This window comes from Pseudopipra pipra, chromosome 4, assembly GCF_036250125.1.
Source record: "Pseudopipra pipra isolate bDixPip1 chromosome 4, bDixPip1.hap1, whole genome shotgun sequence".
NCBI classification, from domain to species: domain Eukaryota; kingdom Metazoa; phylum Chordata; class Aves; order Passeriformes; family Pipridae; genus Pseudopipra; species Pseudopipra pipra.
Genome location: NC_087552.1, coordinates 26,283,344 through 26,527,136, shown reverse-complemented (window position 1 = coordinate 26,527,136; position 243,793 = coordinate 26,283,344). Strand labels below are relative to the sequence as shown.

At 42.0% G+C, this 243,793-nt stretch overlaps 2 protein-coding genes and 1 long non-coding RNA gene across 8 annotated transcripts; 2 read left to right on the top strand and 1 right to left on the bottom strand.

Annotated features, from left to right (window-relative positions):
* The first annotated feature begins 2,650 nt into the window (after nt 1-2,650).
* Nucleotides 2,651-37,717, top strand: PPA2 (inorganic pyrophosphatase 2). 5 transcript variants are annotated; one of them, XR_010430061.1, is made up of 13 exons: nt 2,651-2,819; nt 4,567-4,631; nt 6,288-6,332; nt 14,838-14,891; nt 17,335-17,454; nt 19,187-19,273; nt 20,583-20,709; nt 28,284-28,411; nt 30,201-30,286; nt 31,817-31,886; nt 33,300-33,338; nt 36,454-36,493; nt 37,535-37,717. XR_010430061.1 is itself a non-coding variant. In XM_064652034.1 (12 exons), the coding sequence occupies exons 1-12, from the start codon at nt 2,690-2,692 to the stop codon at nt 37,599-37,601; spliced, it is 993 nt and encodes a 330-aa protein (XP_064508104.1). In that variant the 5' UTR covers nt 2,651-2,689; the 3' UTR covers nt 37,602-37,717. The 5 variants fall into 5 exon arrangements, 4 of the variants coding, with proteins under 4 accessions (XP_064508104.1, XP_064508105.1, XP_064508108.1 ...); XM_064652034.1 differs by lacking the exon at nt 33,300-33,338 and having other exon boundaries at nt 37,561-37,717; XM_064652035.1 differs by lacking the exon at nt 33,300-33,338.
* Nucleotides 37,718-43,267: 5,550 nt separating this feature from the next.
* LOC135412993 (uncharacterized) lies at nt 43,268-109,798 on the top strand. The gene is made up of 4 exons (XR_010430062.1): nt 43,268-51,181; nt 78,406-78,498; nt 80,084-80,152; nt 80,647-109,798. It is a non-coding gene; the product is annotated as an uncharacterized LOC135412993 (long non-coding RNA).
* TET2 (tet methylcytosine dioxygenase 2) lies at nt 68,930-140,546 on the bottom strand. Of its 2 annotated transcripts, none has more exons than XM_064652032.1 (10): nt 140,430-140,546; nt 89,256-92,640; nt 87,111-87,201; nt 83,513-83,606; nt 82,223-82,431; nt 81,286-81,436; nt 79,489-79,578; nt 76,781-76,918; nt 75,000-75,360; nt 68,930-73,682 (listed from the first exon to the last, which is right to left on the bottom strand). In XM_064652032.1, the coding sequence occupies exons 1-10, from the start codon at nt 140,457-140,459 to the stop codon at nt 72,265-72,267; spliced, it is 5,967 nt and encodes a 1,988-aa protein (XP_064508102.1). In that variant the 5' UTR covers nt 140,460-140,546; the 3' UTR covers nt 68,930-72,264. The 2 variants fall into 2 exon arrangements, with proteins under 2 accessions (XP_064508102.1, XP_064508103.1); XM_064652033.1 differs by having other exon boundaries at nt 68,930-73,664.
* Between the last annotated feature and the right edge of the window lie 103,247 nt (nt 140,547-243,793).

The following is a 243,793-nucleotide window of genomic DNA, read 5'->3' as shown; positions in this document are numbered from 1 at the left end:
ACATGATGGCATCAATCTATGCATCTAAACAGTACCTGCACAGAAACTTGTTTATACTTTATAAATTAAAAATGAAGTGCTTCACAGTCCATTTCCTATTACAGATGAGAGAGCTTTAGGTAAGACCATGTTCACAACACAAAGCAATGGAGAACTCTGTGCTCAGACTTTGTGCATCTTGCAGGGACTCCTGGCCACTGCAACGTATTTCACTTTCAAGCTTGTATAGGGAAATAAATATATATTGGACTCCTACTACAATAACCTTGCACCCAACTGCTAGCTTTGCAAGTGTAAAAGTACTGTGTGCGTGCTCAGTAAGTGATTTTCAAAGGTTCTGACGTTCCATAAATGAAATCCAGATTCCTCTGAACTAAGCAGAGGCGGAAGGCTAGGCCTGTGGCATGTTTCCTTTTAACCTTGCCCATTTCAGCAGCAGGCCAGCTCAAAGAAAGCATGTAATAATAGATTTTATTATAATAGAAAAAAACCCTAGGTTTTCCCTTTTTTAACTATTCCATATGAAAAGCAGATTATTTGCCCTCTTGATAAACTTAAAATATCAGTAACTTCAGAGACCTTCTATTACCTGAAAGGAGCCTACAAGAAAAATGGAAAGGGACTTTTTATAAGCCCATGTAGTGACAGGACAAGGGGGAAGGGGGAATGGCTTCAAACTGAAAGAGAGAAGGTTTAGATTAGGAAGATGTTAGGAAGATATTAGGAAGATATTAGGAAGAAATTCTTTACTGTGGGGGTGATGAGGCACTGGAATTGAGAAGCTGTGGATGCTCCATCCCTGGAAGTGTTCAAGGCCAGGTTGGACGGAGCTCTAAGCAACCTGGTCTGGTGAAAGATGCCCCTGTCCATGACGGGGGGGTGGAACTAGATGGTCTTTAAGGTCCCTTTCACCCAGGCCATTCTATGATTCTATGAAAAATTTCATCCCTACATGTCAAATGGAGAGGATTAGCCCAATAACCTTGCATTTGATGAACTCAGTGAAGAAAGATGCCAACTCCTCTAGTGGAACATGAACTACTATTTTGCAGCTTCTGCAGAAGTGGGCAATGGGCCTGCAAAATAGCATGGAGATAAATCTATTGTCATAAATACAGCAAGCAGTGGCACAAATCAGAGAAGACCACAGCTTTTTTTTTTCCCCAGAGCCTTCTTGTAATGGAAAATCTACATACTAGAATGCAGATTCCTTAAAGATCCAGAACAGCAACTAACATATTTCAATGTAGTACATGGGGGAACAGTGACTGAGGCCATCATGAAAATCTCCTGCTCCAGTGTAAAATAATTCTTTGTCCTTTCTGCACATGCTGAATATACAATCCTGACTCTTTCCTGATCTACCAAAGTAGTAGAGGAAAGAAATAATGGGAAGAAGTAGTTATATGCTGTTTAAATCTGATTGAAGAGACTAAGCCTTTCTGCTGCAAATTAATAATTCCCAGTAACATTTAAAATACTGTATAAAATAATGAGGGTAACATGGAGTTACCCTGCAGAAATCTTTCAAGATAATTCAAATTGAAACAGCTAAAATTCAAAGCTAATATTGACCACCTTTAACGGTGAATACACAAGATAATTGGCTTCAGATTTAAGTGATGATACAACAAAAGTTGTTGTCTCATTTTCTCTGTCGATGAAATGCAAATAGTGGTATCTGCCCCTTTTCAGGAATTTTTGAAAGATCCACAAATAAGGAGCACTACTCCAAGAACTATCACCCTTATCGACAGAGGAAATTAATTCGAAATTACCCTCAAGGATCAATGAAAAGGGAATTCAAAGGAATCAGATCATATGTAGAGGTATTAAGCTCTAAAACCAGCACAACATGAATACAGATGAGAATCTAATTTAAGTATCAGCAGCATTCAATATAAGAATTCACCTGCCATTGGCAACCCATGCAAATAGCCCGGCCATAAGCAGTGCAGACACAAACTGGCTTGGGTGACATAAAACCATGTGCCAAGAAGAAACAAACAAACTAGGGAGCAGCATGGTAGGGTCCTCACACTGCCGTGGGTCTCAGGTAGGGATAGCAACCCTACTACCATCACCATTTTGCATCCACGCTTTACACAGAATCACAGAATCGGTGTTTGGAAGTGGGTCATCTGCTCCAACCTCCCTGCACATTGCACAGAATTACATCCAGATAGTTCTTGAATATCTTCAGTGAGAAAGACTCCACAACCTCTCTGGGCAGCCTGTTCCAGTGCTCGGTCACCCAAACAGTAAAGTTCTTCCCCATATTCAGGTAGAACTTCCTGTGAAACAGTTTCTGCCCGTTGCCTCATGTCCTATTGCTTGGCACCACGGAGAAGAGCCTGGCTCCATCTTCTTGGCAACCCCTTCCATGTGGCAGTGCTGGTGCCTGAGAACACCTCATCCTGGGCACAGCTGGGGTACGACCCTGCCCAGGCTTTCCTGGCTCCCGCTGGGGGTCACCTGCAACCTCAAGTAGGGGTTGGGGTTTTTTTATTATTATTTTCAACTCGATGGAGCTCTCCGTTGAGGCCGGGCACCCCACAACCTCCCTCTCCGCCTGAGGTGCTCCCCCTGTCCCCGGCGGCCCCGCGGCCTCCGTGCCGGCGGGGGCAGGCGGGGCAGGGGCCGGCGCAGCGACGGCGGCCGCAGGAAGGGGAGGGCGGCCGCCGCCATCATGCGGGCGCCGCGGGGGCTGTCGCGGCTGCTGCTGGCGGCGCGGGGGTGGGGGCGCCTGGGCGCCATGGCCCGCTACAGCACGGAGCAGCGAGGCCGGCCCAACTCGCCCGATTACCGCCTCTACTTTAGTAAGTAGCAGCCCCTGGGCTCTGTAAACCCCTTCCTTCCCCGTCCCGCGGGGCGCACGGAGGGAGAGAGACGGCGGCGGGTCCCCGCTCCCGCGGAGGCTCATCGGGCTCGGTGAGCCTCCCCCCTTGCTGCAGGGAGGGAGCAGTGTTTTCTAGAGTGTGGGGGCGGATCCTGTGGAGATCCCGGCTTTTGGAGGGGATGCTGGGCCTGCTCAGCCCCGGCTCTGCCGTGCCCTTCCCCAGCCCCGGAGGACGAAGGGCGCCGGGGGTGAAGCGCCGCCGTGTTGTGGGAGCCTGGGCGCGGGGGGCTGTGGTACCCCGGGGACAGCCACGGGAGCCTCTGCGGTGTGACAGCCTAGCCTGTCCCTTGTGACCAGGGCACCCCCCCCCCCTCCATACACGTCACTGAGATGGGAGGCTGGCATCCAAAACGTGGGGCTCCGGCCTCGAGGGGGGGCCAGCCAGGGGCACGGCGAAGACACGGGCAGTGCTCCAGGAGGCTTCTCAAGGCCCGCTGAGAGCTGAGGGTGTGCCGTGTTCAGTATTACCCATTTTCGTAACAATGTTGTCTGCTTGTGTGCCAGTTCTCTGGCAGTGGTTTTTGAAACAGTGTTGTCTATCTGGGTGCCAAATCTCTAGCGGTGGTTTTGTACGTTTTTGGTCCATTGACCTATAAGCAGTCAATTCTGACGTCCGCTGGTGTGGGAGAAGCGGAGGCGTCGCGTACCCGGTTGGCAGCGTCCTGCCAGAGCTGCCTCGTGCTCGGTCCCTGGGGCTGCCAGCGCACGAGCTCATCTAGGAAAGTCATTTTCTTTCATGGGAATTAACAGCCTAGCACTAAACTTTGTTTTGTTTGGGGGAAGCATCTGGGAGGCTTCCCGGAGTTGCAGATCAACTCCATTCACTTCTCTTTGCTGAAGTGGTCAAAGTTAAGTCCAAAGCTAAGTGACGTTACTTTTCTACTTTTTCCTTTACTGTGAATAGAGGTGCTAGCAGAGGAGAAATTCCTTGAGGTTTGGGTTAGTGTTTGCACTGTTTTGACGTGGTACTTGGGCTTTTAGTATGTCGAAAAAAATTCAGTGAAGTAGTTTGAAAAACTTAAGCATCCTCTCCAATGAATTTTGTTTCTTTCTCGAGTGGGAGCAAGGCTGAAGTGCGGATTGGGCCCCCTTTAAGTTAATGTCAATTTCTGTGGTATTTCATATCTAGGGCCTAAGCAATTGTCCTGTCCCTCACTCTTTTGATCAAACTTTGGCCTGCTGTGTTGGAGGATTTTCTCTTTGTGGTCCTGAAACCCAGTTTATTAGAAATACAGTGAAATCACACTGTTCTAGAGACATTGCTAGAAACCCAGATTAATTCATTTATTGCTGATGGACATGAAGTTCCTTTGTTTGTTTGTTTTTTTTTTCTCTGTTAATGGTTGTGTATGGCCAGTGAGAAGAAAAGAGAATGAAAGGATCTTTTTATCTTTACATAGCTTGTGTTGCCAGGTAGTCAGAAGAGGAGCATAGTGTTGAATACTAAAGCGATAAAATTGATTCTAATGAATCTTTATGAAAACAATCGAATTCCTTGTCCTACATGTAGGTTAATTTTTAGTACTTGAAATTAAACTTCGGAAAAAGTTTAACTGATGCATAATCGTAGAATATATACATTTCTGTACTGCATGATGTTTAGCAACACCAACATTGTATGGCACATCTTTAGGTTTGTGATGCTGCTTCTTTGTTCTGTCTTTCAGAGAATGCAGATGGTAAATATATTTCCCCATTTCATGACATTCCACTGTTGGCTGCATCTAAAGAGGTATGTATTTATGCCTTGAAACACAATTAATTTGAAAAGCAAAGATTTTTGGATAATCAGTGGAGAGATGTATTGTGCCAGAAAGGACCAGTCTAACTCAGGCTGATTCCTTATGTAATAAAGGCGCAATAACTCCACCAAATTTTCTCTGGTGAGTTCAGTAACTTACAATGAAACATAATGACTGCTGTGTAGGCAAGCCTAGGTGTCTCTCTAACTCCTCAAGTGATTGAGGGCAGGAGGAACCCTCACTGTACCTTGTGTTTATTCTCTGTGTTTAGGTCTGTGTTTATGTGTGCTTGAATTAATTTTCTGTTGCTACTCTTTTTAAATTGGTGGTTTCCTACATCTACAATTAAAAGTGTACATTTCTTTGTAGTATATGTACGGCACGTGCTTGCGCAACTTACGGCGTACGTCTTTAATTCCCAGAAGGAGCATTATAATTGTAAGGCAACACTAATGCCCAAGAGAGAAGTGGTAATCACACCTTTGGAGAATGGCAGTGTGTGAGGTGCAGCTGAGCACTTTCACGTCTTGTTAGCCACCCTCCCTGGGGCTTCGTTATAGCAATAATGAAACGCCTGTTTTGTCTGTCACTGGTGGGAGAACTGCCAGTCTTCAGTTTAGGTTTAAGTTTGCTTATCGTGGTGTGCTTGTTACACAAACAGGTTGGGAGGGTTTTAGCTGTTTTCTTGATCTGTTGCCGAGTCTCTATGGATGATATGAATGGTGTGAAAGGTCAGTAGTTTTAAGGTGTTCAGATGGAGACTTCTGAACTGATGAGCCAATCTTGTGAATTATTAAAATCGAGAGATTTAAAATATGAATGAAACCTTTTTTGATCAGGAGACCTGAGTGCTAGTCAATGGAAGAGATAAGTCATTCAGAGTGTCATTATAAGATGCCCTGTTCAGTGGGTGTTAGTGCTGGAAAATCAATGGGCATTTCCATCACACATTCTCTGTTGACCTTGCTGTTCGTGTATGTAGAGTTTAGAGTTTGTAGGAGTGGGCTATAGTCTGTAATTTTTCAGTAGATTAAATTAGAGTACAGCAGTGTCTGATCAATGTGGAGAGACTTTCATTTTGGTATGTGAGCAGGAAAATAGCATTTCATGTCACAGAGAGCCTGGGCAGGGCAGGGTGGGGGGTGGCAAGAAGGGGAGTCATTGTGAAGGTCTCCCTTAATTTTGCCTTCTTTGTCAGAGGAGGACTTAAAGAGTTGTATGTTACAGGCTTTCCACCCCATGGTCTAAGCTTTGTGGACTTTATGATGGATAACTCCAGCCTTATTTTCCATACTTGTTTTGTTTATTTGAGATTTTTTTTTTCTTCTTTGACTGTACAAAAGGATGACTGTGTTTTTAATCAGTTGAGGACAGGCCTAAATTGCTGCTTAAATTCCTTAGTAGTTGGGAGATGGTGGATGTATCCACGTACATTTTTTTATCTTCTTCTGTTAACATCTTGAAGGTTAAAATGTCACAATGAAACAGAACTGAGTACTTACTTTTAAAAGTTATAGTTTAGGCCTTTATGCTCAAAAAGGAGTGTTTCAATTGCATTGCAAACTACTGTTGTCTATAGTTATGTGAATACGGTATTCCTCTCTGATGTTCTTGATACACTTTTTTACTTCACTCTTTCCCTATAGGATAAAGAAATTCCTGCAAAGAGGGCAAAGACTACTGGATCTGAGGTACTGCTAAGTTTTGGTTTGGGTTTTTTTTTAACTATGTCATCTATTTCCTTTCTAACATCAATTCACTATTCTGCAAAGTGAACTTGCTCTCAGTGAATAAAGTTGACATGTCTTCAAATGCAAGTCTTTTAGGAGGAAAAGGCTTAAAGGGATTTAATATTCTCCTCTTTGAATGGACCGGAAACGTCAGAATTCTTTTATTCATCAAGATGTTCTCAAAGGCAAACACTTATACCACTCTTTCAAAGGTTTGTTGTGACTAGTACAGTGTAGATGTGTAGATCTTTTTTACTATTGCATTCAGAAACATTTGCGGTTAAACCTCCATTAATGAAATATTCATTATGCTCTGTGGATAATCTTTGTTATATATACAGAACTTCAGAAGTCCTAAGTATGTTAGGACAGAAATTATACTAAGTATCTGCCTCTCAAAACTGAGGATATGTTGTTTTCTATACTCATCTGGGAAGCCCAAAGGGAGAAAAATCACATCTGCTAATAGTTCAGCATTATCCAGCACTGAATTTAAGCCTAACAGAAGCCCAAAAAACATGGAAGATCTGCTCAAGCTTTTTCTGTGAAACAAAATTTGTTTATGCAAGTGTCTTTTCCAAAATGTAACACTTTTTGCTCTGCTTTGGCTGGCACAGGCTCATCTAAAAGTTAGTAGAAGAATGTGAAAGAAAAAAAAATGAACCAAACTATGTTTTAAGGCCATGATGTATGTATGTGTGTGGGTAGGTGTGTGTCCCAAGCTTTATCTCCTCACATCTGTTCGGCCAGTCATATTGCAAAACTGTAACTACCCATGCGATGTGAAAGAACTGCTCTAACTGTCTGGGTTCTCATAGTTTTGCAACTAGTGTGTGGTACACTAGTGGTTCTTCTGCTGTGCAACAGTCCCCACACAGTCCTGCCCTGTGTATTTCCTCTCCCTTTGCTCTGTGATTCATTCAAGCTACAATACCTAAGTAATGCGTTTTAGATTTCCTGTAGCTTGATGCCCGCTTAAGTACAGTCTAGTAGGTGTAGAATCATGTCTGAAAGAGGAATTATTCAGGACAAAGAGTATGTGCCAGTTGACTTTTTTGAAAAATCATTGTCTTGCAACATCAGTTGTTATTTACCGCTCTTGCTGCAAGTCAAGTATTCTGTTTCTTACCTGCTTATAAATACTGTGACAATACCTGCCAGGTGCAAATATGTTTTATGCAGCATCTAAAAATGTTCAAAACTGCATTTGTCTGTGCAGTGAGAAGCATGTTAGCTTGTTGAAAACCATGTTTCTTGTAGTCTGGGGAGAGGTGGCTGGAAAATGCCAGTGAGAATGAGCAGCTCTTGCTTTCTGGGACAGTGTAGCATCCAGAGCTGCTTCACATAATTCTTCCCATTAGAGAGCTCTGGACTGTGATTTAATAGAGCTACAGAAAATGAGCAAAGGCAAATGTACATTTCAATCTTAGTGGGTTTCTGATGCAAGTAAGCAAATGCACAGACTACAGGCTTCCCAAACGTTCTTGGTCTTTACTTAGATGGTGAGATGCAAGAGAACAAATTGTTTAGAAAACCCTTTTTCACCATTATCTTTGGGAGTTGGGGAGGAGAGAGAAAACAGAGAAATCTTTGTGTTCAGGAAAGCAGTTTCTTCTACACTGGGCTCTTCAGCAGCTCTCTTTGCCTTGGCCTGGTGAGAAATGCATCCTTGTGTGTGTGTATGCAGGGAAAGCATAGCTTAATCAGAGTATAACAGGAAAATCAGGAATTGATTGTCATGTACTGATTTCAGAAGATCTTTGAAGCACTGTACTCCTTCCTCTTGTCTAGGGATGCAAAGGTTGCTATTGATACCTGATGTTCAGTTGATCCTTGCACTGAATTTGACCAGAATTCAAAGGTGATACTTGTTCTTAACCTGGAAACACACTGACATATTTAAAACTTGTGCTTTTAGGGTGACAGTTATTTGTTACTCTGGACAAGGGCAAACCCTCTTAAGAGTGTGTGTTAAATTACACTGAGCTGCTGTTCATCAGATGGCAGTCTAGCTGTGGAAACTGAAGATAATTCTGCAAGAGTCTCTTCAGTCTGTCTAATCTACTTTAAATTGACCTAGGTGTTCCTGATGCCAGAAAAGAAAGTCTCAAAATAGAGGAGTTTCAGCTTTCAGCAGTCATGGGGTAGGGGAATGCACATCATACAACTCGCTGTTTTGCAGTCTGTTTGTAGTTCTAAGGGAAACGTGCTGTTTCTGTAGGAACTGTTTTCAATAATGCAACCATTTCACATAACATTTTAGATCTTCCCAAATCTCAGTTAAATTTAGCTTTGCAGACACTGCTGACAACTGACTTTTTGCTTTCACAGATGATTTTTGACCATTTGAAGACTAGAGAGAAGTTACTTTGAGGGAGAAACTATGCTGAAAGAAATCATATTCAGCTCCAGTATCAAAATTATTAGCAGTTTGCAGTCTGAACTCCTGCATTGCCTTAAGCATTGCAAGCACTTGGAATCCGTTCCTGCCCAAGTAAATCTCTGTGAAAGGTTTCAAAAGTTTCACATCTCTGTCTGGAAGAGCGGATGTTTCCACTGTGCTTACAGTCAAAACTGTCAGAGCCTGATTGTTGAATATGGTCTTCCATGTCTGGCAGGAAGAAGGTTTGAAGAGGTCATCGTTTTCTTTTCAAGACTAATGTGACATGTTGCTTTCCTGCTGTAGTGAAAGCGTTTCTAATCTGCTTGTCATTGTATATCTTTGGTAAAGTATTCACGTGCCACATCATTCAGAGGACCCAGGTGTTCTTGAATAGAAAGTTTTATTTCAGGTGTATGTCCTGGTAAGGAATCTGTCCAAGCACGTAGAGATTATAGTTCTCTAACTTGCAGACACTCACAAGAGCATCTGAAAAAAGGTAGAAAGAAAGAAACAAGACAGCTTTTGTTTTGTTGCATCCTGTGGGTTGCACAGTGCTGGAATGCCCTTGTGAACTTCAGCTGAGTTGCTTCTGTGAGGCAGAAATTTTGTCATAAATTACCTAGTCAGGTGAGATATAAAGGGTTATCAGAGTGGTCATGCTGTCTGAATAGGTGATCTGATAGAGACTTTATACTTCAAACAGTGTTCAAAACTGATGTCAGAGTTGTCTTATGATAAAGTCAGTATGTTTCTTAAGAAAGGAAAAGCTGTTATCATTTTCTGTGCAGAACAGGTGCACACTTTGTACTGACTTTGTATTCTGCCTTAACTACAGCCTCTGTTACAGTTCTTGCTGATGTTAGACCTTTTTTTAATATATGTAACTTGGGCTATAATGCATCCATAATGGTCAGAGATTTGTATTCCGAATTTTAGATTATCAGTGAATCTTTCACCCTGATGCTTGAACGTGCCCAGCTCTTTTCTGAGGATGTGTCCATTAGCTGCAGCCTTGCTTTGTGTTCTTGTAGAGGGACAAATACTGAGAGTAGAAGTAGTCTTCACTCAGCAGTCCAACTGAAATCTACCCAGAGTAGAGTTGGTTTACTGAGAAAGTTGCATCAGTGATTTGATCAAACTTAACTTCAAGTAAATGGTTCCTTAAACTTGAGAAAGCCAGTGTTTCATTTTTATTCATGTCATGGTTGTACACTGTAGTTCTGCAGATGAATATGTCCCATAACTGGGTGATCAGAGAATATGCCTGACACCAGTGAGATACCTGTGTGTAAAAACCAGTGTAGTGTTTGTGATTCCCTTTTCAGTATAACATGAGAGAAGTACACTATGAAGAGGCTGCAGGCACTTTGCATTTGTGCTGGGCACTGCATTCCTTTTTTTGCTCTGTGGCATGTTAATTTATGTTGGAAAAGTTCCACTGCCTTCTCATTTAGATACAGTCTATTTGGTGTCCAGATGTTGCTGGCATCTGGTTTGTTGTTTTCATTGGCAAATACCTTACAGGAAGTGTTACACTGGGAATGCTTATAACATGGGTACTCATTTTATAAAGAAACCCCACTCCATTTATTTCTGGGTATATTTAATGACAGTCCATATTTGCCTTCTTGTTTTCCTTTTTTTTTCCTTTCTTTCAAACATCATCCTTTGTTCACACTGCTGCTGGACTGCAGCTTATCACTCTCATTCTCGTTAGTCCTCAGGTGGATGCTGCCATGTTCAGTTGATGGTTGATGAGAATCCCTGCAAGATTGCAAATTAGCAGACAGAAAATAAAAGGAAATGATAGCTGCTTTTTCTTCTCTCTTTCTTCTGAGCTCAGAACTTCACTGTGATGAAGAGTGACCAGCTGCCTCTAGTGCTTTCAGATTTTTTTAAGTACTTTTCTATAAAAACTACTAAAATAATTGTCAGCTTTAGCATATCTTTTCTTCTTGTCATGCAAGGTGATGGTGAATCACAATCAGGCCTTAAAAAGTGGTGATGTTTGTCATTTTATGAAATTGTACTGAGTTTCTGTTCGTCTCTTTCCCTCATCACTTTCCTCACTCTACAGAGGTTGCTCCACTTCTGCTTCAAATTAGCTGAACCTTCAAAGTTCAGCATTAAGGGTTGCAACCCTCGAGCAAAATCATGCTTATTCAAAACCCTTTCCTCAAGTGCACAAGCTAAGGAACTTGGAATGACTGGGAAAGGAAATAGTTGAACAACAAAGGGAAAGTTAGGTAAGGAAGAATTGTTTCTGAGACGGGTATAGGGCATTCCAGAAAGGCAGATTGTAAAAATAGTGTCAGAAAGGTCTTTTTATTTTTTTTTCTCTTCTGATATTCAGAGTTCTAATGACAAACTCTGATCAAAATGAACTATCTTCTGTAAGAATCTGTACAGCCAGAACTAGCAGTTATTTTTGGCCATCAGTCTTGGAGTAGAGAATGATGACTAATAGTTTACCTGCGTACAGCAGTCTGTATTTTGCTTGTTTTTCTTGATACTTGCTGTACAAATGTGCCAAAGTAGTTTTGTGTATCTTTTTTATCTTTCTCTGGTTTTCCTATTTCAAAAAATAAAACCCATTTCTGTTGTCTATGTGAGAGAGAGACATTTTTGCTTGTCTCAGCAAAAACTATATCATGATACATTAAAAATGATGTTCAGCTGAAATGGAATGCAGTAAGTTGCCAAGCAGTGTTAAAGACAACACCCTGATAAAGCAAACAGTTACAACCTGTGTGAGTTCCCATGTAATGTTCTTAGTGTGTAGTTCTTAGGAAATAAAGGGTATCATTTAGACATACTGGTTGTTCCTACTGTGTCATTTTCTGCTGATTTGCTTATTCAGTTTTAGGAATTAGGAAATGCACTTTTGACTTCTCTGTGTTGAGCAAATAGATTCCACACCCCCCTGGCCCCCATCACCTCTTCAAGGTATAATAGAACATAAGTACAAATGTCTGTCTCGTGTTCATATTGACTCAAAGTCAAAAAAGCTACGTAATACCCCGGGTTGAAAGTCCCTCTGGGCTCTGTCAGTGCTCTTTCCCTAGCAGATGAGTTCTGGCCCTTTCTCTGAATCTAGGAAACTGTTTCCTCCTATTTTCTTGCATGCTCCAGGAATACTGTCCTGAGGAGAGTGTCAGCCAGCAGAGTTGGCATGAGGCTGCTCCATCTGACCTGTTGTACAGTTGGCTCTCCTGAACTGGAGTCCCTTCTACATCAGGCGCTTGCAGTGGGATTAAATCTGGTCTGCAGCTAGCAATGATCTCAGGCAGGCCAGGTGACTGCTATTGTACTGAGGCAGTTAAATGGTAAACTTTGCAAGCAATAGTTTTTGTTTGATGAGAGATCTTTTTTCTGTCATTTGAAGGTGTGTCAAATGGGCTATTGAAGCAGTCTCACCATTGCTTGAGGGGGTAGAAGTGCTTACTTGGGGGTTTTGTGAGGTGGAATTTTTTGTTTTACTGATTTAAAATAAAGATAAAAATATCAGTTACCAGATGCATTCCCCAGCCAAAACTAACCACTGAATGACATATGCAGATGGTAATCTGTGAAGACAAGTGGTGTCTGACACTTGCATTTCTGTTTTCAGTTGAGGTGGGAACAGTTTTCAGCAAGGGATGGGAGACAGCATTCAAGTGGTTAGAAGGAATAGGTGCTTGATCTGGGAAAATAAGAGCGATGGAAATATTCCTGGGTGATACTTAGGCAAGGAGGGAAACAAGATAGGAAGAGGAGGAAAAAAAACCCTAAAAACCAGAGGAGTCTACTTCTCTCTATCTGTCAAAATATATGTTCTTCTTTCCACACCAGTGGATCTAGTCTCACCACTGTGAAAATTTGATTGCCCTATAAATAAAACTTTTTATTTTTAAATGTAAACACTGTATGAAGTCATTAATCTCTTGTAAATGCTTGTGGCAGCTTAGAATTAGAGAGAGTATTTCAGGGATTTTTTTTGCATACAAATGAATCTGTCAGGCTGTCACATTTAAGACTCTTGACAACTCACATTTGACTGATACCACAAATTATGAGGGCCTGGTCTTTGAGCTGAGTTAAATCCAAGTGGGTTTTTTTTGTTTGTTTGTGAGAGCAACATTGTGTTTATTTCAGTCCAGTTGTTGTCCAGCCCTGAGGGTTGATTTGCTGAAGACCTGGACTAACTGTTGACTAATTAAAGCTCAACACCAAGTTTAGAGGTTGCTGAAGCCGTTGTATTTGACATGGTCAGAAAAGTGTATAGCAGCATATAAAGAAAAATACAGGATTGTGGTAGAGGAGAAGACATCATGTATAATTCCAGGAGTAGTTTGTAAGTTTTCTACCTGTAGCTACCAGTCAGAACAGTTCTTCGACCTGCTTGGCAGTTCCGTAAGAGTTTCTTGTCAGCACTGGCTTTCATGCTGAGCATTTCTGTTTGCCACATGTTTCCCAGATGGATGTGCAGACATTATTGGGCACTCTTCCAACCCTTCTCTTACCTGCTGGTGCATGTATGTTGCTTTGTTCTGTCTCCTTCCTCAGTGTTGACATTTTTGAGCCCTTGTTCTGATTACTTTTGTTTCAACTATTCTTATATACATAAGGTGTACTTTATGTAACTGAAACTTATCTGAAGCACCTTTCTTCTTTGTTTTTTTTTTTAAATCTTTTTTTATTTGGTCATGACCTGCTTGGGAAAAGTGATTCCATCTGATGTGCCACGGATTGCAGTATGGGCACAGTACTTATGGATGGCAAATATAATTTAAATTTGTTGGGAATCTGCTGTTAGGATTGTGCATAGCTTGTGATCTCATGATAGAAATGCTGAGTGACAGTTGGGATTTTCCTTTGCTTTCTTGCTTTCCACATTCCAGATTTGTTTGGGAGGACATGATCATATAACCATTGGAATTACTTTAATCAGACTGTGACATTGACCCTGGTAATGGTATTTGTTTGTTGCAGCTGCAAGATGCAAGGAGCAAAAATACAAATATTTAAGGGTCCACTGGAACCTTAATTGCAATGTTGTTAAAGAGTGAGTGCAAGTCTTCAGTTGGTGTAACTTTATATTTTTTTCCTACAAATTTCTGCAAAAACATACTTTGCCTTTCCTGAACTGTTGCGATTGTTAATACCAATGTAAGTTTTCTTTGGCTATGAAGAGATGTTCCAGGCAATGTGATATTTTTGGGGTTATCTTAGTAATCTAAAATAGGTTGTAGACATTGCTTGATGGTTTAGTCTAGTTACCCAATTCAATTAATACTCCACTCCTTGGTAGTGCTTACCTCTGACAGCTTCAGAAAAAGAAATCTTACGGCGGTTACAGAGAGTTTTTCTCTTTGGAAAATACTGCTTTAACTTCCTCAGTAAGAAAGGTGTAGGCTACTTTTTTTTCTTCTAAAAGCATGCAAGTTTTGGGTTTATTCCTCCCACACCCCCTTCTCAAAACAGCTTTCACTTAGGAAGAAGCCTCACACAAATGTGAGGTATCTGTGTCCGTATCTTTCCTCAGCCATCGCTTTTGGATTAGTATCACCTAGCTTCAACTAGATTTGACTGAGAATCAGAAATGTCAGTGGTTGTTGCATTTGCATGGGTTTTTTAAAAAAATTAATGAATCAAAAGAGGAGGACCTTAAAGAAATAAATCCTTAGGGGGAAAAAACCAGAAGCATTGTCCTTTCCACTGCTTAAGGGAAGCTAACTCTTTTCTATAGAAACATCCAATCTTCTTTGACTAGTAGGCTGAACCACTGCCATGTAGTAAACCATTCCATGGAAATTCTGAACATTTTGTGAAGAGTAATATCGATATGGGTGTAAAAACCATCATATATATTTCCATTACTTTTTGTTGTTTGTATTCTCAAAGGAGTGGGGTGGGGAAGGGATGAACCAAGGAGGTTGAATATCATTGTGCGGAACTAAATGAATTGTACAAGTAAAAGCAGCTGGAACAGAGAAATGTGATGTGTGTTGCTGCTGAATGCAGAGGAGAGAATTTGTGTTACTGTAAAATACTAATTGCCGAGAGGAATTTATTTTCAGTTCTGACACTGTTTTTTGTTTTAGGTCCTATATAATATGATTGTAGAAGTGCCTCGTTGGACTAATGCAAAAATGGAGGTAATTAAGAAAAATACCTTGATTATATAGGTATTTATGGAAGTTATGACAACGAAGTGGCTTTCAATAGTCAGAGTTTAATCACAGTGTGGATTACTCTTTACGCATAAAATCTCTGTTAAAAAATTGATTTGAAGTGGTGCATACAGACACTTTCCTTGCAATTATAAAAAGTGTCTTCTTTTCAACCATCTGACTGGAGAGTGCAGCATACCTGCAGCAGAGTTCGGAAGTACTGATATTCAGGATGTTGTCCAGCATTTTAGTCTTATTTTTTCTTGCTTGTGGAGCATTCCACTCAGAGAATTTAATTAATCATTTCCACTCTATAGGGTGCTAGGCCAAATCCTGACAAATGGAGTTGCAAATAAAAAAGCATTTCCTTGTGACAAAAAAAAAATTACTTGGGGACCTCACTGATTGAAAGTATCTCCTGCAGGGAGATATTTTACAAATAGCTCTTCATCTGTAGTGTTTGTGAAACAGCACATCTCACCAGGATATGTCCTATCTTTCTGAACACTTGTATTAATCTTAGGGATGTTTTCCAGCTGCTTTAAAAGAAGCTTGTGGTTGAGCTGTTAACTATTTTAATTATTGAAAATAATACCAAAGAACCTACCCAGCCTGTTATTTCAGAATTTTGTTTTCTCCTTTCCCTGATTATAGAAAATTATTTGAACTGTGTTTACCTTCACAGTTGTTATTCTGCAACCAGGGTTACCTTAGATATTTACCTTGTATTTTAAACTGATGATTTATTGTGGAAGCTGAGTTTTCTTTCTTAGAATTTTCCTTTGACAATTCTACTTGAACTCTTTGCCTAAAGCTCAGGTTACTCTCCCTCCTCTTCTCTTGGCACATTATGTCAGGGGTAGAAAAGTTTACTGTCCTGGTAGGTTCAGAAATCTGTAGTGTGTAGACTCTTCTGGCTTGATAGAGGAGACTAGATGTAGTTCTCTAACATTTAACTTCTAATATAGCTGAAATTTCCTGCATCAGTCGTTAAGGCAGTTGTCTTGCCATGCCATTGTGTCCTGGCACTCCTTCAGTCCAGACCGTGGTAAGCTGCTTAATACCTGCTAATACTTTGTCTGCATCTCTGCGCTGAGATTCCCTCTCGTGGAATGGAGATTGTAGGAAATTAAATCTTGCCTTAGAGTGAATGTTACCTGCTGTTACATCCCCAGTGACAGATCTTCTGCTCATCACCTTGTTGTGTTTCTGTTGTTCTTCCCTTGATTTTACTGAAGGGGCTTTTCATGAAACTTTTGTCTGCTGCTGGCAGTCACTCTTCTTTGTCCCAGTTTCCATTGCTGAGCTCCACTTCTGTCAGTGTCCCAGGTGGCACATTTAAGGTCTTCAGTGTTAAGTTGTGACCAGAAGCAAGTAGAATCCAGTGTGAAACCAGAAATGTGTGAACCATCATCTCAGCTGTTGGGGAGGGTTTACTTGCAGAATAAGTAAGTGCTATTTATTGACAGGTTGCTGTTGTTCAGAAAGGAGGAATTCCTTGGGGATGGATTTGTAACCAGAGTGAGAGAGGTGATTTAGGTAAATGACGGGGATGTAGAATGAATATGGACTAAGGGCTGTGTGCTTATGCATGGAAGCTGTGCACCGCCTGAGCCAGTGTAACCACTTCAGCTGGTAACCAATGTTTTGCCATTCAGATGAGTGTTCATAAGCAAGAGCCAAGCTAACATGGATTGGATTGTGGTATGTAGTGTCAAAAGGGTGGTTACAGTGAATTAGCTGTGGTAGGTAATTCATATGGCAGTGGGTTTGTAGTTGAGGTTTTGGGGAGGATGATACTGTTCAGCTTCTGTCCTTCTGAGAGTGCTTCTTTGGGATTAAGAATGCCCTCTTCTAATGCCAGCTTAATTTATTCCAAATCTGTGTTAAATTGGCATTTGGTGACTATAGAGAATTCGTGCTTGCTAAAAAGCATTTGTATGCTGAAAGGTGTTGGAAGTAAGGGATGTGTGCAATAGGAGAGCAAGGAACAGAGGGCAAGAAGAACATGAAACATTTCCTCTGTGAGTGTCAAAGTCCCTGTTGTCAGAAGAACTTGTGCCACCATTTGCATGTCTGTTGAACTTGTACTATAAAGTGCAAGAGCTTCTGACTTAAGTTCCTTTCAGTATTTATGTTTGACCATGACAGTTTCCTTATAAATTTATTACTTTCTCTTCTAGATTTCATTTTTTTCTTGCACACTTTACAGCATTATTTAAAACCTTAATAAGCTGCTTTTTGAATATGACCCTTGAGATTCAGACTGAGGCTATTGTACTTTTAATAATTCTCAAACCACAAGCATGTGCCTGCCAGATGAATTTTTCTAACTGGTTCGATATGGAATGAATTGCTTTCCATTTTATCATTCTTCTTCTCTCTCTCTCCCCCTTTCCACCCCCACCCTTTTTCACGATCTGCTTAGATTGCCACTGAGGAGCCGTTGAATCCCATTAAACAAGATATAAAGAAAGGGAAGCTTCGATATGTGGCAAATATCTTTCCTCACAAGGGTTATATATGGAATTATGGTGCCCTCCCACAGGTAACATTTTTGGTATAATGGTGAAAGTTTTCTGTCTTCTGTGTAAATTGCCTTGTAAATCTTGGATACTGCCTGAATGCAAATCAGCTGCAAGAGGGATGCTTCTCTTGGATACATTTGTAAATTAGGATTTTTTTTATGTTGAACTTTATTGTGTCCATAAATTTTGATCAGAATTTGGGTGTGAAAGTAAATCTGAGCTATGTTTTAGGAAGGAGTTAAATGGTCAAGAAATCTCAAATCTTTAGTCTGTCTCTGTGCTGTAGTGACAGACTTAAACTGTCATGGTCTGCCATTCAAGAATACTTTGTCAAGTAGCTCTTTCCTGCTTAAACAAGGCATTTTTTAAAAAACTCATTTAGGATTTTCATGTGCTGCAGCATAAATTTTAATTGGGATTTCTTAATATCTTTAACTAAGAAGAACACAAGGGCTGTTCTTTTTTAGATTAAACCTCAACTGCCTTTCTTAACTTTTCTCTGAACTGTGAGACTTTACTGATCAGGAGGCATTCAAAGCTTCAAGCCTTGAAAAGCCCAACTAATGCATGAAATTTTGAGCATAATGAAATGTTTTAAACTTTTTTCATTTCTATGAATAACCCATTGGACTTAAATTAGTACTGAAGAACATGATGGAGCTTGAAAAGGGTAGATTTTTTTCTTTACATTTAACTGTATAAGCACTGAACGTTGAGCCCTGAAATCGGAGAGGGCTGGAAATAATTGTAATTTTTATTTTTTAATATATTAGAATAGTTGCTATCATAGCAGAAGCTGCTCTACTGTCCAGAGAACAGCTAGTGAGCTTTCCTTTTAACCTAGATGTGAAGAGATGAAATTGGGCAGAAAAGTAACACTGATATAATGTAGTCTTAAATAAAAAGCCCTTTGGAAGAGTTTTGGAAAAATAAACAATTTTGGGGTGGAGTTATGATCATGGACAGCAGGAGCTAACAGCATAGCTCCTTAAAAAAAAAAAGCTTTCTAAAATCTTTTCAGTGAAACTTCATTGGACTTAAAATTGTTAACAGAAAAACTTCTCAACTGTAGAATGAGTTACTTGCCAGTAAGAGTAAGAGCAAGTACTGGTCTAGTAATTAAATTAGTATAACTTGGTTAGGACTCCTTGCTTGTACAGTGCTCAGAGCAGGGGTTTAAACTTACCCTTGGAGAAGCTTCTTTGGTCTTAAGCAGGGAAGGTACACATCTCAAAATATTAAGAAATACTTCATACCCAAATCTGAAAACTTTAAAAAGCTTATTGGATTCTGACAAATCCATGCCTAGGAGGATAGTTAGCTCAAAGCCTCCATATTTTTGAAAGCAATAAGTGTTAGTGTCATGGTATTTGAAGAGTATAATGAAAACGTAATTGTAAGATATCCTAGCTTGATCCCATAACCATTAGTAACTACAAAAATCCGTATTCAGCATCCTCTGATGCCTTAATCACTGCAATTGGGTAAAGTGTATCTGCTGAGTCATGGATGCAGTTAATATTTTTGTTTCTGTGTCCTCAGTAATCCTCATGTTACTTGTCCTGAGTGTAAGTTACTCAAGGTCAGTCCATTGGCTGTTTGTTTGTTTGTTTTTTCTTCTCCCATTGAGCAAGCCTGTTCTCAGAAAGCTGATGTTTTTATTGGTGTTTTTATTAATCTTAGTAATTTAGTGGTAAGACAAGTTATGATTGCAGTTTAGTTGATAACTGATAGTTCTCTTTCCTTTGGCAGACCTGGGAAGATCCAAACCATACAGATACCATTACAGGATGTTGTGGGGATAATGATCCTATTGATGTTTGTGAAATAGGTTCAAAGGTTTGTCTTTATTGAGATTAATTTAATTTATCAAGGTTAACTTAATAATTTGGTAACAACTTGTGGAAGAGAAGGTCAGATGGAAAACAAAAAAATGGTAATAGTATTACGGGTTGATGAAAGTATAAACAGAGGATCTAAGGAGAGAGTAGGTAAGGAAATTGTGGATTTTTAAAAAGAAGGAAAAAAAGAAGGATTTGGTAAAGTGTTTGTAGTTGATAAAAGGGAAAATAAAAAAACACCATCCTGAAGTTCTGTGGCTGGACATTGAGTTTTGTGTGAGGTAGGAGGGAGTTAAGATTTTTGGAGAAGGAAAAGATTTATTTCTTTTCCTCCTATTAGCAGTATTGTAGCTGTGAACAGGTTGTTGAAAGATGAGGAAGTATGACAGCCTTAGCACATTAAAATTACAAGGTCAGACCCACAAAGGAGGTAAGTTTGAGTTTACTCATGGGTGCAAACAGAAGTAGATCCTCTTCTAGAGAAGACAGGAAGCTGTTGCCATGTTGCAGATTTATGAGTCACAAAGTGAATGGATGAAAAAGAGGTGCAGAAAACATCATTAGTAGGTATAAAGAAAAGGTTTAGCTCACTGAAAGAAAAATGTACATATCTAGAGGCAGTGAAGAATGGAGCAATGTTCTGTGGTATCAAAAATGAGGTTATGAAATTAGTGAGTTCGGAAGAGAGATATCTTGGGATATTTTAGGTAAGGGGAAATTTAATTGGTGACCTCAGTGAAGGTGGTAACTGACTATTTGAGGTGAGGAGCCTAAAGATGAATTTCAAGGGATCCAGAAGGAGTTACAAAGAGAGTATCTTCTGGTAGGGAGAAGATTCCTAAGATAAAGGAAAAATAGTTGTGCTGTTATTTCTGGGGAAGGGCTGTGTGTTTATGTGTGTATATTGGAGTCTAGAGGAAGGAATAACAAGAGAGAAATTACGACCATGAGTTGAGGAAAGTAGAGAGTCAAGAGACAGGAATAAGTTAAAAAATGAGTATGAGCTACTTTTGACTTGCAGTTTGGAGTGACGATCAAGAAAGTGTAGAGGAACTAGGGTAAAAAGGAAGGAAATATTTTCTAGCTTCTTGTGTACTTAAATGCTGACTAGAGGATTGAGGGTTGACAAATAGTAATAGTAGGAGAAAGGCTAGAAATGTTAAATACATGTGTGCTCGGTTTGCAGATCTATCTTGCAATAGTGCTATAGCTGCTAGTCAAAAACGTAATAAAACTATTTTTTTTGTAAGGTAAAGGAGAAATTCTTTGTGGTGTTTTCCAAATCTTTGTGATGTGTTCTGTTTCAGGTTCGTTCTTCTGGTGAGATTGTTCAAGTGAAGGTTTTGGGTGTTTTAGCTCTTGTTGATGAAGGAGAGACAGATTGGAAGATAATTGCTATCAGTGTGGATGACCCAGAAGCTCATAAAATCCATGGCAAGTATTTTTGTCTTTCTTAATGCCAGTTAGCTCCACAACTTGCATAGTAGAATGGTACCTGAGTTTTGGCCACCCAGGACAAGAAGAGGCACACAGTGGAAAGGCAAGACTTTTCTTTTATTGTTCTGTGTAAGTCAGGTGCTTCCTTCATGGAGGGTATATGTGCTTTTACAGTAAACTTTTTTGAAATGGTTTACTTGGATTTTCAAGTGGACCTGTCATACAGAAAGTCTTTTGACTTCTGAAACACAACTGCCTTAGAAAGTGACCTCCTAAAATTACAGGCTTATCTCCTGTGTAATAGTGAATATTTACCCACTTGTGTTATACAGCACACTGCTATTTTCCTTGTTGAAAGTGTTTGTGCCTGTTATATTTGGAGGCATTGTGTTGCATTCTGAAAAGGCTGTATATTTCCAGTACTTTGTCACTTGTGTGTTACTTCCAGGATTTGTTGTTTAGTGTGTTTCCCCTTTTAGCATGAAAATTTGCAAAGTAAACTGCTAGTGCAGCTCACCCTAGTATCACCCTAATATCCCCCTAGCTGTGCAGGGGGAAATATCCTGTTCAGACTTATATTCCCTGTTACCATTCTTCTGGTATGCAAATGAAATTCAAATACTGAAATGTGTCTATGTGAATAGCAGATGAGATCTAATTTTGCTTGAAGATGTGTTAAAGCTGCAGGGAAGTAGGTTTTTACAGCACAGGTAAAGCACAGCTTTTCTCTGGATAAATGGAGGTTCTCTTCCTCAAATGCAGTGTTTGGGAATCATGAGAATTAAGTGAGGAGGTTTGTCTAAAAGGGCTTGTTATGAGATCAAACCCCATGTGTATATACATACATATATATATACACACGCAATCAATACCCATCAGGTATGTACAATCAAGCTCTTTGTTGGTTGGGAGCACCAAGGCACAGAGTGGCCTTTCTGTAGGAGTAGGGCTATCCAGTAGTTTTTTAAGCAATTGTGTTCCTCAGCCATTGAGGCTTTATCCTGGTTTCTGAACATAAAGTATGTCACTGGACTGGCCCTTCATTCTCAGTTTTCTTGCAGGTTGCTTTCGCATGGAGAATACTTGACTTTTGGGGAAAGAAGGGGAGAAGAGGAGATGAGGAAAAGGAAACTCTTGGGTTGATGCTGATTTAAATCATTGGGCAGATGAATTACTACATAGTGTTTATGACTCTTTAACTACTTTGATAGAGATTAAGAAGTTCAGCTTAAGGAAATAGTAAGTAATAGTTTGCTGTTAATGTTAGTATCAATTTAAACCACTCTGTGATGTGCAGCAAAATGCATAAGTGTCAGTAGTTAAAACACAAGTAATTGGCCCTTCATTTCTAGACTCTGTTCTGTTTAAAGTCTTACATTTTTTGCTTAACAGTTTCTGAGAGAATGTAGTCAGAAAAATGGATGAAAGAATTTAAAAGGAGTCTACTAAGTCGGGGCAAAACTGTGGCAGTTTATTCCAGTATTGTTTATTGATCTGGATTAACTATCTCTATTTGAAAGTCCTCTGCTGGTTTGTTGGTTGGTTGGTTGGTTTTTGTTTCGTACCAACCCCCTCCCCCCCCGCAGGTAATGATTTACTTCAGTTCTGTTACAGCTTTAGTTTGGGAGTGGGGGAGTGGGAGCTTTAATCTTATTTAAAAGAAAAAAAAGGGAGGAGTATGGGCAAACCATTGCCTTTAGTTGGTTCCTGAGTGCCTACTTTCTTATCAGAGAATATGTGCAAAACTTCGAGAACTGCCCTGAGATACAGAGAAGTGCAGAAATATTTATCCAATTTAATATGATTTCCCTTTGGGATTGGAGTTGCAGCCTAGGATTCACAAAAGAAAGAAAAGGGGGGAAAAAGCCCCCATCTGCTTTCACAAAACACGACTGGCTTGCAGTGTTTAACAGCAATCATTCTCCTGTCTGAAAACAAACAAATCTGTTGGAGCCAGCAGTACAATATGTCCTTTTATACTTGTTTTTCCCCCTTTCCAAAGTTGTTAATTATTTCAGCGTAAAGGGACGGCAGCTACAGATATAACTGGTCTCTCCTCAGTAGTTCACGTGCTGCTGTTACGGAGGTGGCCTCCTGGGGAAGATGAGGCTAAGTGTTGCCTTCTAGTCCTGTCCGGTCACTTTTGTATAGTTTGTTAAGCATTTCCAGTTGGACTGAGAATCATCACATTTGCTTTCAGCTCAGTATGTGCACAGCCCCCAGTGAACATTTGGAAAAGATAATTCCGAGACACCAGAGTGGTGATTACTCGCAAGCCCCATCCTGAGCCCGCGCAGTGTGTTAACTCCTCTTGCCGCTTTAAGCACACCCCAGGTACTCTGTATATTCTCCTTCTGGGATCGTGAATGTTCTCCTAAGTGCCATTGATTTTTCTGAGACTTCACAGAACTTAGAACTGAGCAGTCCCAACTTCTGAATGGTTCTCATTGTTCATTCATAGCACTCCGCTGTACTGTGTCCTGCAGGCATTTATTGATAAATACTGGTTTAAATTGAAGACCCTGCCTAGAACTCTCTCTTTCACACAGAGCAATGAGAAACTCTAATTTACAGTGACAATACCCAGGAATGATTAGCAATGCTTAGCACCTATTCAGGTGGGAACTGTGTCATCAGTGGGAATAATAAGGGCTTAGTGTCCTTTTGGACTGACTTTGGAAGGCAATCTTTTTGAAATAATAGCACTTAATTCTGGTGGAAGTGGGGACAATCTCACACCAAATATAAGCTGTATGTCAGATGCAGGTAATTGTGTGTGAAAGTTTCTTTTAGACTAAAACTAGACATCTTCAGATTTATTTATTGGCTGTTGTCTTTGTGCTCAGGCAGTTGCTAGGCAGATGGCCATTAGTGGACCAGCAAAGTAACTTTAGACCAAGCAACTCTGAGAAAGGACCTAAAGCTCATTGCAGACTGAAACACTAAATCTTTTTGATATAATAGGCCTGGTTGATTTTTTTATTATTATTTTTGTTGTTGTTGCATTTTGGTTGGTTTTTTGTGGGGTTTTTTTGCAGTGAAATAGTAGCCAGGAGTAGAAAGGCTGCTTGTCTGCTTACCTCGTAATTTGGATTGAACTTAATATATTGGAGTTTACATGCATATCTGATGTGCTTTACTAAGTTGAGGCCATAAAGGAGGAGTGATATTTTCGTACTGTGATTTGGTCTAAATGTATGTGCCTCTTCATGTTGGCCAAGAGGTTTTAAAAGTCACTGGCAACTGAAGCAGGAATTGTGTTTGAAGCAGCTTATGAGGAGTCTGACTCTCAAAAGGTCAGCTCTCCTTCCTTCAGCAAATTGGACTAGTCATGTATGCTGGGTGGCATTTGGGAGGTGTTTTACCCGCCTGGAATCTTAGCAGCCATTTTTTGCTATTGCTCACTGGAAAGGTGCCTGGATGTATTCAGCAGCAGTTGCTGATGTCTGCTGACTTTGTTGCTCTGCCTTTTGCTGGCACTGGTGTAGTTAACTGTGCTGTGGCGAAGCCTAGCCATGATGTTGCCATGCTGCTTTTATAAAGTGCATCTCAAGATAGGGTTAAGCGATCAAACCCTAAATGGCAAAACCAAAGTATATTGTATATATTGTTACACACTCTTCCTTGCATATGAGTGTATTTATATGCAGAGAAGCAGCAGAGGCCCATAAAACCTTTGTTGTGGATTTGTGTAAGCACTCAGTATAAAGAAATTAATTATATGTACCAAGGCTCCCCTCCTACCCCCTGCTCAAAATACACCAAATGCCTTTATATGGAATGTAGCTGCTGCTTCCTGTAAATGTTTATAAGATGTTATTAAAAACATATGTCCTCTCTTCCCACAGACCTTGTTTAGAAAGCTTGCTGCAAGCATGTTGTTTTAGCTTTGCTTGCAAGAAGCAGCATCTGTTGTACTAAAAATGGTAGTTTTGTACAAATGCTTTTGTTGCTCTCTTTTGTAAAGCCATATAGAAGTGGGATCTGTGTTCACATTGGCTCAGTCCCTTGACAGAGAGCTAGCAGCAGTTCTTTGTGCCAGTCTCTAGAGGTTTTCCTTATTGAGACTAAACTGCAACCCTTAATGTGATTAGCTATCTCTTTTTAACCCTTGGTGCTTAACTTTGGTGCCCAGAAAAATGAGACCTGTGGTTTTATGTAGGCAGTATAAAGAAATAACCACCCAGAGCCCAGTGGGTACCTGCTGGCTGGTACCTGCGGCAACCTGGCCTTTCTACTCTGTTATTTTGAGCAGGGCTTGCTTGCAGAGATGAACTGCCATAGTTTCACAGGCCATGTACATGCTTGCTACTCCCAAACCTGCCTAGCCCATTTTGACATCAGTGTAAGTATATCGTTCTGAGGGAAGGTAAGGGTCAGAAAAAAGTGTCTTAACAGTGTTTGCTGTAGAAACGACATCTAAGTTGTTTTTGTTTTTTTTTTTTTAATTAAAATAATTTGCAGCTATCTTCTATAGATATTAGTGTGGTAAATCATGGTACTGCTTATTGTGATCTTTTATTTCACCTTTCTTTGCTTGCTGTTCTGTTTTCTGAGTATGTTTTTCTCCTTTTCCCCCTGATCTCCCAAAAAGGCTGTTTGGATTTCAGAGTGGAAGATGAGATGTCTTTAAAGTTTTTCTGTGGTGACTTTTAATGAACTGATCAGGTGGCTGTTGAGTGATGCAAGAGCTGCTGTTTTCCTTATATTTTGTACTATGTGCTGACTCCACAGCAACAGAATCAATTTTTTTGTTTGTTTGTTCTATTGCATTGTTGCACTTTATTCTGTTTCTTGCCATCAACTCCCACTAAAATACAGATGTTTTGGGTCTTTTTTTTTTCCTCAAGCATTTAATCTTCATTTGATGCTCAGTAGCTGTCCTTTCTAGTATAGAGTAGTGAAGTGAAGCACAGGGATGAAGGAGAATAACTTGCCAGGAATCAAGGAAATAAAAGCAGCCAATGCCTGTCTTCTTAAGTCCTCAAAGACAGTATTCAGCAGCCATATAATGCTGTAGCCTGATTCTGTTTAGTCATTTTACCTAGGCAAGGTATTTTCTGGTAAGAGAGAGCGTGAAATTCAGGGAGATAATTCTATCCATGAAGATGGTCATCCCTCTCATAAGGAAGTAAAGTCTGTCCCAAAGCCTATCCTAATCTTTAAGTCCTTTAAAGAAATTTAAATAAAACTTATAAATAAGGGACAACACTTGAGAAGGACCAAGTGTCAGTTAGGAGACAGTAAAGCATTTTTGATGAACAGTTTTTATGGGAATGGGAAGCAAATAACCAAGTAGGGGGAATGGAGAAGCAGAGTTAGGAGAGAGATTTGCTGGAACAGGAACCAGAAAAAAGGAGCAGCAGTGTGAGAAAGCATGCTCAAATTTAAGTAGTGTCTGGAGACAGAGATCTGGAGTTTGTCCACTGCTGGGAGCCAAGGACATTGCTGCAGCAGCCTGGTTTGCTTTACAGACTTGAGGAGATACTGTCTCTTCAACAAATGCTATAAATTGTGAATTCAGGCCTCAAAAGAGGAGGAGATGACAAGGATTCAAGTTGAAGGAGGGATATTCTTTTGCTTGGTGAGAACAGGAAGATACACTGGAGCCCTGAAACCGATTTGAAGCTGCAGTTTTTTTAGTGCCCAGATGAAGCATTCTGGCTCCAGCTAAGATCCTGCCCTTTTCTAAATCATTCCTTCTGGTTGGTCTTGCCCACCCATCCTAGTGAAATGCCTCTTGTGCTCTTAAACACGTATTCCAGCTAGAAGACCTGCCTCTAGCACAGCCTTACGTGCCCTTGCTTTTTTCTGGGATTCTGCCAGTGCAGCTCCCTAATCTCCTATAGACAGATGGCGAGCAGCCAAGTTCAAAATGTGTTTTACTCTAAGTCCGTAAACACGTAGCCCTGTTAAGTGTGTGCAAAAGCAAAAATTTACATGGGGTTCTTCAAGGTTTTATGCTTTATTCTCTGGGTAGTGTGTAATGCAGCGGAATTTGGGAGTGGCATCTATCAGATGCTCATGAATACTCAGCATATCTTCACACAGAGGTTTGGCCTGGCTGTTCAGTCCACATGTCATCTCTTATGGTGGTTTACTGAGAACTGAATGGTCTGTAGCACAAGACCTTTCCTCGTCTCTTACTACTCTCTTTGGAAATACTTTAATGTTTTTGTTCAGGTTCAGGATGAAATTTTGAAAAGACATTTAGGCACTTCAAGATGGAAAGCACATGAGTAGGTGTCAATTCCATGGACTAAACAACTCTGAAAATCTGTTTTTTAGGACTGGGTAGACAGAAGAGTATCTTATCAGGAATCACTGCTAATCAGCAGATGTCATTAAATGAGGCATATCTATGGGAGAAGAGAATGAAGTAGCCAAGCAGTATTGAGAGAGAGCAAGAGGGAATAAGGAAGGGAGACATGAGTGAGTGACTTGCAAAACGGTAGAGAAGGAGAGTAACACTATGGAAGGTGGCCTGAGCAGAGTGAAGTTATGAAATAACTGGAAGACTACAGCAATAAAAAGTCAGCTCCCATTTCCCTCAGAAGTGACTGTAAAAGGGAAATAGAAAGATTACACCAGATACAAAGTACTTGGTTTCTGGAAAGGACAAAATCCTTTATTGTATAAAAATCAATTAGAAAAGTATTGAAGGCTTTACCATGTAAACATATTGACAGAGAATTAATTTGCCCGTGGGTTAATAGGACCACCCCACTGCAAGTAAGCATTTAAGATCACGAGCTGCATCTTTGATACAGCAGTGTAGTCTTCAAGCAGAATTACTATGTGAGTGTTTAATCTCTGTGTACACACTGTGGCAGTGTTCATCTCTGCCTCACAAGGGTGTCCCACAAGTGGCATACGTTCCCCTTTGTGTCCTGTTTGCACATTGGGATTATAGAGGTAGAGGTAGACTTGCTTATCATTGTGATGTGCTTATCATATGGAGATACCAAGGCGTTATCAGTAAAGTTAGTGTTTGGTGCTCCTGGCACATATCTATCTTTTATTGAAGGGGCTGAATTTGGAAGTCATAAATTCAGAAGAGCAAAGGGATGCCTTTAATACAACTTTGAGAAGTCATGCCTGTATTTTGTTTTGAGGTGCTAGTTTAAAAATCCATGTGTTGAAATTGTTTTTACTAGCTATTCTTTCATTACCAAAAAATGCTTGTAACCCTTGCAGTTGCTGGGGAAAAAAATTACCTCAGTGAATAATCTAAGTATTGCAAGAGATACCTACTAAGATGAAAGTCTATAAATATGGAATTTTCTTCTTCTCCTGTCACAGATATGGTCTTTTTATTCATTGTCCCTTTGGGTCTTAATTAACGAATGTCAGGAGGCAACTGGTTTACCTGCTTAGTGTGGTTGTGAAATCGTAAGATATTCAACTCTGGGCAGCAAATGTAATAAAGTGAAGTTCCCCAATGACTTTGAAAGTGCTCAGTGCAATCAAATTGCTTGCAGATCCTCTAGGAAATTTTAAAAAATGAATGTTACAAAACCAATGATTAAAAATGATCCAGTCTTTTTTTTTTTTTTCTTTTTAACCTACAGATATTGATGATGTCAAGAAGCACAAACCGGGTTACCTTGAGGCTACAGTTGACTGGTTCCGATTATATAAAGTCCCTGATGATAAACCAGAAAATCATTTTGCTTTTAATGGAGAATTTAAAGACAAGGTAAAGATAATGCAAAATCAAAGATGCATCATTCTGTCATGTGACCTCTATAATACCTCCTAGAATTTTTGGAATTGTGAAGGAAGAGGTTTAATGAAAAGAATTTTGATATGAGGGACTTCTGAATACAATTTATTAGGCTACGATTAAATAATATTTGCTGTTGTCCATTTTATTCAGGGAAAATGCATAGGTCATTAAAGGAAGTCTGCAAAAAATATTCAGTCCTAATGCTGACGAGACTTACACACATATCTGTGTTGTTTGTAGGTGTTTTTTAAGGCATTTTTCATTCTGTCAGAGTAATGAACTGATTGTCTTTTCAGGTGTTTTTTCAGTCCTGTTTGATAATATTTCTGACTTTTATTAAGGCTATGCAGACAATGGGTTGCAGATTTTTTCATATTAGGTATTTTCTCAAGATATACTTTTTCCTGGTAATTCTGTGTAAAAACATTTGAACTGTTTGGCTTGAAGGCTGAAAAAATATTTCCCCCTTTTTTTTTTTTTTTTTTTTTAGAAAATATGAATGGCTTTTTAAACTACCTACAGTTAAAATGGCTGGTGTTTGAAAGGGGAATGGACCCAGGAGTAGACCTTGTTGGAGAAAATACCTGGATTTTTCCAGAGGAAATTGGATGTGATTTCAGTAAAATTGCTTTGCAACTTGTATATTGCACACTCTGTAGATTATTCTTGGCAAAGAATCACAGGTTTCTAATGAATGATGTCCATGTGTCAGCTAGTTCACCTTGCAGGATGCTATCTAAGTTATATAATGTCTTCTAACTAGCACAGGCAACTTTACATGTTTTGGCTGGTTAAAGAGATGCCCTGACTCCCTTTTGCACTAAAACTGTCTTCAAAATCAATCAAGTGTGGAGTTGTAAGGTTTGATAACCTGACCTCTCCTCTGTTCTCCCAGAACAGGTCTTAGAGATTTTCTGCGTTGTAAAGCAGAGTGTGGTGGCTCTGTAGCCACAGTTGAACGGCATATCCCCTGTCAGGCCATTGGAGTTCAGCCTGGAGGCACTAAATGCCCTGAGATAGCTGGTTTGGAGCACTTGAATAATTCTCAAGCATTTCTAGAGACCCAGGATGTGGCCAGGCGGCTGTGGCTGTGCTCCAGCAGCTCTGGTGAAGTTCACAATGTTCCAGTGGCACTTTTCCAAATCACTCCTTGTTAGGAAATGTGAATGTTCTGTTGGCAGCTTTTTTTGCAAGCCAGTCTAGCTATCATCATCTGCATACTGAGGGCTTATTTTACTTTATTTTTTTTTTAAGCTTAGTCTCGTTTCAAACAAACAGAAACTGTTAAGCAGCTGACATGTTACGTTCTTGCAAATGCTTAAGTATATGATTGGGCAATTAATGAAGTAAATGCAAATTTTGTTACTGGAGGGGAAACCCTAATTCTGACCCTGACACTCACATGTAGCAGCAGAGTCATAGCTCACACACTTTGTCCCATTTAGGACCTGGTACAGCTCTCTGCAGCAGTAGGGGTCTGCTTAGCATCTAGTGCTGATTTAATTTCTTTCATGCACCATTCATATTTTCTGGCTGAGGACTGAGGAAACTTCTGAATATGTAGCCAGTATATTTGAAAGACAGTGAAGTTTGTTTCTTTTCATAAAAAGGATGTTATATTCTCCAGAAATTTAATGAGGCCTCAAAGGACGCCCCTTATAATACCACATGAAATAGTATGTTTTAATAAACTAGTTCTGTGGCTTTTTTTCTGTTAACTAACAGTTTAATTCATAAAACTTTCCTTCATGTAAACTAGGATTTTGCTGCTGAAATTATTAAATCCACCCATGAACACTGGAAAGCTTTGCTTCATAAAAAAGCTGATGGAGGTACTATTAATTGGTAAGTATCCAGTCGTGTCTCTTGCTCTTTGTGTTGTGCTGGTACTGGTGCTATTCAACATCTTGCAGCTGTCCATGAACTGCTTAATTTTTTTTTTTGTTTGAGATAACAGGAATACTCATGGGTTTGATTGATAATTAATTGATAATAGAACATGACTGATTAATTGCACCTTGTATGATGATGATTTACTGGTAAGTGGCATTACATAAAAGTGGCATAGATTACTTTGGCTTTTGAGGAATGGCCCCAGAGTGTTTGTTCGGGATCATATGGGGGGAATCTTGGTGTCCTATACCAGTCCTCTTGTCACTGCTTATTCTATCCTTCACTGCTGCACTACTCTGTTGCAAAATTCTTTGGCAGCTTAGCATTCCATATTTTTTAGTTGCTCTCTGGAGTGAGAGAACCAAACTATTGTTCTTTACTAGTCTTTGGCCTGGTCTGAATTAAAATGGACTTTATTAAACTCTCTGGACTGGTTTGCATTGGCAGTTCTGGCACTAGAGGCCCTGAATAGTAGGGCTGGTGCTTTCCAAGCACTGTAGATTGTCATTGGCTAAACCAGAGGGCAAAGGCTGTGGGAAAAGCTGTTCTCAGGTAGTTATTGTTGTCTTCTGCTTTGGGGAAATGTGACTTTCTCTCTCTTTCTTGGAGCTGATTGTCCAGCAATTGCCCAACACCTTAGCAGTTGGACAGGTTGTTAATTTTACTTTTGCATGGCAAGAATACTGTAGGATAATATTCAAATTTTGGTCTTTATCATTTAAGAGGCACTTTGAGCTTCATGTTGATAAAATTAAAAGAAAAAAATTAAAATTGCAGTCTTACTTCGAGTAATTGAAGTTCTTGCAGTTTACTCTGTAGGACATTAAAAACTCATGACCAAACTCACTTTCTGTGTGAAAGGATACAGATTCATAGGGAAACATTTCTTCAAGGGATTTGGCCCCAGAGTTTGTCTGCTGTCTGGAAGTACTACAGGTATCTCCTGTTTTATGTAGGAGTAGAATTTTGGCCTGCTCTTCCTTCCTGTTAGATACTGCAGATAGGTTACTGAAGTAACCTGCTGTTACTTCTGTGACCTGCCACAGAATCTGTCCATCCTTCAAGGCATAAGAGATGGGGGATATTCACATCATCTGTGCTGGCCATCTAGGTGTTCTTCAACTGCCTCAGGAAGTGCCAGCTTCTCTCTGCTGACTTTTTGGGGGGATTTGGTTTCTTCACTGTGGTCCTCTGAACTGTACCCAAGTTAGCAGCCAGAAGCACTGAGTGTGAGTACTGCTTGCACTAATGTAGAACATAGAGCCTAAAACCCCCCTCAAACCCAAAGGAACAACGAATCCTTCCACAAGCCTGTTCCTTTGAGCATTACTTGTTACTTTGTGTTTTTGACTTCCTCATTTCTTGCAGATACACAGTTCTGAGCTCTCTATGCGAAGATGTTTTTTTTTCCATAGGTACTTAAATTGTGTGTGGCTTTTTTTCCACTGATTGATAAAGCGTGTTTTTAATTTAATTTTTCAGCACAAATGTTCTGGTGAGTGGCAGCCCATTTTGTTGCAGTGAGGAGGATGCCCGGTCAATTGTTCAGTCGGTAAGGGTATTTACTCCCCTCCACCCTCCCCTTTTTTTTTTTAATGATTAATAGGAAAAGAAGATTCAGAGCTCCAAAACTGAAATAAAGTAGCTAAACTGAAATGGTCCTTAAGCAAAAATTTAAGGCACAAAGTAAAAGCAGGAGCACAAAGGCTGTGGGGGAAGAGTAAGCTTTGTGATATAAAACTATCATTGCAGTGATCCAATTGTGCTTTCTGACAGGTTCATTACTGTTCTGGTGGGGTTTTTTTGGTTTTGTTTTTTTATTTTTTTTCATCCCTCTGCAGTTCTGTTTCTTCTGATCCTGAATAGCAAGATGGACTGCTATTTGTGTCTAGTCTGCTGTCTTCTCTGTCTCCCTGTTGCCATGAGTTACAACTCAGTGTTAGAAGTCATTGACTAGCTGACTATAGTCCCTAATCACTAAACAGACCCTTTGTTTGTCTACTGGTATAATTAAATGCAATGCTGTAAGAGAGTGGAATGCTTTTTTGAATGTTTCTTAAAGATTGCCTGTCATATTCTGAAAATTAACATAAAATTAAAACATGCAGGTTTCTTGTTCAGGCAAGAAATTGTCCTGCAGGTCTGATGCTTTCATGTGCAAATGTTAGTGGAGGAGAATTTTTTCCATTTCAAAATATGCTAGTTTGGATGGCAGAAATTAAGCAAAGTTACCAGAAATTACATGGAGAAAAGTGCCCCCAAGTATTACTTTTTCTTTTTTAACATGTGCTGTGACTGAGCCTGTGCTCATGACCACATGAGTGCAGCAGGTATTTTGCACATGTGCAAGGCTGCCAGGGCACCCAGTGTTTTGCCTCAATAGTCACAGTAATTATGCAAGTTCAGGTGTCAAAGGACATGCCATCCACTGTCTGTGCAGTTAACATTCCAACAGCATTTCTAGGAAGAATGTGTTGTGCTGGGTGCTGTTTTGTGTCCAGCAAATAAGACTGTCAGTTGTAAAGAAAAGTTGGTTTAAGTCATAAAGTAACAAACCAAACTTTTTCTTATAGAGGTCTCTTGCTTTCAGCATTTCTTTAGAAGTACCTTTATCATTGCATTTGTGAATGCTGATTAATGGGACCGTAAGTTTTAAATGAAAGAAAAACACATTTTGGAATTCAGGTATGTTTTTAGACATGTCAGTCACAGCTGTAAGCAAATATTTACCTCCTCTGTACTTTCAAATTTGCAATCAAATTTGCAATAACTTTTAGTGAGTCTTCAAATGCAACCAAAACTTCAAGTCCTGACATATTTGAATGGTGACACACCTGCAAAGGAATATTTCCTTTTGCATTCTGTGCTCTTTGTATTTTGAAGCACATAGGGTAAATAATTATTAAATCATCAGTATGTCTTACTTGGTCTCTAAATAACAAATCAAATTTTTTCTTGTTTTGAGGGGAGGGGAGGACGTTAATAAAACCAGTTCATAAAACAGGTACCTTGTATCAAACTTTAATGCTTTTTTTATTATGAAAGCTTGCCTTCTTATCAAATAGTATCATTTCCTGGCTTTTTTGTGCCTCACATTTTTTTCTTTAAGTGATAATGGTTTTGTGAAGTTGTCTCCACATACTTCATTGCATGATTCTGTTTCAGTTCAGTCTAAGTCTTTAATTATGTCTTTGATGGGTGCTGTCTCTTGGTACTTTCCAGACTGGGAAAATATGCAATACTCTGTTAAATACTGTTCATGCTGCATGCAATTGCCAATCTACGATAACTAAAAATAACACTAACTAAAAAAATTTAAATGACCTTGAAATAGGAATAGTGAACAGTTGAACTCTAAATATAAGCTGGGAGGTTGACTTGCACATTTTAAGCAGGTATCTTTTTGTCTAGTACACTATACTGCATGCTTTGGTTGTCAGACATTCATTTCTTTCACACTGAAGTGAAAGTACGTGAGTGTTGGCTGCAGAATTTTAATGGCTGTGGTGATTTTTAAATGAAAGCTGCCTGTGTCTGTCTGCAGGGGTGTTTGTGTTTTTTGTTGAGTTTTTTATATAAACTAAAAGCAGATACATTTCCTTCTAATTTATATTCGTCTATTAACTCCTGGATAAAAACAAAATATGAAAGCTGAGGAAGAGATTTTGTATGCAAGTACAGTAAGAAACATATTTTAGCTACTGCAAAACTTCTGAGCTATTTGTTCAGTGAGAGCTGGTTCCCTATAATTCTGTTTCCAGGGTCAGACTCCAATTGTGGCATTTTTAGTGGGTGATAATTGCCTTAAATCAGATATATGTTCTCAAAAAAACCCCCAAACAAACAAAACCTGAAAGAAGACACCAAAACCCAAAAGGCAACACTCAGTATTGTTATGGAACTGTTTTCATGGCAAGCAGGAGAACTGTAACTAAAAACCAAATGGAAAACATTCAGATCCTTATCAAATGTTTACCAAATTGTGCACTAATCAGAATTTCATATAGATTTTGATTGGGTAATTCCCAAGTTAATACAGTTGATTTCAGAATTGTTTGACCTTTCAGTATTTTACTGATGGGGTTAAAATGGCTTGTCTGCATTGGAGAATTTCCACTCCATTGAGTTAGTTCCCAGTATGTGTACTGTCATCTGTATTGGTGGCCAACCAGGAATGATTCCACAGCAGGTGAAGTTGCCACGTTCAGTCAATTCCAAAGAGATGGAAGATAATCTGTGCGTATAAGCACGTTTACTGTTCACTTGAACCAGCCAAAAATGCACCAGACCCAAGCAACAACAAACCTAGTTGAATTTTAACACTACATGGTGAAAATTTCTAGTGTTCTCTAGCCTCTGAAAGTTGTTTCATCTCCTTCTCAGCTTCACTGTCAGTATATGTTGAAAACTAAACTCAGGGAATAGAGCTTTGTAGATGAACCTGTTAGTGCTAAGATATACTGTTTATTTGAGGCTTTTAAGTGTTGCCATCTGTAAAACTGACCAGGACCGCCAAACCTTTGTTTAACATTAATCCTAAGAACTGCTTGCTCTCTGAAGAAGCTGCTGAGGACTTTGCAAGTTGGAAAATCTCCAAGACAATCTATATATAGTTAGTAGAGCAGTGTTTCTCAGACATATCACATAATTCTTCCCTTATAATATTGGAAAGTGAGCTAGGAAAGCTTTGCTAGATGATGTCTCTTTTGATAAAATGCAGAACAGTGTTTTACAGGGGAAAATATTTGACTTTTCCTGATAATTTAAAAAAATCTCCAAACAAATTTGAATCTGTATGTTTACTAGTGTGTTTTGAATAATTCAGATCTAAGCAGGAAAGTCTTTCAATTGCCTTTCTCCCTACATGCTTTCTGTGAGGACATTTCCATTTGGGACTTACTAGAGGCAGAATTTTCTGTACATTTTTCAGTTGTGAAACAAAAGATTGGTGGGTTTTTTACTCTGGAGTTTGTTTTTTATTAGTTTATTTGGTTTTTAAATGGTGTTCCAGTTGAAAGTGTTGTGTAGTGAAGAGAATCCTGGTTCAGTGGGATGAGGTTTTGATCTGATCCTGGGGGAAAGATGCAGAGTCCTTATCTCAAACCTTTTGAGCAATTAGAGCAATTGAGCACTTTTGAGAAGTGGCAGGCATCTGCTTATACATGGTGACCACTGGTTCTCCCTGCCTTATGAGGTAAAGCTTGGGTTTTACTGGAAAGAGAGGCAATAGTCTGGTGGTATGACCTGGAAGACCTGGGTTACGTTTGTCTTACTGGTACATCCTTTCAGACCAGTCACATAATCCACCTGTGCAGGTGAAGTGACTTCCTGCCTGAAGTGGGAAGAAGAATCCTTCTTCTCCCTTCCCTCCTCATAGGCTTCAATACACTCCTCAGTGTGTAGAGCCTTGTGCCTGCTCAGGGAATGTTACATCAGTGCAGCTCAGTCCAAGTGCTGCGCTGTCCTAAGGAAGGGCAGTGGAGGGTGGCTGAATCCTCATCACAAGGCAGGTTGCTTCCAGACAGTGTTAAAACTGGCTTTAATTTTGTCCTTTACGTTACAGGACAAGACATGCTGTGTAACACTGCAATTGAATAATGGCATATCCAGCTTTGAAATGTCAGACCTAAATTTTAAAAGAAATTGTCACTTTTCCGCAGAACTGAATCCTGCTCTTGCAAAGTGTGATTGTAAAAGAGTATCATCACATAAATTGTTTTCATATATGTAATGCAAATTGTGTGTGTGTGTGGATATTCACATGCATATCTTACAGTGGAATATAATAAATGGAAAGGCATTTTTACCCTTTTGTATGTAAAAAACAAATCCTATTATCCTCAAAGATGATAGAGTAGGAAAATCCCCTTTACATTAGGTAAGGCGTTAATCTATCACTAATTATTTGTGTGCTTGTTTTGTCATTTATGAGCAACAAAGAAATTTGTAGAGTGGGGGTGAGAAATCTGTAAGGTGGAATATGTCCTGCAGGAGCAAGAGAAAGTTCTGTTTTTGTTAATACCTCTTGCCTTGAGGAGTAAAATAACTTGGAGTTTGGGTGCTACCTGTAAAACCTTAACTAAATACTGATACCTTGGTTTGGTTTGTTTTATTTTTAGGCACCAGTGCATGTGAATGGAGATTCTGTTTCCCCAGAAGGTACCTTTTTTCCCAGATGCCATACTATTTCTCTAACTGCTTGCTTTAAAAATTGACATAACTGTTTTGCTGAAAAAAGGTGGTTTTGTGTATATGAAAATAATAATAGTATATCCTGTCATATCATATCGCCTGTCCCCTGTTAAATAGAACATAACAGAAATTCATGGATGGTTTGCGGGAGATTCCTTTTGAGTGAAAGTGTAGTCCACATAAAAAGATGAGAAGACAAAATTTTTCTGTCATTGATTATGCTAGGCAAATGCATGACATTTATCCTTTTTAAAGCAGAGGAGGTAGGTTGCTTTGCCTTAGTTTTTGTCATACCTCACAGTAGCTAACTAATCAAATGAACAGCTCCTTTTCCCAAAATTTGCATAACCATACCTACTTTACAAGTGTAAGTTCTAAAGACAAAACTTTATCTTTTCACTGTTATGACTTTTTTTCTTGTTAACAGAACATGTGTTTCTCTTTAGGAAATAAGAATGCATCCTACACTTTCATTTTTAACTACTTTAAAAAAAATTTTTCTACTGGCAGGAACTATAGAGAAGGCATACATTCTTTTTGAGATGGAGGGAATTATGAAAACAGTAACTCAAACTTAGTCATGAGCCGAGTTCCAGATTGTGTACAAAGTAACATCTGTGTAGTCCATGTCATGGAAAACAAGTTGCATTCCATTTGCTTTTATATGGCATGCCAATAAATAGCATTTATTTACCAAAGTATTACATCTCAGACCTCTGACAGACAACTGAACACAATCTGCCTGGTCTTTGATGTTTTCCAGAGATGGTCACAACAGTGTTGTAACTTGTTGCAGGATTGTTTCAGCAAAACTAATTGTTAGAGTGAACAGATATTATTTTGGGGCCCTGCTTTGCACAGGCTGGGGATAGAGCTCACCCAGAGGGATTGTTATGGGAGAGGAGGTAGCTGAAAGTGGAGAATATTGCTTTTTCAAGTGTTTGTGTCCGGCTGGTTGTATAGAACTCATGTCACTCTTGATGTACTTCTTTTTTTTTGTTGTTTTAGTTGATTTCTGGTACTTTTGTCCCAAGTGATCATCAAAGTCTTCTGGAGGTGCATCATCAAATCTTAAAGTCGTCCCTTTTTTTGAAGATGGGAAAGAGCACTAATTGTTGGATTCCTGTTGAAACAACTTTTCAACTTGTGTAAACCTTCTCTCTTGTAAATAAACACTGCCATTATAATAAATGTTTCCTTTCCATGTCTATCTTTGTGTAGGGTGGAACAGAGGAGGGCTTGCTTGTTTGTTTATTTCTGCATCTCAGAACTCCAGAATTGCTTGTATCCACTCATGAAGTGTAGTATTGAATGAGATGGGAGATAAGTTGTCTTCAACCTTGTTCTCCAGATTTTGGAATAATCCAGCCATCGAGTGCATAGAAGACTGTTAATTTATATCTTAGGACTTTTCTGGCCACCCTGACTTTAATCTGTTTCAAGGAGACAGTAATCTTTATGTAATAGGCTTAGGAGTTTACCATGTTCTTTGATAGGTGACTATTTCCTGAGTTGTATTTACTTTTGTGCCCAGTTGTCTCTGCACGCTTCGTAGAGTTATGAGCAGAGCATACTTGCTTTAAAAAAAACAAACACAACATCATTCCAAAGATTAATTCAACTAGGAAGGGCTAATGCCATAACAATTGAAGTAAGGATGCACATGTGCTCTCTGTTCTGCATCCTGTTTTGATAAGTTGTGTGTTTCATCATACAGGAAGGATTTTCCTTATGGAAGGCTTCCATTTTTAGAACTGTGTATGCTTTTGACAGTTAGTTATTCATTCAATGAGACAAGCTTAATAAAATGTACAGAACTAAGTTTTGTACTTTCATGGTAAAAATATCTGCCATTTTTTCCTACTGCAGGATTATATCTGGCTTGTCTGTACGACAGTGTTCATTAAAGACAAAAAAAGCCAGCTGTTAAGTAGAAAGAGAGGAAATGATAATATAGACAGACAACTTCATCCAGCTTGTTACTGAGACCAAAGGTGAGCATTGTCTGCTTTGTACAGTGTCGGAAACAAAAGGTTAATACTGCTGACATAGGAGGGAAGTGGAAGATAAAGAACTGAAAGAGTTATGCTGTGGCTTGCCATGGAGGACTAACTTTTCCTATACAAAGAATAAGTTTTTAGTAAGAAAGTTTTCACCTTTGGAAATGTTTCTTTGATTTTAGGATACGATATCCCTGGTTTAGAGACTCTTCCAGTATACTATCTAGTGTATAAGCACCAGTCACTTCAGAGTTCTCAGTTTGGGCCACAGCACTTAGGAGCAGATGAAGTTCTCCCATCTGCATAGAGCTCTCCATTGTTTTATACACAAGAGTTCAGGTGTGGTATGAAAAATGCAACATAAATCTCAGATATTAAGGACTACTTTGATTTTTTGTAGTCAAGGGATATGTTGCATCCAACGTACCTTTACTGTACTGATTTTCTGTGTTTATTTTATAGTTTAGAATTCTATGTGCATGCAGCATTATAGGTACAGTCTTTCTTAAATAGGGTAAATGTTTCTTGAGTGCCTTTTGTTCACATGGAGCCTCTCAGGATGAGTTTCCTCTTGTTAGAGGTGAGCTCTTGTAGCTTGCACAACAGCTGCTGCATTTGCCTTTATGGCACTACACCTTCGAGGCATACTGTGTTATAAAGTACCTAAGGACAGCTGGACAATAAAGGGCACTGTGTAAAATCACATTATCTTCCCTATACAGTGGTCACTGCTGTCCTTTTTTTCCTTTTTTTCTTTTTTTTTTTTTTTGAAGTTACTTCATTTTTACTTCAAATAATTTTAGTAATGGTTTTTAATTTCTAAGTGTGTTGCTGGAATGTGGTTATGAATTCATAAGGAAAAATAGATTTCTATATCAGGCTTTGTGCAAGAAAATGACAAGGAGTACTTGGGAAAGCTGAAAATTGAAGTGATTGGAAATGCCTAATACTACCATAAATTTGAAAATGTTAAAATATTTCTTACATGTAGAGTATGTAAACAGATGACTGTCATGCTGAAAGTAGTCTGAAGACAAGTGTTTGTGTACATTTTCTGAAGATTTTTCCCAAGTGGGATATGAAGATGTGCTGTTACACATAGCCTTGCTGCTAGAATGTACTGGATGCTACTAATGTGGATCTCAGAAATTCAGCATAATTAAATAGCTGTTGAGAGAATGTCTGCTTATAAGAGGATTAGAGGAATGGGACAGAGAAATTAGAATATTATTTTTCAGATCTCCTCAGGAAAAAGAAGTCTGTGCAATAAACACATTATTTTATTTTGGCTGTTTTGTATTTGTGTGTTTGTATTTATATGCCTATATTGTTGTATTTAAGATTAGTTTCACTGTAGCAGGAAGCTAAGTGTAGCAATAGTTTCATGAAAAGAACTTTTTCATATCTGATACTAATATCTTCTGTAAATAAGAGCATGGAGAGAAACATTTTTTTTTTCCTCCAGGAAATAAATCCATCTTAACTGTATTTTTTTCTGTGTTGAACATATAATACACGTACGTACTTATTTCTTTAAAGGATAATTTTTCATCTTGCTTTCCTCTTTTTGTGTGTTTTGGAGAGAAAGGAGAGGTTACCTTTTTTCCTCCTCACTATTGTGACAGTGAAGATTCTTTTTACTTATATAATTAGCTGCTGCTCAAAGTATTACCTTTTACTGGCATGGAGTCCACACATCAATCCTCCCAGTGGAAAGTGGGGTTTGAATTTTACTTATGTGGAAATAATGTTCATTATTCTTTATAAAGTGTGAAAATAAAAGGACTGTGAAAATAGCGTGATATTGTCCTTGTTAGGATGTTATTTTCATGCTGTTAGTAACAATGGACATCCTCTGAAACCCCCCAAAAGAATAGGAAGTAATTCTGAAATATGTTTGGGATAACTGTTCATAGATGTTATGTAAGGAGATGTTATGCCTTACCATAACTTGTCCGTGGTTACCATTTGTGTTAACGCTTGAGAACCACAGCAGAAAGCAGTCTTAAGCTGGCCAAAGTATTATTTCATGCTTCTCTTTGCTTTTACTGGGATTGAATCTTTTTAATGGCTTGTAGTTCAGTTTTAGTCCAGTGAGAATTCAACCCCAATATTAAGTCAGTAGGGTGTAAAGGTTGTTTTTCTGCCCTTGCTATGAAGTGTAAGATGATTTCCTGCCAGGTTTGACAACCTGGGTTCCGCTCTCTGTGGACAGGAGTTCTGGGACTTAGACAATGAATAGGAAAAAAGTTGGCTCGAAGAGGACAGAAAGAATATAAGGCAGATCTAGGAGGGTCAGGTGAATAAAAGTAATGAATAGAAACCTAAAGAGGAGTGACTGAAATGCTTTAAAACAGTTATGCCTAAATGTTAGAGCAACATGTAATAATGCTGATTACATGTGACTGGAGAGGTCAATAGGATGCATTTGCCAAAGAAGAACACTTACCTACCATACAAAAGTTGAAATTGCATCCCATAAGTGCTCAGAAATAGTACTTTAATCTTTGGTCTTTTGAGTGAGGGAAAATAATGGAAAGCAGCAATTGCATTTATTGTTAAGTTGACTTTCTGAGAGTCTCTTGGGTTATGCAGAGATGACGTGGGTGCTCAGCAGTGCTGACGACTGATCCACACACAGCTGATGATTTCTCACAGCTTACTGTTACTGTTCTGTGCAGCAAGTACTCTCTTCCTGAAACTACAGATGGGGGCTAGATGGTAGACTGAAAAAAGCCAAGCTCACTGCAGTAGATTGTCGCTTTGTGATTGTTTGTCACCTTTGGCTAATTAACTCTTTGCTAATTCTTGTGGCAGAAGTTTTTAAGTGTTCTGCTGCTATAGGCAGAATTCAGGTAGTGCTGCATGGTTTTCTTTTTATTTTCATTCTCGATCTGCTAAGTTAAAAATGATTCAGTCTTGTCAGTGATTCAGTATGCTGAGTCAAAAGAAAGATTTTTGTTGATGATTTGGTCTACTTGCAAGGATCAAAAAAGGGTTTCGTTTTGTAAGGGAAAATGCAGAAGCCAAAAATAATTTCATGAAGAATATGTCTTATGTGCCAGAACACTGCTGCCCATCAGCTTTTTCCCATAAAGTTTGTAGATTCTTCACAGATGTCACCAAATTTAATTCTAACTTTTTTGTTCATTACCTTTGGAAGAATAATACTTGCATTACCCAAGTGTTACCACACATGTGCAAATTTATGTGTTCAGTTGCACGCCTTGTGGTTTGCTTCTGTGTATGTATTAATACTTGCCTGGAAATTAGGGGTTTTTTTCCGACCTGAAGATCTGGTTTTGTGTGCAGTGTTCAGTTCTAATAGATCAGTGTATGGTCCTATAAGCTTCTCTTTTGGGATGAAGAGAGTAAGTGTAGTTACTGAAATGGTTGCACTTCGTAGCTGTTATTGGCTTTATGCTCATTTATTGATGTGTATATCAGGATAGGGATATCAGAATGTTAGGAAACTGATTTGTCTGTGACTGACTGCTGCCTGCTGCTATTATACCAACTACAGGTTTGGGGATTTTCTTAAGCATTTTGTATTTCACATTTTAAGTATGCTAAAGAGTAAACATCCATCTGGTGTCAAAAGCCTTGGGTTGGAATACAAAGAATTAACTTTAAATTCTGCTTCTCCTTAGGGTATCTTGTGGCCTTGGGCAGGAGTAGAAAAGTTTCTTTTATCAGTGGTCTGATTTCTAACAAAGACTTGTCCCAGCACTGAAGAGGGGAGAAAAACATAGGATACATCCAGCTTTGTTTACAATGAGGTTAGCTATACTAACAGGCTTTCTGAAGGATTGACTGAAGACTCAGGCTTTTCTAGTCAGACTGATCTGCCAAGGTTGTTTGATGGGGTAATTATCTTAGGAGTGAAAAGAGCATCAGTGGTGGTAAAAGTTCAAGGTGTAAATTGGCATCTTTGTCCTTGTGAGTTCTTTGGGAGACTAGACTCAATTCTTAAGCAGGCCTTAAAGTCCCCTAATGGACCTATTCATGGTGGTTTTGGAGTGCAGAAAAGCCAGTTTCAAAGTGTAACTCGTGACCACCTGGGAGTTCTGAACATTTTAACTGTAAATCATAGGAGGCCTGGGAACAAAGCTGGTTTAAGAGTCAAAGTGAAAATATCCTGCTATTCAGAAACCTACTATGTAGTAAAAAGATCACGTCTAGCTGAGTGGCATTTGGCAGCCTGCTCTCCATGGAGAGCTGAGAGGGAAGGCACAGTCAGGTGAGGACAAAATTCCCCTGACAGCTGTTCACTGAAATTTACTTCTTGTCTCATTATTGCCTTGATTTAACTAGATTATTTATTCCTTGCCTGTGACAATTTGGGAACAGAGAGTTTAGGAATTCCTAGCTCTTTACTTGGGCAGTTTTCTGACTGACAAACCAGACTAACCTCTCTCCCTTTTTGTGTCTATAAGTAGGGATAGTATCTGTTCATGTTACAGTAATGTCGTGGGCATTAGTGGCTTAAAAACTTTAAAGGTCAAGGAAGTCTTATTACTGACAGATGTCTCTCTGACCCTGTAGGTTGGCAGCACAAAGCCTCTAAGTGTTCAGACAAGAGGAGTTTTGGAATTCTGTCAAAAAACGTTTCTATAGCTCTATGTATGTGGAAGGGAAATCCTGGAAGAGAAAAGAGTCAGGGTAAGAGCTGTTGTGAAGTGCATATGAAGACAGTTGTAGCTAGTCATGCAACTGGGAGAGCAGTTTTCTTTCCCACAAATGTGGGAAAGAAAAGGGCATCTCCTGTCCTAATTCAAAAAGAAATTTGAGATTTGTGTTTCTGTGGACCTAAGTGTTATTGGAACATCTTTGTCTGTTATCTACAAAGCCTGTAAAGGTGTTCCTCCCCGATTTTGATAATCTGCTTTGTAAATGTGATACACTTAGCACTCTATCTTGAGCTGGAATGGTTGGAGAGAGCTTCAACTGAAATGCAAATTAGCATTAGATGTCTCTTTTCAATTCATACTTCTTGGAAGAAGTGACACAATTCTTGAAAATATCATAATGATGTTTCTGTGACATACAAGCTCTTTGTTATATATATAGTATAGCTACTCTGAATCATACCAATGTGCTTATGGTCTGCCTGAAAGTATAATGTATGCAAGTTGCACAGCATGTGATATTTTTCACTGAACATGTGATCTAGTGATCTCATGTAAAAGAAATTTTTTCAGAGAAGGGAGAGAAATAGATATGGGGAGATATGCCCTTTACCAAGAAGGGACCAAGCAAACTGTAGCAGTTAGTGAACATATGCACACCAGCTCCTAAAAACTTCAGGTTTTTTTTCATTTTAACTTAAAAGCCTAATCCCTTTCTAAATATAAGCTTATTAAAATAAGCGTAGCAAAAATGGTTTCTTTATGATGATTAGTTGTATAGTGAATAGATGTAGCTGACTCATTCCCAGTTCTCTTCTGTAATAATTGGGGTTTGCTTTCTGAATTTTTAAATTATAAATTTTCCTATTTAAAAATTTCTATTTTTAAATTATTCATTTCAAAACCATGTTGCACTGAAGTCTTCTGACCCATCAGATGACACAGAGTATACATAAAAATTAAATGCCTATTCTGTATAACAAAACTAGGAAGCTATTTTTTCTGATTTTAAAGATGCTATTTTCTAGAATATGAATAACGAAAAAACCTAATTTTGTAGCCATAACCATTTTCTGCATCTATGAGAACTTATAATCATGATCAGAGGGCATTGTAGTAGGTACATCAAAATATATATAGCACCTCAAAGAGCTAACATTCTAAGTATTAAAAAAAGATCAGATATGGGAGAAAAATTAAATGCTATTCCTGTTCTGCCATTGAGAGAACTTGAGGAGCAGTGAACATTAGTGGGTTACTGAGGGGCAGTGGCTGGTATGTGAAGGAGGAGAACTCCAGAGACTTACCTTACCCATCAACTTCTGTGCTACTGTGTCATGGTGCTATTGTTTTAAAAGTTATGTATTGTGTGGAGGAGAGTGGCTGCTTGTAACACAGTCATGTAAGCAGGACTCAAGTTTAAGTGTTAAATTAGCATGCCCTAAATAGTAAAAATGTAGGATATTGGGACCTTAAATCCATGCTGTTGTATCTTCAAGTCTTGCTCATCTACATACCACATGTTGCTGAGGTGCAGAAAAACAAGCCTTGTGTTTCCAAAGGACATAAAAGTGCAACTCACCTTGAGGAAGTACTTTTCCCTGGAACTAAACCCTCTTGTGTCCTTTTGTCAGCTGAATCCTAGAGCATTCATGAACGACACCAACCAACATGTAGTTCTCTGACATGGAACCAAACTGTGAAGAGCTACTGCCTTCCAGGAGTTAAGTAGCACCACTGGAATTGCTTCTGCAAACCCTTTGAACTGGTGTTTGGAGATTGCTGACCTACCCTGTGTTACTGTAAAACACTCCTACATCACTGACACAGAACTCTCACCTCGCACCTGGAGACAGGTGGTTAAAATCTTTTATTACATGAAGAAACTTCTGCACATAACACAGACCTACTGTGGTCCTGTCTTTCTTCTTACTTTCAATCTTGCATGTTGATGAAAGTATAAACTAGAGGCAATTCCTTTGGCAGGGTGACTGAAAATAATTTGGATGATGGGGCTGTAGCCATCTAAGTTGAACTATTCATACAGTCCAAATAATTAACTATATTTTTTAGCAGTTTTCCATTAATAAGAAATTCTGTTGTAGGAGTCTGTGTATTTAGGTTTTTATTCAAGCTGATGATGTTTGCTTCAGTAAAAGTGTGGTGTTTGGACCATATGCTCAAATGTTAACATGTTTAATGCCAGCAGCAGAATATTTACATTAAAGGACATGGAGCCAAGTTAAACTCAATTGCAACTTTATTCACTGGATTACGGTGTTACCAGCAAAAAATAGCTGTGATATCTTGCTTTTTTTCCTCTTTCATTTTTCAAACAGGCTGAGGCAGATCTGCCCTTTTTGGAAGTTGTGCTCTAATTACTATTTTAAGCCCTAGTGCAGCAGGGTAGAGAGGGAATGCCAAGAGGTATTCTGCTTGAACCTGAAGCTCTTGAGAAGGAGGGATAGGAAGGTAAGTATATGCAGAATTTTATTCCAACCTCCCTCTTGTCAGGGGATTAGAAAATGTTGCATGTCTTTCTTTTGACCATGCACAATTTAGCTATGTTAAATTAAGCAGTAGTTCCTGAAGAGAGATTTTATGGGTAAGATTGAGGCAGTTGAGTAGACTGTCCCCAAAAGGCTGTGGATGCACAATATCTAACTGTAGCAAATGTCTCATGAGCTTTCCACCTCTCAGATCAGGCTTTCAGAGATTTACAGTTTTTGGATTGTATAACTGAAGCAAGGACATTTTGATAGAAACGGCCAACAGAGGGATAACTAGACTAAACAGATCAGCAGATTTGAGGAAGTGGTAACTCTGAGCAAGGCATGGTGTGAACAGTTAGTGATGGACATCTCTTCTGCTCTGTTGCAGCAGGGGGAAATGGTCTGTTCATAGATCCTGTCAGAACTGGGACTGCAATGCAGGAGTAAAAGCTCTGTACATTGTTTTAAACATTAAGGAACAGGGTGTTACCCAGTGGAGTCACTGCTAATGGTAGGATGATGTGACCATGAAATGCAGAATTTGAATAAGCACTCAGCCTTCAAAAAAACACCAAAAACCAACCCACTAACAACAACCTCAAACCCTGGATGACCAAAATGCCAGTTTGGAAAGAGGATCAGAAAAGTCTTTCTTTTTACAGTTCCCCTTTCCATCTGAAAAAGAGAACTATCTGAGAAGCACAGAAAGGAGAAGTTCAACGGAACTTTTATGGTTGGTTTATTGGCAAACACTTGGTCATTTTTTTTCCTTCTTCCCCCCCTCCACCCCCTTTCTTTTCCCATTCTGAAGTTGTTAATTCTAGTTAGGCCCATTTCAGATGTTCTGGGAGAGGGCTGACAGGAACTTAACATCATAGTATGATCCAGCCACAAGTGATTCCAGCAGAAGATGGACCTTTGGCATCCCATGTGTATCTTGTGTGAAATATGTCTGCTTTTAGAGGCATTTTGACTTTTTTTGTTGAGATAAGAAAGGCAGCAGAAGGGATGCACAGTGGAGAATGAAAAGCTGTGGAACTTGCACAAAGGAAAATTTGATCTGCCATGTGGATTAGACAGCAATAGAGCTCTAGACTGTTTTCTCCTTGCTGAGCTTATGTTTCTGGGGCCAGGGACAGTGAGTGTTCAGGCAGGGTGAGGGCTTGTGCATTCATTTTTGTAGAGCACAGATTTGTAGGAAGAGTGTTGGAACTGGAGTTATCTGGGTGTTCCATGTGAGAGGAGTTGATATGCACTATGGAGGTGATACTGATGAAAACGTGAGAGAGATCAGGGTTCTAAGACAACTGTGGAGTTGAAGGAAACAAGTAGATTGTGAGGGATATTTTTTCCCACCTTGTGTGTTACTGCTCTGATTTTATATTTGTGAGCATGAATGAATGAACCAGGTCTCCCTTTCCCTGGTTTGTTTCTCAGAACCTATCAGTTTTTCTGTATTATTTGCAAAACCCTGTGACACACACTGACCACAGCAGCTTGTTTCTCATTCTGAGAACATGAGGAGACTGTGGTGAGGGGTTAGGGAGGTGGTATCCTCAACCTCCCCAGTTACTTTAGGTCCCAACCACTTCTGAAAGGAGGATATTCTTAGGGGGAACAGTTGATTAATTCACTGCTTAAAACCATCCAGCTCTCAAGCAATCTTGTGTTACTTTCCTAGTTATGGTGTCTTCTCAAGAAAAGATCCTGTATGATGCAAGCACTGACCCAAGAGGAAAAACAGTAGTTGGAAATGTTGGGAGAAACAGAAGAAGTACTTCCATGTTTGCAGAAACTTTTGGTCATGCATTTACCATGGTTTTCCAATTTTTTTAGATGTTTATTTCCCCCTGTATTCAGTGAGTTTTCCCAATTCCTTGTATTGAGAAAATGCTTTATTTCCTTAAAGTAGTGACATGTGGAAATTGGTTGAAGAGCACAGTTCAGTGGTGCAGGCAAATGAAAAGAAGCTCAGGCCTTAAGGAAATATGTTGGGGGGAGGGAGCTGCGGAAAGATTAAGTTAAAATGAAAACATTATCCAAAACAAACAGTGAGCTTCAGCCTGAGTTAATTTTCCCTCTTGAAGTAGGTGTGAAATTGTCTCTTGCATTCCAGGTCCCAAATTTAAAATGTGGTCATGCTTTGTGAAACTGAAGACGCGTTACAGATGTTGATTTCTATACGTGATTTAGTGGTTACAGCAAGTGGCAGATTTACAGCATCACGACTTTCAAGTTTTATTGCAGACTGAATCATTTAGTGACCTTTGGGTGACTCTTGGTAAACACCTACAAGCTTGGTCTTGAGCAGTGAGGAATGGCAGCCGCTTCCCTGGGCTCGCCCTGAGCTTGGCCAAGACCCGAGCAGAGGGCAGAGCTGGCGCCCCGCACTTCTGCCTGCCATCAGCAGGGGTAGCTAAGCCGCTGCTGCCCGGGCAGTCCTCTTCCCTACTTTCCTCGCTCTTGCTTGCCTGGCAGAAGGGGCCAAGGCAGTAACCACAGAGGTTCTCCCCCTCGCTGCCTACACGGGGATCAGGACAGGAAAGGGGAAGTGGTGTAGTGTGTCAACTCAGAGGACTGCTTTCCTGGAAGCATGCTGCTTCCTATGGAAGTGTGCATGGAGATGGGAGTTACTGTCTTTGCTTTTTCTTCCCCCCCCCCCCCCCCCCGCCCATGCAAAACTTGGTTGAATGTCCTGAAGTTTGCTTTCTTGATGTTGGAATGAGATTGTGGCAAATGCTGCAATACTCTGAATGGAAAAATGCCATTTGAATCTCTATGAGACTTCCATGAGAAATGGAAAGAAGGAAGGTAAGATGAGGGAAATGACAGCTTCATCCAGATTAGCTTCCAAATTAGTGCCACATGGCAGTCAGATGACTCCGCACAGCTGCATGGCTGCACAGTCACATTATCCACATCCTCACTAAATAGTTGTTGGTTACTTCAGGACAAGTCAGGGAAAGGGAAGACAGAGAGACTGCTGGGACCCACTGTCATGTGGCACAGGAGAGTCTCTGGTGCTGTACTTCATGCTGGGAAGTGAAATTAGTGAATGGTGAAACAGATACCTTTGTGCACAGAACCTGATTCTGTGAAAACCCAGGCTGAGAGGGCAAAGCAGCAAAAGAATTCTTGTGCAGATGAGTAAGTGCTCAAAGATTGCTAATTTCCACCTTCTGCACTGACTTTTATCACACAAAGAGATGTGGTGGCAGGCCTGGGGCTGTTGGCAGGCACAGGAGGAAGCATTCAGCTGCATGGGCAGTGTTTACCGTCCCCATTTCCTCCAGAGAAACAACTGTGGGCGGGTCTGGTTTTAGGACATATCCCTTCAAACTGGCTTTGCACATCGTGCATGGTGTGGAAACCACGGCTTGGGAAGTCCTGACCTAGATGAAGGAAAGCCAGTGAAATTAACCTGTTTGAAACTACAGTGCCACAAGTGCTGAACTCTAAAAGGAGTTGTTATCAGTAAGGTGCAGGAAGTCTGTAGTGGTATTCCTTGTCTGATTATTTGAGAACTGCTGAATTGGACATGCTGTTTGCATTCTCTAAACTCAGTCCAACACTAAATGCAGAATGCAGGTAGAGGAGGGAAAAGCAGACATTGTTGCTGTAATCCTTTTGCCTCATGGGATGCATCAGAAAAGGATGGAAGAGGCGTGTATGGCTGGATGTCGTGATGGAGCAACTCTTGGAGAAAGTGTGTGAATCTGAAAGTCACGGAATAGTTGAGACATCACTTCCGGTAGTTACAAGGAGAGAGGAAACTGGAAGAAGGGGTCAGACCCTGGCTAAAGGCAAGTCCTGTGAGGCAAAGGATATCCTCAAGGGATGCTGCCCTACCAGCAGCCATGGCCACTTCTATGGAAGGGCAGGAGTGAGAGGCTGCATAATATTTCTCTGCCATTCTGGAAATGCTCCAAGACTTCATGACCTTATGTTGAATGTGTTTAAAACAGCGCTGGTTCTTTCATGAGGCTGTTATGGTATGCCTACCCTGCTAGTTTTCATGAAAGGCTGTTACGCTTTTGTAAAAGAGGAGGGGGATTCTATGAAATTGAAAGATCTCAAACAAGTTGATTGTGAGCTCTGCAGTTTTTTTTCTTCTTTCTTGAAAGAACCACACCAAACAAACCTCCCCAAAACACAAGAAAACCCCCTAAAAACAAAAACCCTGAAAACATTGAAGAATTTTGAAATGTTCAAACCAAGCAGCTGTTTTTTCAGCTGTTACAGGTATTAAACAACAGCAAGAAAATCCTCTGCTATGACCTGTCATTGGAAATAATCCTTTCTTGATCATGCTGAACAGCTGGGTTCATTGCTTCTCCTGCAACTGTAATCTTCAACTTCTCGACTTGTTACCTGCACAATGATTCGTCAAAATGTTAAGCTAATGGTATGAAATGCAAAATAATGAAATTGCAGATGTTTAAGTGCATCCTTGGGATTCATAAATTATGGGAGCTACAGTGAATTGTTAGGAATGAATTAGGTGTTTGGAAGTGACCTACTTTGAAGATACTTTTCCTTTTTTCAAAATGCTAAATGCTTTTGACCTTTCTCGCTGTTGCAATGCAAGTGACCACCTAATAACACCACTTCAACATTGTTCCTTTTTTTCTGATAATAAATAACATTTACTTTCAACTGTGATACTTTAATTATGCAAATCAAATTCTCACTAATGGCTTTTTTCAGACCCCATAAATCTGCAGTGTAATTTTTTCCTTAGTAAATAGGTCAGGGGAAATGCAGCACTGACAAAAGTGTGGGCAGATGCATTTTGGATTTGGTTTAACTACATCTGTGCTGTGTAATCACTTAAAAAAAAAAAAGGCGAAAAAGCAAAAAAACCTGGTAGCCTGTATAAATGTTAAGAAATGGAAATCAAGATTGGAATTACTGTGCTTTCTATTGTTAGTGTCAATAAAAGCACTGTTTAATTCACTTTAGAAATATCAGTGGAACCAATCCTGAAAAATCTTGCTCTGAGAACATCCTGTGGGCTTCCTTTATTTGGACACCAACATGTTTATTTCTGGCTTGAATCTGCTTATTGTTTAGATTAAAATCTGCTTTGCATGGTCAACACAGTTAAAAGCAAGTAGATTGCCTTATGACTCCTACAATATCAACATAAGAATAATTGCAATCACAAATAAAAGGGCAGGAAATAACATGCATTACTTGAAAAAGAACACATAGCCTTCATGTTCACAGATTTTTAAGATTAACAGTTACTTTCCCTTCTTTTCTCCCGTTTTCAAATCAAAACAGAATCCTATCCCTGAAAAGCACCAAAACATCAGGAACAAGCAAACCACTCCAGAAGCTGAGAAGCAGGCAGCTGTGATTTGTAATTGCTGGGACAAATAAAAATGGACTTTTGTTATGTCAGATTTCTAGAATCATATTTGAGAATTGTACAGTGATTGAATTGTTGCTGTGTTGCAGAAATAAAAGCACAGGGACATACTGAGGCAGAGTTGCCAGAGCCAGACAGACCAGAAACCCAGTGCACTGCAGGTAGGTTTAAATTCAGTATGCAGCAATACAAAGCAATTTCTGGATGATGTTTATACATGTACATCAGCCAAGGCCACTCCAGCTGGGTGGGAGTCTAGAAGATAATATGAGAAGTGCAGGGTCATGTAATGGGGACTTGGAAGGAGCATAGTGCTTAGCACCATCCTGTATGTTGAGGGTTGTGTGATAGCCATAGCCAAAAAAGGTGCATTTGAACAGAGAAGATTAGATATTCTCCGTAGTATGCTTATACTTTACCATCTTTCTGGCATTCTAAGTTTTTATAAAGAAAAATGGAGTGTAAGAGCATGAACCACCTTAAAGAATCAGTAGGTGAATACCAGTTCTTTGAAGATAAGCACAGTCTGTCTCAGAGGACTTGTTGATTATCCAACAGCAACTTGATCTCGTGGTCTGTTGGTTCAGTGATTTGACACACTGTGTTGGCATTGTTATTTAGGGTGTTTTATGTAAACCAGTATGAGCTGGTTTATCCTGTTTAGAGTGTAAGCTAGTTCTCCCATTCCTGCAACTGAACCTAACAATTCCGCTAAGGTGACTGCTTTCCTTATTTGTCTCTGAACTCTTAACTGTGATCACAAACAAAACAGCTGTGACCTCTGTCTTTGACATGAGGTTGTCAGACTTTTCTTAATACAAGACAAGGAGTACTGCCTTGCCTGGCTTTGGATAGCTGTTCCCCATTACCTTCAGAAATGAAATCATCTTTTTAGAAAAGTATGGTAGTATCTGAAGAACCATCAGTGTTTCTGAGGTTGCAATCCTGGATTGCTGGTCAGCCATAAAACATAGGGCATTATCCCAGGAAGGATAGAAAGCAAAACACTAAAATTGTACCATGTGTGTGCTCTCACGTTTCAGCAAGTCAACGAAGTGGGAGAAAATGGGCAAATCAAAATAGCAGATGTACAGAGTTTTAGCTTCGTTTTTTGTTGGGAGATTTTAGTAAGTAACAGGGAAGCAAGCATGGTCTTGGATATTGTTTGTTTAATTTTCTGATAGGGCAGATAGTCCTAGGATTTATTTATTTCTCAATTGTTGGGAAGCACTGTGCTTGGACTCTTCTGGTGGGTCTGATTATCATAGACAAGAGATGCCGTCTCTCCTGCCTCTGATCTGGAGGTTGCAGGCACTGGTCTGAAGGAGGAACTAGTACAGCTCCTGTTGCAGCCAGCTGTGATCATCTAAACTTGGAAACTATACGATCCTAAGTTTTTGTACATAAATCCTTGGACTTGGACAATCCTGCTATTGCCATTCTCAGAAACACCTTTGTTTTCTTTGGGGCTAAGTGGCATGGCACATCTGTCTCACCTGAGCCATAGACAGGCTGCTCTCCCTGCAGTGCTCGATCCAAGCAGCTTCCAGAGTGGTCTTTTTACACAATAGCTCATGGTGTTCAGTTCCCCAATTTCTGAGGAAATTCAGCCCTTGCGAAACTGAACAGATGGATCTGAGTTCCAGCAAGTAGACGCGGAACTGTGTTTTATTCCCACATCCTGAGCGAGTGCTCTAACCGCTAAGGAAGGGCAAGGAAACTGCTGCTTCCTCTGGTCACACCGTGTGTTAAGGATGTTGCCCTTCCTCATGAGAGCAAAGAGGTAGGCAGGGCAGAGCAAAATGTGCTGAACTGCAGATGAAAAGAAGGGCCTCCTCTTGCCCTGCATGAAGAGCCTGAGCCCTCTGAAGAGGTGAGTTTAAGGAGCTCCTTCCTCTCCGGTGCTCCCTGGTGCTGGTTGAACCAGCTTATGGTGCAGTGAGCAGTTTGCATGGATTGTGCTCTGGAGCATCAAGCCCTTTCCTGCGCGTTGCACGGGGAACCTACTTGCTGAAAGCACAACTGTTGCTTTTGCTGCAAAATCTAGAGACTACAGTAGTTCATGTCCTTTTGTGTAGCCCTGCTGTGCCAAAAACCTAGGTCCACAAATAGATTAATAGCTTGTTCCTTAGGGGACATTAACACCACAATACCCTGAACGTATGTGCTTGTACAGAGGAAAAGTAGCATTTGGCACTGCTTTCTTCCCAAATCCTCCTCCCAGCAGGCTCTATATTAAATATACATTAACCCCCCCAATAACTACACAATTATGACAGTTGAAACAGAATTAGAGGAGCTAACATAAAACCAGACTCTGTGTCCCACCTGCACCACAGGCTGCTGGCAGAGCACCTGTCCGTCGTGATTTGCATCTGTGCAATGGTTTCTTTCCTGGAAGTAAAAAACAAAAAGCAGCCTTACTTCCAGCCTGCTACCCTGAAAAGCTTATCAGTCACAGCGACAGCAGAGGCATAGCAAAGAGTGCTTCTAATGTGTGCATTGCTTTGCTCTCAGAAGCATCGATGACAGTGCTGACAGTCAGCTCCCTGCATCTTGTTGCACTTCTGCTGCTCATGGGATGTCTACCAGCTGTTACTAAAAAAAAATAGTTGTACAAGAAAAAAAAAGGTCCAAGCTCTCTGGGATGGTCTAACACCCTGAGTCCTGGTGATCTGTGCATTAGCATCATTCAGGAATGGATGGCATCTTTCTCTTGAATAAGCAGCATGCGTAGCAGTAGAAATAAGAAAAAAGTACCTTTCCAAATGCCTTGTATAATGCATTGGTGGATCTGGACTTTCAGCATTTACTCTGGTAGCCTTAACTCTGAAATTTCAGTGTGTTGCATTCCTTGCTTTGGATGGGTGCCTTCTCTCTTTCTAAGCTAAGACCAAGCACTGAGGCAGTTATAGTTTAAAGATAATAATGTCTTTAGTTAAATAAACCTAAGACTGCCATTGTTTTTAAATGTAGCTCCAACCCATTTGTTGCAAATTATGACTTTCTCTGTTTGCACTGCTGTGACTATGCTGGTTCCTGATGTGGGCTCATTAATAGATTATTTCGTTGTTAGCTGTAGGTAAAGCTTTGACCTAGAGCTGATTAGGGAAAAGAACTTCTGTATCTATTATCTTTTCTCTTTCGTAATTATTATAATTATGCTTCTGTGCCCCAGACAGCAGTCTCAGACAGACTGCTGTGGAGCCACAGAAACCGTCTGGACTCCCTGAATGGGAGTTTGCTGTTAAGCAAGAGATGGCTGGGTTCTGTAGTGTCAGGGAAAAGCTGAATTACAGCATTACACAGAAAGTAACCAAACCAGTGGAGAGAGATTTCCCTTCCTCCCCACCCAGTTAAATTCAATTAACTGGTAGGAATGCAAAAAGCAGGTTCTGTCATTTCCACTTTTTTAAAGATAAATTGGCACACCTATGAGACAGAATCAGTCAAGGGCACAGTTTATAGGCATTTCAGTTTATAGGTGAAAATGACAGTCAGTGTTGCAGAGGAAAGCATCCAGCTGAAACTGCTCTGGTTTCGACACAATAATATAGCTATTTAGTAACGTGTTCACCTGCTCTCTGTTGGCTTCGGCTGGTTGAGAGTCTTTGCAGCTGGGCAGAGTGGGTGTGACTGGGGCTAGTCCAGCACTGGGGTGGGGGCTGCTTTCCAGGAGTGAGGAGATGGTTTTGCCTTCCCAGGGTTCACTGGCTGCCTCTGAAGTGAGGTTACAAAACAAAAGCAAAGGAAGGGAGGACTCTTTTCAAGGTAGATCATAGCAGCCTTTAGGGGAAAACAAGGTAAGGAGGTGAGTTTGGTTTAGTACCTACTACTAGAAAGTCTGGAAAGCACTGGGCAGTGTAACTGGCAAGAAATTCTGAAGCTTAAACTTTGAAGGAGTTCAAGTGTGTGTTGGAGACCACTAAGAACTGTCCTTTTTATTGCCTCTCGGCCCTCCCACCATGTTTTCACCTTAGAGTACGTTATTTTTCTTTGTAGTGCAACTGGACCAACAAGATTTAGCAGAACTGTTGTTCTTTACAGTCATCTTGGGTATCATTGCTCTGGTACAGTGGAAGAATAATTCCCTTCATGAAAGGGCAGCTGTGGCTGAAATGCAAAGCTTAACAGAAGGAGAAAGCAGATTGTGATTATGTGAGGCAGTAAGTGCAACTCCTTCCATGGGCTCAGGGCTTGGAGTCCTCACCTAGTGCATCGCAGTGGAGTTCTCCAGGGAGGTGCAAATGGGTGGTTGTTCAGTGGGAGCAGCCTTCATACAACCTTTTGAATTAATCTTGCAACCTCAGAGACTTACAGTCTGAGTGCCTGTATCTCAAGTGGAGAGGGAGGCTCTAGTGTTTCATGCTCTTCTCCATATAATGATAAATGCATGAGCAGCTGCTGGGAGAGAGAAGAAAGCTCAGGCTCTGGGATACTGTTGGCTTAAGTGTTAAGATGCTTTCTTGGGAACTAAGAATTATAAATTTGAATCCCTTCCAGAACAGAGGGGGTTTAAGGCATAATCTACTACATCTCAGCTAAATGCCAAGCTAGTTGTGGTCTGAAGGCAATGACTCCTCCTCTTAAAGTAGGACTAGAGGCGTTTTCTTTTAAGCAGAGGATGTGCATTGTGGACCAATGATGCTGCTTCTTAGTAAATGCCTGAAGGTCCCAGGGAGGCTGTAGAAGCTTCTGCCAGGAATCCTGGGCTGTGCCACTTGTATGCCCCTGCATCTCCTTCTGAGGAACCTGATTGTCTTTGGACTTTGCGTAAGCTCAGTGATTCTGTTAACACAATCCCAAGCTCCACTCAAGGAGTGCTGCCTGTGGAGCTGCTTGAGTCCCTCTGTGGGCTGAATTCCTTGCTGTTAGCCCTCAGCACTGTCAGGAAAGAAAACATTGAAACATATGAAAGTACTTTGACATAAAGTACCTGGCAACTGACGGGGTGTTTGATTCCCCCCCCCCCTTGTTTTTAATGTATAACTTCTAAAAAAGTAAATTAAAAAAATTATTAAGTAAAAACATAACCCAGTTGGGAAATTATAAAACCACTCTGGGTTATGCTGCTGTGTTGTGCTGTGGTGTAACTGTCCACATTTTTTCTGTGTTCCACATGTGATAAAATGACCCTGGGGGAGGACAAGGTGTCTGTAATACCGTCCCGGCCTTCTTGCCTGGAGGTGTTCCATAAGCAAACCCAGAGATGAGCCGTGATGTGAGGTTTGTCATCTGTTACGTTGGTGAAGCAAGGGAGGGTGTGTGAGGCTCTGATTAAAGTTATTGTGAAGCACTGTGAGACAGTAAAAGGTGTGTGAACCTTGTTGGGTTTTCAGTGGAAAAAGAAAAGTTTCGTGACGTTTGGACAAGTCTGCTCCTTCACTGAACCATTTTCAGGCTGTGATTAAATGCTCTTACAGCTAACGATTGTCTGATTTTTTTAATAAAGCATTGGTAAGACTTTTGTTAGTGTAATAAGTAACACATTTTGGAAGTAAATATGTGATTGAGCACAAGAGCTTGTATGTCCAAGTTAAGTCAGTGTCTTGGAGCCCAAGAAAACAGGTAAAACCAGCTGTCAAGAGGAATGATACTGTTTAATCCTGGGTTAGCAAACAGAAATTTGAGATAGTAAGCAAACAGCACTGCCTGCATCTGTAAAAGTTTCAGGCTTCAGCTAGATTTTTACTAACTTTAAGAGACCGCGTTCCCACTAAGAAGCAGGAATCGGCTTATTAATTGGCTGTTACTGGCCTTTCTCTCTGTTTACTCATCTTGCTAATGCTTTCTGTGCATTACAGAAGAAATCACAGCTTACACTCTCTTCCTGTGGAGCTGGCAAGCATTTACTTAGCAGCGTGAAACCCCTCCCTCCAGCTGATAAGGAGCAAAACTGTGTTAGGAGTGCAACTATTCAAACTGAGACACAGCTCCCGGTTGTGCAGGGTGGAGGCTTTGGAGTGCTCATTAGCAATGGTATGTCCCCGATCCGATGGGGACAAGCCCAGCAGGAGTAAGGCTGGCACAGAGCAGGTGAAGGAACAAGATGATCTTAACCTGTTTACACAACTTACTGACAGTTTACCAACCAAATAAATAAGCTTGTATGCTGCCTGTATCCAGAATGAGTCAGACCATTTTACAAGATGTCTGTTTTGGCTACAGAAATGCAGGTGTTCTCTTCTTGTGAAAGACTTCAAAAAAGAGTGAGACTGACTTGCTTCTAATGTGTGTGGAAGTTCTGGCATTCACTCCTGGGGTTTCCTTACCTCTTGTTTGCTTGTTACCTTACAGTGTATTACTTTTCCCCCCAGATTTTCTGCATAAAATTTATTTTTATTAGCTATGCAGTCATCATGCCATCTTCCAGCCTAAGGGAATTAGTCATCCCCAGCTCCATTTTTCCTTTCTTATTTTCAAGGTGCCTTAATAAAAAATGACCCCCTGCTTTGGGTGTGGCTCCCATGTGAGAGCACTTGAAGAGATTGTTGTTCACTGAGTTCCCTTTCAAAGTATCCAAAGTGAGGGGCTTTAATTCATATATTTTGCTTCTCTTAAAATGAAAGACATGAAAGAGTCACAATGCATATCAGTGAATTTTGAGTCTTATATAGCATCTTGATTTACATCCTGTTCCTTGCCACTTTGTGAGAAAAGCTTTTCTATTAATATTCTTACGGGTTACAACTATTTTTTTATAATACTGGTTTCTGTAGGCATGGTAGACAGGTTGAGTTGCTATGAACGGAGGTAGAGAGGATTGAAAAAAAAAAAAAGAGGACGGGAATAAAGAATGCCTGTAGGTATAATTTCTGATCTTTTGGAAACACTTTGAGCTACAAGCACCAAGAGATTGGCATTTCAGTGGCTGCAGAACGTGGTATGATGTTCCCTTCCAGGATCCTGTGTGAGCTCCTGTTGAAGTTTTTTGTTAATTTTTTGGAATTAATGTGGATGGTCATAGTAATAAACAGGAAAGTATCATGAAGGCATAAGCAGGTTTTTTTTGGTTTTGTTTGGTTTTTGACTGACAGAGGGCAGTGCACAAGCATACAGTTTATTAAAATAACCCTCTATGAACAGAAAGAACATAAAGACAAGTAGAAATCACCTAATAATTCTCAGAATGGCTTTTTGTATTTCCTCTTAAAGTTTCTTTGCCAGCTGATGTGTTGAGTCTGGATGGTGAACCTGACAGAAGAGGGGAGAGCTCTGAAAGGGTGCTATAGCTCCTGTGAAGTTCCAATCAGCATACACTGAGGTTTGAAGGTCTGATACTACTGAGGGATGAGGAAAGCATGATTTCTTAGTAGATAGAAGAGGTCTTGTAACTGATGCATTAAAGTCTGAGTAATGGTGCTGACTAAAGACCCTGGTTATCTTCTCTATTAGAAGAAATCTGTTTCTAACATGTTGGGCAGATAGATCTCTTCAGCACCTGAAGATGGATGCAGAGAAGCAAATCTTCAAATCCCTAGGGGAAGTTGGAAGCTGCACAAACTCATGGGACCCTGAAGAAAACTGAGACTTTTTGCAGTCATTGTTGATGTCTTGGTACTCCCATGCTGCATGCAGTGCCAGCTCTGAAAACTGTGTTCTGGTTGCCTGAATCAATTTCTGTGCCATTCCTGTGGATTCACTTTCCACCCAACCTCCTCCTGCTCGGTTCCCAGGGGCATACTCTGGAGGTAGCACTGTCTGGTCACAACTTGTGTTCAGGTCCCTGCTCATGGAGTCCCATGGTATGAAGGAGAAACTGATACTCAGTAGATTACCTTTGCATAAATGATCCTCTTTGTCTTGGCCTGACTCCTGCATTGCAACAGGCAACTGTAAAATGGCATCCACAGCAAAAACCAGTTACAATTTCTCTGCCTGTCCTTCCACTCCTTCCTTTTCTGTATTATGGCAGGATTATGCTGATTTTCACTTTTTCTGTTGTGTTTTTTTTTCTTTTTCTATACGGGGAAAGTTGAGATGGAACATTTTCCTTTTTTTTTTCTCTCTCAAGCCAATCTTTCCTCTGTCACATATGATCCATTCAGAAATCCCCAGTCCATATCCTGTTTTTTTTGGTAGCAGTTACCAGATGGTGCTTCTAGTTCAGTACAGCTTGTGTGCATCTTGGAGTAAAAACTGTGGTGAACCTGGCTGGAGTTCTGCAAAGTTTGCCTGGTTGTTGTACTGCTGACAAATAGGCAAGGGTGAGTGTGGTTCACTCGCTTTTGTGCAAGTTCTCCTACCTTCATGGGTACTCTGAAGCACTCTGCAGAATGGCTGCATTGTCTTGCCTTGAACTTTCCCACAAGTCCTATATCCACTGTGATCTTAGTGCTTTAAAAGGTTATTAATTGCCTTTTGGGAAGAACCTTTGGAGAACTAAGCTGTTGTGAGAGTTTCTTGGAGTCTTGAAAGGGCAAGAAGGTCAGGGCAGCACCATCCTAAATAGCTCTCACAGGCTGAGCTCAGCCTTGTAAGCAGTGCCCTGAGAAAATTGTTCATTCCATAAACCATTTTCCAGAATCTGTACGACTTAAATCCCAGGTTTTGCAGTGTACCTAGACTATTTTTTGAGCAATCAAAAATTGTATAAACAAGGTCTATCATTGTAAATCTGTAACTGGGGAAATTAAAAAAAAAGTTTTAATAAGTATGGAAATAGATGTTACTGTAGTCTGATCCACAGTTAGTCTGCACTCAAATACTTTTCAAAGTGGCCAGCTGAGTGTTAGATAGTTAATGTGAGATGTTAAAAAGAAGCTGAAGTACCTGCTTATATTCCAAGAATCAGGTGGCTTTAAAAGGTTTCAAGCTGTGCACGCTGAAAACCTGGGAAGGCTCCTAGAGTTTGTAGCATTTCTGGCCATGTACTTTCTATAGACTTAAAGATTTGCTTCATTCTTTCACAGAAAAATCACAGAATATTCTGAGTTGGAAGGGACCCACAAGGATCATCGAGTCCAACTCTTAAGTGAATGGCCCTTAAACCGACCGTGACAAAGGAGGAAGTGAAAGTGTTTGCTTTCTGCATATATGGACTTACTGAAATTCTCTTCCTTTAGTGTATCTTCACCTCCAATTATCTTACCTCCAGTGGACAACAGAATGCATTTGAGTAGAAAATACCCTTTGCCCCAGGATCATCAGCTCATTAGAGATCACGGGTGATTAGTTTGGGATAGGGCCCTTCTGTAAACCAACAGCAAGATGCACTTGTTGGCTTTACGTTTGGGACAGTTCACTGAAGGCTGGTAGAGTTTGCTTGCAGGCTGTTTTGTTTAGTGTTTTGTGCCATTATTTCTGAACAAGGCAATACAGCATGTCTATAATGCTGAGAGCTAATCCTTTTGTGTTGCTCCTGCTGTCCCAGACAACTAGAAGCATGGTTGTTGAATTGGGTGTCACTTCTCCACCTGAAAGTTGATTCTGGCTGGTGGGTTTTGGTTTTTTCCCCTTGCAGCTAGCTATTACTTGATGCGATTAGAATCGCAAAGGAAACCATTTTGTATGGGCTTTTACTGGGGAAAAAGCAGTAAGCAGATCTGCATCTCTGTTTTTGCTTTTTTTTTGTGTGTTTTGGGCTTTTTTTTTTTTCTTGCTCCAGACCTTACAGAACCTTTCCCATCTTTTGATGCTGCACATAGGATTTTATGAGTCACAATGAAATATTTTATTGATTATATTATGAAAAATCAATTAAAAAGTTGCCCTGGCTGTCAATTTTGTGCTGCCTACTCTGTGTGCACTGGCAGGTTTGACTGCTCACCGTTGTGAATGAGAAGAGAATACCTTGGGGTGCCCAATTATAGCAGCAGTGAGAGGAAATTCAGAAGAGTAATTTTGGCTTCCTTCATTGCCTTTATGTTGGCCTCTGAACGAGTGGCCGTTCTCCTCCTTTCAGATTTCACAGCAGTGAGAGCACTAATGGCAACTCCGTGCAATTTTGACTTCTCATGTCCATGAGATTGAATCAATGCTTCTCCTTCCACATTTAGTAAAACAATTTTGCACGCGTGCTGAACAGCTATTCTTGCCTATACCTGCTTTGAGATGGGCTAGATGAACTGGAAGATTTTATAGAAAGCCATCTCTTTCATTCCTTCTCCCTCACCCCCCTTTTTTCTTTTTCTTATCTCTTTTTTTTTTTTAAGTAAACTTCAGATTGACAATGGAACAATTCTGTAAAGAGAGGTATTTTTAAAGCAAAGATGAGGAAAAGCCAAGTGTTTTAATAGGGCTTATCTCATAGGGGTGGAAGTTTAAAGCAGGAAAGAAGAAAGTTAACATAAACAGAAAAAAAGAAAAGCATCTGAGCTCTCCCCGTTCAAGCATATGAAATTATTCGGGTGCTGTTACCACAGTATCTGAACACTTAAATTATTAATGTATTTATTGCTGTAACATTCCTGTGTGGTTTGGAGGAGACCCTTTTGGAAGGGAACTGTGACCCAGAAACTGAATTTAGGGGCTTGGATACCTAAAGTAGGTTCTAAGCAGAGTTTAGATGCTGAAATCCATGACTGCAATCCGTGTATTCCCTGCTCAGTCACTACTTACCCCTGGAGGTGATGAATCTCCCTGACATCTATGAACAGATGGATTCTGCTTTTGTACCTGCCCAGGGCTGCTCAGAATGGGAGTCCCACAGCACAGCTGTGGACAGTGTGGACAGTAGGGACGTGTGACCTGACCCCAAAGCAAAGAGTTCCTCTGCCTAAGTTCTGATCAAAGCACACTCATTTCTTGGGGAAACCGAGCTCCTGACAAGCATCACACCTCTGTTTGGGCCACTTTTAAATTGTAGCTGGGGAAGGAGAGAGGCTACTGGGGAAGGTGCTTGCCTGTGAAGGCAAAGGCAGGGGTCAAGTGCTATCTCTGAGCACTGTCTTTTAATGTGCTGTTTAATATTAACATCACATCCATAAGCAGAAAAAAGAACAGGCAGCAGAGCTCTTCTCTACTACCAAGTCATGCTTCTCCTTAGGCATAGTTGTCTCCCTCTGGCCCAGCACATGCATTATTATAATTTGCATTGAGTGGCAGGAGGAATCTCCTTCCTTGAGGATGGGCATGTCTTGGACTAACGCTTCCATGCTCTCTCTTGCACTGAAGGCTTGACTCTCTTCTGGCAGTCATTTAAAAATGGTAACCACGCTTCCTAACCGGAACCCAGATGTGTTTTGGAAGATGTTTCTGTGTGTGGCAGGGGAGAGATCTCTTTCCAGCCTCTGTGGCAAGAAGTTGTGTAATGTATAATCTCTCTTCTTATCTGTAATTGATCAGTGTTAACTGAACAAGCAAGAACTTTGTTTGCTCTTCTCCAGGAGTTTGGGAATACTTGCTAGCAGCAGGGCCCTCCATGGATCAAAGTGTCTGCTCATTGTTTAGTCTGTGCTCTAGAGCCAAGCAGGCAGGCATCACATATGCAGCAGATCTTGGGTTAGTGTTTTATCAGCACAAGTATAATATATAACACTTCTGGAAGAGGGCACTGGCTTTTCTAGGGTGACAGTCCATGGCTTTCTCTTTAGGTAAATCTCCACAATGTCATTTAACAGCCATGTGTAACTTGTGACTATCAACTGGCAGCAAACTACTTTCTTAGGAAGAGGAATAAAATGGCTGCTCATGTTCCCAGGTGGTCAAATGTCAGCTGTACCTGACTATATGCAGGGGAAGGAATAACCCCCTGCACCAGCACAGGCTGGGGGCTGACCTGCTGGAAAGCAGCTCTGCAGAGAAGGACCTGGTGGTCCCAGTGGACAACAAGCTATCCATGAACCAGCTGTGTACCCCTGTGGCCAAGAAGGCCAATGGTATCCTGGAGTGGATTAGGAAGAGCATTGCCAGTAGGTCGAGGGAGGTGATCCTGCCCCTCTACTCAGCCCCAGTGAGGCCACATCTGGGGTGCTGTGTCCAGTTCTGGGCTCCTCAGTACAAGCGCGATGTGGAGCTCCTGGAATGGGTCCAGGGGAGGACAACAAGAATGATGAGGGGACTGGAGCATCTCTTACAAGGAAAGGCTGAGGAAGCTGGGTCTGTTCAGCCTTGAGAAGAGACGACTGAGAGGGGACTTCATCAATGCCTACAAGTGTCTGAAGGGAGGGTGTCAAGAGGATGGAGCCAGGCTCTTATTGGTGGTGCCAAGCAATAGGAAATGAGAAACTGATGTACAGGAAATTCTACCTGAACGTGAAGAACTTTACTGTGCAGGTGACCAAGCACTGGAGCAGGCTGCCCAGAGAGATTGTGGGTTCTCCCTCACTGGATATATTCAAGAAGAGTCTGATGCAATCGTGTGTCATGTGCTCTAAGACCCTGCTTGGGCAGGGAGGTTGGACCAGGTGACCCACTGTGATCCCTTCCAAACTGACCCACTCTGTGATTCTGTGATACCTGTACTTAGCTGTGTATTTGGGTAGTTCTATAGCACTTAACTGCAAATGCATGAAGAGAGCACATTGGAATATTTGTTTGATTCACGGAAACTTGTCCTCTTCAGACTTTTTGAAGTTTCCTTTTTTCCCTCGCATTTAAAATGTGGTTTTTTGGGAGGAGTCTAAGAATGTGTAACTAAGCTGCTTGCCTTCCTTTCCCAAGGAAGCAGCTGCTGCTGTGCAGCAATAGAGAATGTGCTGGAGGAGGAGGTGGCACTGTTTTCTTCATGTAACTGGCACAGCTGCAGGAGATCTGAAACCTCGTGGCTACACTTGACCTGGTTTCCTTGTCAGAAGCACATCTGGTTTTCAATTTGATTTAACCTGGAAGCTGTGCTCTGCCTGCACTGGGGCCAGGAGCCCTGAGACACAAATCCTTCTGTAAAATGCCGGTGTGTTGCTGCTGGGAAAATTATCAAGAGAACAAATCTAAAAAATTTCTTCTTGGTAGTCCTATGAGAGAGGCTTATCTTTGTCTTGTCACCTTACATGGCTGGGATTTGTGCCTGGCAATTCGAGTGGTCCAGGAACTGTCAGACTCCCTTCTTCTCCTTTGGTTTGGCTGGTATCCCTTGGCATCTCCTCACAGTGTCATTGGCCTGGTACAGATGAGTTTCCTCTGTGCTAGTATTTATTGCCTGGCATTTTGGACAAGACGAGCCCAGAATGTCCTCTGCGAGGCATGTGCGCTGTGCCGTGGACTTAGTCCCTGTCTTCACTGGAGCAGCTCAGCTGAGGAGTTTCTGCAGGGTGCTACAGGAGCTGGGTCAAGGTGGAAACAGGCTGCTCTTAGTTGCATCCTGCACCAGAGATGTTGGAATGCTGTGGTGCAAATGAGCAATCATTTTCATCTTCAGAGCTGGGAGAATAAATGCCTGCAAACTGCAGCCCTCTGACAAAATGCCTGTTTGTTTCTGGTATGGAGAGTGTTAACAGCAGAGAGACAGAAGGGGAGATTTGCCAGGGTTACTGATTATAAGAGTATAATTCCTTGAAGAGCAGGCAAGCTCAAGGTTTTAAAATTCTGCCTTATATGGTCCCTTCCAGTATCCTGTCCTGCCTTAGGAAGGCTACGTGGATGCTGCAAAGGTTCAAATACAGATCCAATATATGGAGTCTGGATATTTTAAACCAGGGCCTGAACTGAAGGACTGTCATGCAAAGCAAATGTACCCCGGGGGGTGGTGGAGGAGGGAACAGCTAATAGATGTTTTCCCCTGGCTTGACATCTGTCACCTCCCCCCATGCCAACCCTTCCTCTGTTTATAGCAAACCATTTGCTCCCATTAATTAGAACTGGATTCCTGCCATCTGACCAGCTTTATGCCTGTACAAATATCAACAGAGCCAGGACTACACAGGTGGGGAGAAGGGCTAGTCAGAGGAGATCTGTTGCATCTGTCTGGGGAGGGATAGATGGGGGGAAATGCCACCCCCCCCACACCTCCCCCTCCGCTTTCCAAATCAGGCACATTAGCCTAGACAGCCTACAACAATAATTGAAATGCAGACTGGGAGCCCCAGGATGCCACTTTCCCCATTCCTTTTCAGAGCAAACTGCACTTTAAGCCATCCCCTCCAGTTAAATCTCTTTACCAAAGTGGTCTGTATGAAGGCTTACATACAAGATGATAATGGTGCTGTCATTTTTACAAATAATCACAACAGGAGCAGAAAAATAAGAGGAAGATGATTACGCCTGAAAATCCAAATGAAGTTCCAGTAGCTAATGCAGTGGAAACTAAAAGGAAGCTGAACAACAATCCCAAGCTGTTCTTGCCAGTCACTAGGCTGGTTTTTTTGCTGTGATTTAGGAGTGTACAACTGTGTTGCCATGGCATTATAAGGAAGTGTACTTAGCCCGGGATGGTTTTCCTTGTGTAAAATACTATGAAGACAAAGTACTTGATGTGTTAGTTGAAGCAAACCTTGAGTGGAAGAAACAGGTTAACCTAGATTGGCTTGGCTGGGTTGTAAAAGAAAAAAAAACCCGAAAACTCTCCCATGGCCACCTTCAGCAGTAAGAGCTCTGGTTCTGCTGGGGTTATGAGTCAAGAGGATGGCACTGGTCTTAACACTGAGAAATAAACCCCATCTTAAAAGGAAGTGGAGCAACAGGCTCTTCCTTCCCCCACTCCTTCATATAATGATGGGAAGTACTTCTTTATGTGGCATGAGAAGGATTGGGTGATGTGATGTGCCTTTGTGTACCCCAGAGTACTTTAAGCCTTTTACATCCTGGAAGATGATGCTCTGAATCTGTTCAGGCATTGAGTACCTGAATGCCAAGGTTTTGAGTACTCCAAACATCAGAACTAATGGCAAAATGGTGTGGGGGAGAAAGAATGGTGCCTTGCTCCTGCATCTGAAAGAAACAGGTGCAGGCTCCAAGCTTGGAAGGAAGGAGGAGATTTCTCAACAGAAACACTTCAGGGATGTTTTTACACCATGCTGTAGGAAGTATGTAATTCCTTTCTCCGTGGCCTGGTATCTGGGGTTCCCTCCTTTGTGTTCCCCTGTGGACGGGGCCACCAGCCCCTGCTCTGCTGCAGGGGGGCTGCAGTGAGCGTGGTGCTCACCTGGGGCTCAAGTGCCTCATGTTGCAACGTGCAGGTCAAGTATTTAACTTCAACCTTTAGTGTTCTCTGTTGATCAGAAAGAGCAGAAAGGACAGCAGTAGATCTTTAACAGACCTTTCCCTTCTTTCTCACATTTGTACCCCAGTGCAAGGTTTTCCTTCCCCCTAAAAACAAGCTATTTTTTTTTTTTAAATCAGTGACACTTTCTGTGTTCACTTCGTGTGTGTCAGATATTCCCTTCACTGGTTAGAGGTGGGGCAAATAAAACATAGAGCTGACTGACTTACCTCTTAAGGTCTGCAAGAATCTCTCCTAGCGCAACATTTGCACTAATTAAACTAACTTAGGGAATCATTTACAGGTCAAAGTAAAGGGACCCACTCAATGCAGAAACATAGCAGAATGTCTCAGAGAGTGATGGAGGGAGAGGGGAGAGCTGTTAATTGTAGCTCATGGGGTGGTGGGGGTGAAACTGCCAGTCCTCTAAGACAAATTGGGCGTTTCCTGAGTGTCTCAAAATTAGCAGTTGTGTCTGCATGAGGTAAACATACTTGAGTGTAACAGAAACTTGACAGATGCATGTTTTTCAGGAAAAAAAGTTACTGTGTCAGTTAAGTAGCAGAGTATTAATTTACTGCTGAGATGCTGATATGTGCCAGTTCTAGTATCTGTGCTCCTGGACTATCAGCAGCTTTCACACGTTTGGTGCGACATTTGTCGTGCAAGTGTAGGTGTAAGGAGAGCTCTGCTGGAGGGCCGTGCTCTTGTGAACAGCCTCCGGGCAAGAGTGTGTGCTCCTAGAATCTGTTTTGCAGCCAGGTGTAAACCACAGGGTTCATGTTTAAATCCAAGGTTTTGTTCCTCTGCTTTGAGTTTTACCTGAATGAAAAGATTTGGGGTTTAAATATTTCCAATATGAAAGTGTGTTGAAAGTGTACATATGAAGAAACCACCATTACCGACTAGTCAATCCCCACCTTCTTCTGTAAGGTGCTTTGCTGCTTCAAGAGAAATGTTTGTTTTTCCTTTGCTCCCTCTTCCACGTTGGATGCTTTACTGTATCTCTGAGTATCATCACCTGTTGCTCTTGGGGTTTGTTCACCCTGGTTTGGCTTGTCACCACAGGCTTGTCAGTTATTCCCATAAAAAACCCTGCATGGTCCTTTGTGAGATGACAAAAGGCAGAAAATGACAGAACAGACTGGGAAGTGAGGAGCGAAGGTGAGGCAGGAGCTGCCTGACCGCTCGGCCGGGCAGTCCGCAGTTGTTACTGACGTGCGGTGGTTCGGGCAGTGACTGCAGGCGGTGCCTTGGTCACGGCCACCGGCGGCACAGGAGCGAACTGCCCCTGTCTCGGGGAGAGCCCCTGCTCCTGGGAGGAGCACAGTGGGCACATTTGGCTCCTCAGTGGTCTTGGCCGTGAGCGTGTTGTGCCTGTGTCAGCAGCACCTCTGAAATGAGATCTGTCGAAGTGCACTGAGGAAATTATGTTGAAAGGCAGCCGATGGGAATGTTCATTAATGGCAGGATTCTTTTCCAGGGAAGGCTAAAGGGGTGCGAGACCTCTGTTAAAGCTTGTGCATCTGTCGGTTCCAGCTGTCTAATGCATGAAAGTGCACCTGTGCACAGAAAAGAGCAACACTTGGCTGCTGCAGTGTGCTCGCCTGCCTCAAGACATTTCCATCTGGGAATATGCTGAGAGCCAGGGGTGAACATTACAGATCGCTGAGTTTTAAATCCCCGTGTCCCCAAGACCCTTAGCACATGAATGTGCATAGCAGGGGGGCTTTTCCCAAGGTGCGTGGCATTGATGGATGGGGTAACAGGGGCTGACAACAAACTCGGGCTCTTAAAAAAGAAAGGTTGAGAAGCTTTTAAGTACCAATTGTCGCAGAAACATTTTACTACTGTGGAGAGTAATTTCTGTCTATTCCCACAGAATAGGATATTTCAGTATTCAGTCCTGATATTCCTTGAAGCTAAACAATGGGACCATGAAAACAAGCTTTTGTCTGATGCCTGCAAGAATGTATGTCCTGGTATTGATTCAGACACACTTTCTTATTGCTTCTGCTTTCCTTTAGCTTATGTGTGATTTAGATTATACCTGAAGTTTTAGGTTTTTATAATTTTGGTTTTTTTCTTAATCACAGAACAACTTAGGTTGGAAAAGACTAGTCCAACTGTAAACCTGCACTGCCAAGTCCACCACTAAACAATGTCCCCAAGTGCCACATCTACATGTCTTTTGAATACCTCCATGGATGGTGACTCAAACACTTCCCTGGGCAGCCTTTTCCAATGCTTGACAACCCTTCTGGTGAAGAAATTTTTCCTAATATCCAATCTAACCCTTCCCTAGTTCTATTTGTTGGAGCATCCTGCCATTTGGGAGTAATTTGAAATCAAGTAGAAAATGCATAACCAGATAAATACCCCAAAGCAACCAGTGAATCCCTAGAGTCTCCCCTTTGTCCTGGCTCTGCCAAGTGTGTATTTGTGGCTGTTACGTGAGCAGCGGGGCAATTCAACAGCAAATACACCATATTCATTTGTGTACACAAACACCAACAGAAAATCAGTAGTGACACTCTACTCCCCCTTCCTACTCACAAAAATACCTCCTTCACTGTAAACACAGATTTTAAGGAGCAGTAGCCTGGGCTAGGTAGCCTGCATCCCAACCTGTTAGAGTCAAAGCAGAACTAGGAATAAATGTGATGCCTAGACTGCCTGTTTTGGAGTCCCGAGTGATGCATTTTGTTTGACTGTGATGATTGAGTTGAGGGAGAAGGAGGTGGGAGGAACTGATGCGGGGAGGTGGGCCTGCTTTGTTGTTAGCTGATAAAAATTACAAGGAAAGACAAGTTTCTGCAAGACAGACTTAGAGTGCATTAAATAAATATAAATTTTATTAAAAACACCCACATCTCAGCGTTATCAGGAATGATATAATAATAAACAGCTTTCAAATAACCTGCATTACATTACAATACTTACAGTATTTATAACCATCCTCAGATTCTTTTTATAGACATACCAAACATCTCATGAAAATGAATGAAACTAAAGTAAAAAAAAAAAAAAGTAGAACATAAGCATAGAAAATGCACACAGAAGTTCATTACCTTAGTGTCAAACTGCTAAAGTTTCCTACACAAGTTAACCACTAGCTTTAGAAGTGAACTTTATACCACTGTGCATCAATCAAGATGAAAAATTCATTCAAGTAAAGTTGACACCACTCAGAAGCATCTTCAAGTATGGCTATAGTCAACCTGATAATCCTATACAAGCAACTCTGTCTGCTTTGTCATTCGTTCCAACTGAGGCAGGGCTCTGTACACCACAAATTACAGCTCACGTATGTACAATACAAAACCGATTCACCAACCAAGCTTCCTGCTCCTGCTGCCAGCAGTTTGGCAAATGACGGTGCACGGCATACCAACCAAACATCTACTATGGATCACGTGAAGTATATAGGACTTTAAAAAAATCACCAAAAGATGAAGATATATAATGATTTAATTAATCTGACATATAATCATTGTTATTTTTTTAAAAAAAAAAGGCGAAACTTTTGTTTCAATGCAGTGGGTAGAGTCACAGAGTGAGAATTAAAAACCAAAATTGCCATAATAAATATTTGACCATTAAACCCAAAGGCCTCCTTTGATTTACTTGAGTCAGGTTGTGATTCTTTTAGTTAGAATTTCTTTCACCAAACTTTATCTTACAGTATATTGCACAAGATATATCTGGGACATGGAGGTTTGCATGTTTAGGGAAGCCCTTGTACAGACTGTACCTTTTTATATTTTATTTTATTTATTACAGTATCCAAGAAGCCTTGTTTAGAGAGTGACTTGAACAACTCTAGCAAACAGTCACTTGCCAAACCCCTGCCTTACATTTTTCCCTTTAATCAGCTCAGTGCATTCTACTTTCTTTTTGTTTATTCATTTGAAACAGTCAAAACATTCTAAATCTCTTAAACACTTCCATTACAATAAAAAGAGCTAACAAATTTACAAAATTAGTTTTAGTTACACAATACATGTACAAGAAAAATAAGAGAAGGGATTCAAAAGAAAAACATTAAATCCCTGAAAAAAAGAACAAAACAAAACAAAAAACCCAAGAATAATATATTTAACCTACAACAGCTTTACATACACACAGGTGACACGTTGGCATAGGAGAACATGAGCTGAAATATCCCTGAATTTTTAGAACCAAAAAAAAAGTAAAAAAAAAAAAAGTTGAAATTCAAGTTATACTTGCTAAAATGTCAAGTATCGAGAGTTTTTTTTGTTTAGTTTTTTGTTTGTTTGTTTTTTCAAAGGCTATTGGGGGAAAAAGATGGTATACAATATATAAACTTTCACACTCAGTTCAATATCCTATTGCCAAACTAGTGTTGAGGTATATGACAAGTAGGAACATCACTCAAACCTTTTAATGTATTTTTAGCTCACATTATGATATATTTGTAGCAGGCTGAGTAGCACCATGATGTGAATTCAGCTCAAAACCCAAATATATATAGATTTAATATTTTTACAGTACTAAAATACTAAAGCATTGCGTTAAAAAAAGTTTTGTTTACAATTTAATTTACTATACAACTCTCCTGCTTTTTTTTTTTAATAGAAATTAATGATTTAAAACCACCACAGCAAGCCAGCTGCCTATTTTTTTTTCTATTTAATCAACGGAATCACGCAGAACTAACCCTGTTTCATTCATCTTGTGTAGGCATCGGTCTGCTCAATCTTCCTGGAAAAGAGGACACTTGCACCGAGAAATGACTTGCACCACAATGTACATAATTATCAACACAAAAGCAACTGCCATTCGATATTTGGGGAGCGTACAGATCTCTAAAAACAGCAGAAGCCCAAGCTAACTAGTTGTAGTTTGTCGCATGCTGCTAATTATTACCTGTGGTTAATATAAAATTCTTTCCTTAAAACTGTACATATTTGAGCAATGAACTTGTCATAATAATTGTAGAAAACAGTTTACAGTATAGCTGTGTGAGATGAGCACCAGAAAAAGATGTGTTTTGTGTACTAAAGTATTCCCTTATATCCAGTAAGCCCCATTTTTATCATAACTGACTGTATTAAAAATGGATATGTAGCCCACTAGCAGATGCATGGCTAAACCAAAAGTATTTAAAAGCTTTTTTAGTTTAAAAAAATTATCTTTGCATTTTAAAATCAAAGTAAACTCTTTTTTTTTTTTTAATGTCTTAGTACCTTAGCATTGTTCAAGTTGCCAAGCTTAGGTAGACAAAGTGCTTTTGAAACACTATTTAAAAAAAAATATCTCTCTCTATATTTTATTGTCCTTTTCTAGGACTTGACTGGATGAGCAAAATCCAGAGGTCTTTGTAATTCCCATATGTTAAAAAGTAAGCTTATTTTAACACCAGGTAAATTCAATACATACATGAATGAAAAGGTCCTCCCTGTTGCTGAAGAACATTTGACTACATCATTGACATTTTGTTAAAAGGCATTAACTGTTTGACTGATAAAATAAAGACACCATTCTCTTAGATAGCACCATGGTTTTAGAATATTCGAACAAATTCAGTGTTTTGCTCTCTATTAGTTATGTTTTATACTTATCTACTTTGTTAAATAAAATCAAAAGACTAATAAGATTACAGTAAAAACTGCATGTTAAAAAGCCATAATTCCAGTATTTCAGTACATCATAGATTCAGCACCAGATGTTATTTTAAGATTCCTGCAGTTGTAATACTACAGTATTTTTTAGGGTTTTTTTTTTTGCTCCTGTTTCATGACTAGGCAAACTTGATGACATTAAAAGTGGCCACAGATGTGCAAAACTGTAAGAAAAAAAAAAAAATCCATTTGCAGATTTTCTCTTTCCGTAATGGAGCCAGTGTTTTCAAATGTAAATTGTGAAACACTTTTTTGTTGTTTGTTGTTTGTTTTTTTTTTTTTTTTTGCATAGGATGCTTTGGTCTTGTTTCCTACGTGCCATCTGTGACCACTTAAAAATCAGTGGAAAATAAGTGCGCTAGTGAGATTACCTCTTTTTGCTGGTGTGCTGAGGCTTTTTCCACCGATGAGTTCCATAAAAACACTGTTTTCTTCTCCACCCTTGCCTTCCCCAAAACCTAAAGAACTACTACCCTACTGACAAGGTATTTTTTCGAATGAGGTAACCAGCAAAGGTGTGAAGTCAGATATATCGGTTGTAAGGCCCTGTAACCCGTGTAAAGGCATATGGAGATGTAGTTACTGTGGAGTCTGTGGTGACCGACAGCGTCCTTTGTGCAAGAGACTTGATGAAGCGCACGTACGTTGGCTCAGAGGGTTCGTGTGGCTCCGCAGGCTCCCGCTTCGCTTTTTTGCCGTAAGATTTCTGAGGCACATAGTCTGGACCGTACTTCTCACATTCCTCTTCCTTCTCTCTTGCCTTCTCAGCCATCTTTGCCTCCCACAGAGCCAGACCGTGTTTTGGCTCATTCATGCTCTTGTGCTGGTAAAAGACAAGGGATATTCTGGTGGGATGGTTCCTGTTGGGGTTTTTTAAGGGAGTTGTTGCGTGGAGCTCACGTTTTGCACACTCTATGAGAATTGACCCATGAGATGGAGCAACTGCCACTCCTCCAATTTCTGGATCCAGAAAGTTCTGCTCACTATCTGACCAGACTTCATCGGGATCCTCTGTTTTTTCTGGATTCAGCACATCAGTTTTATCTAAACCACCCTGGGGAGTAGTCCTGTCATGGTTTTGACCTGGAAGCATGTTAGACAAACCATTAACTGCATGTGAAATAATTTCATTATCCTTATTTTGGAGGTGCAGTGAATTAGGAGGACTACTAAACATACTTGGAGCAGAATGGTAGTCGTGTGGTAAATGAGGAGGGGGTTGCACGTGATGATGTTCACCTGTTTTACTCGTGGAGGCATAATCCATGCTCGGGTTACTCAGATTAGATTTTAACCTTGAGGCAACCTCCATAAAATGACCATTGGCCTCATGGGTGGAGTAAGAGGAAAAAGACCCTACATGGTGTACATTAGGTCTAATGGTGCAATTACTGAAGGAGTCTACCTCCATATTTTGGTTTCCATAATTCAAGTATTTGGGACCAAAACTCTGGTTATTCCCAAACCTGTGCTGGTATAATGTTTGAATGGGTGGTAGACTTAGTTTAGACATATAGTCTTGGCTCTGGCAACTATAGAAGTCCATGTGCTGATGCTGGGAAGGGTAGGAGCCCAAGTAAGAGGGGCAGTTGTCCATAGGTATGTTTCCATTGCATTGGTAGGGTGGATATTGGTTATTTTGACTTAATGATCCCGAATAAGGGTTCATGGGACTGGAAGAATTCAAATAAGACCCCACAGGCTGTGATGAGGTTGTATAGAGGTTCATGGGACTGGACCCTCTGTAGGGATCTGAAGTGTATGATGAGTTTGGATAAGCATTGGCTGGATTAGGCAACCTTACATAGAGATTTGCAGAACCTGAACCCGAGTAAGAATTAATAGGATTTGACTGAGAGTTGTTAGGGAGAGTGCGCTGTGGATGTTGCTGCTGCTGCTGCTGCTGTTGTTGTGTGGCTGGTCCTGAAAGACGTAAAAGATCTGTAGATGTGAAAAGGAAAAAACAAACAACCACACAACAAACAGCTTTAGGAAAAAAAAACCACCAAAAACCCAAACAACAACCCAACAAATAACATAGTTTATAAGACTCTTCATGACATGTACCTATGAAATATCTAAGAAAAGTATATCATATGATGCATTAACAGAGACTCCCTTTCTCAGACCTCAAACACAATCCTTTAATTAAAAAGCCGAATAAATACTAAGTCTACTCTTCTTTTTTGGCAAATATCCAGTGAGATCAGATGTTAGTGGCAACGGGGAAAAGAGGACAGTGCAATCTGTTCAGAGTCACATGCACAAAATCCAAAGAGTTGAATCATCTTTTAAGTCCATGAAAGGGGGCATCAAAGTGCTCCCAAACAGCCGTGCACAAAATTACTTCCTTTTCCCCAAGAATATCTAATTCTTCTCATCTATATGAATAGAACTGTCTTCAAAATATGTCCCTAGCTTTATGGAAAAAAACAACATTCACTGATAGGCAGAACAGTGCAGTAATAGGTGAGATTAACTGAAGTTGTAAGAGCAAAAATATAATTCATTAAAGTGCAATGCCATCGTTTAATGGTCACAACCCTATCCTGGGTCATGGGACAGCTGACTTCTATTCATAGGTATTTCAGTGACCTTCTGGGTGGCCTTGGATGTATTGCTTTTTTCCTCTCTGAGAAAACTGCTGTAACAATAAATTAGTCCTGATGAACCCCTTTGCTCAGGACTCTCAAATCTACTGATGAAAACTGCCAGGGATTGTTGAGTGGATTTTTAAACTCTTACTCCACTACGGAAAACCTGTTTTGCTTTTGGTCTTGAGGCAGAGTATAAATACTGGTAAAGAGGTTATGCTTGAATCCCCTCAAATTAGGAGGTTCTCTGTTACAGTGGCAGACATCGAGTGATGTGTAGGTCATTCTTTCTTTGGCAGCAGCATCACACACTTCTCTTCATGGCTTCTAGCACTACTAGTCTTTTAAAGATACTTTACAATACACTGGATGACAAGCAGAGTTTGCTTCCAGATTTCTACAGGTGTTAACTATCCGACAGTAAAGGATTTCTCATTGCAACTTTTCTTTTTTTTTTTTTCTTCTCCGGAGTTGCACCAAATTCAGCACTCTAGTATTTATAAATATACATTATTGATATTCACTTTCAAGAATTCTCTTGCCTTTTTACTTCAATACGTTCTTGGGCTGAATAATGGTTTTCTTGAGATTGATTACAAATGGCCCTGGTTTCTAGGAAGCTTACCGCTGTTGATAAAGATCCTGACCATATTCACGTGTTTACCTGCTAGCTGCTTTGCATGACCTCCCACTTCAGAGTTGCCTTGCTTGTTGCGTGCTGCAGCAGACTTCTCTCTCTCAGCTTTGCTAGACCCATTCTCCAAGGAGGAAAGCTTTTCTGCAGCTGCTTTCTTTGCTTCCAGCTTCCTTTGCCGACAGGTCTTAACGGGCTCTGCTAACATCCTTACTTTTCGGCGAAAGGAGGTAAGGACCTGGATGCTGCCGTTCCTCTTCTTCTCCTCCTGGCCTTCAGCACTTCCAAACTCATCCACATCAGAGACTTTGTATAACGGGAGCACGTGGAGCTGCTCATCTTCTGGTGTTTGGCCAATTTCACGATTGTCTTCTCTAGTTAGTGTGCAAACCTGTAGGAAGGGTGTATTAGAGATCTGAAACACTGTCTCTGCATTTTGCCTTGCCCCGCCACTGTCAGCATTGGCATCTGGCAAGCTATTTGTAAACTACAAGTTTCTGTGCAATTTATGCATATCACAAGCCTGCAATTTCATTCCTTCCATTACTCAGTTGGATGGTGTTAGGAGAAACAGAAGGTATATGTATCTATTTCTTTTACTTGTGCTGAAATGGACATTATAGTTAGGGACTACCCTAATGTGAAATAAACTGTGATCCATCGTGCTGTGGCCAGAGAGCTAAATTAGCAGTGGGACCTGGGACTTTGTACTCACCTGAAGATTTTTTCACTACAATAGCTACCTATTAGAGATAGCGTGCAATATAACATACTGGCATTGTATTTCAGTCCCAGTCAGTGGTAGCTTCCAAGACTTTACGAAGGAGCCAACTACTGTAATGTTAATAATAAGATTTAAGAAAGTTACTGTTGTGTCATGCAGCAAGCTCATTGTGTTAGTTCCAGCTAAAACAGGTATTGGGTGGATCTTGGTGGAAAAAGATGCCGATGGACATAATCTGCAGCAAAATCATTACATCAGCTGGTTTTAGGAGGAAAGCTCAGCTGGAAATGTATATTGTATTGGTGGTGATTAACTTGACAATTAAGTCAGACCTTGGAAACAGGAAAAATTTAGTTGGAATTAAAGAGGCAGATGCTCTATTTGGTTGTAATAAGAGCTGCACTGTGAATCTAGGTAGTTGCTTCAAAAACTACAACTATGCTGATTATTCAAAACTGAAGAGTATTCTTTCTCATATTTGCCCCAACTGTATTGTCACAGAGATAGCAGGCAAGGAACAGAAATAATCCAGTACACATTGAAAACTAGCTTGCTTTTCTAGTATCTTCTACAGCCTTTGCTGTACATGCTAGAAATCAAAACTGAAGAGAGTAAAGAGTGCATGTACAATGCAAAGGATGGCAAGTCTTGCAGACTTTCTGCTCATCCCAAGCAGGAATAAAATTCAAAACTTTCAAAACCCTCTTGGAAAGAAGTTGTTTGTTTCCACTTTATTAGAAGATATAATCCAAAGTTGTTAGAAAAGAAGTATTTCAAGGGGACAAATACAAACCATTTTGTGCCAGCAACACAGAAACAGGCATTTCAGCCCTGTTGGGATCTTCTTTCCATTGTCTTCACAGTTCCTCTTTCACCAGTTCTGTATTAAACCTTTCTTTAATACAGTATCTCAGTTGAAAGAAAAATTGTGTAGGGGAAAATAAGCTAGCTCACTTACTGCTTATTGTTTCTGGGTTTTTTAGCAATCTGCATTAGGCAGGTGTAAATTTAAACAGGAGGGAGATAACGTATTGAAGACACGAGGTGAGTGCTGGAGTAAGGAGGCTGTTACACGTCACAGACTTACCAGAGTGCTCCCGTTCTGCATGTTGTGCAAGTCTCTGTGAGCATGAGCACAGAAGTCCAGGCAGGCAGTGACCCCTGAGAATGGGCGACCTTCTTTTAAACCCAGGCGACACTCAGGTGCTCTGTGTTCGTACTCGATCTGGAGAGACAGGACAGGTGTCACTGCAGCCGAGCTGGATGCTCCAGAATTAGCACCCAACTAGCAATGAATGCTCCGCTGTGACAACGTGCAGGTCTCCCTAACGTCTTGGAGGTGACAACAAACAGATCTTGAAGGCACATCAAATGAAGCAATTTGATGGCAATTTCGTATCCATGCTTCATTCCTCACTGCTTTGTTCCCTGTTACCTTCTCTGGCATGATTGTGAAATTAGCCAATAACACTTTTCCTCATGTATTACTTTTGATTTTCTGCCAGTGGTTGGTGTTTTTACATGACAAATGCAGCGCACAGTTTCCGTGACTGGCACTGTGAGAGTGATATGTTTGTGCAGACTGGAAGTATACCAAGCTATTAAGGGAAAATGGCTGTAGAAAACTGACTTCAGAATTACTTCATGAAAAATAATAATTTGCTTTTTGATTTGTAATATTTTGGCATGCTAAACATGTATTTCATTAGCTTAAGTACAACTCTAACCCCTGACTAAAAAGAGAGAGAATTCAGTCCAGACAGTATTTTGTACCCATGCACTCATTATTAAGGAGATTTATAAAGAATTCATAATGCAACAATAAATCTAACATAAAAAGAAAGGATTTTTTAATGGAAGATCAAGCCTTAGAAAAATGATGGTTTTATATTTTATTTAGAAAATTAAAAAAATGAAAACACATTTGTAAAATGCTTTGCTGAAATTCCTGAATCTTTCAAGTGAATACACAAAACATCTACACTTAGTGGAACTTAATGGATCCCATTTTAAGTTAAGGTTAAGTCAGAAGTTTTGCCAAGTCTTGATTCAACATCACTAAAAATACATCGTTTGTTCACACACGTTTAATTTTTAAATTTGAATTATTTACTTCCCTGGAATTTGAAAATAAAAGCAGAGCAAAACTTGAAATGTGTAAACTTCTTTGGAATTAAAAGTGAGTGGTCTGAAATGTTAGCCAGACTATAATTGTCTGATTATACTATATTGGTGCAACTGCTCTCTGAGATGTTCTGTTGGGTCCAGTTGGGAAAGCAGACCCTTTAATCCAGAAGCAGTCCAGATTTGGATTAGAATATATCCAAGAATTTGAAATTTCAGAATTTGAAAAGTGATTGGTTTTAGGGCTTTTCGTTTTTAGAACCTTTTACAATATCATACAAATTAGAACTTGATAATCTCTCTTTAAAGCCACTGACCATAGCTTGATGACGGTTTCCCCAAAAATACAAGGTCTGTGGGAATCTTCTGAAACAGGCCAAACTATATACATGCCTAATTACATAAGGTAAAAATTGAAGCTTGTAAAAACATGTTTTTTCAATAAATGTTGGGGAAGACCACAGCCTACTTGGAGAAAAGTTCTTTTGTGAATTTTAGTGGGAAAAAAAAGCAGCCCAAGCAAAGAACCATTTTATTGTTCACCACCCCCTCATTTTTTCTTCTTCCTCTTCCTTTTTTCTCTTGCAGAATGTCTCTCAGATATTTGGACAGATAACCACAACTAGTGGGCACACAGCCATAGTTTTCTCCATAGTGAGTCTTCAAATATTATCTGATCAGGTAAGTAAAGCTGGCAAAGTCCATACCGAATCTGCTTACCCTGTCTAACTGCTACTAAATATGCAGTAAAGGAGTGAATTTTACAGTAGATAATAATGGACAGTTCTGTGTTCGTTTACTGTTTCTGTTACAGTTGAAAGTCTGTCTTGTGCTGGTTGCATAATGCTGTCAACAGGGAAGCAAGATGATGTCACAGCTTGCAGTAGATGTTGATAGTTTGGAAACTGTAAATTCTGTGAATGTTCATAATAGTAGGGAACCCGAGCAATGAAAACGAAGGCCAGCAGTTATATGTTTGCAAGTGGTATGTTGTCAAATTTTGATGTAACTATCTGAAAGACGTTTGGTAATGAAATGTAGATGAGACACAGCCACACTGGTAACATCATCAAGGCTCTGAATGTGCTTGTGTCTGCAAACAGTTGATACACAGAAAATACACGCGCACAATCCCCTCATGCAACAAGGCTGGTACAGGCACTTGTGTGCATACACAGGGCTCAGTGTGTTCAAATATAAAACTTCCCTTAAAAAGCATGTTTATCATGGCTATTTTGGTGAAAACTAAATTCATCTGCTGCTTGAGAGAGCAGAAGTTAAACTGTGGCTTCAGGACTGGAGTGCAGTATGATGTGCTGCCTTCTGGCACTGTTGCCAATCTCACGCCATCTTCATGGCAGTTTTGCTAGTTTAGGTGGTAACTCCTGCTAAATCCAAAAATTTGTGTGTTACAGCTGAAGACTGAAGTAATTTTACTGTGTTGATGTAGCGAAGTTATTAGTTCTATTTAGTGGACCAAATTCTGCTAGTTTTACTTGTGAAAGCATTTTTAGTGGAATTGTTCATTTCCATTTGTCTTTTCCCTCATGACAAAGAAATGCTGGCACAAAATATACATAATGGTTTGTTGCAAGGCTGAAGCACTAGGAAGGGTGGTAAAAATCAGGTTATTCCCATGACTTCTCCATTTCCTTTTTTCCCCTATCATACCTGGTTGTTATATGCATCGGGTGCAAGCTTCTTGTAGGTGGGTGCCATCAGGGTTGACAGATTCTGCAAATTGGATTCTAGTTTTTCTTCCTGTTAGGAGATGAAATAGAGTTCAATGACATTTCCATACTGTATGCCTGGGATCTAAGCAGTTAGGCTCTTTACACAATTATGTTTACTCTGATGCTTGTGCAAAGGCCTAGACCATTATCATTCTTGATTAGACAGCAACTGTTGTGAATCTCCTTTTAATTTTATTGTTCCACAGCCCTTAAAGGAATGAAGCAATTAAAGCAGAGTAGTAGGATCTTTGCAAGAGGATATCGTATACTGTAATCATAATTTGTTCTGTATTAAGAAGAATCACATTCTTCATTATGAAGGTGTTTTAGATCTAACTGTGGTAATCCTCATTATTTTCCCTATTGGAGTTTTGGGAAAATAACATCCTTCAGAAAGCTTGAGAGATATAACATCAGAATGGTCCATCAAGTAAATCTAGCTAATTTAAGAGTTTTGCACATTGCAATGACAGTACTTTGAAACCCTGAAATATCTGTATGTGCAGCAATTTAAAAATATTGTAATATTTCAGCCTTCAAAAACTTCCCAGTTCTTAAGCAATGAAGAATCATGGATGCGTCTAGTAATTGGTGATATGGAGGTAGGAATTACCACATTTCTTTTTTTCTGTAAGATGTACACTCTCAAAATAAAAGACTCTTTAAAAATAAAGAAATCTAATAACATGCTCCAGAGTTTTTCCCTATCCTCTCAGGATGAGACTCCCAAATTCAAACCCTCACTTTGCGAGGCCCTTATTTTTAATTTCAAGTGCATAAAGAACAGTGGCATATTGGAGTGATATACTTGTTTTTAGGAGTGTTTGTATTTTAGGAGGGTGTGAAGAACTGTGAAAAAACAGGTTTCAGAGAAGCATGTGTTTGGTTTGTAGCTCCTACCATGGGACCATATCCCAGTTTGTGAGTCTAAAATGACATTATGAAATTGTCAAAAAATATCTCGCTGTGACCTTGTGGCTGCTGCAGGAATTTGGAGCTTTTGTATGGCCTGTAGGTTACCATTTATTAATGTAACTTCTAGTTTCTATTGGTGAGACTCCTATTTGTGCTGACTAAATTTGCATGTGTTTTCCAGAAACCAGACTGGGCCACTGGAGCTTCACATGAATCGCTGGAGGTGTCCAGGAGTTGCTGCAGTCATAAGTTTAGAGGTATACTGTGTCCAGGCTAAGGTCAACGTCTGTTACTCTGACGCATTTTAAACATGTGCCAGTTTGCTGTAACACAGAGTCCAGTCTGGAAACATTCAGTGGGGCAGGACTGTATGTAGAATGAGTCTTCCCATCTTCTTCTTCCTATTATCCTCTCAGAGTTTCGTCATGTTTGTCTCCATTGAACCAGTCTGCTCTGGTTCCCAGTGGCAGTGTTATGTGCCATTAGCTGGTAAACCTTCCAGGGTGCCACTGGGGAATGCCCAATTGCAGGGCTAATACAGCCAGAATTATTCAGGTCATGCCCTCTCCTCTAACTGGGAAAGCCTGCAAACATAGTTTCAAGTCTCAGGGCTTTTACCAGCTGTCAGAATTTGGACAGTCAATTCAGCTGGCTCAGTGACTGAAATCAATCGTTTTTGACTGGCAGTTATTTAATTATCCTACTTGTACACCATCCAGGGAGGCCTCTGGCCCCTGGTCTCTTGTACTGTATCTCTATTTACAGAGTGACAGAAAACATTTCCTTGCAAACGAGGCTCATTTTAGAAATGGACACCAACCTCTTTTGGGTCGTCCCCCATCAGCTTAAACTTTCTTGGAATCTTGCTTCTGGCAAACTTACAACCATTGTAGTACATGCTCCAGGAGCAACCAAAGGAAAATGAAGCACCACAAGTTTCAGGGTCCAGCCCTTGACATGCACAAGTCCGTCTAGAAGAGAATACAGCTGTTAGCAGCAGACAGGTCACCCTGGAGCATTCCCGCAGTGGGCATCGGCGTTCCGCCAGCTCTGCGGGGAATCAGGGCTACAGATCGTCTTCCATCAGTAAAAAATGAAGAAATGGAAAAGGGAGGTTTACACACTATAGCAGAAAAATTTATCATAGTGAATAATTTCATGGTTACAAAGCAGGGTCTATGGGGTTTGTACACTTCTGTGAGAAACTCAGCTTTGCTTGGAAGAGGATATGTTTGTGTGGTGCCTTGTTAGGTACTGATATTCATGGCACCTGAGGGGCTTATGCTGACAGCACTGCAAGAATGTGGGAGCCCTCTGGCAGGGGCTGAGCAATAATTTTTGAAATACGACTCTACCCATGAAGTCAAAGTAACACACAGTGACAGCTATGGTAATTTTGGTCTAAATGTTCTTCTCTCTCAGAAAGGCATGGGAAAATGATACAGTGCAATTTGCTTATACTGAGGCTGGCTTCTCTAGGCTTACAGTATGATTCAATGCATCTAGCTTTTATTTCAGGGTTGAAGTATCTGCTATCCTGGCCCCTGCTGAGATGCTTCACAACTCTGGGAAGATATTTTTTCCTATTTATAGGAATGTTTATTTTGCTTTTCTTACAAGGTTTGTGGGCTTCCAAACCACCTGAAATAGCTGAGAAGGTTATACATGTTTCAGGGTAATAGCATGAGCAGAGGTGCTGGGTCCAGGGCTGACGATGGGGCTGCAAGTTTGGTGAGCACCCCCTTTGCTCCACTTACTCTTCGTTTAGGGCGCACCGCCGGTTCGTGAGCGTGCCGTACTTCCTCAGGGTGTCGGTGAGTTCGGAGTACAGCTTGTCAGCCAGGCTTGTTGGGATTCCCTCCCAGACCAGGATGAGAATCACGATCACGGCCGTCTCACACGTGTGGCCTGCTCGCTCGCGCACCAAGCAGAGCAGCTTTTCCTCCTGACTGCTTCTGCGGACTACCTGCATGCACAGCAACACACACCCCAGAGCCCCAACACAAACAGTGCATTTCTTAATGGGTAGAGCAGGAGAATTGGACACCTCAGCATTAGTGCGTGTGTGTGGAGGTTACTTTTGTCTTCCTCTTTGTTTCTGGCATTTTGTGATGTAGGCCAGGGCTACCCTTTCTGTTTAAAGAAGCTGACTCTTAAGAGGTTGACTGATGGCATGGAAAGCCATGGTGGTGGAAAACAGCTTTGTAAAGGTATTCTCTGTGCTCTGATTCAGCAGGAGTACTCTCCTGAATCTGTGTTATGGTTGTGGCCCAGTTTGATTGGTGAGCAAAAGGAAGTGAGCAGTGAGGTGTCTCCCCGCACAGAACTGGATTGTGGACACCTGTTCTTAGGGCAGGAACTGGACATGGAAGCTCTCTCCCCTTCCAACTTAAGCAGCTAAATTTGTAATCAACCTCACTGTTTTGTGACTCGCTCTTACTACATATAGACATTACAGTGACGAGAGGAAAGCAGTAGATAATTTTAAAATAAGACAGGATCCTTCCAGTAGCATAAGCAGTAAGCGCATTTCTGAAAAAAAAAGGTGCAGTCTGGCATGCATAAAGATTATAATAATGCATCAGTTTTTCCTCATCTTGTCTTTCCCCAGCCAATCCAAACCACTCAGTAATTTGTGCCAAAGTACAACAGTGTTTGACAAGAGGATGCCCTAACACCTCTCTCAAACTGGGAGTATTTTAAAATACCCTATTTTAAAAACATTACAGTGTGCACTTACTGGACATACTTGTAAGCTAAAATTAAACAGCAATGCAAATGTCTGGTGTTGTGAATCTTAAATCTAAGCAAAAGTGCCTTTTTTCTTAGGTTTTCATATCTTTAAGCCACATTTTAGTCTCGCTATTCACCGTGCAACAAGTAAATGGAGTGAGAGATGGGTGGGAGCAGGCTACAGGCATCCTGTAGTACTGCTGCCATTGAGCTATTTTAAGTTTCATGGTGTCAGCTCACAGTAGGACATGTCACTGCTTTCAGCTTACATAAACCATCATACTGAACTGGATTAATTTGTGTACATCACTTACCCATTTAGCAATTGGACATCCTTGAGAACTTTTGCCTTCTTTCCCAGTGTAGACAACTCTCTCAATCCTTATAGCTTTACCCTTCTGTCCAAATCTTAAACAAACAAAAATATGTACAGTAAGCAGATTCATTTGGTTCTGCATGAACACTGAAAAGATGGAGCACATTTGCCAGTCTTATGTTAGAAAAATAAACTATGAATTACAGGGAAAGGTGTGCAGTGTGGTTTATTTTGCTGATTTTATTAGAGTAGTGTATTGATATATTAAGAGAGGCAAATGTCTTTATATATCACATGCATGGGTAAAAATTTTCAATATTACATTAATATTTCCAAACTTTTTAACCATTTCTTTAGAGCATTTGTTATAGATGACATTTTGAAAAGTGGATTTTAAAAAAAAAAAAAAATTTATTTTGGTGAGGAATTTTATATTTTTCTTTTATTTCTGGGTGAAAGTTTTTTCTCTGAAATGTACATAATTAAGTTGTCATGGAACAGTTGGCATGCAATAGTTACTCTACTGATTTTCTGTGCTTGTTTCTGGCTTAGATAAAGTGTGAATCAGTTAAATCATTAATTTGCATCATATCTATTTTATTTACTTCATCATCTGCTCATAAATTGTTTCTTATTTACTTCTACCCGACTTCTATACTTCAGTTAAGATCACAAGGTGCCCTCAAATGATGCCATTTGTGTGTGTCTTTTAGTGACCAAGGTGGGCAAGCTCAGTTCTTGCTGAAGCATTTAGTCAAGGTGATTATGCTGTCAAGGCAGAATCCAGCTCCATGTGCAAGGAATGCTGTTACCCAGAGCAAATGGGATCTGCTTTCCATGTCCTCTAATGTGGAATTAGAGGTGGAAATATGTGGCAAACACCAAGTGAAGCAAATCTTGACTCAGTAACAAGTGTCAGACCTGTTAGGCTGTTTGCATCTCAGGTCTCAGGGGAGGCCAAGAGCCAGAAACTGCAGTGACTGCAGCGTTACAGACTGATCTGTGAATTACTGAGTGTTACAGACTCAGCTGCATGTTGTGGACTGGGCAAACTGCACGTCCATCACCATTTCTTGAATTCTGCCACTCTCATTGGCGTTACCCTTTTCTTTTTAAAAGCCAAGAGTGGAGACTAAACTACAGTCTCCTTGTTCTTTGCCTGTTACCTATAGAGCAGTCAAGATAGTTCCTTCCTGTTATGCAGCCATTTAATGATGCCTTGGGAACTTCTGACCTTTTTTCCCTCTTGTTTTTGCACTAAAATCTTGGTGACATATTTAAGGGTCAATATTTGTATTTAAAGTTTTGTCCTGTCAAGGAAATGAAAAATGCTTATTTTTAGATGTGATCTCATTGTGCAGTTTCAGTGTCACAGGAAATTATACAAATAAAATCTAGTTGTAGTACACATGTTCTGCAGGCAACTGTTAGGTCACTTTTTCCTACTTAGGCTTGCATGTTAGTATTTTTTTGCTTCTTTAATTAACCACATTAAAAAAACATTTTTAAATCTTAACATTTTCTATCAGTTTTCTCATCTGGATTGCAGGACAACTGTGCAGATGCCTCTATAGAAACATGTTGTACATTACACACTAGAAATGAAATGGACTTTGTCTCAAATATTTTCAGCTGTCACAAAGGAATTTGTGCCTGATGTTTGTCATGCTTGCTTTCAGGCAAAAGCTGACTGGCTTTAAAACTGGAGCAAAACTCACTGAGCATGAAGTAGGAACTGGGAGAAGGAAGAGGTAAAATGTATGTATCCACTGTGGATTCTGCAAGAAATTAGTTCTGGTATAACTAAAATATTAATTATACGCCTAAATCCAAATGCTGATACCTTAGAAGTCAATCCATATTCAAGGGAAGCCAGGTGAAAAGTACTTCAGTTGTGATTAGTGTCACCAACTGCACACATATCTTTATAATGAAGGCTTTTTTTTTTCTTTTTTTTACTTAGGGATACAAAATTAACTGTTGAAGAGTTCTGGAGCTCTTCAGTCAGGGAATTACACAGTTCATACCATGTGAACAGTTGAAAATTAGCCATTGTTCAAGTGGCAGCCGCTATACTCTCCTGAACCTGGCTGAGAAGATGCATGCTATCTACAATCTCTCAGGATTTCCTTCTGCCAACATGAAATGAAATGGGAAAAAAAAAGAAAAAAGTGAAGTCAATATTAAGGATGAAAAATTACATTCCAAAGTAAAAAAAATGAAAGAGTTTCATCTCTAATAATTGATGTTATGACAGGAATGACTTTCCTCTTATTTATTATTTGTAAATACTAAAGAATGAACCAGTCAGTGGGAGCTCTGGAGGTAACAAATTGTAAAGAGCTTCTCCAGAGAGTCAGTGTTCACCCTCCTTTCACAGAAAGAAGCTGATTTATGTAGCTTACATGCATCTGAGCTGCTCTCAAAGCTAAAAACAATTATTGGGGCAAGCCCTGCCCAGGAGTCACAGGGAAGGAAGTACTAAAAAAGAGAAAGGACCTTAGAACTTAATCTGAAGGGTTTAATAGGCTCCAAGTGGCCCATGGTTGTACAGTGATGAGCCAAGCCAACAGACTTTGCTAAGAAATGGTGCTCCTTAGCTCAGACACAGCAATGCAATAATGCCCACTTGCTTTTGGTTCTGCAATTAGCTGCAGCTTCATTGCAGTTCTGGAGTCCAAATTTTTTCGGTACAGGTTCCCATCTGTCTCTGACTTACTGAAGTTTTTTGTTTGCTTCTTTGTTCAGGGGGGAACTGAGTTCCCAGGTACCTCTAAAAATCTGGTCATTACTGTGTGCCCACCAAAAGCTACAAGTAATGCAGAATTCACAGGGCAGAAGTCACTTTTCTGAAAGCTTTTAATTTAAATACCTTAGAAAGGGTGATGGTTTTTGCACTTACGCGTGTTTTTAAATAGCACAGATCATGTATCTATTCTGTGCCTTTAAAAATTCCTGATTTGGTTGGCATTGATGTAATAAATACATCACGGGATGAAACATGATAACAGGGATTGTCCTTAATCAAGATAAGACTGGGTTTGTGCAATACTACAAGGAAGGGGATGTTTTTTCACAAAACCGCTTATCGATTCCTGGGCTGAAATCCTATCCAACAATTTTGTGGCACTCCTCTGGACGTGACCAAGTCAGATTTAGCCCTTTAGGGATGTACTATATATTTAGTAATTCAGTGAGGGGGAACTAATGTTGAAGTGTGGTGTTCTGCTCTTCATCCTCCTTCTACATTCTGGCATTCTCCTGCCCAGAGGGAACCACCAGCTCCATGCCTGCTTTTGCAGCCATTGCCAACCGTCCTGCTTGGCAGACTGGTGAATACTTGTTCCGGCTTGGCTTTGCTGGCGTCTGTCTCAAAGTGTGCAGCCTGTGCCAGCCAGCAGACTATTAGCCCTGTCAAATATTGTGACTCTCTGGTGAATAGCACAGTGCGTCATGTTGGCAACACTGGAGTAGCTAAGCCTACAAGTAATTACTTGATTTGCAGTTGTTTATTTCTTTATGTGCAAAAGCTGGAAAAATTCTGACATCCACAAAAGGATAAATGTTAATCTGCTCTGTGCCTTTGCACTAATTACCTTTCTTCCATGATTTCTCTAATAGCTGCCACATTAGGACCGGCTCCTAGATGGGTATAGAAAGGACCTTCATCTTTTTCAATAATTTGCTCTGTTTAAAACAAAATAAAGGGTTATTACTTTGAAGCTTAATTCTTTAATGTAAAATGTCACATTGCAAAGCTTACACCTAGCTTGTTGGAATACTGCTGTATGGGTCTGGGGTCAAAGTTTTCAAACACTAAGGTCTAAAGTATGCCCATGCAATTTGTACAAGACATGCAAAGCACATGGCTAATCGTGCAAATAGCCGTGATAGGGACCGTGTGCCCTTTGCCAGCACAAACAGTCATTTCATGTCTCAGGCTCTACACTGAAATTCAAAAGGCGTTTTCCTGTTATCAACAAACAATTGTTTCTCCTTCTCCCACTTCCTCCTCTCCCAGTATCTAAAAAGGAGGATAAATGGGATACCAATGGTAAATATTGACGTTACTGAGCTGTACAGTACTTGTTTTTCAGCAGACATGTTACAGTGTAGGAACCTACAGCTTGAGAAAGTGGCCAGTAAGGTTACATAGTGAATTCCTGCCACCCACAGAAAGACTGTGAAATGAAAAAAACAAAGTTTGCTGAAAGAAATCCTGCACAAGGCTTGGTCAAAATGCTCGTATGCTAAGAATGTGGCCTCAGTTTTCTGTGTGTAGGTAGGACCATGCCATCAGTCACAATACATGCTACATGTTTGGTTTGATACCAGGAGGCAGGCTCCAGCAGTGAGAAAGAAATGGCCAGGCTCCGCTTGGAATCAGGAGATGTTGGAGCTGTGCTGCCTGATGTCTGAACGTTGCCTTTATGTTTTCTGCTGTGCTAACTCCAAGAGCTGGATGAGGTGGTGCTGCTCTTGATATACAGCCTCGGGAAGCATGACAAAGGCATGCTATAAACTTGAACATGTCAGTGGGGGGATGGCTTAATTTAATCTTCCTAAGGGCAAGTATTGATAGGAAAGAGCAAAGGAAATGATTCCCAGAAAACTTGTGCCAACTATATGGGAGAAATTATATAAAAAAAACAACCAACAAACAACTGTGTTTTCAAAAAACCTAAATTTTAGAGGTTGTTTCTTATAAAACAACAAGGAACAGCAAGGAACTGGCTTCCAGTTTTCTTCCTGGTAGCTTTGGAAATACACTATCTCCTATTTTTGTTCCCATGGATCACCTCTGAGACATAGCCCCAAGCAAGGTCCATTTTGCAATTCTGGAGGAGCATTGATTCAACTTTCCTCTTTTATAGTTGGTACAAAATCCAAGTAACTGAAACTATAACAAGGATTTTTATTTCCTTCCCCCCCACCCCTTTTTGTTGCTGAACCTTTTGTCTCAGCCTGAATAGTTTATCCACTAGAGTCTGAAAGTGCCTGTTAGACCTGGCTGTGTGCAGTGTCAGTACTGTATGGAAGCTCAGGCTATGGGGCCATGCCTATCACTCTACTTTGCTTCCCTCTGGTTTATTTTTCCAGCTTTTGGAGACTGGGTATGCCTATGAAGAAACACTGAGGGTCCCCCTCACTGCTTTCTTTGGTGCTGCTTGTGTAGCTTCTCTAAGAACTGCTGATCTCTTTAGCCTTACAGGAGACAAGTGCATGAAAGGGAGGATAAACTCTTGCAACAAGTGAGGAATAATCTGACATCTGTTTTTTTGCTTAGGCTTTGCTGAGGGAAACTTCAGCAATTTCACTATTAGAGCAAAAAATGGCATAAGGATCTCAAGTACTGGATCCAGGATATGTTTATAAATGCTATCTCTAACCTTGACAAATAAATTAGGTTATGAAGTTATGACCTACTTTTTATCAGTATGTTGTTATTATGTGTCTACTGCTCAAGGAGAATGGATGTGAGGCCATAAGCATTCTGACTGAAAAATCAAATAGGTATTTGCTTTATGAAACGAGAAAGGGCCCATGAGTAGGGTTGGTAAGTGGAGTAGGCATAAGTGTATAAAATTCTAGTTTTGTAAGTCTTCCCTAATTACTGTTCTAAAAAAACCCACCCAAAAAAATCTTGCAACAAAAACATCCAACTAAACCCCATGATCCCAACTTGAAGGTTCATTTCCTCCCTGTGAACTAGTATGTTTTTAGTACATCTCAGCACTTACCAACACAGCTGCAAGATGGGAAATCATACTGGGTTTTGGCAGGTGTGTCCAATAAATTTTTTACAGGAGTATCCAATAACTTGGAAGGTGAGTCTAAAAAATTATTGAGAACAGTTCCAGCTGTTCTTTTGGTCGGGGTTTTCTCAGCAGACAAGTTTGCTTGCTGATCTGAGATTGGAGTCTGAGTGTCAAAATCTGCAGCACTGGTATTTCTTGACAGAATGGTAATAGGGCCTGCTGTTTCAACCTTCACTTGTTTGGGTGATTTGAGAGTAAAAGTCTTATGATCAAACAGTGATTTGACCTGTATCTGTTTTAGCTGCTGTTCCATTGTCTCAATGATGCTCTTTTGTTGCATGTTCTCGCAGCCAAAGTGCTGATTCTCTTGTTTAATTGTTTTTTTCCACATTTTGTTTTCCAGCTGTCCAGCTGATGGGCGCATGCAGACATTAGACTTTGTGCCAGCCTCAGTTTTGATAGGCTTGCGTGCTGCACTGGGACCAATCTCAGTTTTGGGCTGCTGGTATGCTTGCTGCTCCCGTTTTTGCAAGAGGTGCCACCTTAGAGCAGCATGCTTTTCAAAATCCTTAGGAGTCTGGGACTGCAAATGACAGCCTCTCTGATCTTGGGAGTGTGGGGCAGTTTGGCTGTGTGGTAAGTACTGCTGAGGAATCTGTGGAGCTGGTTTGCTCGGGAGGTCTTGGTTCAGACTAGCACCATAGCATTGTGATGGCTGGAGTGGCGGTAGCTGTAAAACTGAGGCTTGTTGTGTCCGTTGCTCTTGTTCTTGAAAACAGTGATTCACATCTTGCTTTGTGGTCAAGTCACTTGAAAAATACTGAACATGTTGCAAGTCCTGCATTTTGTTGGCTCCAAAGCGTTCTGTATTGGCGGCGCTTCCTTTCTTCTCGGAAACCAAGTGCATGTTGTTTGGGCATGGGTGCTGGAGACTAGCCTTTGCCTTCTGAGTGTACAGGGGAGCTTTGTTGTTCATGGTACGCACCTGCTCTAGGCCTAGCTGAGGGTGAGGCAGTGGGAATGCATTTGATTTCATGTACTTATTCCCAGCTTGGAAACATTCCTCTACTTTAAGCTGATTGAAGGATGTCCTGTCTAGAAGCTGCTCAGCATTGGTTTGGGAGTGGGACACAGTTCGGGGCAGGTCTTTATTTTTCATTTGCAGAGACTGCTGATGGTTTGAGATTACCTGTGGACTGCATGGCAATTGCACCCGATGTGTCTGTTTTTGAAGCATCTCTTGCAAAATGTGTGAATGCAAGAACTGCCCATTTTCCCCTGGCTGGGGATTCAAGTGCTGCTGTTTCAAGGGGGCTCCTAAAGGCTGTTCAGCTTGTTTTTCTGGTCTTTCCTGGAAATGGAGCTGCTGCGGGGGGTGTTGCTGCACTTGGGACTTGAGTAGGGAATCCACCTTTGTGAGCTGTGGCTGTGGTGAGTGTTTCTGGAACGGCAGCTGCTGGTCAGCTGGGGGATGCGGCTGCAGCTGGGAGCTCTCACTTTTGTACAGCGAAGGAAGTTGTTCCTGTTGCATTATCTTCTGGCTCCGGGGCTGTCCTGAAGGCCCCTTTAAAGAATCAGGACTTCCAGCATACTGTTTTGTGTAGACTGTTTGGGCTGTGTTTGGCTGGCACTGAAGAATTGATCGCAGTAATGCTTCGCTGGGCTTTTGGGGAGGCTCTCTCTGGCGGAACTGCGTGGAAACCAGTTCTATCCAGGCTGGTTTTGAATAATGTTGAGCCTGTTGGACAGGCTCTTTCACTTGGTCCTTTTCTTTGTCAGGAGGAGTCTCAGGTTCTCTCTGTCCTGGGAAATGCTGATAGTGTTGTTGCAACTCACCCTCACTTCTGCGCGCGTGCAGGTTTTGGAGGGGAGGTTCTGACGCCAGCGTCACTTCTTCAGGGCACTGCTGAACTGAGGAGGCCACAGCAGCTTGTGGGTTGCTTTCACTGACACCTTGTTGTGATGTTTGTGCCTGCTGCAGAAGTCTCTGCTGAGGGTGAAGTTGTTGTTGGCTGAGGCTGGGACTTTCTGACATTGGTCCCTCCTGTTGTCCTTCATTCTTTATCTTCCCAGGAAGAGTTTCACATCTGCTGTCATAGGAATGGTGTCCTTCTTGCACCACGGCAGACAGGGCACTGTTCATTTCTGGAGCAGGAGGAGTGGAGGAATCTTTGTGAAACGTTGAGTTCTGTGTAAAGAAAGCACCATTATTTTCTGCTTGCTCAGAGTACCTTTCCAGAGCAGTGCTCTGAGCTTGCAGGTTACTGCTGGAACTTAAAGAGAGGTCTTGTTTGGGAACCTGCCCTATGCTTCCATGAACGTTACTGCTTCCTACGGGTAACTGGTGTGGATCATAGCCTGGAATCTGTTGCTGTAGCTGTAGTTCTGGTTTCTGAAGCAAACAGCTTCCCGGCAATACAGGTGGTTTACTGGAGTCTTCTGTGTTGTAGACCTCAGTAACCACTACAGCTGGCACTTGAGGCAGCTCAGAGTTTGAGGTCTGTGGGGAAGTGATCTGCCCTGAGGTATGGGATGAATGCGTTGTCTGATAGGACAACTCATTAGTAGCCTGACTGGTAATGGCATTGATATGAGATGTGTTCTTCTGCATTGCTATGGAAACATGTTCTGGATAATATTGAGACAGTGTTTTCTCCAGGAGTTCACCATGCATGCTTTCCATGGAAGAGGCAGAAACTGTAGCACCATTAGGCATTGGCACTGCCTTGTTCTTAAGTAGTAAGACAATGTCCCTGTTGTGGCAATGAATGTTTTCCTGCTCCTGCTCATCCTGAATCAGGAGGTCATGAGAGTTTTCTGAACCACCACTGTTGTATCTTGTAGACGGTATCAAATCTGAAGCTTCATTTTCTTGTCTTGTAAAACTCTCAGGTTTCTTCTCACTGTAAGAATTGGAGACGCTTGGTTTTTCACTGTTATCCTCTGGCTCAGCTTTTTCTCCGTTTACCTCCTTGTCTTGTTTCACTTTTTTGCTCTCATGAAGTCCATACAGAGAGGGCTCACTAAAAGTGCGTTTTATCCCACCATTTTGCATATATTTGGAATATACTTTCTTGTCTTGTAAAAGGTCCGGGCTCACGCGGTTGTTTGGACTTCCCTTCGGGTGGGGCACTCCGTAGTTGCTTTTAATGGATAGCGGCTTGTGGTCTCCGTTTACTTCAACTCCAGGCCTCTCTGCTGCTGGACTTCCATTCTGTAGCTTCCCCGCAGAAGGCTCTGGCTGGCACACGTGAGAAGGCTGCGGTATTAGAAATGGACTCAATCTATTGCCGTCAACATGGTTGGTTCTGTCCTGTTCCATCTGGCCTGCTCCGGGGCCATCCACAAGGCTACCCTCCAAATGTATCTGAGGGAGAAAAGAAACAGGAGAGAATCCAAGTCAATTTTAGTTTCCACGGATGGACAGCCAGTTACCAACAATTCCTGCAGCATTCAAGCACCCGATGCCCCGAGCAGCTCCCATACACAACGTGAGCTTGCAGGCTCACCTGTAATAGTGTTTCACTATCCTATTGCATTTTGCAGCCCATGTCTCCCTTTTTCTTAAAGGCTTATTCTTGAAGATGAAGAGTGAAAATACAGAGAGGCTTCCTTACCCCCATTTAACACACAAGCAGACACTTTACCAGAAAAAATATCTCATAATGGCGCAAAAAATATTCTCTGCTTTTGAATGATTTGCACAGACTCATCTGTCATCACATTTTGCCCTTGGTAAGGCAGAAAGTCATGCTGAAACCATGGTTCCCAGACTTGGTGCTAATCCCTTCATTTGATTAAGTGTGCCAAACCTCTTTTGTCTGACTTGAAGGATTATTGCCACCAAGTTTGTCAGTTAGAGGCGAAAATGTCCTTTTTTTAATGTCCTCAGCTGTCTGACAGGGTCTTTCAAAACTGGCATTCCTAAAGAGCATGTAAGTGGTACAGCACACATTAGAAAAAGCCATGCTTGACTGCTGTCCATAGGAACGCTTACAGTTCATCAACACCTTGGTAGTGTTGGCAGAAACAAGCTGAGTGATTTCTGAAAGGTTTGGTGGAAGTGGTATTTTTTCAGGCATTAATATCCTTTAACATTTACATATAGACATCACGCATGGCTTAAACTATGCATTTGGGTTTTGAGCAGCTGTGAAGCTAGCATTTCTTTCTTCTTTGTTTGGATGGGAAAACCCATTTTCTCATATACTCTTTATATTTTATTTACAAAGTGAAGGTTTTAGCTGGATAGAAGTTCTGACAATGTGCAGTCAACAAATTCCATATAATGACAAGCTAATCCTGTTCACATGGATCTTCCCAGGATTCACAGTCTCAGTTAACACAGATAAAGCCCTTGTTTGACTCTGCTTGTAATTTATTCATTGTTGGCTTTATGACTCTCAACCAGTCACAAATGACAGAAGACAGACTAACAGCGGGTCTTACAGATGTGAAGTTGCACAGAAAAAATTTGGACATGTAAATGGCTTTGTTCTGAAGCTTTTACTTTTAGTTTGCATAAAGGGGAATCTGAATGGTCCTCCATTACCACATCCCTGGTTGGACTGTCAAGTCAGGAGAAACACTACATGTGGCTGGTATTGCCACTGCATAGGAAGAGCTACTAAACTGAAAAAATTCTCCCATCATGGTTGCTCTGCTTATGTATTTATCCTACGTTAATATTTTTATGTTATTAACATGTAATTTTAAATGTTATTTAAATGTAATTTATACCGTTTTCAGTGCAATATTGCTTTAGTCAGTTGAGTAATATGATTTTAAAATGCTTTTAAAAGTAATACTAATTAATGAAATTTATTTCATCCAGCAGACTCCCCTCTGCTTGCAGCTCTGATTTCAGTAGCAGGATAATTCAAATGTACATTTTGACTGGCAAGCATCTATACAATGACCCGTATTCCCTTCCTCCATATCCCAAACTTGCTTTTAGATTTACTTTTGACCTCCTGAAGTTCTTTTTTGTTTTCTTCCTTTACTCAGTTTATGTTTTGTAAGACAGAAATTTAGAAGTTCTCTCTGCAAGTAAAAGTACTCTAAAATAGAGTTTTTGCAGGGAAAGCTAAGAACAGGGAGATGGAAAAGAATGTTTGTCAACCTGGCCTATTTTTTTGACAAAGTAAGGAAGGCTTCTTCCCTTCTAGATATATTTCCCATCCTAGCTTTATAGTACCACAAGACATGAGCCTGTGGAGCTTTCCCAGGGAGATGATGTTTCGTGTTTAGCAGAAAGCAGTGTGAAAAGGATTCCTCTGATGTGTCATTCTAGGCCAGGCAGCAGAATGATGCTCCCAGAGTATCTCAAAAATAAAATGTCAGCCTAATTTGGAAGCCATTCTTTGCCTTCACACCTTTCATACCTAAAAACTGCAGGTGAACCGCAACTCAGACACGAGTGTGTGGGCTGCTGTATTTTGCAACTATGAAATGAAATAAAGGGCATCATAGTAATTAACACTATGCTGTCAAGCTGCTTCTACAAGATTAAGTCCCTTTTAAAAAGTTTTAGTCTGTGCGAGTGAGCCATGACAAACTTTCTCTGGCCCTCAAAGTCTGCTGTGCTGCTTGTGTTCTGGTGTATCCTGTGGGTTGCAACTAAATTCCTTCTGATAATTCCCAGGCAATCTTTCTTTTCAATTCCTTACTGATAGGTAAAAATACCTTTTTGTTTAGAAGTGGGGGCTCCCCAACTTCTTTAAACTTAGCTTGCAAATCTCTCAAAGGAGCACATCTGTGGTCCAGAAAAGAGTCTTAGGTTCATGCTGTCCTCAAAACCCACAAGGTTATCTTCAATGTGTGACATGGACTATTATTCACAGTATTCTCAAAGACTTCATGGTATTAGTCAACCAGTTCCCCCAAATTCTGACCATCTCCTGTAAAAGGCACTGTCATTAGGTATTGCTAACACCATGGGAATAATTTGGTTAAAATACAAAGTCCATTCTTCCATTAAAGTGCCAGATTTGCATTCTCTGAAATGCATCTAGGATTATGGTGACTTTGCATTACACTTCTTTGTCTCTCTCTCTACACTCAACTATCACTATCCTTATGTGACACCTGAGTACAAATCTTCCTCAAGCAGCTACAAATCACAGCAATAATTTGTAATATAGAACTGGAAAAAGATAAATGGCAATGATACCTTTATTACTGGCTTTAACGGGGACACCATGAAGATATTCTTACAGCTTACTACTAAGTAGACCTGGCTGCTCCTTAAGTCTTTGTACTCTTCCTGATAATTATTGTGGGGTGAACTCTCTGCCTCTCAAAGTAAATCTACCTTTCCCTAAATGTAGCAGTTAGTCTTTTTTCTCTTTCCCATAACCGTATTTTATCCAGACCATTTGGAAGCTCCACATATTTTTCTTCAGCTATAATCCATTAGAAATTCAAGTCACATCAGCAGCATCTGTGAAACAATTACTGCATCTAGGACTGACTCTGCAGTCTAATCCATCATAATTATGACTGGCCTCTTTGAAGATGCCACGATGCGTGACTTAAATATAGCACATTACTGTGCAAATGGATCAGCATCTCATCCCACCAATATGCATTCAAGTTATAATTCAGACTACCACTCTTTGATTTTTTCAGATGCAATTGATGTATGTACATTTATTTCTTGCCACATATGGGGCACAAACTGGAAATCAGGTACTGAGCAAGAGTTTGAGATTTTTTCATTGTTTGTTTTATGGGCAAGTTTGGCATATTTTTACCACCTCTTACCAGTACAATACTGTGGAACGTGTTGTTAAGAGAGCACCATACATTTCTGCAGCAACAAACGTACTCTAAGTCATCATTTTCTTTCATGGAAAATCCTTTACTTTTAGCCAGTTCTAGAGGTTCATACCTTATTTTCTACAGCACCCGTATGTGGGGAGTTTGTGAATGTAAAGCAGCTCAGATGAATGAATGGACAAACAGACCCACTGCAGGGGAGTACAGTCTTCTGCAAAACTAGGCAAGATTCCCAGGAGAAAAAGTAGGTAGGGGGATGCTGTGGTAGAGCACTTGTGGCCCTGAAATGATCAAAAGGTGGGATGTCAGATGGATTGTTTCCCCTTCTGGGGTTAGCTCAGATAGACATTTATCTCCTCAGAGGTTTTTCTTCCCAGCAGAAATATACCTCCTCAGATCATGGCTTCAGCTGACTTGTGCTCAACTGATTATCAGGATGAGACTCAGGAAAGCAATAGTCAGACACCTGGAAGCTTGTTGATGGCTCACTGGGTTGTTCCTGGAGTGCTGCCACAGCCTCTATCCTGCTGGCACCCTTCTGCCACTGCCGGATGGCACAGAGGTCTAAACTGCTTCCAGACAAGAAACCTCTGTAGCACTTTCTACACAAGAGGTGAATTTACCTTTATGTCTTGCCAGACTCCAGTTTGGCAAGTCGTACTTTCTGCTTACACTCTCCTGCTCCTATCATCTGTGTAGAATAGCTGGGTTCACTTGTGGCTTGATTTGCTATGTATTGTTATGTGCTCTTGTGCAGTTGCATCTCTCCTCTGAAGCTTATGCCTCTGGCAAAGAGTTCTAAATCCTAAACTTCCAACACATGGAGTTAAGGGGTTTTCTTTTCCTATTTAATTAATCAATGAAAATTTGAGAAAAGGCACGAGTGGTTATTCCTAAGTAAGGACACTCATACATGATATTATCAGAAAGCTCAATATCTGCTTTTAACCCTTAAATCTTCTGGACTTGCACACATGTGAAATTGTTTCTGATTAACTCTGTGTCAAAGTTTTCTCTAATTTAAAATTGGAACAACATGTGTAAGAAGTTATAATGATGCTCAGCACAATGATTTGTGGCCACGTGGTTATTGTGGGATGTAATTTTTCTCTGGCCTATCTAAGTACCAGCTGCTGCAGCTGTGCCCCAGGTTAACACCTGTAAGCAGCTGCCAGTGTCCCTAGAGGAGAAAAGATGAGCAGGTTACTCAGATGGCTGATGGGTGACATAACACATCAAACCTCCTTATTAATGAGACATTCCCATTATTGCTGAGATAAAAAGTTGAAAACTGGGATATAGTTTAAGGATTTCCTGTATGTTTTGCACTTAAGGTACTCCAAGTTTATATACTGAAAAACAATACAAGCTTCCACATGGAAACTTTAGGGCAGAGGCAAGAGCAGGACAGATTCAAGAGACATTGCATTCATACCCAAGGTGAATTGAGGCTCTAAACCCCATAACATGCCCTAAGGATTTGCTCTGCTCCTTACCAGCATCACTGCTGCCCCGCTGCAAGTGTGGTGGCTTAGGAAAACACAGTGAAACTTCAAGGCAGATGTAAAGGAGGCCCCAGAAGGACAAGGACACTCTGTTGTTAGCTGGGCTATGTGGCTTACAATAGAGTCTTTCTGCACTACATTCAGCTGTTTCTTCATTTGGACAGTTTATTTATTCAGGACATTAGCAATACTTTGGAAAAAACTTGCATAAGGATGCCATGCCTTGCCTGTCTCTTGAAGATTTTTAGCTAAGGCTATATTTCTTTCAAAAATATCTAAATATCTGAAATATCTAAAATATCTAAACTTCTTATTGTAGCTCCAAAGAGCAGTTAAGGGGTTAATCTAGAAATTCCTGAAGGAAACTGTGACTGTATTCTGCAGGAGGTCATATTACATGAATATAATTGTCTTCTCTGGCATTTAGATCTATGATAATCTGTGTCAAACAAAAGAAAATGTGGGATGGATAAAGTTTGTTATCTAATTTATGGCTAATTTAACCTTAATTTACAGGGGAAAATGGTGACTAGCAAATATAGATATAAGCAGACATAAGGGAATGAAGAGCATGGGATTTGTGACATATGAGGATTAATAATTCATTAAATCTTATCCAAGCCAGAAGCTTCATAATTCATGCATTTTTAAAATCAACTAGTGCTAACCCCCCCTCAATTTACTGACATCAGTTCTTGCATTTCAGTGATACAATGGTCTAACTGCAAAAGCACTTGAATCAGTTAGATTTTTGACCTTAATACAGAGGGCATCATAGTAAAGATAAATTGCTCTGCACAGTGATTTCCCTTTGCTACGTTATATAACCATCAACAAGACTGGATACTGCATAATATCTATTCAGATGTGAAAAATGGCACTATTCTAACAATACCATAAAATCAAGAGAAGTAAAAATTAAATGCCTCTACAATACTGGTGAAAAAAACAATTATGCAAAGGAAATTAATTCAGGAATATAAAATGCAGTAAATAGAAATAATAATGATACATCACACAGCTCTCCAACTCCTATTTTTTGTGATTTATACCCTATACAATCTTTGTACCTAACTGTAAAATGTAGCACTTCCAACAGAAGAACACAACTCTTCAAGTAGTTGCTTGTAATGCCACCATAGTATGACTAAATCAGAAATGTTTCCCAAAAGGTGAAACTTAAGAACCAGGCTGGATTTAAGAGACAAAAGCACCCTCTCGCTGTAATAAGCAGATCATTCAAGATGAGATTGGCACCTATGCTTGTTCTTGCCAGTTGTAAGCTGTTTTCAGTAGTTTGGGTTAGAAATGTGGTGGATTCAGATGGATTTGCTCCCCCAGTTAACCTCTTTGACATTATCTTGGGTGCTGGTATGCCAGCATACTCTAAGACCAGTATTGCTCAATTTCTTGAGCACTACCTTGACTATTAGACAGCTTTAACAAATGTTCAGGGAAGCTGAACTAAAACACCCTTTTGTCTTTGCTGGTTTGAGAGTCTTTGTATCTGATGATTGTAATATGAAGGCTGTGGGAATGAGAGTTACAGCCGTAAATCCCAGGGGGGCTCAAATAAATGTGTGCTGAGTGAGATCCTTCTATGCTTGGGTATAATGAGAAACTTCTCTCATATGCCTGTGACATTTGGACCATCAAGACTGTTTCAAATTGTGACCCACAAAGGGTATCATCTGGGTAATTCCCCAGTGCCTATGAATTCAACATCAGCAAACATGCTGGGGCTGGAAAACAGAACCAAGTCTCTTTTTTTCTTCATCTTGGTCAGTTACTGTGCTAGGTTAGGTGTGTTCTGGAAAGGCTGGGCAGTGTTGTCAGTGTACAACTGCTGCTTAGACCTGTTTTTGATTTCTGGAGAAATGCTGTAATTTGAGGGATGATTTTCCTCTCGGTACTCGGCCACCCCATGGGTCAAATGGTAATGATGATACTGGCTGCTGATTAACATCAGCTCCCCGAGAGCAATAGCTGATGGCTCTCGCTATCCCGGTCAAGCTCCGCAGTCCGTGAGCCTCTGGTGAGCACGCCAGGATAAACAAGCATTGGTGGCTGAACCGTCCTTCAAGACACACTTGATGTTATCAACCTGCTGTTTAGGGAAGGTCACCAAGAGGTCAGTGTCATCATTATCTTCCAGTTTCTGTGATCTTTGTCCATCTGGCTTCAGACCTGGATACAGCATGGATTTCTTGGGTTGATGACTTCCTAACACCAGTCAAAGGTCAGTTATCCATGATGATTTCATCACAGCTTTTGGCAGAGTGAAAAGCCACTGGAAGGAAAAGGAAAAACCACTGTCAAGCTGAAGATTTCAGGGTTTCATCATGTTGGGACAGTAACATTGGAAAACAGGAACAAAAATGGTCCTGTTTGGCATATGAGTGGAAGAACTGATAGAAGGGAGTAAAATGTTGTGGGCTGCAGTGTCCTCAGAAAACCTGTTTACACAGCTCTGTTTTCCATTATCCTTTGAACTTCAAATGCTGTAGGTCTCCCAGTTCTGTTGAAAACAGAATTTTTGATGAAATGCAGTTTTCTTAAATTTCTTCTCCAAAAGTTGAAGGTCGTACTGAGAGGAGAGGGAGGAGAATGCAAAGAGAAGGGTTGATGACTCCAAGGATTACTCTCACTGGTGCTCCTGCACATCCAGATGATAAAGCATAGCTTTCAGCCCCTTCACTGGCTTCACTATGGTAGTAGCCTTTACACCCCTCTACACATTCCTCCTCTGTTTTTCTCATGCTTCTGCCACACCTAGGCTGGGATCCTGTAGTGAACTCAATTTTCAGCAACTATGCTTTGGGAAATGAGAGGTAGCACAGAGGCAGCTCCCACACTACACACTGTACACTGTGCATGCCTACGTGCCCCAGGGGCAGGTGCTGGGGATCCCTGCCAGGGGCGGTGAGCCACGAGATACCTCGTGTCCATATGCAAAATGCTGCATGCCACTGCATGTCCTTCTGGGGATTTGCTTCCAGACAGTGAAGGTGGAGAAGTTGAGCCAAAACAAGGGTACCTGCTTTCGAAAGATCTTGTGCTGTTTTAATTTTTGCATGATTTGATTTAAAAATGTGTTTTCATGCCCACTTGTGATTTAGTTTTATTCCTTCCAATTTGTGCCTTTCACGACTTACAAACAAGACCAACTGCTCATAAACACATGGAAAAAATAGGTTTGTTGGTGCCCTGTTCCTTGGCTTCAGGGCAACACTAGCCAGACACGTACCAGTCCACTCCAACCTGTTTTCAAAAGTCTCTAATGATGAGGGTTGCATAATAACACACAGTTACATGCAGTACTTTATTAATCTTACTTATTAGAAAGCTTCTACCATTTAAAACATAAGCTTAGACCGGCTCATCCCATCTGCCACAGACATGCGGAGCAGGTTTTTTTCCTTCTGTGCTACAGCTTCTTTCTCCCTATGTAACTGAAGACTGTCATTAATGCTCCCCTCTTAGACAGAATAAACAACCCGGTTCGTGACATCCGATCTCCTCCCTGGGTGGATCTATATCCATACCATTTGTTCTCTGACCAGATGCACAGAGGTCACAAAGCAAATCCACAGTCTGTTCTTTGGAGGCATTATGCACATGCCACAGTCTGCTAGATTTTCTCCAAATTCAGATGTTTGATATACAAGCAACTATAATATGTGCCTATATAATCTTCCAAATACCTGTATGAATTACCTTGGCTTTCCCCCCAGTAACTAAGATCAGTTTTATTCCTTCACTGTGTAAATCACTGAAATCAAAAGAACAGGCTTGTTACTTCTAACAGAGCATTACAGAGGAGGTTGTTTCCTTAAAACCTGACTTCCGTATGCTGAGGCCCGTGAGCTACTAGCACAAACATATCTTCTGACTCCCACTGCTGCTGAGGAACCACAGAAGATAAGAATCTAATGCATTTTTAGAGGTCTATTAGAAGGTGCTCCCTAGAGCTATGGTTGCCATTCAGCTTCTTTCTGCATTCGTGTGTGGTCTTCAGGAGCAGTCTTCATGTGGGTTATTGCAATCTACACGCAACAATGGCATGGATTATTGTGCTGAAACCCAGATCTGAAAAAATAGTTACAGTTGCCTCTCCAGATGTTAAAGAGATGAAAGACAAGGTGCTTTTGATGACCAGAGCCAGCTGACAACCTAAGAGCAGTCGAGGTCTAACCTTGATAAAAGCACAACTCTGGAAGAGAAATGAAACATAGGAGCCAGCACTGCCTTGCCACAGTTCTAAGCACACAAGAGAGCTTGGCATGAGTACTGTTGACATCCCCTTCAGTTTTAGGTTGAAGACGTGGGACAACTTTTCACTTTGAATAGTCAGCATAGAAACTTCGAAAGAACTTGGTCATTGGCTAATCTCAGATAAAAGGGCCCAGGCCCCAACAAATTTTAAGTCAAGGAGACACCCAATTCACACCACCAATTCAGCATTTATTCAGCCTAGCTTCTTAAGACTGCCTTGAAAAACAGATTTTCTGTAGTTACCATCTTGGCTACAGTAAGTTCCCCCCCTTTCTAATTTTAGCTTTGTATCACGTGCAAGAGAGTTTTCAGGTTTTTCTTTAGAAGGCCACTATTAATCTTGTTCTGAGAACTAAGTGCTAGGCTCCAGTTCATGCTTCCACACAACTGAGGCCATTTCCAAGTTCCTTTTTATCTTGTTATATCCTTGCTTCCAAAGAATGTGGAGTTAATGTATAGCCATTTAAAACTTCGTAATATTTAAGTCTAAATGGGCAGTGTATGGGGAGTTTTATGTATTTTGTGGCAAAAAAACATTTAAGAGAACAACTAGAGAAAAAAGCTTATTACAGGGAGACAGGCTTTTTCCTTTCTATGGAATCTCCCTTCAGTGTTTCAGGGAAACTGGAAACCAGTAACAAGCCTAGATGTTTTGAATGGGATGTTTGCTTAAAAACACAGCTCTAACATGGAAGTTTCTCCCTTAACCAAAATAAAAGACTGGATAGAAACTTGGGATTCCTGTGCCAAGAAACAGTTGGGATCTCAGAACATGCAGGCATCCCTGCTTTAATTTCCAATAATTCAAAGCAACATTGTTTCTCCTGTTTAAATTTTCTTCCTTGTGGCGAGATGCAACATGAAGAGGCAGAAAATTCACTGCTGCCAAGCTAAAAGGAGCGGGAGGAACTGGCAGATTGTGTTTTAACTCTCACTAAGACTTTTAGACTCCCACAGCTGACACTTGGAAGAGCGGTGTTTGAGCAGTCCTGAAGGGAACTGCAACACTTCTCTCTCTGTCCTTCCTTTTCAAATATTTTCAAAGCTTTGAAAACAGTCGGTTGTTCTTCATTCTGGCAACGCGCCATTTGCTGCCGGCTCACATCAGTTCATGGTCTTCTGAGGTATCCAGTGGCCTGCATGGATTTGAGAGAGTATGAAGCTCTAATGAAAGACCTTTGATATTCTGGGATATTTAAGAGACATACAGAAACGTGTGAGCTAAAAGAGCTGTTGTCAGTTCCCGCAAAGCCCACTTCATATTCCCAGTCACGAGATACTGTTTCACTAATTGATTATTGTCTGTCCACAACACAGTCATGCTCTTAGTGCACAAAAAAAGCACTGTGGATGAAAAGCTCGCCATTATAAAGTACACACTCAACTGGATTTAGAAAGCTGGGAACTACAGACAAATGTTAAGATATGGGACTACTTTGAATGAAACTCATAAATCATAGCTGAGACTTTTTTTTCAGCTTAAGTAAACTTCTTTACTACAGATAATGAAAATTAATGGAAGCCTTTCAAATGCCTCCCTTCAGTCTTCCTAAGAAGACCTAAGCAGGTGAACTCTCCTCAAAAGGGTGAGGTGACTTTTTGTTCTTTAAATCCACACCTCTAGCAATGAGGACCTGATCCCACAGGTCCTCTAGAACTGCTCCTAGCTGGCAAGGTTATGCAAAGTGTTTGCCAGGCTAGTCCTTCAGCCAGCAGCCTAACAGCTGCAGTGGCCTTAAGCTGAGGAATGCAGGTGTAGGTAAGAATGCCTTGGTTGTGCTGGTTGAGTTCCCGTAAGCGTATGCGTGTCATTGTAGGTGAAGTGTGATTGCACAGTGCAGTCGCTGCTTTTCTTGCCAACACAAACCTACACTCCCTCTTTCACCTCTGCCTTCCCCAAAACACACCAGGGAGAGAACAGTTTTGGGGGCAAATCAAGGCTGATAGGCATTAAGCTCTGATATATGCAACTGTTTTTGCTCAGAAGAAAATAAAGCACAGTCTGGGATTGGTAGTATTACTTCTACACAGTCTCTGGGGGCAATGGACAGCTGCTTTTTCTTAAATAAAAAGTGGCGGGGTTGGGAGAAGGAAGGACACAGCTATCAGGATACTATATGTCTAATGCAGTCATTTAAGCTAACATGCATGCCAGTGTCAAAATGCATATAAGGGCATTTTAGTTTTGGTTTATTAACAATTGAGGGTCAGCCAGGTTGATTATGAGAAAATGAGCTAACAGTTTTACTGTGGGAAGGGTGGGGGATGATGAATGGCCAAGTTTATCTGCTCATTACATTCACCAGCAAACAAACCTTCCTAACAGCCTCATCTAGCTCACAAAAGCTTGCATGGAAATGACGTTTAAAAAATCAGATGCATGCCTCAGTTCCCCAAATCAAAATTGTCTTAAAAGTCTATGATAAGTATTGATGATTATGCAAATGTTCTGAAAAGTTAGTTGCACGTAAAATTAGAACTAAAAATGAGATAAGCAGAAAAAAATATGCTGGAGTACCTCCAGTTAACCTTTAAAAAAAGCATGTGAAGGACTAAAGCAAATGAGGTGAATGCTAGAGACAGACTGTGTTGCCGTACTGCTGTGCACCAACTCTGCAGCATGTCTTGTCCATCACAGAAATTGTGGCAGGAAGCTGTTTGGAGTTTGTGTTCAGGGTGCTGATGCCTCCAAGCCCATCCTGTTTCCTGCTTTCTCCCTCTAGCACTTTTAAGTCCTTTCACTGACCAATCCAAACAAAACCATGCTCCTCTCTTCAAACAAAGGGGCCGGCTGGGCATGCAGTGGATACAGGGCATGTGTCAGCACCATCCTGCAGGGCCTCAGTCCCATCCTGGAAACTGATGGGAATCCCAGCAGCTCCCGACCTCCCCCTGCCTGAGCTCCTTGCCTCAGCCCTTGTTCCTAGAGCTGTGGAGGCAGAGATGTCTTCAGACTTATCATAAGTTTCCTCATACACTGCAATATAACCAGGCAGCACAAAAGTCTTAGTCTATGCTTCATTTTTTCTGGCTTCATTGAAAAAATTCAATGTCTTGAAAACAGCTGGTACTACTTAATGATCCTTTGGTAACTAAGGCTGATTTCTTTTGTTATGTTCTCTGAAGATTAAGTTTTGCTCTGGACTCTATTGCCTGAAGGAGGCTATTGTAAAACAAGATACTCGGAAATCAGCAAAAAGATGTTAGAGCAAAAACAGAACACCAAAACATTTTAACTCTAGTGGTGCTGCTGCCAATGAGCTTGAGAAATGATCCTGAGATTATGCTAAAACCAGTCTGGTATTGTGGGCTGACGAACTGCTTTCTAACAATGTACACTGCCTTGCAAATGAATCAAACCTTCATGATACAGAAGACGCTGCTTTGATGTTTGGTTTTAAATCCTAACTTATCAAACAGGCAATCATGGAAATAACTAAATGGTAGTAAGCATTGCTATTGCTTTAAATTTTGAGGAGGGAAAATAGAAAGTTCAAGGATTTGCAGTCCCCTTTACAACAGACCCATTGCGGACAACCTGCGTCTACCAAATACTAAAAAGCTCAATCAGGATTACAAAGGGAATTGCTAGAAAAGATTAAAATATGCAGTCAGCAGTAATAATTCTCCCTTTTTTTTTTTTTTGTCTCAGATTTTTATTGTCTCGGATTGTATTTGTGTTAGAGGAAAGATTGATGTACTTCAGGTAGCAACAGGGAAGAGAAAGAGAGGTTTAGAGAGAGATTTTCCATTACAAGGTTAACTAGAGGAAGTGGATGGGGATGAGGGAATGTGTTCCACAGAAATGCAGGAAGTTGAAGCTGGAGGAAGGCAGTGCAGCACCTAGAGATTAAAGATTTTAATGGGTTCAAACACCAAAAGTAGTGTTTGGAGATGAAATTACCAATGACTGCCAACAGACACGATCTTCGAGTCTCCCCTTGTTGGGATGTTCCTGTGGCACCTGCTGGGATTGGCATGTGCACCCTGCAATTGGCAGGCAGTGACCTTTGTAAGGTATTTATTACAGAGGCTCCCCCTTGATCAGTCAGCTGATCTGATTCAAATCAGTCTTTATAGGAAGCTGCCCACATGACCCTCTGTATCTCCCAGTGTAGAGCAGCTCTGTATGCTTTCTTGATTCTGCCAACTTGCACTGAAATCCTCTCCTTCCATCTAGCCTGGTACCAGCAGACTTACTCATCTGACCTGAGATTCCAGCTATGGCATTTACGAAACCACATCTTTAAGGCTAACAGCCCGGAGAGCCCTCCCATTCCCTGCAGTGAGTAGTGTGCCACTGAATGATACTGGGGCTTGCACGTGACACCACTTTGCCTTCATTTACGTTCCAGCTTGAACAAGGCAGCAGCCCTTACCATTTATTTTGCTTATACAGGTCACAGCCACAGATACAGATTCACAAGGAACTACAGTAACCAATACATAACAATGTACGAAATGCAGGGAACACATTTTTTAAGCATTCTGAGTATCACTGATGCCTCTTTCTGTTAAGGTACAGACACATATTTATAATATACGGAAACAGATTAATTTAGGCAAGTACTCCCAACATTATCTTTCAGAAGCAGAAGACACAGAAGACATGAGAACAGTAACTAGTGCATGTTGGGCTGAGCAACAACTCTCCCTGAAGGATTCAGGGTAGCCAGACTGCCACCGCATCCCAGACTGACATGGCTGGGAAACCCCAGCACCTTTCCATCCTCGGGGAATGCAGCTTGCAAAATGCTATTCCCACCTTCGGTTCCTCTTTGGGCACTATGTCTGTATCTGTGCACCATTCTTCATTTGAATACTTAGGAGACTTAGGAGTAACATGAGAAGTGAGAGGCTGTGCATTTGCCTGTTCAAATTGCAGCTTGTGTGTCCGTAAAGGAGTGGCCACAGGCCATGAACTGTGTACAGCTTGGCATGGCAACATGTAGAGCACATAGTACAGTATATAAGTTTTTTTTTCTGACCAGAAGTTCGGGGATAAACTATTCACAGGCATTGTAAAAGCAATAGCTATACTTCCAAGTTTTAAATGAACTTTCTCGGCTTGAGACTTAGTGGGTTTACAATAAGCAGGCTGAAAAGAGGAGCAGCTGTAATATCTGTTAACTCTTTGTACTTACTTGTGGCCTTATAATTTAGTTTTAGTTTTGGGTGCAACTACTCAAATAAGTGCATTTGCTACTTTGCTTACAGTTGCAGGGAAAAGAGGACCATAAACTTTTGAATCCATTGCAATGGACTGGAAAACTGACACTGTGTGGACCAGGCCAGATTTTACACAGAAACATAACAGACTCTAGTAACTCAGAGGTGCTACAAGCAGTAACAGGAAAAGTAGTCGGTGGTATTTTGTATATTGGTCATGCCCCAGTAACTCCCACAGAGCTCTTCTTTTGTAATACTGAGTCTTTCATGGTTTGACAATGTTTATTTGCATTCTTTGTGTTTTTTGCTTGAAGGGAAGCTCTTCTGTGAGCCTTTTTAAAAAGTAACGAAAAACCCCAAACCTTTATTTTTGAAGTCTAGTTTATGTATTTCTCATCTTCTCATCTCATTCTAATCTTCTCTTAAAGGGAAAAAACCAGATTTATAGTAGTTGAATGAAGAAGACAGATAATATTAAGTACCTGACACCTCCAAAGAGCAAAGATCATCAGCTTTCTCTTTCAGTGTTAACAGTTAGTGCATTTGACAAAGTTACACTGTCAAATAGATCATCTGCTGGGAAGATTTACACAGTTCTGTCACTTGTTATCTCCTAGTCATGACACAACGCTCAGCTAAAGTCAAGTCACCCAAAATGACAAATGAGAAACTGTGCTTTTTCACTTAAAATCTTTGGTGACTTTTAAATGCACAAAGTAGTTGCATTAGTTTCCTGCCCTCCACAATGTTGCTCCTGAATGCGTATTCTGAAATCCTGCTCATCTGTGTTGCTGCATTTTTGCTCATGACAATTTAGCATCTGACTCAAAGCCCAGGAAAGTCAAAATGACAGCACAGGGTCTTAGATAAGAGAGATATTCCTGAAAGATTCCCCACACCCAGAAAGATATGTATATTCATACCCCATCTGACTTTGGTCCATGATCAGTGTCTGTCTTACAAACAAAATTGCAAAATGCTTTACAGTGGGAAACTGAATCAGTAATGGATGGGCAAAAATCTTTCCTTCCTCCATTCTACAGTCCTCACAGCTGGTTGCTTTATTGTTTTCATTTCAACATTAGCTGTATTTGAGAGCTGCTGAGGAAGAAAGAAAATCTATGCAAATCTCATGCTTCTCCTTCTTGTCCTACAGAAAAAGTTCTATATACCTTTTTCTTTTATTCTTCCCAATTTTAAAACAGGGCTAAGATTTTTCTTGGCTATCTTTAGGGGTGAGAGAAAGAGATTATTTCTTAGCTTTCAATGGCATTTTAGCAATTCAGAAAAACAGGCCTTTGTCATAATAGAGCAGTATCTTCACCTTGTAGCAGGCGATACAAGTGGTGTAGCAAGATTTTTGTTTTTGAAAGGGTAAACCCTAGTTCTGTAGTTCAGACATAGAATAGGAATCTTTTTAGATAGAAGGAGTTACAGAAATGTGTAATCCTTGTCACAGTTGACCTTTTCTCTCCTTGAGCTTATGGGTGTTTTCTCAAGAAGTAGAAATTCTAGTTCTTGCTGTGCATGGAGGAGATAAGGACAGTATCACAGGGGGAGGCAGTTGTGTTTTCCTAAAAGGTAAATTACTCTTTAAGGAGAGAAGAACGAAACTCTTTGGGGGGATATAGTATCAAAGCTGAGACCAATTACACCAAAAAGATACAGAAAAAGAAACAGCAAGAGTGAAGGGGGGATCCAAAGTTTGTAGAAAAAAAAAAATGCACCCACCAGGGGTAGAATGGCATAAATCAGCATTCAGATACGAAACTGCTGGCTTTCTAGAGAAAAAAGGGTGAGATGAGGGTTTGTTGTTTTTAATGGTCAGTTAATAGAGAAGAAAAATGCAAATACAAGAAATCTTCCCGTGCCTGGCTTAAGAAAACCCTCAGAGTCACTAACACATTGAATGAATCCTGTTTTAGGCAGGTAATGGCTTGAAACTCCCTGCCGAAAACAAAGGTGGTTCACAATGAAGCATGACAGATGCAGAAGCAATGTGACTGTGAGATGGCACAGTTATTCCAGTTTCAGGGACGATGGGAGTTTATCTAAGGATAAAGGAGGGAGGGATTCCCTATGCAAGGTCAGTGTACGGGAGAGATCCAGCGGGAGACCAGCTGTCTGTACTTACTAACCTCTAATCCAGGAGGATGGCTTTGTTGTGCTGCTCCAGTACAGAACAGGTTAGACTGAATGCCGATGAGGTACCAGCCATCCAGGAAATAATTTTCTGTTTCGCTGATTTTGGTTCTCGTTGTTTTGTGTTCCTCTCCCTTTGTATGTAAAGCAAGCGTTGCAGGAGTTCCTGAACAGAGGTCGCTCTGCTCCTCTCTACCAGCGGCATTGCGAGCACTGTGGGTGCCGCTGGCCCGGGGGCTCGCCGGCACTTCACAAACAGCCCCGATAGTGCGGAAAGCCAGAGCTTCACCAGACAGATAATTTTATGTGGTCTGCAGAAGAACAGGCCTTTGTCCGAACGAGATGATCGCTGACTTTAATTGGCAGGGGGAGGGGAAGGAGTTTTCTCATTTTCTGTGTATTTCTATTCAGCTGCTGCAGAAACGTCCCCATCTGCTTTGAATCTACATTTTAATTCCAAATCCCAGCAAGAAATACAGCGAGCTGGCTTGCTCTGCCTGGCAAAGTACACACATAGCAAGTTGCTGAGCTGAAAGTTGTTCCAAAATCTAGGAATGTAATGAACTTAATAGCTAAGTTACCTGGCTTTGTGCTCTGTTTAACTGTATGATGATGATAATCAAAAAAATAAATTTAATTTGTCAGTCCTTTAAATGTTGTCACTTACTCAAGAGCATGTGCTTTCTTTGCTATCTGCTCTGTCAGGAAAATATGGTTTAAGGAAGTGACACCGTACATATGAAATGGGTTTGAGTTTTCTCTGGTGAAAGCAGGCAATCGAGCTTTGCCTGCTTTTCCTGCACGATTAATGGGTAGTGAAACAGAAGGTGCAAATTAAATTGTTGGTTACCCTTATTTATAACACCTATATCTGAATTCATGTAGTATGGCATGAGTTTTGCTAGTAGCAGTGAAATCTTGCATGTTTTATACATATGTATATGTATACATGAAAGCTCAAGGGCTTATTTTAGCTTTAAGATCTTCACAGTTAGAGTTTTTGCTTGCCTTTCCTAGTGCATAAAAATGTATTCCTAACTGTCAACAGGTGTCAGAAACAGAAGCAGCTGAAGCCAGAGCTGAGCAACATTTCTGTTCTGATCTGATAAACGTGCAGATAAACCACATGTAACTTCTGTTATGGACACCCAGCAAAAGCTAATTATGATGCAGACCCTAAGTTAATGTCTGTGCCTGTTTCGCAAGCTGTAACAGGGGATAGTGAGTGATACACAGACTAACTCACAGGCTGATAAGAGGCAGAACTGCCTCTAAATTGTTCCTGCCTGAAAGGAATCATAGAAATGCAAGTTATTTGCATCACATTCTAGAGTGGGTATAATTTAAGGGATTTTTTTTTGTGACAGAAAGAAAATGGACAAGCAAAACTGTTCAAGCAAACTTAAGCTGTTGTGAGAAAAGACAGAAAAGGAGAAGAGGGTTTACTGTGAGCTGAAAGGGAAAAAGAATTGAAAGATGCCCATTCAAATGCTTCATCTGCCTGCTAATTTTAATTAAGATTCCTCCTTTGTAACTATGCCACAGAGCCTGAGTCCTTATAAAAAAAAATAGTCACTAGGCAGATTTCCGAGAGTCTCCTGATTGAATCATCATTTTAATCTCTTTACTGCCAGCCCCTTCTCCTGAGCAGAAGCTACCCGCTGCACTGTGTGACAATTAACATGCTGAGAAATGCTACTGCACTCCTCAGGGAGTTTCAGTGATGCAAAACATGCTTCTGCTGTGTGACAAAAAAGCCAAAACTTTAAAAATATTTCTGTGGCAAAATATCCTGTGTTTTTTGAAGCCTGGATGCATACGTTGTTTTCACCAGGAAAAAATACTCTTCATTAATTTTCTGAATAAAAAAATATTCCTTTCCTTCAATTCTCCTTCAGCCCTCCCCTTCCCAATATTCCCTCCAAGTTTGGAGAACTTGATAAAAACAGTGGTCTTTGCAAAGGAATACCAATCAGTGACAAAAACTGCTGTCTGGGTTTGCATGTCTTTGCTCAGTGTACTTTTACTTTCTCAAATCCTGCCTCATCCATGTCTTACTTCACATTTCACCTCTCTTCCCTAACAAAGCACTAGAAACAGCTTCCTGCTCCATGCCTGGTGGGGTCCCACAGCCTGCTCCTGTGCACCACCCCACTGCAGTCCCACAGAAGCCAAGCCAGGTTTACTGACCTGGGTCACTGCTCCCAGTCAGACAGCACCCACTGTACCAGTCTCCTATCCCAGCAACACATAAAAGAGGATTCTCTCTCTGCCACCTTTGTAAACCACAGATCAGCCCGAGCAAGGTCTGCCCACAGGGACATGCTAATTGAGATGCTGTTTGGCAGCAGACTCTGTCCTTGCACAAATGTTCACAAAATGACTAATTAAAAACAAGCCTCTTGCCCTGCTTCCTTCCCCTGACAAGTTAACATAGGCACGTTTTTCCTTTCATTATTTTTTGGACAACAATAACGAACACACTAAGGAAAGAACACTTCAGGAACGGTTTTGTCTGAAGAAAATACCAAGGGTGGTTGTCCCTTTCTTCTCTCACCCTGATGGCTGCCTGCATTGCTGGGAGGGTACAATCCAGGAGGAAGTCATTAAGAGGGGGTGTATGGGGAAAGGTGAGTCATTCCAGGCAACTCTTAATTATAATGAAAAAGGAGGAACTATGCTTAAGCATAAGAATTCTGTTTCTGTTGTCCCAAAAGTATTTTGGGTATTCATAAGGAGAATAAACAGATTTTCCATGAAGCCAGGAAGGTAGGTCTCAGTGAGAAAACCCTTTGGGTTCCGCTCAGCTGAATGTCTGTCCTCCCATGGCCTTGCTTGGAAACCAGAAGGCACCAAGAGCATTACTCCAGAGTGCACACATGATGCCAAATGGGCAGAGCTCTTAATTACATCATAGATAATCGTGGGGTAATCATGGAAGCATGCAAGGAATGGGAGTAACTTTAATTCAGGAAAAATAGCTAACCGGGTTGTGTAATGGGGAAAACCAGCAAATGCAAGAGACGAATGCAATGGTGAGGTTACTGCTGCAAACCAGGCAACAGAAAGACTTCCACAGTGATCAGAGATCGTGAGGCAACAGGCTGGATTTTTATCTAGCTGTTGTGCGTGACTAACAGCAGCTCTGTGCGTACAGGGAGCACTGAGGAACTGCTTTCACTGTCACTCCACTGCATGTGGGTTCATTGTTGTCTAAACCTGGGAATAATCGCTGTGAAACTTTCAAGCGCATAAGAGTTTTCCTGCAGGCAGAATGCACAAATCCCTAAGGGAGAAAGGAGTTGGCTCCTTGTGAGGACCTTGATCTCTAGACTTGGAGAGGAATAGCTCTGCTGTGCTGGAAAAAGCTGCATGTGCATCCACGTGCTTTGGAGGCAGCCTCCTCGCTGGGTCTGAGCCAGCTGCCTGATAGGAACTTGCTGAGGAAGCAGCTCTCCACTCCACGCGCAGCCAGGCTGCTGTTTGAGCACCTGAAACGTGCAGGGACGTGGGGGAGAAGCCATGTTTATTCCTGTTGAGGCTAGGAAGGGGCAACAGTGTGGCACTCAGCAAAACTTGAGTGAAGAAATGATCAAAAAACGGGCCAAAATGTGCAGTGGTGTTTAAGCAGATATGCAGAGAGGCACGTCATGGGGATTTACAAAGGTAATTGGAAACTTGGTGGAATTCCAGAAGCACCCATCTGACTCTCTAGATTTCTAAACGCCTCTGGAGAGATGGTCCTTAGGGCCTGTTTTATCAGAAGTCAGGTGTGCAGGTTTGGTGACCACAGGATGCACAGATCAGATGCCTGGATGCAGCTCTCCCGCAGGGCACCTGAGCTCTGTGCGTACCACTGGTGTTTTGGTAGCCCACTCCCTGTAATGCCAGCCCGTGGCATTTGATTGCCAGTCCCATACGTGGCTTGTGGGACTGCTGCTGACCTCCACAAGATCCTGCCAACATGTGGACAGTTGCCAGAATCAGCCTTATGAAGCTGAGGTCAAAGTGTTATGCAAAAAAAAAAAAAGTGCAGTAATTCCAAAAAGTGCAATTCCACCTTGAGCTGCAATACTGGACCTCCCTTGCTAAGCAGATAAATTAACTTTGTTACAAGGAAAAGCCAAATGCGGCAGGAAGTGGGGCTCATATTTCCAGGTGTAAAACCACCTTCCCTTTATGTCAGCACCAAACCCTCAACACAAAAAGATGAAGTAACTTGATTTACAGGCACAAAATCTGTCTTCCTCTGAAATAGTTAACTACATTTTTGTTCAGAGTAAGGAAAGGGCAGGAACTCAAAGGAGCGATCTTTACATGTTGGGTTTTTATTTATATAAACTGTACAAAATACCTTGACAATCTTGGGGATACACAGAGCTATATATAGAAATGTGACTAACTGTACTAGTGGGTATGACACTGTGTGCAAGCCAAAATATTCCTGAGTGTTTTCAGCCATGTGCTTTCCTTCCTCCCTCGAGCCTTGCATAGGTTATTCTAAATCACTTCAGCACTATGTAAAAGAGTTTTTTCTTGCCTTTTATGGTAGTTGTTTCAGTATGAATACATAGTCTGAGACTTCCTCAAGACCTCTCAGATTGTCTTGCAATTTCTACTGAATAAATACCTTTATTAGGGTTCTGTAAAGCTGTACCTCTATCCCACTGAAGTAGGTTATTCTGCAGTGAGCAGGTTATACAAAAACCTCTGTGCTGAAGAAGTATAAATGCTATGCTGAAGAAGTGCTATGACGTGAAAATTAGTAGATCAAACCCCAACAGGCTGATGGTTTCTCCAGAATTGGTACATATCTGTCATTATCCAGAATTCCTTACAGAGCTTTTTATACCTAAACACTAACCTAAGAGATAACATCTTTCCAAGGGGTTTCAGTACCATTACTTGTATTCTGAGATTTAAGAACACATGTTGTGAACTAGTATTTGTTACTCCTGAGCAGAAATGCAAACGCTAAATGATTCTGACTGGAATGGGAACTATTCCTGATTTGGGACCCAGGTCATGCTTTCCAAGGAGGTAGTTTCAGGAGCAGCAAGCCTTAGGAAGGCTGAGTTTGCTTTCCTTGAGTGACTGAGAGTTTCAGCAGTGAAACTCTCCTGCTTCCGGGAAACTTCTCCTGTGGCTGGAACATGTTTAGAGGCTCTCTCCCATGAGGGTTCTCTGGCGTTTAATGACATGGGAAGTTATGTATTGGTTGTTCCATTGCTGGGATATTTACAGGGTTTTTTCCTTTACCCAGCTTCCGACCTTCACAACAGTTGGAGCACTAAATCTGTCACATATGGCTGAAAACTGACAGTTGCACTGGACTCTCTTTGGGGGGGATGGGCAGGTGCATATGCACAGTATCATCCCATATTACCCATTTTGCTGGGACACTAGCTTAATATGTATTTTTCTAGACACACAAGGGATATATGACTGCAGTAGCTTGTGGTAGTGAGCAGAATGGTTGCTGGTATTCATGGGTGAGGGAAATATGTTCAAACCAAAACGCAGAAAGCTGTCAGACATACCACCTTAACCACAAGTCAGAGGACACCAGGGAACACTATCTGTAAGAGTTGGAAGTGCAGAGGAGACAACAGAGAAAGCCAGTTTTTAAACAAGCCTGGACAGTAGTTGACTCCTGGACCCCACAATCCCCGGTAAGGATTATGTAAGGAGCTCTTCTGGAGGCAAGTGGAACAGGTTCACAGAAGACACTCCTTGTTTGGGTTCACAGAAGGAGGTGAAAAGGTAAGAAGTAAAACCAAGCAAGCCTTTTTGAAGTGACAGACTTACTGTAATTTGGGACAGGCTAGAGGACAGTACTTTGGATTGACAGCTTTTTTGTCTTCTATGGAGAAAAACTTAGTAAGTGATGTTTTGGGGACAGTAAATCAGAAATAAAGCCCAGAGCAATGCTTCAGAAAGGGGTAGGGCAGAGAGGTGGTGCAGTTTAGAAAGATTCTGTGTTGTTTTAATGCATGCTAAGTCATGCTAAGAATTTCGCGCCAGTCAACAAGTTTTCCCAGGGAACATTTCACACACATCAAAGTGACACATATGTGAAAGGCTGGAGAGCCTCAGAACCAAAAGGGGCAGGCAGCTGGGAATGTGTTAGAAGTCCCTGCCTAATATTTAATTTGGGAACTGTTTTGGAAACAGTTGAAAATAGTTGCAAAGTTTGGTGGCGGGAACTGAAGAGAGAAATTTGAAGGACACGAAGGGAAGCAGGGTCGTCACACAAGAAAATGTGTAGGTGCTTTGGGAGCAAGCAGGCTGCCAAGAATCGAGCAAGGAGAGTGCTGTAGGTATCCAGATACAGATGCAGTCCTTGGTTAGATTAACCAGATGGCTGGCCTTCTTTGGGAAAAAAAGCAATGAGATCAAAGGAAGGATCTTAAAGGAGGGCAAGAATAGATGAGTAAGAATGTGAAATGGGGAAGGCTAGATATGAAAAAAGAGGTTCTGGGTAGTGGAAGAAAAAGCTTACAAAAGCAAGTTTTGAAATAAAGCAGTGATATTTTTCAAGTTGCAGAAAGTGAACATAGCAAGCGAGAGGTGAAACAAAGTTTATACAGGCAAGAAAGGAGAGAAGAAATAAGACTTTCTGATTTCTTCCTTTTAAAGTTAAACATTAACAAAATTGTAAAGTACAGCTTTCTGTGAATGACATTCTTGCTCTTACTTCCTTCTAGAGCTAGCGTGGTGTGACCAAATGGTAACAGTGATGGACATGATGAGAAAAACATCTCTAGTGACTATACAGGCAAAAATACACATGAGGATGAATTTACCCATCTAGTTAGTTCATAATAGCTGCTCTGAATGCCCCATTCAAAATGATCAAATGGCTTATACGATATCTCTTCTGTGACCCATGGAACCAAATCTGTGTCATGGAGTAAGGTCACTACACTGTCAGCTGGGTGACAAACCTAGTTTGAGCATTGACTCGGGATTGCAGGCCATGGGCCTCAGGCCAAGGGATGTCGAGCGTGCCACAGGGGTGACGTGCGCACTCCCGGCGGAAGGCTTCCAGTCCATCGGCACGGTGCCATGCCATCCCTGCGCCAATTCATGGAAAGGCAACCGGGCTGCCTTCGAAGGGAGTAACTTGTCTGGCTGTCCAGATGGATGTGGCGCTGCGCTGGCAGCAGTGAAAGCCTGGCAGGGAGAAGGAAGGCAGTCGGTGGGGTAGTCATAGGTGTTTGCGCCAAGCTTTATAAGGAGACTGAACACTTGCTAAAGATGCCCTGTTTCCTTTGCCAAAAATATCTGGTAATTTTGGAAGAAATGGGGAGACAAGGGCAGATGTTGCACTGCTGTAGATCAGGGTAGATCCACTGATATCAGCAGAGCCCCACTGGTTGAGTTTTGGCTCAAGGTCTGAGCAGTGGCATTAGCACAGTGAGACGGTGTGACTGCGCTGCTGTAAAATGGTACCGTTCCAGATATTCCTGGTGTAACGCAGAAGTAAGCCTGTCCCCTTGTGCCTTACTGCTAAGAGACATTGCTACTGAGAGTTTGTTTGGGGTTTCTGCATCAGCTTGAAAAGTAGCAACCTCCTTGCTGCAGTGTACTCCTTCAAACGATGCCACGACAGCTGTACCACACGGTGCCTGCCAGGTTCAAGCAAGGACATAGTGGAGCACACGTCAACAGTGGAGCTGCAAATGAGGTAATGTGTTATCAGCAGACAGGTCAGGGCTCTATGTATCAACTCCTGCAGCACAGAGTGACTAAAAATAACTTTCTATTGCAAGTACCCATTTCCCGAAGAAGGAAATGCCCTCGTTTAACACCTTCCACCCCAGACAAACCAGGAATGACTTATCATAGTTTCTATACCCCTTGGTATCCCAGTGGTCTAGCTGGATGCCTGCTCTGCTCAAGTGCTCTGCTTTCACCTCCAGAAGGTGACCATAAGTCAAGAGTAATATAAAGACCTGAGCAATCCCAGCCACAACCCCATCACCTGACTGTCACCATGGGTAGTGTTACAGTTATGCACTAGCCTCTCTCTGTCAGGAATGTGAGTGTCTGGAGCAAGTGTGGAACTGAACTATTCCTCGTGCCTTTTAGGTACACATCATCAGATCAGGATCTAGACTACTAAATTACCTCACATGTCAACTTCCCATTTGGGTCTGAACTGTGAACACAGAAGCCTTTGGCTTCTGTTATTAAGCCAGCTTTATACCCATACACAGACACCAGAGAGATCCCAAGGAAGTATTTCTATTATTAAAAAAAAATAAAATTTAAATCACTATTTGTAGCTTCTGGTATGCTCTAAGAGGTTTTATTTTATCCACTAAACTGCAATGGATGGTTTGGTCCTTGCCACGTATGAAGAGGTCTACAGCACAACCCTTCAGTGCAAAGGATGTCGGTCTGTTCTCCCCAGCACTGTGGAGCAGCATGGGTTCAAGGCAAGGAGAGAACTGAAGTTCAGTTTATCATTAATACTGGACAAAAAAGGTTTCTAACTTATGTACTCTAATTGTATTTTTGCATCTTCGTAAAAAAATATTTATCTGATTTCTGCTGGCAGTATGTTTCACTGTCTTGTCCATCAGCTCTGATGCTTTCAACTCTGGCCAGGCAACTTCTATTCCCCTGGTCTCCTAGTTATTACTTTTCCAGATGTTTACATTAGTAAGTCATGGAGTATGCTAATCCTGTCTAATGAGAGTGACAGACCATCAGTTGTGCCACTGCAGGCCAATGCAGTCTTCTCCTGAAGATACTACTGCTTTGAGAGCATGCAATAAAGGGCAAAACTGAATACGCAAAAGAGTTTTGAAAAGGCAGGTACTAATAGATACACCAGAAACAAGCATGCTCAGAGGCAAATGATTTACAGCACATGTCCTAGGGACCAAAACCACAGGTGTTTTATTAACACACAAAGGCACTGAGCTTAAGCAGGGCCATCAGATCAGGCAGGCCAAACTCCTCTGCATTTGCATTAGTTGACTCAGGATTGGGCTTTTTTTTTTTCCTGACTACAGACAGTGCAGTGAGTATAAAAAGGACAATTAAACACCACTGCTGAGCATGTCTCTTCTTCCCATGTTGCACACCCTGGCAACAAATCAATTTTGTCCTTTGCTGTGAGACTTTTTCTCTCTCCCTCTCTCTGACGGCTCAAAATTACTCTCCCAGAATTCTCTAGAGCAACTTTTTTTCCCCTCCACAGTTCATCCTGCCAGTTGCCACTTCAGTAAAAAGCATATAGCAACCAACTTTATGTTTTCCATTCCCTCTAAAGGTTAACTATAGGTGAATGTTTTATTCTTTGTAACAAGTAATTGACATGCATGAGCCAACTTTCTGTTCAGAACATAATTTGTATTCTTGAGAGATCTGTGCATGTTCTTGTTCATATTGCTTCTTCCCTGAAGGGATCTGGAAGGGGGAGGAGAAGGAGAAGGAGACGCTTTTAAAGCTTGGCTCATAAAAGTTACAGAGAAAGATCTAGGCTTTCAGCTGCATCAGATAAATGGCAATTGAACTGCACAGTGTACAGTACACTGGCACATACTGATAGGAAAAGAACAGAGTAAAAGGGGGAAGGAGAAGGGGAGAACTGAGCAGGCAGAAAAACCAGAATACTCAGTGTCCAGGCAAGCTTGCTGCTAAAATAAAAATAATCAGAAACTTTGATCGCAAAGGTTGTTTGGCTCATTACAAACACAATTCAGGTGGGAATTTAATGAGAGCTTTCTACTGAGAAGTCGATAGAGTTCTTCATATACTTGCACCTGGGCACTCAGGCAGCATTTGCTTAATGAAACTTAATGATTTGATTCCAAGACCACTGAAATCAGATTTGTTTCAGTCACTTAAGTGGGTTTAGGATTAAGTTCAAAAAAGCACCATTTTAATGGGGGTGTGGCAGGGTCATTTACAGAGCATACTTTTTTCTTTTTTTTAATAGAGTCTTCTCATGTGGTTACATCTTCTTGTGAGAAGGTCTTTTTAGAATTTTTGTAAAAAAAAGAGTGTCAGCACATATGCAGTGCCTGTAATTCAGAACATAGCTGGTGGGTTGTGGTATACTCGGTCAGGCTGATAGGTGTGGTGGGTACAGCTGTGTAATCCTTGTGATGCCAGAATCTGTCAGCTGCCACTTCAGGCCTTCAATTTTACCACACAATAGTAATTTTTTCTTTCATAGTAAGGATCTTCAGCCCCCTTGCATGTAGTTTTTTCAAAATTAAACAAACTTAAGACCCCTTTAGCAAACACAGAATATATTGAAAAGTTAATGTGAAATCAAACACAGAATATATTGAAAAAGTAATGTGAAATCACATTTAGGGACTTGATATTCACACTTTCACCTATGAGGGTAGGTCCTGCTTACCAGCAGTAACCCCCTTAGCTTGTAATATTCAAAATTGTGGTTTTAGAAGAGTGAACAGTATAGTTTTACTGAAGAAAATATAATTTACAGATGGAACTGGGACAGGATTATGTATGCACATTATCATAGCAATTTATGAGATTTAGCTAGTGGAGAGTCTTCACGCTACTTAGGTTACAGTATCCTCTTGTAGCCCCCTCCCTGCAGTTTCCCACTGTACCCACTAATAAGCATTCTCCACACATGGATACCAGTTGTCTAGTAAAAAATTACTCTAAATTCTAAGTAACTAAGGCAACTTAGGCAGAGACAGCCACCTATCTTGTATAATGAGGTTGTTCTTTCCACTCACACTTTATTTCAAACAGGTGTGCAAAGGGAACATATCAGAGAGATTTAAATAGAAAGTTAAGCAGACTGTAAATTTCCATTTATGCTTGGTCTGATTAAATTTATGAACATACGTGAGACCGAGAATTTTGTTTAGAGTAATCCCCTTATCAAAACTGTCATATGCCAGGAAATGTTAGAAGCAGAGTTGCTTATTCCCCATGTTCTTGAGCTACTGTGTCTGCCATTTAAATATCAACATTTCTCAACATCTTTCAGTTTAACCCACAGAGGTTTTCCCACAGTAACTTCTGGCTGACTTGTGAGCCCCTTACTCATACCAGTGATTAGTTAATTCCACAAATAGTTCCACTGTCTGCAGTGGGATCACATTTAATTATGACTACATCAATGTAAAAGGTTTCCAGCCCTTTAGGACTAACGCAGATAGTGCTATGAGATAATCTCCCAGGGGTTGTGATCACCAGACTTATTTTCTACTTCTGCTTGTGTGAAGAAAAAGCCAATGTCACCACAGACAAGTGGCAAAATGTCCCTATTACAAGCCATGCTAAGCCTAGGTTTGGGGAGTATTTTATTGTTATCATCTTACAAAGAACTTTCTGCCTCTTCCAACTCCTACATTCTACTATAAAAGCAGAATATTAAGGTCTAGGCTGCAAGGATTTTCTCAACTTTACATTGTCTCACTTGGTGCAGTACCTGAGCTTTGTGCCTCTACCCAGTATTTGCATTTACAAATAATTTAAAGTCTATACAGAAAAAATAATTATGTGGTATTTATGCACCACAGTAATGTCTTCAGACACTGTAAGGATATGTAATGGGCTTATGATTCCCCTCGCTATTATCTGTTTCTTCCTAAAGGGCTATATTCTGAGTTTCGTACCTGGATGCATATAAGATCTTACATGTGATCTCACTGCAGCCAATGACATTACTTCTGAGATTAACTAATGACCACTGTGTAAAAGTGCTCATGTGTGTGTTATTGTTAACGAAGGGAAAAGGGGAAAAGAGCTTTTCAGCGCAAGGACCACAATCCTGCGTGGAGCAGCAGTCACGGGCTAGGACTGGAAACAGGTGCTCATGGATCAAGCAAGCCCTCCTGAGGCCATTGAGTGGGTCCAGGGCTTAATCTTCATACAGACCACAGGGCTACCCATTCCCCTATAGCTCTTCTTGCTGGTGTCTGAGGGACAGATTTCCCTGCTAAGCTTTTGCCTGAATGTTACAAAGCTTTCTTTTTTAAGAACTGCTGTGTAATAACCTAAAATAGCCTGCCTCATCCATCCTGAGTGCAGCTGGGCAGAGTTCCTTCACAGTATCTGTCATGCCTAAAAATATTCCTGTTATGAAAACAGAGACAGAGATGTCTGTTTTTGTGTGCTGTGCCTGTGTGTTTAATGTATGTGCAAGTGCATGTGGAGTAAGTCTGAGGTTGAGCTTCCTCCTCCACGGAGCATGAACGCTGTACTGAAGGATCATGTAATGTCATAGTGTCATGAATAAGGGCTTGATATTCGTTTCTGAATATCTGTCTCTAGCTCTACTACTGCACTATAAATACATCTAAACCAAAGCAGACAGTATGTAAAGCAGGGCAGGGAATACCTCTGACTTCCAGACTTGCTAAACTTGCAGAGCTGTGGGCAGTGCTGCTCACAGTAATACTTTACAGGCGTGAGAGAAATACAATGAGCACTGAGGCAGGCTAAGCCTCACAAGTGAGATGAGGTATAATATTTGAATGTTTCCAAGGAAGGAAACTAAAGGGCAGTGCAAAGTAGGTAAGATGTACTTTGGTGTGTAGAGAATGACAGTGGTGAGGGCCATAGTGACAAAGCACAAAGGTGGAAGGTGTTTTAGACCATATGTGGTTTTCCTTCTTTGAAAGTTTTAAGTCATAGAAAAAGCCCATAAAGGATTCAGATATGACCATACAGAAACAGGAACCAATGAAAGAAATTAAGTCTTGGGGTAGAGGAAAACCCTATTAGTTGAGCATTTCTCACAGCTTTTTTCCCCTTCTTTCTTTTGAAATGATGATGTGTTCAGCTTCATAACACAGGCAAACCCTGCAACTGAACCTGCCCAGTTTAGGTGTTCTAAAGTGCAAAAACATGCAAGCACAAACACCTGCTGAGTTCAGGAGAACAGAAAGAAACAAAAGAAAGGATAAAACAAAGAAAATGCCCAGGTTATCTCCAGTTCCCTCTGAACCTAGTCCAGGTCAGCACTGTTGTACTGGCTATACTGCAATATATGAGTTTCTGCAGGATGCCCACATTTTATGGAATAGATTTTATTTCTCACAAGTGCTACCTTTACCTGAGATTAGTGTTACTTTGAAACCTTCTTTGCTTCATAGTTTCCACAGTTCTACAAACAGTATCTCCATGTACTCATCCTCTGTGACTGCTGAAAACTACTTCTAAATTTCCTGGAGGGAGAGACACAGTCAGATGAGGCAGCACTTTCCTGCCCAGTTCTGCACAGCAGAACTAGTAACTCTTTCAAAAAGACTCTCATGTACCCCCCTGAATATCCTGATTTAGTGCAAACTCACATTCATATATATAATTAACATTTTAAAAGGATTTCTAAAGTGTGTGTCATAGCCTATAAAATTCTTTGGCAAATGCAGAGGAATTTAGGTACTTTGAGGTTAAAGCAGTTCTGGCAGAATAAAGAAAACTAGAAGCAGTAATAAAAACCCCAAATCCCTGAAAGTACACAATGTGTCCTTCCCCATGCACTAGGCTGCAACAAGTGTGTTGATAGGCAGCATTGGATATGCAAGGATGATGTAAACAAAAAGCCTGGTATTGCAAAGTAAATATTTGGGTGTATTAGCTAACTGTTTGTGGGGGTTTTTTCCGCTTTTAAATTTGTTTGTATTAATGTTTAAGTCCAACTCACCTTCTAAAAAAAGATAACTGCAATGATCTGTCTCCTGCCCACAGTCATCTCTTCATCAATATTTTTGCTTATCTCTCTTCTCATGTTTCATGTTGTTTCAAAGCAGCTCTTTAGCAATCCACAAAAATGTTAGCTATCCAGCTAGGTTTAAGTGGACCCCAGCTGAAGTAAATACTCCATACAGGCATACTATCTTTTCCATTTCTTGGTTAGTCCTCTTTGGGCCTGCTACATGTAGATCAGGAGTCTTTAAAATGTTTAGTGAGGAAACCATGCAATACAGAAACTATTGCTTTCACAGTGCTGTGTTTCTATAGTAACCATCTTATTAAAGCACTGCAGCCATCTGCTTTAAATACTAACTTCATAAGACCATCAGGACTAGCTTAAAACAGTATCACATGTTCATTAAATATTAAAACTAGAAACAAGAGGACAAGAAGAGAGAACTACAGGATAGAGCTTTTTCCTGTTCCTTCAATCTAATCTTTGAAAAAAACCCCACACTTGTTTGCTCTTTTTAGATAATTTAACAGTTCATGCCACCGCTTTAGAAAAAAATTGTGACCACACTAGCTGCTAGTGGCATAAACTACAACTTTCTGGGATGTTGCAATTACAAACAAATGAAGAGTACAGCTTCCTGGGGTAGGTGTTCAGTTTGTGTATGTTCCTAATAACAGATTTTCTGGACCCTGTTTTTGTAGCAGTACTCTCAGACGTACGAAGTCTTTGGAGGAGGAAGCACGCAGGGGAAGAGCCAGCAGCAGCTGAGAGGTGCCACACTGAAGCAAATAACTGTCTTTTTTTATCATAGTCTGCTAAAGGGCAAATGCCTCAGAGAAATGTATAATCACTCAGTAATGCATTCAGCAACCTCCAGCTCACAGCCAGAACCATGAGACTTAAACCCCCTATCACTTGTATCCTAAGGAGCAGGTGCCTAGACACAGTCCTAATTCACAGAAATGCCTGCCACCTTCCAAAGAACCTGCATCAGCAGCAGGTTGTGACAGCAAGGTCCTTAGATTAAGCACACCCGTCATATTTGTTTCCTTTAAGCAATTTGAAATCCGTTGGCTGTTACCTTCTTCAAATACTGTCTTTCTTCAAACTGTGCTAGAGAGCCAAAGGTAAGCTCCTGAGACCCCTTCTCTGCCTTTAGCCCATGGTATCTAGCTACACTCCAGAGTTATTTTCACTGTGTTCCACTTCTTGCTCCCTCATACTATGCTGCCCCTTTTGAGGCCCGGACCCCAGAGTCAGAATACATGGGAACATCTGAAAATTTCACTGGAACAAGAAAGAATAGGAGAACTCAGATTTTCCCAATGGGTAAACCACACACCTCTGGCACTACAGATCAAGAGAAATATTTTCTAGTGTTTTGCATTCTCTCAAACGTTTCTATCTTCATCCACAAAGACAGTTTAACAAACCCATAAATAATACTAAGATTAAGTACTGTATTGGATTTGTTTTTCCCACTTCTCGTAACTGCCACATTGAGCAAGTGCCTACACTTAAGCTGTTCGTTATATTGTCCAGATCTTCTGCGGCAGAGAGCATTTGCATCATGCATGGAATAGCGGCAGTGTGCCCAGATAACACTGGCATGGTCCTTGGCCAAAAAATTCACAGTCTAATGGATCACCAGACCCTCACAAAAATGTGTAATTACTTATTTTAAGATTCCCCCAGTATGCAGTTCCTCCTCTTTGATGACGCCAACTTCTCTGTTTCACACACCAGCTTTTTTTCTGAAGTTCTTCTGAGGTCTCTCGAATACAAAACCCAAGGGCAGCATCTCAAAAGGCAGGAACAATTGTAAGCACAAACACTGAATGAGGAACAGGAGTTCCTGGAGTTACACTAAACATCAAGCTGAACAGTTATGTGAGTCCTTTTGAGAAAAAAAGGCAATTTTTGCACAGGCTGTAAGTCCTCTTTGTGTGGCTTTGTCAGACATTGTCACCTTTCTTCTCAAGCCTTGGCAGGGCTTCAACTGGAATGCTATATCTGTCCAAAAGGAAAAAATGTTCATCAAAATGAGAAGACTTGGCAGAGTACAGAATCTCCTTTAGCAGAGGTCTTCTAGAGCAGATTATCCAACTATTTGTCAAAATGACAGTTATGATTTGGCTGACTTGGGAGAAGAAGATGGAATAAATGGTCTCTTCCATGGCTATTTCATACAACTTTTAGGAACAACTTGTCCATCTTTCTCACTGCTGTGCACTGGTACAGGGAAATACTATTTAGTATATCCCAATGAGAATTTTCCTGGATAAGGGTGCAAGCAAGTTTGCACAGACCATAAAGAGGCTCGCAAAGGAAACATGCTGGCCACTCTTCCCCTGAAAATTAAACTAACCTAAATTTTCCACATCAAAACTTTACACTGGAGCATGACATTCTTTTACATGGAATTTCATGGTATTTGCTGTGCTTGAGACAACCATACTCTCCACATTTGTGGACCTTCAGCAAGGACGAATAATTAGGAAAAAAAAAGGCTGCTAGGATAGTGGAACACGAGTAGAAGAGAAGGTCTGATTTTGCTGCTTCCAGTGTATCTCTATTGAATTCATAAATCAGTATTTCTGCAGCTTGCCTGTTAAATAGTAAAGGCTGTTTTCTTTTATTGATGTATAATTTGACTATTAGAAATGGAGGTTTCATCCTATTTTGAAGCTTTGGAGGTTGGCCATGGCCAAAGTCAGGCTGGTGGGCAAAGCACAGTAGTGTTTCTTGTACGACTGAAAGACACAGGAAGAAACCTCAGCATCTCATTGGCTTAATCCTGTGAACATGAAGAAGCCATTGCTGGTATGGCTCAGATAACTTTTTTTTTTTTAAACTTACTCTGTAAGGTGTTATTTTCTTGCTTTCCTAAGAACATCTCTGGGCATTTCCCCCTCTACATTCCTCAGTACTGTAAAAATCTAAAATGCTGCTTTTTTCTTTCATTGTTTCTATTCTCTTTTGCACACATCATAGTTCTTGTAACTCTTGAATTAACAGGACTTGTTATGTTTTTAAGGTGATGTGAAACATTTTCTGCCTGTGGTTTCTGCTGAGCAGACATTCTGCAGGTTGGTTGCATGTTCCCACCTTGCCTTTGAGTGCTGTGGGCAGTTGTTAATGTGACTTAATGTACTGTCAAGGAGGTGTTTTGTAAGTTGTCTTCTCTCTGCACAAAAGCAATAAGCAATTGGTCTGTTAAGGAACCATCTTCTGCTGAGAAAACAATGAGTAACAGAGACAGAGGGACAGTGTGACCCCAGTCTGTGTACCTCTCAGGTCAGGAAGTCCTCCCACTGCCTCACTCAGTGCTGCAAATTTTGGTAGCGCAATTCAGATCCTATCCAAGATTCCCTGCTCCAAAAGACATTAATGACAAATCCCTCAGGTAAATACCAAGGTGCTGTTTCATCTCTTCTCCACTTCCCCTGCTTTTTTGGCAGATTGGCTTTTCAAAAGGGTGAGGGAAGAGGGGGATTGGCAGCAAATTATAAACTGGTGAATAATCTCTCACTCTCTCTCACACACACATATGGCAGAGAAAGGTATGGCCAGGAATAGTTGTTTATTATGCCAAGGGATTTTCTTCCCCAAATTATGCACTGTCATGACTGTTGATCACCAAATCTCAGTATAAGAAAAATCAAAAGTCCCAAGTCTGTTCTTTGGGAGTTGTAAAATTCTTTAGTAAGACTTGCACCCATGCATCTGAAGACATAATTAAACTTTAGGTGTGCCTTTTGCTGAACTTGTTAAACAAGATTTCCATTGCTTTTTTACCTAGAGGACAAACCCATGACAGAGTCTGTATTTATTTTGAGATACTCATCTAAACTGACACAATGGCAGTATTCACCCTGTAGCTACAATGGTAATCTTACAGTGTTCCTTCCCTCCTGATCCAACCGAAAGCATGGGATAAAATAATCTTTATCATAAGCAGCATTTCTTCCCTTATATTCTCTTCACTGGGTGGCTGAAAGAAGCTCTTTCTATAACATAAGAAAATATCATAAACAGTAACAGTAAGAAGATTCTCTGAGTCAAAGATGCACCAGATAGAATTTGTGTATCTGTATGGATCTTACACTGGTTAAGTTTAAACGTACTGGTGAAGCCCACAGACATCATAAATACTAATAATCCAGTCCTTATAAACCTCAGTACTTTCTGATTAAGAACAATTTAAAAAGTGCTTCAGGGCTTCTGAAGAAAGACTCCAGAAGATGTACAGTGACGTATCCAAGAGAAAGCTATAAACATTAAGGGATGATTTTACTTTAAGGCTCTAATTCTCCTTTCTCCAAGTCTGCCCATACTTGTACAGTTTCACAGTAAGGTGGATTTGCTTTCCTCAGGCAGGAGAAATGCTACAAAGAGCTCTTAAAATAGGAACACAGCAGTGACCTATTTTCAGTACTTCCATTCTTATTTCTAGGCCCATTATATACAGTGTAATGAACATTGTAATGAACATTCAGCAGTGAAATGACATCAATAACTGACCAAGTACATTTGCTCACATTCTCAATGCAAGATTAAAAATAGCTAGGAGACTGGGCAAAACCAGTGATGGGTTAGAGGCTGACCTGCAGAGCACTTCATCTGCTCGGAGTAGAGCTGTCTGACCACAAGAAATGAGTTAGTGACCAGGCCAGAGTGGACATGTGTCAGCCTCTCTAGTTTTGTTTTGTTTTGTTTACATAGCAAAAAAAGTCTGCATAAACTCTGACAACTCCAATGCAGACCTGCCATGGGTATGGTTGGAAAAGATGAAGACTATGGACTAGCTTTATACTTACAAGTTTTATTCAGTAACGGGATTGAACTGTATTGGAGGAGAGGGATGGAGAAGCTCATAGTGTGTCTTTCCCATGGGCTTTGTCATTATGATTATTTACAAACACTGAGATGTATTATAGCAACTAATATAAAATAGAACTACCATCTTTTTGCCATCTCATCTGCTTCTGAAAGGTCAAACTTTCTACTTGAGAGGAGAAAAAGAATTTTTCATCATTTAGTAGGCTTTTGCAAAGCTGAGATTAAATTCTTTGATTCCAAAAGTGAAACCTGGAACTGATTTATTAACAAGTGTTGGTTATTTTTGCTCATTTAGCAGCTTTTTCAAGAAAGCTCTGTTTATCTTTGGAAACTACTCACAGTTATAGAATCTGTCTTCCTCCACATAAATGTATTTCTGAGACAACTACCAAGAATGCTAGAATCTGTCAAAAACTAGTTGTCTGCCCATATACTCCACTTTAGTATAAACTGCTAACTTCTAGGAAGCAAACTGCTTTGGAGTAATTTGGCATAGAATGCAAATGTCTTTACAGAACTTCAAGGGTAAAGAAGGGATTTTTTTTTTTTTTTGGAAGTAGACATCTACTGTAAAAAATATACATGTGAAGATAATGGACATGTGCCAGTTGAGCATACAGTCCTTGGTTTGCTAAAGGAGAGTTTCAGCTATGATTTTTTCCCCTAAGGCCCATGTCAAAAAAACTAAGTCAGTCATAGAGTGGTATTCATATTTTGTAGACGGAGGTGTTTATTTTGAAACTACTAAGGCATCTTTTTCCTAAATGGATGGTTATATCCTGACTACAAAGCATTCATTAGTGCCCAAGTGCAAGTGTTAATAAAGGAATAAAAAAGGAACGGTCAATCAGGAACCACGCAATCATGCAGTGTTCTTTTCTTTTAGCCAAAGTAAGTCAGCTTTGCGGTTCCTTCCCGTTTCGAAAATTTTATGTACTTTCTGAGTTAGTTCAACAGACTTACGGTGCTAAAGAACCCAGTCAGTTCTATCCCCAAGCTGCTGAATCACTTATCCGCCGCTCCTGCTAGCTAATAGTAGCTATTTTTAGTTTATGGTATAAAACGCTCTCATGGTGGCAATGATATTTCAAAAGAGTTTGGGAGCAAATCATCTGCCCTGAACGTCTCTCAGCCTGTGTTCAGTACGAGTGCCTCGCTATTCACTCCCAGCACTGGCAATCTAGGTCACCCTGGCGCGCGGGATGTGGCATTTGCTGGCTCTTTCATAACTGCCCGTAAGAGTTCTGGGGTCATGTTTGTAAACACTGCTGCCATGTGTGCGTAAGCACGTGGCGAGACACCAGCATGACCTGGAGTGCCAAGACGGGAGGTAAATCTTGGCACCAGTGTCGATGTCGCTAAGCCAACTAGCGCCGACTCTCCCGCTGGAGCGCACCCCTCACAGCCCTGTGGAACACCGCGGCGGGTGGTTTGAAGGGCAAAGGGGAACCCTCTTCCTGTTCGTGGCACATGTGGACATGTGCTAATGTTGATGATGGCCCAGCAGGTTCATCTCTCAGTGGTAAGCAAATGGCAACGCTGAATTGTTCTCGAGAAAAATAAAACCGATTTCTGTCCTAAGTCACTGAAATTGGAGTCCACATGGTCCCACAACACAATGCAAAACTCTGGCTATTAGGGAAAAGAACCGTATAAGGGCATACTGCCACAGTTTCCAAAATTACTTCAAAGACACATAACCGAGACTTCGTGTCTGTAATAGCTTTTTGCTGGCTTTGCATTGATGAAATTAGGACCACGTTTCAGGCATTTGAGGAAGTAGCTCCTAAATTATTTCTGTTTATCAGCAGAGGTTGCATGATACGGCCAGTACAAACAAAAGTCACGAGTCTTTCATTTCCTCTTAATGAGAAAAGAGCAGATCCAGCCACCCAAACCTATGCAAAGTTTCATATCACCCTGGCCATACACTTTATATGCTTCAAGGAAAAAAAAAGTGGGATAGGGGATACAGTCTGTGGTCAACACCTCTCTCTCCTATAGCAGCTCTGTCTCAAGTGCAGCTGTCTCATTTGCTTTGACCTTTGCTGAGAGAGCTGAGAATAGGACAAAGAGTTAAAGTGTTACCAGTCCCTGCTGAGTCTGCGTTTCTCAGCCAGGCAAGCCAGAGAGGCGGCTCGGAGAGGGTGTGCACACAGCAGAGGGTGAGAGGGAGGGTGAGTGGGGAGGAGAGTAAAACAAAAGGAGAAAAATAAACTGTGCACACCCCGAAACAAAACAGGGGAACAAGTACAGAAAAATGCTCGTCTTTGAAGAACAGGAACTTTTCTGTTTGTTTCCCTCCATGTAGTTATATCTTGTTATCTGAACTCAAGGTACAGTAGATATATGAGTCCTTGAACTCTGAACTGGTGAGGAGAGCAGCAAAAGTAAGTCAATACAATTTTAGCTGAGCGGCTGGAAAGAAGCAGGCTTTGTCTTTTGTGCCTCAGCTATGGGAGGCCATTTAATGCAGCAATGCACAGCTGTTCAAACCTCTTTCTTGATGTATGCCAATGGCCTGCTAAAACAAAGCAAAACCAAGGCAGTCTTCTCCGAGTGATAATGCAACTGTGGTTTCAAATACTAGCTGCTCCAAACTACTTGTGTTTCATTAAGCCCCATCTCTTAAACCCGGACAAAAAGCGGTCCCTGGTTTGTTAGTGGGAAATGAAAAAAAATGTGCCCATTCATTTCCACAGGCTTTTTGAAATCCTGCCCTACTGTAAATGTTACCCAATTCCCCAGCAGTGTCTCTGGAAAGCAGAAAAGTACCTTCCTCGCTGCTTTGTGTATATCTAGCTAGCGCTCCCCAGTGCTACGACTCTATCGAGCAATGGCGTTTCTATTTTTGACTCACTGTGGACAACCTTGCTCTAAAACCCCGGCCTGAATATTGCTTGAATGTAAAATGAGCAAACCCAAACAAGCCGGCACTCTCCACTGTCACAGCCACAAGCATGGGTGAGAAACAGGAGCTCAAACAGGAGCTCTCGCAAGCTGCACGAAGGGAACCCGGCCCTGCAGCGGGGCACCCTCAGCCCATGGCTGTGCCTCGGGACACCTGGGAGCGTGTTTGTAAACAGCAGGGCCATGTGCACAGGAGCTTGGCTGAACCTCCAAACCTAGGGAGGGGAGCAACGGGGCAGGCAAGTGCGAATGCCCCCACTCCGTCATCTTCCAAAGTAGTTTGCAGTGCTATTGGATCCCTAAACATAGCAGGGAAAAATCCATCTGTCCTTCATGGTCAACTGCCTCTGCCAGCATCCAGAGAAGCTGCATGAGCTAAATTACCAATCGGATTTTATTTTCAAATGCATTTTATCATGGATTGTATCACAAGTCTGTGAATGTGCTAAAGTTAAATAGGGTAGGCCCTTGGTGAAATGCACTCTGCACCAGGCAGGCTGAGCTGTGACTATCACCCGCAGCACAGGAACTCTCAAAGGCCAGAGGGAGACATTAAAACTTACCATCTCCAATTCAGGTCTAGGAGATAACAGGTGACTGTTACACAGAAAGGTATGAATGCTTCTAAGGTTGTGTCACCTGCACAGGTTTGTGCATCTCATCTCCAGCAGAGAGATTTCTGACAACAAATTAAAGTTTGTTTTGGTTTTTCCCCTCCTTTGAGCTCTGCTACCAAGTATGATGCCAACATGAGGGCTTGTGAACCCTGACACACCTTTAATTGGTAAAACAGATCAAATGGGAGTTGTGTCCTAGGTTGAAGCTGATGTACATGAACAGTTTACAGACTGTGGGAAATCTTGCCTGAATGATTAGGAGGACTGAGGGCATTAAAGGGAGTTATCAGAATACTTACTTATTGAAATGACATTACATAACTCTTTCACACAGTGTGATTAACTGACACAACATACTATTTTTAATTATTGTTACTTTAATTATTTGTTTGGAGGTGCATGGAGACATCTACAGTGCCAGTAAAATGGAGATAACATCCTTTCCTGCACCCTTTCTCACTTGGAGTGGGGTTTAAACAATGCTGCAAAGCAGTGCACAAAAGGAGCCATCCTCTTCCCTGAGGAGATTTATTTAATTTTAATTTGCTAAGTTGTTTTGGATGAGCACTGCTGATTTAAAGGTCTGAAGGTTTGTGCAGCAAAAAGAGAACACCTCAATAAACAGAAAATGCTACTGAAAACCAACTTCTGAAAAAAAGTGAAAAGTGTCTAGTTTCTGTTGCTTAAAATTGATACTTCTGTTATCTTAGTAAGCAGAGAAAACTATCTGTAAACCTCTGAATGAGCAGGAAGGAGGGTATCATGGGTAAAGCACTGGGGTTTAGGAGATATGGGTTCAGTTCCTAGCTATACCACAGCTTTCCTGTAGGTCTTTTAGGGTTAAAAAAAAAGACACTGAAATGAATTACTCCAGCAGGGTTTGTACCACAATGCGTGATCTCCGTGTGCTTTGGCTCTCAGTTGTTTCTTATTAATTTTGTACCCTTTCTCTTACTCTTTTCGTGTTTTGCCTGCTCATTAACATTAGCACCCTTGGGAAAAGACTGCAGCAGTGCTGGTGAGGAACTCCTCTTACACACATATACAGACATATGTACACAGAGCGGGCAGTAATAGCAGCTTTGCTTTATTTACTGCAAATATTTAGTTTTTTTGAAGGGAGCTGCCTGCCTCTGCTATACGCAAGAGTTACTAACACTCTGACCCCTTGTGTGCTGCCAGACCCCTTTTCCCTGCCTCCTTTACTGAATTAAACAGTAAAATGGAACAAAAATGGCTTATGTTTGTACAGCCTCAAGCACAGTGGGATTCTGTTTCATGGCTGGGATATGAGGTGCCTCCTAATGTGCAATAATTAATTTCACTCCATCCACTCTCCTTATATTTAGAAGCATCAGAGTTGCCATCCTGAATTAGACTCATGCTTCAGCTTGTCCAACAGAGGATCTTCAACGAGCTAGTTGTTTCAAGAAAAAGCATAGTAGTTAGATTCACTCTTCCAGAGGTAAAACTTCTTTCCAATCCATCAGCTAGACTTTATATTTTATTGGAAAATACATGTCAACTTGCAACTGCTTTGAAAACTTGGGGTTTTTTTAAAAGTAAAAATCAGTTTTTAGCTTCTATACCTGCCTCTTAGCCTTTCCATCCACTTCTCTCCCTGTCCCCTCAAAGAAGAAAAGAATAGCTCCAAAACTACTTTACTTTTTTTTTTCCAGTTACTACAAAATATAGGCTGACTAGGTGCCTCACTTCTACAAGTGCCTCTGGTACAGTTCTCTGAGCCCAAGGAAAATGAACAGGGCTTTGTGAAGATGGCAAGGGCTGCCATCAGTTTGCAGGATCACAAGCCAGCTGACAACACTGGGGGGGGGGGGGGTGTGGAAAAGCCACCTATACCTAACATATTGTCAACTGCACACATAGGCATAGTGGAAAAATTGATAGAAATCTGTGTCTTCCTGCCTGGTCTCTCACTTTTTGGGCACTACACACAGTAACAGAGAGAAAAAAACCCAGATCAGCACAATTTTTCTTTTTGTACTGCCTTCTCACACCTACGGAAGTTTCTTCTCTGCATTAAGGATTATAGGGAAGCAGAAAAGCACAGGTCTAAACTTAAGGAAAACAAATGTTCCATGTAGAATATGGAGAGCACCATAGAAACAACAGAGAACAGAAAGGCTGTATTTTTCTGGTTTTTGCATTTTTTTGTCTTTATAAATATAAAGAGTGTTTTCCCCTATTTGGTCAGTATTTTCACTTGCTTCTGGGTATGTAATGTGTACACTTGCAACTAACTGTGCATGGAATGGAAGCTCACTAGCACAGGTTTTCTTTCCCCCAAAATGTCTACTAGTTATACTAAGTTAAATAAGTGTTAAATCTGACCACTTCTAGTTGTTCAGATTTCATGTTTTTGATTTTTACTATTGCCATTTTAGTAATAATTCAGAGCTTTCTGGGCAGACAAACTTGAAATCAAACAGACAAGCAAGCAAAGGAGTACAGAGGGAACAAAAATTTGGTAACTTGAAAGTATGTTAAAGTCTGTAATACATGCATACACTCACCCCAACTTCTCTATATCCCAGGGACAGGAGAGTCCAATGTATTTTCCAGATTTCATATGCTCTCTTTTAGGAATAAATGGCATTCCTTTTATTAAGCTGTACATGCACTTCAAGCTTCACAGAAATATCTCACTTCTGTGAACTTTGGGAGAAGAAACTCCTGCTTTACTGCAACAATTCCTTTTCCTCATTTTACTGTGAGCAGGACAGTAATGCTACTTGCACACAAGAGGAAATATGCAATCATTCTTTTCTCCTTTTTGCTTACATAAGAGCTGAAAGAGTTTTGTGTCCTTTGGCAAGTATAAAAATTGTATAACTTCAAAGAATGTGACTTCAAACACAAGTGAAGTAGCATTGAAAGAACAAACAGATTAAACAAAGATGAAAAAAACCACCAGGGGCATGAAATGGGGGTGAGTGCAGCATGAACAGTTGTTGTCTCTCATGCAAAGGGACAAATATGGAAAGATACTAAAGGACACTGAAGTCGAGGGCAAAACTCTCCTCCAGCATCAGGCCCGGGGTTAATGTCTACCCTTTGATCTCTCCAACAGCACCAGAAGTGGCAAGAGAAGGAACAAATACTCAGTACAAACTCAGGAATACTTTTGTCACATATTCTATCATATATTCTTTACTCTCACTTGCTACCTTCTGCTAGCCAGCTGCTGCAAGAATAATGGGAACTGTGGGTCAAAAAGAAGTCAGAAAAGAAAAGGAAAGGCAGTAAGGAAACAATGGATATGGATATGACAAAAATTGTGTCTCACAAATGAGACAACAGGTGAGCAAGAAAACACTGCAATGTAATACCAACAATACAGTGATGTAATAGACATTAACATAAAATGGAAGCGACCAATGTGAATACCACTGCTGGCAGAAGCCATGGGTATAACAAGATCTGTGGATCAGCCTTCATACTCTGTTGCATGACTGAATACTATGATTCATCTAGACAAATTCAGAATATGGAAGAGACATTTGTACCAACTGCTTCCTCCCTATGAGCTAAAAACAGATCTTAGGATTCATTTTGTAAGGCAAGCGATGTGTTTTGCACACTGTTCTGAGCACTTGCTGCAAAGCTGCATAAGAAAGTCTGAAAAACGTTCATGAGACTGGATGAGGAGCAGAACATCTGACAACGAAGTCCCACAGTGCATGCAAGAGCTTCAAGTGTCTCTGGAGACTAAAACCTGTCTGACAGCTTTGGTTTAGGTCCACAGGGGAGAGCATGAAACACGTTGCCACTTGGGTGCTTCTGACCAGCTACAGTGCGTTTTCACATAATCACAGAATTTTCATCTGTGCAAGGCATCCCCGGTAACTATTACCACTTGTCCCTGATCCTTTGGGGTTTTTTTTTGAACAACAGATCGGTGGCGTTATTCATTTGGATGAGTAAATGAAGAAATCTCCAGCAAGCTTCTTGTGTCGAATGGAGATCCAAAACTTGCCTTACAGTGGTATCAGCTTTCGTAACAGCAACGCCTCTTTGTGTCAACATGTCTAATTAAGTAGTAAAGACTTTCACCTATTTGATTTTACTTATAAAGTTAGTAGGATTCATGATTTCTTTTTTGTTCTTTAAAAGGGAATTGTTCTAGTATCCTAACAGGCAGTGAGTCATGCCTAATTAAGGAAAAAATATATAACCATTTAGAGTGGGATTCTTGTATTGCAAAGAGCTGTTTTGTCATAAAAGCTTTTGGGGATTGAATTATAAAATTTTTTAAAAGGGAAGGAGGAGCATAAAAATAATTTGAAACCTTTGCAACAATTCCCTTAACCCCCATCTCATAGTTCAGGTCAGTCCGTTCCAGACAAACACGTCAACACAGCCCAGATTGCGTTCGAGTGCTGAGGGAAAAAACAACGGCATCCGACAAAGGACCCAGAGATCCAGAATGCAACACAGATGCAGAAAGCTCAGCCAAAAACCAAACTGCGATATGGGTTCTTAAAACTGTGCATTTTTTTATTTCTTTTCCCCTCCTCCGCCGCTCGCGAGGACCAGGGACATTCCTAGAACTCTGTCCTCACTGGCTGCGTCAAGGCAGCTGCCGAGGATGCTGGGACACTGTTTGTAAACACTGTAACCACGTGCGCGCAACCACATGGAGAGTCATCGTCCTGACCTAAACGTCTACCCACTTGGTAAGCCGGGGTTTTACTGAAATGGAGCCAAATCCTTTCCCAACATGATGTGACTTAAAGTAGCTCACGCCAGGACATTGGAAGACAAACTTGGACTGCTTATGCATTATTAGAAAGGAAATTAGGCAGAGAAGTTGGTTAAACTTTAGTCATTGAAATGTAAATTTAAGGACAAGGTAGCTCACATAGAGTAAAGAAGTTATTCTTTATACATCTGCAAAAAATTCAGCCTAAACCTAGAAACTTCTCCTTCACCATGCACACACCTGGTGAAACCAATATTCATATGCTGGGAAACCGCGTGGAATATATTTGAGGTTAGAGGTAACGCTGTAGAACATGTGAAGGTTATTTCAAGTTGTCTAAATTGCATCACAGTAACGAGAGTGCAGGGGCTACTGCCCTGTACCTGGGGAAGACACTTCCAAGGGGTATTTGGTTATTGAGCTATTCCTGGTTATCTTAGCTATCTAAACACTCACCTGCTCACTTCTCTGCTACTTCTTTGAAACTGTCTGTTGTGGTTTAACAAATCTCTGTACTCAATTAGGGTTAAAATGCTGAATTATCCCTTCTTGCTTAACTTGAGCATAGAACGAGCCTATTCCTTTCCACACTGCAATAGAAATGCCTCCTTTATTTTTTATTTTTTTTTTTTAGCAAGAGGAAAAGCACACACACCTGGAATTATGTCAAATACTGGAAGCCTTTATTTATCTGTCAGAATAATCCTACTGGGATTTCTTGCCATATGTATGTCACAGGGCAACAGCACTCCAACTTGGAATCCACACCTCCACAGAAAACTTTGCTTTTTAAGGACAGCCTGAATTTTGTTCAGGTTCCTAAGATGATTCAGAGTTCTGGAAGGTGTTTGACAGAGATGAACAAGCCTACTTGAAAAGACAGACAGGAATTTAAATCTTTATGGCTTTTATTCGTTAATGTTTTTTCTCAATTTTTTCAAAGCATGGCAACTTTCTTTAAATTGACCCCAGATTTAAAATCCTTTACTATGAAAAACTAGTAGAACACTCTTTCTGATCCTCCTATAAGTTAGAGCATATTTTTTTCTTCATTTCAAGAACAGTGTGAGATATGTGGGTGAAATTAGTTAGCTGTTCTATTTCTCAAACCTTATTTTTCTCTACCTTCCTTCTGTTACTCCCTGTTACGTAATGCAAGGCACGTTCTCAATATTTTAATCAAAACAACCTTTTTGGGTCAGTCATCAGCTGTCCTTGGGATTAGTCCAGCTGATGCTAGAGGTTCAGAATTTTATTCCTTAACCCCACTACCACTGTGTCCACCCACAGAGCAATTCCTTGACAAAATGGGTGATTTTTCCATACATAATTTTTTTTTAAAATAGACTTATCTATCCTAAGGGAAGGCAGAAGTGACTTCTTTTCAATGGGTGACTGAGAGGGTGATTACTCATGGTGCTTTCCATTTGTAAGGTTTTATTATCTAGGATATTGGGACAAGCTATGCAAATTGAACGTGCAAGCAGTCTAACAACCAGAACTATGGCAACTTGTTACTAGTTACTTGTTCAGTGCTCAAAAGCATATTTTTGCTGCAGAATATCATTAAATGAGTAAGATGGTATTCACTGCCTTATGGCGTAAGGGATGGGAATAATGCTTCAAGTGTGATTGATTCATATAATTCTCTTTTTGGCTTTCAGCCATGATGCAGTCATATGCTTTATCTCTGTTCAGACTACAGCTTTCTTTTTTTTTTTTTATAATGAATCATAGTACATCCCACTCCATTTCAGAACCAGCACATTTCCTTTCAAAATGATGTCACAACACTTACTGCTGCTGGCTGACTGCCTTAACAGCAATCAGAGAGCTGGACTAAATAAATACTGTATATTATTTGGCGAAATCATTTGTGGTTGTGTTCTCCAGCACAGTTTCCAATATAACCACCAATTCTACTTGAAACTTGGCAACTTTGTTCTACCACTTTCAGGCTCCAGTTGTGAAGCTGGCTTACAGATGCTGCTACCATGCCTAGTGCTGCTGTGCAGCAGCCCAGTGAGAGAGGTAGAGGGGTCACTCAATATGACAAGCCAAAGTTGACACCTCTTCTGAAATTCCACCTTGAAAAATTATCAGCTTTTTAAAAAGGACCTTATTTGGCTCCTGTAGAAGCACAAAACATCTCCCCTCAGACTTAAATGGAGCAAGGGATTTAAAGTCACTGCTTTGGCACACCGAAAAAAACTGTCCATGCAAGTAACTTAGAAGTGAAGCATTCCCTGTAATCCTGAACAGGGTTGGTAGCATTAATCCAACCCAAACTTCACATTTTTCAACATCTGAGCAGCAGACTTGTTCAAAAAACTGATGAGATGGTTTTTGGTTGGTCTTTTTTTCTTTTCTTTAGCGCTGTCTGGCTGTTGCTAATATTTAAAGGAACTGTATGGAAGACAGAGTCCCAGCAGCATCTGAAGTGCCCAGGGCAAGAAGGAACAGTCCCATCCAACTCTGGCAGCTGAAATCCCCGTTCAAGCAGTAGCTCCAGGGTCTCCCGATTCTGCATGCAGAAGCCAAAACATTTACAACCTCCTGTTTCTGTTACCCAGTGCAGCACTGGTGCCAACAAGAGACCTTGGAAATCTGTCCGTCATAATAACTCCTCAGCAAGCACACGTTTCTTGTTCTTTAAACAATGTTGACATGGCAAAGTCTAGGACCACGCATACTATATCAAAACAATACCAGTTTCCTGGCTAAAAGCCAGGAATCAGCACAATGCCAAAGTCCTCGTTAAAAGCCTTACTACAAAGAGTGACAGTTCGGCAAATTTGGGAGCCTCAGTGTCTCCCGTTCAACCTTTTCTTCTTTTGAAGATTTGTTAAGAATTAGTTTTGAAATGGGCAATAGAAAACCACTTTCTGAGGTTCCCTGGATGCATTCACTGAGTTGTTTTTTTTTAAGTCACTTCCCAAAATGAACTATTTCCACTGAAGGATGACTTGAGTTCTTCATTTCACGTGAACAGTTTAGTCCTACCACCAAAGCACTCTTATTTTCCACATCTTTGCCCTCCCTTTTTTTCCTCCTCCCTACACCGTGGTTGCTCGACTTAAATGTTTTCTGACTTCACTGGCAGGATTCACTTTCCGTGAGAAAAAGAGACAAAATACTGCCCAACAGTGATTTATCTTCATTGGTTCCAAGCTGCTTTTTTTTCTGCGGGATAAAATCCAAAACGGGTACATTCTTTTAAAGTGTTAAGAGCAGCAGTCAGATAGATCCCTCTACAACTCCAATTTATGCATGACTATTAGACATGAGCTTATACAGGACTAGTCAGACCATTGACATCTCTCTGTTGAGTATCTTCGGCAACCACGTCCTGTTTTGCACTTTACAACCTCCAGAGAAAGTGCCGTAGTGGAATACACATGCAGATACGCGAGTGAATGTACGTGTGACTGCACTCACCCCCTGCTGCAGTAAGTCAACCTGCCATTAACATGCGAATAGAATGGCCTCATTAGCCGACAAACAACACCCACTGACCTGCTTTCACTAGGGACAGTATCTCCTCATCTCTGAAACTCTTAAACTTCACAGCGAAAAGAAGAAACAAAAAAGAAAATGATGCCGAACTGATATTCAGTGCCTCTGATCACTGCTCAAAGCTCGCACATTGGCACGCCGCTCATCATGGAAAACAAATCTTGTGATGAGATTTTCGGCTGCGATAAAGGCACGCTAGAGCACATCACTTCTCCCTTCACCTCACTCCGAAAAGGAAAATTACTTAGCAGAAAAGAGTCTGCCGAATTTCCAAGATTCAAACCGCGAGCCGAAAAGCCTCCTTTTAACTCGGGGCTGCCGGTGTCCAAGGGGTGATTTAACGCCGGTCAACGCCACGATGCGAGCGAGCACAACTACACACCGCCGCGTCCGACTCAGGCGTGGGGAGGTTGTTGCTCTTGTCTGTCATCTGGCGGGGAACAAGCCCGACCTCGCCGGCAGCGTTATTTTAGGGGAACACGCTCGGGAAAGTGATTTCTCCTTTTCATCTCGTGGCCACATCGTGCAAGTGGCCCCGACGGCGGGGTTCAGCAACGCGGACAAAACGCGCGTGTTGGATAACTGCACGGAAAAAGGGAGGCCCCGCACCGAGTCCCCCGCCGAGCCCGCACCTCTCCCTCCCGAGCCGCCCGGGACCGCGCTCCGCTTCCCGCCGCCTCGCCCCCGCCAAGCCCCGCACGACCCTCGCCTCTCTCCCCCTCTCCCCGGGGCTGCGCCCGCCTTTGTGTCCGCCGGGGGCCGGGGAGCGGCACAAAGCCGGGACGCCTCCGGCCGCCGTCCCCGTGCGCAGACAAAGGCGCGGGGAGGGGCGGCGAGGCGAAGCCCGGGTCCGGCCCCGCGGGGAGGGGGCCCTGTCAGTCAGCCATGTTGAGGGACCCGCGGCGGCGCCCCCTCCTCGCCCATCCCCGGCGGCGCCGCGCGGCGCGGTCCCCGCGACACCTCGCGGGGGTGCGCGCCGGAGAAGGCGGCCGGCGCGGGGAAGCCCGCTCTGACCTCAGCCGCGTCCCTCAGCCTCGCCGACATCCAGCACGCACAGCCCGGGCGCCGCGCTCCCCGCTCCTACTGCGCCGCCATCTTGCTTCCTTCTGCTCCTTGGCGAGCGCGGCCGGGCCCCCGCATCAATATGCGCGCGGCGCCCTGACGTCGGCGCCCGCCCCGCGCACCGCCCCGCGCGCGCGGCACGGCCCCCCCTCGGCTCCCCCCGGCACGCGGCGCGGGGGCGCCCCCGGCCCCGTCAGCGGCCCCGTCACCGCGGGCAGCGCCGGCCCCCGCCGCGCGGGGCTTTCTTCCCGGCTGCTGACGCCTTTTTTTGGTCTTTTGGGGGTTCCCCCCCGCCTTTCCTGCTTTCGCCGGCGGGTCCGCGCGGTGCCGCGGGGCGCGGGGTAGCGCCCGTCAGCGCCAGCCCCCGCCGCCCCCCGTGGGACATCCCGCGTCCTCCCCGTGCCCGGCGGCGCTTTCCCACGGCCCTGCTGTCCCTGGGCTGCGCTCTCCCCCGGCTGAGGCGGGGGGACTGGGGGAGCGGCTCGGTAGTGTTCGGTAGCCAGCTGACAGCGTAAAAGAAAAATCGACAGAATCTCCCCAGGTTTCTCCAAAACGAAGTCCCGTGCCCGCAGACACCGGGCCGCCAGCGGGGGTTGCTCAGCGCGGTCCCGGCTGGACACCCATCCCGGGAAGCGCCCGCGGCGCCGCGGCTCGGTGCGTGACGAGCGGGACTCACGGCACCATTCACCGTCCTGCGGTTTCGTGCCCGCGGCAGCTGGAGCCCCAGAAGGCGGTCTGGCTACCGATCTCAGCGCCGCAGCCCCGGGAGCGGCGTTCGGTGCCCCCCATCCCGCCACTCTCGCCAGCGGGGAACAGGGGCCCGCTGCCATCCCCGCCGCTCGCCGCCCTTCTTCTAAGGAGCTGGAACTTTTCCAGCCGGGCAGCTGCGGGGAGCAGAAGTAAGAGTATGCAAACCCGCCTCTCTGGGAACTAGTGCTGGGCTTTCACACCGCCGAGACACTGCCCGGAGCCCCGAGCGCCGGACTGACCCGGGGGCCTCCCCTGCGCCGCGCCGTCCCCTCTGCACGAAGTTACTCCGGCCTGCCCGGGACGCGTACGGGGCTGGGGGCGATTTCGGGAGAGCATTAGCTTCCCGGAATGACCTGGGTCCTTCACCCCAGGGGTGGCAAGCTCTGGGTTCATCAGTGGTGCCCGGGAGTTGCTGAATCCCCATCTGTCACCTGCCCGGCAAAGGCAGGCTGGTGAAAAAGGGATTTCAGAAAGATGACAAATCCAGTGCATTCGATGCAGAGCAGAGTGATTTCTAGGAAGTTCGGGTCATCACTGAGTAATTTGTTTTTCACATCACAGGTTGTTCTCTGAGTTTTGGTTTTACTTTAATTTCTGTGAAACTTTTCAGAAGCACGATGGAGAGAAAAGCCCTTATGGCTTGCTAAAATAGTTCTGCGCTGATGGCAGAGTCACTTCTGTACCTGTGCCGGGCAGCTCGCTCTCTCCAGCCCTATCCTGTAGGAAAATGCATGGGTTTTCTGACAAAGATCGTTGCATTTGCTTCTGCAGAGCTGACTTCAGCATCGTTTTGTGCAGCCTAAATCTGTGCCAATAGACTCAGGTCTCCGTCTGTTTTTGGAAGAGTAAACGCAAAAGAAATGCAAAAGATGCAAAGAATGGTCAAAGTCTGTCTCAATTTTGCCAGGTTTTTTTGTGCTTTCACAGCACTTGCTTGATTTCCAGCAGGCTTTAATCAGTATTTCAAACTCTTTTAAGTCTGTGTATTTGTTAAAGCCTGGGATTGCTTTTTCCACTGGTGTGGCACATCCAACTGACATTACAAGGAATGAGCATGCTCAACCTCTCAGCGGGTTCAAAGTGCTGCCTTGTCCCTGAGCTTCTCTTATAGCACCTTCAGAGACACCTCCGTCCTCTGCACCGTCTTGTTCTGCTTAACCAGGGCTCTCTCTCCGTGCTTTTCTCCAGTATTTGCATTGCACTGGGAGAGGTGACCCTCCTTTGCGTGACTCAAATCCCTCTCGTGCCCGCGCGCCCTTTCCGCGGTGGCTAGTTCTGGCAGGACCGTGCCGCACCAGCTCCCGGTTTCAGCAGGAGTACATTTTTCTCTTCCCTTTGCATGAGCAAGCTGCAGACCTGGGCAACTGACTGGGTGGGTAAAATGGAAAAAAGAAAGAAAAAAACTTCCAACAACCACTAACCCGAAAGCCACAAGCAGGAGTGTGAAACTGAGCTGGGATTCTTTTGTTTTCTGATTGTGCTACTGTGCTGAAGATAAGGGACCACTCATGCATATGCGATCTGCACGTATGAATGTGAGAGACGGGTGCATTTTTTAAATGCTTCCTGTCATAGGTGTGGTTCTCTCTCTCTCTCTTTTTTAAAACTTTACTGCCCTAATGTCAGCCTGTTGTAATCACCAGGCTCAATAAACCCAGGAGCAGTCTTGCTGAACCAGCAGTACTGTCTTGCCTCTCGGAGCACAAGACACATTTACCGGAGCCTCCCCTGATCTGCGGGGTTGTGCTCAGCTATCTTGACCTACAAGCCTCCTAATTGACCTGGTGCCATCTCATAGTCCTGCCACATTTTGACAAACCACAGGATCTTTTGGCTTCCAAATCATTGGCTTTCTGTTGCACGTCTCTGTCAAATGCAGCTTCCTCTACAAAGCACATTTCTTGGTATCTGTTAGCAGCCTAATGAGAGGGACATGGACATAATTTCTCCCTTGGGGTAGTCGTGTTGGCTTCAATGTGTTTATTGAATGAGAAATTTTGATCCATTTTGCTTTGTTGTATCTATCAAACGGGGAGAAAAAATGACTGAACATGACCCAAGCGAAAAGTGGCTTAAAATCCCCCATACCCTTTCACCCTTAAAGATTTGGGGGGGGGGGGGAAAGACTTCTACCTATGACACGTGCTATTCCCAGCCTTCAGTTGTATGCATTTTTCAAAACAAGTATCTGCTGTAAAGAAACAGATATGCGGCTTCCTCGGAAATGTGCTGAAATGCAGTTAGCTCAGGCGGTGTTTTGGATCTGTTTCTAGAGCTATCCCAGGGACACCATTTTTCTTCTTGGTTGGTCTTTGCATCTGTAAGCAATGAAAAAAAAAAGACATCTCAACTGATTTAAATGCATGGAGTTAGGAATCCTACCAAAAAAAAGCCCACTCCAGACTATGTGTGTTTACTGCTATTCTTTTCAGGAAAAGCTTTTGCTCCTTTCAAGATCTGTTGGGAACAGAATAACCTGCAGAGAGTTAATAGCAGGAAGTCCAGAGGCTGATCATCATATGGTGTGGTTGCAGGACTGTGTTTTGGGGGGGTCACTGAAGCTCATGGCTGGAGCACTGTTTTGTACTTGCCCAATAGGCACTGAAGCAGGGGAAACGCTTCATGGGCAAAATGACAGGTAAAGAGATTCCTGCCACTTGGCAATTAGAGTATTTGTGTGTACAGTATTTAATTACACACAATTAGTCCAGTGGTTTCAAAGAGTGTGGGTCTTGCCCCTCTACTAGAGGGAAAGCTTGCTCCCTGTGAAGAGTATCAGGGCAGCCAGGGCACGAGCTGCTGCCAGTTTCCCCTAAAGCTGCAGTGAGCAAACCTGATTGACTTACTGAAGGAATGTAGTGTACTTGGCCCCCTCAAAGCCCCACATGAAACATTCAGAGAGATGTACAGTGCAAATAATATTTCATCCTGTACCCTGCATTGAAGAAGGGAGTTTGTATTAACTACCTGCTTCACATAGCTTGCTGGGCCAACTTGAACTCTGACTTAGAATTTCTGTGCAAAAACCAGTTCAGAGCCATAATTAAATTGCTTCTACTGAGACTGCAACTCTTTGTATTGTTTTATTCATGTTTTCTTCCCCCCATGATAAAGTGTGAACAGCTATGTGAGATGAGAGGAAAGAAATGTGCTAGATAGCCCATTTCACCTCCTCTGGAGTCCAAAGGACCGTCCACTGTGACATGATGGGCCTGCAGAAAATCTCTCTTGTCCTTTCTCCACATGGACATTTTACTCTGTCATGAGGTACACTGATTTCTCATGGGGCCATCTGCATCACAGCATCATCCACCAGAAGCCCTAGGTGTGTGAAAGGCAACACGATCTGTTCAGTGATCTACATTTTTGCTTTGGCTTATACTTTCAGCAGGACTTTTTCAGGTCCTGAGGCATCTGTTTGTCCATGAGCTCAAGAGCCCAGCCTCAGAGCTGAGAGATCACACTGATGCTGGGGCTGCTGCCATGTGAGCAGACAGCTGGGGTGGTCCTGAGAGACTCATGTCTGGCATGAGTCAGTCTCATGTTGATGACAGGACACCACTTCATTTTTTTGCCCTGAATTCACCAAAGATCACTATTTGTCATTTCTTTGCATTCCCACGCTGGACAGGAGGGGGCTGTTCCAGGGCCACACAGATAAGTGCAGGAACACATGGGGAGCCCAGTCTGTTTGCAGGAGTTTTGGGAGCGACGTGCCCAATGGCTGGGATGCCTGTTAGGATGATGTCAATACTGCGGTGTGTTATCTGCCAGTGCTGTCATTCTGTTGGTGGGAGATGTGTGTCTCTTGGTGATGGGGAAGAGCTGTAGATGGTTCAGCTTTTAAGCCCTTGGCTTTTGCCAGTGGATGTAGATGTCTTTATTCTGCTCTTCAGTGTTTATGGCTCTGCAGGTGACCGTAGCCTTGTGATTGCTCGAGGATTTATGGCTGGAAAGCCTGAATCTGGGCACTCCAGACACCCACTGGGCAATTCCTGCCCCCAGGTCTGTGATTGGGATTAATGCCCCAGGGCAAGGAAGCCTCTGGCAGAGGAGCAAGGGTAAGGGAGCCAAATGCATAAACCCAGTGCCACAGACCAAAATATGCAGAACAGACCACACAAGAACAGAATGTGTGGTTTCCCTTCCTCATGACCTGCCTCCATGAGCAGAGGGCAACTGCTCTTGCTCCGTCAGTCAGGCTTGCTGTGTCTGAATGCTCTGCTGCAGGAAAATGCCTGTCATGGCAAAGTGTGGTGAGCTGTGCTGTGTTTCTGTCGAGTACATTACGCAGCTAGCAGGGACTGATGAAACAGTAAATGGGGTGATACACAGAGACCTGGGCTGCGATGCAGCAAATGCTTGTCTTTGGAAGGAGCCTTAGCTGTGTGCCTGGGCAGGATCTAGGAAAGGCAGGGGCTGCAAGGCTGTGTGACTCAAAGAGCTTTACCTTTTCATTTTTAATCATTTGCCTTTTTAAAAAGCTCAGTGGGACTCTGCTTGTTGCTTTCCCTTCTCACAGTAAATCCAGATGAGAGCCCAAACCTAATCATGGGGTTGCCATTGCCGCCGTGATTCAGAAATTCTCAGCCCCTGAGCAGAAGCATACCATTTCTGCATTTGTACCCTTAGTGCAGGCACAATTATATTGAGTTAAATTCTGCTTAAATCAATTTTATCCTATAAATAAAAGCTATATGCAAAGCTAACTGCTTTGCAATATGCATTTAAGCAGCTAAATAGCATTCAAAAGCAATGTAGATGCGTGCTTACCTGTGGTCTCGTTAGTGCGGATTTTCTGATCTAGAAGCAATGTATAAAGAAGAGAAATATTGTAGCTGTCTTTGTCTCTTTTGATTTCCTTCTGTGACAGAGCAATTTATACATGGTCCTAGCTGAGCTGTCAGCTTGCTTTGATTTTTTCTTACATGCTGCTACTGTTTCAGGCAGGGAATTGGCACCGTAGCTCCATGGGGGCAAGACACGTTTGGATATGACCTGGCAATAGCCCGAGGTTTTGCAGCTCAAGGAAGGAGCTATGCATTCAGTCCTTTTTCTTTGGGTGAATGTGGGGTTGTTATATACAGCTGCCTTTACGCCCTTCTTCGAAAAGCTATAGAAAAGCTCTACTGAAAGATGCAAACATACATCAGACACACAGTTGCCACATTATATTAAGAATTACATTTTTATCTGAGGATTTGAAGAACAAGAAGTGTAGACTGACGGGGCTCAGCAGCTCTGAGGCACCAGCAGAAGCCCCTGACACCCTGAGCAGCTTACAAAACCCCACAAATTCTCTCTTCTATCAGGATATTTGGACAGTGAAGAAAAGGAAGCTGCCTTTCCTGGCTCACTGGAGAAGCTTTCACTCCTGCAAGGTTTACTCTGTCATCAAAACATACCAACCTGTGTCTATATTTGAATGGCAGTGGGGTGATGCAGATGGGACTGGCTTTTGGTCGCTGGAATCAGCGGGTACTTCGGGACAGGGCTGAGGCCTCGAGGCCAAAGTGTGTTGGGTGGTCAGCCTTAAACTGGCGCTGTGCACCTTTCCACGCAGCCACGGCCTTCAATGCAACATGCCACTGGCTGTCAAAATGAAAAATAGCCACAGTGCTTCTTGGTGGTGAAAACCTGCCCTGTCTTCTCCTTCCTTTAATGGGATGTTGAGAGACAAGGAAAAAATGATTTTATGAAGCTGGTAAAACTAAAAAAAAAAAAATAAAATATAGGTATTGGGATGATCTCTGCCTTGCTAATTCCATCTCTGAAAAAATAGGAGATATATTAAAAAGCAATTGCTGTGATAGAAGTAGACTGTCTGTGACCATGGACTCTGATTGCCACATAGCCTGCAATGTATTATCTTATTTTGTTCCAGGAAAAAGCTGAGGATGAGCTCCCAATCTCTGTGACAGCATCCTCAGTTTTCTGCGGTATGAAGGAAGTGGGGGGCCACTGCTCAGAAGTTCCTAAACTGAAGCAGCTTAAGGGGCACAAATTTTAGGGGACACTTGGCATTTTCAGAAAATTCAGCTGCTGGATGCTTTTAGGACATCTCAGATGAGGAATTTTTACTTCAAGTCCCACTTTGCTTTGCTTTTCTGTTTGTAAATAAGAACACTAATACCCTTATCAGCAGAGGGGTTTAGCAAAGATAAACAGATTTGGTTTTAATTCCTTCAGAAATCATGCCAGAAGTACAGAAAATAAACAGGAGGTATTTGGACGCTCAGCACAGAAGCAAACCAGGATTTAACAGGCACCACAGAGACTCTGGGGGCAGATTACAGCTTGGAAAGATGGATATGGAAGGGCACGGATGATTTAGGAAAACCAAGCAGAGAAAACAGGGGTTAAATTTTGTGACAAATGCCCGGAAAAGCTGTTCTTCATCTGACATTCACAAGAAAGCAAGAGGAAGATTTATTGAATTTGTTCGGAGACAGATGAAGAGGGAAGAGAGGAGGGTGTCAAGAGGAGGGTTGTTACAGCCCACTTGGTTGGAAGGGAGATGTTTAGGAAGGTGCTGCATAAGCAGGTGCTAAGCAGTCACCCATTGGTAATGAAGGAGCCCAGCCTGCGGGTCAACAAAGAGTCCCTCTGAGCACAGGCTCGGCATCAGCAGAACAGGCTGCTCTGGGGCCAGCAGCCAGATGGTGCTGTCCAAGGGCTAAGTGTTTGCCATTGGGAGGTATCCTCTGTTGTTCACAGCTTGGTGAAGCTTCAGATGGAGAAATGTAGCCAGTTGGAGAGCCATGCTTCCAGTAATATATTAGATGAGGGAGTTCAGAGATGGTCTGCAGGAATGACAGCTTATACAGCGAGGCTCTCCCCCGAGCAGAAGGGTTTGGAACTGCTGAACTGGGATTTTGGCAGCTGCAAGGACATGGTAAGTCATCTGTTCCATGTTAAATTCTGTTAAAATGCTGAGCATCGACTGCCCTTCACATCCACTGGAAATAAAGCAAGGAAAACCTGTGCTAATTGGCAGCAATGCACATCTATTGCCAAGATAGTAATTTCTGACTGTAAAGATTGTTCTGCACTTAAAAAAGTTGCCTGGTCCTTCTCAGACTCATATTTCCATCATGCCAAGAAAATAACGGACTTTTTTAGGGGTCTCAGGAAGAGCAACAGCATCCTACTTGGAGACCATGCAGAAAATAAAATCTGGTTGCTCAAAGTAAGATAAATAGTGGAAATGGGCCATTTGCTGGGCTGTCCCTACTTACAGAATTACAGGACACATTGTCACAGGTGAAGGAGGGGGTAGAACTTTCATTGTTCTTTGCTAGGATGCCGAGGAGTGAAGTGAACATGGAATATTAACCTATACATTAAAAAAATATGACTGGTTGTAAACTGAGGAGTGACTTGAATAGAGAAGGTTCTTTGATGTATAGAGATGGCAGTCCAACAAAGCTAAGCTTCAGAAGTATTTTAAATTACTTAAATAAAAAAAAAATAATAGATGTAAAGTCAGATTAAGGAAATAAAATTCTGATGGGAATTACACAGGAAAGCAGGGAAATTCAAAGTGATCACTGGAAAGTTATACGCATTTGAAGGTGGGGGATGTACATCCAAATGCTGCTAACAGGTTGGAAAGGGTTCACAGAGGACCTGCAAACTCCCCATCAGTTTCTGACCTTTATTTTTTCAAGGTCAGAAAAACTTGTCTCCCTCTGAGAGATGCAAATAAGTTGAACCCATTTATTTTAAGAAAGGTAATGTTAAGATACAGTCCTCAAATATCTACAAAGGGAAACATTCTCAGTAGCTGCAAGTTCTTTAATCGATTGGACAAAGACAAAACAAAACACTGAAGATGAGGCTAAAGCTAGAGAAGTTCAGTACAAAAGGTTCTCATTTTTAAGAGCAAGTGGCATTCTTTTCCTAAATTGTGGAACAATTTATCAGTGGAAGTTGCAGAGCCTTTCCATCAAGGATTTATCATGGTGCTTCAGGTGGTTACCTACAGGCTGTGCTCTATGAGAGGTCAGAAAAGATGATTGTGTGGTCCAATTTAGTCCGTGGATCACGCTTTTAAGTTCATTTGTGCTGTTCCTGTGATTAAAGCATGACACAAGCAGTTAACCTGAAGATGTCTGCCCTGTTGCTGGAGGTCTATCCAGTGAGCAGACATCTGGCATTCGAGAGTGAAGAGATAAAGTGCAAGATGTCCCATGCAAAAGAATTGTAACGATATTACTTGCACAGTCCTTCCAGGGCTTTTGAAGCCAGAGATTGATATAGGAGTCAAGAGAGGCAGCTGCTAGCCCACTAGTGAGCTCATGAAGCTTCCACCCATGTCTTGCTTGTAAAAGAAACTTTGTGGGCTATTGCTGCAAAGCTCCTGTGGCTTTGAGTATTTCAGCTGGCTGTCCCTCTCTGCCAGAGCTCTTCTTAATTTTCAAGCAACAAAGAAAAGGGTATTCCATCTGAGGGAGGTCAAGAGAGCAACAAGTTTATGAAAAGGGCAGGACTCAAATTAATAAATGTGGGTGGGACAGAGATGGTGAGGTGCATTTGTCTTTCACTTCTAGTCACCCATGTTAATCTGTTCTAATTGCATTAGAGAGAATGAACAGGCAACAGAGTTGATGTTTGCTGAAGCAAATGCTTGTAACAGCTCTGGGCATCTGTTGGGAGATTTTGCCAGGTCAGCTGTACTGAAGGCAAAGACACTTCTCTCAAGTGAAGGTGAACACCTGTATATGTACATATGTGTCTATATTAGATTAGTGACAGGAGTGTATACATATGTATAGATACATATACTCTCAGGAAAGATATCTTAGCTTAAAAATTTTCAGTTGATGAACATAATACCCCTTCACCCCAAACTTAGGTGAGACCCACACTTTGCATGTTGACAAACAAGGTCTTAATTTCTCATTTGCTCCTCTTGCATTTCAAACGCAATCTTTGCCCAGAAGATAACATTAATGCTGTCCCACATAATGTGCTGGCCCTTTCATACTGATCTGCTTTGGCAAAGCTCTTGAGCAACAAATCGTGTCTTGTCAATGGAGGCTTCAGTGCAGGTGGGAGTCTGTGAGTCTCACTGAAGAGAAGCTTTGCCAAGGCAAGGAGGGCAGAATCTGGGAGCTGAACATTACTCAGCAATAATATTGTTTGCATTTCAGTCCATTTAAACTCATTGCGACTTTTCTCCCAAGTCCATGGTTTTGCTATGTGCAAATCAGCAGCAATGGGGAGGTAAAAATCCCTGTTCCCTCCTCATGCTATCCCTGTGCCTTAAGTGCATCACCTGGTGCTTGGAGGGGACAGTGTTTTAATGATACCTCCAACCCCTTTTGGCTCTTGCACGTCTGTTGGCAGTACCTGTGTATGAGTAAGTGTGGAGAAGAGCAATATGGGAACGCAGAGACCTTGTATGCATGTTCTCTTGATCCAACAGCTACAAGGAGTTTGCATTTTTTTTAACAATTCCCTCATTACGTCCTGTCTTGCTTTCCCGGCTTGTTTTCAGTTCTCAGGTATGACAGCAGCGAAGGCAGAGAGCTGCCCCTTGGCAGAGCAATGAGGGGCAGAGAGCGGGAGCGGTGTCACGCTCGGGGATGCAGCCTCAGCTCCTGGCTGGTGCTTTCTGGGTGATAGCACTGGGTATAGGACAGTGCTGGACAGAAAGACAAAAGGCAAACACTCACCTGCCAGCATGAGAGGGAAGTGTGTAGGCATGGCTTGCTTCTGTTTAGTAGTTGAAGACAATTTGAAGGGAAGCATTGACAGTCTCCTCATCCTTTGGGGCCTGGAAGAAGCATTTTCCTGCTCCAAATGGTTTCCCCATTCTCTCCGTGGATGGTCCCTAGAGGCTGATCTTGTCTGTGCTCCTGGTGGGACTGCCCATGGCAGAGGCCACCAGGAAGAAAGCCTGGCAGCAGCCTGGAGCATGATATATCTGCTCTGGGAGGGTTTTGCAGAGGCATGTTGCATAGAGTGTTATTTCCTCCTAGCTGTGATGAATTCCAGCAGGGGAGTGTACAAGTGCCCTGTCGGGTATTAAAATAGTACAAACCTCCATGATCTGGTCAACAAAGGCCTGTGAGATTTGTTCTGGGGTTTGAGCATCTGGGGTTTGGGGCTGCTTGAATTTTCTCCAAAACTGGCATCTTGAGTTGCAGCTTTCTGGGCCCCCTTCAAAGGAGAAGATGCTGGGAAACCAGATGACTCCAAAGGTTTAGCTCTTGGGGTGAGTGTGGATCACAGGTGGGTCAGGGTTGGTCCCGAGGTTGTACAAACTGTGTATGAAGGGTGAGGTGTAATGAAACCTGCCAGGTAAAGGGCTTGTCCTGGTCCCATCTTCCTCTGGACTTCCCTCCTTCTCATCCCTTCCTCCCTTTCTCAATCACCTTTCCAGTCCACCCTCTGGTCCCACAAAAAAGCAACAACCTTTTCTTTCTGTGGAGATGGTTGGCATCCATCACCACAGCTGTAACAGCATCCACAGGCTGCAAGCTGTGGAAAGCTTCTTTTTAAGGCATATCCTCCCTAGGGCAGTTGGGAAAGCAGGAGGCCTGCATCCATCTCCTTTTCCTCATGCTCTAAAACCATCCCTGTTTTAAGATACCACAAATTTTGACTGGGCTGAGCATGAGGAAAACAAGATGCTGTCAGCACTACTGCCCAGTGAGGGGAGGAGAAGCAAACCTGCTCTGGGCAGGATGCTGCAGGCTTCTGAGGCGCTAGGGCTGTCCCCCCAATAGATTTATTTTATTGCATGTTGTGTTATTTTCAAGGTTTTCAAGGGGTTTAATCCCCCTCCCCCCCCCCCAATGCATTTTCCCTACTTAAATTTTGAAAATATACTCGCAGTATGCCAGGCCTCATCCCAAGGGAAGTGCTAAATGAGAATTAACGATTAACATCTATTTCCAAGCCTCCCCAAAAAGATGTTGACACTCCTCCCGCTGTTAGGTGCTAAACAATAGGCACTGAGCTGTCTTTACTTGCCTTTTGCATGCTAATTAGTCTCATACATGTGATGGGAGTGTACACATATGTGGTGGCCACCCCCACGTGCCTACTGTGTTTGGTGCTCCTTCTCCGGAGGTGAGGGTTTGGGACTTCTTTCCAAAGCACCTCTGTGCTGGTACAGGATAAACCTTAAAGGCAGAGCATCCTGAGAAAGGACAGGCACCAGCTGATGCAGCTCAGTGAGCAACCAAACTCACATCCCAAGCGTGGAGAACTGCTTTTAGTTTAAATGCACGGGCACTTTAAAGTCAGGGGAGCAATCTCAGAGAGTAACAGTGTGGCCCAGCCTGCCTGCACTGCAAGAGTTGCAAGATGGGCAATTTAGAGAAGGATTTCCCTGCAGAGAGAGGTAGCCCTAGGCAGCAGAAACCTCTTCTTTTGGTGCTTTTTGTGGGATTTCAATTGCACTAAATCCCACTGAGTCCTGCAGGTGTGTTTTTTCTTTCATAGTAATACTGCTGGGTGGAAAATTGCCTATAAAATGTCCATCCTTTGAGAGGGCAATTGAGGGAGTTGACTTTTTTGGGGGAGGAGGGAGTGTTTGTTCATTTTGTTGATGCATTCATTTAACATTAAAGTGTTGAAAATATACTAGAAAGAAGCCATCAGATAGTCAGTAAAAGCCCTGATGGTCTCTCCCAGTTTTGAACGGAAAGTATTGTTCTCTACACACGTCGAAGCCAACCCAAATCAGTGCAAACAGTTGTTAAGTCATTAGCAAAGGCTGTGAATGCCAGTAGTCCTAATATTAAGCCTTCTGGTGCTCTCCCTGGAATTGTCTGACTCGACTGCATTCTGTTACACTTGCAATCTGCTTTCTGCTATTAGCAGATAGGCTAGCAGACATTTAAATTCTCATCTAGACAAGTCTGAGAGCACTTGGGTTGGGACATTTTGATTATTTCTCTGGCTTTTTTTTTCGCTCTGACAAGAACATCGTGATTCCCAGAGGGCAGATTGGGGAAGGGCTTGATCTCCCTTGGGGCTGAGCAACAGCAGTCTGATTTTGGGTTGGTGTAGTCCACAACAAGGACAGCCAAGAGGAAGGGTGAACCTTGTTAGGTGTGGGAGACATCAGTGTGCTGCTCCCACCATCCTCCTCATCCTCTGTCCTTGTCCCTTGTTGTTTTCCAAGGATACATGGGAGAAGGAGATGCCAGCATTCCTGCAGCTTAAGGAGGCACAAGCTTTTTTGGGGGGGGTTTCCTGGTGCAAGGGGACAGCATGAGGGACACAGCAGGGAGCTCCCTCTCATGGAGCTGGGGTTTGAGTTAGGCACAAAGATAAACTTAAATCTTCCTGGGGAAAGTGAGGTGAAGAGAAGGTGTTTTTCTAAGATGAACAGTGAGATTCTTCCTCCTCAAACTATTGCACTCCTCCTCTTGACACAAAACAAGGGGAACAGGGAGAACCCTCTCTTCCCATGAGCCCCTCCTGCAGCCACCGGTGAAATCCTGACCCTCAGGGCCACATCCCAGTAATGAACCACAGTTATCCTGTTGACAGCCTCCTGAGAGAGGGCTGCACACATCCCTGGTTGAGGAGAACCATCGTATATGCCTAAGTCGTGCTTGAGGACTTGCAGAATGCTTTGGTAAGTATATTTCTTCCATGGAAGACACTTTTTTTGAAGGGGTTTGGGAAGCCACAAAATGCAGATACATCCTATGACCTACTTCCCACCAACATGTGAAAACTATCCTCCCTCATTCCTTCAGTTCTGTGCACTGGGGATGGGCCTGGCCTGGGGACTTGTTCCCACGTGCATGGTGGGATGGAGAACTGCTGGGCAGTTTAGGGGCAGTTTGGTTTAATATCACCTGCCAAAAATGGTCTCAAGGGAGGCTGAGGGAACAAATGAGTGCTGGGCTTGCCTAATGGCTGTACTCACAGGGGGCATCCGCTAAAAATCCTCAGGTAGATGTAGGAAGCCTTGGAGAACCAAAACACATTTAAGTAGATGCTCTGAAGTGCTCCAGGAGCAAACTTAAGACCACCAGTTGAATATAAGGCTAATGACTTCAAGATACAGCCTCAATATGCTCTTCCTCAGCCAGACCACAAATTTCCTGCAGGGTCAGCCTCTTTATCTCTCTGTTACGTGGAAACGTGAGAAGTAGATTTGATCTCTCAGCTTGTGAAAAAATCAGTCAGGGTGATGGGGGGCAGTCAGGAATCCCCCCAGGATCAGCAGAGATCCCCCTCTTCATGAGGGTGGGACTGCATCGTTTTTACCCAAAGCAGAAGTTGGTGTGAGATATGGGGGTCCTCTGCCACAGGTGCTGCCATACCAACTAGCCTAGCCATCAGTGACATCAAGGAATAAATGCCTGCTATTTTTAAGAAGGCCGTTATTGGCAGTGTGGGGAGGGGGAAACTGGAAAGGAAAAGCTGCAGAAGTTAGATGACTTTCCTCCAGGAAAGCATCAAAGAACAACACCACCTGAAAAAGAGGCAGCCTTCCTGTCAGGACTGCAGTGTCCCAGGGCCAGCAGGAGAGGTGTGGGCCCAGGGATGTACTCCAGGGAGGGACAGAAAGGGAGCTGGCCGTACTCTCCCCCTCTCACCAGTTTTGCACCTCCCTGCTTGAGGACACCAGCAGTGACAACAGCTCTTACTTTTCATCCCCATAGCAGCTCTCTGGGGAGGAGAAGAAGCTAATGGAACCATCAGGGGGGAAGGGTTTCATGCTTGCGGTGTTGGCAATGGGGAACATGAAGGTAACTCAAGCAAGAACAGTGCAGGCATAGATGTATATAAAAATACACATGTGTTCTAGGCCCCTTACCAAAAGAAAGATGTTGAGGTGCTCAAGCATGTCCAGAGAAGGGCAACAAAGCTGGTGAAGAGGCTGGAGGACAAGTCCTATGAGGAGAGGCTGAAGGAACTGGGGTTGTTTAGCCTGTGAAAAAGGAGGCTCAGGGGGGGCCTTACCAATCTCTACAACTCCGTGAAAGGAGGTTGTAGCCAGGTGGGGGTTGGTCTCTTCTCCCAGGCAACTAGTGATAGGACAAGGGGAAATGGCCTCAAGTTACACCAGGGGAGGTTTAGATTGAATATTAGGAAAAATCTCTTCACTGAAGGGATTTGCCATGTGGAGCCCTCCTCAGTGTTTCCCTTTTCCTGCTCCTTGGGCTTTCTCGCTCTGCTCCACAAAGGACTGGACTGAAACACTGAAACAGCAGCTCCTGCACCTCTCTTCCCCATTCCTTCCCATCTCCTTGTGGTATTGCTGGGGGAGAGGGGTGCTGGTGGTGCCCTCACTGCCACAGCTGAGTCTCTGGCTGCGTGGGCAGGTGTGGGGGCTTCACACCTGCAGCTGTGCCTAGAGGCCAGGCTCATTCCTTGCAGCATCTGTTTGGGAAGGAAATGGCCCCTGCCACGGGAAGGGGCCCATCTCCCAGAAGGAAGGGGCTTTACCTCACTGCCAGCTCCTCTCCAAGGAAGCAGATACCTCAGGAGCACCACAAAACTCTGCCAGGGAAATTAATCCCCCATGCAGAGACAGGACAGGGGAGGGTGGCTGGACTAAGCCCTCCCAGGAAGGCTAGGGATGGGAAGCTGCTTGTGTGCCCTGAGGGGAACTCCTCTCCATCCTCTGAGTGATAGGTTTATGACATGTAGCTTAAAGATGCTTAGTTTCTCAGAAGTCACAAACATCTCTCAGTGCCAATAGCTGCCTAATTATGCATGCTGTCTATGGGTATATGTATGACTGCATAGGCAGTCACACCAATATACATGCATATACTTGCATATATGCAGATTTATGTGCACACATATATGCATGTGTATAGCATGTGTGCCCAAAGCTTTTATCAGTGAACAGGGTCTGAGTCAGTGATACGCAGATGTCACGTCAAGGCACACATGCCCCACCATCTCTGGCTCCCTCCCTCCCTCCTGGGGGCTTTAGGGCGCTTTTCTCCAGTGTGTAGGTGCAGGAGCTCAGCAGCACTGCCTTTGGCACTGGCTGCTTCCATGGCACGGCCCTGAGTCAGCGCAGGTGGCAGATGATTCACCTCCAGCATCAGTATGATGCTCATCTGCACAGCTGCAGGTTAGACTGGGTTTTTTTCTGTTTTGGTTTTGGTTTTGTTTTTGTTTTTTTTCCCCAATGCCCAGATGATTAAACTCCTCGTGCTGGTGCTTCAGAAGTTTCAGTCCCAGGAACGCTGTCTTCCATGGTCAGTCTTCCAGGAAAATCATGCCACCGCTTCCCTTCCTTCATGCTGAGCTGCACTATCTGGGCTTTTTGCACTCTTTGCTCTTTCCTTTCATATTGACTTATGGTTGGTTTTTTGTGGCATCCAGATAGCATTAGCTATCCTGGAGTGACAATTTTCCTTGCCATTTCCTTGGCAAGAAAATTTCCTTGCCCTAATAATTTAGGAGGGCAGCGATAACCACAGCCCTGCGCCCGAAGTCTTCCATCATCCCCATATCACCATTGGCCAATCAGAGCTTAAATCAGTCCAGCAGTTTAATTACCTAGGTAGCCTCATCTCCTCAGTAAGATTGACGGAGAGATAGACAACAGGTTAGCAAAGGCATACAGTGCCTTCGGAAAGCTTCATAAAAGAGTTTGGCGAAATAAACACTTGAAGAAAAGTACAAAGATCAGTGTTTACAGAGCCATAGTGTTGTCTACTCTCTTATATGGATCTGAATCATGGGTCATCTACCACCACCACCTGTGTCTCCTAGAACACTTCCATCAACGCTGTCTGTACAATCCTAAACATCCCCTGGTCAGATTATGTGACTAATAGATCTGTTCTAGAGCAAGCAGCAGTCACAAGTATTGAGGCCATGTTACTGAGAACACAGCTGCGCTGGGCAGGGCACGTCTCAAGGATGAAGGACCACTGCCTCCCTAAGATCTTGCTTTATGGTGAACTTGCCACCGGCTGCCACAAGAGAGGAGCCCCAAAGAGGAGATACAAGGACTCCCTGAAACAACATCTCAGCCTTGGCCATATTGATCAACATAACTGGTCTACTCTGGCCTCCAGTCGGGAGGCCTGGAGACACACCATCTATAACACTGCTGATGCTTTTGAGAAAGCACGCAGGATCACTCTCGAGGAGAAAAGACAATGCAGAAAGAATTGTGCCTTGCAGAGTATACCACCTAAGGAGTCTTTCTGCTGTGCCTTTTGCAACTGGACATGCCTGTCTCATATTGGCCTTTTTAGCCACCAGCACACTTGTAACAATCGTGGGTAGAGCCCTCCTCAAATCTTCGTTCATGAAGCCTAGCCATGAGGAGTGAGGATGAGGATAACCACAGCATCCTCCAGTCTCACTGCTGCAGGACTTGGCTGAAGGTGGTGAAATGGTTTTGCTGCAAATGTCTTATACTACCAGAAAAGTCTCTCGAGACACTTCTCCCTGGATTGAGTGGGCACACTCCCGCTGCAGGAAATCAAAGTGCTCACCCAGAGTGACAAAACACGTAGTCAGCTTTTAGCAGCACAGAGGTGAAACCCTTTCAGCTGCCAGCAGTAAAGCTAGCTAGATATTGGTCCTCTGCTCTTGAAGTGGAAAGAAAGAGCTTCTGGAGATAAGGAGGGTGAGGTGCACAAGGGCTTTAAACCAGGTGTTTGCAAGCACTGGCTGGATATGGGAGATGATGGGAAATGGGCAAGTGGGCATCAAAGAGCCATGAAATTGGTCCAGAGAGTGAGAAGACTTCAAAAGTACGGATGTATCCAGTGGAAGGAAATATCCTCTCTTCCAGGAAGGAAATATCTCCATGGATGTGGAGAAGGATGAGGGAGAGGGGGGCAAAGACCAGACTCTAGCATGGATGTGGTAGAGACTAGGTGGTTTTCTGGCTTAGATTTTGGCTTTAGCATTTCTCAGAAAATAGTAATAGTTTCTCAGAATACTCTAGCAGGTGTGAAATGTGTCCTCACCACAGATACGTTTTCACTGCTTGTGGTGTTCCCTCTGAAGTGCGCTGTGAAAGGCCTGCCTAATTGAGTGTGTGTGTGTAGACGGAGAAGGTACAATCTAAGATAATTAATGCTAATTAATTATTGCATGGTCAAATGAGCAGGAAATGCATATAGAAACTTGAAAAAATTAATTATATGAAAATAGGATAATTGCTTGTGTGTTCAGATGCACATTTATCTGAGCAAGCATATACTCAGCATTTTAAAAAGGGTTACTATAGGACAAAAAAAAAGCTATGAAGATAAAACATTTCCTAAAATACTCTCTACTGCATATTAAAAAAAAAAAACAAAGCTAGCAAAAAATAGATGAAGTTAAGAAAAAGAGGCTAGTTTTAGTATCACTTGCCTTTGAAAGGGAAAACGCTGACATCGCACAGCCTACCGCACTCTTACTGTACAAATACATCTGGCTGGTGAATGTAGCCATTGTTAAAAAAAAACAAACAGAAAAGGCTAAATTTTGGTAATTGTTTCAAAGTGTGCAGCATTTTGTTTTGTAAGAAATTGCAGTGAGGCTGGAGAAAAGCAAGGTGAGAAGGCTGATGAGGAGTGGCTGAAACCCATGGGATGGGAGAGTGCAGAGGCAAACTGATGGTTTTTACATTTGCCATAACTTGGCCCAAATAACCATTACAGCTGCATCAGACAGAAGTGGGTTTTCTCACAAATATAAAAATACTTGCCTAGAAAGTCTCCAGAGCTATCAGGATCCAGGTTTTCTCCCCATATGTTTTTTTCCCTGTCAGCTCCCTGACTGTAGTGCATGAGGAAGTGCTCCTCCTTAGCAGCTGAGGCTGGGCTCAGTGCTGGTGGAGACAAGGGGAGATGGTGGCTGTATCCTGGGAAACTGACCTGTGGGGTTCACCTCCTTGATCTCCACAGGCTGTTGTGCATCAGTCATACAGCGTTGCATTGCTAAGCAGATGCACCTCCTTCAAGCACCACCTCCAGGGTTACTGGTGGGATGTGTGAGACAGTTTGTCATGGAAAACACAGAAATATCTGCTCAGGGAACCTGGGATGGGCTTTCAGCTCCTGAGAGAGATAGATTTAAAATATAAACCTTTATAGCCCAAATTTCTCACTTTCTCCCTCCTCCTCATCCAAGGATTCTCATTTAGATGTTTTATTGAAAAAGCAAGCTTGCCAAATGTTTGCAAAAAATTGCTTAGTGGAAAACATAATTTTATCCTCAAACTGTGTTTGATTCAGCAATTCATCCTAACCCTTGTCTGAAGACTTGCAGTGCCAAGATGCATGTGTTTGTCTACTTACACCTTTCCTCTGAGGAGCGAGTGGGAGGAAGATGAAGGGAGCTTGGACTTTTCTCCAAGAAGGAGCACCACACTTTGCTGTTGATGCACCTCAGTGCACTTTCTATCTACCTTTGTGGAAAAAGGAAGAAAGATGGAGGAGCTATCCTTGGAAATAGATAATGGGCTCAGCATTTTCTGAGACCTGCTCTTGTCCAGAGGGCTGGAGGACAAGGTCAGTGCTGCACCTAAAGGTATAATGAAGTCCTTAGAAATATCTAATAGCTAAATTCTCATCTCTGAAAGGCTGCAGCAACACTGATTTGGGATTCATCAAATATTTCATCCAGGCACAGGCATCATGTTCACCTCCAGCAAGAGAGTGGATGAAAGTGTGAGGGGGAATGTGTGATATGCATTAAATTAGAAATAATCAGTTAAGCCAACAGCAGTTCCAGGGAGCCCCAGCACACCATTTCATCTGTCCCTTGATGATTAACTAATTCCTCTAACAATTGCATCCTTTCTGAAATGACAGTTTCATGGCTTAAAAGTTACCGGGAGCAGCTCTGATTACACTGCCTGTACAGGTTACACCTCGGGGCCACTCCCAACCCATCCCTCCAACATCCCCATCCCTCTCAGCCCTGGCTGTCCCCCAGGGTTGAGTCCCACGCTCCATCCTTGGAGCTGCCCGCTTGTATGTGAGAAGCTCATTGTAACATCTGTAAATGTGATATAAAGACAGGGCAAACAGCTCACACCCTTGCCCCAGCACAAGGGCCGTGCCTGGTCTGACACTGCGTGCTAAGGCCTTCGAGGCAAGAAGGGAAGTTTTGGCAGATGTCGGAGTGGCTGGTGAGTCCAGGAGTTGGAGCACAGGCATCTCATTTCTCGCCAGGAACCTCAACATTTGCTGACACTGGGGATCCAGTGATGCTGTGCAGTAGCTCAGGCAGGAGTGAGTTGTTCTCTTTCAGCAACTGTAGGGTCATGAGTGTTTTCACTTGGAAGTGCAACAACTCATAAAGGAAGGGTCTTAAACTATGTGCAGGGCCAAGTGTGATGCAAAAGGGTTGTCTGGATGCCAGTGTTGTGCACTGTCCATGCTGCTCTGTTTCAAGGTGTATTTTCAGCATACCTAGGAGACAGCAGACAGATTTCTGCTACTGTATTTTATTTAAAACTGCCTCCCTAACTCTAATACAGTTAGTAGAGCATGATTATCCACTTGGTGCATCCTTGAGTGGGAGCTGCACCGGCACATCTTTTCCCAGAAGAAAGCTGTAAACTTGAGGGCGTACAATGGAGGCAAATCCCTGTGGCCACTGGCCAACAAGGTATGATTACAAACTAGCAGGGGCGCTCACTTCCTTCAACTTCGTATAAACCATATAATTATCCTTTGGCTTTAATGCTGGTATCATCAGTGCAGTGTTGGCTCATCAAGTTGGCAGCAGCCTGTTCAGTCTAAGCAACAGGAAGTTTCCTCTGTGAATGCTTAAAACTTTAATAATTATTTATTGAATAGGTAGGATGAGAGCCAGGACATAGCAGAAACATGAGGAATTTCCCAGGCGGCTTTCCGAAGTCTTTGAGATACTAGCAGGTCCAGCTCCAAAGTTATTAAAAGAAAAGAAAATCTTCTGTAAAGAGCTTTTCACTATTCTTCTTGCTCTCTTTCTCTCCCTCATTCACCTGGCCAAATCTCTTCAATCTGCCTTTATTTAGTAAAGTTAAGGAAACAATTTTTAAAAATAAAATAAATTTTTAAATGAAATTAATCCTTCTTGAGTGATCTTGGTGGAAGAGATAGAAGAAGAGAATACGAATCACAGCACCACATTTATTCCTGACGATGAGAGCTGTTGCTGCTAGTCCCGAGACAAACAGATAAGTCCAGTAATTATAGATAAGTGCTTTTGTTTGATCTGTATAACAATTTCTGCATTTTCAGGTAATTTCCCTTAGGCGTTCACAAGCAGGTAGAAAGCTGTTCTTATACAGTCTGTATTTTAATGTATTTTCAACTGACTTTTTTATGAGCAAACAACTTTCTTCCATTTTTAGGACTAAACCTTTTCCTGAGACTTTGTATTAGCTGAATTTATTTAATATTATACTTTCTGACTTCTGCCCTTTCTTTCAAGTAAGTCAGCAAATAAAATAAAATACCCCATTGTTTCATCCTTGATTTTCTGCAGTAAAAAGAACTTCGACATGCCCTAGCATCTTACAAGGCCTTCTTAGAACTTGGATGCCAAAAGCCCTGGCAAAGATTTATCCTAAGTCTGCTAGATGCTATGCAAACTTCTCCAGAGAAGTGAGAGTAGTGTGAAAATAACTCAAAACCTTCAATTTCCCAGCCTTCAGATTCCTATGGAAGCCCACTGGGATGTTTTCCAGAGGTATAAACAGACACACAGATGCCTTGCTAAACCCCATGCACCCCGCGTGCTTAGCAAGCTAACACACAAGCAGAACTTCAAGACTGCTTGCAGAAACATTTCCCTGGCCAGGATGTTTGAAAGTGGGCATGAGTCAAAGCCAGCTCCACTACTGAGTGATGAAGCCAAGAGTTTTGACATCCCAGCTTCAGCTCCGTGAAACAAAGTGGAAGTGATGGGGCAGGTTTGTGAGCCAGTAGGATGGCTCATGCAGGTGTTCAGAAAACACTCGTCTGTCTGAAATCTCTCAACTGTGTTGGTGGGTTGAGGTGACTGTGAGAAACTTCAGAGGCTTCAGCTAGAGAAGGACTTATTTTTTGATGTGTAAAGTGAACGCAATAGGAGGTGGCTTGTCAGCTTGACTGGAAATTGTTCTTTTAGTGGTCAGAGAGCAGCAATTTGAGAAGGCCTAAAGCAAACCAGGTATGTTGAGCTTTGCATCTTGCTTTTCCTCTTCTCCATTCTTTCTGGTCCTGAGAGGAGTAGCCTTGCTTCAGTGCAACAGCATTCACTGCTCATACCTCAAGGCTCAGTTTGGCCCTAATGGTAACCTCGAAAGGGGTGGCCAGTGGGTCTGGCTGAAGTAGAGGGTAGGTGGGTGGCTTACTTCTGGGGGTTTTTGTGTCTAGCTGATGCTAGAAGTAAGAGTGGACTAAATGGTGGTGCAGGAAGGCAATGGGAGTATGGTCCAAGAATCACAGAATCATAGAATGGTTTGTGTTGGAAGGGACCCTAAAGACCATCTTGTTCCAACCTGCCACTGGACCAGGTTGCTCAACACCCTGTCTAACCTTGCCTTGAACACTTTCAGGAATGGGGAAGAAATTTTCTTCCTCTGAGAAGTCCTTTGTGGCCGTGTGGTAGCTGCCCCTTGATGAGGGGCAGTCATCCCTTGGCAAGGCAAGACCTCTTATGGTGAAAGGAAACATCTATCTTGGCAGTGCTGTGACTGAAAGCCACATCTGAATGGGTTGCAGCTCTGCTTGCAATGAAGCTTCAAGGATGTTTCAATGAAGTTTCTAGGGCCTGATGAACCCTAGAGTTTCTTAAGCATCTTGTCTGTGTTTGGGTTACTGCTACTACCTTAATGAAAAAACTGATATTGAACTGGATGAAGAAACATCAGTATAAGGCAAAATTGCTGTGTTCATTGCCATTCTCTTGATTGGACAGTGAAGGACCTCCAAGAGGAGGTTTCTCAGCTGCTGGGACATGGGGACAGGAGCAGAGACAATTGCTTCTGGGGGCTCCCCATCCTATCTGAGAACAGGGGGTCTTTGAAGGATAGTCACTGCAGTGTGACAAGGATATGTGCACCATATAGCCAAGTGTCACTGCTCCCAGACAATGTTGAATTGCAGTGAGTTTCCTGGGTTCGACCCCTGTCTGTGCCCATCTGTGGTCCCTGAGACAGCGCCCATGGAGCAGGCATCCATGCTGCCTGGTGGGAAGGAGAGCTCAGCTAGCAGGCTTGCAAGCCTTTTGCCATCAGCCCATGCATTTACTAGCCCAGATATCACCTCAACATCTCCTTAAGAACAATGTGTAGCAGAAACCTCCAACCCAACATGGGTGATTTTTCTCCATGTCACTTTTGACACTGACCCTTCACTGACGGTTTTGGCTATTTCTGGGCATACCAAAGCCAGTTTGATGAATTCTCATCATATTTTCCCTGCTTTTTCCTTTCTTGGACAATTTCTAGGACCAGACAAATGGAGAATGACACATCTCCCATTTAGGAACAAGGAATATCTGGTGAGATCAAGTTTGACAGCATGATTGTGCCTGGCAGTGAGAGAGCACAAGTATTTAATTGTGGGCCATGTTAGTGTCAGCTAGGTGTAGAGGGAATGAGTGTCTAATAAGTATTTGACACAGTTCACGATCAGTCATGGTAGATTAAATAACAAGACATACATTAACTCATTTAATAATTAGCTACCATCATATCAACTTGATAAAAGAGTACTATTAAGTAAGTCTGACATTGTATTTATACAGTCTTCAGTTTTTAACATGAAAGATGAAGATAAAGCAACTGCCAAGGATCACATCGTAACACCTTTTCCAGCTATGTTGGGGTAAATATCTTTTTGACAGTGTTAAAACTTCCTGGGAGCAGTTAATGTTAACCCCCATGTCTGGTATTTTTCTGAAAACTCGTATTTGTATTAGCTGCTCCCTTGCCTCCCTTTCCTTTGGGAAAGAGCAAACTAGGAATGGGTACCTGCTGCAGTAATACCAGTGGCCAATAAAAAATAATAGTACATTTAGAAAAAACAGAAGCCAGCTTAAAATCATAAGAATGAATGTAAGATAGACAGATAGATAGATATACACACACACATATATATACACATACATATATATATATATATAGAGACACCATTTTAGTTCTTATTTACCCTTCGGATTTTGAGACTGCTGTTTATGCTTGCAAGGTCTTTTCCTACACTCATATGCTGTATCAACACTTTTTTATTATATTGAAAACCAGGTTCACATGATATTACTCAGCTGGAGGGCCAAGGCTTTAAGGAAAGTAAATATGATGAAATTCTTGATAAAATCATGGGAGATGGCAAGCTACTGTAGCTGCTTAAAGCATCTTTTCTGGTGAAACAAGTTGAATAGTCAGTTGGGAGTGGGCACAGGTAATGATTCTGAAAAATCACATTAACAGTGTTCATGCAGGAAAATGAACTCTTGATGGGAGGTGCTAATTGTTATTAATTAAACAACTTACGGATGATATGATTAGTATTGACCCACAATATTAAAACAGTAAATTACTTACAGAGTGGGCAAGACTACAATACGGGAAATTGAATAAGTTAATAAATCAAAATTAATGGGTGCCTGGACCAATTATAGTCATTAGTGGAACTACAGTCACTTTAAATATGTAAAGAGAAGTTCATAAAAGCCAATAATGTTGCTCTGGAAAGGAACTTCTTGGACTAAAACAGAGATAGAGACTACCCCAGATCCCACATAGTGGGACCATTAAATGGTGGGTCACCTGTGGAAGGAGAGATATTTCTTCTCCATGTCTTTCTTAAGGTGGCTCAGAGAAACTGTTTCCAAGATGTATGCAATATACACCTCTTCACCGAAGCCAATGTAAATTAATAACCCTAAATATCTCTCAAGATCAGGCTTTGATGTGATGTCCTCCCAGAGATTTAAAAAAAAATAAAATGGCACTTAATTTAATAAGCTGAAATCCTGGTCCACATTCATAAAGGCTTTTTAAAGTGCTCCAAAACTTGGAGACTCACTAAGAGTTTAGAAGACAAACTACCACTTGTTGGCTGCTGCTGGCACGTTAGGCTGCCGGTGATTCGTGTTGCTTTTGCTTTCTTGTCAGGCTATGTTGGTATGGCTGCTTTGCTCTGTTTCAGAGCCAGGGCCTCAGTCCATAAACTTTCTCTCTCCCTCCCTCTGAGCACAGCAACCATCTGCCTAGAGAAATGATCATTTTCTGCACCATGGAAGTGTTGCACTGCCCATGACAAGAGGAGCCTCTCACAGCAGGCACAATCTGGAAGAGGGCTGTGATGTGTGTGAAGCCCTTGGCTACAGCTGGAAGGCAATCCCTGGGAACTGAGGTACCTGCCCACAGCTGGCATCTAGGGATATCTGTGCAGGTTGCGCTGCCTCCCACATGGAATGAGTGTGTGCATTGGCAATCTGCTTCCTGCAAACCTCTCTTTTGAAAGTACATTGAATGTCATTCACAGCAGGGCATGTTCCCTGTCCCTTGTCACTACAGCCTAAACAAGGGAAGTAGCCCTGCTAAATTCAACAGCAATGCCTTCATTGACTCGAGTAGAACAACACGTGTAGTCTCCAACTATGAAACTCACTATGAAACCTATGAGATTTCCACCTGCGGAAGAGAGAAGGGCTTGCATTGGTGGGATGAACTATTTCCACCATTCAGGACACAGGACCTTGTGTTTAAAGGTGATTTTCTTGCTCTTCAACATGAAACTGTGAGTCCTGGTCACCTCTGGAGACCACGGCCACTGGCTTCTGACCTGTGGGGTTATCAGATACATAGGGCTACTTTTGAGAAGAGAAAGGGACAGGAACACACTTTGAAGCTAGCATGCTATGGATCTGCTCTCCACTATTTTTGTTAATTCATGTGAAAACGTGGCAAAGCCTTAACATCCAATAGCAAGGAAACTGAATAACTGCAGCCAAAGTTGTGCTCTGTTACTGAGGCAGATTTAATCAACAGGAACCAGTGCTGGAGGGCAGTGACAGATAAGCTGAGAAATTATTCCCAGAGACATTGTAATTAAAAACATCTGGGTGATCTCAGCCTGCCTAAAAGGCCATTTTTGTGAAGAGTTTGTGAGTACTCCTAAAACCCTCACACTAATTGGAAGGAGCAATCCCGGTCATTACCTGCCACACTTTTTTCTGTGTGAGTATGTGCATGTCTGTGCAATATTTATGGGTTTGGATATTCCCACAAATACAGTATCCCATTTTTCAATGCTGGAAATCCAATGCAACTTAAGAATTTAGAAGGACAAGTTGATGGCCAGACTCCTCAGCAGATGGAAATGTTCAACAAATTTCCACATCCACTGGAGAGACTTCCATACATGTATCTTACCCGGAGACTTCAGACAAGTCTTTATTTGTACATGGGGAAATGTTCTTTACTTATATGAGAATTTTTTTTTCACTGACACTGAGCAGAAACAAGTTGTACCTTTCATCCCCACCTCTGGCACAGCAGAATTGGCTCTGATGGATGCAATTCAGATGGAAAACAGGCAGAGTTCAGCTTTCCTTCCTGGAATGTATGGCAAGACTTTCAACATCAGTCCCCTTCAGTTGGAGAATATGTCCTTTACCTTATTATTAACTAGGGCAAAGACAAATGGGTTACTTCAGGGTCCATGCTGGAGAAGGAGTTTTCTACCAGGACACTGGGAGGGTTGAGCTGAGATCTGAGCATGGAAAGGGATGTTGAGCAGGTGCTAATGAGAACAGGGCACTGCTCTGGTTTTCTTCAGCATGGGAAAGAAAGAGGTGGCCATGCTCTGTACCCTCTCTGCCTCTCTCATGCATTGAAATCCCCATCTGTCAACCTGAGGGAACGAATGTAACCTGTAACCTGCATTTCCTGCTTAGTGTCTTTGTTCCTTACCTCTGCCTTTGTCTTCAGGTGCACCATAAATCCCTTCTGTTGGAGGTGCAGATGGGGTGGGGATGCTCTCATCAGGCCACCATGGTGCCCAGGAATCACGACTTACTGCAGGCAGGCACCCGTGCTGCCTTTCTGGGGATGGGCAGCTTAGGGACATGACGAGGATTTCCCCACCAGGGAAACTGGCCAGAGCAGGTACAGACACAGGATTTGTCTGTAAGACTTTATGATGAGGAAGGACTGGTATGCTTAATGTATGAAAGGGCTTATTATTATTATTCATTATTAAGTTTAATTGACAGCTGATCATGATTTTTTATTGTTTGTAGGACTTGCTTTGCCTCTGCCCATAGCTAAACTCCACAGCTTACCCATTTGGTTTACAGTCTGAGCAAGAGTCATCCTCATTGATGTTAATGTGAGACTGTCAAATAAAAGAGAGCTCAGGCCTTTATCAAATGCTCTCCTTGTTATTTTATAGGATTTGATGCAGGGGAAGGGATACTTCAATGCAAACTTGCTGCCATTACAAGGACTGGTAAGAGAGGGGCTGACGACAGTCACTGAGAGCTATTGCAAGACATACCATACAGTAAAATGTCACTGACATCTCCATTAATGGACTGCTGCAGGAAATTTTCACTGCACTAAAATTAACCTGGGATATTATTTAAGCATTTTATCAGACTGATCTAATCTGCTTTTCCAGGTGTTTATTACATAACCATAGTTGGGATATTTTTGCATGCTACAAAACTCTCTGAAACTCTGTGAACATGTTATACTAGACTCTGTGTAAGTGTCTCCCTGGAGCAGAGAGGGCTTGCTTTGTCTTTGCTGTACAAAAGATTATAAGGATTTTTTTTAGGATAAGGCCACTATAATACACCCCAAGCTCGTTGTGACTGATTTTATGGTTCTCTGCAGCAGAGAACTTGATCACTTTAGCCCTACTCTTTCAGGAGCAGCCTCTAACACGCGGTGCAGTGTCCGTCAGGGCCAGTCATTTTGGTGTTGGCTCACAGAGGTGCAGAGCTTTGGCTGCCCCGGGCCCTGGCAGGATCCTCTGCAGCTCTGAAACAAGCCCGCAGGCTGAGCACGCCACAACTGATGCGTGAGAAAAACAGCAGCTGCTTTTGTAGATGTTTAAAACAAAAGGGAGGAAAAAAGCCACATTCTCTGACCTCTTTGCTGCAATGTGCTCACCATATTATTTCTCCCAGCCCAAAGGAGGTTGTGTTTTCTAAAGTGCACAAATAGCTCCCCCAGTAGCCAGAGCTATTTTGAAGACAATTTTCTATTTTTTTTTTTCTGGCACGCAATGTCTTGAATATATTTAAATTTTCTGCTAAATAGAAAACAAGTTTTCTCAAAGAGATTTGTGTTGTAGGAATACTCAAGAAGGAAACCTTGCCAGGTATTAAAAACACCCAACTGAATCACTTCAGTTTGTATCAAAATGTGTCATCCATACCATGAGAGGAATGGACTGCACTGGGGCGAGGTCAGACAGGCTATCTTTTTTTAACCAAGCTCCAAGACAAGCCACGTGGTGGCAAAGTCCACCTAAGCAAACCCTTAAAAGCAAAGAAATGGCCAGTGAGAGGGATGCTTGTTGTCATCCTTGCTGCCTCATCCTCCTCTTGCAGCTCCCAAAAACTTCCTCTGCAGAGAGATTGACGGTGTCCTGCCAGCAATGCTGCATAGCTGGGATGGAATAGGGTTGTCATTTGCCCTGTCCTCCCAGAGGTAATTCCCACCACATGTCCCCAGGTTGACTGTGATGCATCCCCAATAAAACAGGGAGGCCAAAGGTTCCACATAGGACAGGGTGGTGGGGCTTGTCCATCTGCATTTGCTGCTCTTCTGCCTCCCAAGGCAGTGGTGGATGAGAGGTGCGAGCACCTAACTTTTGTCCAGCTCCAAAGCCTTGTAAAACATAATAGAGCAGATCAAAGGCCTCTGCAGCTTAATAGCAACTTCCCTCCTTCCCTCCTAGCTTTTTGCTAAGGCTGTACCAGGAGCACAAACCTGAACCAACAGGTTGAGAGCAAAATCACATGTTTTCGTGGGGAATGACGTTTGCACTTCAACAATCAGGAATAAAAAGCCTGAGACCAACAATTTGCTGAGTGCAACAGCTTACTAGTTATTAGGCATGTACAAACCTGAGGGAATGGCTGCTCCCACAGCCTCATGCCCTTTGCATCGCTCATCAGCCTCAACCCTCCTTGCTTTGGCAGTGCAAACCAGTGGTACTCGCTCTGCTGGGATCTGTGATCCTCCATTTCCAAGAGCAAAGCACCATGGAGCCTGGTGGTGGTGCACTGGGGGAAAAGATGAAACTGCATGTCCTTGCCACTGGGATTAACTAGAAGTGTCTGTGCTGGTGCACGGGAGGCAGGAGATCTCTAACAGGTGTATCACTTGATGAAGGGATGTTGTTACCCCATTGCATGGCTCCCAGGAGCAATACCTATCTCATGCCTTACGGTTTTCCCTGCCTCCATGCTCCGTAATACTATTTCCAAACAAGTCAGCCCATTTACTGTGGATGTTGATTGCCAAGGAGCTTATTCATCATCCCAGCTGATGCAGATGCTCTTGAAAATTAGAAGTTTTAAACTTTGGAATGTCACCGCTATTTCCAGTTTTCTTGTCAGGCTGGGATGCATTGGAAACAATAAGTGAAACTTCTAATAATTACCCAACACTTACTGAAAATAAAGGTGTGGGGCAACTTAGTCCTTGCTACCTGCAGAGCAAGGTGATAGATCATCGTCAGAGGAACAAGTTCAGGATTTATGGAAAGACCTGCTCTATAGCAAGTTGGTGAATATAGTGTGATGCTTCCTATGAATATTCATTCCCATTTAAAAAATGACTTTACATTGTCCATTCTGGGGTAGTTGGTGTCTCTGGGGACAATTACCCACTTATGGATCCTGGCTAATTCATTTGCCTTGAGTTTTTTAAAAGCAAAGCTGTCTTGCAGCATGTTTTCCAAGTGAGACATTTTTTACGAATAGGAACAGTCAACAGTGCCTGGGCAGCCCATACAGTAAAAAGCAGGGGAGGCTCCCATCAGTTGCAATTTCCCTTGGCTATTTCAGCAACATCAGTCTGACTTTGGTCCTTGGAAGTGTGGCAGGGGTAAACCCTGAGGTATTTGCTGTGATAACATACCTTTCCCCTATAGCCTGCCCCTGTCCACACACCTACCCCCTCCCCCCCATATACCACTATGAGAGCAAGCTCTGGCAGAGTGCAGGTACCTTTGGTGGTACCATTTTGTGGACTGGGTCTATGGGGGAGTTGCACACTGGGCCAAGGGGCCAGTGACTGTGACTAAGATGTATGAAGTGCCTCCAAAAATTGCTTTTGCCAAAAGCATGTCACCACCAGGTATCAAACCACCATGGCCACCTTCAACCAAAAGACACCACATATGCAAAACACATCTCCATGAAACATGGTCAACTTTGTGCCTCTACAGCTGGAGATGGGACCAGTGGGAAGTGGGGGAAGATGTCACGGTAATACCTCATGCCCCACACTGCCCCATGGTGTCCTCTCCCTCAGCCTGGCACGGTGCAAGAATGAACCTTCCAAAAGCTGGGGGGTGTGGAGAAGGCTTTTTACCATGGTAGTGAAGGGAACTGAGAGTGAGCCAGATTACGGCTGCTACCGTCATTCTGGATTTGGAAGGAAATTATCTTAATATCAGCTGTTTCATAGCACACCTCAAACTTCATCCAACTTTTTTTCAAATTTTATGCAACAAAACTTTTTTTCCAAATACAGACATCAGAATTTAGATTGGTAACAGTGCCGAGTTAGGGCTGTGTCCAAATATAATGCTGAAGCTGAGTAATATCACTTCGCTAGGAAGCAGTTTGCTCTTGATATCCAGGAGTGTTGCAGAAATGGGAACACACAACACAGATGAAACGGCTCTCTCTGGAGGGGGCTGGTTGCCAGCATGCAGATGACCAAGTGCAACCTGCATGAGTGGTAGGAAAGGCATCTCCATCACTCCAGAAAAGCGGGAGATCTTTAAAAACTAGAGGTGCTGACCATCCTCTGGAGGCCCACCTGGCTCCCCTCCCTGCTCCCCACAGCTGCCTGGCAGGCGGTGACAGTTCTGACAGCTGCTAGGAATGCATTTGGTCTAAACATTCCCAAGCTGCTGTTTAGATCGTTAAGAGCCTGTTTGCATTAGGGCAGGAGAAAAGGGGCCATGCACTGAACAAAAGAGCTCCTACAAATCTTCCAGTGCTCTCCAGCTTGTCTGCAGGTGGACTGGTTACAGAAAACACCCATGTAGGACCATGTGTGACTAAAAGCATGGGGCAGCCTCTACTCAGTGCCTGGGAGATGAAAAGGGTATGTGGGACTTGCCAGCCCTGTGAGCATATCTCGTTGAACTGGTCCTGTCCCAGGCTGCAGTGAGCCAAAGCTTGGGACCCAGAGGAGAGGATGCATGGAGAGGCAGACTGGGACCCCCCAACCACTGCTTTTTCTTGGAGCATCACTGCAGGTTGGTTAGTTGTGTTGCAATTTTTTTTTTGGTAAGACATGTACAGCATTAATAAAGAATGTTTTGCAGCGCTGAACTTTTAAAAGAAAAACCAAAGTAACTTCGCAGGGTGTTGCCAGCCCTACCCACTCAACTACTTTTAGCTTTAAAAGTTGAACACAACTGACAGGTCATATTTCAAGGAAGCGAGCCAAAAATGTTTTCACTATTTAGTTGGGTAAATTTGAGTGCTGAGCAGTTTAACCCCCAAAGTACCCTCCTCCTTTGCTCCCTGAGCACCTTTTAAAATTGGTTTTGTAAAGCACAAAATGTAGCTTGGCTATTTGTTCACTGAAATATGAGGAAAATGCTCTGTTTTCCACAGCATTATAGGTAGATGGATGATCATTTGTTAAAAGGTAACCAGGGGGAAAGGGAAGAAAATCCCCACAGGTGATTTCCATCAGTGTTTCCAGGCTCCACTTCCACTGTTATGCAATTAAGTCCAATTCAGTTGATGCATTGGTTATCCAAAATGGAAAGACATAAGGTTTATATCGCTTTCCATTATCATGGGTATGATGAAAGTACCAGAGGACCCAATCCCTGATAGAGACCGCTATTGTCTGAGACACAAAGCTGAGTAATAAACACAGTCCCCAGGGGAGATTCTCAGCTGGTATAAATTATCACAGCAATTAATGTGCTATTTTGAAGTATGACAATTTACAACAGATGATAATCTTCCTCCTGGCCTGGAAGAATTACTGATTTTAGCACACAATTCGATAAAGCTACAGTTGCAAACTGCTGTGATTTACATGCTCTGCTAAAAACCATCTTCTCTGCCATGTTCCTCTGAGTTGAGAGGATTAAGTGCAATGTTTAGGTTTCCCCTCTTCCTTACAACAGATACCTGTTGAGCATCTGTCTTCCAGGTGCAGCCAGCAGTTTTTAGGCATTGCTTTTCTAGTGGAGAGCCCTCTCAGCCCCCTGAAGGCAGCCTAGCTGCATCCTGTCAAGCTTACCCTGCCTGTACTGCCTTACTGCCTTGTGTTACAGGGGTCTGTTGCCCTGGAGGTGTAAGGTTTTACAGTTGCTGCCTTAAGGAATCTCTAAGATTATCTTTGGAAATGGGATGGGAATGCAGACTCTGAAAAAAAACCAAAAACCATCAGACAAAGGTGGTGTATTTCTGCAGCTGCCTCCTGGCCTGAAGGATGAGGAGTGATGAGGTTAGAGGGAAACAGTTCCTGAGCCCCCTCCTTGTCACAGGAGCTGCCAGCACTGGCTTCTCTTTGCCTCTCAAGGTATACTCATCCATCATCTTGGGGCACATGAGATTTTATCAGCTATTATTTTGTTACCCCACTTGGGCCCTGCTGCATGTAGGACACCAACACGATCTCTGCCACAGCTCCTGTCTCTCTGGAAGACTCTTGACGAGCACTGCATTTTTTTAAAGAGATGCATGAAGAGCTTCCACAACATCTAAAGGGAGAATTTCAGGGTCTGGCTGTGGATTTAGGCACTTAAATAATCTAAAATCCTCTCTAGCAAAGTGATTTTCTTAGGTTTTTTTACTTTCTGAGGGTTGGGCTGCTATTGTTTCTTATGTACACATTTATATTTAAACCTATGAATTACACTGAAAACTCAGAAGGGTGAGGACCCCTCACATGTACTTAACATCTAACACAAATACACACTAGATTGAATTCTGGCTTGATTTTTTTTTTCCTTTTTTTTTTTTTTTAGCCTGGAGACATTCCAGATGCCACTGCTGTTACATGTGTGTAGTGAAAACAGGATTTCTTTATCTGGTTAAGCACTTTTGGATCCTGCAGGATGTAGACATTACTATTATAATAATGGTTATGGTAATTTCCAAGGTAGGTGATAAATCTATCACTTAATCCATCTCTTCCTTAATTAGACAGCAAGCATAACATCACTATCTGGGATAGAAGAAGTCTCAAGTGAGATCAGTGTTTAAAATCTAAAATTCAAATTATCCTTTCCTTTCTGAAGATGGGGTTGAGGGCACTGTTTAAAAATAACAGGCTCCAGTGATTTATATGGTATCCTCTTGTCTTATCAAAAACTCATAGATTCAAACTGAAAAAGCTTTAGTTGTCCTAATGGAGAAAAATCTTGAGTTTAATCCTACTAGGCATTTTAAAACCATGAGATGATACAGAGCACAGATTTTAAGAGGCAAAACGAAATACTTAATCTTCATCAGTTAAAAAAAGACCACTTAAATAACACAAAAGATTACATAACTTTGAGGAGAGAGTTTAAGTGGTTACTACAACCTAACTAAACCGGGATTGTGAGAGCTGGCAACAGAAGATGTGAGTAGGGGTTTTGGGTTTGACTCAATGTTGGGGTGGGGGGTTCAGTGCATGTGAATTCTAGACCTGACCATGTAAGTTGAGATCCTGGCTCACCAAGGGCCCTACTTATGCAGATAAAGCCCAAAATGTTTCAATAACTCAAAGAAATGGGACAAAGCCATGCATGTCCCTGTGATGCTGAAGCAGGGTCCAAAGTGCTGCAAGGAGGTGGGTTGGCTGATAGGGCTCATGTGGTGATGGATTGCTAGTCATGCTCTGTATTCTGTTTTACTGCCCTCATAAATTAAAATGCTAAAAATAATTATTTGTAAAGGTTTTGCAGCCAACTTTACTGGTTCTCTTAAGAAGCCCTTCAGGTGCTGGCTTAGAGGTCTCCTGCCCATGAACTGGAGCTCTTGTAAAGAGTTCTGTGCTCTTGGCTATGGCTTCTGGATTAGTATTATTATTAGTATTACAGGGCACTTGGCATCAAACCTACATGAGCTGCTTTCTCCAAAGGGCTTAGAAGAGAGAATAAATTACAGTTTTTGTGGGAGAAAAGAAAAAAGGTGAGTCAATCTGATTAAAATGTCACCCAGTACAAGCTTGTAGGTGCTCTGCTAGTGCTGTGTAACTTTTTATTCCATGAACTTTTAACAGGATGTGCTTGAAGCTGGGCTGTAGTTGCAGTGCATCCTTTCTCCTCTTATTTTGCACTGCTCTAAACTTTTTCTTTCATAATAAAAAAGGTGCTCTCTACACACAAATCTGAATGTTAGACTCTGAGAGCCTCTGATGTAACAGGTGGTTTTGAGAAGAAAAAGGTTTGCATTTAGGGTATTTTTAGCTGATTTGCAGCATAACAAGCAGCTTATGCCTGTGGCCTTAAATATGAGTGGCAGGGGCTTGTCACTCATAAAGCCTTGTCTGATGCAGAAGATTTCCTCCATCTGGAGCTTCTCTGTTCTGCCAACTTTTATTCTACTGTGGAAAAGCTGTAAGAGTTGGATCATTAATTAATAGTATCCTAAGGATATTATCTTAAGCAAGTGCAGTAAAACAGAGCACTTATTTATTGAGTTGTTTCTTTTTCCTGCCTTAAAAGACTTCGAAAAAACTCCCCCACACACCAAAAAACCCATGCCAAAACCCAAAAAACCAAACCCCACAAATGGGGGTGTTATAGTGGCAAAATCTAGACATAGTGAAACTGCTGTTTGTGCTGGAGGATGGGGGAAGAGGGAGGAAAAACCCATCCTCCCTCTGCTAGGACCACAGTGTATATAAAACAGCTAAACTAGTTTACCAAAAAACCTTTGCAAACAAGGCTGAAAGCAGCATTCAGCACTGCCTCAGCAGCAGCCATGGGACGTCCTATGTGACCTCAGTGGGCCTGGCTGCAACAGGCATGTACAGTCAGGGTCAGTCTCTGCAGAAGGACTGTCTTCAGAGGAGAAATGCAGATTAATACCAACCGTGGACCTCCCCTTACCAGCCACCAAATTTTTTTTTTAATTTTTTTTTTTTTTTTACTTTTAATTTGTATCGGCTTAACTCAGATCAAAACTGGGACTGGTATGCCAATAAACCCACGACCACTGTCCTGATGGGGTATGAATTGGTGGCCTATTACTTAGACCTGTTTGCATTCATTTCATATACCAACATAATCATCTGGCATTAGCATCCAGATGAGGGTATTAAAAGAGGAAAATTAACACAACCTATCAGAGGTGACATTCAAATATGAAGTTCCCATCATTTTCATAACTAGAATTCTGGAAATATGAAAAAATGAGCCCATTACATGCTGGGAGTCCTTTTAGAGTGCAGGATGGCCTTGCAGGCAGGGAGTGTAGCAATAACACAAGCCATACTTTATGCTCAAACAGTATTTGACAGCACTAAATATAACACAGGCTCATCTAACCTTCACGTCTCCATTCAGGTGCCTAACAATGGCAGTGGTGTTGTTTTATTACAGATTGAAGCGCATTTTCCTTTGACTAGCTTTCCTTTCCCCTTCAGAGCATGCTGGAGAGATCTAGATATGCTTTTTTTCATGTATTGAGAGAGCTGAGGGTATTCTCCTACATAAGCTGTCTTTCCCACAGCATGGGTTGTACCCTGCAGGCAGCTGTGGGGGCTCAGCATCTCTGTAGTGCTGTCGGGAGTCGAGCCCCCTGCTCCCAATTTGAGGGCAGCATTGAGTATCTGGTGAGTGGCAAGAAGCTGTGTGGAGGGGATGGGAAATGAAGGTGCAACAGATCGGCCACACTGGTGCTGTTTGACTTTTCAGACAATCAGCACCAGCATGGAGGCGATGCAGGGGTCTATCTGGCTGTGGGTTAATCTATCCTGACAGCAGAGCTGCCAAGGTATCTTTCCTTAGTGGGACCTAGAGATAATTGGATTTAGCACTTGAGGCCGAGCTGTGAACTCCTGGGGTGAAGGAGCTGGTAATTGGGATTACCTCCTGTGGTGGGGTCGGGGTGTCTGCCCGGCCAGGAGGTGGCTGGGGCGAAATCCTTGTTACAGCCCCCGTTGCATTCTGCAGAGCCTGGGGTAATGAGCCAGAACCCACAGCTCCCTCCTGAGGGAGCCTTTCAGCATCACCTTATTTAGCTCCCCCTCATCTCAGATGACTTTTCCCTTCCCCCCAATGATTAATCTCAAAGGAATATTTTGAGAAAAAAAATTGATATAAAATTGTTTTTTTCTTTTTTTTTAATTGTAGTCTTATACAGCATTTCAAATCATCCTTAGGAAATAATGAAAGTTACAGAAGTCAGAGTGAAAAGAAAGATGAAACACAATTATACGAAAACGTAATTTAAAATGCAAATTCGCTGGAGAAACTGCGAGCCCCTAATTGCGGTGTTCTCTCTTATCATTGCTTCAAAAGCTCTGAGTGCTCTCTTCCTCCCTCCGGGAAGGGCCTCAGCCGCGGCTGTGCTGCCACACTCTGACCTCTCCAGTGAAATACGGGTGACCCGAAATAAAACCGAGAGGGGAAGGAGGGGAGTGGGGCGCCTGCCCCTCCCTCGGGACTCGTAGGTCTATGGTGGGTACCCAGAGAGGGGTTTCTGCCCCAGGGACAGGGGTGAGAGTGATGCTTTATAGGGCACAGTCTATGAATGTGTAGGTCTGGAGAACACTAACCTACTGCCTGCACCTTTGGGTCAGTCTGCAATGGCAAAAAAGCATAACTGCACTTTAAAAAAAACTTAGCTGAGAAATTTGAAAGTACTCCAGCTATTGAGACACCTTTTTCACAGAGCCTGGTAAGTGAAAATCTAACAAAAATATAATTAGTTGTTGAGCAAAATGTTTGTAGCTCTGCAAAGTTGTCCTCTGCAGCTGAAATTCCAGGTTGGACAGCCCCAGTGTGCTCCACACACCACCGTGACCTTCTGCCTGTGGTTAGGGCAGCCAGAGGCAGAGAGGCCTCTTCAGTGCCCTCTCTCCTGGCTTCACGGGCAGTTGCTGCCAAGTGCTACGTTAAAGGTGCCTGTCTTTGCCAGCCAGTGCGTGGACATGCAGCCATGCTCTGGTCATCAAACATGTCCTCAAGGACAACACAGAGGCAATTATGCCCCATGATCTCAGGCAGGCTGGCCTTCTGTGAACATCTCTGAGCACTTTCTGAAGCTGTTTGTGCTTTAACCTTTGCATTAAACCTGTGCCAATAGACCCCCTGATTCCTTGTGTGTCCTTGGAGGATCTTGGCCAGGCTTTGGGCTCAGCATCTCACAGTGGATTCAGAAGAACTGCATATTTCTAATCACAGTCATACTGTGGCCTTTTCTGCTTGTGGTCTGTCACACTTCCTATTTTAGTTGTGCTTTATACGTGAACTTGAGGTGCCCTGAGACTTTCTGATTACCAAAAGGCAGTGGAGTAATTTCAGAAGCTCTGATCACTGTGGGAGGGGCTGACACCTCCAACTTCCCTGCACAGGCTGCCCAGGGTGGTGACTGGCCAACACCAGTCACCCAGTGTTCACCCCACCCGCCACAAGACTGTGAGATTTAATTCAGCAATCACAGACCTCTGCTGAAAGGTACCAAGTAGTCAGTGGCCTCTGTCCAAAATCATGGAGTTACAGATGGGATTTGCTGACCTTATGCTCACCATGGTTGCAGGACACATGTTTCGCTTTCCAGTTCCCTTCTGTGCTGTACACTGCTGTACTTTGCCTAAATTTTGGCAATGCACTGAGCCAAAGCACTGACTTTATCTTTTCACTGGCAAGGTTTCACAGAGGCTGGGGCACATCTGGGGTGCAGGTAGGATGTCTCTGTGGTGCTTGCTGGCTCCTGCAGCTGTGTGGGTCTGAAGGTGCTGGGATGAGAGGTTTTTCTCGTACCTCTGACCCAGCAGGGTGTCAATGCGAGCAGTGGAAAAGCCATGTCAGAGTATCACCTTTTTAATGGTCCTAGATGGAAGTAGGTGGAAAAGAGGATGAAGGCAGGTGTATGACACTGTTTCCACTTGCACAAGGAGCTCAGGAAATAGTCAAATGGGTTGTGCTGCTTCAAACACTCAGAGTCCTGCTCTCTGTTTTCCCTCTTTCCCATTGCAGCATGAGTAGTAGAGCCAAATCAGCCCGTTTCATGACTCGTGGTTAATTTAAACCCACTTCTACCAGTAATGTAGGCTCAGATCCTTGCACTGACATGTCTGAGCTGCACCCTGCTGGGCCAGCATCTGGGATAGGAGCTGCAGGATGACAAGGGTTTGTGGGCCCAGCTTCTGAGTACCCATGTGTAGGACCTGCTGCTGCACCAGGCTGCTGATTGCTGCTTAATTTTGCTTATCATTGCTCTGCCTTTCACAGGCCCTGGCCTGCTTTGTAGGGTCACATCCTGGAGAGCTGCTCTGTGGCCACGGGGGCTGAGTTCCCTCCATGATTTCTCACCAAAGGCATACCTGAGCATGATGAGGGCTTCACAGCCTCTATGCTGGTTCTTATGGGAAAGAATTGTCACAATAAGGCATTTGGGATGCTCTAAAACACTGAGGAAATGGGTTCCTTGGGATGGCTGTTGGCATCTCCTCTGGCTGTGCATGTGCTGGGGGACACTTGTGGCACAGCCAGTCACATGCTCCTTTGATTTGTAATGGAGAGGGGACAGGGCTTTGCAGGCAGGCTGGCGTGTGTATTGCCATCCAAGCTGGTTTGGGTAACATTACTATTGCTTGGCACATCCAGCTTCGTTTAACTGCGTGAACAGCTTGCTCGGCAGGTAGGGCGCCAGCTGGAAGCGCAGTTACAAATGTAAGCACGAGGAAGAGGCATTCTCATAATCTGAAAATCAAAACCTGGTTCTCAAAGGCCAGAGTGTGTTGTTTTTCCTGAGCTGGAATCTTGAATTATTAATGCAGCTTTATGCCAGAGATATGTATTAGATGTAGAAATTTTTGGTGTTACCACCTGTTGGTGACATTTCTGAGTTGGATTTTGCCAATCTCATTGATTTGATCAGTACTTTATTGAATAATGTCCCACATTTTCCCTGGAAATACTTATCTAGTACTACTACTTCCCTTGTGACCTAATGACATGGTGTAATTTGGCACATCGTTTTTATTGCTACTGTTACGGTACCCTCAAAGCACCGCAGCGGTGTCTCAAGCCTTCACCGTGCCAGGGCTGGCCAGGAAGGTGGCAGCAGCAGCAGTTAGCTTAAGGAGCTTAAGCAGCAAATTAGTTTTCAAAATGAGCTTCCAAATGTTATTTGTGCCCCAAACCTGGGTTGGATGTTGTGCCCATTCAAACACAGGCACTACCCCACTCCTGAAAGCTTCCAGGGGGCTCTCATCCAAGGGGGCTCAGAAAGCTAACCACAATGCACAAACACTAGTTGAAAAGATGTTTATAAAGCCAAAATGTGGGTCATCCTTAGTTCGTGTAGATGGGTAGAGGCAGCAAGCACTTGCTCTAATGCTAACTGCAATATGACTTTTAAAATTTTGGAGATGGAAGTTAGGTGCTTACACACAGTCAAGCGAGCTGCAGATGCCGGTTATGGCTTGACAGCAGCAGAGCTGAGCAAAGATTATTTATTTCCACATAGCAGAGCCATAATAAAAAACTGCTTGCCTCAGACAAGCGCGGTGCTCACCTGGCTCCTTCTGTGCTGATGGATGGGAAAGTGAATGAGGTTTTACTTGCCTGCAGAAAAAAAATTCATAAAGAAAGCCAGCCTGATCTCAGCTCATTGGAAGGGCTGCCAGCAACTTTTAAAGCCATTTTTGGGGATAAGGCACTTGTGAAGTAATTATTATCTAGATGCATGCATACAGTAAAATTGGTATGTTTTCTAAATGGTCTCTTAAAGCAAAACTGAGTAGTAAGTAGCAATGCTTCTCTGCAGGCTGGCAGAAGGACACAGTTGGTATCACACGTTTTAGCAGCTGGCATGTTAATGAGGCCATTTTTATTGAAATGAGCTAAATACTATTAACATTTGTGGACTCCCAACTGATTTCTGAAGCATTTATTGAACTTCAAATAGTGCCTCGAGAATCAATTAAAAATAATTTTTTAGATTTGATAGAAAGAAGACCAAAGAAAATTGTGCTGTCACGTTTATGTTTATCTGAACAGATCTTACCTTTCTGTTGCTGACTTTAAAGAGTTTCCTCTCTTTTTTCCTTTTTGTGCTCTAAATAACACTGAAAAATCTCTCTTTTGAGAAAGTGATAAGGTAGTTTGTAGCCAAGATGGTTTTTGTTGGTGTGGGTTCTCTTCTGCCTGGGAAGATGGTTGGTGTGTGGTTGAAAATGAATATATGGCTCTGTTATACAGTGGTTGCGCTTGGCCACTTTTACGAGGGAACTTAAAGTGTATTTAAATTATTAATTAAATTATTAATTGAAATATTAAAAACTTCTAGAAAGCAAGAAAGCAATGAAGAGCTGTCTGGCTTAGCATTGTTGGGGAGTAGGATGACAAACAGTCATTTTCGTCCCATTTATCGTCTCTCCAGGCAGATCTGGGGGAAATGCTTGATCTTTGATATGCTTTGGCAAGCCTAAGCAGCCAAGTCTGGGAGCAGTGGTGAGGAGCTGCTTGCTGCACCAGCAGGGTATCTGGTGGTTCAGCACATCCAACCTTACCATAGCACAAGGAGGCAAGGTGTTGTCGGCTCCTCGACTGCTTCCCTTAACTTTGTGAGAGCTGCAGCCAGCCTAATATTTAAAGTGTTGTGACAAGCTCTAGTATCTTCAAGGAAGAGTAAATTATTTGGTGCTAAGGTGAGGGGCTTGTTGGTAAAGACAAATGTTTAAAAGAAAAATCAAGCCATGTTCTTGAAAGCGACATTAATCTAAGCAGTGTGTCAGCCTGCAGATGCTGGTGGAGTCATTATCCCAAGCTGAAACAACAACCTATGCAATTTTATTTCCCTTGTTTTGTATTTTTTGTCACAGCAGGGGTTCATTGCCTGCAAATACATGTAACGTTCATCAAAGACAGTCAAAGGTTGCCCCAAGCCTTGACAGTGCATGAGGGTGGCAGGAGCCAGGCACAGTGCAGTGGCCAAGGGCACCCCCTGAGTGACGGGCTTGGGGTGTCCTGTGCAGCTGCTTCAGGTGGGGGCAAATTCAGACTGACTGGTTTGTTGAAATCAATCTGAATAAGGATGGCTGGGTCATTCCTGGGGTCTGCAGGGCCACAGGTTTTTGCTGTCAGATGGGCTTTATGGCTGGAGCAGAGAACCTGCTCATCAGCAAAGCTTTCAGGAAAGCAAATTTGTACATTGAACGCTACTGGAGGGACTGACATAAAAACCTGGAGTGGGAAATATAGTCTTTATCCTAACTGTATCTTGCCTATTTACTAACGAATCTGTGGCAGAGAAATGCTGTTGGCTCTGGAGAGGAAGGCAGAGCATTAGAGTATGACCTCTAGTTACATACCAAAGATATGGGCTCCTAGGCCTGCATGCGGTCAGCGAGACCACAGCCCCTGCCACAAATATGCAACTGTGCAGCAGCTAAAATGAGCTGCGTTTCTGTTTCTGTATGCCCTCCAAAAAGTTATATCATTACTTCTAGTTTTATCTCATATCTAACCTGAAAACTACTAGCCACTAGGATGATGATTGTTTTCATTGGTTTCCTTTGAAAAAAAAAAAACAACAAGACAAACTCTCAAAACAAGCAAAAAGGTCTCATTATGAAAGGACAGCCGGTGCAAAAATAACCAAGTAGGCAAAAAAAAAAAAAAACAACAAACCAAAACAAAACAAAAAAACCTACGTATTGTATAAATATGCCTAGAAGTGGTTGGGTTTTTTTCCTCATTTGACTTGAATCCTTTCCCAAACTTTAAAAATATCCTGGTTGGAAGAAATGGTAAGGAAACAAGAAGAAACAGCCTGTCAACCCAGTGCCTTTAGTAGGAAACCTGTGCTTCCCAAAGCTGCCAGGCAGTTGCCCAACCTATGCTTAGGTGAAAGGATAGTGACACACAAGCGAAGGAGTCCAGAGCTCACCAGGAGGTGAAGGAGGGAGGATCTTCCCCCTTAAATGCTGGAGACAAGACATAAGCCTGGCAGGCCAGGGTGGCTGAAGGAGAGGAAGTGAGCATCTGTGGTGCAGGCTGGAGCTGTGGCAGCAACATGGGGAGGTGCAGGCTCATCCCACTAGCAGAGAGTAATGTCCCCCAACTGCCTCCTTCACCCTTCCTTGCTGATGGCATCCCCTGCGTGCTCATGCATGTGGCCATCAGGGGAACAAGTTTGGTGCACTCTGCATGGAGATTTTGGGGATCTAGATCATGGCTGACAAAGTCAGCGAACTACAGCTGGGGAAATTACTCGGTTTACATTTCCTCACTCTTCTGAGTCAATTCTGTTGTATGAAAAAGAAACATAGAGGATGCTGTCACCTATGTTGATTGCTCAGCACTGACCTTCATTCTTTAGCCCTGTGGCAAAATCTGGTTTACCTGCTTGATGTCTCCAAGGCTGCACAGTCATTTCAAGCATCCTTCACAGGGAGGACTTTATCCTTTTACCATTACGAAAATCACGAGCTGTTTCTCAGCACATGAGACAGCACCCTCAATGGAGTGCATGCTGACTTACCTTCTGCTGGGCACAAACACATGTAAGCAAACAAGGTGCACTTCAATTTCTTACTCTGTCACTCCCTCTATGAATGATCTCTGTACTTGTATATTGCATTTATTTAAAATCCAGGGTTAGTGATCTGCCTGGCATAACTTGACCTCTTTTAATACTGTTGTCATTGAGCTGATATAGTACAGCTGTGGATCTTGATCATTCTCTTTAAAATACAGATTCAAAATACTCTTAAAATGCTTTCTGATTACTTTTTGAGTAACCAAAAAGTTACTCTTTCAACTTCTCTTTCAACTTCTTTGTGCTGAGGTTCACATTTCTCACCCAGTTTCCAGAACAGGGGCAGCATGCAGGTAAGCCTGCTAAAGGAGGACATGAGCATCACCGTGGCAGAAATCAGTGCAAGACATTCTTGTAGCTGTGCAGCAATTTCAGCGCAGAAGTAATCAACACATTTAAATAAAAACCCCAGCTGAGGTGTTTGGTGCTAAAGGCAAAGTTCAAAAGCTATTTCTGTTTGGTTTTAGGTTTTTTCCCTGTTTTTTTTTCTTTTTTTTTTTTTCTCCTTTCTACAAATCTCCATTTTCACCTGTTATTGTTCAGGGAAATCCATCTCATCCAGCCCCTGCCTGTCTTGGTGCCTTTGCTGCTGCAGGGATATTCCTGCTCCTCTGCCCAGTTTGGCCATAAGGAGCACTGGCAGCGTGCCTCCCTGGGAAGCTTTGCAGTTTGGATGCTGTTTCTCTTTATTCTCGTTTGAAAAATTAAAAACATACCAGGAGTGGGGACCTTGCCCACAGGACTCCAGTGTGCCAAAATGACTGGAGCCAAAATTGCATTGGTTACAGCTCCCTGTTTACATTGTGCCACTGTATCCAAGCAGCGTTTGTTGAAGCTGGGCAGGGCTGTGTCAGATTGTTGATTCTTGTATGACACACTGAGAAATGTTAAAAAGCAGGGTGGCTCTTGCTTACAGAGAAAGTAGGTAGCTGCTGAAGAGCAAGAACAAAAAAAAATAATTAATGTCCATTGATTGCCTGAGAGGGCAAATGGCTGTTTCCCCTGGCAAATGAGAGTTTAGAGTAGGCATGGGTAAAGATTATCCTTCCTGTTGCCTCCTGTGCTTGAGTCTGTGCCCAGGTGAGAGTCTAAGAGGGAAAGGTTTGCTGAGCAGGGAGTTGCCTGTACAGGGACTTGAGAGTGGAGATTCCAGAACAAACACCATGGCCAAACATCTCTCCTCTGGGCTTGGCTTTGCTTCCCCATTTGCTGCGAAGGTGTCTGCCTTTCTGGGACAGACAGCCCTCACCCAGCATGTGCGACAAGCAAGAGCTGCAAAGAGCTACTGAGATGAGTGAGTTGCCTGAAAGCCAGAATAAAAAATGAGCTCAGACAGGAGCTGGCATCTCCTTTATTGCTCACTGAGTGACAGCCCCAGCCCCAGCTGCTGTACACAACCCAGAGGCTTTAATTCGAGGTGACTTATTCAGGAAATAACATTTTCCCTCCCTCTCCATCCAACCACTGCTCTCTTCCAAAGTGGTATGCCCTCTCTGTCTGCTCGGCTGCTCCCCGTCTCAGCACACAGGAATACTGGCAGCCTGAGCTTACCTCCCTGCCTGTGCCTGCTGGTGGCTTGCCTGGTGCCACAGCAAGGAGCCAGGGACTCTCCTGCAGATGTGCAAGGGAAGCAACAGTAATTTTGTAGAGACTTGTCCAAAACCAAGCAGGGATCTCGGTGTGATGCTGCTGAAGTCAGCGTTGCCCCACACCCCCAGCGTTGCCCCACTGTGCCCCACATGCACAGTGCTGTACCAAGCCCCTACTTTTTCCACAACTCCCGGTGGTGTTCAGGAGGCCTCTCTCTGCCTTCCTAAAAAGCAAACAAAGAAAAATCCAATGGAAAAAAAGAATACCAAATACACAAAACCAAAAAAAGCAAACCAAAAAACCTGAACCAACAAAACCCCACAAGACACAGAAAGGGTGTTACAATGAAATGAGTCAAATGAAAGTGTTTTCATCTGAGCTCTGCTCTCTAATGTCACAGTGTGGTCAAAGCAAAGAAACAAGAGGTCAGATGTTTTTAAGGCTTAAATAATTAATTTTTAGTGCAAGCAAGGCATAAGGGCTGACACAGGACCTGACTTAATGATTCCTGAGTAGTAGTGAGTGCCATTAGATGTGTAAAACCATGGAAAATGGATCTCTTTGAGGAGCCAGTGTGGTCTGTTAGTGGTAAAGCTGGACACAAAATCAGCATTCAGACCAAAATCAGTGCAATTAGTAAAAACAACTCTTCTCTTAAGCTCAACATTTTTGCAAACACTGTCTTTATCATCGTCTCCCTCTCATCATGAGGAATATAAGGGGCTGCCTTCTGAATTTCTGACTCTATTTCATTTATATATAAACACCTTAAAATCATATGATGGTGCCATAGTCTTCTCCAGGAAAATGCTGCTTTAAACAGAAATCTCTCTGCCTGTAGAACTATAAAAAATGCATGACTCTGTAAACACAAACTAAAAGAGCTGAATTTATCCTTCCTGTAACTTCACTAAAGCTGATGCTATGATCTGTGTCTGTATGAATGAATGAAATCAGCCTTAACAGCAAAGGAGCCAACTTTATACTAGAATATTGTAAATGTTTGCAGATATTTCACTTCGTTACCAGAAGCACATCACTGTTGTGCAAATTTTTAGTACAATATATCACATAAAACCAGAAATAGGAAGCTCTGTTTTATTAAATGACTGAATATCAAATATTTATCATAAACACCCCACTTCGTGAGATATTGGGAAACTGCTATCACATTTTAAGAGCTCACTTGCAAACCGGCAGTCACTAGGAAAACAGAGTTTGAACCTTGATTTTGCAATGGGGTAGTTTAAATGGTTAGGTTTGGTGAATTTTTGCTGTTCTAGATTTTAAGCAAAGTTATTGTTCTGCTGCTGTCTCTTCGGGAATCGTGCTGCTATTTTTCACTTCCCCGTGAATGGCAAAAACATAAAGCAAGCTGGCAGCAAGGATTGTGCTTTATAAGAAAGGAACGAGGAAAGATAAAATGGCTACATATGGCAATATGGACAGTTTCCAACTTAATGGAAATAAAAGAGTCAGATTTTTGCAGCATATACTGAGAATTGAACTGTATTTTTATGCAAATGCTATAGAAAATGCAGCTCAGCAAAGGCTGTTTTCCTACCATTGGCTGGAAAGCATTTTGAGTGCCTAAAGACTTATATTTTCCATGAGAACTTGGTGAGAAAGAATATAAAGAGGTAATAGAGCATCTAAAAACATTACGCCTACCACAGTTTTCTTTTATTTTTTTTTTTTAAACCAAGAATCAGCTAAGAGGAGGAAATACTACTGAGCCTTTAACAAACCTAAATAGTGATTCATCCTTCCTATTTTGGTTTTTGTTGTTGTTGTTTGGGTGTTTTTGTTTGTTGTTTCTTAAATGCAGGTCAAGAGCAAATATGTTTATGGAGTAAAACACCAGAAAAAATGGTGTATGTCTGCACGGCGTGACCCAGCCTTGAGGGCAGCCCCCGAAGGCACTTTAGGTGCAATACAGCTTTAATAGGGCGGAGCTTTATGTGTCAGAGAGGAAAGAGCTCAGCACGGTTGTGCAGTGCCAGTTCATCTCTGCTGCTGAGAGGACCCAGCTTCATCCAGGCACCTCTGTATCAAATGATGGTGTGCACATTGACTGAAAACTCATTGCATGTGGTGAATAAAATGGTATCACTGCTCTGTGATCTAGGAAAAGCTTGGGATAGGGTGATTGGGACACACCTGGGCATATGGATGACCATGGCTCAGAATGAGGATGCTCCTTAGAGAAAGAGCTGAAGAACCTGAGCCCCTTTACTGGCATGGATGGATGAGCTGACTTTCTATGTATTCTGTTAATGTGAAAATAAACCATGAGGTCTTAAGCCTGGGAGACTGTCAAAGAAAAAATTCTAGAGTATGTCTGAAAGAAATGAACTTGTTAAGGTGTCCCAGAAAGGAGAGATAAGGAGTTTTATGCTGTCTGGTTGTCACAGTAACTTCTCCATATGCCTGTTTGCCCTCAAAGTTAATTGGGACTGAAGGAGATTGTCTCCTGCTGATAGGCAGAAAATGGCAATATATAAGTGTAAACCAGACCAAAGAGCAGCATGATAGGTAAAATATAGAACCCTATTTAGGGCAGACATTTGTTTAATAAGCAGCAGAACAAGAAAGGTGGAGGGAGCAGGTGATGCCATTTCTCAGTTGGTGTGAGTGAGGCTGGTGCCATTTGTGTAGGGGAGGGTGGCTGTCGAGAGGTGGTCAGATGGATCAGAGGAGCAGTGGGATGGATTGCAGAGGCAGGGTATAATTTCACCTGCAGATTCCAGGGCAGGGGCTATACCAGCCATGTGTGGTCCCAAGATGGGGTGAGGATTTGTGGGAACTATAAAGCTTGATATCTGGCTTGTTTAAAAACAAAAAGAAAAGCTTCATTCAGATGAGTGAAATTAGATATTTTGGCAATCAAATAGCTTAAGCCCTTTGATGCATTTTATTCTTTAGCATTAACATTAGTACCTGTACTGGAAGGACTGGTTCCTGTAATTTCAAATATCTATTAAGAGATGAGTAAAAAAACCCCGTATTGTTATCTTACTGAACATTCCAAAACTGGACATTATCTCTCTTAAATAGTGCTGCTCTGCTGCCCTCCTTTCACTACAAAACCCTTTTGTCCATCATTTGCAGATAAATGCCAAAGGGACTTGTTGGGACGAAAATACTGTCCTCATCACCAATCCAAAACTACTGCTAGAAGCATTGAGGCTGAGAATATGCATTTCCTGCTGGCAGAGGCCAGATAGCAGACACTGAGTTTTGTTAGATAAGCATTTTACCAAAATACTTTCTAGAATAGACATTAAAAAATGTTTTCTCGTACTCATGGGGAAAAAAAAAAAGAAAAGCGGTTCAGTGAGGTTTTCTATTCTGCAGACTTTTTCTTAATAGTGCTAAAGAAATTGCTCTGGAAACAAGAAAGAACTCTATTTTGGTTATAGTTATACACTCTGGACTTTAGGGATGGCCACATTACTTCACTGGCAGCCAGCTTAAGCCAGAGTGCTTTTAGAAAATTGACGTTTTCCTTAGTTCTTTGCCAGGGGGAATACTAGGGACAATAAAAAAAGCTTACAAAGAGACACACTGGTATAATTACCTGAGTAGTACCAAGAGACTATTAAATTGAAAAGGAGGAAAAAATTCATTTTGTGTGCCTGCTGCTTTACCGCAGGGTAGACGCAGGCAGCAGTTTCTGTCCTTGCAGCAGATCATGGGACTTCCAGAGGCAGGGTGTGCTGTTACCTGGGAATGTGTGCCATGCCACCATGTGTTAATTTTACAGGGGGCAGAAAAACCACTGCTCACTGCTGGCTGGGGCATATTACTGGTGCAGGATAGGAACCTCTGCTGTAAAACAGCCCAAGCACTTCATGAAGCAAAATTTGCTGAAACCAGATCCAGCCAGCCTCCATGCCGACCCCAGTCCTGGGCTGCCCACCCCGCCAACTAGACCAAGTGCTTCAGAAGGGAGGCAGTGGGAGAGACCTGCTTTGGTGCACTATTACAGCTTCCCTTGACTCACTTAGGTCAGCTGCACAGAAACAGTGTCACCAGGTACCCCTGACATAACACATTCCCTGTGCTGACTCAAACATCTGGCAATGGAAAATCTCCTGTACAGGGCCCCACGTAATGCCCTAAGTTTCTGCTTGGGGCTAACAGTGCCAGCATGCAATCAGATGGGACAGGGAAATCTGGGAAAAGGCATGGTAAAACAGATTTTGGTGCCAGTGACTTATTACGTAGAGGTTGAAGTGGGTGTGATGAAGAGATGTGCTGATTAATTGAAAAGTTTAGAGCAGATATAATATGTGGGTCCAGAAGTCAATAAAAATGGCTTCATTTTTACAGAATTTAGTTGTGTCAAAAAATGATAGCCAAGGAGAGGAGAGGATGGAAATATGTGCTGGATCCCAGAAAGAAAAGACAAGAGAAAAATCAGACATTGTGCTTTCTCCCTGATGCCCAGCACTGACCACTGAATTCAGAGTGCTCCCCTGAGGTTAGGCTTCAGATTTATTTTTCTACTGGGGATGTGACTGGGGTAATGTACAAGGGAAAAGCTTGCCGTATTGACAAGCCGTGCTTTAAAGCTTATGGTGCCGCTGATTTCCAGTTTGCTGGGTAGAAAGCATCAAAGATTTTGTTCTTCATTTCAATCATGATTGCAGCACAGTAGGGGCTATGGACCTTCTGTGGCCACTGCCTTGCAAGAGTTACTGGTTTTTAACTTCTTTGTATATATCAGCCACCTAACTGTTTGGAAGCAGCTTATTGAAATGAATATGAAAGATAACAGCAGCAATCTAAAAAAACTGTGGAGAAATTAATTGAAAAAATGAATTGTAATAACCTCATTTAGATTTTTGCAATGGACAGCACAAATTACTTACAGCTGATAATGTTCTTCATCAGAGAGACAGTACCACACTCACTTGGAAAACAAACACCCACATGCCTTTAAGAGTCAGGTCCCTCACAGACTAGGAGCATCCATGCTTCCCTGGGGTGTGACCACTCAGATAAAGGGATGCTCCCCAGATGATGGCCCAGGGGGAACCTGGCCAGATACTGACTTTGTTGGTTTGTTGACCTTCAGGCAAAGGCAGAAAAGGGGCTGCATTAGGACATCTGTGCTCCAGGTTTGCTGCATGAGCAGAGGGCTGGGGATGGCCCTTTTTCAAAGGCACAAGAGTGATCCTGGACAGCCTTTCGCCTCTTTCTTTAAAGGCTAAGCCTTGCAAGATGTTTATACTCCAGCTGCCTGCTTTTACAGACTGCCACATTTTTCTAGTATGTGATTCAAAAAGGAAAAAATGTTAGATTATAATGCTCAGCTCGCTCTTCCTAGAGGGATGAAAATTTGCTCCTATGGAGGCCATTAGTATTGCCAGAGATTGCTTATTAAATGCTTATCTCTTATGGACTGTCTCTGTAAGTCTCAGAGCTGTCTGTCTGTACCTTTAGCACTGCCAAATCACAAGCTGAAGGGGAAATAGAGCTTTCCTTGAAACTCCAGCTCCAGGACTCATGTGATTAAGCTGGATTCTCATTTTCCATTGAAAAAAGTAAGTTTCCAGCTGCTGTGATTGCAAAGAAAAGGTTGAAAGTCTGAGCCCAAAGTATGCAAAGCAAGAGAAGCAAATATAAAGAATATGAGGGTTTTTTTTTCATTTAGTCCTCTGTTTTGAACTACTCTTTTCTCCAGGAGGCTGATTCATTCTTTTGAATGGATTGTGCTGCCAATACTGTATTTTTTTTCCCCAAGGAATAACTTCAGAGCTTTTCTTCCAAAACTTCTTTGCCCAGTTTAGACATCTCTTAGAAAAAGTGAATGAGAAGGAATTTTTAAGAAAAAATAATGATCTGCTACAAAAATTTTTCACAACTTCCTACATAGATGGAGTGGGTTTGTAGAATTACAGAATTGCAGTGACTAATAATAGTAATAAAGTGTCTGATTGTATTATGTGGTTAAAGATAGTCATAATAGTCTCATTGTCTTTGCCATCTTCCCACTCCTTGCTGTGACATCAGCCCATCCCAGACCATCACATCCTGCTCATGGCTGTGTCTTTGTTGATAAATAATGAGTCATTATACCCTCTGCTCTATGACTCGTACAGCTGTATTGCCCAATTTTCCTTCCTCCAGAATGAAATCCCCCTTTGCAAAGATTTAGTGTCCTTTAAAACAGCAAAGTTTTTCTTGTGACAAATGTACACTTCAGCAGAAGCAGGAATGAACGAATGAAATAAGGTTCTTTCTAAATGTTTGGTACCTGAAGGACGCTCACCTACTGCAAATGATGTATTTTTATTAATGACAAAACTCCACCACCACCACCACGTACTGATGGCCTAATCTACCACATACTGAAGCCATCATTTCCATAGATTGTCCCTACAGGACACATTCAATTTGAAGAGCCCTGCTGCCACACAGGCATTAAACTCCACAGGAAATGTTTGGATGCTTACATGTAAACAGACACATGGAAGTTACATGTTTTTTCCACAAACACTAAATTGATTTAGTAATACTGAAATCAAAACTTCTTGCTTTCCAGCATGTTGCTACCTACACAGCATACTCAGGAAGCCCTTCTAAAATCGAAAGGATAACAAAGTGTATTTAAAAAGTACAAGAAATAATTGTAATGCTTTCCAAAAAGACAAAAATATGCTCTGACACTGAGAATGTCGAAGAACTACCACAAGCAGCCTGGCACTCTAAATAGCTGATTTGCATAGTTGGGAGATAGTTGTTTTCTTTCAGTTTTAATTTAAAAGTATGATCAAGCATGTGGCATAGCAAACTTCTAGCTCTGCAGACCTACTGAATTAATATGAATTTCTTATCAACAACCAATATGCAATCCAGTGTGCCTACTTTGTGCAGATGAGGTGTGTGTGGGGGAAGATCCAAAAGTGTAACAGATCCTCATTGAGGCAAGACACGAGATACGTTTGTTTTTCCTTCCTCCATTTTAATCGGTTATTTTGTAACTCGCCCTTGCAAAGCCTGAGAGATCAAGTGGCCCGGGGAAGGGCAGTGAAAGTGTTCATGGATGAAGGAGAGAGACCTAGAAACCAGAACAAAACATGTAGTCCCTGGAGTGGATGAATGGATAGCTGGCTGGCTGGATGAATGGTCTTCAACCCCCTCTCACATATTTGTTCCCACACCCTCCCTTCGCTTTCTCTAGGTTGAGGGTCCCTAGCCCCAGTCTATCAGCTGCCAGACATAAACTGCACATAATCAGGGATCTGGTGTAGAATAAATCACCGGCCAAAATCTTGACAGTAAGTGTTGCTCTGCTGGTGACCTCCTGTGGGGCTGCACCTGTGTCCCTCAATGACTTTCCACCCCCCTTTCCCTGTCTGTAAGCACAGAGGTGTAATACCCTCCAGGAGCATGACATGAGATGATCAGGCATTGAGTAGGTGTGCTGCTATCAAGCAACATCTGCACTTGAAACATGTTGCATACATTTGCTGTGTTCAGGGGTGGTTGAGTGGGGGTGTTAATGGAAGCCCCTTGTGTCGCTGGCAGAGCGTCTGTGTTGCATTGAGCCCTTCCTCATGTCTGGCTTGCAGAGCCTCCCCATGAGTCTCTCTCTTCCATTAGACCTAAAGTGATCCAGGAAAGTCCTGACCTGAATCTCTCCCAGAAGGATCCTGAGTGAACTTTCTCACCCCTGCCCATTTGCCACAAGCTGGCCTTGGCCAGCAGTCAGGATCCTGCTCTCACCTCTCTAACAACACTCCTGCAGAAATGAAGATATTTTTTGACACAAAACAGTGTATTTCACTGCAAAACAACTGTGTTGACTACTTGAGCTTCTGTTCCTTACTTCCGCATATCAGTCTCCTCCTTTGGGTTTCTGAGGGCTGCGGGCACCGTAAGGTACTGCTTGGGGTGCATCAGACTTGTACCCTCTGCTTCCTAGCCCCATTTAGGAGCCTTTCTTGTGCAGAGAAGGGACTCATTTTGGGCAAACAGAGAAGTACCCCTGCAGCCGTACATGGGAGATGCGCCAACTGCCCATTCGCTGCTTCTCTTCCTCTGTTCCTTCTGATATATTTTTGTGTGGAGGGATTGCAAATTTGATTTGTTAAATAGGTTTAAGAAAATGTAAATGATAATTATAAAATTCCCCGAGTCTTTTTTTTCCCTGATAAATTTTATGTAGCTGGCAGTTAAAATAAGTGATTGCCTCATAAATACCACTTTAATAGCCTAGTCAACGGTGTAGCCTCTGCTGTTCTGAGATTTTTATCTCAGAAAAGGGAGGGGGAAAATCCTTTCCTGTGGATTTATATTGCTATAGCGGCTGCTGCTGCTGCTCGTTACTTGCTGAGTAATTTGGGGGGAACGCATTCTTCTAATGCAGGCAGACAAAAAGTGAGCGAGCATGAGTGCTGGTGGGGGCTGGCCACCCTGCACCCACACTACCAGCTGTGCCCTGGCCAGTGGTGGCCCTGGCCAGCAGTGGCCCTGGCCAGCATGTTAAATGCTCCAGATGAAGCTTTTGGGATAATAGACTCATGCTTTCAAAGCCAGTCATTCCTGCCCATAAGCACCATCCTCCTCCATCAGCGATGGCCAGGCAGGCCAGGACCCTGCCAACATCCTTGTCACTAAACTGTAGAGAGATAAGTTTGGTGGATGGACTATTCGTTGGACAAGGAACTGGCTGAATGGCTGCATCCCAGTAATTGCAGTCAATGGCTCAATGTCCACATGGGGATCGGTAACAAGGGGTGTCCCTCAGGGATTTGTACTGGGACTGGTTCTGTTCAATATCTTTACTAATGCTACAGACAGTGGTGGTGAGTGCTGCCTTGGCAGGTTTGTGGATGATGGCAAGCAAAGTGATGCAGTGGATTTGCTTGAGGGAATGGAGGGACCTGGACAGGCAGGAGGGCTGGGCCTGGATGAACCTCGTGATGTTCAACAAGGCCAAGGGAGACTTTTTTGCCCCCTTTCAGTCTATAAAAGGGGCATATATAGGAAAGATGGAGGAAGACCTGCAGCGATAGGGCAAGGGGCAAATTTTAAACTCTAAGAGGGTAGGTTTAGGTTTGACATAAGGAAGAAATGCTTCATTGTCAGGGTGGTGAGGCACTGGCACGGGTTGCCCAGAGAAGCTGTGGATGCCCCATCCCTGGAAGTGTTCAAGGCCAGGCTGAGCAACTTGCTCTAGTGGAAGGTATCTCTGCCCATGGCAGGGAGTTTGGAAACAGAGCTCCCTTCCAACCCAAACCATTGAGTGAGGGGCGCCCTGGGGTTTCCGTTTAAGAATCATTCAAAACCACAACAAACACCCCCAGCTTTCCAAGCGGGTGCTGCGGGCGGGGCGGCGGCAGGGGGCGCTGCGGCCCCGCCATTGCGGCGGCGGCGGCGGCGCGGGGGCGGCGGGAGCGTTGATCCTAATTGGAGCCGACGCGCGGCTCCTCCATAATCCTCCGACATCCCCCCGCCGGCTCGTAATTCCTGGGCGGGCGCGGCCGCCGGCTCTGCGGGGGAGCCGCCGCCGCCGCAGCCGGGCAGGTGTTGCCGCCGGGCGGGTCGCGCTGTGCCGCGCCGCCTCCAGCCCGCCTCCCCGCCGCGGGGGGCCCGGCCGCCATGTTGTCCCCTGGCAGGGTGACGGAGCGGAACGGTGCGGGAGAGGCGCCCGCCGCCCCCGGGGGTTAATAATAAAGCGATAAAAGCTCCTTTGTGCCTTTTAATTGGCGCACGTATCCCAGGCGCTGCGCATGCAAGCGTTGGCGTCATTCCCGCAGAGGCGAGGGATGCCTCGGCTCCTCGCGGCTCCCCCGCAGGGCAGGATGGGGATCCCTGGGATGTGGTCCCTGCTGCCCGGGGTGTGCCAGCGGCTGGGCTCGGGGCACTGCAGGAGCCTGCTTTAAGTAAACGCAAGGTTGGTCGTGTCCTGGCCGCTGCCTGGCAGGCCGGTTGTGCTCCTAGGCTGTGTTGAAGTCAGTGTTCTGCTGGAGAGGCTGTTTGTGGCTGGGCGGTATTTGAGGGGAAAGCATGGAGCAACTGGATCAGACCCTAAATACATGCTTGTGCGGGTACCAGTGCTTCCAGTGATAACACCAGTGACTTTAGAGGTTGCATCAGAGCTCTTCCTGTGGCACAGGAGGGCAGTTGAGTTCAGCATGGCCCTGGTCAGTAGGAGAAGCTGCCAAGTGTCCTCTCTTCCCTCTCACAACATCTGCCTGGGGTCTGTCTGAGAGGTGGAGTTTCTTTGCTCTATCCGCTCTCTGAACAAAGGGTACACATTGATTTTGCTCCTGGGCTGTGCAGGGCCCCTGGACCTCAAGTGCCAGAGCCAATGCAATGTGTGCATGTGTTTGGGACAATGGGGCAGAAATACTGGGGCTTGCCTGGCTCCCAGCCCTGCTCTTAGGTTGTATTATCAAATGACCACTGTCTGTTTCTGTATTTGTGTCAGCACTCATTTTTTCCTCTCCATGTGAGCACACAAATTAGTTTTTCTGGGGGCTGCATGCTTCTGCAGGTTTGCCAGAAGCAGAAATATTAATTGTTCAAGCTCAGTCTTAAAGATTTGGACTCTCAGGTTGTTTCCACACTTGTTTTAAACAGATGTAAATCTAGAGTTAACTCAGCTGAAAGAAGAGTTATGTGGCACAAAACCATTGTGCATGTCTGCGAACGGATACAGCTGACTGTTGGAGAAATAAAAATAATGAAGTAGCGGTGAATAAGGCAGGCACCTTACTTTCAGCCATAGTAAGCAGAGTTTCTGAGAGGCAACTGCTGGTCTCTGGCTGAACGCGGCCAAGAAGGCAGTGAGGTCTCCTGAGCCAGTGTGAGGCATGAATGTACATACAGGTTTTAATGATGTCTCAGTCCCCACAATCTGATCCTTAGATGTAGAATTACAATATTAGACACACTGCAAGACGTTGTAGACGTGGGTTGGCTTTACAGGGACCTGCCTTTGCATATCTCTTGATGTGTGCCGTAACCTACTGAAGCAAGATTAATGGACATATTCTTAGGTAGCTCTTTTTTTCAGGGCAGATTTATATCTCTAGGTGGGTCCTGTAATCACTGGTGCCATACCTTACACCTTCTGCTGATTGCTAGTGCCATAGTGTAATGTGTAAAGGGCTCTTTCAGTGCTTTACAACAGGTAGGAGTGCCATTTTCGACAGGACTGGGCAGCTCTACCACTGCCTGGGCTATTGTTGTGTATTAGCAGTATTGATGAAGTTTTCTTCTGTCCTTTCACTTTAACATGCTTCCTGATCCCAGCAAATAGCTGTGTATTGAACTGGGACAGTGGTTCTGTGACCTTTACATGAGCCTGGAACAGGCTTGAGGAGAAACTACCTAGTCTGCTCCTCTGTTTGTGCATTTGGACTTGAGGTAAACCTGTCGTCTAAGAGTACTCCATTCTCAAATGCTTGCTTCTGTTTTTCTTACAGAAAACACTGCTTATAACGTGCTTTAAAGAGGTTTGCTTTACAGGAGTTTCTAGCTATTTTCTGTATTTAAATAGCTTTTCTGTTTCTTTGCATTAACTTTCTTCCCCATATAACACCTTCATGCTTTCTTCTCTGGTGTCTTACAGTCATCTAGAATGGAAAGGAAGAATGTATTTACTTATCTTTGCTGTTATGATATCAAAGAACACCCTGAATTCTCCAACAAAAATTTTATTTTCCCTTTTTGCATGTTTACTTGTGCTCCTACCCCCTGCACATTGTAATACGTTTTTAGCTATTCTCTTTTCAAAATCCATCAAGTTTTTATTTCCTCCCACCCAGCCCCTGCCTTTACCTTCTAGAGTTCTTTTCTAATTTCTTCTTTGTCATTCTCTGGCTGTTTGAAGTCCTGGTTCTGCTTTGCCATTGTGTCTCCTGGCTTCTTAGTGTTGTCTGTCAGGTTCCCCTTCACAGCTTCACTTTTTAACCATTCTCCTCCTGCACAAAGCTGCTGGTAAACTTTGAAAGAGCTTTGGACTCTCTTCTAGTTGTGCTTCTAGGGTGTTTCATTTGCCCATGCTCTGTTGCCTTTTCAGTTTGGAGCTGAGTATTACCTGGAGATGGTCACTGCAGTGTGAAAGGTTTCTTAATTTTGAATGTTCGCACTTGCAAATGCTGAAGAAGCTGAGTGTCATCCTGTGAATGGGACATCTGTAGCATTGCTGCCCAGAGGTGTGGGCTCATATTCCTCTAACACGTATGCAAGTGCTGTGCTGGCAGCCGTATTCAGTAATTGTCTTTCTCTAGCTTTAATAATTTGTCCCTCGAAGCCTTGACTGTGTAGGGAAGGTCTGTGAAGATGGGTTGATAAACAACAATTTTCATTGTGGTCTTGTGATCCACAGTCTTGTGATCCATCTTTTGTGGACAGTACTTGGTAGAACGTAGCATAAATATTGGCCAGTGCCTTGTTGTGCCTATAACATGGGTCTGGAGGAAAGAAGTTTAAAGCTCTACCTGTCTCCTGCTATATTCAACAGCAACTTAATAAAGTATGGGACACCGGTCTTTATGATTTGGGATTGACCTGAACACTTCTGAATCTTTCCCACTTCTGCCATTCTGAGCAAATTTTGCTTCAGTTTTGGCATATATAGACTTAAATATCTGTTTTCTCTAGTAAATAGTATTGGTCATATTTACCAGCAGCAGTTCTGGTATACGCTGAATTCATAAGTCTACAGACTTAAGATTTTTTTTCTCTTTTGTTCTCCTGAGCAAATTTCATTCTAATTTTACTCCTGTATGTAGTAGAAGGAATCTCTTAATATTTATCAAAGTAATTTCAGCTACAGAAGCTCTTGAATCCAATTTAGATTATCCTGTGGAAGTAAAGGAGTCAACTTCCAAGCCAACCACTCCTCACAGAGCTGTAGGATAACAGGTAACTAGAGTGATTTCCAAGCGTGCTCACTGCCAGCCACACATGTAACAAGCTACACAAACTTATGGAAATGTGCCAGTGGTGTCTCATGGACTTTACTGCTGCCAGTGGAATCCATCTGTACCTTTCATTTCACATAGGTACTGCAGCAGGAGCTTACAGGAAAGCAAAACAATGGGGTCAGTACTTATGGTAAGTGAGATTGCTTGTCTCTCCTTCCAAGGATGGTATTTGGTCCTCTTGTGCCTCTGTGGGAAAATATTTGTCAATCAATCAATCAATCACATTTTTGATCCATACTGATGGAACTGATTAGTTTTCTTACTTAAAAACTTGTTTCTTCTTAAACAAAAATAAAAACGTGGTCACTGGATCTCTGTAGTTCAGACTGTACAGTTCTTCCTAGAGCTAGACCTCACCAAAATGTTTTAAGTAGTAGATTTGCTGAAGAAAACAAATTTTTCAGGGAGACCAGATCTACTTTGGTGTGACATGAAATTTGATGAGGTTTATTACAAAACCTCCCCAAAATCAAAGAGGATGAAGGGAAATGTTACGAAAATGATTTTGTTTTGTGAGCATTTTTTTCCTTTTCAGGTAAAAAATACTGAGCAGAGTATTTACTATTTTAAGGGCAAATATTTCCTCCTTTGCTGTGAGTTTGTTTTGTTTGTTTTTTTCTCTTTTCCCATAACCAAACCACCCCCCTTGGCTTTTATTTCAGGTAGATTCAACTGAAATTTTTTTGTGCCCATGATTGTTTTTTGCTTGGCCATTGAACCAGATAATCCAATATTTGCACAACACTCCCTGGAGCTGCACAAAGAGGTAATGTTGTCATTATGACAGGTAGACCTCGGGAGATTACACAGAAGCATGGGGTCTCCTAGCAGAAGCTCCTTGGCCTTTAAATGTTCACTCTCAGATCTTTAGGATTTCCCTGCAGATTTCTGGATTGTGTTATATTAGAGGGGGATGAAGTGTTGAGGGGTCTATGCTTTCCCAAAGGAAGGCAGAGGAATAATGGTATTCAGCAACAGGGCATGAAGGTTCTGGACTGTTCATGAGTATTTTTCCCCTAGGGGAAACATAAGGCTTCTAGTGCTAAATGGGAGGATTTACTCCTATGTATATTTGAAATTTATTTTCTTTTTAGTTTGATTTTTTTTATTGTTCTGAAAACACAATGTCATATATACCTCTTCTCTGCTATGGGTTCTTGCTTAGGTCAGTGTGCCTTGTTCTGTTTGTACAAAAATATTTGTTCCTAATTAAACTCACCTTCTTCTGTTTGTACCAAAACATCTTGGGCTCCTGATAACCGCCTAACCTATGAAGCTGTCTGCTTGGACAAAGGCTTTTGCAGATCACTCAGTTTGCATATAGAAATTCAAAATTTTTCCTGCCTGGCTTAGATGGTTAGTTGTGTAATTTTTCTAAGAAAATGCCCACTGTTATAAGCAACTGTAGGGTTTGTGCTTGTGAAATCTATTTGCACAAGCATTAAAAGCCACCAAAGTCTCCACCCAAATCTGCCACAATTGCTCAGATCTCCAAACAATTACAATCTAATTAGACCTGGCATTCAGAGTTGCCTCCAGCATTTGAAACAAAAGTAATTTAGCGGTAATAAAAGTAGTAGATCGGCAGCTCTTAAGGCTGAACTCTGCTTATCCTCAACATGTTGCCAGGGTGGAAAAGAGCCACAAGAATCACAGCAGTGACTGCCTGAAGGGCTTGACCCCCTGCCTTGAGATGACAACACCCAAGGGATGAACAAATGGGTAATTTTCTACAGGTCCCTCTACTGTCACTGCCCAGAGAGCTGCTAATTACTGACAATAATTAGTATGTTGTCTGTGGCATGAATACTTTTCCGCTAGGAAAAACACCTGATTCATTGTATGACAACAGTCAAATGCCCATCATGTAGTGATGGTGTTTATGAAGTTAAGAATTATTCTGAATTTGAACTACAGCCTTTGAGGTGAAAAGCTTTATCCTGTTACCAGTCCCTTGAATCATTCAGTCTGCTGTGTGTGAGGCAGAGGGCTGTGATTACCAATTCACTTAATAAAAGCCAACCATTTAAAATTCTCTCAAACTAGCAGCTGCTGGAGGAATGAAAAAGCACCTGGGTCTGGACAAATATCTTTTTCTTCTTCTGTGTTAATTTAAAAAGAAAACCAACAATTCTTCCCCCTGACAAATGAAATTTTCAGTCAGTATTCAGCTATTGCTGCTGAATGATAGCCTGTCTATACTTGCTTGTCATATGGAATTCTTCCAGTTCCAGAGGTGGAAGTCATGGTTAGTCTGAAGAGCACCTGAGAAAATAAGCTGCTTCATCTTACCAGTCAGTAAGAGAATCATTTGGATTTGATACCAAGGTGGATTCTAGGTAAACTTGCTTTAGTAGATGAGTTGGACTAGATGATCTTCCCTTCCAGCCACAATGGTTCTGTAATTCTGTGAAGAGAATCCACCCTCTCCAGTTTCTTGTGGTGCTACTCGATTCCTTTATTGCTGTCACTTATAATCACAGGCAGAGGCAAGAAATACTTTTCTTTCTTCTCTCTCTTCTGTTTCTCTCTCTTCTCCTCCATCCATCCATTGTTTTTTATGCTCTAAAATACTGAATTATAACACAGAAAGGACCACCAGTGACTTCTGAAAACCGGCAAGTCTTACCTTTCCTCCAGCTAACATATGCCTTGCAGCAGCAGGCAAATCTTAATTCTGTTGGCAGTAGGATTACAGCAGGTATATTTACCCTCATGAACACTCATTTTCCATTTATAATTCTCTCTCTGGTGCTGAGTCAGGAGGAAGATAAAAATGATCCTCTGTTTTAGATTATGTTTTCCTGGGACTGACATGAAAATTCTGGGTGACATTGTCAAAAGCATCCAATTTATGTGGGATCAAAAGACTGTGGCTTTCAGGATCATCTGCTCCTCAGATGTATAAGGGACATTAGAAAACAATACCTTTGGTTTCTAATGTTGAAGATGGAGACATAGACAGAAGATTGCCACTTCTATTGCTGTTAGTATAGGATAATTTATGTTTTCAGATGAGGCTTTGACTATAATGATCTTGTATGTTCTAACTGCAAGCCAAGTTGCCCCATGTGCATGTTTCAAAAGAGTATGAGTGTGCAATAATAGTTCCACTATACTTTTTTCCTTGTCCCTTTGCAATATGTATTTCTGGCAACCACAATTCACTCCAGAGGATGAAGAAGAAGGTTGGAGGCTTTGTGGATGCATGTGTGAAGTCTTTTGATTTATTCTGGGGGAAGTTGTGGGGTTTGCGTTTTTTGTTTTGTTTTTGGTTGGTTGGTTTTGTTGGGGTTTTTGTGTGTGTGTGTGTGAATGTGCAAGTCATCATCTGCAAATTACTATTTCCTATGTGAATACTGGGTATAAGCAAGATGCTTTTATGCCTCCTTCATCAGTCTGTGCCACTTTCCCTACAAGCAGATTGAGACAGAGGATGTCTCTCTTTCCAGGAGGATGTGTGCCACTAATATCCATGCCTCAATGATCTAGAAATACTATGCTATGTCACTCACAGGGCAAAGCTGATGTAGAGCAGTTGTACCTAGAGACATGCACTGCAGGTCCTTTCTTCATCCCTATTTAAGAAAGGCAGAATTCTGTGAACAGCTAGGACAGCCAGCAACCTGTCTCCTCATCTCTGACTGCTATATCAGCAATTTGGCCCAGTATCTAACCCAGCACCTCACCCAAATACAAGATAACAATACAGATGGAATAAGATAACAATACAGATGGAAGCATTTAAGTTAGTATATGTTTGTAGAGTAATTTGGGTTGATAAACGCTGTAGAAGTTTAAAGCACTATTTTGTCTCATACTCCCATAAACTTACATTCCTTGGCTTTGCCTTTTGCTGTGCAGATTAAGTTATAACAGATCTGTCTGGAACACCCATTGAGGCTAAACAGTGGTGTGTCTTCCTCTCCGTTGTTTAATATCAAATGCTTTATTATGGGAATTCAAATAAAACTTGCCTAAACAAGGCAGGCCTTCCTGCTATTTTTAGAATGTTATGCCATATCCTATGTCCGTGTTTCAGAGGCCGGTGTGTAATTAATGATGTGTGTCCTTCCTTGCCTTGTTAATTGACGCACAAGCTTTTGGGAGGTTTGTATCATTATCTAATGTAATCATGCAGAAATGTGAAAAGCAGAAAAGAGAAGAAAAGAAAAAAAATCTGCATGCCTTGCTGTCTTATCACAGTCGAAGTGGGAGCAGGGCTGGTTTGCTCTGAGCAGGTTCAAAACTGGACTGCCTCACAGCATTGCCGGGATCCACAAGCTTTGAACAGTCTCTGGCTCCAAACGCCTCCATGATCCTCTTCAGAGAAGTTGTTTCAAATGTGTCTGTTCCTTCTGTTGCCCCTTGCCCTGGCATGTGGCAAGAGGGCAAGAGGAGCCTCTCCCTCCATTTTCTGCTGAGTGATCTCCATCTCCCCGTCGTTTGCTTTCAGGTTGGAGGCAGGTGTGCTGGAGACCATAGGTTCCTTTAATCCCTATTATGAACAGCAGATCACAGTGGCCCCTCTGGCCTTGTTCCCTATGACTATGAAACTAGCTTTAGCAGCACAGAGATTTAATCTTTCTAGTGGAAATGTAGTGCTGGTCAAAGGTCTGCACTGCATCTTTTAGGACAGTTTCTTAGCTGTGTGAAGTTAATTGTGAGGCAGTGTCCGTTCCAAGTCACGAATTTTGGCAGAAAGCTTGTGCTACAGACTTGCCTTTTTGTAGCTCTGTTCTCTTCCCTGGGAAAGATCCCAAAGAGGAAAGCCACAAACCCTGCCAGAGGTGCAGACAAGGCCTCCGGCTCCCCTTCTAGGCTCCTTTTCTTGCCTTCCTCCTCTTCCCATCACTTATTTGGTAACCAGAGGGAGGGAACAAGCAGCTCTGGGGTGCACTACAAGCTGTGTGGGGATGATAAGGAGTTCTGTTTTTCTTTGTTATCTTTAAAACCTACCTGGTGTGGTCTGTCAGCTGCTTCAGGTGCTCTCTGAGAGTACAGACAGGGATGAGCCAAGGTGTCTATGCTACACAGCACTCTGGCTGTACCCTTGCCTGCTGCAGATAGGATGGGCTGATAGGAAGCAGCCAGTCACTCCTTCAGCAGTTGCTGCCCAGTTTTGTTCCTCCATCTTTGGTTAATTTAGATCATACCTTAAGTGCGTCCACAACTACATTTAAGCAAAACCTGTTACCATAGTAACACTGGAGATTTTCTAAATGCAGTCTGTGATGTAAACAACGAAAATGACTGTCACCCCAAATAGTTTATTTCTTCTGTGTAGTTTATTGAGTATTTAAATCTGTTGTAGCACACACAGATTTACCACTTCTAAGTATAACTTGGAGGAGTAACACATTTTTTCTTACTGCTTCCATTTCAGCAGATCTGTTTCCATGTCAACAGCTCACATTGATAAAGAATTGACATTCCGACTGCATTTGGCAGTGTAGGGTATAAGGTGACAATTAAAATAAATCAATGTTTCTAATGATGCTGATGTTAAAACCATGCCAGAATACTGGGATTCCCATGCATAGTAGGCAGAGATTGCTTCTTTTAATCTGCAGAGAGTGAGGCAGGAATTCTCATGGGAACAGACTTTCTTTGCAAGGTTTTTAAGCCTTCCTGCTTACAGATGCAGAAAGACTGGGAAAGCAAACTAACTCTCTCTCACGCAGAAAAATGCACCTAGCACTCAGTGTGTGTGTATGCACATGTGTGTTTGCTTTGGCTCATCCACTTCTAATCTAGGTGAGGTCTAGGAATGCATAAAGCATGTAATAAAAAATATAATGCAATTCTTGGACTAAAAGCCTGTTTTGAGTCAAGTTTCTAGCAAAAACTGTGGAGCAGGAGAGCTTAATTAATGCCCTCTCTTTCTACTCTCGATTTCCTTGTAGTGAATGTATGTGTTGAAATTACTGAGGGACAAGGAACAGGGAGGCCCAGAAGGGCATTTTTTAAGCTTGCAAGCCTGTTCAACAAAGATTGGCACTTCAGACTGTGTATTTGGGGGATGAAATTGGGGGATGCTTTTCTCTGTCTGTGTGAGCAGCATGTAGATACGTAGTTGTCGCTGTTGAGGTGTCATCACTGTGCTTGTTTTCCCTGAATGCATAAAGACTAAGATCAGTGTCCCACTGTATTAAACACCCCAATCGTACATGATACAAGAGGCAGAAACAATGCCTGAGAATTCCCAGACTAAGCAAATGGCAAGCAAGGAAAGGAGAAAAACCATGACCCCCAATTTACAGGGACAGAAAGGGATTAAAATAAGTTTTTCAAAGCTGCAGATCGGAGTGGAAATTTCCAGGTGACTCAAGCTCCCTACCTGTGGTTGGGATGCCAGAAAATTCCTTTTCTGATGTTGCCTCAGGGTCATACTGAAGTCTTGTGGCAGACATGGAAATCCAGCTTAGCCCCCTTGATTTATAATGTGCTCACTTTCAAGAGTGAGCAAAGTTTGGGAATTCTGCTTGTCTGAAGGCACTCTGTCTAGTTTGAAGTAAGTTTGAATCTAAAGTTTCTGTTACATCTGTGGAGTGTACATACTCCTAATATTGGTGATGTACCTAGTGATCTTAGTTACTGTGGATTCTCTTGAAATCCAATGGAAAGAAATAGTTATGTCCAAGCAATAGTTCAGATCACCTTTAGCGAGTGTCTAGCAGTGCCTGATACTGCTTTGTGAATGTGTAAATTCACTTGTTATGTCTTTCATATTATGGAATTACATAATTTTATGCGTTTGACAAGTCCACAAACTTATTTTGTCTAGTGAGGCTTCTATATTTAAATGAAGTTCTTACATATTGTTTTAGAGAAAAGAGTAAAAAAGCAGAAATACTGTTAATAGTAATGGGATTCCTGGTATCCCTAAGGTATACCAAAAAGTGGCGGGCTTTTGCTCTCATGCAAGAGCAAACTTGAAACCCCCAAATCAGTCATTTGTGTAATGGAGAATGAAGATGAATATGGTAAAATCCCCACATGTACTAATGACAATTTTATTTTCAGATTGCATTCTTTGGAGGATCCCTGGACACTTCAGGAGAATTAGTGGTTTATGCCTCACAGCAGCCCGTAAGGTGGTAAGTATTATTTTACTGTATTTTGTAAATGTGAAAGGATTATGGTTTATTAATAATCAGAGAAGTTGCCAAATCAGGCAAGTCTGTGACAGATAGCTTTTCCCTATAGAAGAATCCCACTCTTTCAAATACAAGACATGTGCAACGTTTATATGTTTCAGCAAATGAGCCATTGCTGAATGACTCTGATTTGATTATACAGGAGTGAGACACTTTTAGGACATACCCTGTGAATGTCATTGAAGTGCTGTAGCATAAAAAACTGAGAAAGGATGTGTAATCTCTGTTCTTTGGTCTTGAATGTTGGCTGTGGCTGACAGCAGAACAGCAAGTGGTTAGATGGGGCTGCACAATAATGAGGGCTAAGAAGATCCAGCTCTCTGAACTGCTGTTGGCCTTCCTTATCATATTACCTCATCTCCTGGCTGCAGGGATTGGCAATCTTTCAAGGAGCTGTGCACAATATTATTTTCCCCCACCTTGAATTAGAGCTATAAGAGTAGCAAGGGCTGTAAGTGCTGCTCCTCAGAGATTGGGCTGAGTGAGGGGTCCTGTGAGGGGGTAGCTTCCAGCACTTGTGGAATTTGGCTTTGAAGGGCAGCAGAACCAGGTAGGTGTACTTCCTGATGCCACAGGTTTCACTGCCTGTCTCTGCTTGAGTTCTAGTATCGCTGGTCAGAAGTCTTTTGCCACACGCTTGTGGCTGTTGACTCTCAAGCTAAGTTTCAGGACCTACAGCCATTGTTCCATGGAGACATGACTAGCCATATGGTAGTCCTGCTTCTATCCCTGTTTTATTAGCTAAATATAATTAACAGGCAATTATAATATCTAGACAGACAAATACAATGATGTACTGCCATGCTTCATTGTAAATACTGACTCTAGTAGTAGTCAAAGCAATATTATTTGACTTAATATGAATGTGCTTGACATGTGCCATCAAGAATGAGATAGACATGATGCCTAAGAAAAGCTCTGTAGTAGCATGTGGTCCTTGTTGTTCAAAAGCTCTGGGATCCTGGCCGTAATCAATAACAGTGACGTTCTGAAGAATGAACGGGTGGTCATAGCCATTTATATATGAGTTAATGCAAACCAGAAGAAATGTATAACCAAATACAGACAGGAATTGAAGAATAGCTATAACTTAGTCCAAGAAATTCTGTACTAAAGACCCAGACTTTAACAGGCGTAAACAAGACCCATTCATAAGACACAGCTGAGAAACCTTTGTGCAAAACAGAAGGAATATATAAATTAAAAATGTTAAATGGTGTTTGTCTGTCCAAATCTGAAAAAAAAAATTGCTCTTTCCACCCAAGATTTCTTCTACTTTTGCAGAGGTGCACTTGTGAAACCAGTCATTGAAAGAAAACTATAATTGTAATAGCTGAACAAGCCCTGTTCTAATCCTGCACTAGAAGGTGAAGAAGGAAAGAAATTAGTTACAACTCTGCATGTAAAAAAGAAAAAAAAGAAGGGGTGGTAAATAATGAAAAATGTAGTTTTTCTAATAAATCAGATATATTATGCTTTAAATTTCTGCCCTTCTAAAATAAAAGAAACCAAGAGGTTGTCATTGGCAAAAATGCTACCTTGTTGGATTTTAACAGAATTGTAAAACCCCTTCCCCTGTGTTTGCAATGATGTAGTGGAAATGCAAGATGCTACTCACAGTTCTGCTTGGTTTCATTCAGTGTCAGAGTTGCCTTTTGTTGTCAGTGGGTTGCAGTTCCTATGGAGTGAAGCAACGCATATAGCATGGACTGAAGTGCCTCAAAACAGCTGTGTGCTGCCTTAGGCAGTACCTCAGTGGTTAAAAGGGATAATGAATGTGTACACAACTGTGTACAACTGTGAACACAGCCAATTTAAGGATCAAGACCAAAGCTTATTTTTGGATAAGAGAAAATAGAAAGTGAAAATATACAGGTGTGCAGGAATACAGTGTTGTGAGCAGGTTTAGGGCCTTGGTACAAAGCAAGGATTCTTCTCCCTCTGCTATTACCTTGCAACAAAGGTTGTAACCTGAAACACACCTAGCTAGAATATTGCTTCAAACTTCCTTAAACTTCACAGAGGCTCTGTTCTGCTGGTGAGGGCTGGACAGAGCAGAAGGGAAGAGTAGTAACTTGGACTTAATAAAAACTAGTGGGGCTTTCTGCTGGGGCATGCATTATTGAGCAGTCACTTTACTACCTTTTGAAAGGGTAGGCATGCCCATCCTAGACTTTCCATGATACTGAGGGTAGGTGTGTAGCCACAGAAACCTCGTACTAGTGAGAATGATGCAGTGATTCAGTGGTAATAGATTTTGTGCCAAAAAGAGAGTGAAAGAGCATGCAGTGACACATGTGATACCCCTGTCTACCTGTGCTGTCCTGGATGTGTCAGCTACAGACAAGCTCTTTTTCTAGTCCACAGCAGAGGAGCAATATAGCAAGTTGGCTGGTTGCTCCATTCACTCTCCTGTACCTGTAGGATGAAGAGCTGTTGCCACCTCTGGAAGAGTGGCAATGGGTCTCTGGTGACAAAGTAAGCAGGTACCAGTGACTGGCAAGTGCATACTGCAGTGAAAGGGAGATCCCAGGGTGTCAGAAATGTCTCACCTTGGTTCTGTGTCTGGATGTTTAAATGCTGAGTCAGCATCCCAATGCACTCTCTTATTCTGGAAGAAAGTTACTCCATTTACTCCTCAGATTCCTGGAAGGATTGTCAGGGTCAGAGACTGGCCTATAATTGCAGCTGTCAGCTCACTATTAAATAGAGAGATGTAAAATACCTTCTTGCACATCATTTATTAACATTTAAAACCCATCAGGGGACATATAAAGCAATCCTTTTTTTGTAACATTTATAAACTGCTGAGGAGCCCAGAAATATTCCCCTATATTAATTACTGTAATTTAGGCAATGTCCATAGAGGGCTGGTGAGCACAGCAGCTATGATTCTCCCCAACAATTCTTTTATTTCTAGGCATTGAAGTTCCCCTGAGCCCCTTCCAGCTGCAAATTCTCCTGGCATGAAACAGGGTAATGCTGGAGAGTGAATGTATTTTCAGACCTTGTATACATGAGGGAGTTGCACTAAGATTACTGGTAAGCCTGCTTAGTTAAACTGATGGAAAATGTGGCACGGACAGTCTTATTTCATCTGGTTGCTTCTTTTAGATTTGGATTAGGTTTGAAATCAAGTAAACCCCCATTTAACATCTTTAAATAAAGATGTATGAAGGCATTTGCATCAGTTTAACTGGAATTGTTTCAGTCAGACCTTAAATGAAAACGGTGAAACTTCCTTGTACTGAGATGACCTCAGTAAATACAAATTTCTGTCTCTATTCTACAGACTTGAGGAGCCGCAGCTCTTCTGGGTTTTCACAAGGTGTAATTCTAGTCACCTATGCCAATAGCCAGTGGGAATTATAAGCTTTGCTGGGTGAGGGTAAATCAAGTGAGGGACATTTAGTGGTCAAGAAAGGAACATGAAAGAAGGCAGCTTTAGTTGTCATTCGAGGAAAATGAGCACAGCAGCTGCTTTGAAGCTCTCCAGGCCTAGTGCTGTGAATGGTTGAGCCAGCCACAGACCCTCAGTATCTTCTTGTTGCTGTCAGAGCATCCAGTGGGGCTAGCACAAGCACACATGGGGTAGTCCAAATGATGCATCTGACTGGGGAAGGGTCAGCCTGCAGCATCTGTAGATGGCAAATTCCCTTTAGGGCATTCACTACTGCTGGGCCAGTACCTAGGTATTGGTGCCTATGTGTGAGAGCAAGATAATGGGCAGGTACCTATTCCTCTTGGGTTATTTCGACCAGCTGATGCAAAGTAAAAAATGCAGCTACTTTCAGTTCATGAAACCTTTGTGGTGGGCATGTTTTCCTGCAGTAGTGTGACATTTGGAGAATAGAATATGTTATGCTGAATGTCATCTTGAGTTTCGCTCATGAAATAATTTGAAGAGTGTTCCCCAGCTGCCCATGCTGAACTGTGAGAATTGTTGCTGAAAGCACATAATGTTGTGTATACTTAATTTTAAATGACTCCATCATGGAGAAGTGTTAGAGAATTACTGTGGTTTTGAAGGGTAAGATATGTGGTTTTCTTCATCAGGGTGAAGCCATATGAACGCTGCTTATCACTTTCTTGCTATGCCCTTGCTGTGTCACCGGTGAATGCTTTAGTGAGTGTCCCAAATCAGTGGTGGAAAAACACTGGATCTAAAGTAGTAGGGTTCTTGAGCAGAGGGGAGCTGATTAGATCCAGTGCCTAAAGGGGAATCCTTCTGCAGAGGTATTCTTCCCATTAACTGTGCCACTAAGCCATATATCATCGTAGGGCTGAAATTTGTTTTTATCAATTCAGGAACAAGATCCTACATCTGTTCCTAATTACAGGTAGGGATCTCAGAGGAGGCCTGACTTACTGTGTATGTGGATATCAAAATGCATAGCTCTCATTACTTGAATAGGTAAATAATTTTATTCATCATCTGTGCAGGGACATAGGAAGCGTAGCCCAGGAGATGTTAACAATTAACAGCAGTCTCGTCTGCATTACTGGCTACCAATATCTTCAGCTATTCTGCTCAGTAGTTTAATATTGACTATGTAAACCTTCTGAAAAGGGGTAAATTTTTTTTGTGTGTGAATCAGATGTTTATAAATGTATTTCTGGTTTGGTCAGATTGAATTTGCAGTGTGTTTTTTTGTAGAGGATGTGATTTATGATTCTTTACTCTCTGTGGGAGAATGAGGAACCAAATTTCTTCTGTAAAATCTGGGCTACTGCAGCTTATGACTGGCTTCCATTCAAGTCAAAGTGCTAACCACCACTCAGGACTGGTTCCTGTGTATGAAATGGATAATTTCCCTGGATCCAAAATTTTAGTTTTGACAGAGCTGATATTGTTGTTTGTCATTTTGAGGGCATCTGTCTCTGTCCCATATAGTGAACAGTTTTACAGTCCAGTAAATGAATGATTTGCTCTCAGCTTTTAAGAGGCCTTGCCCTCACTGTAGGGTTACTCTGGTTGCTTGCAAAAAAGTCACATGTAAGAAATGCACCAACCCATATTGATACAATTTGTTGCTATAGATTCAAACAGACACGAGAGAAAAATAATGAGAAGTGTAGCTATTTGCAAGCAAGTACACTACTATTAATATTTTTAACTTGAGCTGGCTTAACTGAAGCACACTGGTGCCTTTTACTGAAGTCTGCGCAGCCAGGGAGTATAGGCAAAAACTTGAGTTAGTACCACGCACCAGATGCTAATACAACTTCCCCTGTAGCTTAGCCATGACACTACAACATGGCTCTCCTCCCTGTAGTAGCTGTAACTCGAAGATTGTTAACTCAACCCCCTGTTAACTGTAGCTGCTGGGAAACTCTTTTTTTTTTTTTCCTGTTAGTAATTCTGACTGTATTCCAGGCAGTGCAAAATACTGCTGACAGATTTGTTCTGCCCTCTGTTAATTGTGGTAGCAGAAGCGCTTTGATGGTTTGTATGTACGAGGCTGTGAAATCCCTCTGAGAAATTTAACACGCGCAGTAATGTAAAATACACCCATGCTGTTACTCGAACTTTTGTTTGTTCAGGTGAACAGCAGTTACCTGCAAATGGGAACGGGAGACAATCTGATGATTTCAAACAAGTGCATTTAACTTGAATTCAGTACCAAGCACATTGTTGGAGTTATTAGTAAAGCAATCAGTTCGGAAGCAATTACAGCAATACGAGCAGTAAATAGATGGCAGCATGGATTTATTAAAAGTAAATCATACAAACTAACTTAATTTCTTTCTCTGATAGGATAAAAAGCTTAGTGAATAAGGTAATCCACCAGAATCATGTAGCTCCGTTTCATGGACATTTTTCATAGAGTTCCATGCTCCAGTCTTGTAAGAAAATTAGAAGCATGGATAAGATATAATATTTTATAAAATATGATGGATTGTAAGTCATTTTGAGTGACAGTAAATATATATGTCAGAGTATATCTAAAGTGCTTGTCACATTGGTGCTTATATACGTATTAATGACTCAGTTTTGAGAGAGGAGAGTGCTGTCTTTCAGGAATTGATTCTGGCTGAAATACTAAGTTAGTGCGGTCTAGTTTCATTAATTGCTTTGATGGTAGGATTAAGACTTCATTGTGAATTATATTAGTCTTGTTGGAACTCCAAATACCATTCAGAGAGTAGTCATTAAAATATATCCTTCTCTGGATGTGTCCCTGGCATACACCCTAGAGTCTTGGACAGGGAATACATGCATAGCTGTGCCACTTTGGAATTTCTCTGTAAAGCAAAACTCCTTCTGTCCTTCTAGCTGGGATCAAGAGATTGGCTCTCTATCTGCAGTTACAATAGAAAAAAAAAAGCACCTTGAAAAACTTACATTAAAAGAACATTAAAGTTGTAAAGCCAACCACTGAGTAATTAGGAAATAATAGAATTCAAGCGGCCTGTATAATTTTATTTCAGCTTCCTAATGCATATGTATTATGAAGCAGTCTTTAATTCCAGGAATTCACACTATTTTTAACTCAGGATTCTCCTTTGGTAGCTGTCTGCAAAGGAAGAAATTTCATCCAGATGGAGTTTGGCTTCATGTAATTTCGTGAAAAATTCCTCAGAACTTCATTACAGGACAGTTTGCAGCCCACTGTTTCTGATGATGTTCTTGCAAAATGGAGATGTGCAGGCAGAAATGCTGAAGCACTTCAGTGTAATGTTTCAGAAGCACTACAAAGAAATGTAGGTTTGAAGTGCAAGAATGACATAAGAAATAGGTGAAATCTAACTTTAAAAAAAAAATAGATAAAACTTTAAATCCTTCCAAATTCAAGTTTCAGTGCAGATATTTTGCAAGGTCTGTAATTAATGTCATAGCATGATCTATATGTACACTGAATCTTTGTGTCTGAAGGTTTGCACTGTTGCCTTAGATGCATGACAATTAGGTGTTTTCTGTTGGATGCTCTGGATAATACCATTAGATGCACAATAATTAGGTGTTTTCATCTCATTAATATTCATTTTCATACATTTAAATGCCTCTCTTATAGCATTTGTTAATTAACATACATTTACAATGGTATATTCCTCTTCCCCATTCACCCATTCTGACTAATTTAATGAGCTGACATATCAGATGACTTCTCTTACAGGATTCTGCTGTTGTATCTTTGGTGGGAACAAAGGAGTGGTTATCATGCTGTTTGCAAGCGGTATTAACGCAGCTATTTTTTCTCAAAAGGAATTTGGGCCATGGAGAGTCTATCCTCAGTGATGCTGTTGCAAAATAGAGGGCTCCTTACTGTCTATTTCCTTTCATTCATATTGTTAAAACCTGCATCTCAGAAGCAAAGTTGGTGCCCTAATGTATTATTCAAATTGAAAGCAAATACGGTTTGTACCCCTAAAAGTTTATGTTTTGTGCATCTTGGAGAGAAGAGTGCAGCTTGCAAAACTGTAGTGAGTGACACACCAGCATTAAAAAAAATCTCTTTACTCATTCTTGTATGTAGGCCTAATTTAAAAGGTAAACTAAAATATTCAGGGGAGTTGAAGGAAATCCCTGTCTCCTGATAATGTCTGCAAGGAGGTGAAATAGTAACTGAAATGCTGCTGTATAATTACACCTACTGGGGATATTCATTATGATTCTTTGGTTTCTCTGGAGTCTGACTATTAGTATTAAGTTAGACATCTTGCTTGTGTATCATACAAATATTTTAACAGACCATGCACAGCACCTCCCACAATAATGTCCGTGGTTTCAGTTCCTGTGTTGCTGCTGAAGGACAAATAATAATAATAATAATGATAATAGTAAACACATACAGAAAATAAGGGTAGTTCCTTCTACAGATTTAGCAGATAGAGTCTTTGTGGAAGTATGTTACAGTTTTTTGAGTCTCATTTCACCAAAAATTAAGGGGGAAAACTCCTGTAAAATTCTTCATACTGATAAATCAAAAAGCAATCTCAGCAGTTAACAGATTATTCAAATTCAACGGCAGAAAACACACCTGGAGGGGAATTTTCAAAAAGGCTCAATGTCAACTTAATTCTGTTCCCACTGAAGTCAATGGGAGTTAAGCCAGTACAGAGCGTTTTTCAAAATCTTAACCTTAGGATCTGCATACCCATCTAAGTTCGATGAGGTTTATTCTTTAGGAGATTCCAAGTTATTAAGGGAGAGATTTTCAGTAGCACCTGGGGGATTTAGAAGCACAGTTCAATTAGTCTTTCAGTGCAATTTGTGCTTCTAAATACCTGAGACAGGTTTGAAAATCTCACGCTAAAACCCTGTCTCAGCTGTTGGTTAAAGCCTCAGTGCACATGTCTATTCTGATAAAAATAGGATTCCAGTCTGAGGCACATGCAGAATTTTGCGTGTGGTTAGATGGTATGCCAGGAGAATAGGCTGTCACATTATCGTTAACTATAAATGAAGGGCACTGTCAAGTGAGGAACATCTGAACAACGTTGCAAACACTGCCGCCCCAGTCCTGTGGTGGGCTCTGCTTAATACCAAAGAGTCACATTCCATGACCTGTGTTAAACTGAGAGGCATATGACTCCCTGAAGAGGCAAGGAGGTTAAGTTAGTATTCATTTTGAGCACGATGGAAGGATCTGGTGCCCCACTTTTTGGATTGGCATATCATTTAGGAGTGATGGATGTGGTTATACGTCAGTGAACATGATTTACATGGGTTTAAATGGCTCCTTCTGACGTGGTTTTTATACAGTGTTACTGCAACCACCCAACAAAACCCTGCCCTGCTAGTGCGCTGAAGATGATCAGGTTTACGTGTCTTGACAGCCCTCACTTTTTCTGCTGGCAAGAAAAGACATATCCCTCCTTTCCCAAATTTCATGGAAGAGAAAACACAATTCCTTTTACATGTCTGAAAGAGAAAAGAGCATAGAATTCTGTCAGTGTGTTAGAGACTGGGAGATTCAGCCATGGCTCTTAGGAGGAAGGATTCAAAGCCCAGTGTTCCTTCATCTGAGGGCAGCTTGGCTGCCAATGCCAAGTTTGGATTCTCCAGCTATGGCATGCTGGTGGTTCAGAAGTTAGTCTACCATAGGATGCAGTGTATGTTTCCCATATAAATGGGCAATGTGCCTCTTTCAGAGGTCAGATTCTCCTTGAGATAAAGCACTCCCACTGATGGAAACTATTGGATGACTACTGAACAGCATTACTGACAGAATGATATTTTGTACCATACCAGTCCACCTCAGGACCTTTTGTGAAGGTGTCTTACTTTAGCTTTTAACTGTGCTGCAGTGTACTTGAACAGGAATTTGGGGGTCAGGAAGGAGGAAATTGGAGCGAGAAATTCATAAAGAAGTTGTTTGCCTTTAAAAAGAATGGCTAAAAAAGGATATTAAATTTGAATTAGTTTAGTGTGCAATACACTGCACAAAAATGAAGAGGAATCATGTAACTTAATGCCAGAGCTGTCCTAGTCGCTCTGAAATTAAGTCTAACAGGAGAGGCACTCTTAGTCTTTACTTAGGTAAGCAGATGGGTGAAAGAAAGTAAGTCTGTTTTTGTACCATCCCTTCTTCTCAGCAAGCCTTGTACTCATGTCACGGGGAGGAGCAGCAGGAACATTACAGCAGCAGACCTAGAGAAATGCCAGATGCTCTTCTCTGCGCAAAGGGGGATGAAGCAGCAGGAAATGAAAGGCGCCTCATCCTGATGAATGCAGGGAGGTAGTGAGCTCTGCAAAGCAGGGTGAAATAGCTCCTCACTCTGTAAAAGGAAGGAGTCTGGGAGGTGAAGTAGCTGTAATTCACAAAACCCATACCAGCCTATTCAAGAAACTACTGAGTAATTCGATACAGAGTGAAGAATTACCATCTTTATACACTGTTGAACCTAAACCAAGCCCACAGCCAAATTGTTTAAAGGGAAAGCATTTTGACTTGCGCTAGAAATAACAGTTAATGAACGGCTCTAGAAGCTTCAGATTGCATTAAGAGTTGAGATTTACTGTCTGACTAGGATATCTCTTTATGACAGTATCTTTGTTTAAATATGGATTCCCCTTTGGAGCTGCTTGATAAAGGAAAATACAACCAACAATGTTATGAAGCTAGCATTTCAGGGAGAAGAACTCTGCAGAGAACTGCTGCTTCTGAGGCCTTCTGAGTACACGAAAGTAGGAAGGCTCTGGGTGTCAGAAGGATGGAATAGGATTTGAAACAGGCAGTTTCTAAACTGAATAAGACTAGGCAGTGTGTGGCTGCCTCATCATCAGGTCAAAAAATGGTCGCATTATGGGGAGGCTAATGTCATAGGAACTGAGGATAGGTCAGGAGGCAACTCAATTAGAGGTGAGAAAAGTGGATCATAGAATGGTTTGGGTTGGAAGGGACCTTTGAAGGCCATATAGATCAACCCCCCTATAATAAGCAGAGTAATCTTCACCTATATCAGGTTGCTCAGAGCCACATCTAACCTGACCTTGAATGTTTCCAGGGATGAGGCATTTACAGCTTCTCCGGGCAAACCTGTTCCAGTGTCTCACCTCCTCACAGTAAATTTTATTTTTATTTTTTAATATATCTAGTCTGTATCTAAACTTTTTTGATTGAAAACCGTTCCCCCTTGTCCTATCACTACAGGCCCTATTAAAAAGTCTGTCCCCATCTTTCTTATAAGCATCCTTTAGGCACCGGAAGGCTGCTATAAGTTTTCCCCAGAGCATTCCCTTTTCCAGGCTGAACATTCCCAATTCTCTCAGCGTGTCTTCATAGGAGAGGTGCTCCAGCCATCTGATAATTTTGATGGCCCTACTCTGGGCTCCCTCCAGCAAGGCCATGTCTTTCCTGTACTCCAGAGCTGGACACAGCACTCCAGGGAGGGTCTCACCAGAGGGGATTAGAGGGGCAAAATCACTTCGCTCAACCTACTGGCCACGCTCCTTTAGATGCAGCCCAGGATATGGTTGGATTCCTGGGCTGCCAGTACTCATTGCCTTGTTATGTTTCTCATCAACCAGCATTCCCAAGTCTTTCTCCTCAGGGATGCTCTCAATCCATTCTCTGCCCAGCTTGTATTTGTGCTTGGCATTGCTCTGAGCCACATGCAGGACCTTAAACTAGGCCTTGTTAAATTGCATGAGATTCCCATGGGCCCACTTACCCATCTTGTCCAGGTCCTGCTGGATGGCATCCCATTCCTCAGGTGTGTCAACCACACCACTCAGCTCTGTGTCATGTGCAGACTTGTTGAAGGTGCATTCAATCTCTTTGTCTATGTCATTAGTGAAGATGTTAAACTGTACTGGTCCCAGTATGGACCCCTGAGGGCACCACTTGTCATCAATCTCCATGCAGACATTGAGCCATTTACTGCAACTCTTTGAGTATGACCACTCAGCTAATTCCTTACCCATTGAATAGTCTACCCATCAAATCTGTATCTCCAGTTTAGAGAGGAGAATGTTATGGAGGACTGTGTCAAAGGCCTTAGAAATGTCCCGATGGATGATATCTGTAGCTCTTCCATTGTCTGCTGAAGGGATAAGCTGTTGTAGTAGTCACAGAAAAATGCAGCATGTAGAGAAGAATGCAAAGGAGTGAGGAGAAGATGAAAGAATCCTCATGACCCAGAAAAAGGCTGAAGAGCTCTGGGTAACTTTTCTGATTTTGGCTGCGAAAGTGTCTGATGCACAGAGACTCCTCTATGGCGATCAGTCTCTGAACAAGTACTTAACGCAGTCTATTTTAATTTGGATTTTGTGAACAACTGCATCTCCTGATAATCAAACATTAGAAATCTCCTTTTGATTCTGCATGGCTCGTCTGGCCTGCAGGCTCAGTCCAGAGTGATGTGTAACTGGAGCTTTGACAGGAGCTCTGCACAGATTGGCAATTTGGAGAGTAACATTTTCTTCTCTCTTGGTCTAATCTTGGAGCAAGTGAGTCACTGCTCTTTCTTTTCATTTGCTTGAAAGTTGTGCTTGTAGCAAGAGCACATCATAGAAGAGTCAAATTTGCTATCCTTCCTTCCTATACCTGTTTCTCTCTTGTGCTAATTCATCCCGCTTAATGCAGGACAAACAACTCATCTTGAAATGGGGTTCATAAACAAGTGGCTCTAAAAGGGGCAGAGGAGCTATTTAATTAATGGCTTCTATTCATCCCTGCCCCCCAGCCTAGCCTGCTTCTGCCTTTACCTGGCTCAGGGAGAAGAGGTGATAGGGCAGTAGTGCTGTATTGTTCCCTTCCAGGCAGAACCTGAGACCTATTGAGCTTCATGGGGAAACAGTGACTCTGCAGTAGCAAACACTCTGTGAGATGTTAATTCTGGTGTAAGGATGAAAGCAGTGCAAAGCTGTCTTAATGTCGGTGTTAGCAGGATGGACAGGTGAGGAATGGGGAATAGAAGAACTCTGGGAAATTCCTTTGGACCATCCATAAGCTGGTGCAAATCTAGAAGCAGGTCATCTGGAGATGTTTCCCCTCCCTCCAGATGAGCTTCTCTCACAGCACTGAGGCCAAAGGCTGGGGCAGAGTGTGTATACTAAGGTAAGGTAAAAATAGCAGCATACACCACATTTTGTGCTGTTCTTCTTCCTGACGTAATCAAATACTGTAAGTTTTACACACCAGTGCACAGATTACTGGCATTTACTAGGAAGAATGAGGAGCAGGGTGGCAACTGCTTGGAGGCACATGGAATATACAGGCAATTGCTCTGGAGCATGGGGAACACACAGGCAATTCAATTCCCAACTGGTTTCTAGGCAGGAGCTACCATTAAAATGAGAAGAATAAAAGACTGCAAGCTTGGGACTGATGATACACTCTGGAGAGAGAAAGTTGCCAACAGCTTGTGCTACAAAGATGGCTCCCTTTCAGTGGATTTCAAATGGTGAAAGAAACTCAGGTAACAGATCATTCTTTTCTTCTGGCTTCCCTGATTTTCATGTACTCAGTCATGCAGCCAAAATTCCTACGAAGACAGACGGGGCTGCTCCCCATGAATTCCAAACAGCGAGCAAGCCTTTTGAGAGCTGACGCAGTGAATATGCCAGCAGTCAGCTATACCTAGGAAGCGAGATTTTAAAAACAAGCATCAGGTGCCTGAACAGAGACCGTTGGATGATGGGGCTCAGACAATCTACTAATGAGAGCATGATAGTTTTTATATATATGAAATGATTTAGGGTTAAAAAAAAATTATCCATCTGATGTGCCTTTCACATTAATTGTTCATGAGTCTCTGAAGCAGACCTCCCCTTCTGATGGAGAAAACTGAAGCCTGACTAGGTGAGGTTATTAGACAAATGTGGGATCTGCAAAGCCAGGATTTATGCTGTGCCCATCACAGTGGTCTCTGAGGATCATGTAGGAAGTGGGCAAGTTTAAACTGTAATTACCAAACTGCAGCTACCATGGAGCAGATGAAGTTGTAAATCATAATCTGTCATTGGTTATGAAGTCAGAGCATGCTTCCCTTGCCTCTCTGAGAAATAGTGTAAATGTTGATGAACTGGTCAGGTGGAGGCTACTGGATGGGAGAATTTTCAAAAAAGAAGTGAGTTTACCCAGTTGTTTTAGTGATCTGTATGAAAGAGGATAACACAAAGCCTGCTAGTGCATCAAGATGTGGGAGTCTTAACTGTGATGTGAGGCAAGAGCTGTGATCTTACCTGAACTCCCCAGGCAGAGAAAAAGCTGTGCCCACCAGCCACTGAAAAATGGTGGCACTAATCCAGTCAAAATGTCTAGAAATAGTATTTGCACTGTTTTAAGATGCATTTTGTCACATGTGACCGTTAGTTGGGAATCAGAGTAAGAAAGTGAGAACTCTTCCGTCACTTTACCTCCCTTGGGTAACCAGACTCCACACTACAGTACTTCACGGTCATTGGGGTACCTCATGTCAACACAATTCTGCCATAGTAGAGTTTGCTTTGGGAAGGATGAGCTGTGTGGCTTTTCGATTTCTCTTTCAGAGTGCTTAACACAGAAACTGATCCACTGGCAGGTGCAGCATGGAATCATTTATTATTGCTTAGCTTAACAAACTGCATCTTAAATTATGATATTGATTACAATGCTGAATGAAAAGGCTGAGCTGGTGTTATAGTATTTGACACAAGCAGCATTTTAAAATGTTTATGCTGATTGCATGGTGCACCAGTTGTTGTTTCTGGAAAGCAATAATGGTGTTGCATAAAGTGCTAGGTGCTTCTGAATTCATTTACTGAAATTTTGATTAAAAAAATCAAAGACATTGTATGGCAAAAGGTGCTCACCCAGAGTTCATGTTCCCATTAACAAATACAAGCCAATGTTTACTGTATCAGTTCACCAAATTAATGACATTAAAGTACTGCAAAAATACATTTGCAGCATCCCTAGTAAGTTCTGTAGGATCTCCTGACAGGATAAACATGTCTTCTCTACCCTTCTTTTTTTTCCTCCCCCCCAAACAAGCAATAAAAACATTTTGCATAAACAAATTCCAAATTGCAACTAATCATAGGAAAGCTGACAAATGTATGCTATGCTAGACTGTGAAAATACTAATCAAAGCAGCCTGTCAATTGTTAAAGTTAATGATTTAGATATGCAAAACTCTGACTAAATTTTTGTGGATAATTACATAATTATGCCTGGGTTAACACAATCAAAAATAGCAATTGCATGCTCCATCTTGAAATCACCACAGCAGTTCCCTACTATCTTTTAAAGGCCTCTTTACCTGTGTTTCCCCTGCACACAAATTGCAGTAGGAAAAGAAAAAAACCTGGGAGCCACCTGGGAAAGAAAAGCAACTGTGGTAGGTGCTTCCTGCCTACTCCAGTCACTCTTTGGCCTCTGCAAAAACAATCCCCTGGAGAACAAAGCACCAGCTAGAGTGGGTGAAGGTGTGGAAAAAGACAGCCAGATAACAGAGTATTGGAAACAGGAGAGTTATTGGCTGTACTGAGCTGCAGGAGCAGCACCTCTATCCATGGATTAAAATGTGTGTGACAATGAGTTTTTCCTCTGGGAGGCATTGAAGAGGAGGGAGTTTATACTTTGTTTTAAAGGTCTTGCTATGGTGCAGGAACCCAGAACTGGCAAGGCTTTGGTAACTATAACTAGGTCATTTATTTTTTTGTTAAATTATCAACTCTTTCAAAAGTTCCTCTTGATCCCAGACAGTCCCCTCACAGATGTTTGACCTAGAAGGGGTTATCAAGCTTTTCCATCCAAACGCCACCGCTGTGAGCTATGAAATGACCCCTCCACCTGACCACATGTTTAAAACCTTTGCTGGGGTGCCAGAGAAAGGGAGGCTTTTGGTGGAGGGGAAACCAAAGAGGGTAAGCAAGCTAAATCCTGTTGGGCACTGGTCTTTTTTCAGCTCCTTTGAAAATAGCTCTGAGTCCATTCTAAGTACTTTTGAAAAGCCTAGTCCTTGGAAAACTTGAATTTTTCTTTCTCCACTGTTTTTTCTTTCCTGCTCATGTTGGCTTCTTGTTCTTTTTTTATACTGGATCTAACTAATACTAACAGAGATTCCAGTTGTTGGGGATCTTGAGGAGGTGACACAGTATAAATAAAATGAATATTGGGCTCTTTGCTGAATGTCACACTGGCTGGGATGGGGTAATGGTAGTGATGGGGATTTAAAAAGTAATATATCTCTCATGTAATTTTTTATAATAATTTTTCTATACAGTTTCCATTAAATAGATGAATGGCCTAAATGAAAAAGAGAAATAACGTGAAAGCATAAAATCAGTCCCTGTCAAGAGCTACATAAAGAGAGTCAGGGCCCCAGCCTTCTGAAACTGGCTGCCTAAACTCCAGAATCTGCAAGTAGGTGTTCATGTGGATTGACTGGCTTTAGTAGTGGCTTACTACTAGTAGGGATCTAACATACAAGGGAAGCAAATGCATATTGATGTAGATGTATTCCCAACACCACCCCCTGCCCAGAATATGCTGTCAGAGTGGGCTTTAGATAATTGATATTATGGGGACTATTATTGCTTTTGTTATATTTTCAAGTGGAACTATTAGAAATGCACTTGATGGGTTGCTCAGTCTGGATTAAAGGCATGAAATTCAATAGTGTGGTTGGATGTCTGAATGAAACCCAAAATGTTGTTTTGGAAATTTCACAGGCATCTGGGGAAATATCAGAACTCTGAGGTACTATTCACCAGTTTTACACTGCTTACTTCTGCTGCACTGAGGAAGCAAAAATAAACTTCCTGTACTTAGACAGATTTTAAACATTTTTCTACAAGACAGAAACCAGATGGAATATTTTCACAGCTGACACCAAAAATCACAGTTTTCGTGACTTCTGTGATATTGTGATTTATACAGGGACTTTCTGTATCAGCAGCCCTAAGCAGCCAGCCTCTTGCCATTCAAGCTTTTAAACGTTATTTGGATTGGTAGGTCAAAAGATTGTATTAGCTGTGTGAAACGTGAAGTATCATGATTTAGATGATAGTTCTGTGAGCTGTTCTGTTTCTGCATCTTGACTGTAAGTCATAATAATAAAATATGTTAAAAGTACACTGCTCCAAAATGGATAGCAAACCCTTAAATCATCTCTAGAAGCAAACAAGAAATTCTCATGTCAGGGAACAAGCACAAGCATTTAAGTATTTGCCAGATCTTTTAAGAGGGGGATGTGAATAGCAAAAGGCATTCTGTGGGGGCTGCACCTTTCACAGTCAGTATTTTCAGATGAAGATAAACCTGACAAAAAAGTGTTGAAGGTTTTTTCTGCATTTGGAGGAGTTGGGGAGATTTTTTTTATGTTTGTTTGTTTTCCCCTCCTGGGAATTGAGAAGCCAAGTTGAAGCTGCTAGTAGACCAGGTAGAAGGAACTGGTGGTTTGTTTAGGACCTGGCAGAGCTGGATGCAGGCAGGGGTTTTTCTCCATGTCCTGTTTCATTTGCACTCTATTTGTGCCTGAATCAGCTTGTTGTTCTTTGCAGTTGAGATTCTTCCTGCCTTTATGGGAATTCATGGTTTCCTGGGAAACTTGTCTTGACCTCTACCTGAAAAAAACTTTGAAAACGCATTGATTTTTCTGTTTTTACAGGAATTTCTCTATACACAAGAGCAGTATTTCAGCAACCCTGGTGGCTGCCTGCCTGTTTCCAGATGCAGTTCCAGACTTCACATTTTCCTTTCACAGTCTTAGGTGATGTGACTTTTGGCTGTGAGATATCCTTACTAATCTGCAGCAGCATGTTGGTGTCTTTGGTTCTGACAGTACTAAAGAGTTCAGCCTGCTGGAGGAGGCAGTGTTGGAGGTATTCCTTGTATGTGTGTATTTATAGGATCCCATACTCTGAAAATCCACTTCTCTCCCCATCCAAGAGAGCTGGTTTGCGTAGGGCTACAGAGATCAGAGAAGTGCCTCGTCTATAATCAGGTGTTTGCTTAGACAGGGATGTGTTGTTGCTAGGGGGTGTAATTTCATAGAATGGCTTGGGTTGGAAGGGACCTTAAAGATCATCTAGTTTCCACGGTGGACAGGGACACTTTCCACTAGACCAGGTTGCTCAAAGCCCCATCCAACCTGGCCTTGAACCTTTCCAGGGACTGGGCATCCAAAGCTTCTCTGGGCAACCTGTTCCAGTGACTCGCCACCTCATAGTGAAGAATTTCTTCCTTATATCTAATCTAAACTTGCCCTCCATCAGTTTGAGGCCATTCCCCCTTGTCCTGTCACTATGTGCCCTTGTGGATTTATTGTGTGAATCAAGGACAAAATAAATGGTTAACAGGTCAAGGGCAATGGTTACAGCCAGGGCAAGGGAAGGGCTCGGTTTGTAATATGTTTTTCCTGCCCAACGAGTTCTTAAGGCATACCAAAGTATCCTTCAGTCTTCTGTAACATATGTGCCAGTCTCAACTCCAATGCAATGGTCAAATGAATTAGCATTGAACCTCACTTATCCTGCACAGTGGAACAACTTGATGTTGTTTGGACCTGATGGGTGAGACTCATACACACCACTTCTCCCTAAAAAAAAGTAGAAATATGGTAGAGACAGCGGAGGAGGATAGTTAATAATTTATAGCAAGTGTTACTGAATTTTGTGCTAAATAAATATTGTTTCCAATGATATCTGCAGAAAATTGGCATACAATAAAACATTTGGTGATAGCATATGGAAGGAGGTGTGAGAGACAGTTGAAGAAGCTTTCCCCTTTTCTGTACGTGTTTATAATCTAGTGTCCGTAACATTATAGATACTACATATTGAGACTGTCTGTATGCAACCTGGCTTACAAAAAAAAAAAAAAGTGCTGTTATGAGTAGAAAATACTGCCATTCTCAGCACGTTATTTCCGATTTGGACCTTTTCTGCCTGTTTCTTCTTCTTTTTTTTTTTTCTTTTCCCCATCCCCAGCCAGCTTCAGTGAATACAGACACTGTATTACAAGGTTCATGCTAATGAACAGTTGCTTAGAAGGCTGTAGCACAAATCCATGGTGTTCTCCTACAGAGAGTCACTGAAATTCAGGAAACCAGATTTTAAATATAATGCTGATATATATATATAGGGCAGTTTAAACAAATGCAGCTACTTTTGCAAGATACTTCCTTTGACTTCTCTGATCTGGCAAGTTTTATATATATATATATATATATATACACACACATTCTTAAATCCCATGTATACTTGCTTTGAAGTCAATTGAATTACTTGTATATTTATATACACTGTGTTTTGAGGCCTTAAAACATAGAAGGACATTTGGCACTTAGAAAAATAGGGCTGGAAGGGACCTCAAGAAGTCCCCCTTCTGCAGAATTGGTTATATTTATGTCATTCATTGCGGAATTTTTTTCTAGGCTGTTCTTAAAAACATCTGGTGATAGAGATTCCAGATTCCATAGTTTTCCCAGGCTCTGTCCTAATCCTTCACTATCTTCATTATAAATGTTTTTCTGTAATGTCTGACCTGCATCCATCTTGCTGCAAAATAAAGCTGTTATTCTTCAAACTTTCTAACATGCAAGAACCTGTGTGTGACAAGCTTTTATGCATTCAAAGCCTTAAGATTACCTTCCCAAGATTTCTTTTCTCTGAAGACCCCAAAGTTTTTCAAATCTTTTCCCCTGGACACATTTTCTGGACCTCTGGTCACTTCCATTGTTTTCTTCTGGGACTCTCCAATTAGACCATCTCTGCCTTGCACTCTTCTCCTCTCCATCTGCCATTAAATTTCAGCCCTTTCCTTGACACCTTGATGTTATTTCTCCACATCTCTTCAAACTCTGAGCCTTCATACTTGCAGTTGTCCTGTGCATTCCATTTGTACAGTCTGCAAGAACAGGAAGTGTGCTGCTTCGTGATGTCATGGTTTAACCCCAGCCAGCAGCCAAGCCCCACGCAGCTGCTTGCTCACTCCCCTTCCAGCAGGACTGGGGGGAGAATTGGAAGGGTAAAAGCTAAAAAACTCATGGGTTGGGATATACTGAGCATGATGTCATATGGTCTGGAATATCCCTTTGGTCAGTTGGGGTCACCTGTCCTGGCTGTGTCTCCTCCCAGTCTCCTATGCATCCCCAACTTCCTTGCAAGTGTGGCAGTATAAAGAGCAGAAAAGGTCTTGGCTCTGTGTAAGCCCTGCTCAGCAGGAACAAAAACATCTCTGTATTATCAACCCTGTGTTCAGCACAAATCCAAAACATAGCCCTCCACTAGCCACTGTGAGGAAAATTAACTCTATCCCAGCTGAAACCCCTGGACATGGCCAGATGATTTATCAAATACTAAACAGAATCATATCCACAGCAGTGTTTTTTAATCCTCTTGTCCCCCTGGATGCCTTACTTTGACTATGGGCAAGCGATAACTTTCTCTTTACATTATGTCCAACCACTTTTGTACCTTCTTGCAATTTTGTTCAGTCCATGTTTTCTTAGTGTGCATGTGAGTGACATTTGAGACAGCACCAAAAGCTTTACTGAATCAAGAAACGTGACATCTCCTGCTCTGCTTCTGCTACAAGGGCTGTTCCCATATGGCAGAAGGAAATTACATTGATTTGACAGGATTTATTCTCTAGAAATCCACACTAGCTGCTATTCATTTCCATGTTATCTTCTAGACACTTACAAATAGTTTGATTACTTGTTCTGGTGTTTTCTGAGGATTGAAGACAAATTGACTGACTTGTAACTCCTTAGTTCTTTCCCCCCCTCTTTGTAGAGCGAGATATTCTGTTTGCTCTTTTCCAGCCTTTTGCTACCTCCTCTTCTATTCCTGTATTCTCAGAGGTGACTGTCTAGTGATTCAGAGAGTGAGCAAGTGGCCATGTAAGAGTCATGAGTTGAAATTCATTGTGCCCAATCAATCTGAAGACATCTGATTTATTTAAGGGCATTATAATCTGCTCTTTTTAGGCCATTATCTTGTGGCTACTATGTCTTCTGTTCCTTGCCTGCACTGGCATCTATGTTCTGTAGAAGTTTCTCAGCAGCACTACCAATTCTCCTAAACTGTTTATTTTTGCCTTCCCTGAGATCTCTTGAGTTTGGGTCAACTGCCAGAGTTAAATCCTGCTATCATCAATTGTTGTGTTGCTCCCTGATCAAGGCTTAATTGGAGACTATGGAAAGAACCTCGATTTGTGGTTCTTACTTGGACAGTAGTTTTGCTGAAGTGTGAATTTAACTAACTGCAATAATGGGACCTGACCTGGGTTATGATTTGGGATGCCTGCTGACCAACTCGTGTAAGGTGGGGTTTGAGCCGTTGTATTGACTTGTTTTAGCTAGAACAAATAGCTCAGCTGTCACTCAGGGAACTTAATGAATGCTTATGCCACAGCGTCTGCTCCTCTTTGTTAGAGATGAAGAATTTCTTTTAGTGAATAGTATGTTTAAAGAATAAATTGACTGCACTGTATTTACCTGCTGAAGTTCTTGTTTGTGGCTCGTTTGTGGTGGCACTTTCTCAGCTGCAGTTCTTCAGTGTTGGTCAAGTGCCACAATGGTAGATTCATCCTTTACCTTCTTCCCTAAAAGAAGTAAGGAGCATCATTAGAAACTTGTGCACATTTTTGTACATAACAGTTTCCATGATGTCAGTTTTTCTGTGGTCAAAAGAAGAATGTTCAACTGAGATTACTCTTGAGCTGGTAAAAATTCACTGTGTATAAATTCAAACTTTCTGTGCTAATTATAAAACATTTATGAGGGCTTCTAGTTTCTTTCCTATAGGAGAGTATTTTCATTCCTATTGTATTTTTGCATAATCTATTATTCTGAAAGGAAGAAATGCAAAAAGTCAGTAGCTGAGGTTGTAGTTTTAAGATGTGCAATGAGAGGCTAGGCTAAAAAAACTGCAATATTCTATATAATATATATATTATAATATATAATATATATAATTCTATATAATTTCAAGAAAATATGCCAATTTTATAGGGGCTCTCACGGAAAAATTCCAATTTCATGTGGATTCAGGTGAAAAGGTAAATTTCATGGGATTTCTGAAAATGTCTGGATTTCAGTGGTTCCGTGAAATCTATGACAGCCATGGAAAAATGCACAGTTCTTGTCATGGAGGAAATTTTTATTGCAGTTTGCAGAACTTTTATTTTCTGTGTACATCTGTCCCTCTGACACATATTATGCATTCTGGACCTCTTCCTCATATTGTAGTCTCTTCCTGTGAATATTTTACCCTTCTTGATGGATGCACAGCGCTCTGATCCTCAGATGATAGAAATCCATGACTGCCTACAAAGGAGGTTCAATGTGTGAGTGTGGATGGGGGAAGGGCATGAAAATTAAGAAATGCTAAATACAGTTCTATGGATTTCGTATTTTATGGTAATACCAGCTTATTTTTTTGCAATATAGGAGGGAAAATAATTAGGACTAAGGAATGGGAATGATTTATCATATTCAACGTGAGATCTAAGCAATGTAGCATCAAAAGCAACTTGCAATTTTTAAAATCTAGGCTTGTGTGGAGAGTCCAGCACAAGACCACCCGAGGAGCATATAAAGCTTCAGAGGAGAATGACTGTGTTGTGGCATCTCAATTTATCCTGTAAGGAATGCCCTCATTGGCTAGGACACAAGTGTGGCTGTAACACACTTGTGTTGTTCCCTGTCTTCACAGAGGCAGCAGAGCTGAAATAGATCTTGCTTTTCGAGGAGAGAAATTAAGACACAGAGGAGAAAAGGAATGCATCCTCAGACAGGGCTTGAAAATCAGTGGTGAGATGAGGTGAAAACTTACAGGAAGGCTGTGTTGGAAGGGCATGGGAAATGACAAAGAAAAAGCGTTATGAGGTAAGTGGAGGAATTGGAAAGGAAAGAATTGCGAAGCAGCTTAAGCCAAATTTATGTGGGGTTTTAAATAAAGAAGTCTGATCAGTGTCTTGAGACAAACAAGGAGCCAGCTGATTAGCTTTGATTTAATGATATTTTGGAACATCTTTGTTTGCATGAGCAGCCAGAACTGAGAAAATTCCTGATGGTGGAGATGAAACCTCTTCTGGGGAATTGCTTTCCTCTTAGCCAAGGGAAGATGTGGAGTATCCTGGTTTTGGCTGGAATAGAGTTAATTTTCTTCTTAGTAGCTGGTGCAGTGCTGTGTTTTGCATTTAGTATGAGAATGGTGTTGACAACTCAGGGATGTTTTCGTTACTGTTGAGTGGTGCTTACACAGAGTCTCAAGGCCTTTTCTGTTCCTCACCCCACCCCACCAGCAAGGAGACTGGGGATGCACAAGGACTTGAGAAGGTACCCTGAGATTAGCTTGGCTGGTTAGAGCATGGTGCTAATAATGGTAAGGTTGTGGGCTTGATCCCCATATGGGCCATTCCCTTAACAGCTGGAATCGGTGATCCCTGTGGGTCTCCTCTAACTCAAAATATTCTGTGATTAAGTGGATACACAGCCAGGACAACTGACTGCAAATGACCCAAGGAATATCCCATACCATATGGCATCACAGTCAGCCTAAAAGCTGGGGGAAGAAGAAGGCAGTGGGGGTCATTCAGAGTGATCATGTTTGTCTTCCCAAATAACTGTGATGTGTGATGGAGCCATGCTTTCCTGGGTATGGCTGAACACCTGCCTGCCTGTGGAAAGTAGTGAATGAATTTCTTGTTTTGCTCTCTTGTGTTCAGCTTTAGCTTTACCTGTTAAATGTCATCACCCTTTGTTATATTCTTTTGAAGGAGATTTTGGCCTGCTGGGACCTAGAACTGCTTTTATCACTTCCTCATCAAACAACCTACAGTCCAGCTCTCCTTTGCATTTGTGCTGCATGTTCAAAGCCAGGTTGGATGGGGCTCTGAGCAACCTGATCTAGTGGAAGGTGTCCCTGCCCATGGCAGGGGGTTGGAACTAGATGATCTTTAAGGTCCCTTCCAACCCAAACCATTCTATGAACTGTTTTTACCTCAACCCATGAGTTTTCTTGCTTTTACTTTTTGATTCTTTCCCCCATCCCACTGAAGGGGAGTAAGCAAGTGGTTGCATGGAGCTTAATTGCCGACTGGGGTTAAACCATGACATGGAGAAATATTCCGAAGTACAGCAGAGTTGGTGGGACTATGGGTTATTACTCACCCAGGAAAAGAGGAGGACATAAATTTCAGGGTCCTGAATAATGTCATGTACCACTCTCACTTCCATGAGAAATGGGAAGCAGAAAGCTTACACTAAGGCTGGCTATTGATGCACGTCAAGGCTTTTCTGTATTTAGTGAAGCCAAGGGGTGGTTCTGAGAGGAAAAGAACAAATTAAAAGCAACTTGTGTATGAGGGAGGTGTTTTTATTGGCTGCAGTGGACACAGGCATTTGTGCTGCATGTTATGCTGTTCATTATTGCCTACTACCCGCTCTCTTCACTGTACATTATAAGTTCCTGGGATCTGTATTCCCTTTTGCTCAACTTCTGTAAATGCTAAACAGAATTTTGCCACATATAATGTTTTCCAGAGAAAACATCATCACCTTTTGTTATATTATTTTGAGGGAGGTTTTGGCCTGCTGGGACCTAGAACTGATTTTTCCCACTTCCCAATCAATTTACAATCCAACTCTCCTTTGCATAATCCTATTTCAAATATGAATAATATGAATCCTCCAGTTTATTCTAGCAAGGAAATTTTCCTGGTTATATTTCATCATTACCTTAGAGAAGAAGGGCAGGGCTGCTGCCAGGATGCCTTTGTACAGATTTTCTCTGCTGAAATCTAGTGAAGAAACTGTAGTTGTCTTGATAACATATTCAAGATTTTTTTTTCCCCTCTTTTCCTAGCTCACAGTATCAGCAAGTTGTGGCTGTGCATTTTTCACTTGCAGTAGATAACAGCCTGCCCACCTCATCTTCAAAGGGTACAGGTCAGACAAGGTCCTACTGTCTCTTTCTCTGGCTGCAGCTTCCTGATATATCTGGCTCTGTCTTGGTGACCCTCAGATCCCTGTAGTGATGCCTATGTCACCTTTAGTTTTAATGAGCTTTTCAACATAGGAAAGGGGTGTTCAGCTCGAGTACATCAAAGTCCAGAAAGAGATGTCTGTAATAGCATTGATCAGACAAGCCTGTAGGTCGCGGAGCCAGCACAAGAAGCTGTGGGAGGTCGGAGTGAGGGGTCTGCATCTGGCCTCTGTCGTAGTGACCTCTCCTTTGCCAGGGAGCTGAACCAAGCTCTGCAGGGTGGATTACCAGCAGAGCTTCTCCAGCCCCACTCTTTGTGTATGGCAGGGCAGGATTGGAATTTGTATCTCTTTGGGGCTCCCGTGCTGCTCCTGGTCCCTGTGGTGTAGGAATCAAAGCTATGTGATGTCTTGTGGGGTCAGAACAGGATGTGTTGGTACTTCTAGTCAAGAACATAGATCAGTTTTGTTTTTTGAAACTTTCTAGTTGCTCCTTTTCCTTGCATACGTTGTATGCTTGCCTTATATGTTTCGTCAAGTCAGGTAAGAAGAAAAAGTCCACACTGTATAATATGTTTTGGCAGACTGTCCCTTTTTCCCCAGAAGCAATTTGTGCCAATATGTAAGTATTCTACCAACTAAATATATATGGCTAATTTCTACAGATTTATTCATGCTGATGGGCCCTGCTTGCTGAAAGTGTTCTGTTCACACCAAATGCTGCAACCCTGACCATGCATTTGTGGATTAGCACGCTTGATTAAACAAGCGTACAGAACTGGAGATCACAGTGCAAGGCCATGGACTATCTGAGCCTTTAATCTCAAATGTACCCCATGGGTAACGTAGAATGATTAGTATCATCACATGTAACCATATAATTTTACCTCTCAACCCCCTTGATTATCCCCACTTTGGGAATCCCCAAAGATCCATGGAGAGTTGTGAGGCCCCAGGATGCCCGAGTTCACATAAGCAGAGACCCACATTACCTGTGGTGGTGGTTCTTTCCACCAAGGGAGAGCTAGGTGATAACCCAGCTATTTTCTTTTAGGTGCTTCCTTTCAAAATGGTCAAAGGCAGTGGGACTTGGAGTGCCTGACACCCTGCTGTTTGCATGGATCTGACATCGTCATTTCTTCTCCAGAGTAAGTTGGCTAAATTAATTTGATTTTAAAGAAGTGAAGCACTGAGACTGTGCCTGACATTTTCAGAATTCCAGGACGCTCTGTTCCCAGATCAATATGCTGATTTAGTAACATAACTTATGCTCAGGAAGGCCATGTGACACTCCCAGACCCATCTATCTTAGTCGAGCATTTCTATTAGAGCTGTGCAAATCCTTTCCAGGACTGCAAGTGAAATTTTACAAGTTTCCCAGTAGAAAGGGATAGTGTGGAATTACAAATACCCCCCTGCCCCCCAATCACACACCAGAATTGAATATACCCCTTTTCTCATGTCTGAGTCTCAAGCAGGCCCTGACACAAGACCATCTGTGTGTTGCTTGTGGTCAGATAGACAGGCGTCCACATCCATAGATGTGCAGATGTAACAATAAGAGCCTACTACCCATCAAATGTGCACTTGCATATGCAGATAAAGAAGAACATTTTTCAGCAGGCACTTTTGGGAATTAAAGAGATGTGCTTGAAAAAGTAAAAGGGTACCTCAAGAGAGATTTAAGTTCTTCACATACTTAAATAGAATCAGAACAGTGCACAAATGTTGTCTGAACTTATCTACACACAAACAAACCCAATACCATTTGGTCATGTAACTCATTTAATATATATCAAAAGTATTTGGCTGTAGGCCAGTCATGTTTAGAATACAGAAACAGCACATTGGAGTCAGCGATGGTTGAGTCACTCAAACAGAAATGACTTAAGGACACAGACAATGTGAATGAACTTCTTATTCTGGCAAAAGTATTGATAAAAGTATATCAGGAAAAGTGCTATTTTCTGTGTTAAACAGCTGTAGCTTTCTTACATGACACAATGCTTTGAGTTTGTACTTCCTTTTACTTAAAAGATGCTGGCTGCTGAATCTCCTAATAGTGCTAGAAAAATCTTTGTGTGTTATTTATTTTGAGGTGCGCAGAAACTCCGTTTTAAATAACGAGACATTTACTTAGTTGATTGTAGCAATGAAGCTGCCTACCTTCTAAACTGATACCACTTGTTTCAGTATTGGCCCAGCTTTCTCAAGTACCATACTGTTTACCTGTAGGGACATTTGCCTGACTACAACTTCTTAAATTTATGCTGGAAAGTGTCTGCACCTTACCAAAGGATACCAATTTTCTCCTAAGTGCCTTTTCTTACTCTAAGTAGCCCAGGTACTCCTGAAGGTATCACATCTTTTATGTCCTATACAATTGCTGGCAGAGCCTTGTACATCAGAACCCTTTGTGCTCACCAGGGAACCAGGATTTGAAGGATCACTAAACTTAGCCATTTTGTATATCAATCCACGAGGCAGCACTTTAATCATGTATTTTCAAGGTTAGAGTGTTCATTTTGGCCTCATACTTGCTAAGTGGCATAGAGATGTTATGCATGGTACATGGTAATGCTATAATTTATTGCTTTCTAAAAGCCACCCAAAGTACTGCACTGTAATCAAATAGCACTTCTTGATGACATTGTGTGCTCCAGATATATCCTGAAACAGGCTGACACAAATAAGTCATTTAAAGGTGCATAGCCAATCAGAAAATCTTACTAAATGGAAGATTTGCGTATAAGCAGTTTTCTATGTTTTTAAATTATGGCTTTGTCTTAATGAGACATGTGCTAACAGTGAAGCTATGTATATGTATTTGGTCTGTCCCTGTTATTCTCAACAGGGTAACTGATATGGCCATATTCTGACCTGCAGCATGGGACCAGCATGAGGTTCGTTTGTCCCGATGAGGAAGAAAATAGTCCTGTTACTCCTACTCCTTACTTGACTTTGGTTACTGACCAAAAAACCACAGTTTTTATACTGGGGAAAAAAAATCAGACGACTCAAACAGAAGATGAAAACTGCCCTCAAAGCAGCTAACTGGTTTTTTGGTTGGTTGGTTGGTTGGTTGGTTTGGTTTTTTGGGGAGTTTTTTGCCTTTTTTTTTTTTTAACTGTAGAACCTGTGAATCTTCCAAAATCTAACAGTTTTCTGCTTCAGTTGGTTCTTACAAACATTAGGAGGTTACTTTAGATATTATGGAGGGCATTAGTTTTTGTCAGGCTTATATAATTTAAAATGTCTCCTTTCTCTTTTGTTACCCTTTGAATGTCACTCCTGATTTCCCCTTTTTTTGTGAAGAGCCTCAAATGACCACTTCCTACCCTACCTCCAGGAACCCCAGCTGAGCAAGCTCACAGTTTGTAATGCTTCACCACTTAGCTTTGCTGAGGTACTTCTCGCTCCTTGAGTGGCCAGGCTTCAGCCCGTGCTGCCTTCCTGACTCTGCCAGACATTTAGTGCTCAATGCCTGCTTGTTGTACATTGTACAGCCCAATCCAGGCATCCTTTCTGCTACACTGTCCTGCCACTCTCCCACCAATTATGGGAGCTGCTCTTTCATGCCTCAGGGTACCTTGTACAGCACCTTCAGGTATGGAAAACAGCCTCAATTTCTCTTGATTGCAGGAGGTGGGTACATCTCAGCACATCTTTTTGCTGTATTTCTGAGACTACTGGAGAGGTATTTGTAGGGGTAGGCCAGCCACCACCTCTTTGTGAGGAGAGACAACTTTTACAAAGTGTCTGCTGGATTTTTAGAGCTCTCTTCATTACCCATCATTAATGATAACAAGTAAGCAGTCACAGTGTATTCCATAATACACCTAATTCTAGCTGTAATAGCTCTGGGTCTTTGTAGAAATGTAACCTGTATCCTGGGAAACAATGGACCAAGTTTGACATTGCAAGTATGTCCAAAAATGTAAATACAACTGTTGCACCTTAATTTGCAGAAATGTAGTATTTAGCTACATCTGATATATTTTAAAATGCTTTTCAACATAATTCACCTGAAGATATTTTTTTTTGTAAGACAACTTGGCCAATGCTACAATTCTTGGAGTCCTATATTCTGCAGCATAAAGAGAAGCTGGCATATTTATGCCTTCTGAAGCCAGTGGAAGTCTGTGTGTTGACTTTCACAGGGCTCTGGATTAGATCTTTAATGAACATCTCCTGATATCATTATGGGAGCAAATATTGGAACAGCATCATGAAAACTTCAGATTTGTTGATATGAAGGATTTATTAAATTTTTTTTAGTTCATAGAGTAGTTTGAAAATTGCTTCTTGAAAATTGCTTCTTCACCTGCTGCTCTGTTCATGCTTATCCCACAGTGACCTGAGCCACTCAAAAGAGTATTTAGTCAGAAAGAAGCTGAGGCTGAGATTAGGACAAATGAAGGAATAGTGCAATATAAAAGCAACCAATTGTTTTGAAGCAAATAGACAAGCTGCAAATCCAGAAATCAAATCTGAATGTGCCCAAAGAGAAACGGGGAGAACTTCTTGAACCTGATAATTTCAGAAGTGTGGCATGTTGGGTATCAGAGAACCTAATAGTTTTGAAATGTAAACACACAGTATGTAAAACATAAACCACAGAATTAATGAATCATGTTAATATCACACTGCCCCCGCTTTGGACTAATTAGTGCAAATTAAATGCTGCACTTGTCAGGCAGAGCAGTTTGTGCACCATGTATTGCATTAAGAATTATTTTTGGATCCATTTGCACAATGTGAAAATAGTGTGAAAATATTTTTATTTCAATTAGTGGTAGCTTTACAGTCATTAAAAGATTTCTTTAATAGGCTTAGACTCCCATGGCCTGCACAGCTGCATGAGGTCTGGTTTGCATTTAAAGGTGGGAAAAGACGTAGTGGGAAGGAGGACATTTAGCTGACTGGATTTACTTAATTAGCCCCCACCCCATTCTAAAATGCCAGACCAGCTGATCAATTATCTGTCCCTTCGTCAGAGGCCAATTGCTTAATTGCAAATTATCCCCAATAATTACAGAGCCAAATAACTACTGGATTTATTCCTAATGAATGTGGAAGCCCTTAACAAGGATTTAAATGTACCCACCAGGATTACTCGAAATCGACAGCTATCAAAGAGCTGGAATCTGCCACTCTCACTTGTGTGGAGGAGAACGTCACTCTGCTTATTTTCTGTTCATTTTCAGTGAGAGTCAGGGAAGTGAAGATGCTATGTCCATAATCTGTAATGTTTTCAGGGTCTAACATTTCCATTGTTTCAGTGAGACAGACTGAAAAAGAGAGATTACCAAAAATGAGAAAGGCTGTCAGAACATGGGATGCTGTGAAGTTGGGGCAGAATATAGGGCAGAGCATGGAAATACTGCTTTTGCTGAAATGAGATGGAGCTCTGCCAGGCAGCAAAGAAAGGGATTGTCAAAACAGCAGCACACTCTCCCTCAGAGGCATTCCTGGTGTGGGAGAGGAGGGTCTGCCCACTGCAGGGACAGAGGCCTTCCCTCTCGGGGGGATGCTGTGCTGGGAACTGGCCGGCAGCAGCAGGGATGTAATTAGCACTGACACAAAACACAAGGCAAAGCTTTTGACTCTTGCTTTTCAGTTTTGCCAGAGAAGAAAAACATAAGAAAGGTGTTTTTTTCTTTTTTTGCCTTTTGCTTTTTCCCCTCTCTCTCTTTCCCCCCTTAAATAGCTTTCTCTTTTCAAATTACCTGAAATCACTGGGTACGTGGGCCGCGTTCCATGGCGCTGCCCACTCCTCCACACTTGTCAGCCTGGAAACAAGAGGTGTACTTTATTGAAGTACTAAACGAAATGAGAACAGGAATTTGAATATAATGCTGTGTCTGCTCATGGGCAGGCGAAGAAGACTCTGTAGTTGAAGAAGTAACAGAAATTTGGAGGGTGACAGAGGAAATAAACTGAATGCAAAGAAGCATGCTGAGGGGAGCTAAACTACACAACATGATGCAGGTAAATTAAAGTGGATTAACTGTTTTTGAAATGGAAGCTCAGCATCTGTCTGTTCTTTATCTTCCTTATATTGATGCCAGAAGTCCAGTTCGGAAATCTGCGTGCCACTGTGCTAACCACAGTAAAAACACTGTAACTCTGTGTCTCCCACCACCATTGCCCAACATCTAAACAAACCCATTCTCTCAGTTTTTATTTGCTTTTGCACTCCTATATTGCCTGCTCTTTGTAGGTCATGTGTAAGCAATTTTTTCTGCTGCTTTTTCTAGGAGGTTAAGTAATTAACTTGGAGGAGAATAGAAAGCTGTGATCTTACCTCACTTTGAAAGGCTGTTTCCTGAGATTTCTGCAGCATACTTTTTCCTCCTCTGAAATTTCCTACTCTGGATTCTTGCATGGGGAGTTGATATTCTTGACATCAAAGCCCCAACTGGGATCTTTAATTGGGAAGCATCCTATGGTATATTATACTCCTAAAAGGATTTTAACAATGACAAAATAAGGCATGATAAAATATTGGACTATTTGAGGGTTGTTTAATGGCTGTGCCCTGTCTACTTGTATCCTGGTAGGATAGTTGTCAAAGTTTGCTAGTGCAAACAGAGCCTGAAAATTTCAGATTGTGCTTAATGGCTCAATGGTTAGAGGACACAATCCTGAAGTTTCTGAAGCATGTCTGGATCTTCTGGATGTCACTACGTGAAATAGTGACCCCATAACTGGTATAAACTTGACTTGTCTAAAATCTGGCTTTATTTAAAATGTAGCTGAGCCTCAAATAATGACTTCAGTACCATTCGTTGTTTTCATATATAACTTTAAGTAGCTTCTCTAGTCTGTCTGTGCTGTTGTCAGTCTGTTGTGTTTGTTCCTTACAGGGTTAATTAAGAATACACTCTTGTTCCTACACATGGAATTAGAGTGTTAAAATCAATGTGAATTTCTGTCTACACCACTTGTTCACAGAAAGGAACTGGATTTATTCTCTGTACCAGATGCTGGTAATGGGGTGGGGAGGAATAATCATACATACATTCTTTTAAATGGAGCAGATCTTTTCTTTCCTATTTTTCTTAGTGATATACCTTACCCTTAAATGTTTTTATTATCAGTTTCTCATTCCTTCCTCCTTGGTTTCTTTTTCCCTTTAATACACATCCCAGTCTGCACTGCTGTTTGCTCTTCTTAAGTTGTGATGTAGTCTTGACTCTTATTTGCATTAATACATGTTTTCAGTATTTGCACCCCTGAAATAAATGCCCGTATGGTTAAGGGTGCCAGAAAAATCCAGCACTGTTGATTTTTTTTCTACTATCCTTTTTAGTCTGGAACCAAAGCATCTTCCTTCCAGTGTCCTCAACTCACTTGTAATTTGTTTAGCATGAACACTTTTCTGACAGCAATACTAGGTGCAGGCACATTACCTTTTTTTTTTTTTTTTTTTAGATCTCTCTTTTACATCCTATCTCTAATGTAGGGGATTTATGCATCAGAAATCATTGTAAAGCAACCTTTTCCTCAGCCCAGGGTGAAGCGTATTTCTCAATGAATCCTCTCCCATGTTCTTTGTCTTGTCACAATAAACAACCAACAGTTCCAAACAATACTGTAATTAAAATTTCCTCAAGGAATAGTTGTTGTTATGGATACTGTTAAGTTTGCTGAGAAATGTCAAGGGGTTACTGAGGAAGGAGAAATAGAAGATAGTAACCTGACCCACTGCCCCCGGGAGGGCGGCTCCTTTATAACGCGGCCCGAAGGGCGCTGCCCTGGGCTCCGTCCGGAGCATCCCTGGAGCTGCCGGAGGGACACGGCTCACCGGGGTTACCCCTGTGTCCGGGGCACCTTCCCGCCCTCACCATCTGCATCGTTCGTGCTCTGGGATTGGCAGGGCCGTCTGGGCTGGGTGCCTTCTCTTGCCGGGATGACAGTCTGCGTGTCTCTTGGGTCTTCACTGCTTGCTCTGGCTCACAGCCTCAGAGAGGACTAGCAGATTAGAGAGGAACCCCCCCCTTTCCCACTTCCCCCCTTTCTTCCCGCTGTAGCTTCAACTGCTATTGCCTATAGTAAAGTAAGGCTCTGCAGGTGCTGTTAGCTATATATACATGTAAATTTACTTTATAGCAGGTTTGTTTCTTAAGAAGTCATTAAAAAATTGGCAGAAAATAACATATTTGTTTCTGCTCAGGCATTTAACTCCCACCCTGTATTTTAACTCCTCCTAAATGAAAAGTAAAGGGTAGCAGAGCAGCAGTCTCTGCTGTGAGTATATATTCAGGGAATTCAGGGAATCTCTGTGAAATAGATACTGGTTCACCCAAGACAGAGGCGGTGGCTTTGCTTCAACACCGTATTACAACATTGGATCTGCTGGCATTGCCCATTAGGAGGGGCAGCGGTCTGCCCAATAGCTCTTTAAAATGCTTAAAATCAGATTGCAGGGAAGAGCGGAAATGACCCTGGGGCATTCTGGGAAGTCCTGGAAAGTCCTACATACAAAAGCAAGGAAAGTCTAGAATGAACAAAAGGAGAAATAAAACTTGAAAAACAGTTAAAATAGGGAAAGCACAGAATGGCCTCTCAAGTGCTGTGAAGGCCTCTCGTATTTGAATACCTCATTAAGCAGCTGCATAGGAACTCAGGACCTAAATATCTTAAAATATGATCTCAAATAACTCAGATTTTAAGCTGTCTGGAAAGGGAAGTGATCTCCGGTTTCAGGATATGAAAATGCGGGATGAACAGTTACTTTCCACTCCATGTCTTTAAGATTTGTCTCATCAATCATAAACCTAGGAAATTATAGTAAAGATTTAAATTCTGTACGGCTCTGTACTGGTTCATTCTGAGAAATACAGAGCGAGAAGGGATGTTAGAGGTCCTACTTTATGAATTAAATATCTTGTAAATGGAAGTTGTATCCTGTGAAGTGATTGGCTCTGAACACGTGTAGAGCTGTACAGGACTATCCCCATGCTCAGTTAGGTGGGGATGTGTACGTCCCTTGTGAGATCAAGGCACATCCTGGTTCAGCCTGGAAAATCTCAGAGGCTGGGGCAAAAGCATTCAAGCTGTACAGAAATACTCCTACCCGATGAAGGTATTTCAGTCTTCTATTCCTTTAAAAAGACAAACCCAACCTTTTTCATTCAGTCCTAGGCTGACAGATTTGGAGTTTTAGGAGAGATCTGCTTTTGGCTTATGATGCTGAACCAAATTTTGAAATAGAAGGGAGAAAAAAAGGCATTCCAAAGGCAAAATTGGAGTTAATGCTAAAAAATTTCAACATATAGACAAAATTATAAGTGACTAAGAATAGGAATTTAAAAACTACTCTGCCCTCTCAGTATGTTGCTACCATGACACTACAGTAATTTATTGCTGCAGAACATTCCCTTCTAGAACTCTAAATATTTTAAGGAATTTCAATTACATATTGCAGGGGAACATCTTTAAAAGCATTCAGGTTTTCTAGCTTTAGGGACCTTAGAGGAATCTATATGCAGAAAAGCAAACAAACCCAGTGAGAAATGTACACTGTTTAATTAAAATACTAGATTTTGGGATTTTCTTTTTCTTACTAACCGTGACTTACTAAGGAAAAAAAATCCTTTAATAAAATCCTTTAAGTGTACAGATAGATTTTTTTTTCTTCAGAGCTTTGTACAAGTGGCTTGTATTGTCACTGACAAAAAATTCATAGACTTGGGTGTATTTTTTTCTCTTTTCATATGTTAATGAGTTATGGACTGTTTTGCACCATTTATACGATCAGCAGTTTAAATGTTCATTGTCCTGAGAAATGTTGAATTCATTATGAGAGAGAGAAGTAATAGATTCAGTATCTTCATCTCGGTAATCAATTGTTATGATAGATGCTCAATGACTGTGGATGCAGGCAGGGAGGAGAGCTGCTCAGTGAAGGAACTGCCACCCCCGGTGACAGTCAGAACTCACTGGCTCTCAAGTTTCATAGGGAAACACACAGGTTATTTTTGCTGCATTGGTATATGTGACTAGGAGTTGCAGTTTCTGGGCTGTTGCAACAGAGTTGGCACTTGCAACACAAAACAACACTCTTCTTTGCACTCCATACAAATCTTTAATGATTTCAAAGAGTATGATTAAAAGGGGAGGAAGGCTTAGATACTTGTTAAGGACTCAGTTATAGGTGGCACTCCTGTACTGCCTGTCTCTGCAGTGCAATGTAAACTACTTCACAGCAAAGTAGTGCTATGTAAAGCATACTTCAAAATTTCAGTTTGGGAGGCAGTAAATTGTGTTTCTGTTTTCTGACTGGCATTTACTTGTGAGCCGAAATTTTTCTGTGATGTTCTCCGCTTCGATGCTGAACATTTTGTCTGCTTTGTGAAGCTGCATAAAATAAGTGACATGTCTCAATCTTTAGAAATGGATGTTTGCTTCCTTTCAAAGTCTAAATGGAGACCATTGCTCATAGATAAAAGTCAAAAGAAGTTGTGAGAGGGTTAAGCTTCTACCATAACAATAAGTAACAGAGGCCTTTTGGGGAGTAATGCAGAAATCGTGATGCATCAGAAAAGACGTGCTCCTTCCTTCTTGATTTCTGTCATATCAGGAATCATCACTGAAGCAAGGGAGGGAGGGAAGATCTTGAGCGTGATTCTGGGCCTTGTGGACTAGACTTGACCACACAGCTCAGTGAAGTACTCCATTTCCACTTGCGCCAGTCTAGCTTCTTCCACTGGGTACAGCAAGGCATATGCTCTGCAGGAGCTGATGGGGAGCTGTGCTTATCTCTTACATAGGTATGACCAGTACTAAAAATTCATTCCAAGTTTTGATCACAGTGACATCAGTGTTCTTCTAAAATCAACCGGCAAAGAAAATGTAGCTGAGGCTATTTTATGTTTATGATCTCTCATATATGTGATCTCAGTGGTGGGACCTGATGCTATCGGTGCCCTAACTCAAAACATCTCTCAGCAGGCACTCAGCTCACCAGCCCAGCCTGAGCTGTATGATACTAATTAATTCTAAAGAAGGCTAAGTGGATTCTGGGTATGATATTATTAGTACTGAGGTAATTGGGTGACACACCAGAAGGATTTGAAATTGCTAGCTCAGTTATAAGCATAAGGGACTCTGGCTTGTTCTTCCTTAAATACCCTCTTTCTGTATTCCCTTGGCTCCAGAATATTTACCTGCCTAATTGTTGTTTGTAAATCGAGCCTCTTCCCTCTTCTCCACCCCCTAAATCTTCCTTAGGTGCCGAAAGGAAAAAATAGCATACAAGGACGTGGCTGTAAAGCATTACTTTTCTGTTCTGCCTCTCTGTGTAGAGCTTTTTGTGGCACTCAGGGGTGCAGTAGGGCTTGAAGAGTCCAGACAGTGTGCCAAGGTATATTCCTGTAGGACATCACTAGAGATCCCTGCTCGTAAACCCTGCCTGCAGAGTTGTAACAGGAGAGAGAAAAAGAGAGAGGGAAAGAGAAAGGGAAAGAGGTGAAGTAGGAAGAACACAGAGGTGTGATTAAGGACTTACAGAGAAGACAGAGGGAAAAAGCTGAGAGAGAGAACATAGTGAACAGATTGAGAGATGGGAAACAACCTCCCAGGCCCAGACTGAAGACAAAGGGGCTGAAACACAGAGTAAAGGGAAAAAGATAATTGCAGTTCTGGGTTACTATATTAAGACAAAAAGCTGGGCCAGTCCCAACCAGCCTATGTGGAAAGTCTAAGAGCTGGCTGGGAATCAGGAGGCAGAGGCTGTGAAAAGAAGGGAGAGATGGGAGAAAGAGGTTGGCCATGAGAGCAAGAAAATGCTTTTTGAGGGACTGAGAATTGTTCAGCTGGGAAGGTGCATTTGGTTGTTGGTAAAACGCTCAGAAATCTTCAAGGCGAGATAGAAAAGGCCTTTTGCAAAGAGGCAGTGTGAAGAGCTTTGCATAGAGATCACTTTTAACAAGGTAAAAAGGGTGGTGATTTAATTCATGTCCAGCATTGTGTAAGTGCTGGACACTTACCACAATTTAATCTCAGGCCACTTACCTGGGTATCTAAACATGGATTTAAGGGCACAACTTTACATGTGTGAAAGAAGGAGAAGCAGAGCAGGGAACTTGGTCTACTTATATTGCTGGTGTAAATGTCTGGAAATCACACTTGCCTGGGTGGCAGAAGGCACAGATTACTGTTGTTTTAGTAGATTGTCACCAACTCATATTTTCACTCTTCAAAACAGGAGAATCTGGGATAGTGGAAAGAGAAGTCAGTGGAGCTCTTGCAAGCCTTGCTAATGCAGAATATTCCTGGGTGTTTTTAGTTATGAATCAGCTTCATCTTGGTTTCTAATGAATGATTTAAAAACTAGTGCCCATTGTGAGAAGCACTTTTATACTGATAATATTCTCATCTGTGTTGTTAGTCTCATAATTTATTTCTGTGTTTGGCTACTTTCTTCGGACATGTACAGCCTAAAATTGAACTCAAATTCTATGCCACCTATGGTGTTAAATATCAATTTTAATGCAAGTTTTTATTGTATTTATCTATGGCTGAACAAAAACTAAAGAATCCAGGCAACATTAAGAGGCTCTTTAGAATTTCACCAGTCCCCTCATTCTGACTAGTGATGCCATGAGAAATTGGAAGTGGGATAAGTGAATGGGGCAGGTTAAGGGAGTTGGAGGGCTCCCTTTCTTCCCTTTTTCAATTCCTTGCAACTTGCATTAAATTATAGATAAACTCTTAATAAGAACAAAAGAGTAAAAGAGTGACAGCTGAATTTTTAGATTCTGATGACCTAAAAAATTACTTTAAAGACATAAGGAAACATAAAGGATTGAAATATATGACTGTAAACATCCAGACATTGTATTGTCTTTTCTCAGATTCAGCTTCTGATATACACATTCATGAATAGCCCATTTCAGTGACATTACTGGGACAAGATTCCTATGGGTAAAATTCTTGTTACTTCACTAATATCAGTTAAAGTCAACATCTCTACACAGATTTGAACTTGCTTGATGAATTTTGTGAGGTTTGTGTTATACATTTAGCAAGATGTGGGTGCTGTCACCAATGGGTATATATTGGAATCTGGTGTCAAGTACTGGCTGCTGCGTGGGGAGATGGCTGCAAGTGCAGAGTAGTCCTTGACCAAGCAGTGAAGGACTCTCTGAGGTGTCCCCTGTGGGGAGGAGCAGGAAGGGAGTTTGTGAGTAGAGAGCATTGCAGAACAGCAGCTAAGGACTCCGAGGAAACAGGTACTCAGAAAAGCACTGAATGCCTGAAAAGCAGCTCAGCAAATACTTTTCTATGAAGTTGAAAGGAACTATGAGCAATAGGCAAGTAGCTTTACTAATATGGTTTGTTCAGCAAGCTAACATTAAGCTCAATGAGGGAGTAAGAAATTGTTAGCAAGCCACTGCAGAAACGTGAGGAATATTGCAGCTGGAAAGCATGAAACTATGCAACTGCATATAATACAAATATTAGTTTTCTATGAGAGGCCAAAACAAAGGGGGACACTTGAAACACATAGATTTAAGACCTAGGAGTTGCACAGGTGATTTGGAATCCTTCCTTCAGAAACAGATTGTAATGGGCATCAGAGACCCAAACTGTTAATAGGAATTGTCGACTATCCTGAGTTAAAGAAACAGTAAGGATGGATGGAGGAGGCCACAGCGCAGAGGCAGACCAGACTGCAGATTCTGGAAGGAAAAACCAAGGCAGTGATCCCTTCAGTTGGGGCCACAGCCCATCACAAGCCCACAGGAGTGCAGGCGGCAGAGCAAAACTGATGACTCCAAGGGGAAATGTGCCAAACATACACAGAGCTCTCTTTAAATGCTGCCCCAGCACACTGTGCTATCTGCATGTGATGGCTTTCAGCAGGCTGCGTGAAATGATTTGGTAGCCTTAGCTGAGTCCCACCACAGAAATGCCAAGCTTCTTAAGCTGCTTAACAGGCTTGGCGAAGAGGATAATGATTAACCGTTTATTAAAGTCAGCCCCTCTAGGTCAGAATGAGGGATATTGGTATTGAGAAAGCTCGTGCTGCTCTTGCCTTCCCAGTGCCTTTTATGCAGATAGGGGACTTTAGCCTTTGGGGATACAGTCAGTGGTATTAAATTTACTTAAAAGTATGAAGTGCCTTCATTTCTCTGCTGAATACCACTGTGGGCCATTGTGAACTTCCCCCATGCAGTTTGAATCTCCTTAAAGGCAGACGTGCACTGGTTTCTCAGAATAACTCTACTGAGAGCATGCAGTGTACATGTCAACTTAATTAAATGAATTTGTTTAAAATACGATCGATGGTGTGTGAAATTATATAATTATTCCATAAATACACTTTGTTAATTAATTAATACTTTAATTAAAGGGTAATTGGAAACTCTTTGCCTTATTACCTTTTTTGAAGGACTTGAATGTGTCTTTACCTCATATTCACTGATTAGACCAAAAAACCCCCATTTTTTTTAAAAAGAAGGTATTAAACTATGAGTCCAGGAGATTTAAAAAAAAAAAAAAAAAAAGACACAAGATGACAACTATGTCCCAGTTTGCTATAGGAAGGAATTTGACTGCCCTTTAAAATCTTTGCTTTCAGTCAGCCTTCAGTTTTTCTAATATCCTTCGTGTCTCTTAT

Coding starts and splice junctions, on each gene's coding strand:
- TET2 (XM_064652032.1), bottom strand. CDS start 140,459: ATGTCGGCGAGGCTGAGGGACGCGGCTGAG. Junction 92,641..140,429: donor GGCTGAGGGACGCGGCTGAG/GTCAGAGCGGGC, acceptor TTTCTCCCTCAG/ATACATTTGGAGGGTAGCCT. Junction 79,579..81,285: donor TGGGGGACGACCCAAAAGAG/GTTGGTGTCCAT, acceptor ATCTCCTAACAG/GAAGAAAAACTAGAATCCAA.
- PPA2 (XM_064652034.1), top strand. CDS start 2,690: ATGCGGGCGCCGCGGGGGCTGTCGCGGCTGCTGCTGGCGGCGCGGGGG. Junction 6,333..14,837: donor CAAAGACTACTGGATCTGAG/GTACTGCTAAGT, acceptor TTTTTGTTTTAG/GTCCTATATAATATGATTGT. Junction 30,287..31,816: donor GATGGAGGTACTATTAATTG/GTAAGTATCCAG, acceptor TTAATTTTTCAG/CACAAATGTTCTGGTGAGTG.